We start from the raw sequence: 280,857 nt of genomic DNA on the forward strand, positions 1-280,857 counted from the left end.
GATACTTGGGTTTCTTTCTTTCTTTTTTTTTTTAACATTCTTTTTTTTTTTTTTTAAAGATTTTATTTATTCATTTGAGAGAGAGACAGTGAGAGAGAGAGAGCATGAGCGAGGAGAAGGTCAGAGGGAGAAGCAGACTCCCCATGGAGCTGGGAGCCCAATGCAGGACTCGATCCCGGGACTCCGGGATCATGACCTGAGCCGAAGGCAGTCGTCCAACCAACTGAGCCACCCAGGCGTCCCGATACTTGGGTTTCTTTACACACCTACGTCTGCCTACAGTATTCGTGGGTTAACTACGATTTTGTTCTAGGAAACCAAGAGCAATGTATGCGTGTGCCAGCGCCGCGCTCTCAATGGGAGCTTTGTTACTGCCAGAGAAATGAATCTCCTGTTTCACAACATCAGGAGTCAGCTGGAAAGCAGAGTTAAAGTAACCTTCACATAGCTGGGCCTTAGAATCGTCTAGCTTTGAGATGACAATGTTTTCTCTTCAACACAGGTTAACAGACTTCTACATATTTTCATTTGGAAGGGCTGGAGAAAGACGCGCTGACCTGATGAGGGCATACATAGCATATTCTGGGCAGCTGTGTGTGAGCAGGGGAAGAATGATCCCCCAAGGCAACAGGTGAAGCGGCATGACATCACCGTGATGTACTAAGTGCCCAACGTGACCTCAGCACCAGTCAACGAGAAAAAAAAAAAAAAAAATCACCCCCGACACAGCCCCTGCTTTGGTGAGAGATCTAAAGGTATAAGCAGTATCTTTCAAGTTATTTTTAAAGGTTGATATTTTTGTGTGTTATAAAGGTGGAGGGTGAAAAGAGGTTGGTTATTTTGATGGGAGCTTTGGCTCTTCTGGTTTTTTATTTTCCTTCCCCTCTCTTATTTTTTGCTCCCATGTGGAGTTTAATAAACTATTTCGGGCACGCAGTAAGAGAGAAAAGGGGAGAGAATGAGGGAGAACGAAAATAAAGTGAACATTCATAATGACCAGGTTAAGGAAGAGACATCCCAGACACAACTGAAACCGCTGTGTATCTTTTCACCCCGATCCTATTTCTTTATCTGCTTTGCCAGAGGGTAAGTACTAGCCTGTTATTTCACCGTGTATGTATTGATCCACGAACTTAATTTAAAAAATGTACATATGTACAGGTACCTTTCTGCTACTATTTTTTTAAAGATTATTTATTGGACAGAGACAGATCACAAGTAGGCAGAGAGGCAGGCGGGGGCGGGCGGAGGCTCCCCGCCGAGCAGAGAGCCTGATGTGGGGCTCCATCCCAGGACCCTGAGATCATGGCCTGAGCTGAAGGCAGAAGCTTAACCCACTGAGCCACCCAGGCACCTGCTACTATTTTAAAGTCAACATTCAATTGGAGATGGATCCTTGCTAGCTTATATAGCTTGACACATTTTTTTTTCCACTGCATATGGCGTCCCATTATGTACATTTATGACAATTTATGAAATCCTTTTTCTCTGGAAGGGGGTGTGGTCATAAAATATTCACATCTTCACTTTTAACTGGATATTGCCAGATTGTTCTCCAAAGCCATTGTTCCAAAAGTTTTTGTGTGTGTGATAAAATACATGTAATATAAAATGTATCGTTCTAACCATATTTGAGTACAGAGTTAAGTACACTCAAGTGATGAAACTATCACCACCATCCATCCCCAGAACTGAAAACTCTGAACTCCTCAAGCACTTCCTGTCTCCCACTAGCCCCTGGTGGCCACTGTCCTTCTTCCTGGCTCTAGGAGCTCAACGACACTAGGTGCCTCACATATGTTCAGTCCTACAGTATCAGTCCTTTTGTGACTGGTTTATTTTGGGCAACTGAAGGTCTTCAAGGTTCACCCATGTCCTAGCAGGTCTCAATGTTATTCCTTTTAGAAGCGGAGTCTTCCGTGGTACGCACATACCATTCTGTTTATCCACTCATCTGTTGACCGCCTGGGCTCTTCCCACCGTTGGCTGTTGTGAGCAATGCTGCCGGGAACACTGGTGTACGTGAGAGTGGCTGTTGGAGTCCTTGCTTTCAGTCCTTTTGGGTATATATTCAGAAGGGAAATTGCTGGGTTATGTAGGATTTTTTAACTTTTTGAGGAACCGCCAGGCTGTCTTTGGTGATTACTCTATTTTACATTTCCAGCAGCCACGCAAAATGATTCCTTTTTCTTCATATCCACACCAAACTTGTGGGTTTTGGTGGGGGGTGGAAGTAGGTGGGTACTAGCCACCCTCGGTTGGGTTTTGTTGCCATTGCTGTTAACGAGGGTTTCTTCTGCCAAAAAGATGAGCATCGCTTCATTTTGTCCTCTGTACAGGTCAACGGCAAGAGGTATGAAAAGTTCCAGAAACCAGTACTGATTATCTATAAGAACTTACCTTTCTTTATTCCTACAACCCAGGAAGATAGAGTCTGGGATGTGCAGAAAACAGACTGTTTCTATATATAAACGAGTGACTAATTGTGCCTGCAACAAAGGTCTTCTTAGATTAAGACCCAGCAGAAGGAATGGGAAGCAGATGGCTAGAACATCAGAGGGCACCTGGGACAGCCACCCTCTGAGTAGCCCTTTCTTAGATCACACCAGGGTTGGTCTGCCTCATCCACAGACAATGCACTTCTAAGGGGAGGTTTCCACGGTTCCCTCTCCTTCCCACGTGACCAGCTCTGGGGGGAATGTGGTGGTCCTATCATGTAGACATTTAGGCAGCTGACGCAGAAGGGCACATGAAGGGAGCCATCCCCAGTCGAGTCTCAGGTGACCTCAGTCCCGGCCGACAGCTTGACTGAGACCTCCTAATAACCAGAACCACTGAGTTAAGCTGCTCCCGTACTCCTGACACCCAAACACTACGGGATAATACATGTTTGTTAAACTGCTAAGTTTCGGTTACACAGCAACAGGTGACTAATGCACCATCTATACCATGGCCATAAAAGAAGGATAAGTGGCCATTATTAGGATAACTTTTTTTTTTAAGATTTTATGTATTTATTTGACAGACAGATCACAAGTAGGCAGAGAGGCAGGCAGAGAGAGAGGAGGAAGCAGGCTCCCTATTGAGCAGAGAGCCCAATGCGGGGCTCGATCCCAGGACCCTGGGATCATGACCTGAGCGCAGAGGCTTTAACCCACTGAGCCACCCAGGCGCCCCTATTAGGATAACTTAAATGGGGTGTGTGGGTGGCTCAGTCAGGTAAGCATCTGCGTTCCGCTCAGGTCCGGGGTTGGAGCCCCGCGTCAGGCTCCCTCCTTGGCCGGGAGCCTGCTTCTCCCTCTCCCTCTTCCTGCTGCTCCCCTTGCTTGTGCTCGCTCTCCCTCTCTGCCAAATAAATAAAATCTTAAACAGGAACAAAAAGGTAATTTAAATGACCAAGGGATGGTGAACTAAATCATGGTAAATCCGATTCATGGTATATCTTCCAGTCATTCAAGTAAGAGTATGAAGCAATATGGAGACTCCAGTATGAATTCATACTGAGGTACAAAAGCAAAATACAAATGTATGCCAAGGCAGTGGTGGTGACCGTGAACAAGTCAGGTTTGCCTAGGAACATGGAAACAAAGTCTTTAAGTTGTTGATGGACTTGAGGGAATCAAATTCAAAACAAAACCAAAAAAAAAAATATATATATATATATATATATATATATATATATATATATATATTATAACAAAGAGGGGTCCTGATAGTTTAGATGTTTGATTTGCTTTTTGTAGCTCACCAAAAACATTTGAAATAACAGTACAAAAGAAATAAAAAGGAGGTGGGGTGCCTGGCTGGCTCAGTGGGTTAAGCCTCTGTCTTTGGCTCAGGTCATGATCTCGGTCCTGGGATTGAGCCCCACATCGGGTCTCTGCTCGGCGGGGAGCTTGCTTCCCCCTCTCTCTCTGCCTGCCTCTCTGCCTACTTGTGAGCTCTCTCTCGGTCACGTTAAAAAAAAAAAAATTAAGAAATAAAAAGGAGGTAAAAGGCTATTTTTACCTCCTCCATTGCTCAGTCAACCTCATTTCACAGCAGAGGATGATTCCTTAGGACTGAACTTTTGCTTCCCGGACGAGCAATTCACAGGTCATCCCTGGAGAGGACTTCAAATGTTTTCATATGCCCAAATTTTGTTTTCCTCACCAAAATAGCCTCTAGAAAATGATCCTTCAATATTTTGGCCTGTTTTGCCTTGATGCTGCCATGTAACCACAGAGACCATAAACCAGCCTGTCCGTCGCACGCATTTACTCCAAGAAGCCCAGCTACCTCGAGAATATCAGGTTCACACACCAGGAAATTCAGCTCTAAATTTCACTCGGAGCCCTGACGAGATCTGAAAAACTCAACACACGGGAAGTGGGTAGGACCCTCGAGCCGCTCCACACTTAAGTGAACCGAGAGAGATGGGATTTCCAGGCACTGGGCTTGCAAACTCTCTCTAGGGAGAAACTGAAACTCTTTCAAGGTGATATTTAAATTAGGAACCTTTATAGGGTTTGGGGTTTTGTTTTTAGTCATAAAAGTAATTTGCATCTTTTGTTTCTCAGCTGGGTGACGGGCTTAATATTCTCTATCGCTTTGGGCCAATCTAGAATATTTCCTAAGAATACATACAAATTAACCAATGCTTAAGTATTTGTTCATTGTAAAAACTGTCCAAACACAAGAGAGGTAAACTGCAACAACTCCAACTGATCTCCTATCCCAGAGGTAACTACCACCAACAGCTGTGTGTGACTCTGCCTAGAATTTTTCTAAGTGTAGAAAAACAGGCCCATCTGTAACTTTTCATTTAGCAGAAGTGGGATCTCACTATTCAGCAACTGGCAAGTCATTTTAGCCCGATCACGATCTCTAACTGCTGTAGAATTTTCCAGAGTGCCTACTTTGGGCATCTAGGTTCCTTCTTGTCCACACAGTACAATGTAGCAAGCACCCGTGTGTACACATCTTGGTGTATCTGTGAGCATATCCCTAGGACAATTTCCTAGAAATTGAATTGAACCACTTAATTTTTAAATCGATTTTTGAGAGAGAGAGTGAGATCATGAACAATGGGGAGGGACAAGCAGACTCCCCACCAAGCAGGGAGCCCGATATGGGGCTGGATCCCAGGACCCTGGAATCATGACCTGAGCCAAAAGCAGACGCTTAACCAACCGAGACACCCAGATGCCCCTAAACTTTGTTATTTACTTATTTTTAATATTTTATTTATTTGACAGAGATCACAAGTAGGCAGAGAGGCAGATGGGGGGGGAGGTGGGGGAAGCAGACCCCCTGTTGAGCAGAGAGCCCGATGTGGGGCTCGATCCCAGGACCCTGAACCGAAGGCAGAGGCTTTAACCCACTGAGCCACCCAGGCACCCCAAAACTTTGTTTTTTAGAATGGTTTTTAGATTTACAGAAAAATCAAGTAGCTCAGTAAGTTCCCATTTACCCCCTCATCCAGTTGTCCCTGTTAATATTTTACATTAATATCGTACAGATGCCCCAGTTAGTGAACCGATGTTGATACTTCAGTTAGTAATAAAGTCCATACTGTTATGGGCACCTGCTCAGCTCAGGGGGTTAAGCCTCTGCCTTCGGCTCTGGTCATGATCTCAGGGTCCTGGGATCGAGCCCCGCATCAGGCTCTCTGCTCAGCGGGGAGCCTGCTTCCCTCTCACTCTGCCTGCCTCTCTGCCTACTTGTGATCTTGCTCTCTGTCAAATAAATAAATAAAATCCTTTTTAAAAAATAAAGTCCATACCCTTAGATTTCCTTGGTTTTTCTCTTAATGTCTTTTTTCTGTCCTGGGAACCCCTCCAGGACACTGAATCACACTGACTCCTCATGTCTCCTCAGGCTCCTTTTGGCCGTGGCAACGGCTCAGGCTTTCCCTGTTTTCGATGACCTGCACAGTCCTGCACAACGGGTGGTCCTCCACAGAGATTTGTCTGAGGTTTTCCTCATGACTAGACTGTGATTATGGGTTTTGAGGAGGAAGATGCAGAGACCACATGCCACAGTCATCAGGTCACGAATATCCATCAAACTCGAGCCCATTGATGTTAGACTCGATCACCTGCAGAGATTCTCAGCTGTGCAAGGACTCTCCCCGACCAGCCCTTACCCATACTGTGCCTTTTGAAGGAAGTCACTCAGCACTGTCCCACATAAGGAGCAGGCAATCATGGTCCTCACTTTCTAATTTTTAAGTCATAAATTGGAGGTGCACCTGAGGGGCCCGGTGGGTTGAGTCAGGTCATGATCCCAGGGTTCTGGGATCGAGCCCCACATCAGCCTCTCTGCTCAGTGGGGAGTCGTCTTCTCACTCTCAAAAAATTTTTTTAAAAAGTCATAAAATGTTATAAGATTAAAATGGTAGAGAAGGGTGTAGAACACTATTGTTAACAGCCTTTTGTGGTTCCTCCCATTTTTTTTTTAAAGGGGGTTAAGAGGGAGAGAATCTTAAGTAGACACCATTCACAGCACAGAGCCCCATTCGGGGCTCGATCTCACGACCTTGAGATCATGACATGAGCCGAAACCAAGAGTTGGACGCTTAACCTACTGAGCCACCCAGGCGTCCAAATTTCTCAGTGCATATTCAAGCACCTTTGCTCATCTCCACCCCCCCCACCATCCCCTTTTAAAGGGAAATTATATTCAGCTTCCATGGAACTTGTCATTTTGAAATCACGTCCCTACAGAGGATTAGATGCGACTCCACCCCTCGGAGGGTTCCAGAAGCCGGTGAGGCTCCCTCAAGAGACACGGCCCAAGTTCCCATTTTTGCCTCCGTCGGTGCTGAAATAGTGGGAGTCCTTTATGTTCTTTTAATTCTATGCATGTTTTAAGTGAAGATTCTTCTCGGCAGGAGGTGTTAAATCAGACACTAAATCAGGGCTGCTCCGAGCGCGGTGAAATCTTGCAGGTCTAATCTTAGGCAGAAGGATGTACGAAGATGGGAGCTTATTTCGTGAACACCTTGACGTCCTCCAGGCGGCTGTGACATGCCAGTCGCCTCACGACACCCCCCACTTCAGGCCCGTCTCCCTTCAACTCCTCCCCTGTTCCAGAAGCTGCCCCCCTCCACCCCCCGAATTCACTCTGCTCTTGGGAGAAGCTGCCTTTTCTCTTACGGTTCCGAAGCTTAGCAGCCAAGAAGTCCCGAAGCGAGAGGTGTCGCTGAGCAGGTTCCTTCCGGAGGCTGAGAGGGCGCAAACTGCTTCTTTGCCTCTCTCGAAGCTTCTAGACACCCCCCTGCACCCCTCAACTGGAGGCTGCGCTTGTCCTCCAAGGCGCATGGCGGGAAACTCCGCTCCTGCTCTCGAGTCTCCTCTCTGACTCTGACCCTCCTGCCGGCCTCTTATAAGTACCCTCGGTTACACGGGCCACCTGGCTCGCCCACCCCACAAGCTCTGCCTGAATCGCACCTGCCAAGCCCCGTTAGCCACAGAAGGCAACACTGACAGGTGCTGGGGGGAGCGGGGGTAGGAGTGGTATTCAGCCCGCCATGCCTTCCTCCTTTAAGAACAAATAAATTAGAACCTTTGACGACTAGCTTTACTCTCCAGAGCCTGATGCAGGGCTCGATCCTAGGACCGTGGGATCATGACCCGAGGTGAAGGCAGAGGCTTTAACCCACTGAGCCACCCAGGCGCCCCCAGACCATTCTTATGCTTTAACATATGTACGTACGAATACATAGCGTATTTATTTAGTATTGGTTCGGTGGAGTTTTTGTAAACAAACAAAACCCTAAAACCTAAATGACGTCGTATTAGGTGACATGCTTCTTTTCTCTGTTCTAAGGAAGCCACCTCTATTGATACATACAGAATACGTTCAGCTGCAACCTTTAAAAAATATTTGCGTTGGGGCGTCTGGGTGGCTCAGTGGGTTAAGGCCTCTGCCTTCAGCTCAGGTCATGATCCCAGGGTTCTGGGATCGAGCCCCACGTCGGGCTCTCTGCTCAGCAGGGAGTCTGCTTCCTCCTCTCTCTCTGCCTGCCTCTCTGCCTGCTTGTGATCTCTGTCTGTCAAATAAATAAATAAAATCTTTAAAAAAAAATATTTGCGTATCATGCAAACTATACCTAAGATAAAATTTGCCATCTTAACCCTTGAATCTGCCGTGTGGTACCATTAAGGACATTCCTATTCCTGTGCAACCATCACCACTATCTGTCTCCAGAACATTTTTTTTTTTTGAAAGATTTTACTTATTTACTTGACAGACAAAGATCACAAGTAGGCAGAGAGGCAGGCAGAGAGAGAGGAGGAAGCAGGTTCCCCGAGGAGCAGAGAGCCCGTTGTGGAACTTGATCCCAGAACCCTGGGATCATGACCTGAGCCAAAGGCAGGTGCTTTAACCCACTGAGCCACCCAGGCGCCCTTTTTTTAAGGGAAGAAAGAGAAAGTCTCCAGCAGACTCCCGGCGAAGCCTAGAGCCCAATGCAGGGCTCGATTTCATGACCCTGAGACCAAGACCTGAGCCAAAATCAAAAGTTAGAGCTTAACTGACTGAGCCACCCGGGTCTCCTCCCTTCGCCGCCACAGAATTTTTTTTTTTTAAGAATTTTTATTTATTTATTCGACAGACAGAGATCACAAGTAGGCAGAAAGGCAGGCAGAGAGAGAGGAAGGGAAGCAGGCTCTCCGCTGAGCAGAGAGCCCGACGTGGGTGGGGCTCGATCCCAGGACCCTGAGATCATGACCTGAGCCGAAGGCAGCGGCTTAACCCACTGAGCCACCCAGGCGCCCTGACCACAGAATATTTTTGAACGGAGACTCTGTCCCTGTTCAACCCCAGCGCCCTGCCCCCCTCCTCCACTCTCTAGTGACTTCCATTCTACTTTCTGAGTTTGCTTGTTGTAGGTATTTCATGTAGGTATTTCATGTTGTAGGTATTTCATACTGTCATGAAAGACAGTATTTGTGCTTTTGTGTGTGTGTGTGTGTGTTTAAGATTTTATTTCTCAGAGAGAGAGAGAGAGAGAGTGAGCACAGGCAGGCAGAGTGGCAGGCAGAGGCAGAGGGAGAAGCAGGCTCCCTGTGAGCAAGGAGCCCGATGTAGGACTTGAACCCAGGACCCTGGGATCGTGACCTGAGCCGAAGGCAGCTGCTTAACCCACTGAGCCACCCAGGTGTCCCTATTTGTGCTTTTGTGTCTAGCCTCCTCAACTTTGCATAATTTTTCAGGGTTCCTCCACGCCGCCCCGTGTTACCTGCCCCCCATTTGGCAACGCCGCACACTCTCCGTTTGCGCTCCATCGATCTGCCCATGTTTGCCTTCTCTTTTGTAAACGGGCTGGAACCTTTTCCACCTGCACTGGATCCAGCCTTGCCAATGAACTGATCCAATTCCCTACAATCGGGAAAGTCAGACGGCGGTCCCCTACAGAGTCCAGGGGCCTGCTCAGGACATGATGAGAATTTGATTCATGGTCACAGATACTGATGTTTATTTTCTTTCTTTAAGATTTTATTTATTTATTTGATAGCCAGAGATCACAAGTAGGCAGAGAGGCAGGCAGGGAGAGAGAGAGAGAGAGGAGGAAGCAGGCTCTCCGCGGAGCAGACAGCCCGATGCAGGGCTCGATCCCAGGTCCCTGGGATCATGACCTGAGCTGAAGGCAGAGGCTTTAACCCACTGAGCCACCCAGGTGCCCCCTGATGTTTATTTTCAATGAGAAGAAACAGCCTGGCCTGGCCCACCAGAGAAACTGGGTTCTGGCCATTGAAAAGACGAGCGGACCGCTTCTCTTCTTGGACCTCAGTTTTCCCTTCTGGAAAATAGGCTGATTCCTGTCTCAGCTCCTTCGCCACTAGAACAAGGCATTATAGTTCTAGGAAAGCGTGCATGGGGCCCATGATGCCGCCTTGGCCTATCAGCCCCCCGGGGCAGCCTGATGCAGATGGGGTACAGTTCCCTGGATTTGGGGCTCAGCAGAGAGAATGACAACCCCGAGAACCTGGTCTCACCCTTACCTTTTACCAGCCCCCAGCCCTCAGCTGGAGGGCTACTCCGATTGTTTTTCTGGGTTCAGAAAAACAATTTTTTTCTTTGTTCCAAGAGAAAAAAAAAAAAAAATGATTGCTAAGCAGGTTGAGATGCTCCTCTTCCCCGAGGGGAGAGTTTTGGAGACTCGCTGCAAGCTGGGCTTGTCTCAGCTCAGTAGCTGGGCAACATTCCTCTCCCTGCCTGTCTATTTTAAACCACACAGATAACCAGGCAGGCGAGGCAAGACAACAAAGGCGGAACAGTGGGGGAAGGACATCTGGCTGGGAGCGCTGGCAGCAGGCTGACAGACTTGCGGTTGCGTGGATTGGCTCCCGCTGTGTGCAAAGTTTGGGGGAAGAGCTGGGGGGGTGGGGGGCTTTCCACCCATGGCCGCTCACACTGGAAGGGGCAGGAGGGGCAGGGCACAGCTCACCAAGGAATCTTTTATTCCTACTGAAAGACATTGGCTCATCGCTTCTCGGCCTTTTGGCTAAGATCAAGCGAAAGACGTTGGCTCCTTCATTCAACAAATATGTGGCCTCTTCAGATCCGCAGGTTGACAGGTTTTCATCGCTCCTGGGTAATCCCCAGCCATTATCTCTTCTAGAGCTTCCTCCACCTGTCCTCTCCTGCTTCCGGGTGAAACTCCAGATAAACGCATGACAACGACATCTCCCAGAACCCTCACATTCTCGCGTTCCCCCTCTGGTATTATCGGGCTTTTTGGTCGCTGTGTGGCTTTCTGGATGATTTCTTCTTTTTTAAAAGATTTTATTTATTGGACAGACAGAGATCACAGGTAGGCAGAGAGGCAGGCAGAGAGAGAGAAGGGGAAGCAGGCTCCCTGCTGAGCAGAGAGCCCGATGCGGGACTCGATCCCAGGACCCTGAGATCATGACCTGAGCCGAAGGCAGAGGCTTAACCCACTGAGCCACCCAGGCGGCCCTGGATGACTTCTTCTGATACCTCGTTAATCCTTCTGCGGTGTCCGATCTTCTGTCCAATGCAGTTGAGTTCGTTATTAGTTTTTAGTATCTCTAGTTCTGTCTTGTCCTTCATCAGATCTGCTACGCCACTTTTCAGAGCCTTGTAAACGCCTTCAAGCTTGGGGTAAGCATAACAAGTTCTGGGATCTGTGTTGGGAGAATTCCAGAACCCGGGGTCTATGTGGGTCTCCTGCCACTGCCCTCTTCGCTCTCTTGGCTTTCGCTCCCAGCACCTTGTCCCCTTGTGGGTCAGGTTTTCTTCAGCTGTATGTTGTCGTCATCCTGGGGAAGTTGCTTCGAGGGCTTCTGCGGCGATGAATGAGCCGTGCTCTGAGGAAGAGTTGTGTGTGCTTCGCGCTGCCCCCCAGGCTGTCTCAGGTCCGCTCCCAACTCCAGCGCCCTGGGCGCCCGGCTGAGTGTGTCTGGGGGTGAGCTGGGACAGCTTTGCAGGAATTTTCTCTTCTTGTTCCTTTTTCTTCTTCTGGGTCGCTCCGCGTCCAGACAAGCTTCTCGACCGTCCCCTGGGATTGGGGTCAGTGATGTGTGGCCGCGGTGTCTGGATAAATGTTTAGTAGTCAGAATAAAAAAAAAAAAACCCTGATTTGTAGCCCTGACAGCTTCCTACGGTGTGAATACGCCCACCGTGGTGGGTCGCAAGCAGCCGGTGTGAAGTCATGACCGTGGACTTTGGGACTTTGCCTGGATCCCCCCAGGGAGGTAACATTGGAGCTGACAGAAACCTGAATGAGGAGGAGCCAAGAGAGCACTGGAGGGAAAGGGATGGAGACAGAGGAAGAGTCTCCCACAGGCCAGAGGTGGGGACAGGGTTGGCACTTTGAGGAAAGAAATGGGACAGCATGTCTGGCCTGGCGAGTTGGGGTGGTGGCAGAGGTGCGCTGGGATGGGGCAGGCCCAGGGTACCCAGGGCCAAGGTTTGAACCAGAGGAGTAAGAGGATAGATTTATAGTTTCTTTTTTTTTTTTTTTTTAAAGATTTTATTTATTTATTTAACAGAGAGAGAGAGAGAGATCACAAGTAGGCGGGGAGGGGGAAGCAGGCTCCCCGCTGAGCAGAGAGCCAAATTCAGGGCTCAATCCTAGGACCCTGAGATCATGACCTGAGCCGAAGGCCGAGGCTTGACCCACTGAGCCACCCAGGCGCCCCTAGATCTATGGTTTTAATGATCTCGATGACTCCCAGTCTGTAGGTGTGGGCTGTCCCTGGCGATTTCCTCCCAAAGAGCACAGTGTGAGGGCGCCCTGCTGGTTCGGGTGGTAGAGCGGGTGACTCTTGATCTTGGGGTTGTGGGTTTGAACCTCATGGTGGGTGTAGAGATTAATTAAAAATAAAATCTTAAAAACAAACAAAAAACCAACGAGTACAGTATGGAAAAGGTGGGGAAGAGCCCCTTCACAGTGGAGAAAACTGACAAAATGCTACCTCTTCAGGCGACTGACCAAAGTCAACGTCAAGAGTCACCAATTGTGGGACGCCTGGGTGGCTCAGTGGGTTAAGCCTCTGCCTTCAGCTCAGGTCATGAGCCCCACATCGGGTTCCTTGGTCAGCAGGGAGCCTGCTTCTCCCTCTCCCACTCCCCCTGCTTGTGTTCCCTCTCTTGTTGTCTCTCTCTATCAAATAAATAAAATCTTAAAAAAAAAAAGAAAAGAAAAAAAGAACATGGTGTCCTGGACAGGTTCCAGGACTGAAAACAGACGTTAGGGGAAAATCGAAGGAAATCTAAATAAACTATGGTCTTTAGTTAATAACAGCATATCCATATTGGCTAATTGGGCCAAATGCATTTTACCAATGTAAGCTATTAATAATAATGGGAAACTGGTGAGTGAGTTATAGGGACTCTGTGTACTATTGTTGCGATTTTTCTGTTAATCTAAAACGGTTCTGAAAAACAAAGTCTGCTAATAAAAACGTTAGGTCTGGCTGGTGACTGCCGAGGATGGGTTGCACGGGTTGGGCATGTGGGGAGCGGGGAAGTGAAATCACCGCACGGCCCTGCATGTGGGTTGTGGCTTGGGTCTCAGTGGGAGAGGCAGAGAGTGCAACTCAAGAGGTCTGAGCCCCTGACAGTCTGGCAGGCCTCCCCACGTGATAACTATAGGGGAGACAGGAAGGAAAGAGTCCAGTACAAGGCCCAGGTACTTGAACTTGAGCACCTGGAAGATGGTGTCATTAAGACAGAGTTGACTATGAGAAAAATAGGTTAGGGAGGAAAGCCTGAGGCTGCATTTCTGCAGGGGCGGTGAGTCCAAGGGACCTTTGGGACATCAGAGAGGAGAGCTCGAGTAGGCAGGGGGATTGCAGGAGTCTGTCCCGCGGTGAGAGTTGGAGCACCTATGTATGAGCAAGGAGCACACCTACTGGGTGGAGATCCCAGGGCTGAAAAGGCTTTAAGAAACTTCTAGTATATTCAGAGAGCTAGCAACATGCCAGGGAAGCCTTGACAAGTCAAATCTGTGAGCACCCCAGCAGACCAGCTGGGGTGGTGGAGAATCAGGGAGACTGCCCACAGGCCGAAGGGCACAGCAGATGTCAGGCATCTCTCCCTGCTCTGGAAAAGTCTGTCCTTGACTGGAGCCCGCACACATCCGTCCAGGCCTCCAGCCAGTCTCCCCTTTGGAAAAAGCCTTCCCTTTCTCTAGGCTGATAGCCAAAATCGCTAGGTAATTGAGGGTCAGAGGTCAGGGAATTCAGAGTCTGGCATCTGACCAGGCCTGTGAAAGGCAGGGCTTACGTAACTGCCAAGAGCCTTGGTGAGGGGGGAGGGGGGAGGTGTCCTGGACACTCTAATTGCCTCTGGGCGTGTGCTGTATTGCTCTGGGGCCAGGAAAGGTGAAGGGCTTCTATTGTGTATCTACCCCAGGGCCCTAGCTGATACCTGATACCTTTTTTTTTTTTTTTTTTTTGGTCGAATAGGGAGTAGAAATTTTTTTTTTTTAATTTTTTGTTTAAATTCAGTTAACAGGGGTGCCTGGGTGGCTCAGTGGGTTAAGCCTCTACCTTCGGCTCAGGTCATGATCTCAGGGTCCTGGGATCCTGCTTCTCCCTCTCCCTCTCCCTGCCTCTCTGCCTACTTGTGATCTCTCTCTCTGTGCAAAATAAATAAAAATCTTTTTTAAAAATTCAATTAACATATAATGTATTATTGGTTTCAGAGGAAGAGGTCACGGATTCCTCAGTGGCTTAGGACACCCAGCACTCATCACATCACGTGCCCTCCTTAATGCCCAGCACCCAGTTACCCCACCCCCCCAACCCACCACCCCTCCAGCAACCCTGAGTCTGTTTCCCATGCTTAAGAGTCTCATGGTTTTTCTCCCTCTCTGATTTCGTCTTGTTTTATTTTTCTCCTCTCTTCCTGTATGATCTTCTGTTTTGTTTCTTAAATTCCACACATCAGTGAGATCACATGATAATTGTCTTTCTCCAGCCAGCTTACTTCACTTAGCATAGTACCCCCAGGCTGTCCTGAGTGAGGGTCCCTCTCCAAGGCTACAGAGCAGGCTGAGCCCAGGCCTGGCTGCTTGGGGTGGGGAGTTGGGGGCGCCTGCTGCCTCTCTTGGGCCCCGTCCAGTCCAGCACGTCTTCCACAGCCTGATCAAAACCCTCCAACAATCTCCACGCTTGGCAGAGTATGTCAACCAGCTCCCAGAAGCCGCTGGGTCAAGCCCTGTCCTGCTTTCCTCCCTTACCTTGTCCGTGTGTCCCTGTCACTGCCCATTTCCTGCTCTACAAATTCCGGGCTTCTTCCTGTCGCGTGATCTTCAAACTTGCCACTCCTTTGCCCAGATCAATCTTTTTCCACCCACCCTTTTTTGGGGGGGTGTGTGTGTGAAATTCCCATAACATGCAATTAACCATTCTCAAGTGTGCGAATGCTCTCGGATTAGTGTATTCCCAGTGCTATGCAAGCTCCAGGTGTCTGACGCTTCAAAACTTTCTCATCAACCGATAAAGACACCTCATTCCCATTAAAGCAGTCACTGCCCATCCCCCACCCCCACCCCCATGCCCCGGTAACCTCTAACCTGCTTTCTGACATCGATTTGCCTATTCTGAATATGTCATACAAAGGGAATCATACACTATGTGGCTTTTGTGACGGCTGATTTCAGTAGCGTGATGCTTCCAGGGCTCACCCACGTGGTAGCAGGTGTCAGAACGTTGTTCGCTTTCTACAGTGGAGTCGTACCGGACTGTCTGCGTACCCCATTTGTTTACCCATTTGTTACTTCACGCACAATCTGGCTGTTTCCCCCTTTTGGCTATTGTGAATAGAGATGTTACGAATATCTATGTACAAGTTTCTGCTTGGACATGTCTTCATTTCTTGTGGGTCTCTACCTAGGAGCGGAATTGCTGGGTCCTATGATTCCTCCGTGTTCAACGTTCTGAGGACCCACCAGGTTGTTGTTGGCTCATTGTTTCCCCCAGATCCCTGTGGCTGGCCCCTCTCCTCACTCAGCTCGGACATCACCACCTCCTCAGATGACCCCAACGCAAAGGGCACCCACTTCCAGATCACCCTCTTGTCTTTTCACCATGTGGGGTTCATGATCCATCAGAACATAGGTGGCCTCATACTTCTTATGTTCCGTGGTGACCCACAGCCTAGCACAGTGCCTGGTACACAGTAGGCACTCAATTCATAATAATCCCTGCTGAATGACCCATCTCAGGTTGTCAAAGGAAAGGAGCGGCAACAATGTGAGGTGCATCTTTGTCATTGGAAATTGCTGCTGGGACCGCCCAGGAGTGACTCAGCTATTTAAATGGACTACTTCCTCCTGCCCTAAGAAAGCAAATACTGGTTAGGTTCTGTTTCTTCATTCTTTCCTGTTAGTGACTCAGCACAGACCTCTCTTCACCAATTCCCAGTCCTTGGGCCAGAACAAGTAACTCCTAATGACTTATTGCAAACATTTAAGAAAAAAAACAAAAAAACAAACCACGAAGACGGAAAGGAATTCGGGTGGGGAATTGGTTAGATGAAGGAGGCTGTGATCAGCCTGGTAGGCTGGTTAAGGGCTCTGGCTTGGGGTTCAGGTGTTCAAAATGCCTGGGTCAGGTCCCAGCTTTGTCTCTTAGCTCTATTCTATGTTATTTAATCTCATTTCTCTTGCTTGAAAAACCACGGTTTATAGTACGAGCTCTGTCACAGGCTTGTTGTGAGGAGTCAGGGAATGACTATCATACAAGATGCTCAGTGTGGCACTGGTGCGTTGAAATGTTTCGTATGGAACAGTCGCCACCATCACTGTCCTCACCTGCCTGTCTCTGTCCTGGTCTCTGCAGGTTGGCCATTCAGATGAAAGGAGATAATAAATGTGTTTTGTTTTTTGTTTTTGTTTTTTAAAGATTTACTTATTTGAGAGAGAGAGAGAATGCATGAGACAGCGAGTGAGCGCCAGTGAGGGGGCAGAGGGAGAGGGAGACGCAGACTCCCTGCTGAGCCTGACTTGATTCCAGGACCGAGATCATGACCTGAGCCACGTAAGCCCCAACAAACGTGTTTTTAAAAAGTAAAAGGAGGGGCTCCTGGAAAGAGCATGTGACTCTTGATCTTAGGGTCATGAGATCGAGCCCCATGCTGGGTGTAGAGATTAAATAAATTTTAAAAATTAAAATAAAAATTAAAAGGTAAAGGAAAATTGTGAACGTACTTAAGGCCTCTGGGTGGCACAGTTTAAAACGGTCACTTTTATGCTATGTGTATTTTACCACAATAAAAAAGGCAAAGATTAAACAATTAAATAGCCTCTTTGTGACCCTCCCTCCACTCCACAACTCCCAAAAAGTTAAAAAACTTTTCTGTATTATTATTTGAAATATAATAGCTCTCCTACCTGGGGCCAGAAGTCACCAACCTCAGCTGTAATGGGTGTTTGGGTGCTGGATCCCAGAGTCTCTGCTCTGTGGAACTTTCTAGAATCTCAGGGCCTGGAGAAGTGCAGGATTGGGGTGAAGGTTCTCAGGGAGGGAGGAGGGTGAAGATCCCCACCGTGGCCCCTCAGGTCCAACAGAGAAGTCTAGATGGGCTAGCTGGCTGTTGAGCTTTCAACAACTTCTGTTCTTAGTAAACAGAAATCCTAACAGCTGCCTTCCATTTTGTTCCAGGAAGTGTGGGTGGGACTCATCAGTGCTTGGCACACCAGGGTTGGTTTACTTTGTTTTGAGTGTTCCGTGTATCCCCATCCCTGTAATATTCAGAAACGTACGGGAGGGCGCCTCGCTGGCTCAGTCAGTGGAACGTGCCACTCTTGATCCCGGGGTTGTGGGTTCTAGCCCCACCTTGGGTGTGGCGATACTTAAAAATAAAATCTTTTTAAAAAAAAGAAAAAGAGGGGCGCCTGGGTGGCTCAATGGGTTAAGCCTCTGCCTTTGGCTTAGGTCATGGTCTCAAGGTCCTGAGATCAAGCTCCGCTTTGGGCTCTCTGCTCAGCCCGGAGCCTGCTTCCCCGTCTCGCTCTGCCTGCCGCTCTGCCTACTCGTGATCTCTCTCTCCATCAAATAAATAAATAAAATCTAAAAAAAAAAAAGAAAAGAAAAGAAAAAGAAATGTACATGGAACAATATAACGAACACACATGTGCCCGATGCTCAGAACTGAACGTTAACATTTCTTTTATTTGCTTGGAATGGACATTAATTCTCAACAAAAGTGTATTTATGTTGATGTCCCTCTAATCATGAGAGAACCTCCAACACAAATGAAGTGTATAGCCTCTCAGCCTACTTTTATTTATTTATGTATTTATTTTTAAGATTTTATTTAAGTAATCTCTACACCCAACTCACAACTCCAAGATCAACTGAGCCAGCCAGGAGTCCCTCAGCCTATTTTTAAACTTGACACACATGGTGGGGGTGGGGGAGGGGAGAAATAGGGGATGGGGATTAAGGAGCACACTTGTGAGGTCACGTGAGGTCACCTGGAGATGTATGTTAGCTCTGAATCACTATATTGTACATCCGAAACCAATATAGCGCTGGCATTATAACTAATTGGAATTAAAATAAAAACTTCAAACTTTACACACATATTTATATATGCCAAAAATACAGCGGGTACTGTTTCTATGTATATTAATTAACATAAATAAATTAACTCTACCTAATAGGTTATTCTGCAGTGTGCTTTCTGGCTCATTTTTATGTTTTTGAGATCTATCCAAGTTAACATGCATAGCTCTAATTTATGCCTTTTCCTCCTGCATGAATATTTCACCCTTTGTCCTACAGCACACTTTTTAAAACCAAATTAAAGACAGGGAAGTTGTTTCTAATATTTGCAAATGCAAACCAGGCTGCTACAAACATCCTTGAGCTGATTACTCCAAAGCAGTGTTCTTCCGGCGGGGGTGGGGTGTGGTGGGGGGGGTTAACCGGGTGATGGGCATTAAGGAGGGCACGTGATGTGATACGCACGGGTATTATGTAAGCCTGATGAATCACTGACCTCTACAACTGGATCTAATAATATATTATATGTTAATTAATTGAATTTAATTTTTAACAAAAAGTTAAAAAAAAAAAACCCAAAGCAGTGGTTTTCAAACTGCTCGAGGCATGAGCATGAATGAGTCAGAAAATCCATTTTTTTTTTCTTAAATGACATAGGTGAAAATCATTTGTAATAAGTATTTTACTATTCTTTGGTGAAGCTTTTGGTGGGTGTGTATGTGTGTGTGTTCTCAGTAGGGAGGGGAAGTGTTTTTCTTACTAAGGACTGCAGTGAAAACAAGGTTCATTTAATTTTTTTTTTTTTAGATTTTATTATTTATTTGAGAGAGAGAGACAGAGATAGTGACAGAGATAGGAGAGAAAGCACGAGCTGGGAGAGAGGGAGAAGCAGGCTCCCCACCAAGCAGGGAGAAGCAGGCTCCCCACCGAGCAGGGAGCCCAAGGGAGGACTCGATCTCAGCACCCTGAGATCATGACCTGACCCGAAGGCAGATGCTTCCCCAACTGAGCCACCCAGATGCCCCGAAAACAAGGTTTACAAAATATTCCTCCCCCCAGCGATTCCACCCAAAAGAATTGAAAATGTACGTCCACGTGAAAACGTGTACCCAAATGTTCACGGCAGCTCTCTTCACAACAGGGGAAGGCGGAACCAACCCGCATATTCACCAACAGATGAACAGATAAACAGACAGAGGGGGTCCTCCCATATGCAGTCAAATCCTGCTCCACCGTAATAAAAAATAAGGTACGGATACATGTTCCAACATGGATGAACCTTGAAAACATGATGCTGAGTGAAAAAGGCCAGGCTCAAAAGATCTCATACTGTATGACTGCATTTCCATGAAGCGCCCAGAACGAGCAAATCCACAGAGATGGAAAGCAGATTAGTGGTTGCCAGGGTCTGGCGGTGGGGGGGAGGGGAAGTGGGGACTGATGGCTTAATGGGTACGGATTTCCTTTCCGGAGTGACGAGAATGTTCTGGAATTAGATGGCAATGATAGTTTCACAACATTGTGAATTTACTAAAAGCCACTGAATTCTGTGCTTTAGAAAACGGTGTCAATGGCGAATTTTATGTTCTGTGAATTTTACCTCAATGAAGAAAAAAATGTTAAAGCCCCTCCTCTCCGGCACAGGAAGGGCAGAATTGTGGGTTGTACAGTTTGCTCATCTCAACCTTTTTTTTTAACCACATGTGGGAAATCGCTTTCCAAAGTGGTTGTCCCCATCGGCACTCTCAAGACAGTGAATGAGAACTTCTCTCTCCCCAAACCCACAGCGACACTTGGTACCAGAGAGAAAAAAATAATCAGGGGGCACGTGGGTGGCTCAGTGGGTTAAGCGTCTGCCGTGGGCTCAGGTCATGATTTCGGGGTCCTGGGATGGAGCCCCATGTTGTGTCTGGTTCCCTGCTTAGCGGGAAGTCTGATTCTCCCTCTCCCTCTCCCTCTGCCTCTGCCTCTCCCCTCACCCTCCATTGTCCCTTCCGCCCTGCTCATGGTTTCTGTCTCTCAAATAAACAAAATCTCCATTTAAAAAAAAAGTTTATTATTATCACTATTATTTGTAAAGCAAGCCCTCTGTCACAGGGCTTGAACTCAGGACCCTGAGATCAAGAGGCACATGCTCTACTGACTGAGCTAGGCAGGACTGCCCATAAATCTTAAAAAAAAAGAGAGAGAGAAAGAAAGAGGAGGAACAGGTGGATTTCTGAGCGCGTTAGTTATGAAAGCTTCCTGAGGCGGGGTCAGAGCTCTGGCACAGCCATTGGGCAACGGACGGAACATACTGTCGAGGGACCGTCGTTCCTACTACCCAGGTGAGGCTGCTTGACCCCAAAGAGCCCACCTTGAGCATCCTCTCCAGCCCTGCGGCGACAGAGAGCATCTCAAGGTGCTGGGTTCTCTATCCAGAGCTGTCAGCTGTGACGGCGACCCCAAATCAGATTAACAGCCTCCTCCCAACAGACAGACTCTGGATCCGAGTCTGCTGAGACCAGCCATTTGGAAAAACCCATCTGCTGCCTAATGTACTCATTCAGCTTCAGGGAGCAGCACGCGCGAGAGAGGGGGCAGCGAGAGGGGAGGGATGACCTGCAGCAGGGGCTTGACAGGTGCGAAAAGCCCGGGTCCAAAAAAAAAAAAAAAAAAGCCCCACCCTCTGGATGCCAAAGATGACGCTGTGGGAGAGCCCCCCCCACCCCCCCGACCCCTGCCTCCAGCTGGGACAACCACCCACGACAAGCTACAAAATTGGCAGGGCCTGGTGCAAAATGAAAATGCGGGGCCCCGTGTTCAATAGCTTCAACGTAGGTGGCAAGTCTGTGCAAAGACAGCCCTGCCTCTGTCCTCCCCCCGGCCCTTGGGTCTTTACACCAGGATTAAGGACGAAGCCCGCTCTGGGTCCCCAGAGTCCCCGTGCCCGTCACCATCCTGTCTCATCCTCACTTACTTCCTTGGCTATCTCCCCAGAGGATGGTGCATTCCCCCGCGGGCTCGGCTGCCATGGTTGCCCCAGATCGCCTCCCACAGGACCTGGGACAGAAGAGGGTAGCCCCATTTGCTCAATTAATTACCAGGGAGAAAAATTCTACTTTAAAAATCAAGGCTCTCCACTTCAGACCCACCAGGATGACTGTAATTTAAAATTATAAATAAAGAAAAACAGAAAATAACAAGCATTTGGTGAGGCTGTGCAGAAATTGGAACCCTAACGCTTTAGAATGTATAATGGGGCAGCCACCGCGGGGACAGTTTGGTGGGTCCTCAAAATGCAGAACGGAGAGCGACTGTTAAGACTCAGCATTCGGGGCGCCTGGGTGGCTCAGTGGGTTAAGCCTTTGCCTTCAGCTCAGGTCATGATCTCAGGGTCCTGGGATCCAGCCCCACATCGCATTGGGCTCTCTGCTCAACAGGGAGCCTGCTTCCCCCTCTCTCTCTGCCTGCCTCTCTGCCTGCTTGTGATCTCTGTCTGTCAAATAAATAAATAAAATCTTAAAAAAAAAAAAAAAAGACTCAGCATTCCGGTGCTGGGTGTGTACCCAAGAGATATGAAAACTTAGATCCGCACAAAGACATGAATGTTCACAGAAGCGCTATTCATAACAGCCAAAAGGTTGAGACAACCCAAGAGTCTATTAAGGGATCACGGGATAACCAAAATGTGGTCTATCCACACAATGAAATCCTATTCAGCCACGAAGCAGGAAGCGTGGACACCTGTTACAACCTGTATGATTTTACTACAGTTAAAAAAAAAAAAAAAATTAAAAGCAGTGTGGTGCCCTGAATTGGATCCTAGAACAAAAAACAAAGCCGGGGCGCCTGGGTGGCTCAGTGGTTTAAAGCCTCTGCCTTCAGCTCAGGATGATCCCAGGGTTCTGGGATCGAGCCCCGCCTTGGGCTCTCTGCTCAGCAGGGAGCCTGCTTCCTCCTCTCTCTGTCTGCTTCTCTGCCTGCTTGTGATCTCTGTCTGTCAAATAAATAAATAAAATCTTAAAAAAAAAAAAGAATTTGTTAAAAAAACAAACAAACAAACAAAAAACAACTCCACATTATTGGAAAATTGGTGAAATAGAAAAAAAGCCTGGAGTTTCATGGACAATGAGAGAGCAGTGTTGTTGTTTTGGTTATGATAAGTGCTCCATGATCACACGTGATGGGAACAGGAGGAAAGCTCACTAAGGGCTATATAGGAAATGCTTCTGTTTCATTGCAATTTTTCTGTAACACTAAAATTATCCTGGGACGCCTGGGGGGCTCAGTTAAGCGTCTGCCTTTGGCTCACGTCATGATCTCAGGGTTCTGGGATCGAGCCCCACGTTAGGCTCCCTGCTTAGCGGGGAGTCTGCTTCTTTCTCTGCCCCTTCCCCTACTCCGCCCACTTGTGGTCTCTCTCATATAAATAAAATCTTTTAAAAAAATACTAAAATTATCCCAAAGTAAAACATTTATTTAAAAAATCGTATCTCGGGGTGCCTGGGTGGCTCAGTGGGGTAAAGCCTCTGCCTTTGGCTCGGGTCATGATCCCAGGGTCCTGGGATTGAGCCCCGCATCGGGCTCTCTGCTCTGCAGGGAGCCTGCTTCCTGCCCCCCTCTCCCCCCACCTGCCTCTCTGCCTGCTTATGATCTCTGTCTGTCAAATAAATAAATAAAATCTTAAAAAAAATAAAATAAATTAAAGTTAAAAATTAAATTAAAATTAAAGTTAAAAATCCGATCTGCCTTCTAAAAAGCAGCTAGCTTGGTCTCTGAAAGGTTCTTTTGTCTGCCTAGGGTCTGCTTTTGGGTTCAGGTTTACGAACTGGGGAGCTGTAGCGGACACCGGCATGGGAACGTGTGGTGAATCCGCGGAGCCCAGCCTAGGGGTGTTGGAAGGTGGGGGTGGGGGTGGGGAGGGGTGAGGGAGGAGCCTGGGCCGGAATGGGGTTGGGCTGCGGGCCCCCAACCCCTGCCCCTTGGCAGGGAAAAACTCACCCTGAAGGGGAGGCTCCAAAGACTTTGGAGGAAAAGGATGTTGAGGATAGGGGTTACCAAGGGGCGCCCCACAGGCGGCAGACTGCCTCCAGCTGTGTTTATTGACCCTGGGTTTTGTAAACTAATTTGAGCCAATCTATAAAAAGCAGTCAATCTCACATTAAAACTCCAATTTCCAGCTTCTCCGAAAATCTCTGCGGATCTGCTGACTCAAGGTTACCTTCCTGCGTGGCCTCAAGGGACTGCAGCCGAAATCCAACCCCCCAACCCCCCACCGCCGCCGCACAAGTCTGAGGCCTCAGTCACCATTCATTCCCAGGCTGGCACCGTGTTCTCTTTCTAGTAGAACGGGAAAGATTTCTCTGCGCCATCGCGAAAGTGGAAAAGTGGAACAGAAACCAAGAGGGATGTCTCCTTTCTCTTATTCCTGGCCGACTGCACACACTTGCAGTACTTACCTGGCTCCCAGAAGCACTTCTATTTGAGAACTCAGGTCCGACGTTGGATCCGTACAGCCTCTGCCGCAGGGTCAGTCAAGTCTCCCCAGCCCGTGCCCTTAGAGCTGCACTCTCAGGCCTTCCGTGGTTGGGGTCAGACACACACACGCGCTTCTTGGGTGTGAATCCTGGCTCTAGCCCTCACTAGCTGGTGGTCCTGAGCAAGCAGCTTAACCTCCCTGGGACTCGGTTTCCTTAAGCCCCTGAGGTGAAGCAGGAGACTCGGCTGGTGGCAGTCTAGGTCAGCTTACCGGGCAGGAAAATGGGTACATGGCCACACTAGTAGTTACTGTACTGAAATATTTCTCCACTAGTTGGTAAACAGCCACTGCCCCCCGGCCCCCTCCCAGGACCCCGGACTTCATCACAGCCCCACAAGAATAACCGCCCCAGAGGTTTTTCCTGTGCCCAGTCTCACCTCCCTTCTGATGGAGCTGTTAGGTAAGACCTCCTGGCTCCATGGGGTGGAGTGGGCATGGGGGGCCCGGTCCCTGATGGAAAAGAGCAGGTGGCATTTGCACAGAAGTCCCCCAGATGTCAAGGAGACAGGTCTCTGTGACCCTGCACAAGCCCCGTGGAGACAGACAGACAGAATAAATTCTTCGGTGCTAGAGTTCCTGGGGACATGAAGAGCACAGAAGGGGGGCTCCCAGACCCTGTGGGGGAGGCCCTTTAGCCAAATCTCTCAGGCTATGTCTGATGGAAAAATCTAACCAGGGGACGGGGCAGAGGGCCCAGGAAGAGGTCAGAGGTCAGGGGTCAGAGGTAGTACACTTTATTGACCGGGATCTTCCAACATCTTGCAAACACCCACCCACCCCCACCCTGCAAAACCAGAGCCTGAGCTTTGCCGCCGTTCTGTCCACCAGACAGGGAAGAGAATGCATCTCTCAGACATCCGGCACTGAAGGGCCTCCCCTCCCAAGAGCAGAGCGAGGAGCGGAGCAGGGGTGCATGTCGGGGAGGGGCTGCCGGCTGGAGGGGGGAGATGGAGCAAGGGATGAGGCGGGCCGGAGGGGCTCACGCCGGGGTGGGGCTGGGGCCACCCTGAGGCTCTGCGGGCCTGGCCAGCCCCTCACTCCCCCAGTTAAGGTTAGTAGTGGTTCACAGTGAGACTGGCTTAGATTTGGCAGGACGGCAAGGGCCACGAGCAGACAGGCCCTTCCCACTCTTCCCGCCGACCCCTGGCCTGACTCACGAAGCTGCAAAGTGAGAGAGGAAGTCCCCTCCTCTGCGTCCCTCTTTGGGGACAGGAAAGCCCCTTCTCTCGAGGGGCAGAGGGCAGAGGCCTAATTCTCCCCTGGCATCCCCCAGGCTATTAGGAAGGATCGTTCACTCCTGGCTCAGAAGTTTCTAGAATATCTCAGTGACCTTGCCCATCATTACTCCCCATTAAAAAAAAAAAAAAAAAAAGTTTTTGAAATCTGGGAGTTGACTGGGGCCCATCGAACCAAGCAGTAAAAAACCTTGGTTCTTCAAGTGAGATCTTGGTTTAAAAAGGTAGCTCTACCTTCTCTTAGAAGCCCTGGGAGACCGGATGGAGAGACCAGCGGGGTCTCTGCTGCCCAGCGGGGAAGGGCGGGGTGGGGGTGGGGGCAGGTGGATGGATTGGGGGGGGCGCGATGCAGGAAGCAGTGACACATGGGATGTGGCAGGCTGTCCTCCGGCACGGTGGGCCTGGGCTCAGAGGGCAGCGGGGATGGGGGGGGAGCCCCATGGGTACATCTGCCCGGCAGGCACCGGGACCTCGGCCCCACCGTGAGAGGCGGGGCCCGCGGTCAGGCCTTGTGGCCGCCGCCCGGTGGATCCTTGTGGCCAGCTGAGTAGTCTGCGGCGGGCTCGAGCCCCAGCATCTGCCGCTGCACCAGCTTGGCGTAGAGGCCGCCCTGGGCCAGCAGCTGCTGGTGTGTGCCCTGCTGCACCACGCGGCCCTTGTCCAGCACCACGATGAGGTGCGCGCGCTCCACCGTGCTCAGGCGGTGCGCGATGATGAGCACGGTGTGCTTCTGCAGGTTGCCGTGGATGGCCTGCTGGATCTGGGGAGACGGAGGGCGCCGGCTCGTGGGGGCGCTGCCCCACCCGCCCCCCCACCACGCCCGGAGCTGCTCGGCTCCCACACCCACCCTGTAGCTGAGCCTCAGTGCCTCCTTAGGGAAGCCAGGGCTCGCTCCCCCCCCCCCCACCCCACTGGCTCCCTGGGGTTTGGGGCACAGGGGATGGAGCTTAGGGCCCTGTGCAGGGGAGGTGCCTGGCGAGCGACAGCTGAACCCTAACCCGGCCGCCTCTCTGCTCTTCCTGCTCTTTGCAACCTTTGCCTTGGCTCATGGTCTCACCATCAGCCTCAAAGCTGAAGCCCACGAGACCGCGGCCCTCAATTCCCCATCCTTGGCCAAACCCAAGGCCTGGGCGAATCCTTCTGGGGGCATCTCTCCCCAGTTCATCTGGCTCTTTCCAACCTCCCACGGCTACCCCGGTTACTTCTTGCCCGGATGCCTGCAACCTGCCCTCCCCGTCCCCTTCCTCGGCCTCGTGGATTTAATGTTTCCATTGGTTCTTGCTGAATTCCTGTTCCGAGCCCCCCAACAGCTTCGTGTCCCAAACAAGAATAAAATCCAGCCTCTGCCTGCCATTCTGCACTTGTCGCAGACGAGAATTCGCGATACCAAGAGGGACTCCTGACGTAAACCAGGGACCTGATTAGCAACAATGCATTAAAACCCACTCATCGACTGAAACAAATGCACCGTGACAAGATGCTGATCACAGGAGAAACTGTCTGTGGGGTGAAAAGGAGATATAGGGGAACTCTCTGCACTTTTTGCTGAATTTTCTTTAAACCTGAAACTTTTCTTCAAAAAAAAAAAAAAAAAATCCAAACTCTATGACTAGGGTCCAAGGATCCTGTGTATCCCTATGACTCTGTCCTCACCTTACCTTGTCAGACTCCCACCAGCCTGACATGCGGACCTTTGCGCTTGCCTGTGAACTTGCTCTGGGCCTTTGCACATGCTGCTTTTTGCCTTCTTGGATGCTCAGCTGCCTCTTCTCCTGGGTCTCAGCTCAAAGGGCACCTGAAGACCCCACGTGCATCGGGGTGATGGTCACACTCCAGCAGGGCTTCGGGAGTGTCAGGCCGTGTCTCAGGGATGACCCAGCCCCCCTAAATGCTCAGTGCTGCCAGGGGAACTGACTGTTCTAGCCAACACCTGACAGTAGGCCTCTGACCTCCCTTTCTTAAAGTGTTTAATAAAAAGGGCTTATAATTGCAAATCCTTTCTCTGTCCTTTTGATACTTCTATATGAATCTCCTACAGTCAGGACTGTCTTTCTCAAGGACCTAAAGGCCATTCCTTTGAAATGTAATCATCAGGAAGGACAGGCCTGGGTCTCCCAGTCTCTATGGGAGGACAGAATTCTTGCCCACAGTTGGCAGCCAGCAGACACCGCTGCCTAATCACATCCACACTGACCAACTCCCGGCTGCCCCGCAAACCTGCTGCTCCCTATGCCTTCATTCTCTTCAACGCCTGTCACCGCTGTCCCCTCTGCACAAATCAGAATGGATCCCTGCTCTTTCCCTTACTGTCAGTCGCTACTGCAGAAAATCTGTTTTTCCAGCATCAATGTCTGCCTATGTCCCTCTCTGGCAGGGTGACCTGTCTCAATTTCTCTCTCCGATGGTCTTGTTTTCTGTGTGCCATGGGCCACAGGTTGAACTCATGCTCGTCTCCCCCGGGACTGGAAAAGCCGCAGGGGCAGGCCTTTGTCTGTCTGGTCAGCCCGTCACAGCAACCTCGGCGGCTGGGACGGTGCTTGGTGGCCCAGAGCTCAGTGAGTCCCGTGTAATCCAAGATCCGACCAGGGAGGGGCTGCGGCACCCACCTGGTCACTGACAGATACACTGTTGGGACGCTCTTTACCAATGGAAAGGGGGCTCAGGGAGCGGAAGACACGGGCTCCCATGATGAGCTGAGGGCAGGGCCTCGACTCCAAACCCGTGTCATGTATTTTGAGCTCTGCCAAGAGCCAGCTGGATGGACCTTCAGCCCTGAACACCCCAATCCAGGAAGCTGACAGCCTGGGAGAGCCCCCAGGGCATCTCCAAGCCCTTCGTGGCGCCCGCTCTTTTCTCCGGCATCACCCCGCCACCCTGCCACTCACCAGGTACTCGCTCTCCGCATCCAGAGCGCTGGTGGCTTCGTCCAAGATGAGGACAGGTGGGTTCCGCACCAGAGCCCGAGCCATGGCCACCCGCTGCTTCTGGCCACCCGACAGCTGAGCGCCCTTCTCCCCAGTCTCTGCATGACAAAGCGACAGGGGCAAATGAGCAGAGGGTGAGGCCAGGGCAGCCCTAGGGAAGGAAGACAGAGAGGACCCTCTCCTCTTCCCCTCCTCGCTGCCGCAGGAGCTGTGCTCTCTAGGAAAAGGCGTGGTCCAGAGCGCCACCGGCTGGGACAACCAACAGCTCCCAAACTCACGGAAAGACGGAAAGACGCTCTCCCTCCCTGTTCATGCGAATCATGACGACATTCGATTGGTACTAAGATCCCAATGTTTCCCTCTTAATCTGGAAAACATCCCCATGTCTGATAATACACTGTCCTGGTGTCGCTGTGGGGAGACAGGCACTCCCCTATCCTTCTGGGGCAAGCACAGTCGGGGTGATCCCTCCGGCCACAGTGCATACACCCCTGTGTCTATCACCCTGCACTGTGCAAGTCTGCGGATCACAAGTTCAAGTGCATGACCCTGGCACCCGCATCCCCACCTCTGTGGATTGTCCCTACAAGTGACTTTCCCAAGCACGGTGGCCAAGGCTCGTGTTACGCAGAACTCACAGGACTAACACTGCAAATCAAAACAAAAGATCTACTTGAACGTCCATCAGCAGGAAATTGAATGAATCTTTTTAAACTAATTATCATAAAGCCCGATACCCTGGAATACTATGCCACTGCTTAAAAACGGAGCAAGGGAGGTCTAAGTGACGACATGGAACATCACTAAGATGCCATGTTAAGTCAAAAAAAAAAAAAAAAAAAAAGCCAGGTGCAGAATATAAGGTGCTGGGTTTTTTTTTTCTTTAAAAGGTTAGGAGGAGGGTGCCTGGGTGGTTCAGTGGGTTAAGCGGCTGCCTTCAGCTCAGGTCATGATCCCAGCGTCCTGGGATCGAGTCCCACATCGGGCTCCTTGCTCGGTAGGGAGCCTGCTTCTCCCTCTGCCTTTAGCCTGCCACTCTGTCTGCCTGTGCTTGTGCTCTGTCTCTCTCTCTCTCTCTCTAACAGATAAATAAAATCTTAAAAAACAAAACAAAACAAAAGTTAGGAGGAAATAAAGATATACATTCACTGGGGCACCTGGGTGGCTCAGTGGGTTAAGCCTCTGCCTTCGGCTCAGGTCATGATCTCAGGGTCCTGGGATCGAGCCCCACATCGGGCTCTCTGCTCAGCGGGGAGCCTGCTCCCCTCTCCCCTCTGCCTACATATAATCTCTGTCTGTCAAATAAATAAATCTTTAAAAAAAAATTGAATATATATATATATATATATATATAGTCCTTCACATTTGCATGAAGCAGCTCCCAGAGGACATGTAGGAAGGTAACAAAAGACGTTGGGTGGGCCAGGAGGAAACAGGGGTAGAGAAAGCGATGGAGTAAAACCCCCCATTGTCTTTCATTTCATACACATTTTTAGTTTTGAACCATGTAAATAGCCCCTTCTCAAAAGTTAACATTTTTATTTTATTTTTTAAAGAACTTATTCATTCATTTGACAGAGAGAGATCACAAGCAGGCAGAGAGGCGGGCAGAGAGAGAGAGAGAGATAGGGAAGCAGGCTCCCTGCGGAGCAGAGAGCCCGATGCGGGACTCGATCCCAGGACCCTGGGATCATGATCTGAACTGAAGGCAGAGGCTTAACCCACCCAGGTACCCCTGAGAGTTAAAATTTTAAAGTATATTAAGTGTAACAAAATATATGATATAAATCAGTATACTGTTAAATTTATTATATTAAAATATTGACTTAATACAAAATTAAGCAACTATCATTAATTTGATACATATATTATTTGAAAATCATAATGTTTTGGGGCACCTGGGTGGCTCAGTCAGTTAAGCATCTGCCTTCAGCTCAGATCATGATTCCAGGGTCCTGGGATCGAGTCCTGCATCGGGCTCCCCGCACAGCTCCCTGCTCAGGGCGAGCCTGCTTCTCCCTCTCCCTCAGCCCCTCCCCCCATGCTCCTGCTCTCTCTCTTTCTAAAATATAAGTCATAGATAATAATAATGTTTAAAAGTAAATAGAGGTGGTTGCTTGCATAGTACTGTAAAGGTATTAAACGTCGAGTGAATTTCACATGAAATAAAGAGCAGCCGGCCGAGAGCAATGCTTCACCCGGAGGGTCGCATCCCTGAGCGTGGACCTTCAGGCAGGGTGGAGAGGATGCTCCTGGGCTGCGTACCTGTATTGTAGCCGTCCTGGAGCTCCATGATGAAGCCGTGGGCATTTGCCTTCTGTGCGGCCTCCACTACCATCTCGAAGGGCACGGTGGGCAGGCCGTAGGAGATGTTGTCTGTGATGGAGCGGGCGAACAGCACCGGCTCCTGGCTCACGAGGGAGATCTGTGCAGGAGAAAGGATGGGGCATGACGGGCCAGGCACGCATCCGTCCAGCTGTCCCCGGGAACCTCGCCAGCGCCAGGCCTGCCTGACGCCAGGGGTCTTGGGTCTGAAATCTGAGCAGAGCCGGAGCCCGGCTGTTAGCATCAGCTGCCTCTTTCCCTCAAAAACTACAGAGTCCACTTTCTGCACAAGCCTTCAGCTTTCCCCGACCAAAAATCTGGGGCCTGTTAAGCGGGCTGCTCTGGCCTGAGCCAAGTTCCCGAAGAGAGTTCTCGAAGAGAGCTCACTGTCGGCCCCTGTCCTGGGTGGGGTGGGGAAGGCCAGGGAGGGGAGAGAAAGAGAATGTGGAATGTGAGTCTGTCCATGCCGGGAGACAAGAGGCCATAGCAGCCCCCAGGCCATAAAGGCCTCCCTGGTGTCTCCTTCCATCGGAGAGAATAATTTAAAGAACTTGTCCCGTGATTCCAATTTTAGGAATGTAGCTGACAAAAATGATCGTATGGAGGATATCACTGCAACATGGTAAGTAGAAAGAAAAATCAGTTTCATAAATTGGAGATTGGCTCATAATCACAGTGTATCCATTAAATCAAATAACACACACACATACACACACACACCTCATGATTCTGTTTTTGTTTAAAAAAATGATATATGAAGGGGCGCCTGGGTGGCTCAGTCAGTTGAGCATCCCACTCAACATCCCACTCAGTCAGTTGAGCATCCCAACTCAACTCAGGTTATGATCTCAGGGTCGTGAGATCAAGCCCTGCATCAGGCTCTGTGCTGGGTGTGGAGCCTGCTTGGGATCCTCTCCCCCTCTCTCTCCCTCTGCCTATCTCTCTCTCTTTAAAAAAACAAAAAAGTTAAAAACTTATATATGGGCCTTTTCTTATCCATATGTTTATATAAAGATAGGAAACAGGTTGGAATGGATATTTACTAAACTGCTAACAGCAGTTAACCTCCAAGGAGTGGAATTTAAAAGGTGAGGTGGAGGGGAACTCTCATGTCTTAATTTACAAAATTCTCTGAATATATGGGAATGTGGTTGGACTGTTGTAGTTTACTCCTTGGGGCTTATGAAAATTAAAATTTTTAATTTGAACTAAAGAGCAGGTATTCACAAAAGAGGAAACCATATGTTAAAGTACTTGGTATGTCTTGTCATCAGGAAAATGCAAAAGACCGCCGTGAACTACCTCTATGTATGTCCTCACCAGCTGGCAAAAAGATCGGCACTGACAATATTAACTATCTAAGAATATTACATGTCTGAGCATATTAGCTAGTACAAAGCCTGAATAGCTCTGCCTGAGGGCCATTTCCAGAACTCTGATAGGTAGCAGCCTTGTCATCACATACATGGGACCACTGCTCAGCCATCTATACCTGGTTATATGCAGGTGGGTAGGCAGATATCACAATGTGTGGCCTCTGCCACCATCTAGAACTTGGCTAGGAGTTCTGGAATCTCTGTGCCAGTCCTCAGGCTCTCCTATAATTTAATGTATGTTGATGATGGAAATGGTGCCTTCTTGGTAGTTGGTTTTTCTTTTTTCTTGTATTATGTACAACCTGAACAACCATCCAGGGCATCCCTGTTCTTAGACTAGCACAGGATCAGGAGTTGAGGATCCCTTTCTGAAATGATTACCAAAACCTGTATTGTCATGAGTAAGCCTCCTTTACATACTAGAGATGACTTAAATGCGGAGCCACTGGAACTCTTATCCACTGCTAGTGGGAATGTAAAGTGGTATGAACACCCTAGTGACAGTAGCTACTAGAGTCAGGGATGTGCATGCACTCTGGGAGAACATACGTACCCATGCGCACTAGAAAGCGTGGACAAAATTGTCTATGTCAGTATTGGTAACAGTAAAAACAGGAAACAATCCAAGTCCTCATTAAGAGTAGAATGCCCAACTAGATGGTGACATGATTACACTGTAGATTATCATCCAGCAATGAAAACGAATGAATGACAACCACAGCCTCAACCTGGATGTCTCACAAATAACGCTGAGCGGAAGAAGCAAGACCCAGCCGAACACATGTTCTATGATCCCAGCCAGATGAAGGTCAAGACTAGGCAAAACACAGCTCTGTTGCTCGGGGAGGCACAAAGCAATGGTAAAACTGAAGTAAAGAAGGAGAAGATGATAAAGTCAGGGAGATGCGGCCTCTGGGGGAAAGAGAAGGGACACACGGCGTGGGAGAGTCCTGGAATGTTCTGTTTCTTGACCCGGGTGCTGGTGCGCAGGTGAAGCTCTCCGAGCCTGTGTTTACCTCTGTCACTTCTCGGCACCTGTGTGACTGCTCTCAGGGTGAAGGTCGGACAAAGCGCCCAGGACAACAAAGGGCCATTCACGTACCACGCGGTGCAGGTACTTGTGGTCATAGGCGCTGATGGGCTTTCCGTCCAGCAGCACGCAGCCCCCCTCCAGCGGGTAGAAGTTCTCTAGGATGTTGACACAGGAACTCTTCCCACTGCCCGAGGGCCCCACGAGCGCGGTCACCTTTCCTGGGGACAGGCTGAAGGAGACATTCTGCAAGGAACAGGCAGACACCATGTGGAGCTACTGGCTCAGATGCCCTGACCTTGAACACAGGCGGGCGCCCTTCCCACCCCACCCATGCTCCTTTGCCGCGGTTGGGCACTGCCAGCCCCTGAATGTTCTCTTTTCTAGGATTTGGGAGGATCTTGATGTGCACTTCCACAGCCTGGGTGCCTCCTCCCCTTGTTCAGGACCACCTCCAATGTCCTCTCCTCTGAGAAGCCCTCCTGGACTGTTAACGCCATCCCCGTGAGCTACCCCTATCACGCCACCCTGACTTACTGCCTTGCTGGCACTTATTATCTAGAACGTTCTGTTAATGATCTGCCTTCCCTGACTCCAGCCCGAACTCCACGAGGACCAGGGCTCTGTCTTATGTGGTCCTGGCTATACTGCGAGGCCTGACATGCAGGCGAGAGACAGGATGAGGGAAGGGATGATGTGGGCGGGCCTCGGGCACCCCTCTCACCTGCAGAACTTGGGTGTGGGGCCGAGTACGGTAGGTGAAGGTCACGTTCTCAAAGTCCACCCGGCCCTCCAGGCGGTCAGGGGCCAAGTTCCCATCATGCACCATGGTTGGCTGCCGGTCAATGAACTCGAACACCTTCTCGGCGGCCCCCACTCCCTGCATCAGGCCACTATAGACGGAGCCCACGGACTGCGGGGGGAGGAGACACACGTTCCTGTCGCAGGGACACCCCAGCGCTGGGACCCCCGTGGTGCCGGAGCAAGGAAGGGGTGCAGAGAGAGTAGGGACCCAGCAGCCGTTCGGGGGGGGCAGGAGCCCCCCAGCAGTACAGCAGGGAATGACAACACTGACAAAACAAGGGCAGCAAGGGGCGGCTGGGTGGCTCAGTGGTTAAGAATCTGCCTCTGGCTCAGGTCATGGTCCCAGGGTCCTGGGATTAAGCCCCGCATCGGGCTCCCTGCTCAGCGGGGAGTCTGTTTCTCCCTCCCCCACTCGCCCTACTCGTTCTCTCTCTCCCTCTTTCTCTCTCTCAAATAAATAAATAAAATCTTAAAAACAAACAAGCAAACTATGAGAGCAATGACAACAGATACGGAGCCGCTGGTGAGAACACATAGGAAGGAGAGCCTTGCCGCCATTACAGCTAAACCTCACCGCCGTCCTGCGGGGTGGGTGTTCTCACCCCCCAGCGGAGGAAACGGAAGGGCAGGGAAGTTAAATAACCCGCCAGAATGTGGCAGAACAGGAATTCTCAACAGAATTCCTCCCTCGGCTGCCAAAGCATTTTTTAAATTTCGGTTTTAAAAACTGCTCTTAATTCATGCTATCCACACTCCTTGCGTAAAAACACACACGCAACAAATGCGAGCGATGAGGAAGACTCACTTTGCTGAGCACTCTGCATACGTTACGGGGGTGGCTTTAAGCGTCATCTCATTTTGCCGATGAGAAAACTGAGGCACAGAGAGCCCCCATCCCTTCCCCCAGGTCACACAGCTGGGAAGGGGCAGAGCCAGGCCTTGAACCCAGGGACGACTGGCTCCTGAGTTTAGGCCCTTGTGTGCTATGACCATGGCGGCCTGGCTGGGGAACCCAGCACCGAGCACTGTTATCAACATCAAGCTATTATCACGCACGTTAAGATCCGAGCAGCACGGAGCAGTGCCCTTGGGCTTCCTTCCACAGGCGCATCCGTACGTCAGTCCGGGACTTAGAAACTGCGCCGGCGGGGTCACACGCTTCCCATTCCTTCACGCTGTGTCTCAGGGTCCCTTGCACGCTGGTACCCCTAGATCTGCCTCATATCTATGGCTGAGACGCCCTGCTTCTGGAACATGGATGGGCCATGTCGGCCCAATCCCTGACTGGTGGGCACTGGAGGACGCTTCGACTTTCCACTCTGGAAAGCAATACACCTCTGCCCACCGGTGTGGGTGTCTCTGCGCCCCGGTTCCTAGAGGCAGGACTGCGGGCATCAAGTGACAGGCAGGTGTCACTAGCCAAAGTAGAGGTCTAGCCATCTGCAGCGGACCCTAATGGCCCTCTCCCCAGACAGCCCCAGCTTTCTCCCTGGAGGACACAGAGGCCCGACCTCTGTGCCCGGGAGTAAATGCCCCCACTCAGGGCATCCTCAAGCAGCAGCTGAGGGCTCGGGCGGAAACGCCCCAGCTCCCTGTCTCCCGGTCTGCTCCTAGGGGAGCCCGAATGAAGCAATATAAAACAACCCGTTTTTCCTGTGGGGTTTTAAACTCTTTAAAGTTGTGTTAAAGGGGAACCTGGGTGGCTCAGTTGGTTAAGTGTCCGCCTTCGGCTCGGGTCGTGATCCCAGGGTCCTGGGATTGAGCCCTGCATTGGGCTCCCTCCTCAGTGGTGAGCCTGCTTCTCCCTCTGCCTGCCACTCCCCCTGATTGTGTTCTCTCTCTCTGCCCAATAAATAAATAAATAAAAATCTTAAAAAAAGAAAACCAGTTGTGTTAAAATAGGGGCGCCTGGGTGGCTCAGTGGGTTATTAAGCCTCTGCCTTCGGCTCAGATCATGATCCCAAGGTCCTGGGATCGAGCCCTGCATTGGGCTTGCTGCTCAGCAGGGAGCCTGCTTCTCCCTCTCCCACAGCCTCCCCCAACTTGTGTTCCCTCGCTCGCTGTCTCTCTCTGTGTCAAATAAGTAAAATCTTTTAAAAATATATTTAAAAAATCTAAGTGGGTTAAAATAAATTCAGACTCATCTGGTTTTGAACTGGGTTCCCCCACCAACGTGGCAGGCAAGTCCCTTGGCCTGAGACTCTGCTGCTTTTCCCGAGAAATGGCAGGTGGAACAGGACTAAGACCCCTCTCACGGTGTTGTTCGGAGCGTGTCCTGAAACACCCTTGTCCCTGTCACTCGACTTAGTAAAGGGAGCTGTGACAGCCACTTGGTGATACTACTGTCATCGGTGGTTCTATGTGCTCCCCCCCACCTGCCTAGAAAGAAACACGCCCTCCATCACCTGGGGCATCCCCCACCTTTCCATCCCTCTTCCCCATCCCTCCAGCCCCCCGAGACCCCCTCCCCCAGCCGGCCGCTCACCTCCATACAGTCTCCCAGGACAAACTCGTAGATAATGAAGGAGATGAGGTTGCCGCTGGTCATCTGCCCTGAGATGACGAGGTGGCCCCCGTAGTAGAGGATACTGACCTGGACGACCAGCAGCGTGAGCTGAGGGCAGAGGGAAGCGGGCACCGGGGTCACAGAGGCCTTGGCCTGAGCCTGCCATCCCTCCCCCGGCCCCAGGCTGCAGGCCGGTGTGAGAGCAGCTGTGGGCTGTGCTCTCCGTCGCAGACTGAACGCCAGCCAGGCAGGGGTGTCCTTCCACATGCTGCTGCCTGGCTGTCACTCCTGCCCGCCTGCTCCCCGGCCCTGGACTTCCTCCCCACAAAGGCCCCTAGCTGGAGGGAGCCATGGGCCTGGCGGAGAACAAGGCTTTCTTTGTGAGGCCCTGGCACGCACAACACACAGCCCCCAGCACTCAGCCAGGCCAGGCGGGAGCTGTTAGTCTTCCTCCTCACTGGAAAGAGCAAGGCTCAGGGAGGTTCAGTCCCTGGGCTAAGGTCACACAGCAAGCCAGGCAGGGCGGGACGATGGGGTCTGCTTCTTGTCCCCACCGGGTTCCCTGAAGGAGGGGCTGTGTCCAGGGCACCTCTGCCTCCCACTGCCTCTCCCCACCCCAAGCCCCTGGCTGGGTTAGACCCAGATCGATGGTTAGACCGTGGTGCCTTTGTGCCAGGGACAAAAGGTCCCCATGCAGGTGGGCAGACCGCTGAGAGGCTTGGCTAGCTGAGCTGGGTTTCGGGCCCCTTCTCCTCTCTGGCTGGGTCCTCTTGAGGGGCAGCCTGCTCTGCCCCCTGGCCCCCTGGTAGATCACCACTCTTTCCTCCTCCTAAACTAACCCTACTCATACCTACCCCAGCTATACCCCTATGTGCCCACCTCCCAGACGTGGCCAACAGACAGCAGCAGGCTCCAAGCGCTCCCCGTTCTCCAGGGAGGGGCTGTGACTCACCCCCAGGGAGTGAGCTAGACACTCTAATGGGGGGTGTGTGGTTTGACATAGGGCCTGCCAGACGGCGGCCTAGGTTGGGTCCCACTGGCCTTGGGGTGACTCCCTTCCAGGGCAAGGATGTTTCCACTAGCTGAGATGCTTCCCCGGCTACCCCATGCCCAGGTAAGAGGGAAAGAGGAGGTGCCCCAGGAGGACAGTCACTGGGAGAGTGCAGTCCTTCCCAGAAAGATTCCCCCGTCGAAAAGCAGAAAGAGGTGCAGAGTACGGTCAAGTGTGACCAGGCTGACACCGACACGGGGGGACCAAGGCTTACGTCCTGGTCAGGGGATCCCTCCATCTTTGTGTCCTGACCCCCGACAGACCTGCCCAGGCCAGGAGCACATACCCCGCTGCCCCAGACGTAGTAGGTGTAGGCTGCAGCCTCCTTCCTGTTCAGCTTGTACACCTGCTGGAGCTTCCGGGAATACACCTCTGCCTCTTCCTCCTCGTTGGCAAAGCTCCGCACGGTCTTCATGGCACTGATGGTCTCCTCGGCTGTGCTGCTGGCCCTTGCCAGGGCATTCTGGACCTCTTTGGAGAGCCTCTGTGGCCAGGGGCAGGGACAAGAGGGAGGAAACCCCAAAACAGTCTCACTATCCAATGGCCCCTCAGTCTCTCTGGGTTTTTCTACCCTCAGTTAGCGCCAGCTCTCTGTGCACAGAGTCCAAGGACAAAAGGATAAGACCACCCCCCACGCCCCCCCATCACCTTCTAGCTTCACAGGAGAGACTCAGAGAATAGGCTCTAGCTGGGTTCTTGGGTGAGCTCCTGAGGTCCCAGGTCCTGAGGGATGGGGGGCTGAACATGAAGTCCTCTCCAGTACTTAAAGGTGGTTATTCACAAACACACAGCTTTTGGTAACTCTCTCAGAAAAGGAGACTTGACACCTGATCCTGTGCTGGTATAAGACAGGGATGACCTGAAGAAGATGTGGTATATACACACAATGGAATACTATGCAGCCATCAAAAGAAATGAAATCTTGCCATTTGCGACGACATGGATAGAACTAGAGGGTATTAGGCTGAGCGAAATAAGTCAATCAGAGAAAGACAATTATCATATGATCTTCTGATATGAGGAAGTGGAGAGGCAAAGTGGGGAGCCTGGGGGGCAGGGAAGGAAAAATTGAAACAAGATGGGATTGGGAGGGAGACAAACCATAAGAGACTCTTAATCTCACAAAACAAACTTGAGGGTTGTTGGGGAAGGGGAGTAGGGAGAGGGTGGTTGGGTTATGGACATTGGGGAAGGTATGTGCCATGATGAGTGCTGCAAAGTGTGTAAACCTGGCGATTCACAGACCTGTACCCCTGGGGTTAATAATACATTATAAGTTAATTAAAAAAAAGGGGGGTGATGCCCTGGATGGTTGTTCAGGTTGTACATAATACAAGAAACACTAAGTATTAAGGGGGTGCCATTTACATTATCAATATATATTTAATTATGGTAGTGTCTGAAGACTGGCACAGAGATTCCAGAACTCCTAGCCAATTCTAGATGGTGGTGGAGGGCTGTGAAATCTGGCTGCACTGTGTGTGTATGACTGGGTATAGATGGCTGAGATGGTCCCAGGTGTCGGACCACAAGGCTGCCACCCACCACAGCTCTTGAAGCGGCCCCTGGGCAGAGCTGTTCAGGCCTTGCAATAGTTAACATCCTCAGATTCTCAAACCTTTGATGAAGGTTGCCAGAGAGGCCAGGCCAGGATCATGCAAGGGCGCGTCCCATGACCTTCAAGGCTCGCTGAGGCCATCGGAAACATGCAGCGTGTCCTGGCATCTCGGGTGGAGCCATTCTGTGTCCTGAGTCATGTCTGGCCGAGGGCAGTGTGTGTGGGGCTTGTGGCGATGACTCGGGGCTGGTGGCTGTATTCAGGCAGGTCCCGGCAGGAGAGCTCCAGAGCTTCCCTGAGGCTCCGCCCAACTAAACTTGAAGGCGGGGACTGAGGTGTGCAGGGCGGGTAAATGGGGGGAAGCTCTAGGGTTTCCTGCCCTGTCCTGGGGGCTGGCCGGAAGGCAGGAAGGGCGGGGTGGGGAGCAGAGGAAGGGAAATGGCTCCAACTCATATATTTTCTACTCAGGGAGGAAAACAGAGGCCCGCGACCCGGAATCACGGGGGAGAGGGCCCTGCTCGGTGCGGGGCTCTGCCAGAAGGCGCCACAGTGATTGTGGGGTATGGATGCACTTGGGGGCTGGCCTTGTGCCATGGGCACCAAAGGTTCTAAGTGAGCGGGTCACTCCTGCCCAGGAGGCCCCCTGTCCCCTCAGGCCTGGTCCCTGGGGAAGGAGCCGCCTGCACCTGTCTAAACCCAGCCTCAGTCGCTTGCAGCTCAGGACCACCCACCAAGGTGGGGAGCAGGAGGAGGCTGCGGCAGGGGTCTCGCTCATCAGGCTCGCCTCCCTGGCAGAGGCAGCATCAAGGAGCAGCTAGACGGGCCCGCAGCCTGCCCCTAGCTGCTTCATGGGTGAGGGCCTCGCTCCTGGGGCCTGAGCCACCCCCACGTCGACACTCTCCAGAAAGACAGCAAGCTCTGCACTCGGTGTAAACCAAAGTTCTCACAAAGGCCTACAGCCTGACCTCGGCACCTCCTGGCCCTCATTCCCTGTCGTGCCCCCTCACCCGCGCTCCAGCCCCACTGGCCTCCCGGAGGCTCCTCAAACACACCGGGCACGTTTCCACCTCAAGGCCCTGGCACTGGTTCCACCCTCCGCCTGGAACACGCTTCCCTGGAGATGTCCCCCTCTTTGCTCAAATGTCACCTTCTCAGGTGCCACCTGCCATGCCCTCCCCCCCACTGTATTTTTCCTCCTTAGCACCCACCACCTTTCATCCCATTCTGTACTGTTGCTATTCCTGCTGTCAATTACCGTCTGCCTCTTGCACTAGCACAGGAGCCCCTTGAGGGCAGAAGCTTTTCTGTTCCACCGATGGATCCTGGTGCCTGGGATTAGGACACGATTCTTAAGGATCCCCTGAATGACGGAACGCACAGGTGGGTGGACGAGCCCTTCCGTAGTCCCCAGGGCCGCCCCAGAACCCCTCGTGAGGCTCCTCCCTCACTCCGGAGCCCCGCGCAGACCCCAGCAGGGACCCTGGGGGGCCTACCTTGTAGTACTTGCCGTAGATGTCGGACACCATCATGATGATGGGGAAACCCATGAAGGTGACCAACGACAGCTGCCACGAGAGGCTGAACATGAAGACCACCACGCCCGTGACCTTGACCGTGTTCCGCAGGAAGATGTTGATATTCTGGGAGACCAAATCGCTGACCATGGTGGTGTCCGAGGTGAGGCGGGAGATGAGGTCCCCTGGAACACAGGCAGCTCAGTTCCCACTGTGGCAACGGGGCCACCGTGGCTGGGGGCAAGGAGACAAGAAGGGGCTTCTGAGACAGGCAGCAGGGAGCTCGGGCCTCCCCTCCTTTCTGGGCGGGGAGGGGAGCAGGGGAGAGAAGAGCAGACACCCCTTGAGGGGTGCTCTGAGCCTGGCCCTCGGCACTAGCATCTTCTGAGGTCACATCCCACGGTATGGGGGAGGCAGCTGAGGATCAGCAAGGGAAGGTTCAGCTGCTGCCACACGGCCTGCCCCTGACCGAGCCGGAACCAAACTCATCTCTCCTTCCTGTCACTGGCAGAGGGGGTGACCCCCTGTGCCCTCAGGGAGAAGCAATCATCTGGGCTGGGGGGGAGGAGAAACTTTCAGCACTTGCCTCCTACTATCATTCCCATTTTCAAGATGAGAAAACAGAGGCTCAGAGGGGCTAAGTTAGCGAGTGTTGGAACCAGGGCCAGTCTGTCTGAGAGCCTGGGATCCTGGCTGGATACTGTAGTGCCCGGAGCCCCACCCCTCACACCCGCTTTCCGCTGAGCCTCTCCGGCCCCAGGCTTGGACAGTTCTGGCCTTTGTGGTTCCCAAAGAACAGTGGAAAGCAAGTTCTTGGCTCCTGCAGGGACCTCGGGTGGCCTGGCCAAGGTCCTGCTACAGTGGCCACAGCTCATACCCAAACCTCAGCCAGCAGGCCAGTTCCCGAAGGCCTCCAGCGGGGCCTCCTAGGGTGTCTCTATCCTGAACAGGATCTCGGGAAAAGCCAGCCATGGAAACCCCCAGCGTGAGACGCGCCCCCCCACCAGAAGCCACCCCGGGCTGCTGGAGGACCAACCTGTGCGATTCTCGTCAAAGAAGCTCATCTCCTGGGACACCAGTGAGCGGAAGAGACGGTTCCGAAGGCGAATGTTCAGTCTGGCAAATATGAGGGTAAAAATGCCACCCCGAACACCTGCGGCAAATGAGCTAATTGCAGATAAGAGATGTTACACAGAGCACGACGTCCTTGTGGCAACCCACAGCCATCACCCCGGCTGCCCCCTCCCGGTGCTGGCAGGCGTGGGCCCCTCGCGGGTCAGACACGGGGAGGGACCCAACCTTGGGCCCCCTTCCAGGGCTGGCACCATCATGCAGCCTCCCTTGTTCCCCAGCTGGGGTCCACATGATGAGGGCAGAAAGGGGACTGGGTTTATTGGGGACGAGGGACCCCAGGCTGCCAGCCAGGCCCCTCTTCCTTCCAGAACAGCACAGACGAGGCTGTCCCTGGTTTCCCGCTTGGAGAGTAGCTAGGGAGGGTGAAAGGGGAACCTTGAGGCCTGAAGCCAATTTTAGGGACAAGAGGGTGTGATTCAAGGGCAGTGATCAGCCAGTGTATACCGGTTCTGAGCCTGTTTGGTTGTTGGTTACCATGATGAAGGGCTGAGGGACAGGCTCTCCAGGGCCCTCTCCGGGGGCTCCCCAACCTCCCTCCCCCCGCCGCCGCGGGCCTGGAGAGGCGGGGTGTGGGGGCGTGAGCAGGCTACCTGCCGATGGCCAGCAGGCACATGACAATGACGGCCGTGCTGAACTGCTCCATGCTCTTCTGGATGACGATGCCATCAATGGCCCGGCCAGTGTAGTAGGGAAGGAAGGTCTCTCCTGCCAGGAGACAAGGTGGGCTCAGGGGGCGTCTATAGCCAGGGGAGCCCGTACCCTGCCTCCGCTCGCTCCACTGACCAGGTACTCTCTCCTGGCGAACTCCTGCTTCTTGCCATGGCAGGAGGTGGGGTGAGGGCCCGTACAGCTTCAGGCCCCCCTCTTTTCAGAGCAGGAAACACGGGTTATTGAACAGATACAGACGGGGGCGATCTTGTTAATAACAGCCACCGGGCCTGAGCGTGCGGAGCCATGGGACTTCGTCCCTCTGCACAGACACGGCAGCCGGGCCTGTCATCACTGCGTGTTGCAGACGAGGGCAGTGGAGCTGAAAGATGAGATGAGGCCCACTGGGCCACACGGCCAAAGTTCACTTCCTTCTTCTCGCTGGCGGACGGCTCAGAGTCCACATTCTAGAACGTCAGAAGACGTGGATACTCTGGTTCGGGGCACTGCTGGAGATCACCATCCAGCCCCTTTGGGTGGAGCGCTTTGCCTTTTGCCATGACTTCCCACCCGTTATCCTCCTGTATCTTCAGAGCGGGCCGGGTGGGGAGAGGGGGCGAGCGGGACTCACCCCCATTTCACAGAGGTGAATGGGAGACTCAGAGGCGGAGTGCTCTGCCTGGGACACCAGAGGTCACATGGCACAGGGCAGGTAAGACGAAAGGCCAGGACTCAGATGCAAGCTGGCCTCCCATCGAGGGGCTCCTCCCTAGCCCCTTCCCTCCCAATAACCCGGAAAGCCCGCTCTCAGCTTGTGGGGACGATGGACACGGAACTGCAGGTGGTCAGACCAGGCCGTGTCCTCACTGCCACTACTGCTCCTCCCACGGGCGCAGCCTGGCATACAGCAGGAGCTCAGTAAGGGTCCTCGAAGGAGACTTGGCCAGCTCTGTGGGAGACAGGGAGGCCTTCTGTGGGGTTCTGCTGCCCTCTGCTGGTCTTGGCACAGAGACCACAAGGTGGCAGCCTTGAGGGCCTTGGTCCCCATGGTCCTCTGCTAGATGGGGTCCCTCACCACCACTGTGGAGCCCACCTGAGCTGAAGTCCGGCCTCAGTTCACCCGAGGGGAAGACAAGGGCATCAGCGAGCTCCAAGGGCAGCTCCAGCAAACACCAATAATAATATTAAGCACAACAGACACTTGGGGGCCCTTCCTGGGTAGCAGGCACTGCGTCAAGCATGTGCGCAAACTCTTGTTAAACCCACGCAAGAATGGGGCATCTGAGTGGCTCAGTGGGTTAAGCCTCTGCCTTCGGTTCAAGTCATGACCTCAGGGTCCTGCGATTAAGCCCCGCATTGAGCTCTCTGCTCAGCGGGGAGCCTGCTTCCCTCTCTCTCTCTCTCTGCCTGCTTCTCTGCCTGCTTGTGATCTCTCTCTGTCAAATAAATAAATAAAATCTTAAAAAAAAAAAAATCCGTGCAAGCATCGCACAAAACTCTCCAATCCACTGGCATATCCTGGGGCTCCACCTTCAAAATACAGCTGACCCTTGAACAACACAGGTTGTGCAGGTCTGCTTACACACAGGTTTTTTCCATAAACGCGGTACAGGACTATAAATGTATTTTCCTTATGACTTTTCTTTCTTCTTTTTTTTTTTTTCTTTTAGAGAGAGAGAGAGAGAACAGGAGCAGTCAGAGAGATGCAGGCCCCCCGCTGAGCAGGAGCCCGATGCGGGGCTCGATCCCAGGACCCTGAGATCATGACCTGAGCCGAAGGCAAAGGCTTAACCGAGCCACCCAGGCGCCCCTCCTTGTGACTTTTCTTAGCAATGCCGTCTTTCCTGTAGCTCACGTGATTGTAAGAATACAGTGCATGATACATAGGACATACAACATATGTGCTAATCTCCTGTTTATGTGACCAGCAAGGCTTCTGGGCAACACCAGGCTATTAGTAGTTAAACTCTTGGGGAGTCAAAAGTCATACCAGCGTTTTCAAGCAGCCCCACATGTTCAAGGTCAACAGTACCTCCAGATCCAACCTCTTCCACTGCCCCTACTGCTCCCACCTGGGTTCAAGTCTCCAACCTCACCTGGACTTTCTCAGCCAACTCCTGGTTCTCCCTGCTGCCACCCTTGTCCCCATCAGCCTGTTCTCCACGAAGCACACAGTGGGGCCCTAGGAAACCCAGTCAGACCTGGCCACTCCTCAGGCTTCCAACTCATTCAGGGTAAACATCAAAGTCCTGACAGTGGCCAGTGGTGCCCTACAGGACCAGGCCCCTGCTACTGCCCTGACTTCATCTTCTGCTCTCCTTCTGTCTACCTTCCCACACCACCCCAGCTGCGCTGACCGCCGCTTTTCCTTTCACAGCCAGGCACCTTCCTGCTTCAGGACCTTTGCACGGGCTGTTTCCTCTGTGTAGAGCATTGTTGCCCTGGATATCTGCTTCCAAATCTCTTTCAAATCCCATATGCCCCCCAGTAATCTCATAGGTGTGGCATCGCGATTCTTCCCATTTTACAGATGAGGAAATCACCGCAAAGGTATTTGCCCAAGGTTTTCTAGTTGGGTTGCTGGGAAACCCAATATAAAAGAATTGTCATGTACTAGGAGATGCTCCACTGGCTGACTGAGAATTATCAGTAGTCACAGTCCCTACCTTGTGGGAAGTACTCACTTTTGCCGGCACCGTGTTCCAGCTTACCCAACTTTCTTAAGAGCCCAGCAAAACCCTACTTTTGGGATGAGAAGCTGAGGCTTGGCCAGGTTCTGTAACCTTGACTCAGGTGACCAGTGCAGTTGGGGGCCTGGTCTCGAGTCCAAGCCCTTAACTTCCACACAGTCCTGCAGGCTGGCAGACTCTGCTCCACGGTATTTTAGGACATCTGTATTCCCCGAGCACATAGCAGCTGACAACAGGGCCCCAGCAGGGGGCGGAAACGAGGTCATGGGTGACATCTGGCTACACAAGCGGGACGGTTATGTGTTCATTCATTCCATGAGCCGGCCTCTGTACCAGGTTGTGGGCTGGGGTGGGGAGGGACCCGGGGTGAGTCAGACCTGGCCAAAACGGCCCAAAGGGGCTCAAAGCCTGGTAGGGGAAGCAGGACAGTGGACTCATGATTTTCGTGTCACTAGTGCTACAGCTGAGGTGCAGATAAAGAATCGCAGTCACTGTAATCCAAGAAGGCTTCTTGGAGGAGGGGATATTGGGACCTTGAAACATGAGCAGGGAAAACTCTCTGGTTAAATGGAAAAGGGTCAGCCCAACACTCACAGGCACTAAAATATAGTGGGAGCCTTCTAGGTTCCAGGAGCTGTTTGCAGTGTCTTATCCATATTAGCTTGCTGAACCTCATAAGCCCAATCACGACTGGTACTGCTATTATGCCCATTTAACAGATGAGGAGACCGAGACCCAGAGAGGTTAAGTAACTTGCATAAAATCACAGAGCAGCAGAGGGTTTGGAACTGAGAGGGCAGAAGGTCAATAGTGAGAGGACAGGGGTCAGCTCTGGGCCTGCCTGTCCTCTCTGAGAACAGTCTGGGTTTGGAGCCACTCCCAGATGCTGTCTGTTAAACATGTAACAACTCAGAACGGCTAGACAACTAGTAACAACTCAGAGTGGCTCCCGGAACCCATGGAATTTTGACCTTAAGATGTCACATTCCCACCTGCCTTATCTGAAGAAGCACTTCCACACTGGGCCAGAACCAATAGTAACAAATACATATTACACGACAAACCCGGACACAATCACTTCACACGCAGGCACACGTACCTAAAATAAAAGTTTCACCACACAGTACTGACGCTAACCACAGACACCGTGTTCTGACGGTCTCCAGTATAGCCTGCTCTGTTACAAAAAATGCTTTGTTTGACCCAGTGATCCCACTTCTGGGAATTTGGCCTACAAATACACCCACATTTATATGGAATGTATACAAACAAGGTTATTTACTGTAAGAGAAAAGACTCGAAACAACTCGAAGGGCCAAGAAAAGGAGACCAACTAAATAATCTCTGGACTGGCCTCACAGGGGACTATTAGGCAGCCACATAAAGGAATGAGGTACTGACTGGAAATTTCTAAAATATGTCATTAAGTGGTAAAAGCAAGACGCGAAGTAACGTGTGAGAGGTGGTGAGAGTAACAGGTCTGTTTTTGCTTGTTTGGCTTTCATCAGGAAACACTGGGAGAATGTATACAAGAAATGAATAAAAGTGGTTTCGCACCCACTTGGAAGCTTCCAGAACATTTCCGGTAGTTAGCCCTTGGCAGGGAGATCAGGGCCGTCAGAGGCAGAACTGGGAATGGAACTCTCAGTATTCACCTCTTCACATCAATTTGATGTTGAACCATGTGAACAAAATGTCAAAAGATTTAAGAGGAAGGACGCAGTGGTTATATAACTCCCCCCACACAAATTGCTTTCCGGGGTGCCTGCCAGGCCCCCGGGCTCCTCACTTACCCAGAGCTGCCACAATGAGGAAGAAGGAGGCCGCCACGAGGAAGGCCACGTCAGGCTTGGTGTAGGACAGCAGCTTTTGCAGCGTGGCCCCCGATGCCTGCTCACGAGGGGGTCGGGGCTCCCCGGGGAAGCCGTCAGCCTCGGCCTCAGCCCCCGGCTCCAGGGCCTTGGCGTCCGGCCGCACCGTGGACAGCAGCCACCAGAGCATGAAGGAAGCGGCGAGCGAGATATAAGTCCACACGAAGAGGGCCCAGAACCACGGGTCCCGGACCGGCTTGCGGACCTCGGAGAAGAGCAGCAGCTTCACCATGGTGTAGATGCCCACGAAGAGGCACACGAGGGCGATGACCGTCCAGGAGGCCCGAAGCCGCCGGGGCCCCAGGGCGCTGTTCTTGGCCACACCGATGGTGGCTCCCAGCAGCAGGCAGCTGCGGTAGAGGCAGGCCGCCCAGAGGTCCAGCACCGAGTCAAAGATGTTGAAATGGCGGATGTCCTCCAGCAGGCTGCGGTCCAGGTGGCTGAGGATGTAGATGGCCGTGGTCATGCCGACGTCCATGCTCATGAAGGCCAAGGTCACCACCACCGCCTTCCACAGCTGCATCCTGCTGGCTGGCGGTGGGTGCGTGCCGAGGAACAGGCTCTAGCTCATGGGGGCAAGGCCATGGTCCGTGGGGCGAGGCCAGACCTACCGGGGGCAACAGGGCAAGGGGTTCAGGTTTGCACCTTGGTGGTTGTGCGCCTCGGTGTCCCCCATCTGTGGGAGGGCAGTGACGGGAGCACCGAAGTCATAGGACTGGTGGGAACATCCCATTCATTCAAGGAGTGCTTCCTGAGAACCAGTGGGTATTGGGTGGGCCAGACTCTGTTCTGCGTGTTAGGATTTAACAATGAACAAACACAAAGATCCCTGATTTTGTGGAGATGACACACCCACGTCAGAGACAGACCAACACAATAACTAAATGATACAGTGTGGTAAGAGCTAAGATCTGGGGGGGGGGAATGGGGTGCAGGGGATGGGGGGGCGATGGGGAGGGGAGAACAGTCGTAAATAGGGGGTCCAGGGAAGACCTTACTGTGAAGGTCACACTCGAGCAGGACTAAAAAGAGGTTGGGGAGCCCGACACGCGGATATCTGGGGGAAGGATCTGCGGGTGGAACAGACAGTGCCAAGGCCCTGAGGCAGGAGGGTGCCGACGTGCTTGAGGGATCCCACAGGGTCAGGGAGGTGAGGGTGACGGCACCTGGATGCAACTGAGATAAGCAAAGAGTGCTGTTTTTACTAGTAGTAACTAGTAGGGGTACTAGTACTATTATACATTACTAGTACATTACTAGTAATACTATACATTACTACTACCGCACTACTACTAACTTCTCTGAACCCATTTCCTCATTTTTAAAACAGCATGAGGTTCGGTGCATGAACATCTGCTCTGGGCACAGTGCCTGGCACATACTCATTGCTGCTGATTGTTACGACTGTATACAGTGCATGCATAGTAAATGTTTGTTTCCTGTTCTCCCCAACTCCAGCCTTAGACCAAGAAGTCGGGGGACAGGGTGGTTGGCCACAGGCCCTAGAGCAACCCAGGGACTTTCACATCTGTCTGGAAGTTTCCAGAATATTTTCCTTCAGCCCAGGTTGCCCTTTACCCCCTCACCTAGACCCTATTGGCTTTCTGGAGTTTGATGTCTGCTTTGGCCAAAGCAACCCCCCCAACACTGGGCCCTTTGGGGCTGAGCCAGTGCCTAGGAGACCCCAGGAGCTGCAGGAACATGGCAGGATGCAGGCCTGATGGCAGTGTTTGGAAGTGAGACCTGTCCAGGGCAGGATGGGGACTGGGCTAGGGGTGTGCCTCTGAGTGCTACCTCTTGACTTGGGTCCATCCGTTTTCTTCCTGGGGTATTTGTCATCTGATCTGCAAAATGGGCAAAGTTCTGGAGTCCCCACGTAGAAAGGAAAGGCATGGAACGCCAGCAGGGGTCACTCTGAGTAGTGACTGGGATGGGGGTCAGCTAGAGAGACCCCTTTCCCTACAGCTCTGGTGCTCAAAGGCTAGTGGCTCACATTCTGGAGTGACAGAAACCCCACAAACCCCATGAGGCAGTTGCTTCCACATTCCCATATGTAGTTGGGGGAAACTGAGGCACAGAGAGGCAAAAGCATCTGCCCCATATCACTCTGCCAACAGAGGCCCACGGCAGGACTTGCGCTAGTATGTAAAGCATCCCAGCACCTAACTCTCAAACTCTGTACAGCAGAGCGGGTGCCTAGTAAGTATAAGCAAACAGTTATGTAACACAGCCCTTCCTCTGGTCCTGGTCTTTTATAGAATTTTTATTTTTATTTATTTACTTTTTAAAGATTTTATTTATTTATTTGTCAGAGAGAGAGCATAAGCAGGCAGAGTGGCAGGCAGAGGCAGAGACAGAAGCAGGCTCCCTGCTAGACAAGGAGCCTGATGGGGGACTCGGTCCCAGGACCCTGGGATCATGACCTGAGCCGAAGGCAGCAGCTTAACCGACTGAGCCACCCAGGTGTCCCTTATAGAATTAAAAAAATTTTTTTTTCTAAATAGCATTTAACTTTATCTTATATTTTAAGTAGGCTCCATGCCCAACATGGGGCTTGAACTCATGACCCTGAGATCAAGACTCACATGCTCTACTGAGTAAGCCAGCCAGAAGCCCCAGGCCCAGCCTTTTATACAGGCCATGCACTATATGTGTTTGCTTATTTAACCCTTGAAACAACTTGTGAGGTTTGTACTATCCTCAACCCCATTTAGCAGATGGAGAAATTGAAGCCCAGAGAAGTTATGAACTTGTACAAGATCAAACAGCTGGTGAGCAGCAGAGCGGGATTTGAACCCGGAGCTATCTGGCTCCAGAATCTGGGCTCTAAACTATGAAGCTAAAACACCTGTCAATTCAAGTGCTGATAGGGAGTGTTTGTCTAAGGATTTGAATGCATGAATGTGATTTGAATACACGAATCTTCACAAGAACCCTGTGAGATAGAATCTATTATTATCTCCATTTTACAGTCAAGAAGACTGAGGCACAGAGAGGTTAATTGAGCTGTCCTAGATCACACAGCTAGGAAGTGGCAGAGCTGGGATGTGAATCAGGCGGTGGAGTTCAGAAGTCTGTGCTCTCAGCTCCAAAGCCCTAATGCTTCAAACAGCCTCTCCAGGGGTAGGCAAGACCCCTAATGATGCTGGGAGAGGTGGAGTCTGAGATGTAGAAAGGACCCAGGGGCGAAACAGCCCCTGAGCCTGGGCCCCGTCTAGAGCCTAGCATTTCCAGGTAGACTCAAGTCAGTGCTAGAGAAGGATCCCCTGTCAGCAGCTGGGGCTCCAAGGAAAGCCAGAGCTGAATGGGGCCAGGGGCAAGGGAGGGAGCAGGGCAAGGGCTGGTGGGAACAGACACCCCCTGCCCAGTTCCCTGCTCCACCCCGAGCCCCAGCTGGGCTGCCAGCAAAGGCTTCTGTCTGCTGCAATGCAGAGGCCTTGGGAAGCCAGTGAGTGGGTGAGCGTGAGTCGGAGCCCAGGGAGGGATGATCCTGGCCCAGTGCCGCACCAGGCCTCTGGGCCAAGCCACCGCCTGCTACCCAGGCCCTGCCAGCCACCTTGGCTGTTGCTCACCTCTTGGTGGGCACAAGGAGTCCTTTGGCCCTGGAAGGGAGCTGGGGTTCAGAAGCAGAACAGGAGGCAGATCTGCCCGAGACCAGCTGAGGGACTTGGCCCACTCTTCCTGCTCCCACTCCCAGTCCCTGGGGGAGTTCCTTCCCAACACCCCTCCACTTGGGGTGACGTCAACCCCACTTGACAGCCACCAACACCCCAGCTGTCTACCTTCACCAGAATAAGCAAAGTTTCACACTCCAGCATCACAGACTATCTGAATCACATCGTATGGATGGGGAAACTGAGGCACAGGGAAGCAGGGGGTGAAGGCTGTCTAGAGTCACCCGGCAGGCTGAGCACAGAGCAGCTATAGCACCAAGGCCTCATACTCCCAAGTGCTGAGTCCTTGTAGTCCAGGCTCTGATGGAGCAGAATCCAACTCGGGTCGGGTTACAGACCTCAGTGGGGACAGGCTACTCTGTTATTTTTAAAGTTACTGAGCAGGAGGATGAAAGGGACAAGACCACCAGGCGAGACTGTGAGGAGGGGAGGATGAGGACCATCGGGCTGCTTGGAGGCCCAGTCCCGCTCTCCAGCTTCCGTTATCTGGAGGGTGCAGCTGAGCTCAGCCAGGTGGAGCTGGAGGGCAGTGTGAGCACATGGGTGACGAGGTGGCCCGAGGGACAAGGACAAGGTGGTGGCCAGAGGCCAGAGCAGGCACTGCCCAGGATGTGACAAAGCCTGGGGAAGACAGGGGCAACTCGGCTTGCCCCCAGATGCTAAGGAATGGCACAGGGTTAGCAAATGACCCCTCCCCACAGGGGGTCCTGCCAAAGGCTTTGTCTCAGTAGAAATGGTGGTCAGGGCACCTACCACTGTCAGCTGCACAGAAGGAAAGTGCAACACATAGGAAATAATAAATGACAACTAATATTACAACCGTAACAGCCACTGTTTTACGGTGTGCTACTCACTGCCTAACAATGGGCTAAGTGCCCAGCATCTCCCATTCGAGTTCATCCTTGCCACTACTGTGGGAGGTCCTCGTATGATCACCCCCACTTTAGAGATGGGGAAACAGAGTCCTGGAGAAGATAGGTGGCATGCAGAGAACAGGCAAAGGCAGGACTGAAACCCAACGCTGGACTTTCTGGACGGCACGTGCCCAGGCTACTCACGGACCTAGGTGGTCCAAGCAGCTTGGTCCATTCCTAACTTTTCACCCCATCACACAGCAGCGGAAAGGCCCATTCACTGCTCAGCACACTGGCTAACGGAGGGTTGTGTCCCAGGGAGGCGGGTGTTCTGGATGCAGTGCCAGATGGAGCTGGGTCCACTTTGTGCCATCCTGACTCCAGCCTTACTCAGGCCACCGCATCTGATGCTGGGACTTGCCCTCTCTCAGAGACTTGGGAAAGTTGTTTCGGGTAACTCATGGCTGGGGAGCTAGGGTGGCCCTTCTACAATCCTCCCCTGATCACCTGCCACCTGCCCTCTGAAGCAGGGATGGAGGCCAGCCTGTCTCCAGGGGGTGAGGCAGAGGGCAGGACAGTGAATCCTGTCAGACCAGCTTAAAGCTGTTTTCAATGACATCAGGTGGGGGAAGGGGGCATCCTATTTTAACACAGATCCAGAAATAAGGGAGGAGCCCCTGGGAACCCACAGGCCTACTGCCAGGGTGGATGCGTGTGGAACGTCAGCCCACTGACCAGCGAGGGAAACTGAGGGCTAAGGCAGGCCCAGGTCGGGCCCCCCAGGCTTCTGCCACAGCCAGGGTGCTCAGGACCCGTGGGCAGGCGCCCGCTGTAGAACGTGGGGAGCCACGGGAAGTCGCACCATTCCGATCCCGGGGGGAGAAAAGCCATGGCAGGATCCTCCCTCAAAGCCACCCCCACCATTTTCCAAGACGCAGCGGCGCGTGAGGAGTTAAAAAAAAAAGCAAGCAACATTCGTCCTGCGGGCGTGGAAAGGATGCTGCTGCAGGGATGGGGGGCTGGGACCTGCAGCTGAGGACGCCTGGGGACAGGAGCGGGGGCGAGAAGGCTCCCGGAAGGCTGCCACCTCCAACGCTGCTGCCTACTCCACCTCGGAGGCAGGGGGCCCCAGACGCCCCCAGCCTGTGTCCGGCTTGGCACCTCGGCCTGAGAACGACGTGTTCGGTGGGCCCGGGCGCCGCGCTCTTACCTGTTACCTTACCTGGCACCAGGTGAGCCGTAGGGAAAGGGCGCAGGGGGCTCGGGTCTTCAGGGGCGCAGGTTCCGCGCGGCTCATTGGAGACTGCGCCCGGCACTGCACTCGCTCCGCTCCTCCCGCCGCTCCTCCCGTCGCTCCTCCCCTCCTCCCACCCGGGCTGCGCCGCGGCAAGGTCGGAGCCGAGCGGGGCGGGCGCCCGGGCCAGCTGACGGGTGGGGCGGGGCGCCCGGACGGGGCGGGGCATCTGGGGCGGGGCCAGAGCTAGCCCTCCCCCCCCCCCACCTGAGACGGGCCCCGCCCCCGCCCGCCTAGCCCGGCCCTCCTGCTCTGTGCTCCAGGTCTGGAGGCCCCAGGCCCAACCTGGTGGGGGCGCTAGCTCTTTACTGGGTCTTTTCCTCTGGAGGGACAACCTGCCAGCCCCCGTGGGAGTTATGATCTTTGCTTTTTTCCTTCCTTCATTTCCCCCCTTCCTTCTTCCTTCTTTCCTCTTTGTCGTTCTCTCTTTCTTCCAACAAATATTTGTGCAGCACCTACTATGTGCCATCTGTCATTCTAATCTGTTGAGAGGCAACAGTGAAGAAACAGAATCCGGGCCCTGCTGGAGCCGGCACTCTAGTGAGGGATGCATAAGTCAATTACATCTGGTTGGAAGGGAAGATATTTTAGAGAGAAATGTAGGGCAGGATTGTAGGGATTGAGAGAGGGGAAGCAGCAATACCCACTGAGTGATTGCTAGGGGCAGCGAGCTAGGAATACAGCTGAGTGTGAAAAAAGGAAGACCCCCGGGGGCGCCTGGGTGTCTGCCTTCTGCTCAGGTCGTGGTCCCAGGGTCCTGGGATCAAGCCCTGTGTCGGGCTCCCTGCTCAGGGGGGAAGCCTGCTTGTGTTCCCTCCCTCCCTGTGTCTCTCTCTCTGTCAAATAAGTAAATAAAATCTTTAAAAAAAGAAAAAAGGAAAAACCCCATCCTTTGCAGAGTAGGGGAGACAGGAAACCAACAGGTAAGTACGCTAGACCATTTCATTTAGTGGTGAGTGCCATAAAGGAATAAAACTGGGTGCGGCCATGGGAAGTAACACAGGGCCACTCAAGCTGGGAAGGGGTCTCTGGGAAAGGTGCAAGGTGAGCAGGCTTCTGGGCAAACAGTGCGGCCTGAACCAAGAACCTGGGAAAGTAGGTCAAGGCCCAGAGGGGGTGGCAGGTGGGGCAACATATCCCCTCACCCCACCATCCTTCAGTCAAAGGCTTAAAGCACCCCGAATTTAAAACAGCCTCTGCCACTCACACGGGACAGCCTCCTTCAAGGAGAATTTGGCAAAGTTCAGATTTTAAAAAGCATTTTTTTTTTTTTGGCCCAGTAGGATTTTCTTCTATAGATAAGACTGGTCGAGGGGAGCAAAGATCCTAGTTTGCAGATAGTTACTGTAGTAGCAAAACTCTGAAAATACCCTTAATACCCTTCCATAGGGAACTGGCCAAATCATTACAGAGCGGGGCTCAACAGAAAAGTGCGGCAGGGAAAAAAAGCAACGTATGTTTGTATGTGTCTGCATACAGAAGCTATGTATAGGTATGGAATGACCTCCTAAATGGATTGGGTAAAACCAAGAGACAGAATAAAGTTGGAGCAGGCTAACATTCATGCAAACACAAAAAGCAAATATATGATTGTATGTGAACAAAGTATCCTGGATGGGCTATCCAGAAGTCAGAGTGCCTCAGAGCTGGGTCCAGATCCAGGCTCCGTCATTTTTGCTGAGTGAAAACAGCCGACACAGTATTGAAGGAGGAAAACAATGTTGGAGGACTGACACAGCCCGACTTCCAGACTTACTATGAAGCTACAGTAATCAAGTCAGTGTGGTTTTGATGAAAGAACAGACACACAGATCAATGGAACAGTATGGAGAGTCCAGAAATAGACCCATGTAAATACAGTCAGCTGATCTCTGACACAGGAGCAAAGGCAGTACAAAGGAACAAACACAATCTTTTCAACAAATGGTATTGGAAAAGCTGGACATCCATATGTTAAAAAAAAAAATCTAGACTCAGACCTCACACCTTCCACAAAAATTAACACAAAATGGACCACAGACCTAAATATAAAATGCAAAACTATAAAACTCTAAGAGGATAGGGGAAAAAATCTGGATTTTTCTTGGCTATGAAGACGATTTTTTTTTTTTAAGATTTTATTTATTAATTTGACAGAGAGACAGATCACAAGTAGGCGGGCGGGGGGGGTGGGAAGCAGGCTCCCTGCCAAGCAGAGAGCCCAACATAGGGCTCCATCCAGGACCCTGACTGAGATCATGACCTGAGCCAAAGGCAGAGGCTTTAACCCACTGAGCCACTCAGGCGCCCTATATGAAGACGATTTGGGGGGCAACATCAAAGGCACGATCCATGAAAGAACTGATAAGCTGAACTTCATGACAATTAAAAACTGCTCTGCAGGGACTCCTGGGTGGCTCAGTGGATTAAGCCCCTGCCTTCGGCTAGGGTCGTGATCTCAGGGTCCTGGGATTGAGTCCCACATCGGGCTCTCTGCTCAGCAGGGAGCCTGCTCCCTGCCCCACTCTGCCTGCCTCTCTGCCTACTTGTGATCTCTCTCTGTCAAATAAATAAATAAAATCTTAAAAAAAAAAAAAACCTGCTCTGCAAATATATGGTCAAGAGAATGAGACGACAAACCACAGACTGGGTGAAAATATCCACAAAATCTGTATCTGATAAAGTCTGTTATCTAAAATATACAAAACTCAACAATAAAAAAAAAAACAGCCAAATTTTAAAAAGAGGCAAAGACCTGAACAGACACCTCACCAAACGAGATATACAGGTGATGAATAAACATATGAAGTGATGCTCCATGTCATGTTATTAGGAAATTGCAAATGAAAACAACCTGATACCATTACCGACCTCATAGAATTGCTGAGATCCGAAACACCGACAGCACCAAATGCTGGGGAAGATGGTGGAGCAACAGGAACTCTCATGCACTGCTGGTAGGAATGCAAACAGTACAGTTACTTTTGAAGGATTTGGTGGTTTCTTATAAAACTAAACATACTTTTACTGTATGAGTCAGCAATCACATCCCTAGGTTATTTACCCAAATGAGCTGAAAACTGATGTCCACATAAAAGCCTGCAAGCGGATGTTTATCGAAGCTTTATTCATAATTGCTGGAACTTGGAAGCAGGCAAGAAGCCCTTTAGTAGGTGGATGGATCCACTGTAGTTGATCTCTGTCAAATAAATAAATAAAATATTTAAAAAAAAAGAAAAAGAAAAACCCCATCCTTTGCAGAGTAGGGGAGACAGGAAACCAGCAGGTAAATACATAAAATCATTTCATTTAGTGGTAAGTGCCACTTACTTATATGTGGTCCATCCAGACAATATACTATTATTCAGTGATCAAGCCACTGAAAGACATGGACGAAACATAAATGTCAATTACTAAGTGAAAAAAGCCAATCTGAAAAGGCTATGGGATGATTCTGATTATATGACATCTGGAAAAGACAAACCATGAAGGTGGTAAAAGGGTCCGTGGTTGCCGGGGTTAGGGATGGGGGAGGGATGAACAGAGGGCGCAGAGGATTTTGAGGGCAGTGAAACTATTCTGTATTCTGTATGAGACCGTGATGGTAGGGATGTGTCATTCTACGTTGTAAAAAACCACAGAATATACGACTCCAAGAGTGAAGCCTAGTGTACACTGGGTAATAATGTGTGGATGTGAAGGAATGGGTTGTAACAGATGTACCACTCTGGGAAGGGATGTTGACAGTGGGGGTGGGGGTGAGGCATATGATCAATCTTTGTACTTTCCACTCAGTTTTGCTGTGAACCTTAAACTGCTCTAAGCAGTAAAGTCTAGGGGCACCTGGGTGGCTCAGTTAGGTGTCTGTCTTCGGCTCAGGTCATGATCCCAGGGTCCTGGGATTGAGCCCCACATTAGGCTCCTTGTTCAGTGGGGAAGCCTGCTTCTGCCGCTCCCTCTGCCTGCTGCTCCCCCTGCTTGTGCCCTCTCTCTCCCTATCAAATGAATAAAAAACTTAAAAAAAAAAGATTCTTTATATTAATTTGACAGACAGAGATCACAAGAAGGCAGAGAGGCAGGTGTGGGGGGAGGGTGGCGGCGGGAAGCAGGTTCCCTGCTGAGCAGAGATCCTGATGCGGGGCTCGATCCTGGGACCCTGGGATCATGACCTGAGCTGAAGGCAGAGGCTTGAACCCACTGAGCCACCCAGGAACCCCAATAAAATTTTTAAAAAAGATTTTATTTATTTATGACAGAGGGAGTGAGAGAGGGAACACAAGCAGGGGGAGTTGGAGAGGGAGAAGCAGGCTCCTTGCTGAGCAGGGAGCTGATATGGGACTTGATCCCAGGACACTGGGACCATGACCCGAGGTGAAGGCAGACACCCAATGACTGAGCCACCCAGGTGCCCCCAAATAAATAAAATCTTTAAACAAAGTTAAGTCTGGGGGCGCCTGGCTGGCTCAGTGGGTTAAGCCTCTGCCTTCAGCTCAGGTCAAGATCTCAAGGTCCTGGGATCGAGCCCCGCATGGGGCTCTGTGTTCAGCGGGGAGCCTGTTTCTCCCTCTCTCTCTCTGTCTGCCTCTTTGCCTATGCCTACTTGTGATCTCTCTCTCTGTGTCAAATAAATAAATAAAATCTTAAAAAAAAAGTTAAGTCTGTTTTTAAAATGGTTAAAATGGTTTTGTGTTATGTGTATTTTATTGCGGTAAATAAATTACAGTGTTCCTAGCAGCTCATTCATGACTTCTCCAAACTGGAAACAATACAAGTGGCCTTCCTCAGCAGAATGGCTCAGGGGATGGAGTGGTCATCCGGTGGAACACTAGGCAGCCACGAAAAAGCACAGTGCTGCCACTACACAGGACAACAGCCATGAATCTCAGCAACAGAATGCTGAGTGAAAGAAGCAGTATGCAAAATAATACATAGTATCTGATTTTATCTGTATCAAATTCAACAACAGGCAAGACTAATCTTGGCTCTTAAGAGTCCCGGTAGTGATTAGCCTTGGGAGGTGGGTAGTGGCTGAGCAGGGACACAGTGGGGGCTGGAATGTTCTGTTTGGGGGATCTGGATGCTAGTTACATGGGTGTGTCGTTTGTAAAGATTCACCAGCTGTACTCCTGAGATGTGCCCTTTTTTAATAGTGTGCTCTATATAAAATCGTCTGTATATAGATACATATATAGAAATATTTACACATGCAACACGCATATATTCCCGTACATATACATGCATACCCCTCCCCCAACAATACACTTTGGAATCAGATAGAAGGGTGTGTGCTATAATTCTGGTCCTGCCACTCACTAGGTTTATGACCCTAGACAGGCCCCTATACTTCACAGAGCCTCATCTGTAAAATAGGTTTAATAATACCTCACACAGGGGCACCGCCTGGCTGGCTCAGTTCGTACAACATGCAACTCCCGGATCTCAAGGCTGTGAGTTCGAGTCCCACGTTGAGTATTGAGATTACTTAAAAAAAAAATCTCAAAAAATCTGTAATACCCTCCCCCCACACACAACAAAAACACATCAGTGCTGGTTGAGAACACACGGACCCAGTACTTACTATTAATATTCTTGCTGTTGTTCCGTTTGGTGACTGAACCCAGACTGGGGCAGGGTAGGGGTGGAGACACTGATTCCAAGGAGAAGGGGGCCACTGGGAGAGCCGGTCTAAACAGATAAGCAGAACCTGCTTATCTTGCAAACTACTGCAAAGGGAGAAACTGTATGCACCGGCGGGGGGTGGGGGGCGGTGGGATGGGGGGAGGCATGTGCCAGGCCTGCCCTGGGCCTCTGAGGGAGGAAAGCAGTTATGGGGGTAATGCACACAGAACTGGGGAAATGGATCCTTCCTGAAGAGCAGGGCCCTTCACTATCGTTGGGCAATCAAGATACCCATGAAAGTTTAAACACCTTCTCAGACCACACAGCTCTGGGCTGGGGAGCTGGGTCCTTGAGAAGGAAGCGGCCCCTGAGGGTCATTCTCCCCCTTGGGGGAAGCCTGGTACCTTTAGGAGGCTTGGGCTGGGCCCCAGGATCCCCATGGCTCAGACTCCTGTTCTATTCCAGACTCTACTACTTGTGAGGCATCTGACTCTGGGTGGGCTATTCAACCTCTCTGACCTTCATTTTCCACCTCTGCAAAATGGGGATAATTCCTACCTCATACGGTTTGTTGTGAGGATTAGGCAGCTTCCCTTCATGTGTAGAGTAAAATCCAAAATGTTAACAGTGGTCTCCTAAGCCCAATGGTTTGGCCGGAATACCACCCTGGCCTCATTCCCTAGGACTTGTCCTCTCGTATGCCTTGCTGTTCTTAAAGCACGCCTAGCTTGCACTTTTAACTCCCCTGCCTAGAACCCTCTCCTGCCAGATCTTGCTGCAGCGGTTGGAGTGTGGCTGAAATGTCACTCTTTGGGAGGCTTTCTCCGGCCATCGGTCTAAAGTGGCCACCTCCAGGCACTCACCACCTCATCACCTAGCTTGTCTTCCCGGCACTTACGACTGCATGAAAATAACTTGATCATATACTTGTTTCTCCTTGTACTTTGCTTACTCCTGTCTCCCCACCTTGACTGAGCACTAGAAGTGCAGGGAGCTTATCTGTCACTCAAAACGCACTTCCACATGCTCACCTCCCACACTTAGGATGCCCCTGGCCAGCCAGGGTGAAAACCAATCAGGCTGTTGGTGAAGGTTTTGCCCTGAGAGCAGAAATCTGCCTTCTCCCAGCCCCTCAAGGTGCTGGCGGGAGATCTGGACCCTCAGACATGTTCGTAGATGTCTCCATGAACTGGAGAGGACGGCCTGGCCTGGTCGCACAGGATGTGAGGGTCTCCCATCTCCCTTTGGGGCCCTGGGACCTTAGCCTGGGGGCCCAATTTGCCACAGAGCTGGGAGGAACCAGGGGCTGTGCTGGATCTGTGAGTGTGGGTGATAGGTGTGTGACGGTGTGCATGAGTGTGTCGCATGTGTGAATGAGTGTGCGGCTATATATGTGAAGTGCTGTGTATGACTAGGTGTGAGTGTGTCAATGGCATGAGCACACGTGTGATAATGTGTGAATGCGTGTGAGCACATTAAGGGTGTGTCTGAGTGTGTTAAGTGTCTCACTGCGGATATGAGTGTAAACCTGTGCATACATCCGGGGGAAAAGGAAAGCATCAAGAAAATAAACCCCAACAAGCACAGAGAGGAAATCCGAAATCCCTCATAATCCAACCATTCTGAGAAACCCTATTGTGAACGCTGGGGCATCGCTACCCCTCTCTGAGCCTCTGTTTGCCCATCTGTAACAGGGGTGACGTAACAGTACCTCGCTCAAAGCTTTGCTGTGCGGATGCAAGGAGAGACGGTGGGAGATCGGCCAACAGGAGTTACCATTCGTGGTCACCTGTGCACCCGGGCTAAGAGCTGGAGTCTTCCTCCCCACCCCCATCCTCGCACCAAGCTGAACAGAGACGGAACTCTAGGGTCGAGAAGGGGGCTTCATCCCCTATTCCGAGCCTCAGTTTCCCCATCTTAGCAACAGGGCTGAGGTCCAAGCTTCCTCCCGGGGCTTTGCAGACCCGGGCCTGCAGGGTGCACGACCGACCAAGGTGGGGATCCCCGGGGCAAGAGACTTAGGAGCTACGATGGGTCTCCCCGAGATAGGGGTGCACGCTCCACAAGCAACACCCTCCTCTCACACTGCGGCTGTGCAGAACTCCGACCGCGCGGTGCGGGGTGTGGCCGCCTACAGACCACACCCTGCTCCCCGCCCACACCCCAATCCTCCGGCCCCGCCACCGGAAGTCACGCCGGACGGAGCGTCTTCGCGGGGACGCGGCCCGGGGCCTCGGCGGCGAATCCCGACACCGCGGCGAAGGCTCGGGGAGCGCCGGACAGGGGCCCGGGCAGACTGCTAAACCCAGGCTCAGACGCACAGAACGGGCTAGTGGCTCGTTGGAGCGCTCGGACCCCAGGCATGGTCTAACTCCCCTCCTGCCGTTGGCTGCCTCCTCCAAAGCTCCCAGCAGAAGAGGGAAGCGGCATTTAACAAAGGCCTTGAGGGGTTCCAAGTCCCAACTTGCCCCCGGCCCGTGGAGGTGTGACTCGGTTTGCCTATCTGTAGAGTGGGGAGGCCAGTCCCCTCTGTGGATGGGGAAGCTGTGAGGCGGCACGAGAAGACCACGCGCTCGCAGCCGAGTCCGTCCGCCGCACCCCGGCCTGGGAGCATCTCTGTCCGCCGCACCCCGTTTTCTGCGGCGGCGTCTTCGTTCTTTTCTGCACTTGGGAACTTGGAGCGCACCCTTGCCGCCGCCGCCCCGCCCCGCCCCGCCGGGGGCGCGCCGGAAGTGCTCCTGCGGAAGCCGGCGGGGCGGCGCGCGCCTCTTCGCCATGGCGACGGCTGGGGCCCCGCGGCGCTTCTGCCGCTGCGCCTGCTTCTGCTCCGAGAACCTGTACGTGGCGCGCTACGGGCTCCACGTGCGCTTCCGGGGCGAGCAGCAGCTGCGCCGGGACTACGGCCCGGTGAGTGGCTTGCACTGGCTCTGCGGAGAAGCGGGCGGCAGGCGTTGGCTGGGCTCGGGAGCTCCGATCTGGGTGCCTCGGTTTCCCCCTTCAGCGGGGAGAGCAGTATCGCCCGCTGAGGCTGTCGTGAGCAACGAATGACTGAGCGTCCTTGTAAAGTGCTTCGGGCAGGGCCGGCGCGGGGAGGCCCCCGGCGCGGTTCCTAACTGCAGCTGGGAGCCCCGCTGTCCGCTGAGCGAGCTTCTCGACTGTCCTCACTATGACCCCGTCGGGTCGGGGCTCTCCTCTCCACCTCCACGAGGGGAAACTGAGGCCCAGAGACGTTAGGAGACTTGCTCACTGGACTTTCTGCTCTCAGATCCTGCGCAGCCGCGGGTGTGTCAGCCCCAAGGACTTCCAGCAGCTCGTAGGAGAGGTAACTGCCCGCCTCTGCCCCTCCACAGCCAGCCCTGCCCTTCCTCTTCAGACTGGGCCAGCAGTTCGAGGGCCCCCAGGCCTAGGTCCCAGAAGGGCTCCTTAGACCTCGGCTTGCCCTCTCTCTGTGCCCCCTCACTGCAGCGCCTGGGGCCTGGCACCAGAAAAAGAGAAAGTGGGAAATGCCGAGTTGTCTGCCTCACACCCTCTTGAGACACTTGCCCAGGGTTTCACAGCAGGAGGAGCTGAGATCCCACCAGGGCAGCCGGGCTCCGGCCTCCTCTCTCTTCACCCACCCCCACTTTGGTGGGTGCCAGAGCTGCTGGCATCTTCTGTCTCCTTCCTCGCCTGGGGGTAAGGGGAAGCCTCCTGGGCAGGCCCCCTGCAGCCTCTGGAACACCACCTGGCTGGGATTGCGTTCCTCTCCCTCGGCAGCCCAGCTGGTTGAGCACGTCGAGGGGTTCCCATCCCAGTCAGGCTCTGAACTGTGCCGCCCAGAGTGGGATGGGCCCCTTCTAGAAGGAGCTGCCTTCAGCTAACAGCTTGGCACCTGCAGTTTACCCTGAGAGAGTCAGGTGTGTAGACAGACTTGGGTCTCAACCCAGGCCCTGCTCTGGCCTTCCTGAGCCTCAGTTTCCTCCTCTGTATAATGACCTGGGGGTGGGGGGTGATGGGAGGCCCCATCTTGGTAACCGGGCCCTATGGCACTCAGCTTGAGCAGGAGGTGGAGCGCCGGCAGCGGCTGGGGCAGGAGTCGGCCACCAGGAAAGCCCTCATTTCGAAATCCTACCACCCAGTGAGGCCTGATGTCTACAACAACACGCTGCAGGTACCCAGCAGGGCCAGGTCACTGGAAGGAGGTGGAGGCGTCCCGGCCTGGGGCCCGTCTGCCTCACAGCTAGTGTGTTCTGCCCCCAGGATGAGGCTCTGGCCCCCGAGTTTTTGGCCGCAGCCGAGTACAGCAAATCACCAGGTGCAGACTTCGAAGGCCTTCTCCAGCGGCTGGAGACGGTGTCTGGTGAGGTCTTGGCCCCATCACCTAGTAGGAGTAGGACTGGGGGGTGGGACACTGGGGTCCCTCCACCATGTCTGCCTCCAAAATCCAAACCAGCAGGAGCCAGAAGGGCTGGTGGGACTGACCTGCCAGGGACCGGGCGTCAGTATTCACTTAAGCACTTGCGCAGCACACACTCAGTGCCCGTGTCAGGTGTGAGTCAGTTGGCATACTCGGTTTGAGGGGTGGGGACTGAGGAACTTCACAAAGGGACAACCAAGACAGGTGTGCCTGACAGTGAAGCACCCACCCCAAACCCCCCAGCCCAGGGCTAACAGCAGTCTGGGAGGCAGACAGTTCTATCCCTAGATCTGGAGAAGTGGGCGAGAATGAAATTTCTTGAACCTGCATGACCTGGAGTTGTGGGAGACGGGCGGCCAGGTAACTGCTGTGACCTTGAGCAGAGGCACAAAGCCAAACCAACGTCAAAAATACCCCATCTCTCCTTTGGATCTCCTGCTGGGATCTCTGGCTAAACCCAGCAGGAAGTGCCAGCCCTTCCAAGTTCCTTGAATCCCTCTGCCTCAGTGTCATCATCTGTGAAATGGGGAGTGCTAGTAATACCCATCTCCTAAGTGTGAATAAGCGAGGTAATGTGCCGAACGGCCGGATGGGGGCACGGTGCTCAGGAAAGGTTTCCTTATCTTAAGGTTACTGTTATTCCTAGGTCTGGGAGTACCCTGGGGAGACAGGTGCGCAGTGCTGCTCCCTTTATGATGCTTGTACTCTCTTGTGACGCACAGGCTGGAATGTGAATGAAGCCATCCCTCCTAGACTGGAGGGACCCCTCCTCAATGCCATTGAATCCCGACAGTGAAGACTGCGTGGGTTGTCTGGGGCGGGGGGCTGGGCTGTGAGCTGGCTGAAAGTGCGGGCCATACGAACACAGCACCCCAGGGGACTGGTCCATCTGCCCAGAAATATTTGTATTTCTGTTCTCGGCTTGGCCTCTCCATAACAGAGCCCAGCAAGAAGAAGCAGGCCCCCTCACCCCTCCTGTGTGGGGAACAGAGGCTCCAAAAGGCACTTCAGTTGGGGTGCAAATGTTGGTGGCTATGCCGAGAAAGCCCGAGGCGGCTCTGTGATCCCCGCTTGGCTCCATCACTGGCCCGCTGGGGGTCACCGGGCTAATCTCTTCCCATCTCTGGGCCTCATCAGAGTCTAGAGACTAGATGTGTGGGTGTCTGTGGAAGCAGGAGGAGAGGCTCCAGGGACCAATGAGGGGGCCCAGGAAGAGGCCTCCCTGCCGCCCACACAGTAGGTCTGTAGTGGTCACAACAGCCCTGAGAGGTGAGTACCCGCGTCCTTCCCATTGTACAGGTGAGGAAACTGAGGCCGAGGGAGGTGACCAGGCATGCACAGGCTCACACAGCTCCAGAGGACGCAGAGCCACACTGGAGCTCCCAGCCAACCATGTCCCTCCCTTCGCAGGGGAGAAGCGTATCTACCGGGTGCCGGTGTTCACAGCGGCGTTCTGCCAGGCCCTGCTGGAGGAGCTGGAGCACTTCGAGCAGTCAGACATGCCCAAGGGAAGACCCAACACCATGAACAATTATGGGGTGGGTGAGGCCGGGACAGTGGGCGCTGGGGGGCCGTACCTGCGGTGCTGGAGAAGAGCTGTTGGGCCCTGGTAGGGTCTTGGTCTCCCCATCTGGAAAATGAGATCATGGTAGGATTATTATAGAGTTGGTATCTGCAAATAACACTGTCCTTGGTAAGAAACTCCCCCAGGGACCCCAGGTGAGGCCCCATCCCTTTCCCCGCTGACCCGAGGGGACCCCCTCCCAGGTGCTGCTGCACGAGCTAGGCCTGGATGAGCCGCTGGTGACGCCACTGCGGGAGCGTTTCCTGCAGCCGCTGATGGCCCTGCTGTACCCAGACTGTGGCGGGGGCTGGCTCGACAGCCACCGGGCCTTCGTGGTCAAATATGCCCCGGGCCAGGACCGGGAGCTCGGCTGCCACTATGATAACGCCGAGCTCACCCTCAACGTGGCCCTTGGCAAGGCCTTCACAGGGGGCGCCTTGTACTTTGGGGGCCTCTTCCAGGTGAGTGTGTGTGACCCACGGGGCAGGGCCTGGGGCAGCCAGAAGTGCCCAGGCCTGAGCCCCGCTTTCTGCAGGCACCGTCAGCCCTGACCAGACCCCTGGAGGTGGAGCACATGGTGGGCCAGGGCATCCTGCACCGGGGCGGCCAGCTGCACGGGGCCCGGCCACTGGGCACGGGCGAGCGCTGGAACCTTGTCGTCTGGCTCCGGGCCTCCGCTGTGCGCAACCGCCTGTGCCCCATGTGCTGCCGCAAACCCGACCTGGTGGACGACGAGGGCTTCGGCGACGGCTTCACCCGCGAGGAGCCCACCACCGTGGATGTGTGCGCGCTGACTTGAGCGGGGCCGCGGTGGGCTAGCATGGCCAGCGAGCGCTCTGCCTCCTTGGGTTGGGCGGGACAAGAATAAACTCCCTGCCTCCCTCAGGCCCTTCTTGGTTCGAAAGGACACACCAGCTTCTGCGTCATTCTTTCAGCAGACAGGCTGGCTTGGGTCCGGTCTGTCAGAGCCAGCGCCTGAGCTGGGGATTCCTGGGCAGGTGGTTTGTTGAGTACCTTCAGGAGAAGGGCGTGAGGGAAGGACAGGCCAGGAAGGAGCTGGGCCAGGAGGTGGTTTCCAAGGGCATCCAGCCTCGGCCCAATCCCACGGAGTGCTCTGGAGCCTGACTCTAGCAGCCGGCGGCCTGCATCAGTTAGGGGAGGATGGGCTGGGCGGGTGGGGAAGCGGCATCCATCTCCATGGCAGGGTGGCGCCCAGTGGCCAAGGGAACCTCCCAGAGAAGAGCACAGATGTGAATCAGCAGACACCACAGCGGGGGTGGAGCACATCTGGCTCTGAAGGGGATTTGGGAGAATCACCAGCAGCAACTTCTAGTTGGTGCTGAGGGCTTAGCACAGAGGGGTGTCAGGAGCAGGTGCTCGAGCCAGACTGCCTGGGCTCAAATTCTGATTCTGCCGCTTCCAACGGTGTGAGGTGGGACAGCCACGTGACCTCTTTGTGCCTCAGTTTCCTCCCCTGGAAAGAACCTATCGCCCAAAGCTACTGTGAGAGTCCAATGAGTTAACGTTCATAAAGTCCTCTGTAACAGTCCTCCGTGTCTGCTGTCATTACTGATGAGACATTTGCGACTGGGCAGCCCCCAACCTGGGTGAAGAGTGCAGCCGTGCCGGGTTCGGGTTGTACGTTTGCACACCGGGGGTTTCGTTTGTAAATCCAGAGCTCTGGCTTTCCTGGGAAGGTGGGAGGATGTGGAACACCAGGCCCCGTTCCACACGGGCAAAATCAGCAGCAGAGCGTCAGCTGCCCACTCCGGACACAGGCTGCAGGGGTCCCGCCCTGGCTCTGCCACTAGGTGGGAACGCGGCAAGGACCAGGGCGCTCTCAGCCCGCTGGGGTGGACAGGTGGGCAGGCACCCCAGGTGCTGCGGCCGCGAGGAAGGGCGGTCGGACACCGGGACAGGGCAGCGGCAGAGGCCGGGGAGTACGCGCCGCCTCGCACGCGCCTCCTCTTCGGGAGGTCGGAGAGCCAGCCTCCGTGTCTTGGGCTGCCCTGGAAACGGAACCCGGGGCCTCAGGACTAAAGGCGGCAGCGCCTCGCTTCCCAGCCGGACGGCCTCTCCGAGCACTGCCCCGGCCGGAAGTCCCCTCGCCGCCGCTTCCTCACGCGAAGGCGTGGTGCGGGCCCGCCGGTCCCGCCAGATGGGCGGTTGAGGAGGGGCCAGAGCGGCTGCGGGGATCTTCCCTAGGGCGGCGAGGCCGCGGAGGGCGCGGGGGTGGAGGGTAGGAGCGCGGGGAAGGATTCGGGACGCACCTGGCGGCTGAGGACCGCGGCAGCTCCTAGGGGCGCCCGAGCGTCCAGGCGTGGGGCGGCCGTGCGCAGGCGTGGGGCGGCCGGGCGGGGGCGGGCCCTTAAAGGGGCCGAGGCCCCGGGTGTCTGCGCAGGGTCTGGGGTCCCCGGGGCTGGGGGCGGATCGTGCGGTGGCCGCGGACCCCCTCGGTCCCTGCCCTGGGTGGTGATGGGCACTGGGCCCCCGAGAAGAGCCGCCCTCCGAGCGCAGTCTGGGGGCCGGCTGTGTGAGCCCCAGTTCGAGCGTGTCTCCCCGTCTCCAGCCCGCGGCGCTATGGCTCACGTCAGCTCTCGCAAGCGCTCCAAGAGCCGAAGCCGGTCCCGGGGCCGCGGGTCGGAAAAGAGGAGGAAGAAGAGCAGTAAGGACGCTGCTCGGAGCTGCTCGGCTTCTAGATCCCAAGACCACAAGGCCAGCAACACGTCCTCTGGGGTGGAGGGTGAGGACCGGAGGGAACGGGAAAGGGGTGTGGGAACTTGAGGGAGGAAGCCGCAGGCAGCTGGGCGGGCTTCCCGGGATGGCTGTGGGGACATCGCAGTGAGCCGTAGAGGTTTGCAGAGCGCAGGACCTGGATGTCTGGGAAAGACGCTCAGATTCCAGAGGCTGGTCCGGCTCTTTGGGTATGGATTGAAGGGAGCACGTAATGATGCTTTTTGTGCAGCTGGAGCTGAGATCTGGGGGCTGGCTGCCCTGCTCCTGGTCAGACAGTGCCGGGGTGGCTGGGTGAAGCCCAGAAGGCGCCTCTCCAGAGAGTGCTGATCCCTGCTCTGGAGGGTCTCACCCCTCCGTCGTCCCTCTAAGCCTGCCACAGGCCAGAGCAAGGGGGTAAAGGTTTACTTCTTCCCCTCCTGGCCTTCCAGCCTCACCTTCTCCCTGCATCACAGAGAGAAGCAAGCACAAGGCCCGGAGGAGACCACGGTCCAGCTCCTCCTCCTCTTCTTCCAGTTCTTCTAGCTCTTCTTCCTCTTCGTCCTCCTCCTCTTCCTCCAGCGATGGCCGGAAGAAGCGGGGGAAGCACAAGGACAAGAAGAGGAAGAAGAAGAAGAAGAAAAGGAAGAAGAAGTTGAAGAAGAAAAGCAAGGAGGAGGTAAAGCTGCAGCAGGGCGAGGCTCTGCCGGGACCCTCGCTCGACCAGTGGCACAGATCGGCTGAGGAGGAAGAGGATGGGCCAGGTACGCTGCTGTCCGGCGTGCAGGAGGGGAAGGGTCCCCTCCCCGAGACCCAGCCGCCCACTCCCTGCCATCTCCCCTTGCAGTCCTGACGGATGAACAGAAGTCCCGCATCCAGGCCATGAAGCCCATGACCAAGGAGGAGTGGGATGCCCGGCAGAGCATTATCCGGAAGGTGGTGGACCCAGAGACAGGACGCACCAGGTGGGGAGTCTTGGCGCAGCTCAGCCCCACACGCTCTGCCCACTCAGGAGGAGGGCCGATGGCTGCTGTACTCAAAAGCCAGAGACCAGAGAAGAGTAGTTACTCATTTATGGGACTCCCTAGGCTGTTCTTTATCGTCCGGAGCAATCAGTTGTGGGGTTTGCAAGGGCCGTGAGCGGTGTCTTCAAAGAGCCGGTTGGCCGGTCTGATGGCAGAGCCTACCCAGCTGCCTTTGTCACTGCCCCATGGGCGGGAGAGGGGGAGGAGTGGGAGCGCGTAGGTTCCCCCTGCTCAAGGGAGTGGGGGCCTGAGGCCTGGCGTCTCTTTGCCAGGTGGGTCTGGTTCTGTTGCTCTGGCCTTGGAGGCTCAGCCCCCCTCCCCTCCTCCCCCAGGCTCATTAAGGGAGATGGTGAGGTCTTAGAGGAAATCGTGACGAAGGAACGACACAGAGAGATCAACAAGGTCGGTGTCGCCCCTTTCCCCGGGGTCCATGCCCAGCTCTGTTTCTGATGGGTCCCCTTCTGTGCGCTTTCTTCTCTAGCAAGCCACCCGAGGGGATGGCCTGGCCTTCCAGATGCGAGCTGGGCTGCTACCCTGAGGGCCCTGCTGGCTCATTTTGATGGCCTGGCCTGGAGGCTGGCTTCAGAGCGGGCACCAGTGTGCTTGTCTTTCCTCCTGTGGACCGACCTCTGGCCCGGCCTCCTCTCAGATCCGGGGGTAGAAGACAGGGTCACTGGCCTAATCAGTTCCCCCATCTCCTGAAAGAGCATAACTTCCCAAATATTAAATGTTCCCTGGTTGGAAACTTTGTTAATGTTGGTTTTTGTGCTGAAGGGAGGCCTCCAGCCTCCAGAAGTAAAACAAGGGCTCCAGGGGTTTTTGGGGAAAGGCGGGATGTGCCCTCGCGCCGACCACCTTTGCCCTGCTCATCCCCAGCTTAGCCTGCCTCGACCAGATGCTGCACTCGCCCCACCTGCATCCTAAACCGACTTGGCTCTTGAGCCCGATGCCCTCAGACTCGGGGGCAGACTGCGTCCTGTGCCCTTTATCCTGCAGATGCCACCTGTTCAGGGTGCTGGTGCTGGGGCCGGGCGGCCGGGGTGGGGGTCCTGGCCCAGGTGAAAAGCTGCGGCCTCTGTGAAGCAGAGAGGCTTTCCGCACCCACCTCACTGGTCGCTGTGAGGATGAACGGGAGTTTGTGTCTAGGAAGGGGCTGGAAGGAGGCCCGGGGCAGGGGGAGGCTTGTGTGAGCGTGTCTGTATGAAGGCAAGCGTAGTGGGCGTTGTTTACTGGGAAAGACGTACTCTCGCTGCTGCAGCTTTAGCTCCAGCACAGGCTGTGCCCCCGTCGTGGACCCCCATCCCCAGCCGGTGTTCTGTGTTTGCTGGTGCAGTAAAGAGACCCGGAAGGAAGCCTTCCTGCTTCTTTAATCGGTGTAACAGACAATGACACTATACAGAGCACACTGAGGCCCGAAGGTGCAGGGGTAGCAAGGGCGGATGGGGCGAGTCAGGACGCTGCTCACACGTGGCCCAGACAGAGACAGGAGGGGGCCGAGACGTGACGACGGCGACAGGGCGGGCGGGCGGGCGGGCAGCTCAGACGGAGCTGGGAAACTTGGGCGTGGGGTCTCTGCTGAATCCCTCTTTAGAAATCAAAGAGAAGGCAGGTGCTTGGATGTGGGGTGGTGGGCTGAGGCTCAGTCCTGGGGCTGGGGTTGGGAGTGGGACTAAGGCTTCTCCTCCAACAGGCCTGGGGTGGGGGTGGCAGTCAGCAAGGCCTGCCTCACCCTTTGGTTACGACTGGTCAGGCCTGAGCCCTGCGGCTCAGCACCCAACACTGTAAACATTTTTGGTATTTTTAAAGGACTCTGCCCTCCCTCTCTTAGTTTCTGAAAAACTGGTGCTTCCTTAAGAAGAGAATGTGCCAAAAGGAATCTTAAGGGAGGCAGGAAGCAGACCTGGATATAGAAGAGAGACGTCAGTGGGGAGGGCGGGCTGCCCATCTCACCATCTATGGCTGAGAGCCGCTGGGAGAGGCCCAGGGGACTATTGCTGTTGTCCTTGGCATGGCTGGCAGCTGGGCAGGCGGGCGGGGAGCACGGAGCTCGGGGCAGCTGCCGGCTGGGAGAGGCCGAGCCCACTGCCCTCGCGGCCTCCCCGGGCCAGGAGGCCTCCCGGCCTTTATTGCAGGCGGGCCCGAGACTCTTCCAGGTGCTTCTCCGGATGGCTGGTCCCCGAGGCGGTAGGCAAGATGGGGCGAGGTGGGACCGACAGAGGAGGAGGCACTGGCCGCAGGGGCCCCTCGCCGGGCTGTGATTGTCGGGCCGAGCGGTTTCCCGCCGGGGGCACGGGGGTCAGGTATTGTACTTCCATGGCAACACTTACATTAAAACTTGGTCCATAAAATAATCGTTGCTTTATACATAACGCCTGGAACAAAAACAAAAAGCTACATCTTAAATATGAACAAACCCTGAAGGTCCTAACCCTCCAGAAGTTTTTCTCTGCACAAAATAAATAGCTTTCACTCTGTGTAGACCCACTTTCGCGGAACATTTACATGACCCTTTGGCTGTACATATCTACACACGGGAGAATGTCAGCATCCATCCGTGGGCCTCCCCGCCCCAGCCCATGAGGCCGAGGCTGTATCCAGGTCAGCAGCAGCTTCTCAGAGTCGGGGCCTGGCCGGGCTCCCCCACCTTACGGAGAAGGTGGAGGGAAGCCGCAGAAGGGCCGCCTGGGGCCGAGCGCCACGGCCGAGATCGCGGTCACTTCTGGGGAGGAAGGACCGATGCTCAGCCCCGGGCCTGCAGGACAGCGCGGTCCTTACCGGGTGGGGAATGGCGTCGTGGCTGCCTGCCCTTAAGCTAACGAAGCAAGTTGTGGCTTCTTAGATTCAGCATCAAAACGGAATTGGCATTAAAAAAACCTAAGTGTGTGCCCCACTCACCCCAGAGTAGAAATTCAGTGGAATTAATGGGGGTCGGGTGAGGCGGGGACCCCACGCCCAGCTGCGTGGGCGGGGGGCCAGGGCCCCGGGACCCAGAACCAGGCTGGACTCTGTCACAGTGCTGGGTGTTCTCACGTGGAGGGGCTGCGCTTGGTACTGAAAGAGTTAAGAAAAGGAAGCAGCCAAGGATTGCTCGTTTAAAAAAACCTCATAGAAATCAGATTGGAGAAGTAGAAAGGTGTAGAAACGCAGGAGAACAAGGCCGCGGCCTTGACCGACGGCAGGCAAGGTGTGGAAGAGGAGGCTGGTCCGGCCAGGCCCAGGAGCCCAAGGCGTGGCTTCCGGGGAGCCGGCTCTGGGCCTCAGCAGCCTCGCCGCCGCACTGGGTTCCAGGTGGGGCAGGTGGACAGGTAGGCGGGGGTCGGGGGCTGCCACAGCGCTGGCGGGCCAGGCGGAGCTGCAGAAATGAAGATATGGCCTTTCTCTCCTGCTTGCACAAGCGTTTGCCGCCCTGGAGCCTTCTGTGTGGCAGCAGGTCCCAGACCGGCGAAGGTTGGCTTTTCATGCATGTCTGTAGCCACAGGAGATGGGAATGGATCTCCACTCTCAAAAACCAGTGCAAAACCAGTGAGGTTGAACAGTTGAGTAACTCGAGTTAACAAGAAGCAGGCTGTCCCCCGCTGGAGCTGCGACCGAGTGGGAGAGGACCTGGGTGCCAGGGTGAGCTAGTGGATGGGAGGTGGCGGGCTGGGCCCGGGCCCAGGCCTGGCGTCGGGATGCTGGGAGGTCAATGCAGGACGAGTGTCTAGGAGTGTCTTCCGGGCCAGTCGCGTGGGGAGTCCTGGTCCCTCTGTCATCCTGGGACAGGTCTTCCTGCAAGCTGGAACCCCTCAGATCCTAGGACACGAGGCAGGGCTGGGAGGGCTGTGTGGCACGGCCTATGTCCTCCGCCAGGCCCTGGGACAAGCTTGTCTCCAGCCGACACTGTGTGCCCATCAGGCCTCCTGGCGGGGCCGGCCGCCCTGGCCTAGCACCATGGAGACCACAGCGCCTCACCCACGGGGTCCTACTTGGGGCCCGCGGCAGCCCCGGGCTCCGGCCGGCCGGCCATGGTGCGGCCCCAGCAGCCTGCCGCCACGCTCATGCTGCGCTGGCCCCGCTGCTCGCTGTCCGCCTGGCTCTGCGTCCGATCATGCCGGTGGCCGGGCCCGCTGGGCTGGGCCGAGATGGTGCGGAGCAGGTGGTTCCGGGAGCGCAGGAAGTCGCCTTGGCCCGGCAGGCCGAAGCTGCCCTTCCGCAGCGCCATGCGTGTGGCGGCGTTGCGGGCTGGCCGCGCCCTGTGGTTGTACTTGAGCTGGGCCAGGTGAGCTGCGTAGCCATCCGTGATGAACTGCGGGGCAGGGCGGGGAGGGAGGGGGCGGTCACGGCCGGGGCTCTAGGGCCGCCCGCCTGGCCCCCGCCTGGCCCACCCGGCCCCCGCCTGGCCCACCCGGCCCGCTCACCTGGCACTGCTGCTGCAGCTTCTTGGTGGGCCGGCCCACGATGTAAATCTGCATGGGGGACAGGCTGATGGAGCTGTAGACCGCCACGTCCTTGGTGGAGCCGTAGGCTGCGTGCACGCGCAGGTGCAGCTGTGGGGGAGACTGGCGTGGGCACGGGCACGGCCCTCCCACCCCCGGCGCTCCCCCACCCCCGCCCCGCGGCCCTGCCCCCTCCCACCGGGGACCTACCTCGGAGATAAGCAGCTTCAGGAAGTTGGCCTTGTGCCGCAGTGGGTCGTGCACCAGACCGTCGCAGAAGGACACCACGCCATGTGGGAAGTTGTGTTGGGCCAGCCACGCCACCACCCGCTGCTTCTGCATGTCAGGCCGGCCCGTCACATAGATGATGAGGTAGCCCAGGTCCTGCCAGTGCCTGGGGGAGAGGGGGGAGGCCTGGGTTGTCCCACTGCCGCCCCAGCCTCTCTCCTGAGCCACCCGTCGTCCAACCCCGCCACTTTCTACTTGGGCCATCGGAGAGCGCGTCTCCGATTGGGCTCAGCAGAAGCAGCAGCCACTGTGAGGACAGCCAGCCAGGCCGCCGGGTCCCCGTGGGTGCCCTCTGCAGCAGCGGTCACCGGCCTCCTCAGGAGCCTCGCTGCTCGGGTGAGGAGCGGAGGCATCCGCATCAAGGGGTCATACTGTGAGTTTGTGGCAGTGCTGACTCCGTGGGCCTCTGCCAAGTGTCCCAAAGCCGTCCCCAGCTTGGCCTCCAGGAGCTTCCCACCCCCACGCCCGCCCAGCGTGCCCTTCGGGGTCACTCACCGCACCACGTCCACGGCCCCGGCCCGCACTTTGGGGTCGCTGCCCATGATGGACACACTGGCAGCAAAGGAGCCATCGATACTGAAGACCACGAACTCCGTGCCCTTGGGCAGCACGGTGATGTAGCTGTCCGCAAACGTGTGGTCTCCCCTGGGAAGGCGAGCGTGTTAGAACCCACCAGACCTCCTCCTTCCCACTCTAGAGGTGGCCGGCCTGGCCCGCTCCCTCCCCGGAGGCGCTCACCTGACCACCATCTTGATGGGGTAGACGCCCACACCCAGGCGGTGGGACTCAGGGATGGTGTAGGACACCCGCCCGCTGCTGTTGGTCACCAGAGTGTCCAGGTACAGCCACTCGCCCGAGGGCGGCTGCGTCATGATGTGCACGTCCACCTGGGAGCCAGGCGGGCTGGTCAGGAAGGGGTGGGCCCCTGGCCTCCTGAGCCTGCACTCCCCAGCCAGTGGGAGGCCAGGCAGGGGCTTCTGCAACCTCCCCGGGTCCTCACCTTCTCCCCCGTCAGAGTGACCATGTCCAGGGGCCCGTACATGAACCGGCCCGTGAGAACCTGCGGGCCATCCTCGTTGGCGACTGCGTCATTGATCCGGTGGTTGGCGGTCACGTTCTGGGGACAGGAGGAGCGAGGCGGGTCAGGGGAGGGGAGGGAAGGACAGCTAGGATCTCCTGGGCCTGGTGGGTGAGCACAGGCTTGATGTCGGAAGGCGTAGGCTCAAGTTCGGCTCAGCCACGTGACCTACCCGGCCTTGGTGCCCTGCGCAGTCTAGAGAAGGGGAACTAGCTCCAACCCCACAGCCCGAGGGTTGAGTAAGACAGCATGTGTCTCTGTGACTCGGTCTCCTCGGCTGTGGCAGGGTGTCTTGTGAGGGCTCAGCAGGACAGTGGCTGTGGGGCCCCCTCACCCGCAGTTTCACATGGGTCCTCTTGCGCTGCCACTTCTCTCTTGGCTTGGAGGGGGTGAACACCGAAACCTCCTTGCCGTCCAGCTCCAAGATGCTCGAATTGTCGTGCCTCATGACCTGTGAGGGCAAGAAGCGGGTCACGGGCCATCTCAAGCCTGGGGCTGCTTGTTCTAGGAAGGGGAAGCCAGCGGCCCTCAGAGCCAGAAACGGGAGCCTGTGAGGGGTCGGGGGACACTCTTCAACCCACTATGGTCCCCCCGCTGGTCCCCCCCAAAGTCACATGTCTCGTGAATGTGCGCATTTGCCCCCAACTGCCTGGGCTCCCCCATGCTGCTCCCTCTGGGAACCCCCACTGCCCTCCTCGTCTACAAAAGGGGCCCTGTCAGCAGTGTCATCACCTGGTCCCTGTGTGGGGTCTGGGGGCAGCAGGCGGTGGGCCCCTGGGTACCTGTCTCAGCAGGAAGGAGACCACGTCTGTTGACTCCCAGTAGCTGGCGTGGAAGAGGTGCGGCAGAGCCACCGTGGGGAAGGCTGTCAGCGCGTCGGGGCAGTACAGGGCGTAGTCGATCCGCTTCTGGCCCCACCACTTTGCTGCAACTGCCGGGGTGGGTGGGGGGGCTTGACCAGCTGCCCCTCGGAGGGCACCAGGCCCCTCAGGCTCTGCTCAGCCGAAAGGCTAGACCCTCCTCTCACCAGGGGACAGGGGCTGCAGCCAAAGCAGGCCTCCTCCCTGGCCGGGTGACAGGAGGGAGCAGGGAAGGCCCAGGACCCCAGGAGAGCGAGCAAGCAGCCAGCAGGCCTGGGGATGAGGGTGGGGAGGCTCTGTGGAGAGCATGCAGGCTGTGAGGAAGGAGGGTGTGGCGTTAGGGAGAGGGCACGATCCCTGTTGGAAGGCAGGCTTCTCCCTGGTTCTGTGGCAGATCCTGATCCCCTGCCCTGAGCCCTGTCACATCCTCTCCAGACCTCTCCTGCCCCCCATCTGCCCTGCAGGCCTCAGGCCGGTGACAAGTTATGTCGGGGTGAACCCCAAGGCAAGGCCCCTCAGCACCTGCAGGCCAAGGGTCAAGGCCTGGGTGCAAATCCAGGTTCCCACTCCAGGCTGGGAAACCACCCTAGCTCCAGGTAAGGGTTCAAAAGTGCCTTTCTGGGGTGCCTGGGTGGCTCAGTGGGTTAAGCCTCTGCCTTTGGTTCAGGTCATGATCCCAGGGTCTTGGGATCAAGCCCAGCATCAGGCTCTCTGCTCAGCGAGGAGTCTGCTTCCCCCTTTCTCTGCCTGCCTCTTTGCCCACCTGTGATCTCTCTCTCTGTCAAATAAATAAATAAGAAATCTTAAAAAAAAAAAATGTGCCTTTCTGATGGCCGCACGCGGGAGCTGCTCTGTGAGTGATGTCTGGTGGGGGCCAGGGCTCTCCCCGCTTCTGCCCGAGGCCTGCTTGCACAATCCCGTGGTCCTCAACCTCCAGCCAACTCCACCCTGTCCGCCGCCTCCCCGGGTCTGCACCCTCCCAGCCCGAGCCTCTAGCTCCCTGGTTAGGCTTCAGCGGGCAGGGCGTGATGGTGAGATGTGCCTGGAAATGGTGAGGGACCCTCGTTACGGGAGGACAGCGTGTGTGGACGGAGGCTGTGTGACACCCGGTACCTTCTCTGGTGTCCAAATCAGGGAGGCGGGGCGCCCGCTCCAGGCTGGGGCTCGCCTGCCCGGCCTGTAGGGGGGGCCCCGGGGTAGTGGGGGGTGGGTGGGGCAGGGCGAGCTGCGACAGGCGCCGGACGCTGGGGGTATGGCTGAGCGACACCGGGGCCTCTGAGAAGCGAAACAACGGGGCGGGGTCAGCTGTGCTGGGACCACCGGCGTGCCACCACAGGCCAGGAAGGGCGCTGGGGAGAGGGCCAGGCGCCCCGGCCTTCCCCACGGAAGGATACTCATGCCGGCCTCAGCTCAGGTGCAGCCAGAGGCAGCCGGTCATGTGGTCTGGGAGGACGGAGCGGGCAGCTGGCCCTGGGCCCCGGCAAGGGGCTGACCTGGGCTCCGCTTGTAGCTGCTGAGAAGCTTCGGAGAAGCCAAGCAGCGACGGAGGCCACGCTGAGGTCTTGCCTCCCTGGCTCCCCTCAGCTGCTCTCTGGGTCGTCGGGGTCGGGCTGCTTGTCCAGAAACAGCCCACAGCTTCCTCCTCAGGGGGAATGTCCCCACTACCCCCCCCCTCCCCGAGCGGGGGCTAGGACCCCTCCTCCCAGGCCCATCACCTCCTGCCTGGACTTGGCCCTGCTGGGCCACCCCTTCGAACACTCCCTCCCTCCAGGGTCCTCTCTGGACATTTGGGGCCGTTGTGGGTGTCGAGGAGACCCCGGTCATTAGCCACCTCTTGCCAGTAACGCCTTCCCCAGCTGTCTCCAGACACCGCCAACCACCCCGGAAGCTGGCAGGGCCGGGGGAGGGGCGGAGAGGGTAGTGCATAGTGCAGACCCCCTGCTACGACAGACAGGAGGGTGCAGGGAGGGCAGGCCACCGCAGCACTCACTCTGGGCAATGCTGGACGCTGTGTAGCTCTCGGCCATGCCCGACACCTGGCTGGCAATGCTGATCTCACTGGCTCGGCGGAAGCCTCGGGGGGCGGGTGCTGCGCCTGGCGAGGAGGGGGCCGCGTGCTCTTGAAAGACTGTGTTGTGGGTCTGGAGTGCGTCTGCTGCAGGTGGACAGGAACCGGAGACCTGGGTAAGAGCAGGCCCCCAGCCCAGCCCCCCGGCCCCCTGAGCAGCAGGAGGTAGGGTCCAGCGTGCCCAGGGCAGGGTGGGCTGGAGCCGTGGCCGACCCCTCCACCTGCAGGCGAGCGGTGGCATCGGAGCACAGCTGGCAGTGAGGGGGGGACCAAGCATGCCCGGGGCCTGCCTGCTCAGGGCTGAGAGGGCAGGGCACGGAGCTGAGGAGGGAGAGAAGGGAGGGCTGGGGCAGGGACGGACAGACAGACCAACACAGACACAGTAGGCAGGGAGGCAAGGCGGCCAGGCTCACGCCCCCCCTGGCCACCCATCTGACCCAGCACACAGCTCCTGATCTCCTAGCCCTCCCAGCCTCCTGGCTCCGCCTAGCAGGCCTGACCCGCAGGGCGTTGTAGCTGGGTTTGGGGGTGCTAACAGGAGGGCCTGAAGCGGTCTCTGGGGGATGCTAAGGGCGAGGCAAGCCCCTCCCTGCCTGTCCCTCACACGGGCCATACTGAACCAGCCTCGAATGGGCGTCTGGGGACAAAGCAGGTGCTGAGGGTGCGACTGGGACAGGGCAGAGCAGGGAGAGAGGGGGCTCGGCTCCAGGACCCCGTGCTGGTGGGTACATGAGGGGCCTGGACCCCCTCAGGCAGGGAAGGAGTGGGACTCTGGATGACCCCCTCACCGGGACCGGAAGCTTCTCTAGCAGAGCAGGTGGGATGACGGTTGGGGCCTCACCCCCTCTTCTAGCTGTCCCCTCCAGCCTCACAAATGGGAGACGGAGCCTTTGGACTCACACCCGTGCTAGGTGACCCCAGGACAGCCGCTCTGCCCTCTGAGCTCCCGGGCTCTCGGTGCACAGAGAGGAGGTGCGGAAGGCCCGATCCCTAGGACTTGTCCTGTCTGGTCTCCATGGGACACTGCTGTCCCACAGACTCCAAGTGGCCAAGGAGGGCATGGGAAGTCCCTGAGGACCAGCGGTCAGCCAGCGAAGCAGACGCCACCACGAACGGGGTGTTACACACACTCAGCACAGCCCGGGCTCGGACGGGGCCCGTCTTGCCAGGTGAGCGCGGGAACGGGGATACTGGTTTCCAGGAAGCCGTCCCCTGGGGGGAGAGGGGCCAGGGGCCCACCCTCCAGGACCAGCTCGGGGTTTCTCTGCACTGTCTCGACTGGAGGCAGATGGGAGAGAACAGAGGACAAGAACAGACACTCGCATGGGCAGTCCAGACACGCTCCTCCGACACGGACACGGGGGGGTGTTCCTTGAGGACCAGGACGTGACAGGACTCCAGGACACACTCGAGGACAGGGGGTGTGGATGGGGGCTTCCCAGGAAGGGCCAAGAGTGGGCGATGGGCAGCAGCCCCCACACAAGTTCCCTGCTCTGAACCCCGTCGCCACCCACTGTCGTGATGGGTCCTCACAGCGGGGAGGGGGTCCTCATCCCAGTCTGTCCCCCACTCCCCACCTGGGGTGAGGCCCTGACCCCCTTGGCTGATGCATCCCGGACCCACACCAGGCACCCAGCTTCCCAGAGGAGCTCAGTGCAGGCTGCCCCTTCCAGCCCGGCCGGGGCCCCAGGCCCCCCCCCAACCCTGCGCCCCACCCCAGGGCCTCTCACCCAGCAGCGTGGAGCAGCCGTCCCCCAGCGGGTAGCGCTGGTAGCGAGGGATGCTGAAAGGGGGCAGGGCGTGGAATCTCCGCTCCAGCAGCGGCTCCAGGCGGGAGGCAGACGGGTCGGCGGGGTGGAAGAGGTTGTAGACTTGCTGGCAGGCTGGCCGCAGCTGGAAGACTGGGGGCGGGGGCGGGGGGCAGGGAGGGGCATGGCAGAGCCCTGAGGAGGCCGGGTCTATGGGGCGGGGGGCGGGGGGGGCTCCGAAATCTCCTCTCTCTGGTTTGGTATATGTCTGTTTATTAACCAAATTTGTTTTAAACCAAGCAGGGTGGCGCCGTAGGCTGTGCATTGGGGCTGCTCTTCGAGCATGTCACAGTTGCTGGGGGACCGGGGACCCTTAGCGTAAGGAGGAGTAGTAGATGTCTCACCTTTAAACACACATGTAGGAACAGGTGCCATACTTCTGAACCTCCCCTCCTCCCCCAAGAACACAAAAATGTGGGTGTCCTTCATTTCAGCCCTGCAAGTTCCACGGACCCATCTTGGGCCCTGGGTGTCCTCCGTGGTGGGCAGGGCCGGGATTTAGCCAGCCAGCGGCTCTCTGTGGACCGCTGACAGCGGTTCTGGTGTCTCGTGATTACAAATGATGTTGCCAGACAGCACAGTCCCTAAGTCTCTGCTTCTGTACAAGCCACCTCTGACTTGCTCTTGGGCAAGTGTCTACACCTCTCTAAGCCTTAGTTTCTCGCTCTGTAACCTGGGGATGTAACATGGGCCCTGCACGGCCCCTGTAAAGACACTGGGGCTCTCTGGGCCACACTGGCTGATCCGGGGAGGCACCTTGCAGGGACTGCTGCTCTGACAGGCTGCTCAGCGACATGTCACACCCCCCTGTCCCTGTGGCCTTAATGAGGGTCTCTGGGGCAGCGTGACCACAGCCCTTCTGGGACTGGGAAGCCAGGCACCTGGGAGGATTTGGGGGTGTCTGGCTTCCATCTCTTCCTTATGGGAAGACTTCGGGCCTGGGAGACTGGGTCTATGTCCGTCTGACACCAGAGCAGCCCTTCCCTTCTGGACCTCAGCACCCAGAGGTGCTTGGAAGATGAAATGGAATAACAGGAGCCCAGAGATCGGGGCCACAGTCCGAGCTGCGGGAATAGGAGCAAAGGAGAAAAGCGGGCCTGTGCTGGGGAGGGCAGAAGTGAGGCTGATGCAGGAAGGGGCCTGGGATGTGGCCATGGCCTTGTGGTAAGGGTCCTTTGAGACCCTCTATCCGGTTCATATACCCCCTGCCCTGTCCTGCCCCCGCAGAGCTCTCACCATCCAGGGCAGGGATGACGGTCTTCCTCAAGGCCAGGACGAGCCCCAGCGGGCACCCGAAGAGGAAAAGGTCTGCAATCTCAAAGTCGAACTTCCCCACAGCCCCTGTGCCGTCCAGCATGGTGGAGCTGCTCGAACGGCGGGAGCTGGGCTCGTTCCTCAGCACACTGGCATGGAGGCTGCGGATGGGGGCCTCGTGAGGTCACACCATACCCCTGGCTAGCTCTCAGCCTCCCAAAGAAGTGCCCCCCAGGGGTCATCAGGCCCACACGAGGCTCAGCCCCTGAGCTGTCCTGCAGATGTGGCTGCCCAGTACCTGCTGGGACACCTCTGGTGACAGCCAGTCGCAACCTCTCTCGGGGTGCCACTGCCTTTAGAATAGATGTCCCCGATGGGTTCTGCCCCCCAACTCTGCCCCATCCTGGACCAGCTGTTCCCTTGGGCTCAAGATGGCCCTCGGTGTGTACAAGATCCTAGCGGCACCCAACAGGCCACCTTCTCCTGACCAAAGAGCCGTGGGCCCAGCCCGGGCATCCCACTACCCTCACGTCAGCCCTCGAGGTTTATGTCCCCAATTCTGAGGCATCCCTCTCTCTTGGGGTTCCCCCGTCCCCTGGTCATGGGCCTCAGGGTCGGACCTGGGGGCCCCGCTCGCCCCAAGCACCTGGACAGGAAGGCCTGGTGCTGCTGGATGGTGTCCAGCTCGTAGGTGGACGAGTCGCTCCTCTTTCGGGGCAGCTGCCTCTTGGGGTCTTCAACACCATTGCTTCGGGGGAGATCCACGTTGCTGCGGCTCAGGTGCCGACTGCTCTCCAGGCTGCCGCTGCCGCCCTGGGCCGCATTGGCCAGGGTGCCGGGGGACAGCAGGTCAGTGTCCTGGAACAGCCCCATGCGGGTTCACTGCCCGGTGGCCACCGACTTGGGCTTGGCTTCGGTCTTCTCCTTCCCGACTCCAAGGCCACTGCCCCCTGCCCAGCTGGCCTCTCACCCATGCCAGGGAGGGGAAGCCCTGTCCCCCCAGCCCGCTGGCTGAGTCCCCACAGCCTCCATTCCTGCCTGAACGGGCCACCTGGGTCTTTGGGACCTCTCAGCGACCTCGCAGTCTTGCACAGCCCCCTGACCCCAGGCCATGTGCTGCTGGGCAGCAGAGGGATCTCAGATCCCCTCCTGCTGGGACGCTCAGAGGGGCTGCCCGCTGCACCTCTTAGGGCTAGATCCTTGCTCCCTACGGTGCAGACCCTCCTCCACCGCCTGCTGAAGCCTCATGGGCTCCAGGCTTGGTCCCACCGTAGCAGCTCACCGGCCCCATGCTCCCGCCCCGTCGGCTCTGGGTACCTGCACTGACAACCTCCGCCCTTCCTTTCCCTTGCCTGGGGGAGGTGTGGGGCTAGCAGGTTGGTGCTGAAGATGCCCCCACTCTGGGGGCAATGGGCATGGTACCTGCACGCTGGCCACGCTGCCCCGGCGGCTGCTGCTCTGACTCTCAGACACCGGCTGGTTGCCCTGGCACAAGGCGTCGAACGCCAAGATGCCCCCGACGCAGTCCCCAATCAAGCAGACCTGGAGGCGGAGAGGCTCTGGAGGCTGAGTGCCTGCCCCGCTTGCTGGGGCCCAACTGGGGGGGTATCCCCCCCTACCCCGTGGGGCTCGTCTGCCCTTCTCCTGCCCCACCACTCACCTGCCCATTGAAGGTCATGCCCTCCTGGGACTTGATGAAGTCCCCATAGGCAAGGTTGGCCCGCTGGATCACTGCGGCGATCGCCTCCTGGTACTGGGGTGAGGAGGTGGCCAGCAGGGGCAGGGCAGCCAGGGGGATGTGGTCCTGGCTACTGGACAGACAGCCTTCATCGTGGCTGTAGGGGCTAAGGCTGGGGGAGGGGGCCCGGTCAGGAGAGAGCAGGTGGCTCAGCTTAGCCTCAGGGGCCCCTCCCTGACAGAGCAGCAGGCCTGCCACTGGAGAGCCTCAGCTGTGACAGGGCCAACCTCATGGGGTCGCTTCTGGGCCAGGCCCTGGAAGGCTGGGTAACAGAGCTGGGGAGTAAAGCCTTGCATCTCAGGGGCAGTTCAACAGCCCCACACCTCAGATAGGGAAACTGAGGCTCATCCTTGGGCCTGGGGCCCCTCCTCTGTAAGCCCAACCATCTGCATAGTTTTTGTTAAGTGTGGACACCTAGATGGGGGTCCTGAGGCTGGGGGAGCAGCCTGACCCTAGGGGCCAGGTGCTTTGGGATGTGTGGTCTGGGTCCCAGGCACTCACTTGGAGACGAGGGCAAAGGCATCTGAGCAGATGGGCGGGCAGGGCACCAGGCGGATGGCAAGGCGGCCCAGGGCGCTGGGGTAGTGCACGCGCATGACGGTGTCGAACACGGTGGCGATGGTGTTGGTGTCGCCCTGCTTGGAGCTGGGGTCCCCAGCGCCCGTGTCCAGGATAGTGCCTCCGTGCAGCACCAGCAGTAGCACGTGGATCTTGGAGGCCGGCGCGGCCAGGGGTGGGCTGACCTCGTCCTGCACGGGTTGGCAGGGCGTCAACTCCACGGGGACTCAGCTCCTTACTGGGCCCGTGTCACCCCGGGGCGGGGGGGGGTGTGTGTGATCTGGCCCAATGCTCCCTCTCTGAAGTCCCAGTTCAGTTCCTCAGTTATAGGGCCTGGTGTGGGCAGCCTCAACCCCTTCCCCTGGGGAGGCCAAGATGGTCCCTCTCCCTCTCCACGAGCAGCTCTGCCCACCCCCCCTCAGTTTCCACTTTCCATCAGGGGCCCAGGTGGCAGTTTCCAGCCTTGGCGAGGGGCCCTCTGCCCGCCTGAGCACCCACCTTGGTGATGTTCAGCTTCCCACCAGACGCCACCCTGAATTCAGGGGCGCTCTGTGTGGGGCTCTGGAGCCTGCCTGCCCTCCATGTGTCTGCGCCCCAGGGCAGCCTCAGCCCGGGCCGGCCATGATGCCAGGCACAGGGCCTGCAGCTCTGAGCTCACCCCCCATCTATACCGGGCTTCCCTTCTGTTCCCTGTGCTGCTGTTCCCGGACTCTAAGACCAAGGTCTCCAAGCATCTTAGAGCAGGGAGGGGACGTAGGTGCACCTGTCTGAACCCCCCTAATTCAGGAGGGGTCAAGGACCCCACCTCCTGCTGGTCAGGCCTGCATGTGAGGTCACAGTGAGACCCGAGACTTGTATACATTTGCATGGGGTTGGAACTATTCTATCTACAACTGAGGTGGGTGTGGCCCAGAGAGACTGAGAGACTTGTCCAATGTCACACAGCACATCAGTGCCCAGCTGCCCCGGAACCCAGAGTTTCTGCCACCGATTCAGTGTCATCCTGCCAACCCCGGCTGTAGCTGCATCCCCAGGGGCCTTTCTCTACCTTAACTTACACTGTGTGCCTGCGGGAGCTAGGACCAGGGCCCAGGAGAGGCCCCTGGAGAGTATGTGCCATGTCCCTATTATGTCCAGGCGTGTGGGGGACAAGGAGGGGACCAAAACCATCTGGAAGGTCCATGTGGGGACAAATGGCCCTGAACTGGGCCATAGGATGGATGGCGTGTAGGCAGGGGCAGCAATGAGACCCAAGTGCCAACACAGAGCTTAGGTGGGGAGTGGGCAGAACGGGGTCTGGACCCAGGGGCTGGTGAGGCTGCCGGGAAACACAAGGGAACGGGGCCGGTCCAGGAGCCACGGAGCAGCGAACGAGAGAGGCTGGTGGGCAGTACAGGGTCTGGAGCCAAGGCAAGATTGGGATGAGGCCAGTCATTGGCCAGTTGTGGGCAACGGGAGTCTGGGCAGGATCACAGACCTGGCAGAGCCTGGCAACGATTCCTGTCCGCACAGGAGGGCTGACCCTGGCTGGCCGGCCTGGGCAGGAATGAATTCACAGCTGCGGCAGGGCAGGGTGGGGCCCCCAGCTCCCCGGACCAGCAGCTGGGAGGAGTGCGAGGAGCTGCCACATTGCCTCAAGGGCTTATCAACAGGCCAGGCCAGGGGCTCAAGAAGAAGTGTCTCAGGGCAGCCTCACCATCACCCACTTAGGGAGGTGGAGTCCAGCGGTCTTCAGAAACCCAGGACGGGCAAGGGTGGGCAGTGAGAGGCCTGTGCCTATCTCCTGCGACCCAGCATGGATGCTGGGACTGTTTGGGGACTCCCGGAGGCCAACTAGAGACACGGCTCTGCTCCCATACGTGCCTAACCCCAGGGCACACCCCACCCAAGACTCGACTCAAACCCTGTAGGAACAGACCCTGGGAGAGGTACAATGCAGCAGTGGGCGTGGGAGCCACGGGGCCAGCTCTGGAGAGCCAGGGGGTCCCCGTCAGTGTCTCCATAAAGCCGTACCGCCCCACCAAGGCTGGGTAGGGGAGGCTCCGGTTTGGGGGCTATTGCAAGCAAAGGGATCTGACTCTGGATGGCCGTGCCCAGAACCGGTGCTGGGTTCCCAGGCACATCCCGAGCCAGACCTAGAGCCCAAGGCCCCTTCTGCCCCTCCGGAGGGCCGTCAGAGCTGTGTGCGCCCTAGGTGGGGGAGGGGGCTCCATATGCTTTATGTTGCCGTTAACCGGCCATTGGAAATCAACTCCCCTCGTCCCACTTTGCCTTCTAGAAAAGCCCATGTTGACCCTGGACCCCAGTGTAGAAAACCCCACGTTGGGGAGGGTGGTGTGGACGCTACTTCTCCTCCCTGGCAGTTCGTCCGAGCTCCCCAGGGGTCCCGAGTTCCTGGAGGTGCTGTCTCCACCTTGGGCAGCGTGGGGCGAGAGCCATGCGGTGACCACAGCATGACAGCCCCAGTGCAAACAGCTCTGACCGCCCACAGCTGGAGGAGGAGAAGGGGCCTGAGCCCTGTGCAAAGAACCCCCGAAGCGGACACAGGCACTCTGCCAAGATAGCTTTATTGGACGCTGAGGGCCCCCCGAGGCCCCTGGGGGACGGCTGCCGCTCAGTTCTGCCTAGACGGCTTTTGCATCCGCCACTTCCATCTTATTTTCTTCAGCAAATACAGAAAGGCTGGGTACATGGTGAACATCTTTTTTTTGGTCTGGAATTTGCCAGTTTCTCCTTTCACTCTCCATGGGTGGAGCTGGGTCAAGGCCTTCTTTGGGGGCTGTCTGCAGTCCTTCTTGGTTCTCAGGGACGTCGGGGCGGGGAGTAAAGGAGCCCCCAGGCCTCTCTGTGGTGGCGCCTGGGCCAACGAGGACGTGAGGCGGTGGGTGCCGAGGTCTGCCTCTGCACCCCACGGGACCTGTCCTTCGAGCTCAGCCCCCGCCCCCTGCAGCCCGGGGAGCCGTGGGCAGCACAGCTCCCGGCCCTCTGCCCCTAACCCAGTCACCCACCTCGATGATGTTCAGCTGCTCCACGCTGGAGGCTACCCTGAATTCAGGGGCGCTCTGGCGGTAGAGACCATCTGCAACACGGAAGTGGGGGAGCCGTGAGCCGAGGGGCAGCCCCGGGCCCACGGGACAGATGCAGTGACCCAGACAAGCGGGACCCTCGGATGCCCAGCACCACATAGCAGCTGGGTCGGAGAGGAGGGGCCTGGTCCCTGCAGCCCCCTCCCCAGATACTGAAGCACCCCACCGCCCCCCACTCGGGTACCCTGTGAATCCTCCGGCTCAGGGCTTTCGATCTTGTCCATGAGGTCATTGGAGTTCCATTTGGTGATGTCCTTGGGGAATATCTCCTCTGAGTCGGACAGGTCCTCTGGGGAGGAGAGAGCAGGGCTCCAGCACCCACCGGAGGGCAGGGCCCGAGGGGCGCGAAGAGGCCTGGCTGGGAGGTGCGGGGCCTCGTGGGGCCACTCCGGGCGTTCCCGCGGCTCTCTGGCCTGTGGATGCCTCCGAGCTCGCTTCCACCCCCCTTCCTTAGCAGGACGAACACTTGACCGACACCCATGGGGCTTCGGCCTGACCTTTTCTAAAAACTGCGATAATGTTCCCTAACATAAAATTCACCACTTAAACCACTTGAAGGCAGCCTTCCGTTCGTTCCCAGTGCTGTACAACCACCACCTCTGCCTGGTTCCGGAGCATCTCCATCTCCCCAAATGGAAACCTTGCACCCGTCAGCAGTCCGTCAGCAGTCGCTCCCTGTCCCCCTCCCCAGGCGCTGGTGGCCGGGGAGCCACTTCCGGTCTCTAGGGATGGGCCGGTCCTGGACATCCCACAGAAGGGAATCATACAACGTGGGGTCTTTTGTGTCTGGCTTCTTTCCCCGCGTGCTCTACTGCCATATTGCCCGGACTGGCAGGGGTCCGTGGCTCAGTCCGTTCTACGGCTGAATCCTATTTCCCTGCAAGGACGGACCGCATTTTGTCTCGCCGCTCATCAGCTAACATTCCTGACTGTTTCAACATCTACACAGACTGCCTCGTTTCTGCTTCTCTGAGGACCGCAGCCTGGGGCGCTGCTGGGTGGGAGGTGGCTGTCCCGGTGGGCACCGGCCCCCTCCCCCAGCCCTGCAGCCTGCCTCGGTCCTGCTTAGTGTCTGTGGACAAGTCCCTGTCCCCTCCGAGCCTGTGTCCTGCTTTGTAAACGACAAGCTGGAAACCTGTCTCCACAGACCGGTCTGCCAGTGGAGAGGAAGGGCCGAGGCGGGAAGCAAGCGAGTGTTTTAGTGAAGTTGACCCTTGAACAACACAGGGGCTGGGGCGCTAGCCCCTTACCCCCGGCCCCCGCCCCCAGTCAAAAATCCACATCAAACTTGATTCCCCAGAAACTTAACTATTTATAGCCTATGTTGACCAGAAGCAGAACTGATAACATAAAGAGCCAGTTAACACAGATTTTGTGTGTCATGTATATGATACACCATATTCTTACAACAAAACAAGCTAGAGAAAACACAACGTCATTCAGAAAATCATAAAGAAAGGAAAATACATTTACGGTATGGTACTTATCCAAAAAAAAATCCACGTGTACGTGGACCCGCGCCGTGTGCAAACCTGTGTTGTTCGAGGGCCAATGGGACCCCCGTCTCCCCAGCAAAGGTGGGTGATTCAGGAGGCTGTGTGGTCACTGTGTTTATTTGGGGATTGGTGGGAAAATGGGCATTTTGCCTATTTCCTGCTGGTTTGCATTTGCTAATAAGGTTTCTATAGGAGCTGGACGTCCACTAACCCAAGAAGAAAACAAGGTCGTTACAGAGATTTAGGAACTTGTAAGAGGCCGTGCTTCTGTAAAGAGTCTTCTGGAAAGAAACTCACAGGTGGCACAAAGCCCCGTCTGTGTCAGTCCATCCTACAGCCTGGCAGGGGCCCCGCCTCCTGGCGGCTTCATCTCTCCCTCTGCCCAGACCCTCTCAGCTCTTCCCTCCCGTCCCCCGGGGAAGAGCCACCTACCATGAGCATCGAAATACTCGTCGTCTGAGCTCTCGTCGGAGTCCCGGGCAATACTCTGCATTCTCCACTCGGAGATGCTGTGGCGGGAGGGGCTGGCTGGAAGGCAAAACCGCAGGCTGACCGGCCAGCCAGCCGAGTGGGGCGGGGGCGGGGGCGGGGGACAGAGGAGCCGGTGCCAGAGCAGGGCCAGGAGGGCTCAGGGGAGAAGGGAGAAGGGAAGGGGGGAAGCTCCTGGAACTTTCAAGAAGGTCCCTCCCAGCCCACCTGGCACAAAGCAGCTGTGTCCCAGGGAGGACCAGGAACTGGGAGTGTACTGGGGTTAAGGCTGGGACCTGCAGGCACACAGGCCCGGGGCCACTCCCGCCCTCTCGACAGCCCTCTGCACGGGGTGGGGGAGCCCCTGAAATCCTCCTGCAGCAGAGCCGGTAGGGCTGTGGGGCACTCCAGGAGGTGACGGACATAAAAGGTATGGTACGGACATCCACAGAGACCCTCGGCACACACACAGGCCAGCCCGGCGTGGGGATGCTGGGTTTGAGCGGAGACTCCTGGCTATAAACAGGATACCCTGGTTTTTCCAAACCGCCACCGCCTTCTGCCGAAGTTCTCCCGGGAAAGGTGTTTCTCAGGCTCTAAAGGTTCTTTTGGCTTCTCCAGCCTGGCTCCTGCCCCAGGAGCAGAGACCCCTCCTGGGCATGCTGGGGGAACCCACCCAGACTCCCTCTCCTGCTGGGGGCACCGGCTGCTCAGAGCTGCAGTCCTCACAGCCCTTGTAGGGGCGTCTGGGGGCACCTGCTGCTGGGGGAGGCAGCCTGGGTGCACTCTGAGCTGCGGCGCTGCGGGCAGGGAATGGTTCTGACTCCCCACCGGTGTGGCCCACAGGTTGGGAAGCAAGAGCCCCAGTCCGGAGTCAGAATTACCTGGCAGTGGCAGCAACCGGCTGCCGCGGACGGGGGTGAGGGCTGTCCCTGGGGTACACTGGGGGAAGGCAGAGAGACCCACCCCGCCCCCAGCCTGGAGAAAGGCGGCGCTATGTGCCCCCGGGGGCTCACCTCCCCGCTTGGAGGACCGTGAGGACTTGGAGGACGTGGACCACTGTTTCTTGAGGCCCCGGCCCGCCAGGGGCTCCCCGCCACTGCCACTGCTGGGCTGGGCGGCGTCCCCGGGCAGCTGGGCCTGGCCGGCCTCGTCCTCGGCCAGCTCGGCAGCCTCCTCGCCATCTTCGCTGAACTGGGCCATCTTGCGGGACAGCATGAGCTGCGCCTCCTTCTCCAGCTCCCGGATGTTCTCCATGTTCAGCCCGTACCACTCGTCCTGCCAGCACCAGGCCTGCCTGTGGGCCCTCACCATCACCTTCCGCAGGCCTGCCCCCAGGCGGCGGTTGGGGGGCGGGGGTAGGGAGACAGGAGGGACAGGAGAGAGGGGCAGCGTTAGGTCCCAGGGCTGGGCGTGGGGCCGGGAGTCACCCCGAGGTTATACCCACTGTGGGATTGTGGGCAAATCACTGTCCCCCACCCCCATGCCTCAGTTTCCCCATCTGCCAATGAGGGGTCTGGCTCACAGATGGCCTCATGAGGTTCTACAACTGGAGCAAAGGGGCCTCGTGAGGGAATGTGGCTGCTCAAAAGCCAAGATGAATTTTGGGGGGATTCCTGCCCCGGGGGCACTAGAGGGAGAACCCCCTCACTGTCTCCTGTCAGTGTCTAGTACACTTTTGCTATCGAATTTTCACATGGAAATCAAGTTCCAGTGCAAAGTGGGTTGGTCTCTTCTCTCAAATAGAGCATATATACATATAAAATAAGATACAAAATAAGACAAAGTAAGACATAGAAGACTATGCCAGGCAAGCCAAATAACGAAAATGAAACTGCTTTCAAGGTATAAAAGATAATGAAAGAACTTTGGGGACAGAAGGCAGAGGGGGGTTGCCTGGGGCTGGGGGTGGGCGTGGGGGTGACTGTGAACATGAACAAAAGACTGGGGAGGACGGAATGTTCTAGAACCGTGTGCACGACTCTGAATACACTGCCACTTAGAGAACTGTCCTCTCGCAAGGGGTGAAGTGCATGGTAATGCAAAATTAGGCCTCGATAAAGCTCGCTAGGAAAATGTTAAGAAGAAAAAGAGCATCATTCCTACCCACGCCGACCCGGGAGGGAACAGCCACCACCAGCGGCAGGGAGCCCAGGGACGGCCCTCCTGGATGCCCTCGCCTCCCGCCCCACCCAGCCTCACTTCTGTGTGTCACTGACTTTCCTCTCCTGCAGCCCACACGTGATTTTCCACATGGCACTTCGGGCTGTCGTGCGTGTTGCTGATGTTTACGTGGACATGTCACGTGGCCGTGTCTTTTCCTAACACCTGTGGGGTTCTCTTTGGGTGGGTTTCAGGTTTGCTGCTGTCTGGTATTTACTTGTTTGCAACACCATTTTGCTTCTTCCTTCTTTTGTCCTTGGGCCTTTGGCTCACTTTCACTGTCTGTCCACTTTAGCTTTTACAGATCTGCTGCTCTGAACATTCTGGAACGTGTACAAGAGTTTCTCTTGGGGGCAAACCTGGGAGGGATGTCACCAGCTCTCGGGGCATGGATCTTCCACTTTCCTAGAGAAAGCGGAGCAACTTTCCAAGGGTCTCTGTGACCCTTCCTCCTGGCTCAGGCCACTCTGCCTCCCCCACAGTCCTTCCTAAATCCCTCCACCCTCTGCTCCCTGGAGGGCGCCCTCTTTCAGTCCGGACTGTCTCTGACCCCCAAGTCCTGGGCCAAGGCCTCAGGCATGGCACCCTTGGGTCCCACATGGAAGAGACCGTCTGAGGACACGCCCCTGCCCCCTGCTGCAGGAGCGGGGGTGGGGGGTGGGGTGGGGGTGGGGTGGGGTGTGGGGTGGGGGCGTCTCTCTGCTTCTCTGCTTCCTCCTCTGCCAGCAGGGGTTACGGGACTATCGTCACCAGTCATTGTGAGCTGACAGGACACACGTGACACGTACTCTCAGGGGTGTGGCTCTCCTCACATCGAAACCAAAACCCTGGTTCTGGTAGTCAAATGTAATCTGCCCAGATGCCACTTCTAGTTCACGAGGCTTAGGCGGGGCTGGGCCGTTGGCACTGACCTCATGCCATGACTGGGGGGCGGGGGGCACGTAGGGAGCTGAGGGTACTGGGGAGAGAGGCGGCCCAGGTTGGGCCCAGTGGTCCACCTGTTCCCTGGGTACCTGCTCCAGGCCGGGCTCCATGGTGTGAGGGCACCTGGGTGTCCCCCTGTGACATCCAGCCCACGGGGGAGGCGGGTCAGCAGCAGGGAGCCGGTCTCCCCGCCCAGGGGGTTGGCACTAGATGCCACAAACACAAGCCTATCCAGAGCGTCTGGGGGGCGGTCCTTGGGGTTTCTTAAGGGGACAACCGACATATACTGCCTGTCACCTCTAGGCACTCGGCAGGTGGCCATGTAAACCTCAAGGGAAGCTGCACGTGGGCTTTGGGTCATCTTTCGGGAGTAAGAGGGGAACGTCGAGTCATGGCCAGTCGCGAAGGGCAGAGGGCGCGGGCGGGCTCACCGGTGTCGTGGATGAACCTCTCGATCTTGGACTGCATGCCCCAGTAACGGAACTCCACCTTGCAGAGCTTGTAGGCGCACATGATGGGGAGCACCTGCTGCTTGTATTCCTCGATCCAGTTGTCGGAGAGGGGCCCCCGCTGCGTCTTGATCGAGTGGAACAGCTTGGGGTCCTCTTCCGTCTTATACTCGTTGGGGGGGACGGGGTCCTTGACGATGTCGATGAAATCTGTGGGGAGAGCCTGCCAGTGGCCTCTTCTGCCCCTCCTCCACCCACCCCTCCCTGCTCGGTCCCCTCCCTGTGTCCCTGCCTCCCCCAAAGCCTCCCAGGCCCTTGGGCCTCATATGCCGTAGGGCCGGACATGGGATGGGGGCTGCTGCTCCGGGCCACTCTGACCCTGGGCTCTCCTGACCTCGGGGCCTGCGTCCTCCTCTGCCTCTACATAGATAAATCGGGCGACGAGCTGAGGAGGCACGGACAGATGAATCTCCGCAGGGGATACGGGCTAGGACCGCGGTGGGGGGGGTGGGGGGCAGCAAACGGAAAAGAAGGCCAGGAAGAGCTTCTCAGAAAAGGTGGCACTTGGGCTGCAGGAGCGGAGCAGAGAAGCCAGGGAGGCCCCACAGCACGGGATGGGAGAGTGTGGGGAACCGCCGGAGTGTGCGCGTGCGGGGAGGGGGGACGGGGAAGCAAGCTGCTCTCACCAGGCCGGGCACCCCAGCGCCCTGAGGGGGAAGGGGCACCATATTCAACTTGCATTTCCGTCGTGGCTTTAAGGCAGGCTGCCCTGCTCTTCAGTCAGAAAGGAGGAGGAAGCAAGAGGTGTCGGACCTCCGCTGGTTCTGAGTGGGGAGTGCAGAGCACAGGGCTGGGTGCTGGGGAAAGAGGACTTGGGGCCCGTGGAACCTGGCTGGGTGTGGGGTGTGGGGTGTGGGGCCCGGGGCCCGGGGCCCAGAGGAGCAGCAGCAACTCTGGGACGGACCTGGGCCACCTCTTGTCACATGCTTCTTCCTCCTGCTGTGTCCCTCCCAAGGTGTGTGTGGGTTACTCAGGGCTGGGTACATACTTGGGGCACACAGATCCCAGCACAGAGTTTGTGGCTCAGAGAGCCCCTTTCCCGGATGGGTGGGGATGATGGCACCTGGGGGGCCGGGCCCTGGCCAGGCTCTGGCTGTCTCGTCTCCCCCACTTGGAATCTATGCTGTGGTTTGCAGACACAGAGGAGGGCTCTACTGAAACCAGCAAGGGGTCAAGAGCGCCCCCAAGGGCAACAGCATTTTGGGGGAGTCAGAGATCCTTCTAGGAGCAGACCACATGCACGACCAGTGTGGGCAGGCAAAGGCCACCAAGGGGGGAGCTGGGTGTGAATGAGTCACATCTCAGAGACTTAGGAGCCAGGGCAGATGGCCTCTGGAGGGAGCCCACGGAGCTCAGGCCGTGTCTGAGGCTGGCTGGACCAGGGCTGGCGGAGGGCCTGTGTCATGCTGGGTCCATCCCTCCTGTTGTGCGTAGAATGTGTCCCACCCGCCCCCACACACATATGTTGGAGTCCTGACCCCCCCCCAGTCCCTCAGACTGTGACCTTCTTTGGAGATAAAGCCTTTAAAGATGTAATCAAATTAAAATGAGGTCATTAGGGTAGGAGGCCATCCTCTACCATGACTAACGCGCTTGTAAAAATGGGAATTTCGGACCTAGACAAGTACACACAGGGGGAACTGCACGTGAAGATGAGGGAGAGATCGGGGTGATGAGTTTCCAAGGCAAGGAACGCCAGAGATCGCCGGCAGCCGCCAGAAGCTAGAGGCAGGGCCCGGAACAGTCTGCCTCAGTGACCCCAGAAGGAGACAAGGCTGCTGACACCCTGCTGCCACTTCCAGCCTCCGGACTGTGAGACCGTGAGCTTCTGGGTTCTGTCCCCAGTCTGGTCCTTGGTTGCAGCAGCCCAGGCAGAATAGCTCTCAAACCCGAACACTCCAGCAGGAGGGAGGGGGTAAAGTGAGGGCTCCCCAGGAAAAGCCTTCGTGCCCATCAGAGGCTGTCTGAGAGCATGGTCCCGGGGCGCTGGCAGCCACCTTTCCCATGAGGGTCCTGCACCTGCCCGCAGTCCGTCCCCCACCCCCTGGGCTCACTCTCTGGGGCGCAGCAGCTACGGAGCTGCCGGGGGCCCACAGGTGTGGTTTGTGCCGCCTGCATACGTTTATCTCGGAACTGGAAGATTTCACAGGCAAATCCTGATTTCTGGCCTCTGTTAAAGAAGGCTGAACACACGGGGCTGTCTACCATCGAGGGGACACAGCCCCCACAGTGCCCACAGCACTCACGCTCGGCGTTCAGCCCGAGATGCCCCCCTGGAGGGATGGAGGGGACGGGCTTGAGTGGGAAAGGCCCCCAGCCTCGGTGTGTGCGTCAGGAACGTGGGGCCAAGGAGGCTAGTCCTGGCCCCCTCCCGGTGCCCTCATGCCTGTCTGGACTCTGACCTCCCGCCCAGGACAGGGGCCAGTCTGAAGCTGGCCAGGCCCGGAGACTAGGGCAGAACTAAGGGGTCACACAGGCAGGAAGAGCTGGGAAGTGGCCCTACTGGGCTCAGGTCCTCCCCGGGGCTGGGAGGGCGGTTCGGGTAGTTACCGATCGTCAGCTGGTTCTTCTCCACAGCAGACAGGCTGAACACGTTCGGGTTTTCTCCAGCGTCCGTTTTATAAAAGGTTTCGATGTCGATGGAGAATTTCTCCACAAAGGGGCAAGTGAACCTGCGTGTGGATGGAAAGCCGACGTCAGGAGCGGCAGCTTGCAGGGGTGGCTGTGGGAGGGCTGGGTCGCCGGGCCGGAGAGGGAGAAGGGGCTGGAGGGGTGGCTGAGATGTGCCTGTCCTGTCCACCTCGGGAACCTTTCCATTGTCCCGAGAACCGCCAAGGCCAGGCTGTAGGGGTGGGGATGTGTTTAGAGGGAAGAGGGAGACATCACAGGAAGGTGCCAGAAGCCCTGAAGCCATCGTCCCATGTGTAAGGCACAGCAGGGACAGAGGCACACACAGACACGCCCCAAGTGTGGGCGTGGATCCAGCCCAGCACTCTGTGACATGCCGAGGCCCAAGTCCCCACCCCCAAGCTACCAGGTCCGGCAATAAGGCGACAAGCCGGGTCGGCTGGAGATGAGCTCAGAGGAGGAAAGTGCCTCTGGGAAGAGAACTAACCTTAGCAGATCCTCTGACAAGCCCCAGCTCCTCACCTGGCGGTGGGGGGGCGGGGGGGAGACGAAGCCTGAGGGGACGCACAGGGGCCCCCACCTACAGAGCTGTGGGCTGGGAGCAGCCCCGGCTGTTCTACTCAGCTACATGGGCGGGAGAGGATGGGGCACGGAGTGAAGACCCCCCTTTCTCTGGGAAGCCGAGAAAGCCCCGTTCAGAGTAGAATCTGATCAAACAGTGTCACGGGTGCTGGAGGCCACAGGGTGGGAGGGACCGGATGGGCCATCTGGTCTACCCTTGGTTCTTCCCAGCTGGTTGGTCAGCGTCCCGCACCATCAGGCGATCACTGAAGGGGTTTGTACTCCCTGAGCCCTCCCATGTGCCAGTGGGGTCTCAGGTGGCCCTTGCTTGCCTCACGCCTTCCCAGCCTCCCTGGGGCAGGTGGTGAGGTATCTCGGTGGACCCTCCCCTCTCCTGCCGATCCTTGAGGACAGAGGCTCCAGGAACAGAGGCTCAGGTCCCCCGGGGCCTGGGCTCCCCGGAGTATGGAGGGTGAGCCTGCCTAGGGGGTCGTGCCCAGGGCTCCTTCCCTGCCCCACAGCGCAGGGTGTGGGGCAGGCCGCACCTGGTTCGGGTGTAGGGGTAGGCGTTCCAGGACTCCTCGACCACCCTGAGGGCCGCCTTGGGGAGGATGGAGCGGAACCAGCTGGGGATGTGCATGCCGACGTGGTACACCTTGTGTGTGTACTGCCCCGAGCCGCCAGGGCCGTCCGTGTACGGCCGGTTCTCCAAGATCTCCACGCCGCTGCCTTCGCCATACGTCTCGTTCCGGCTCTTCTTCTGCGGGAACAGAAGCACTTGTGAGGGGCTGGGGACAGAACACTCTGCAGAAGGGAAGGGGCTGAGCAGGCCAGGCCCAGGAGTGCTGGGAGGAGGAGGGGCTCTGGCCAACTGGGCTGGCTTCTCTGGTGTCCCTTCTGGACCCCCAAATCCAGACCCAGACTCCACACACCCTGACACTCTTGCAGGAGACCGAGCAGGCCGTGGTTTCCCTTCTGCACCAGCACTGCTCGGGCACAGTGCTCCCTCATGACTCCTGCCGGTCCCAGCACTGACCGTGTTCTCAAGATTAGACACACATGAGGAAGCCAAGCCCCCTTTCTTCCTTCTAGTCCTCATGGTACTGCAGGTTCTAGCCCAAGCCATCAGTCAAGAGGGGCGCCTGGGTGGCTCAGTGGGTTAAAGCCTCTGCCTTCGGCTCAGGTCATGATCCCAGAGTCCTGGGATGGAGCCCTGCATTGGGCTCTCTGCTCAGCAGGGAGCCTGCTTCCCCCTCTCTCTGGCTGCCTCTCTGCCTACTTGTGATTTCTCTCTGTCAAATAAATAAATAAAATCTTAAAAAAAAAAAAAAAGAAATCAGTCAAGAAAAAGAAATGAGGAGGCACTCAGATTGGAAAGGAATAACTAAAACCATCTCAATTTGCCAATGACATCATCTCATATATGGGAAATCCTGAAGGATTCCCCCAAACCGGTCAGACCTAGTAAATGCATTCAGCGAAGCTGCAGGATACAAAATCCACACACAGAAGTAACCAGTGCAGAAAGGAAACAAAGAAACCATTTCCACAGACAAGAGCATCCAACAGAACAAAATACCAGGGGGAAATTTAACAAGGTGGTGAAACACTTCCATGCTAGAATCATATAACTTCCCTAAAAGAAAATCAGGATCGAAATAAATGGAAAGACATCCAAGTTCATGAGCTGGAGGATTTAATACTGTGAAGATGTCGATATTCCCCAAATCCCCAACATTCAAAGCCATCTACAGATCCAGTGCAATCCCTGTCAAAATTTCTGGGGGCCTTTTTGATAGAAATGGAAAAACTGATCCTAAAATCAGGAAGGATTCATGCAGGAACTCAAAGAGCCAAAACAATCTTGAAAACAAAACAAGGGACAGTTGGAGCAATTACACTATCCTACGTGACATCTTGCTACAAAATTACAGTGATCAAAACAATGTAGTACTGGCATAGGATAGATCCAAAGAAAAGGGTCCAGAGTCTAGAAATAAACCCCCATATCTATATACTATATACCCAAATTTTCCAGCCAGAGTGCTGAGATCATCCAATGCGGGGAAGGAGTCTTTTAAACATGTCCCAGTCTATCCACATGCAAAACAGTGAGGTTGGACCCCTCCCTCACTTCATACACAGAGACGGACCCAGAATGGATCAAAGACCTAAATGTAAGAGCTTAAACTCTACAACTTCTAGAAGAAAACATAGCAGTAAATCTTCATGATGTTGGATTTGACAATGGCTTTTTAAAATACAGTACCCAAAGTATGAGTGACCAAAGTGAAAACAGGTTAAGTTGGACATCATAAAAAGTTTTAAGCTTTTTGTGCATCAAAGGATGGTACGGAGCGAGGGAAAAGGACAACTCATAGAATGGGATAAGATGCGTGTAAGTATCTGGTAGTATGTGATAATAATGACTCTAAAATATTAAGAACTACTACAACTCAACAACAAAGAAACAACCCAATTCCAACACCGAAGGACTCGAACAGACATTTCACCAAAGTGTATAAATGGTCGACAGAGACCCGAAAAGAGGCTCAACATCAACACTACGACAAGGTACCAGTCCAGAGCCGGCAGGATGGCTGAAAGGGCAAATGATGCCGAGTGCTGGCGAGGATGTGGAGAAACTGGAACAGCCTGGCATGGCTCGTGGGGACGTGCAACGGTGCAGCCGCTGCGTTAAAGAGTTGGGTGGTTCTTCAGAAAAGCTCCACACACAATTGCCAGAGGACCCAGGAATGCTGGTGCTAGGTGTACACCCAGGAAAAGGAAACCACGTGCACACAGAAATCTGTACGCGAATGTCCATGGCGGCTCTATTCGCAGGAGCCGAGCAGTGGAAACAACCCAAACGTCTGTGATCTGAAGAACAGGAGAACGAGTTGTACCCAAGCAAGGGACGAGGATTCAGCCATAAAAGGAGGGACACATGGCTACCTGCCACGACGCGGATGAGCCTTGAAAGCAACGTGTAAGAAGCCCGTTAGGAACACGTTTAAGAACGTGTAAAAAGGCCACCTCACGTGCATTCCCGCTGGTATGAAATCCCCAGAACGGACCAGCCCAGACAGACAGAAAGCAGACTCCTGGCTGCCTGCGGGTGGGGTGGGGGGGGGTGGAGAGTGACTTCTCCTTGGGGTGACGACAGTGCTCTGAAGTCGTGGTGACGGTTTGACAGCTGTGAGTTTAGCCCCTAAACTGCACACTTTAAATGTGTGAATTCTGTGGGGCGCCACTGACATCTCCATCCAGCTGGTATAAAACAAAACAAACACAAGGAAACCAGTCCTGTGTCTGTACTCATTAGGGTCTCAGAGAGATCAAATATGGAATGTGGGAAGGGGCCTCGGTGCCGCTGCCTGGGAGACACGACGCCCGGGTCACCTCCGAGTGTCTCTCTGCCCCAAATGTTCTTCCCAGTGCCCAAAAGCTCAGGTTTCTTCTTATGCAGGAAGCCTCTTGGTCAAGGTCCTGGTGACTTTAAGCCCAGCATCTGTTTCCATAGTGACGTGACGGCATCGCCGAGGCCATCTTCGGTCAGCTTCCTGAACAGCAGGTGCGTCCGTGCGCACGCGTGCGCGCGCGCACACACACACACACACACTTGTAAGTGTACTCGCCCACGCGCACACACACGCATGGCCTCACCCCTGGGGCACAAAGACATGCTCTATGTCCGTGGCCCAGAGCACCTGAGTCCCCGTCAGAAAAAAAAAAAAAAGTAGGAAAGAACCCTGTGGAGGTCACAGACGGAGTCTGCGGGGACGCACACTTTAAAAGAGCCCCTGGAATGTGGCCCAGATTCCGTCATGAAAGCAGCGACCGTGCCCCCGACACTTTGGAAGCTCCTGCCTCTCGCGGTAGCTTTGTTCTTTCTGGTTGCGCCACGTGTTTTCTTTGCACGTACTTTCTCTTTCGTGACGGCAGCAGCCCCTTGAGAAAGTGCAGTATGCTGCCGTCCCAGGGTGCAGGTGGGTAGGGCCCGGGCTAACAGAGCTGAAGGGGCTCCCTCTTGTCCTGGAGGAGTCACTTCTCTCTGGTGTCAGTTTCCAAAATTCAACATCCGATCTATGGTCCTACGTCCAGTCCGCGTCCTGCTGTGTCTTTAGAAGTGAGGACAGAAGCGCCGACGGGAGGGACGCAGCCGCCAGCCAAGGAAGCCGGCAGCCCCCAGAGGCTGGAAGAGGCAGCGTAGGATCCCCCCCTAGAGCCTTCAGCGGGAGCAGCACGGCCCCACTGAACACCTTGGTTTGGGACTTCTGGCCTTAGAAACTGTTGTTAGCGAGCACGTTTCTGTGGCTTGAAGCCCTCCAGTCTGGGATGCTTTACTATGGCGGCCCCAGGAAACAAACATATCTGGGGTTCAGGGTGGCTCAGTGAGAAGGGGACATGCAGGTCAGAGGAGCGAGCGGTGCCTGGGGTCTCCAAGGGCTGTGGGGGGTGCCCGGCCTGCCGGGGAGCCAACACAGAAGAGATGGGAACCAGGGAGCAGGGGTGGGGAGGATCCCATGGGCCTCCGTGGGCTACGCAGAAGCCTCTGCCATTCGGGTGACCTGAGCCTCAGTCGTCCTCAGACTCCTCGCCCGAGACGGCCGGCCTGTCCATCCCAGAAGCTCCCTCCCGAGGCTCGAGGGGAGGATCCTGCTTTGCCTCCCCCAGATTCCAGGGGCCCTTGGCGTTCCTGGGCTTGTGGCCACATCACTCTGCTCTCTCTGCCTCCACCGCCACATGACCTTCGCCGGGTCTCTCCCTGTCTTCCCTTCTTATGGAGACAATAGCCGTTGGATTTAGGGCCCACTCTCCACCCCAGATGATCTCATCCCAAGATCCCTAACTAACTACATCTGCAAAGACCCTGCTTCTAAACAAGGTCACAGCCTAAGGTTCTGGATGGACATGGATTCTGGGGACACGAGTCAAGCGGCTGAGAAAGTGCTTACGGTCGCTCATGGGGGACAGATGCCAAGGGCTGTCCAGGGGCACAGGGGCCACAGTTAGCAGTGGCACAGCCCCGGGGACCCAGACTGGGAGAGCGTCCGTACTCCCTGTGGGGCACTGTGTTCGCCCCACACTAAAGAGGAGCTGAACAAACAAGTGGATCCTGGTTTCAACCATCACCGATACCTTCCCAGCCCGGCACCTCCCCCAACCATAGAGCTAACGCCCCAAAGCGCTGACCCTCAGATCTCCTCTGGCAACCGCTTCCAGAAGTGCCCCATCCCCTGCACAACTGAGGCTCTAGGTCATGCCACACAGGAGTAAGCCCTCCTTGAACCGTGCTGACCTTCTCGGCCCACACCAGATGCCACCCCCGCCTTGCCAACCATTTCCCAAGCTGCGCCACGGAGCCTCCCAGGGAGACTGCAGAAGGCGGGCAGAGACAAGCCCAGCTCCCCAGGGGCACACACGTGCGGGGGTCAGGAGGCTGCCCAATGACCCTTGCCCACACAGGCTGATCCTGTGGGATCTGGGGGCTGCAAGGGAGGGGCCTGAGCCACCGATGACCTGGCACAGAAAAAGTAGGGACCCTATGAGGGGTGGGCATGAAGGACTCAAAGAGCAAGAAGGCCCCCAGCCCCACCGAGGGCGCCAGTCTCAGAGCTGTCCAGGGTCCTGGCCAAGCCACCTCCGGTCACTCCCTCCACTTCTACAGGTGATGGGAGGCTCCCAGCCAGACCAATTTCTTTGTTTTCTTTTTTCGTTCTTTCTTTTTTTTGGTTGCTGTTATTGTCTTGAGCAGCACATATATCGAGTGTCGGTCAGCACGGTGCGAAGCAGTTCGACACGCGAGCTCGCCCCACCTGGCTCACGGCCCTGTGGAGGAGACGGCGGGTTCAGAAGGCGGTCCCGCGGCTGGCTGCCACCCCAGCTGATAAGCGGGGTCCAGAGCAACGGAAACACACTCGCTCTTCTTTCCGCAGAAACACAGCTGCTCTCCCGGAAGGCCTGTCCACCGCGTGAGGCGCAGCACACAGCAGAGGTGCTCCGGGGGCACTGGCCTAAGGCCCACGAGAACATCCGCGCTGTCTCCCGACCTACATTCAGTGAGCTGCACATGCTACCACCCCTTGGAGAGCGGCAAACCCTTTCCATTCTTCTCTGTAACTCGGCCCTCAGCCCTGGCTGGGCCCAGAACAGTGTGCATTCGACTCAGTGTTTTAACAGCTTTACTGAGATACGATGGGCACACAACCAACCACATACATGTACAAATACAGCTGGTGAGCTTGGACGCGTGTTTGCACCCGTGAAACTGTCACACAGTGGAATAATACACTCAACCGTCACCCCCCACGGTGGATGGAGCCCCCAGGAGCTCGGGGACCAGCGGGAGGTAAGACGGTGACAAAGCAGGAGCAGAGGGAGGTGGCCCTGAGTGACAGACAGGTGTCAGTGGGGCTCGGATGAGCAAACACACACAGGCAGCCCTGGGCCATAGGAATGACTATGTAGGGGACTATGGGATATTGAACATTAATTGGAAGCATAAAGATAGATATTCTGAAAAGAACAAAATACCCTAGAAAAAGGGGGTGAGGATGGCGGTGCTTCTGGGGAGCCCAGTCAGAGGTGACCACGTGCTCCAAAAAGCCGTGGGATAGCCTAGGAGTGAAAAGTGAGTCCCTGGATCCTGATGCCCCCCCCAAGGGCATGGCGGGCACGGTGGAGCTGCGGGGAAGCCTGCCATGGTCTGGGCACCCTGGCTCGGGTGGGACTTGGGGAGCCACAGGATGAAGAGTGTCCTTGAATAAGGTGAGCGATTTCCAGAGAGCTCAGAGCTAGGGGGCCGAGGTAAGTCCCTTCTCTTCTCCCCACTCTCCAGGAATAATCACGGGGTGAGTGGTTCAAGAGGGAACTGAGTGGCACTTCTGAGGCGCTCAGAGCCAACAGCCCCCCAGAGAGTCTGGCTCACTTTCCGCTCTCCTCTTAGTCAAGCTTCCCGTGCCGGGTGGAAGGGGGTGGTGTTCAAACTCCCGGAGCTTCACAGGGCTCCTTCCAGAAGGGACTGGGGGACTGGGCTCTGCAGGGAGCTCATTACTCACTCTCTAGACCCGGGCCGGTGGGTGAGCACCCACCGAACAGTTCCAGGGGTGGAGGTAGAGCCCTGCTGGCCGGGGCTCTCCCTGCACCGAGGGCCCCATGTGACACCATGGTCTCGGGGCCGCGCCGAGCCATCCATATGACCAGAAGAGCAGCACCAGGTAAGAGCAGGCTCGTAATCAGACTCCCCACTGGGAGGAAAGCTGCCGGGCCGGGCCAAGGGGGCTCTGAGGACGAGCACCATGCTGGCAGGGCAGTTAGGAGGAGGACCCCCACTCAGGGGCAGGACCCCAGCTAATAGGAGTGTGGTCACATCTGGGCCACGAGCAACCCGATCTCAGGTCTTCCCACTCTGTGCTCCGGGTTGGCCAGGCTCTGAACAGGGAGGCCCCCAATGTCTGGGCGGGAGGGCCAGACCGGTGGCCGATGGAGAGGAGATGCATGCTATTCTCTGGTTTGTCACAGGAATCGGTCATCCTCAGACTCATCTGTGACTTTAAATCAGTCACCCAGCAGATACCGCTGTCTTGCAGGCATCTTCGGGAACCGGAAAGTAGGCCAGGTGCTCCCAGGCCAGTCGTTTACCGTCCTTGGCTCCCACCTTCCTATCTGTCAAATGGCCTGAATTTCTGTGTCCCTCCAAATTCACAGGTTGAAGCCCCCAACCTTCCATGTCACGGCACTAGGTCAAGCTTTGGGAGATGAAGAGGTCACGATGACGGAGCCCCCAGAGCGGGACCGGCACCCTCCCAGAAGCGACCCCAGAGAGCTCCCTCGCCCCTTCTGCCATCGAGAACCCAGTGAGAAGGTGGCCGTCCGGGCAAGCCAGGAGGAGGGCCCGCACCAGACACCAGTCTGTCAGCACCTTCACCTTGGACTTCCAGCTTCAGAGAAATAAATGTCTCCTGTCCAAGCCCCCAGTGTGTGCTGCTTGTTATAGCCGTTCACACTGCCCAAACACACGGACAGTATCTGCGTCGGTGAGAGGTCAGGTATTAGACGCAGAGTGTTAGTGCCGTCAGCGCTGTGAATGAGACCTCGGCAAGACCTCCCGATGCCACGGATATCCCCAGCGCTGCACTGTGCTCCCAGCGTCGTGCTGGGAAGCCACAACGCCATGCAGTTCACATGTGTGCCAGGAGCCAACTGGGCCGACACTGTGCTGTCAAGGCTGCGATGCCCCCCACCGCCTCCTGCCCCCCCCAAGCGTGCTGAGAGCCATCTGTGTGCTCCGTGTGGCCCGCCCCGGCCCCACGACCCACCTGGATCATGTACAGCTGGGCGATGCGGTACTCCTCCACGGTCATGGGCAGAGGAATCCGATATTCCTTTATAATCATCTTGGAGTCCGAGCCTTCCCGTCGATGGGGAAATGCGTGTGGGGACTTCTAGGCGAGGTTCCTTAAATAACCATGACAAAATTCACTGAGGACCCCTGAGAGACACAGAGAGAGAGAGGGCAGGAGAGTCACTTCCTGAGAGGCCAGTGGGCACAACAGCACAGAGGAAGGGCCTGGTCTCGACGCGGCCACGAGCCCATGGCGTGACCTTGAACAAGTCTCTCACATCCCCAGCCTTCACTGTCCCTGCTTGCTCCGCGATCTCATAGAAGCCATGTGAACCCTGATCGGCCACAGGGAAAGAGAGGAATGGGAGGGTATCCCATCCCTGAGAGTAAAGAGCACAGCACTCGTTTCTACGCCATTCCAGCAAGCCGCAGCGGCAGGCCCCTGGGGCTCTGGCATCGCTGGAGGCAGCTGCAGTGACCGCAGCTGGCCCCAGGAAGGAAGGGAGGACTGACAAAAGTCCAAAAAACCCACGTGAGAAATTAAACACCAGCAGCCTGGGACCCTCCAGTGCTGGGACAATCGGTCCCGGGCATGTCACTGGGCCCAGAGGGGCACCACTGCTTCCGGGCAGAAGACCCTGACTTCTCCAAGAGAGGTGATCTGTACGGGGGCTCCAGCTCAATCCAGCAGCTATCTGTAACGCCTGCTCCGCTGGTGACACTGGGCTCGGTCTTGGGGGTAGAAGACACAAGATCAGTGGGCGGGCTGCAGAGAGCGTGAACCGTATCTCAATATGGCCCTTGAGGAAATACACAATGTACTCACAGAAGCTTCTACTTAAGATGACTAAGAATATATTGGACGAAGATTTGCACCGAAAGCAATCAGATTTAAAAACAAGCAAGCAAGGCTCAAAGGACACATACTCTCAGCGATCTGGAAAATGGAATTACCCAGCATAATCCATCCCCCGGATGGTGGGGGCTTTGCCGTAAATATACGTGGTTCCCCGCAGAGAGGCTCCATGCTGCTAACTGGAAAGTGAGTGAAGTCTTCCGAGATAGGCAGTGGCAGAATTAGGATAGCATTTTAGAAAGACCACGCTGGGGACAGCAGTCAATGAAGATTCACGGTGACACTGGCTAAGTGGTAAGAATGAGGGTCCGGCCAGGCAGGTGGCGTCCCCGGGGCACCTTCTGTCTGAGGTCTGGGTATCAGTCTGGCACTAAGGCTATCTAACGAGATTGAGGGAGAAGAACACACCGAAACTCTGGGACAATGGCCACGTAGGGCTGAAAGAAATTCTTTAATAAGCCAGCTAGGGAGAGTGACGGGGGGCTGGGGGATACTATATGCATAAGCCAGAGACGGGCCGTGGTACCAGCCTCAAGCAACTCCCGTGTTATTCACGTCGGCACAGCAGGTAGGACTGTTAGCCTGATGCCCCAGCACCAAACTCCAGCTCTCACACATCCAGTTGCTGTAAATGCAGTCCAAATAAACATCTCTTTTTTATTTTTTTTAAAGGTTTATTGATTTATTTTCAGGAGAGAGAGTGTGCCTGAGTGGGGAGGGGGGGCAGAGGGTAAGGGAGACAGCAGACGCCCCACTGAGCACAGAGCCCCACGTGGAGCTCCATCTCAAGACCCCGAGATCATGACCTGAGCCCAAATCAAAAGTTGGATGCTCAAGCGATTGCACCCCCCAGGAACGGCCCCCCCAGTAAACACCTTATTAGCTAATTAGTGTTCATCTACTTTACATCACCCATGAACCTGCACCCCACATTGGCTAGCCACAGCTGAGACAAACCCTCGGACAATAAAAGACCCCAAACGAGGGAGTTCTGAGACCCCAAGTCTGCCCATCAGGCTCCTGAGTGACGTCACTACCCACGCGAGCCCCCATGTGACTCTCCCTCCCCTTCTGGGTGGTGGTCGCACATCACCAAAGGCCCTTTGCCGGGAGGGACTTTCCCTCACCAGCGAGCTGTTCCAATGCCACCAAACACTTACTGCCCCTCCTGGGCCTGTGTCTTCTCTGGTCACCCCGAACCCCTGAATTCTCCACAAAGGGGAGGGGCTGAACTCTCCAGAGGCCAAGCTCAAGTGCCAAGAGACCATCCCTAACCCTCGCTCAAGGCAGGTGGGTCCAGCTCACAGCTGACAAGGCATGTGGGTTCGGGCCCCAGGAGAGAGCGGGGGCTTCGGGTTGCTCCCTCCCGGCTCTGAGACCCGCCTGCCCGAGGCCCACAGGCCGACACCCAAGCCTGGCTGGAAGCGGATCGGAGGAGATGGCCCAGAGCCCCGACTGCGTCGCCTCCTCCCACGAGACACCAGGATCGGCCAGGCAGCAAGACATCCAAACTGCCATAGGGGTGAGCTTCCCACTGGCCAGAGAGGGTCGGGCAGGCACTGGGCTTGGGGAACATCCTGTTGCAAAGAAGAGAGAACCACAGGCTTGGGGGGAGCGGGGTGAAGTGAGTGCTGGAGACAGACGGAAGGACCAGGTTCCATGAGGGTCGTGCCTCTGAAGCTTTTCTGTGTGGTCCTCACTGAAGCCTCAGGGTCACCCTGCTGGGAGGGTCCCAGAGGCCTGTCACAGAAGAGGAAGCCCGTGCCCCGTGTCAAGCAGCACGCCCTGCACGACAGGGCAGCAGGCACATCCACGTCTGCAGGGGCCTCAGAAGTTCTCCTCTGCTGCGCAGGAGAAATGCCGGGACCTGGGCCAAGTCCCATCGCCACCTCGGTGACTCAATGACAAAGAAGTCAGATGCAATCCATAAAAGTTCCTGAGAAACTCTAGGAGTCTCAGTAATCCGCCCTCCGCGGTCTTAATGGCCCCCGGGAACATGACCTGCCCACGCTCGCCTGCACACAAGTCTGACCAAGTGTCCAGGCGAAGCGGGGGCAAAGCCAAGGGCGCCGGCCCCATGGTGGCCGCGAGACGCAGACCCCGCTCTGGACGCAGCTCCATCTGTCACGGGTTGAGAGACAGTGTTTCTGCCCGCAAGTCACCAGAGAGCTACAACGGTAGCAGACAGACAGACAGAAGGAAAGAACAGAGTGCTGCACAGTTAGAGCTCGGTGCATGGCGACTAAGGCGAGGAGGGAGGAACCAGAGCTCCATGAGTGACCACATGTGATGGGACGTCACGGGGGAGCTCCACTCCAGAATCAGATTTCAAAACCTAACAAAGCCTTTGTGAGCCGTGTGCCTCCCAGGACGTGTGGCTGGGCCTGCTGCGCCTGGCTCTCGCCGTGCGGAGGATGGGGATGAGGCCGCCTGCTTTCCAGGGTTACCAGAGTCACCGAGATGAGAAAAGTAGACCAGCCAGGGGCGGCATTCTGTCAGTACGGAGGGGACGAAGGAAAGGCTTGAGGGAAGGTGGAGCTTCAAAGGGACGTGAGCAGGGCTTCCTGGAACCTCTGGAAGAGCAGAGGAAAGGAGGCTGTGCTCCAGGAGAAGGAACAGTACAAGCCAAGCAAAGGCCCTGAGGCACCGATATGCCACGCCATCAAGGTGACCTCCCCCGGGTGGGCCTCCTGTGCTGAAGGCTGAGATGTGGCCGTTCCCTGCAGCAGAGCACCCATGAAGTTCAGGGTGTGGCAGGAGCAGGGTGACGAGAGGCTGTCACTTGCTTCCAGGAGTGCTCTCCTTCTGGGGGAGATGAGACGCCCTCCTCAGACGAGGCTTGACCATAAACTGTAAACATCAGGCATTTCTACCGAGGGGAGCAAAACACGGGGGATGGCCATTGATCTCTGAGCCCTGGCCGCTTGGGGTGTTGTCTTTCAAGACGATCACTCCAAAGGGGTCTCAACAAGAACCAGCATTTTCCTTAGCTAAGAGAGTCAGACCTGTTTCTTTATGACAACACCCACGCCAGTGGGTTCAGGAATCCAACTCAACTTCCTGTTGAAGATGGAGGAGTTCAGGATCATTTCCGTTCTATGGCCCTTCCTCGAAAACACCAACAAGAGACACAGGGAAGTCACCGCAGCTGATGAAGCAAGGAAATTGCTACACCCCCAAACCACAGACACCACTAAGGCAGAACTGAAGAAAGCAACATGCTGAGAGCTTATGGGGACCTCCTCCTTAGACTGCCCCCAAGTCAGTATCACTTCCTGAAAGTCATGGCCATGATCCTCCTGCTGGAATGAGGAACCTGGGCTGTGGATACCACCCCAGGTTGGGAGAGGCATCCCCCCTGTCTTTGGTTTGTCCAAAGAAAAATTCTGAGTTGAAGTATTACACATATACAAAGGAGGGCACATATTGGAAGTATCCTGCAAGGACACATATCCTGCAAGGATCAAGAAACGGGAAATTAACAGCCCCAGAAGTCCCCCGTGAGTCCCCTTCTAGTCACGTCTCCTCAACTATGGACAACCACTGTCCCGCCATTTGCCTGATTTGTACTTTAAGAGAGACCGAAGGCAATGGATTGCCAACACCCAACTGTCTTTGAGCGATTTTGTATGGAAGCATACTGTTTGTGCTCTTTCGATTTTGGCTTCTTTTGACCGACATCATGTTCACGGGATTCATCCAAATTACTGCATGTGACTGTAGACTGTTTGTCCTCACTGCTGTCTACTATGTCTTTCATTGGGTGGATGTACTGTAATCGAATCAACCCCTCCATTGTTGACGGGCATTTGGGTAATGTCCAATCTGGGTCTCATGGGAGGAGAGCGGCTGTGAACAGCCGGGTCCGCGCAGAGATGGGATGTTACACTGCGGAATGGAAATGGGGTGGGAGCTGATGGGAAATCACACCCACATGCCAGTTCTACACCAGAACCTTGCTTTCCCTTAAGGGAGGGGCTGGGAATGAAGCGAGGGTGGGGAGAGAGAGGGGGCAGCGAGGGGCTGGTCAGAACACAGCCAGCCAGTGATGTAAAGAGCTTTGCCGAGAACCATCGTGATGTATGGACCCTGAAACCTGAGAGAGACAGAATCCCTAGGCAGAGGATGAATAACCTCCCAGGGAGAGGAGAGAGCCTTCCGGATAGTAAGTCAGCCCATAATGGAGCTGCAGACTACTCCGGACCACTCCCCACATTTTCACAGGCTGCTGTTTAGAAGGTAGCTGAAGAGTAATAATCCCAAAGGAACTCGCATGGGTCCTATGCATTATGGCCAGGATGGGGGGCAGATGAAGAACACAGCATGAGGAATCATCCAGAGAAATACAGAAAGACTTCAGAAAAAAAACAAGTCATAGACCCAGAGAAACTACAGATAGACTCGCTTAACTGGTAGGGGCAGATGGGTATAAGAGACGAGTCACCAAAGTTTTAAAAAGAACTTACTTGACAGCAGAAAGAGATGAGGCTGAAAGGTGAGTTAACAGAGTTCATGAGAAAATGAGAAAGAAAGACGAATATATCACCTATTGTTTAAAAACCATATTATAAGCAATGAAAAAATGACAAAGCAGAGCATGAACAACCAGAGGTGTTGAGGGTCGGCTGCAAAAGATCATACGCGATTAAGTGGAGAAGACCAATAAGACAACAATGACAGACATGGGAGGGAAAAGAAAATCAAACACATACATAATTGGTGAAGAAAATACAATGATGGAACAGAGGAGAGTATTCAAATATATAATGGAAAAATCCCCTGAACTTAAAAAACAAAAACAAAATTGATGCTACAAATGAACTGCCATGGGGCACCTGGGTGGCTCAGTGGTTAGGCCTCTGCCTTTGGCTCAGGTCATGGTCCCAGGGTCCTGGGATCGAGCCCCACATAAGGCTCCAGCTCGGCAGGAAGTTTGCTTCTCCCTCTCCCACTCCCCCTGCTTGTGTTCCCTCTCTCTCTGTCTCTCTCTGTCAAATAAACAAATAAAAATATTAAAAAAAAAAAAAAAACAACCAACCAACCAACAAACAAACCAAAAAATGAACTGCCATTCTGTGGCCCAGGAAAACTTGATGGTGTGATTAACACCAAGACATCCTTAAAAGGTTACTGATCTTGAAGTGCCTGGATAGTGAAGTCAGTTAAGTGCTTAACTCATGGTTTTGGCTCAGATTCTGATCTCAGGATCACGAAGTTGAGCCCCACATAAGGCTCTGCACTCAGAGTGGAGCCTGCTTAAGATTCTCTTTCTCTCTCTCCCTCTTCCCTCCCTCCTGCCAGCACATGCTCTCTCTCTTAAATAAACAATACACCTTTAAAAAAGTTACTGATTGGGTGCCTGGGTGGCTCAGTGGGTTAAAGCCTCTGCCTTCGGCTCAGGTCATGATCCCAGGGTCCTGGGATCAAGCCCCACATCAGCCTCTCTGCTCAGCAGGGAGCCTGCTTCCTCCTCTCTCTGTCTCTCTGCCTGCCTCTCTGCCTACTTGTGATCTTTGTCTGTCAAATAAATAAATTTAAAAAAAATAAAAAATAAAATAAAAAAGTTCCTGATCTTTAAGGATAAAGAAAGAACCATATAAATAGGGCACCAGGGAGGTGATTTGAGGAGATTCAGAATTCTCCACAGCAACCCAATTTCAGAAACCAGTGAAGCATTATCTGCAGTTGTGACACAGAATTTTATGCCCAGCAAAACTGTCCTTTGAGTATAAAGTTAATGGACATTCTGTAACACAAGCTCAGAGGCTTAGACATCAACACGGTCATAAAAGAATTGCTTGATGCCGAAATCCAACCAATAATTGAAGATAAGTTCATCAATGGAGACACCCCGGTGAATACTGAATGAGTATTTTTGAGATTGCGGCACTTGCCATTATTGAATAGAATATAAAAACCTTGACAATGGACACAAATAATAATATAACTAAAATTTTCCACTAAAATTGAAAGTGGGGAAAACAGAGGTGGATGGCATGAATGCTGTGTTCATTATATAGATTAAAAAATTGAGGGAAGAACAGTTGGAGGACAGGGACTTTTAGGAAAGTGGAATTATCCTGGATGATACAAGAATGGTGGATACACGTTGTTGTATGTTTGTCAAAACTCAGAGAACATGCAACACAAGGAGTGAGCCTAATGCAAACATGGGCTTTGAGTGATAATGATGTACCAATACAGGTTTATCAATTGTCACAAATGTCCCACACTGGTGGGGGATGTTGGTAGTGGGAGTGGCTGTGCATGTGTGGGGCAGAGGGCTATAAGGGAACTTTCTGTACTATGCTCTCAGTTTTGCTGTGAACCTAAAACGGCTTTGAAAAGTAAAATTTGTTAATTAAAAAAAATGATTCCAATCTGTTCAAAGTTTTTCTTGCAGAAAGTAGACTAAAGCTTTCCACAGGCTAGGGAGAGTAGGAATTGGGGTGGCATTATTCATTGACTGTAGAGTTTCTATTTGGGGAATGAAAACATTTCGGAAATAGTAAGGTAGGTAGAGGTACAGTATTATAAATGTACTTAAATGCCACGGGACCGTACACTTACCATGTTTACAAGGGCAAATCTTATGTCATATATTTACCACAATTTTTCAAAAGTAAAAATGTAGTATACAAAAACCCACTGAGTTGTGCATTTGAAATGAATTAATTGTCTGGTATATGAATTATATCTCAATAAAGCTGTTTATAAAGTTTTTCTCGGGGCGCCTGGGTGGCTCAGTGGGTTAAAGCCTTTGCCTCTGGCTCAGGTCATGATTCCAGGGTCCTGGGATCGAGCCCGGCATTGGGCTCTCTGCTCAGCAGGGAGGCTGCTTCTTCCTCTCTCTCTGCCTACTTGTGATCTCTGTCAAAAAAATAAATAAAATCTTTTTTTAAAAAAGATTTTCCCTTGAAAATTTTTTTCTCTCTTCTCTGCATTAACTTGAAGGAACTTTTAGGAACTACTATCACTTGAAGAGGAAGAAGTGTGGTTCTGAAGTTTAGCAATTTCCTCCCATTTCATTTCAAATACACGCAAACGGATTTGTCTTCAGTTAAATTTAAGAAAATTAAACTTGATTTTTCATTTTAAAACTGCTAAAAATGGCTAAAACCCATTTTGTTGCTGTTGTCATCACTACTCTGTATGTGTCTGTTTGTGGGAAAGTTTGAAATGATGCTCGCTGGAGGCTGGTGAGGGTTATCTCAAATCAGCGGAATTGGGTGCAACTTTTCCTTGTACTTTTCTTTATTAGTTGACTTTTTACAAGGCAGCAGCAAGCAGAATTTGAGCAGGAGTCTGAGTACCAGCCAAAGAAGGACAGTCAAGGTAGCTGTTAAAAACCACGTACTTTGAGTCAGCCAGACCTTCTGCTACCTCCCAGCGGTGATCGTGGGCAAATTGCTTAAAGTCTTTGATCTTTCATTTTATCTTCTACAAAATAGCAAAATAGTAGTTGAGAACAGCACCTGCCCCATTGGACTGTCCTGAGCATTAAATGACATAATGCACATCAAATGCTTAACCCATTTCCACCCAGTACTCAGTGTGCAGTTAGGTGGTGTTTCTGAGCTCAGCAGGGGTAGGAAGGCTGGTGCCTGAGCCCGGATAGCTTTCTGGCTGAGCTGCTTACCTAAGGTGCAGCCCCTAAGCCCACCGCCATCAGGGAAGGACAGCCTAGCACCCAGGGCACAGACGTCCAAAGGACAGGTGACCCTTTGGCAGGTGCCTGGTTGATTTCACAGACACAGGCATAGACATAGACATAGACACAGGCACGGCAGGGTCCCCTTGCTTTCTTCCTGGTTAAGCCTGAAGCAAGAGTGTGCAGGCGGACCCCAGGCCCCTCAGGAGAGAAGGTAGTGTGACTGGTGTGTCTGTCTGCCTGTGCCCCGAGCCCCCTTCAACCAGCAGCTGAACTCGCAATCTCATTACACCCACTCTGGCTGCCTGGGCGCGTGCGAGACACACATTTCATCTCTGTCCCTGCAGGAGTCGTGATGGGTTAGACAGAATCATATTTTACTACTCACAACAGGGCCGCTCCCAGTGCCTGGCGCGGTGAGAGGGAAGAAGAAAAGCACGCGTCTCCAGAGGCCCTTCTGCAAGGGAGGCTGGGCGAGGAGTCCGAGGGACCGCCGTGCCCAAGACACACCTGTCTGCACGACCCCCCAGGCTTTCTCCAGGGGGGACAGGACAGACCTTCCCATTGGCCTCTGATAGGGCCCCTGGCTTTCTGGAAGCCCTGAATTCACGACCTCAGGAAGGACCCCGGCCCCCATGGTCATCAGTGTGTTAGAGGAAGCAGACAGTCCAGATGTCAGAGTCCGAGGCAGCTGGCGTGGTAATCAGGGAGGCCATCGGGGCTGAGCACAGCCCTGAACAAGGCACGAGGCCTGGCAGGAAGGGCGTCACCCCCTTCCTCTCCGGCAGCCTGTCCCATCAGGACCCATACGAGAAAGACAAAAGGAGCCTGTGGGTGGCCAGGAACCCCTGGTTCTGCCTGAGGGGTCAAGGTCAGGACATGTCTTAGGGCCTCCCCAGGCATCAGGGATCCCCCTGGCATCCCTGAAGGGGCTGGGGTGGCCAGGCTGGAGGGGCTTTAGTAGAGCCTGGCGGGTCACTGGGGTTGGGCTCAAAAGGGTGCGTGACCGAGCAGGTGGGCAAGACCCCTCTTTGAGCGAAGGCCGTGGGGAGACGCCGGACTGGGGAGGGAAGAAGAAAATTGAGTTTATTGAACCTAATCTGCTTTTCCATGATTAGCTGTGGTTTGACGTCACAGATGGAATTTAGGAGCGTGGCTGTGCAGAGACAGTGGAGGATGGAATCCGTCCAAACGCAATTCGGCTGCATTCTGGCCATTAGGTCTGCAAGCGACTCGAGCCAGGCCATCAGAGGCTGCCTAGACATCTGTGACAGCGTGGAGGGTGGCTGGCGGGGGAGCCGGGGGCCAAGGCAGCCTCCAGTGTGTCTGTAACATCCCCTCTGGTTCTCTTGGGTCTCTCTTCCACATCCTGCAGGAAAGCCCCCTTCCTCTGCTCTCGGCTTCCCAGGTCTGCGGGCCCCTCCCTCATCGGAGGCCGAAGCGGGTAACAGAACTTCACCTGCCCCCACGTGGGCAGCTCTGCCCCTACCCTCTGCATCCGGAGACGGCTGGCTCCAGATGAATGGGGGTGCGCAGAAGAAAGCAGCAATTCCTTGTGTGCCTGGGACCAGCCCCTCCAGGGATGGGGGAGTGTGTGCCTCTCTGCCCCCTGGGGGGTCAGAGCAGGGGCAGGCACATCCCCCAGGAAAGTGTGAGCTGGAAGGAGCTGTGGGAGGAGCGGGTCGCATCCCTGCCCCCAGAGTCTCCAACTGTAGCTGGAGATGGGGGGCTTCCGCCAAGACTTCTCTGGAGGCAACGGTAAAGACCCCCCACTCCAGTCCAACCGTCACCTTGTAAGTGAGACTGAGACCTGGATTTTGCAAGCGTGGTGGGTTGGAAGACCCAGCGTTACCCCCTGCCCTGGCCGGAGCAAAGAAACAAGGACTCATGGAGCTTGGGGAGCCCTGGGCGCCCTCATGCAGGCACCAATATTTGGGGGAAAGGCCGTAAATATCATCGCTGTGTGCCCAGAGCGCCGGGCTGGGGAATGCGGCCAAGCCACTGCAGGGCTGGACTGTCAAAGCCACGGGACAGAGAGCGGGCACCGCAGGACACGCACTGCTCTGCAGGGCTAGGAACCCTTAGAAGATCCTTGAAGGTAGTGTAGCTTTTCTTCTGTAACACCCCAGCCTGAAAGGCAGCCGTGAGATCAGTCGGAGAGCTTTCCATCGCTGTGCTGGAGACAGCAAAGCAGGTCCAGAGAAGGTAGGCTGCCCCACTCAGGGACAGCCACAAGAGAAGGGCGATTGGCACCCCAAATTCCTGTCTCCCACCCTCCTGCCAGGCCTGCAAACCCCCCCGCTTTTCGGGAAAAGGGGAGAGGAGATTTACAGGTGAGGAAGTCAAAACTGAGACCAGCTCCCCCGGCCAGCGCTCCCCTCCTAATCTCTCCTCATCGTGCTCCAGGGACCCTGCTCTGCTGGTCACTGTAGCTGTGACCATCACCACGCTGGCCTCCAGGGGGTGCTCCCCATAGCGAGCACGGAGGCCAGCTCAAACAAGCCTGCACGCCACCGGGGCCGAGATGTGACAAGGGAAACACAACCCCAGAGGGACCCTACCCGAGAGCCTGGCTGGGGGCCGAGCCCATCCTCTGGGGCGTGCTCCCGGGCCTCCTGCCCCCCACCCCTCTCTGTCACCTCTGCCAGGGGCTATCACTGCAGCAGCAACATCCAGATCATTCCATGTCACCAGAACACGTCACTCACCTAAGGTCCTGCGTCTGGAGCATGCTGGCCTTGGAGAGGAGCTCCCCTCTAGGGGAGAAACCCCAAGCTATGGGGTGGGAAGAAGGGGGGACCCCCAGATATTTGCAGGTGGGGGGCACCTCCGGGCGGGTAAGGCTCGGTGACCCTAGTGTCCAGCACGGAGCTTGGCGCATTGGCAGGCATTGGGTGCCCTGTGGACGCTGCCCCAGAGGGCCTCCGCGAATCCTGCTGCCAGGCGAAAGAAGCTGTGGGGCACCCAGCGTGCCCAGAGGCAGAGCTGGGATTTTCACCACCACTGGTGACGACCGCTTGTCATGATGACAGTGTGATAAAAACTTTTGCGGAACATCGGTGACAATCGCAGCTACCAGGGCTGGGGGCTTACGTCCCGGGCCATCCTGGGCTCGGGTTTTGACCGGACACCTCGATGGGGGTGGGGGGGGGCAGCGCCTGGCAAGCTCCTGTGCCTCCCACTGGCCATCCTGCACCTTCTCTCTGATCCCCGTCTCTCCCTCCTCCAATTCCCACCTGCCGTCAGTCTGTGGCTCTCCTGGACCCCCGCCCCCGTCAGCACACAAGCATGCAAGGAACGGCTCCCAGGTTTGCAAAAACCAAATCCCACGGCTCTCAACCCCACTTTCTTGGTACCACCCCCCTCTCTGCTCCTCCCTTCTGGCAAAATCCTCCTACGCTTAGCTGTACTTGGGGTTTCCATCTTCCCAGGCTCTTTCCCAACCCACCACCCCACGGCAACTGTGCCGGTCAGCCCGCCATTGACCTGAGCCAGGGGTCCCTGAGGGGCTGAGCCAGACTTCAGTCCTCATCGCCTCCAGACCTTCGTTAATGCCTGCATTTAACACCCAGTGATGGAGAACAAGCCGGGGTCTGGCAGGGAACACTGCCTTTGCCTCGGTTTCTGCCTGGACGAGGTTCTCTCTGCTCAGCCGACACACCCACCAATGAACCTCTGCTCGGAGCCGCCTCTGTGCACCATTCCTGGGGCCCCAAGCAGAACAGCCATCAGCTGCAAATTATGATGTGCTTTTTGTTCCAAAAGAAACACAGCTGGTCTCGTGCAGGCTGTAAGTAGCCGGGTGGGGCTGACCTCCCATCTGGAGGGGCGCACACCCCATGCTGGAGTGTAGGAGCCGGTGTCCCCAGTCCTGCCCGCTTCAGACCACCGCACTCCGGACACCCCACGGCTCCCCGCACTGTCCGCAACCACCGCTCCCAAACTTGCCAGATCCTAGAGACCACATGGAGTGTGCTTTAGAGATACAACTGAGGAGCAAGGGTGGGGGGTTGTCAGAGCCTTAGCCCCCCACCCCACTGTACCTCCCTGCAGGGCAGTCCCGCATACAGAGCGTGACGAGGACGCTGCAGGGGACATCCAGTCCGTCCAATGCTGATGCTCTTGGAGGCCCTACCAGGGTCGCGTCACAACCCACACTCCGGCACACAGCAAACCAGACCTTCTGATTGGTCCCCTGGCTTACAGACCCCTCTGACCATTCACACAGTCTGGCAACCCAAGTAAATTAGGAGTCACAGAACCCTCCCGCTTGCCTCACACCAGATGGGCTGCCCCCACTTATCTGTTTTATTTCTTTTCTTTAAAGACTTCTATTTATTCATCTGAGAGAGAGAGAGAGAGAGAGCATGAGAAGGGAGGAGGGGCAGAGGGAGAAGCAGACCCCCGGCTGAGCAGGGGGCTGGATGCGGGACTTGATTCCGGGACTCCAGGATCATGACCTGTGCCGAACCAACTGAGCCACCCGGGTGCCCTGTTTTATTGAGATATAATTCACATACAATATACAGCTTTTCAAAGTGTCCGATTCGGTGGTGATGAGTGTATTTACAGACTGTAGCCATCACCACTACCTGGCTCCAGAACGTTTCCTCACCCCAAAAGGAAGCCTGGGTCCCGTGAGCCCTCGCCCTCTGCTCCCACCCCCACCAACTTCCTGCCTCTCATTCGTCCGCTTTCTGTTTCCACGGACTTGCCTTTCTGGACGCATCACGTAAATGGATTCGCGCCCCGTGCGGCCTTTTGTGTCTGCCTTTCTTCCACTTTTTTTTTTTTTTTTTAAAGATTTTATTTATTTATTTGTCAGGGATAGAGGGAGAGAGAGCAAGCGAGCACAGGCAGACAGAGAGGCAGGCAGAGGCAGAGGAGAAGCAGGCTCCCTGCCGAGCAAGGAGCCCGATGTGGGACTCGATCCCAGGACGCTGGGATCATGACCTGAGCCGAAGGCAGCCACTTAACCAACTGAGCCACCCAGGCGTCCCCCTTTCTTCCACTTTGCATCACGTTTTCAAGGTTCATCCACGCCGTGGCACGGAGCAGTACCTCCTGCCTTCTTAGGCCAGAATGATGTTCTACTTCATGGCTATTACACCCATTTTTATAGCTGAGGAAGCCAAGGCTGCGTGTCATCAAGGGACCTTGTCTCCCCCGTGACTCAGTAAGTATTGGAGTCCGGTCCGTCTCTCTGTGCAGCCAAGATAGAAACAGCTAAGAATTGAACAACCGTCATCGAAAGGGACATCAGCGTACATACATATATACCCTTGGCATGAATAATAGCATTTTACGGTTTACAAAAGCTTTCGCTTCATGCTCTTGCTTTTTCAGATTAACCCTCCAAGGTGGAACACACAGGTATGCTCTATGTTTGCAAGGACCCAAACGGGTAAGTGCTATGTTCGAGGTCAGAAGTAATTATTGATGCATTCCTGGTGGTCAGAATCTGGATACAATGTGAGCAAACAGGACAGCTTTGATACATTTTTACAAAGATGTCATGTTTTTATTTTTTTAAGATTTTATTTATTTACTTATTGAGAGACAGAACAGGAGCGGGTGGGGGGGGGGCGCGGCAGAAGGAGAAGAGAAACCCAGGCAGACCCGCGACGCGGGGCTCGATCCCAGGACCCTGAGATCATGACCTGAGCCGGACGCTTCACTGACTGAACCACCCACGTGCCCCTCAAAGATGCATGATTTAGAAAAATACTTTTTTTCTCTCTTTCGGGTTACTTTGTAGTAAATTCAAACATTGGAGCCAAGGGAAAACCCACGTAAACTCCATGCAAGAGTATTTACTTGGTTTTAATTTAATGTTTCTGACTGATCTCGGAAATAAAGATTGCTATTTCTTTCAAAATACAGACTCCTTGGTTCCAGCCCAAATCACTGCATTGCCAAGGGAGGGCCATTTGGACCATTATTGAGGTTAAATTCTCAACCTCATCATCTGGGAGACAGGGTCCTTAAATTCTTGTCTCAACAAACCCTCCAGCATCCCTTCTCAGCAAGAGATCTTAGACCGGGGCCCCGTGTCAGGCTCCATACCAGGAGCTAGGGGTCCAGGGGACTAAGACAGAACCCCTGAGGAGCCTCTTGGCCACACGAGAAGACAGACCTCCCTGAGTCATCGAAGACCTGCTGGGGAATATTACTCATCCTTAAAAAGGAAGGAGATTCCCACTGTAGGAACCCAGCACGCGTCCTTCTCTTAGAATAAGCCAGGCCAGTTCCTGATTCCGGCCTCGGCCCTGCCTGTTAAACCCCCGTACCCCAGCCTTGGCCCGGCTGGCTCCCTGCGGTGATCTGGGCCTTGGGCCAGAGGCCGCGCCCCTCTGTGGAGGACCCCCAAGGCTCACCACACTCCTGCGTGAGGGGACTCACTCATACACTGCCCCCCTCCTTGACAGCACAGACAACCCCACACCAGGGACCTCGCCTGCATCCCTCGCGGCCGGAAGAAATGACAGCACATCTGTGCTACTCCCCCTTTTCAGTCTCTGATCCTGGGGAGCAGGGGGTCTGGCACCTAGCAGGTACCAAAGAAGGTTCGCTCGGCGAATGTTCCCCCAAACCCCTCGTCAGGCAGATAGTGCCACTAAGCAGCCAAAGTGCTAATTACAAACTGCTCTGTTAGCTGTTCTCAGAGCGACTACAAGATCCTCCAAGAATAGCGCACGATTCCCTGCCACGTCCCTGGAATAACAAACCCAGTTTCTTGACGGCGTCTGTGACTCAGACTGTTCCCAGAGCCAGACTTGCCTCCCCCCAAGAGAGTGCTGTGTGCAGGGGCAGAAGCCTCAGACAGACAGAGGGCTGAACGCTGTTCTCCACGGAGGGCATGGGGGGCCTCAGGAGCCATCTTAGCCCCCTTCCTGTGGGGGAGGCGGGTGTTTGGCCCTGAGGGGGATCCGGCAACACTGGGTGGCCCCAGTGACCTTCGCTCTCAGATGGGCCCAGGGCTACAGGGTATCACCCAAGACCGTCATGTTCTTGTTAGAAAGTCGATGCTTGTGAGTCGCCAGGGAAAGGCGGGAAGAGGAAAGCCCAGAGGGGCTGAGTCATTTCATGGGGCCGCACAGAGAGTCAAGGGCAGGACGGACGAATCTGTATCTCCTGGCCTGTGATCCAGGCTTGATCTACGGTGCCCTTGTGCAAGCATGGGTCCGGGCAGCTCAGGCCACCAACAGTTGGGTCCAAATGCTCAACTCAGTAGGGAGCAAGCAGGCCTGGTTGGAGCCTGGCCCAAAAGGCCCAGCCAGTGTTCCCAGGGGGAGTCGTGCATGTGTGTACACGCAAATTCACGTGTCTGTACAGCTCTGCCCAGGCCTTGCTCTGTCTCACTGAGTAAGTAGTGTGGCCTTTACAGCCAAGTTTCTCAGGGCTGCCAGGGAACACTATATGCCTGGAAAATTTCCCAGCTCTTCTTTGCAGAGCTATTAGCTTCCCTTCATTGCCTCATAAAATCCTCCCGGCAATGATGGATGCCATCCTATCATGGAAGGGAGGGAGGAAAGAAAACACAAAGGGGGAAAAAAAGCCTCCGGTTAAACTTGGAAAACCCCATGGGCACATAACTTGGGAAAAGAAGGCATCAGAGGAGGGTGGGTGGCCTAGTTCAGCTGCACGGGCTGTGCACTGCCCAACTCTAAGTGACATTCTCAGGGACTACAAGATTGGCAGTCTCCCGAGTTGGGCAGTCCTGGGAAAGGACTCTGCTTGATTTGGGGCAAAGTTTTCAAGAGTCTCAAGGCTCGCTCCTCACTGACACCTTGTCCTAGCACAAGGACCTTTCAGTTCTCAGGAGCTGCCCCTCAGTAACTAGTGGGTAAGAAGAACTGATCTAAATTGGAGAGGAGGAAGGGTGAAGGGTCTGGCATCTGCCGAGTCATTCTGGGGGCTGGGCTGGAACTATCTCCGAGCCCAGGACTTGAGAGAAGAATTAGCCGTCTTTTATGAGCTGAATCTCACTGACTTCTACAGCATTCTCCTTCCTTTCGCCAAAGCACTCCCCATTCCTACCTCTGTCTTTCAGCAGTTCTGGAAAATTCTCAGCAATGAGCTCTCCAGACGTGGCCTCTAGCTTATTTTTCTCTTCTCTCTGTGGAACTCTAATTAGATGGAAGTCAGGTGTCCTTCTCCGCTCCGTGTGTCTTATCTTCCCTACACCTTCCTCTTTCTAGTGTTCTGGGTGGTTTCTTCGCGTCTGGCTTCCAGTTAAAAACCCTTTCTTCAGCTATGATGACTCTCCTGGTAAAGTTCTATTTGGTTCTTTTCCAAACCTGCTTCATCATCTTTTTACGGCTCTGTATTCCCTGCATGGTGTTTCAGCCGTGCCTTCTATTTATTTAAACGCATCGAACATAGTTATTTTCCTGTCTCTGCCTAAATGCTGCAGGATCCAAGGTCCTGAGGGTCTGTTTCTGCTGTAACTTGCTCCTGCTGGCTCCGGCTCTGGCTCAGAGTGCCTTCTCTCTTCTTAGGCTCGGTTATTTTTGACTCTGAACTGCTCATTTTCTGTGGAAGTTATGTGTAGAAAGCCTCTGAGACTCGGGATGAGGGTCTGTGCTCTCAGACAGAACTGATGTTTGCTTCAGCAAACGCTTGCGTTACTGCCCTGGGGACAGAACCCTCCACCACAGAACACGGTCGGGGCTGAACCAGCCACAGGTCTGGGCACAGTCTGGTCGCCCTTTGGCTCTGTTCCTCCTCCAGGCTAGGTGTCTTTGTTTCCTGGGGCTGCTGTCACAAAACACTGCAAACTGGGTGACTTTAAAGAAGTCGCTGACTTGCTCGCGGTTCTGGAGGCTAGGAGTCTGAAATCAAGGTGTCAGGTTTGTCCCTTCCTCCATGGCTTTCTCTTAGCTTCTGGAATTTGCCAGCAATCTTTGGCATTCATTGGCTTGGGGCTCTATCCAAGGCCACGTGGCATTCTCTGTGTGTCTCTGGGTCCCTGTGTCTTCACGTGGCCTTCTTTTTAAATATTTTATTTATTTATTTGACAGACAGAGTTCACAAGTAGGCAGAGAGGCAGACAGAGAGAGGAGGAAGCAGGCTCCCTGCTGAGCAGAGAGCCCGATGCCGATGCCGGGCTCGATCCCAGGACCCTGGGATCATGACCTGAGCTGAAGGCAGAGGCTTAACCCACTGAGCCACCCAGGTGCCCCTTCACGTGGCCTTCTTATAATAATGCCCACCCTACTCCAGTAGGACCTTACCTTGATTACATAAAGTCACAGATCCACCAGTGGGGCGGGGGACAGGGACACGATTCAAACCACACCTCTTTCCTTCAGGCCGTATGCAACCTCTCGGAGCAGCTTAGATCGTATAATCTCTCCATTTTCTTCTCAGCCTGGCCTGACTTTAGAATTTTTGCTCTGTTCACTACAGCACACTGCCTTCCTTCTGTCACCCTGAGAAGGACGACCTGGTCTCCTGCAGCCTCACCTGTGCCCCCCAGGGACAGGACACAAGAAAGGACAGTGTGACAGAGTTCTCCCAGGATTCCCTCAAAAGCAAGCCGAGGGCATGCTTTGTCTGTTCTATGACGAGAACAGTCCTAATTTTGAACAACTTACTTAAAAAAAAAAAAAAAAAAAAGCAGTCAATATAATAAATTAGATGAAAACCTTTTTTTTTTTTTTTAAATATTAAATGTTCCTTCCATTCTTGGGATAAATCCTACTAGGTCATGCTTGCATTATTCTTTCCATATCTGGCAGAATTAAACTTGCTATTTTTTTTTTTTCCCAGAAGATTGTAGGTTTCTGTTCAGAAGTGACACCGGCCGGCAGTTTGGCTGAGTTACCCTCTGATTCTGATACCAGAGAGAGCTCCTTGGAAGAGGACCCAGAACGCCTTTTCCTGTCCCAGAATGCCTTTTCCTGTCCCGAAACAGCTCCTGTAACGTGAGGATAATCTATTTCTTGAAGGCTTAGGAAGTTTTATCCCCATTTTAAGGGACAAATTTATTTTCTTGAGAAGCCAATTTTGGAAGCATTTATTTTCTCAGAAAGTTCTACATTTCACTTACGTTTTCTAATTAATTGGCATAAAGGTACATATAATAGTCTCTTCTTTTTAAAATCTCTGTAGTTATATTCTTTTTGTTTGTGCCTTCCACTTTTTATTTTGAAATCAGACCAGCCCTTTCAAAGAACACACTTAGAACTATTGATAACATCTACTCCATTTTCTGACTGCACTTGTAACAATATCTTTTTGCCTTCTCTGAATTTATTTCTCTAACTTCTTGAATTGAAAGCGGACTTCAGTAATTTTTATAATTTGGGGTCTTATCTGCCTTTTAATAAATGGATGTAGGGCTATAGCCTGTCCTTTGAGTATAGATTTGGCTTCATGCTGTGGGTTTGTATATTCAGGGCTCTTACTGTTCTTCATTTAAAATCCCAGAGTTCAGAGGCCCCAGGGTGACTCAGCTGGTGAAGCGTCTGCCATTGGCTCAGGTCATGATCTCAGGGTCCTGGGATCCAGCCCCACATCCCTGCTCAGCGAGGAGCCTGCTTCTCCCTCTCCCTCTGCTGCTCTGCCCACTGGTGTTCCCCTGCTCGCACTCAATCCATCTCAAATAAATAGATAAAATCTTCAAAAAAAAAAACAAAACCCTGCAGTTTGAAATTTTCATCTCGACTCCCTCATCTGACCTAAGAGTTACTCAGTTTTCTGTACCCGATGTGTTCCTCTGGAGGACTTTCCTCGTCAACTCACATGCAGTTGTAAGAAATAATGCAGGGAGATCGCAAGCACGCTCTCCAGTCTCCCGCCAAGGAAACATTTTACAGAGTGATAACATCACAAGCAGGACACCGACACTAAGAAAATCTACAGGTTTTCATCACATTTTCCCAGTTCTCCTTGTACTTACATGCCTGTGTGCTGTGTGCTGTGTGTGTGTGTGTGTGTGTGTGTGTGTGTGTTACGTCCCCACACAATTTTATCATCTGTGTCCACCCACGTAGATGTCTTGGAGACTTTCGAAGCTCAACACTGTTACTCTATATTTGTCTTCTTCTTCCCTCATAAGATCACTTTTTATTTACTGTATTTGAAGCTACATGGTCAAGTACAGAAAGTTCGTGTATTTTAACTTCGACTTCCCAGCAGAATATTCCTTTTACCGCATTAAGCAATTCCTCAATCCCTAAACTATGCTCATTTTACTTTTCTTTCGCAGACATTAACATGGCTCATTTGCTTTCTCTGCTCTGTATAAGAAGGATTTCTTTCCTCATCCTTCTATTTTCAGGTTTCTTAGGTTTCTTTTTCTCTTTTTCGGTCTCATTCAAAACAATTTTTTTAGCTTATATTGAGAGAATGTCTCTGTTCTCAATCATTGTGGTTACTGACATTTAGACTAATTCTTGCCATTTTCTGTTTACAATATGTATTTCCTTTCAATCTTCTTTGTTTTTTTGGATTCATTTTTTTTCTTAGATATATATATTTTTCTATATTGCATTGGACGTTTTGTGTTATTTTTATTTTTCTAGAGCAGGAGCTGCAAACTTTTTCCATTAAGGGCCATATAGTAATTATTTTAGGCTTTGTGGGCCATGCAGTCTCTGTTACAACTTCTCAGCTCTGCCACTATAGCAGGAAACCAGCCATAGAAACATATACTAACAAGTGTGGCTGTGTTCCAATAAAACTTTATTTACACAAACGGAGCATGGGCCAGATCTGACCTGCAGGCCACAGTCTGCTGACTCCCACTCTAGGGGTCCTCTTCAAATATTTAAATGCACACACTTAAACATATACTTCTCCAGAGTGCCCAGATTTAATAAGGGTCTACCTCTCCTTCCCCAACAAGAGAAGAAACTTGATAGTTGTGTATTCATTCTACTTCCTCATTTATGCACCAAACTATGTAGGTCACCCGAGAACCCCTTCCTGGCCCTCATATGTCACATCTAGGCTTGGAGCACACCTAGAATCCTCTCTCCCTCCTGAGCACGATTCGACCAGTGTTTCCTTCCTCAGTCTCATCCCATTTTCACCCCATCTTTTGCTAAGTCCTCGTGGTTTCTTATGCGCTAAAGGCATCTGTCCACATGGATATTTAATAATATTTGTTCTATCACATCAAGGGCTTTGGGGAGCAGGAGGAGAAGGCAGCAGCGTGCCCTCAACCTGCAGATGGTGACCTTGCCTCTGCTTAAAAAGCCAGGGACCTATTTTTCAGCCTGGGGTCAAAGAGAACATGAGCTGGCCCTTTCCCTGGTGGCAGAGGAAGGAAGGTGTCAGCAGGTACGAGCTCTCCGTGCAGCCGGCCTAGGACAACGGACCGGGCACATGGGCCTCAGTGGAGCTAGGCGTGAGTGCGAGCCCTGGCTGCACCTGGATGCAGCTGCCGCTGTGGGCCGCCCTGTCCTCCCTCCCCAGGGATGTGAGCGTCCCCAGCAGGGCCCCCTGTGGCTGGAGCTCACACAGACTGGACTTCTGTTATTTACCACCAGAAAAGTCCTGACTAATCGGAGGGTGATGCAGCCTCTTTGACCTTCTGCACAGTTACTCACTTGCTGAGTTAACCTTCTCCTCCAAAAGGGCATTATGATAAATTTCACCCCAAGGTCAAAATCAACAATGATTAAAAATTTCAGATCGGCTAAAGTGTTTTTCTTTGTATGGTCATTCTGAAACCTCACATTCTGTCTTCTGAGTCCACGTGAGTCGTGGGGAGGTCATCTGGTTAGGGGACGGCCGAGGCTGGCTGGGGTGGAGGGCAGGCGCGGGAGGACGTAGGAGGACATGACGTCCAGTGTCCCCAGCGCGCACCGATCTTCTGTGTGGGAGACTTTATCCACGAAACATGGACACTCTCTGTGCAACTGGGAAGTTGCTCTGGGCTTCTCACGAATCTGGGCCCCCTACCTGCATGGGGCCTGGAACGACCTCAAAGGTCTGTCTCCTCCGGAGGAGACATTGCCGCCAGCCCGGCCTCCTAGCGCGTGCGCAGGTTTGGTGCTAAACAGATACAATAACTTGGTACTAAAATAAAACCGAGCTTGGTGACATCTTGACACAGCTTTGCAGGAACAGCGGGCTCCTGTGTACACAATGTCCCACTCTGCACGCCTATTTGTAAATTAATCACACATCAGTAGGCTTTGCTTGGAGCCACGTGTTTCTGGACCACTTGGAGGGGAGATCAGGCTACGGGACCTTCTGATCATCCCCAAAGCCAGACCCATCCTTTCAACAGATCCTAGATGGAAAAATCTCCTTCTTGCCCGACCCCTGAGGGCCACCCTCACCTTTCTCCCCTCCCCTGCAGGGGCACACAGGGCAGGGGGAGCCCGTGCAGGGGGCTCCCCACAAGCCCTGTCTATGGTGTCTGCATACGCTAATAAGACGATCTTAAGATAGATCTGAACGAACATGCTTGTGAGGTGTCCAAGAGAGCAGGACGAGAGAAGGAAGGAAAGGGTTGAAGAGAAGTCAGTCATGGAGGGGCCTCCGCCAGCCATTGTGGGGGCCCCCGTGTTCCCCAGGGGCTCTGTCCTACGGTGTTAAGCTCCCACAACCTCTGTCCCCAAGTCCATCTGGCTCCTGGAACACCACCGGTCAGCCCAACCCCCATCAAACTTCCTTGAGTCAGCTCTGAGGGGCCCTGAGGACTGACCTTGGCCCTGGCCCTCAGGTCTGGGCGGTCGTTGAGCCTCAAAGGAAAGAGCTGAGCTCCGCCGCTTGTATATGTCACAGCTGCTTATATATGGCCTGGGCTGACTCATCTGCGAAGGAGAGCTAGCACCCGAACTCTGCCGGAGCTCTCGGGCAGTGCTGGGGGCGCGGGTGGAGGGTGTAGGCTGATGGCTCACGTTCACATTGCCTGGAAGACCAGCTCTCGATTCAGAGCTGCTCCGGACCATTCTGTGCCCACTACTCACCGGGAAGGCTTCACATGACGACAGACGTAGGGACTGTGCCACAGAGGCCCCGAGCCCTGGAGGGGCCTGGTTGGCTTCTTGGTGCTGCTGCCTCCTGCCAGACGCCAAGCATGAAAGAACTGAACTGACCTGCTCCCCTCTTCCAGCAAGTCCTCCTGGATTAGCAGACAAAAGCTGGAAGTCCTTCCGCCCTCTCCCAATCCTGTGGGGCCCTCGACCTTGTCCCAGCCCTCCTCGGCCTCAGGCCAGGAGCTAGGGTAATCATCCGCTACGTAGGCCTCGAGATCTGGCTCTCTCCACATTCAGCCCAATTAGGGGGTCACATGCACTTGGCTGCACCCCCAGGATTTCATTAAGAAGGAGGCCAACAACCAGAGAGGGGAGCATGTGCTAAAGCTTCCCCTGCAGGGCTTTGCCAGCAGGGAGGTCCTTGTCCCCTGAGGTCCAGCCCTTGGCCTTAGTGGAAAGCCGGCAGGTGTGGACGGAAGGCACGCTGGCCTTGGGTCAGCTGAGGCGCTCTGAAGCTTCAGATCCCCAAAGTGGGAAGCATGTGTGTGAGTCCCTTCCTCACAGGGAAAGCGGCACCACTGGCCCCTTCATCCTGTGACTATCGGCCACGTGACCTGGACAGGCCCCACATGAAGTCAGGGGCGGCTGGAAGGTGGGACCAGCAGGTCTAAGGCTCTTCCCCACCTCCATGGGCTGGGGGCTGGCAGATCTGAAGCTGGGGCACCCTGAGGCCCATGGGGGCCCATCGAGGCCGTGGTCACTGGCAGTGAGAGACCCCAGGCTCCCCCCACCCCACGTCCCCCCGGAGCGAGGCTATTCAAGAGCAGGAGGAAAAGAAAACAGAGCCATCTGCTTGTCCTGAACTATTAACTGGGGGAGGAGGGGTGGGCAACTCGGGGGGCCCAGGTGGGAACCAGGTATTGGGAAGGGGGACTGGGACCCTTGTACTAGACCCGGGGGATCCCGAGTTCGCAGGAGCAGGGCCATGAGCCCAGGCGGGCCTCCTGTCAGGGAAGCACAGCCCAATCCAGCCTCATTCCCTGGCTGGCTCTCTTTCTAGTAGTGATCCGAAGCTCCCCGTCCCCTCCTCTGGGGCATTTTGCAGAAGACCGAACCGGGGCTGGGCAACATCAGGCAGTTCAGCCAACGCCTCACAGCCGCTGAGGACCAGGCCGGCAGTGCACCGGGTCCCCAGGAACCACCTGGGGCCCTCCCCGTGGGTCTCACGTCACCGCGCAGAACCAGGGACTCACTCTACCCCACCCACCGTCCCTGTTCTACCTTGGCTTTCATTCCAACCCTGTCGGTTCTCCTTGGTGGCAGAACAGCTGCCCAGCTGCTGCCCACTCTTCCATTTTGGGTCCCCCCAAATCCTCCTAGAAGCTGTCAGAGTGTATCCGACCACATCTGACAGCTCCCTCCGGGGTCCTGCTCCCAGAACCTCCCTCAAGGCCCTTGTACTCTGCCCATGACCTCTCTGGGCCTCCCACCTGGCCGGCCTGACTCTCCAGCTCCATCTGCCCTTCTCCCTGTCTTCCCGAAAGCCATGTCACAGGCAGCTTCCCCGCCGCGCGCCTCAGCACCCCAGCTTTGAAGCCCTCGAGGGCAGTGCTCACATCTCCTACCCGGTCCCTAGTGTCTGGCGTGCAGCGGGGGATCCCTCACTGTCGCCTAAAGCATTCGCTGTGATTCACACTTGCTGCTCCTTCTGTCAAAATAGCCCTTCCCCACCTGGTCTACGTGGCAACCCCCCAAAATGTCCTGAAAGACTTTGCCAAATCAGCTCCCGCTCTGTGAGCCCCCCGACCACTCCAGGAGAAGCTGGGCGCCCAAGGTTTCCCTGACAAGCACCTCACCTTCTGTTCCGACACCATTCCCACTGTCCGGGCCCAAACCGCAAGGCGCAAGGGCAGGGCCCACATCCTGCTCTCTCAGTGCTGGGCACACATACCACGAGGCACTCTGTAGACCTCTAGAAACCCTTGGCAAGCGGGGGTCAGGGATTCTGGGAAGGGAGAAGACCAGCCAAGGTGCATGGCAGGGCACAAAGAACCCCGGTGTTTCCGAATGGTCAGAGAGAAGGTACTTTGGGTCATTTCTGGGGGATCTTCCAAGGACCAGTCCTGGGGGGGCGGTCAGACAATGAGCCACCTCCCCTGTGGTTCATTACATGGTAGCCACTGAGCCTGAGTCCAGGAAGAGGGTCTACCAGACAGAGTGGTGGGCACAGATCAGGCCAGGAGGGAAGCTGCCTGGGTCCCAGCTGTGACCTGCAGCACTGCGGCTTGCGGAGCTGGGTCTGTGCTCTCTGCTGGGTCGGGGGGGGTAGGGGGGTTACTCTCCCAGCATCACAGCCCTCCATGGAATCCACGCCCCGTGAGGGCAGAAGACGCTGCTTCTCCAGCTTCCTGCTGACTGGCTTGATGGAACCTGCCGGGGCTTCCCTCACGGGCAGGTGCAAGGCTAGGAGCTACAGCCAGGATGGACACCGGGCCGGCCTGGGGGCCGCACAGCAGGAAGTACAGGTGAGCTTAGGGATGGGGTCGGGGGAGGGCAAAGCAGAACCAAAGTCAGCCCAAAAGGCCCCTGGCATTTGGGGTGTGTGACTCCCGTGATGTGATGATGTGGAACCGGCATATCCGCGGAGAAAGAAATTATATCGGCGCCCGCCAGGGCCTGGGCGTGGGGAGATGGGGAGTGACTGCTAATGGTTTCAGGGTTTCTTTTGGGGTGAGGAGAATGTTCTGGAATAGACAGAGGGGGCAGTCACATGACCACAGTCTAATATATTGTGCAGGAACTAAATGTGGCAGAACTGTTAACACAGTTTTATGTTATATGAATTACATCTCCAAAAAAAAAAAAAAAAGTTTTTCCCAGAAAAAAAAGAAAAGTCAGGCGAAACTTCAAGTTAATCAGTTTCCCTTCTTTGTCCAGTGTGTCCTGGCAGCCGCCCCTTTTTCAGTGAGCCGGCATGCCAGCTCCTTATCCCAACCACGAGGCCGTGAGGGCTCAGCACGCCAGTCAGGAGGAGTTTTCTGACTCAACCTTTGTTTCTTTACAGATTGTAAGAAAGGAGAACTGACTGGTCCCTTTTCTGCTTAAAGACTTCAAGAATTCAACTTTATGCACCAAAGAACCCCCAGGCTCCTTATCCAGAGGCTGAAGCTCCTGCAGGAACTGAAGGGCGGGCGACTGTGTGCGTCGAGCTCCCTGGCCAGTCTCGGTGCCTGTGCTTGCTGCCACTATCTGGGTCCCCACCTCCGCAGGGACACCCTGCTTAGGGAGCCGAGCCCCAACCACATCTGCCTTGTTGATAAAGCGGTCCCTGGCCCACAGCCTCCTTGGCCACAGCTGCCCTCCTGTCCGCCAGGCTCTCTGCGCACGGAGGGGGTGTGTTACTGTGCACACTGTTACCCCACAAAGCTGCAAGCTCTTGGAGGGACGGGGCCATGTGTCTGCTGTGGACCCCAGGGCCTGCTGCCACCACAAGGCTGCCCAACTTCAGGGGGCGCTCTTCCCTTCCACAAGGAGCACATTTCCAACCACCGGTCCCTCGGGGGCTCCTTCCGAACAGACACCCAGCCCTCCCGCAGATAAACAAATGGCTCTGTCAAAACCAGAGGTCGGGGAAAGCCCGGCCGCACCTGCAGCTGGAGAGCTGTGTGGACACAGTGTCCAGACAGCACACAACGGGCAGAGGTTGAAGGCTAGGGCTGCGAGGCCCAGGGAACGCCCAGGGCAAGCAGAAAGCACAGCTGAGAAAGGGTTCCAGAGTCCGCGGGCATAGGTATGGAGTTCTTTAGAGGTGCCCGGGGTAGAACAGGGTTCTTAAGGGTGCTAGGCTGATGCAGACTGAACTGCAGAACCCAGAAACTGAAGGAGAACTTGTAACCCAACGTTAGCATCGAACAGATGGGAAATGAAGGCCAGGACCGATGGAACTGATCTATCCATCCATGCACCTATCCACCAGCACCTCTGTCCGCCCACGCACCCACGCGTACACACATGCATGCCTGAGACCATGCAACACCCACGCATCCGTCTGTCCACACGTGCATCCACGTGTCCATCTGCGCACCCAGGGACCCATCCATCCCTCCCCTCCCTCCGGGGACTGAGGGCAGAGCCGGAATTGGAGCGGAGAGTCCTGGCCCTCTCCAGCCAAAGGTCTCTACAGTGAGCCCCAGCTGTCTTTTTTAAGCCCATGGCAGCTCTGGGAAACGTTCTGACCCAGAAAGGGCCAGCAAGAAAGCCCCTACTGGCAGGGCTCACACAGAGGTATGGACCACGCCAGGCCCCTGCCCTAATAAGGCCTGTTCACTGTCGATGTGGAAACTGCAGCCCTCGTGGGGCCCTGTGACCATCAGCAGTGCTCTCTCACGGCAGCATGGCCCTGCAGGCAGGGGTGCCTCCCGTGGGAGCTGGGGAGGCACTCCGGTGGCTGAGAGGCGGAGCAAAGACTCTGAGGCAGGACTCCGCGGCAGGTGGCAAGGGGGCCCTGGGTCATCACAGGATGACTGACAGGAGACGAGCGGGAAATAGCTTGCGTGCCGGGGAGCCAGGCCCCTTGGGACTTCAGAGCCCGCCAAAGACCAGATACAAGGGAGCCCCTGAAAGTTGTTGGGGAGGTGGTCCCAAGAACAGTGGGCAGAAGGGATTTAGGCAAAGTGACCCCCCTCTCTGAGTGCCCGGGGTTTCTGTGAGCACTGCAGACAAGACCCAGGGGTGGCAGCAGACCCAGCGCCATCGGTGGCCAGCTGTCGGCAACAGACAAGGTGGGGAGGCGGCACAGGTGCTCTTACAAAGGGGACTGTCTGAGAAGCAGGAGTTACAGCGGAAGGTGGGCGGGGGTGGTCCGTGGGAGGCCCTGCAGCAGCAGAGGGGCTCCCGCTTCTCCCCCTCCCTCCTCCCTACCAAAGGAGGGGCCTGACTCGCATCTGCCTACCCACCCTGCACGGGCACCTGGGTCCCCATCTGCTTCCTCCCTCCCCATTTCAACATGCTTTGGCTGCAAATCCAGGGAGACATGTTGCTGTTCGTGCCTAGACTCCCTCCCAGAGAGGCAGCCGGGTGGAAGGACAAGACGGAGGCCCCGCACCTGCCCTCCTCACCTCTGTCCTTAGACATGACACTTAGAACTGAGCCTCCCTGGGCTCCTCCGTGAAGAGAGGGGGCAATACCTCCAGCAAGGGAGTCAGACGTCAGTGTGGAGGGCGCGCCACGCTGTGCCTGGCAGTTGAAGATGTAATCCGTCCGTCACGGCGGTACCAGGAGCACCGAGCTGCTGGATGCGGCCGGCGGCGGGGGCTGCGGGGCTGGGGGCTGCGGGGCTCTTGCAGGCACTTGGGGCGACACCCTCCCTCAGCTCCAGGAATCCCAGGGGAAGCGCCTGGGAGCAGAGGCTATCTGCGGAAGGCTAAAAGGAGAGGGGTTACCCTCGGGGCCTGATGTAGTTCAGAATTCAGGGCTCCCCGCATTTCGATGGGTGACGCTGCTTCGCTCAGCGGGACCCGATAATCAGATACACTGACATTTCTGCCGGGGACTTCGTGGACGTAGACTGCGCCGAGGTTATAAATAGCCTCACTTGGACTATAAATAGCCTCACCTCCGTTCGGGCGGGATTTTGCTGCCAAATGAGTTATGAAAAAGCATTGGTTTTCTGAGCTTGCGGGATTCTGGAATCGAGGCTAGGGAATTATGGCTCTGCATTTCGGCGTCTCTTCCCCAGGAAACAACTGTGTGTCGGGCCTGGTTCATCCCACAGCCGATGCAGTCCAGACGATGCGCATCATAGACACCCTGCCCCCCCAAACTTGCCAGGCCCTGACCCGGGGGCACGCAGCGCAGGATTAGTCACAAACCAAAGACAGCTTTGCGCTCACACATAAACACACAGAGAAATGTGTGTAAATACAATCGCACCAGCAAACAGGGCCGGGAGCCCTATTCTGGGGATGGAACCCAGCCCTGGGCAGCCGCGGACACCTGCTCGGGCCAATCCCTGCCCACGCTGCTGAGCCACATGTGTGTCCAGACCTGCACCTGGACCAGAGGAGGAAGGGGCAAGGGGGAGGAGCCACAGGCTTCCTATTCTCTGGATTCGGCAGGGGCAGCGAGAGCACCAGACAGACTGGGGTCTAGTCCTGGTCCTGCCATGGGAGCCGGCGGCCTCAGAGGGGTGGCCAGACCTCCTCACTGAGCTGCATTTCTTCACCTGCCAAGTCTAAATAATGGGGCCTCCCCAGGTTTTGGAGGGCACATGCAGGTGCCCGCAAGGGCTTGGTGCATGATGGTGCATGATTGCAAAATGCTTGGTGACTCTTCTGTTGCCTCAATGTCCAGTATAAAAAGAGCTGCTCTAACTGGGCAGCTTTTCAGTCCCAGAGATGCCCCCATGTCCCCAGGGCTCTCTTTTGAGGTAAGTCCCTTGTGGATTTCTGCCCTGCATCAGGTTTTCCATATAAATATACACAGAACCTTCTGGCTGCTCTGGCTGCCGAGGGGATCTCCAAAGGACAGGGCTCAGGGTCAGGAGAGAAGAGCCTAGAGCAGGGACAAGTTTACCCTGAAAGAGGGGGCATGACATCGGATGGAACATGGGTTCTGAAGCTGGAACAGGGCTCTTATCACAGCTCCCCATTTACCTGCTCTTAGCAAGTTACTCTGCCTCTCAGGTTTGTTTTGTTTTGTTTTTTTCATTTTAAAGACTTGTTTATTTTTAGAAGTGGGGGCAGAGAGAGAGAAGGAGAGAGAGAACCTCAGGCAGACTCCCCACTGAGCCCAGACCCTGACGAAGGGCTCGATCTCACGACCCTTCGATCACGACCTGAGCCAAAACCATGAGTTGTACACTCAACCGACTGTGTCCCCAAGGCATCCCTCTGACGCTTAGTTCTCATGCTTATAAAACCAGGTCTGGTGCCATGTACGCTCAGTTGAGGGGGAACAGACTAAGGGACAGTGAAACATAAAATGCCCAGCACCCAACACTCAAGACAGGGTCCCGGGTGCCGTGATTGCTGTGGCGCGGCACCGTCTTGGAACCACCTGCTAACGGAACGCTTCCCTTTGAACTGTGTCCTCACGCTCCAAACAGTTGGGCTCAGAAGTGACTCACTGAGATCGTTATTACGAACCTTCCCACTGCCTGTTTGGGCGCCCTGCCCCCACTCTCTCACTCACCCCCATGTTAAGGCCAGGGTGGGTGTACAGATGTGCCTCCCCCCCACCTCCAAAGGGAGGACTAAAGCCAAGGGAGTACCCGGGACTTGGTCAAGGTCATCAGGCAAGTCAGTCATGGGGAGGAAATGAGAGTCCCTGATCCTAGGCCCCAGGCTATCCCAACCACACCTGACCTCCGGGCACTCTGGGGCCAAAAACCTCTTAATGGGGCACAGGTGTGGGAAGTGGCCTTCAGTGACCTGGGCTAGGGGAGGCACGAGGCAGGGGAGCCCAAGAAGAAGGCGGGGCGGCTGGGTGCAGGAAACGGAGTCAGCCTCTACTGGCCCAAGACCGCACACAGTCTGGCTCTTCTATCACTGGCAGGGAGCCTGGGGCTATTTCGGGAAGCTCTGCACACAGCCCGCCACTTCCCTGCCAGGCTGACTAGGTCAAAAACAAAACCAACCCAGCAACAGCCCGTGTCAACAGGGTGGGAAGTGAGGAGGCGCTGAACAGCCCCGAGAGGAACAGCAGGACCGGGGGAGGTGGAGGACGGTGGAGGCAGGCAAAGTCCTCCCACCCTGGGGCCGGGGACGGCGGCAGGAAGCAAACGAGGCAAGCTGGAAGCCGCAAGGTGCAGTGGGAGAGACCAGTTCCGGAACCAGACAGACCTAAGTTCCAATTCAAGCGTCGTCTTCAAGTAAGTCGTTCGACCCCTTCAGGCCTCAGTTTACCCAATCGCCCACGTGTCAGGGGTAGGTGGGATTAAATGAGACAACGCTGCGACCCTGGATGTGTATACGAAGGGTGACACCTGCCCTCCTCCCTGACATGTCCGGTCACCCCTCTGGGCTGCTTAAAGCCACCTCTGCTGGGCAGCCCCCCATGCCCCCCGTTCTGCCCACAACAGGTGCTCAGCAAACACCTGTGGATGGGGTACACCAGGGGACAGGGCTGGCCGTAGAGACAGGAGGACCAAGGACGGGAACAGTCATCTGGCAGCACCTCGTGAGTAGCTGACCCAAGTCACCATGTGAGTCCCTTGTCTCAGATCACCTGCAGATGAGAGACAAGGGCTCAGAGGACAGACATGCCCAAGGTCACCTGGAAAGTCAGAATTTCAGGAGGCCAGCAGCCTCCAGTGAGGGCTGAGGTTTGCAGCATGCTGTGGCCCGGTCTTTCGGGAGGAAAAAAATGGGAGCTGATGGGCAGCAAAGGCGTGTGGCTCGGAGAGGAATACACAGGTGTGGGGGGGGGTGGGGGGGCATTCTGGAATCTTCCCCTGGGGCCCGAGCTGATTACGGGTTAAGGGGGTGGGGTATGTGTACTGGAGATATGACGAGCCCAGTCTGACCCCTGGCCCTGCACTTGTTCTCACTCGACTCTCTAAAAGTCCCAAGGTTGGAGTCACAATAGCCAGAAGGCGGAAGCGAGCCAAGCGTGTGCTGACAGATGAACCAGTACGCGAACGTGGTCCCTCCGAGGGCCGAACGTTACTCCTCGTGCACAGGGAAGGAGCCTCTGCTTCCTGCTGCGCCGTGGACGAGCACGGAAGCCACTGTGCTGAGTGACAGTACCCAGTCGGGAGCGACAGGTGCGCGGGACGCCACGCACATACGCGAGGCACGCTCACAGGGACAGAAAGCGGGCCAGGGCGCCAGGGGCTGGGGGAGGGAGGGGTCAGTGTTTCACGGGGACGAGCGTCAGTGTGGAGACAGCAACAAGAAGCAGAGATGCCGGTGGGGACGGCTGCCCAAGGGGAACGTGCCTGAGGCCACTTAACTGGACACGTACAGGTAGTTAGGGTGGTAAACTCTGTTACACGTATTTTACCGCAGTTGTGGCGGGAACTCTAGAGTTGGGTACAGGGTCTCCTTTCAGGGTGATGAAAATGTTCTGGAACTACACAGAGGTGCTACTTGCTCACCCTCGTGAATGTACTAAATGTTACTGAATTGCTCACTTTAAGAGTGAATTTTGGGCGCCTGGGTGGCTTAGTCGTTAAGCGTCTACCTTTGCCTCAGGACATGATCTCAGGGTCCGGGGATGGATCCCCTCATCAGGCTCCCTGCTTGGCAGAAAGCCTGCTTTCCCTCACCCTCTCCCCCTGCTCGCATTCCTGTTCTCATTCTCTCTCTCTCTGCCAAATAAATAAATAAAATCTTAAAAAATATATAAAAATAAAAGGGTTAATTTATGTTATGTGAAACTTACAAACAAAACAAAACTTTAAAGCCCCTGGGTGTAAGCCAGGTAGCTCCCACGGACAGACACTCTGGGGGAGGCCAGCAGGATGCTGAGCCAGAAGACAGAGCAAGGGGAGGGGCGACCCAGCTGCAGAGGTGGAGGGCTCTATGGGGACAGCAGGAGGGGCCTGATGGCCTGGGTCCTGGGGGGGTACCCTTTGCCCCCACCCTGCAAACCCACCAGCCAGCCAGAGAGAGGGTCTGGGGGTCTGGGGCTGGCTCTGCCACATCACCTTGGCTGCCCTTGGGGAGGTCCCTGAGCTTTTGGATGGGGCCATCCATCCCCAAGACAAGCACAGGCTCAGAGCTCTCGGGGATAGGGCTGCTCTTGGCAATGCCCACCCTGGAGGGCTGCTAGACCACCTCCCAGGACAGGCTGTTCACTGCCTACAAGGTCCTGCCAGGAAGTCCCTATGCTGTGCAGTTGGCCTCCTGGGCACTCAGCCTAGGGTCCTGGTTGGCTCTTCAGGTCTACATTCTGCTTTTCTTCTCCAGGACACCTTAAAATAAGTGTCCAAATGGCACACCCCTCGGCCACCACCTCCCCTGTTCTGGACTCTCTGAGTCCCCTAACAGAGGCAAAGCTGCCTTAGCTGACCACAGAGCCAGAGACTGTTAGAAGCCCTAGATCTAGTTTCTGGGATCAGCTGCCAGCCCGCTGCTTCCCTGGCCAGTGCAACAGATGTGCCTTTACCTGGTGACAGTCTGCCTGCTGAGTGAAAATTCCTGTCCACCTGGAATCTCAGACTGTGACCTTAGAAGGAAGCAGGGTCTTTGCAGGTATGATTAGTTAAGGATCTTGAGATGAGATCATCTCGGATTTAAGGTGAGCCCCCAATCCAATGACAGGGGTCCCTGGAGAAGAGGAAGAGAGACAGAGGGGCTGGCCATGGGTGCACCAAGGCAGAATCAGAGTGATGCAGTCAAAAGGCAAGGGACACCAGGGGCCACCAGAAGCTGGAAGAAGGGAGGATTCACCCCTAGAGCCTTTGGAGGGCACACGGGCCTGCAGACACCTGGAGTTCAGCTTTCTGACCTCCAGAAGTATGAGATGATCAAGTTCAGTTGCTCTCAGCCCAGCCTGCAGTCTGGTGTGCTGGCAGCCCCAGGGGACGGGACACGGGATCTCTGGCATTGGGAAGCAGGACACTGCCCAAGCCGACTGCACAGATGTTAGCCAGTTCCCGCCTGCTCTGCACATGTGCAGGAGAAGAACCCATGATGTCCTGCTGGGGAGGCCACACCAGCACTCAGGCAGGATGGAGTAAGCCTGTGACTGTGCTGCCACCAGGTCTGCAGCCAACTAGCTAAGGGTACTTGAGGGCCAGTGAGTAGCCCTTCTGCATCCACAATACAGACACTCAGGGGAAGCGGCCACTGGACATGCAGCCAACCGGCCTCTCTGTTTTCCCTGCTGCACCTGGACAGCCTTTTCTAGGCCCCTAGGGGCACCAGTCCTAAGCAAGCAGCCAGAAGCACCCCTCACCCCAGGTGAGGCCCCAATCCAGGGACTGCAGGTTTCTCTGACTAGAAGTGCCCCACCCCAACCCTGATCTTGGCTCAGCATCTCCTACTGGTCTCTATCCTGGAGGAACCTCGCACTGCAGTAAGAAGCCAGCCAAGGCTTCCCTGACAATTCAGCATCTAGAAAGCCCCAGCAGGCCAGCAGCTCTGTGGCTGCTACTGTGCCTAGGGACAAGTTAGGACCATCCCAGCTCGAGGGGCTCTGAGAAGCCCAGCCCAGCATTTCTCAGATCACAGACAGGGATGAGCTGCTTTAGAAACACTGAGGGAGCTTGTTCAAAACGCAGACGGCCAGCCCTCCCCCCGAGAATCAGAACCTCTGGAGGAGAAGATCAGGACCCTGCATTCAACGCACGTTCCCCAGTGACATCAGGAAGCCTACCGGAGGTGAGAACACATGGCCTAGGTTCCAGGTGTCCCTCTGGGTCTGCAGTCAGATGACTGAGCCCTCTGATTCAGGCTCAAAGAGCCCTTCTTCCAGGTAAGGGATCCCTGAGGGCTCATTGGCTGCCCAGGCTCCTGGTGCTGACTCTCCGCTTGGCCCTTCTGAGACTTCAATGTCCCTGCCTGCTCTGCCTTCAAGCTCAGGCCATGTCTCGCTCACAGTGGCCTTCCCGGGGCCTGGTCAGAGCAGTTCTTGACCAAAGCAGGTGCCCAGCCAATATTTGTTAGGTAAATGACATGGAGTCCAAATTCTGCCCCAGAGCAGCTGGCTGACCTTGGGTAGTTCCCTCCGCCTCTCTGTCCCTCCATAGAAAAGACTCTGGTCCCCTGCCTTGACCATTTCACAAGGCCACGGTGAGCCTCAAGAATAAACCTGGAGGCAACACGCTTTGGGAACTGCGAAGCCGCGTCCCAGCATGAGCCCTGCACACCAGCAGTAACACGGCCCCCACGTTTCCACCGACTAGAGAGGAGTGGGCAGCCCCGGGCAGCAAGGCCAGCCAGGAGATGCTACAGGGGGACAGGAAAGCCAGACAGGGCCCAGGGGCGGGCCTGTCTGCTGCACTGAGACAGGTAGGCGGAGCCCAGAGGCTCGGCCAGCTTCCTGCCTGCCCCCCAGCACAGTCCACCGCTCTTGGGGGCATAAGTCCTACCCTGGTCATACCCTCTGGGGCTGTGGGAGGACCCTGGTGTTTGCAGGTCTGTTTCCCAGGGGCAGGGAAGGCTTGAGCTAGACCATTTCCAAGGGCCTGAGGCTCATGGTGGCAGTGGCTTGTGCCCTGGGGGACCCCCTCCCCCACTGGCAGGTGCTCGATGGTTGTTCCCCAAGAGCCCTCTCTTCACAAACAGGCTCCTGGAGCGCCCGGGCAGGGCAGCTCAGATGAACATGACACTTGCCAGGCCGAGACAGGAGCCCCTCCCACTGGCTGCCACTCGTGGTTCCCACGACCTCCAAGCGGTCACAGAGTGGGGCTGCCTGTCAGATGGAAGGTTCTGCTCCAAGGCACAGGGCAGAGCCTCTTCCTCAAGCTGTAGGCAAAGCTGCCACTCGGACCTCACAGGGACCACCCGGTTCTTCAGCCTGGCCTGGGGTAGTTGCAGGGGGTTGGAGGGGACCCTCCTAAGGGCCCGGCACCCACACACCCCCTTACGCATCAGCCCGACCTGGGTGGATGGTAGAGTAAGAGCTGGGCCTGAGAAGGCCAGGATTAGGGCCAGCACTGCTCAGAAGGGCCATCACCATGTCCCTAGCATGACCCCCCCACAGCTGTAAAAGGGGAGCAGTGGGGCACGGGCCAGAGGGAGAATGGGGGAGGGTTGATTCCATCCTGCCTCCAGGAGCCACCCAGCATGGCTGGGTCACTCAGGAAAGCTCTGTGTCTCTGCTGGTCTCCGCATCGGCCCTGCCTGACCCAGAAGCCCAGTGTGTGTGCCAACCCCTGCCTGGGAAGGCAGACAGCTAGGCGGTGATCTGAGCATCAGTTCTGGCCCTGGCTCTCTTTGTGGGCACTAGAGCCACAAGCAGCTCCGGCTGGGACACACCCAGCTGATGGGGAAACCGAGGTTTCCCCATCAGCAATCCCATGAGCCATGTGTGCTCAGGGGACTGGCAGAGCCCAGGTTTCATCTTCCAGGCCCCGGGCAGCTCAGTGACCACGCCTCCCGACAGAAGGTCCCCCTGGCTGCCAGCAGCCCTGGCCTGCCCAACATTGGAGAGCACGAGAAACAGCAGCTGGCCTGGCCTTGATCCTAAGAGGACGGGCTTTGATACGGAGTGGCCCGTTTGAAAGCAATCCATTTTTAAGTTCTGCACTGGAGGAGAGCCCTATAAAACGGTCACCCTGTCACCCTACTCCTGTAGGCCAGGCAAGCACAGTCTCACGTTCTCACCCAGCACCCCTGTTCTGCATGGGGGGAAGCTAAGGTTCCCAGGATTGGCAGCTTCTGGAGGTCACAGAGCCAGGACTCACCCTCCAGCTCGTGGCCGACGAGCCTTGCTTTTCCTGCCACCCCACGTCTGCCCCTACCTCCCGGTCTGCCCATACCGGGAGGCCAGAGTCTCAGGAAGGCCTCAGCCAAGCAGGTGAGCAGGGGTCCAGCGGGCAAATGAAGCCAGGCGGTAAGAGCAGCTTAGAGTGGCCTGTGCCCCGGGTCCCTGTCTGCGCAGTCTGCCACAGCCCTGACGGAGCCCGGTCACAGCCACAGGCCTCGATAATGTGTACCCACACCTAGGAAGCTGTATAGTGCTTACACAAGGGCTCAGAGCGATAGGCCAAGCGAGGGCACCGGTGCAGACAAGAGTGCCCCCCCCACACGCCGTCCTCTTGTCCTTCCTGGTCTCCAGTGGGCACCTGCCGTGAACTCTGTTATACAGACCAAGGGACCGAGGCTCGGAGAGGCCAAGGGAATTCTCCAGGGTTTTCTGACCCGCTTCTACCCTCTGCTCTCCCCTAGTGCTGGGTGGGCACTGGAGGCTGGGAGACAGGCTAGAGGTGGCCCAGCACCCCAGCGCTCCTACGGGGTGTCTCCTCCTGTCCTCCCTGCTCCCCTCTGGGCTCCCTGCAGAGAAGTGATAGGGACCTGGGGAGGACAGCGCCTCCAGCTAGGGCAACAAGGTAGGGAAACTGAGGCACACGCTGGGCAGCTGCTGCTTGGTGGAACGGAACAGAGCATGTCAGATGCCTGGTTCATTCACTCCCAGCAAGCAGGGCTTTGTCAGGGGGATAATGGAGGCAGGGGAAGTTGCAAGGAACAGGGACAGGACTGGAGGTCTGGCGCTCCCTCCCCGTGACTGCCTTGAGGATTGGAGGGTGGCCATTCACCTGGAGGAGCTCTCAGGAGCCCAGGTGGCCAGGAGGCACAAGGCTGACCTAATGGGTGCATTCACAACCACAGGACAAACCAGCACCCCAGCAAGAAACCATCAAGAGTTACAAACAATATTCTCTGGGCCTGGGGCAGGCAGCAGGCTGGGTCCTACAGAAGAAGACTCAGGCCACCAGGCAGTGGTTCTGGGGAAGGCATCCCAGCCTGGTGCCTTGTCAGGGAGCCCAGGGAGGAACCTGACCTCGGAAGCCCTTGCACCCAGGACCACTGCCTCTGGAGAGACTGCCGTGGCCTAAAAAATCTCACCCCTGTGGCCACCTCTCCCCACGGCCATTGGGCTTATCCATGTGGCTTCTCGTGAGGGTCTCTGAGGTACGAACCCTCCTCGGTTAAGTCCTGATTCTGTCCATCTTTGGGGAAAAGCCCTCAAATTGCCTAAGTCCTTTTTTTCTTTCATGTGATTTTTAACTTACAGAGAAGTTGCAAATACAATGTGAGAATTTTCATATACTTTCTCACCGGCACAACTGTTTAATCCAAGTGCATTACCCTGTGAGCCCTCTCTCTGTGTGTCTCTGCACACAATCAACGCGCCTACAGTCTGTTTGGAACCGTCCGGGTATGTGCTTTTGCGAAGTCCTGGGGCCTGATCACAATCCCCCCTGCCAGGCACCCTCGTAGCCTTTCCTTTATGCTGAGGCATGTGAAAGAGGGGGAAACTGAGGCTCGGTCTCCTGATGTGCAGTGCCCCTCCTACTACATTGAGCCACCACACACAAGCTCTCAGCATAAAGCAGACAGACCCCTCTCTGCAGACTGTCCTCCCCACGAAGGGATGATGCCAGAAACATTTTTAAAAGAAAGCAGAACGGGTCCAGACCCGGTGACGGAGGTTCCCGATGGGGCAGTGTTGGCTCCCAAGTTTCAGGCAGGAGTGGGGGGCTGGGAGGCAGGCAGTGAGGGGGTCTCCACTCTGGCCCTGGGCTGTGGCCTCCTTCAGAGCCTGCTCCCCACTTGACCCTGTTCTTCCTCAGACAAGTGGGACGGATGGACTCCTCCTCCCAAAGCCCAGTGGCACAGCGCCCAGTGAATGAATGAATTTGAATCTGAGATCTGAGTTCATGCTCTGACTTCCCCGGGCGGGTTACTCAAGCCCTCTGAGACTCAGTGTGCTCCTCTGTAGAATGGGACCACACCAAACACTTCTCTAACGCGTCTGCAGATGGTTAGCTTGGTTGAGATGTGTGCCGGCAAGGGGGCAGGGTGCAGAGTCTGCCGAGACTGTGCTCTGAGAAATGAACCAGAACTGGGGAGAACACGGGATGCAAAGCCAAGCAAGCCTGACCATGAATACTCCGAGGCGCGTGCGCGCGTGCGCGCATCTGCCGTCCGGCAGTCTGACAACCTCCTTCCTTTTGGCCTGAGACGCTCAGGGGCCCGGGATGCAAAGCCGGCAACTGGGGGCTTTCCCTGCACACACCAGCACACCACTGTCTGTGTTGCATCCGACAGCACAGCCCTGGGGGCATGGGAAAGGGGGCGCTGGGAAAAGTGGGGTGGGAACGGTCTGTCTCACACACGAGACACCGGCCGGAAAGCGGCGTATGAGAGGGGAGCCGCACCACCTCACCAACACCAGGGGCCGTGCACAGGAGATCATGCCGCCAACAGCAGGATGCCCAGGGGTCCGGGCCACCCTGATGACAGAAGGGGACGACGGATCTGTGTGCACAAGTGTGCATGTGTGTGAGTGTGTGTACGGGTGTGCATGCGTGTGTGGGAGTGTGTGTGTGCATGTGGGACCGCATGTGTGTGCAGAGAGTAGGGGTGTGTGTGAGTGTAGGGTGTGAACACACGTGTGACTGCACACGCGCATGTGTGGGTGTGTGCACGCACGTGTGTGAGAGAGGGACATCACAAGACAGCTTGGGATTACGAACACTCGTGAGCTTCTTTTCTCCTGCTCACTTTCTAAAGCCGTGTGTGTGGCACAAAGAGCAGCAGCCACCACCAGCAGACTTTCTGCAGGCTGGCCCCGGGGCTGGGCCAGGGCATCGGCTCGGCTTCCCGGGCGGACACAGTCCCGAGTCCTAGAATCCCGGACGCAGAGGCAGCGCTGCCGTCCCGCCTGGGACAGCCTGGGTGCTGGACACCAGCGCTCGGGGGAAAAAGTAAAACAGATCTCTCTCCCACAGCCTCGTGAGAGCTGCCTGAACCACCGGGCTTCCTACCGAGCCCTTCCCTGGATCCCAGTGCTCCCGTGGAGTTAAAGAGGAGAGAGTCACTCACCGCCTGAACGCCAGCCAACGGGTGATTATTCCACTTTTCCTGGAATGAGCTTTCCACACTTTCTCCGGCTGGAGCCATCGGCAGCCCGGGCCCCCACCTCTCCAACCTGCTCTCACACCCTCTCTAGCTCTTTACAGAAGCTTTCAAGTAAGTCACTGCGACGTGAAATTACACTAAGGGAGGAGGCTGGCTCCTGGTGCTGGGGGCCCCGAGGTGGGGGGGCTGGCACGGAGCACTCGGGATTCACTTTGGATGAAAGCAGGCGGGTTGCTGGAGCACAGCTTCCCTCCTCCAACGCCAGCCGCGCTCTGCCGTCCTTCTGACTTTAGGGCTTGCTGGGATGACTGAACACACACGTGTATCATCACCAAAGCAACCCCCCACCCCAGATGCACAGGAAAGACCCCGGGCAGAGGGTGGGGGCAGAGTCACCCTAGCTGCAGCACGCGGGCCAGCTTCCCACGGAGGGTGACAGCAAACACGGGAGCGGACTGCCGCCACACAATCCACGGATTGCTGCCACGCAATGGGGCAGACCTCTTTCGGGTCACATCAGATAATGCCTTGAGCCAGCAAGCCAAAAGCAAACCGAACAAAACCAGCACACCGCCCCCACAACCGTCACTCAACTCGTAAACTTATCAGAATTTACAGCAAACCAAGGAGAGTCCAGACGCGGGTAATGTCATTAAGAAGCCTGCACAGCACCCAGATGCCAGGAGGGTCTCCGTGACAGACTCCAGGCTCAAAGCGAAGGGAAAGCAGGACAGCACAGACGTCTGCAGACACAGAAGCATTCTTCCCGTCCAGCCCAACAGGAACCGGCCTGATTATCAAGGGGAAGCACCCGGAACTCAGAGTGGAGTGCAGCTTGGGAGAAACAGGGCTTTGGGGGATGTGCAAATGTAGCTGGGAGAGGCCCGACCCCAGAACCAGACGGGGAGCCCTGTCTCGGGCCGCCTTTCGAGTCTGATTTGTTGTTAGAGCATGTGTCAGAGAAGACCCCGAAACAATATATAATCCCCCAGAGCCCGGGAGCCTGACTCCAGGGCACACAGCTGCCATTTCAGGCGCCCCCCCACCGGGGCGTCGGGCGCCCCCTTCAGTCTTGAGCTGTCTCCCCGCATACCTGCACCAAACTTTGAAGCTTCCCTGTGAGTCAGACGGGCCACTTGGCGCTCGCTGGCTTTCTATTTAAAGATCACAGACGGCTTCTTAGACACCATTCAGCCCGGGGCTTCTAAGGACGAGGTGCTAAATCCCTCCCCTTTGCACCTCACTTTCCATCGACATAAGAGAGGTTCTAGCTGACCACGGGAGGCTCGCCCCCCGCTGCTGCGCAGGAGGTTGGGGGGGAGCTGCCCACCCCCCACGCTCCCCCCAACAGGGCGCACAGCTGGAGAATGCCCCGGGACCTACAGCGCCCACCAGGAAAGCCTACAGCTTTTCCGGTGGGAATGCCTTCAGCGCCCACCAGGAAAGCCATCCCGAGCACCACGGTCGGCCGGCCGGAAGTGGGGAAGACAAGATAGGATTCGACCCACTGGGCCGCGGTCTTAAAGTCCGGTCTGAACCAAACTCTGCCGAGGGACTGTCCCAAACAGACGGCCGAGCTGCCAGGAACCAGCCGGCAGCTGCTTCTCGCTTCCTCCATCCTCCCGGAGATCCTCGGTTACGGGGACAGCACATTCCCCCACCACGCTCCATTTCCAGGTGAGAGTGAGCCAGGCAGAGACACGTCGCCCGCGAGGGCCACTGGGAGCCCTGCCCCATGTGGGGTGCACGTGTGTGCTTCGCCACATCCCTTCCCCCGGCCAGACCAGGTCCAGGAAAGCAGACTGTCCATGCTGTGTGGCAATGACACGGGAAAGCAGGAGTGTAACAGACAGCAGCGGGCCCAAGGGCCAGGGGCCAGCAGCCAGGCTGCTCAGAGCCGCCCAGGGGACCCCACGCCCCCCAGTGCCGCCAAGCCCCCTCCCAGCCGGCGAGGAGGCCATGCCTCTCCCTCCCCAGCTCCCTCCATCCCAGCTACTCAGAGAAAACCAGCAGCCCACGTGACCAGAATGAGCCTTCCTTGCTAATAAACCCCTCCTAAGGCTGTGACAGTTTTCGCAGAAAATTACCTTTCAGGAAGAAAACATAAGGAAGGGGAAGAGGGGGACAGAGTGTGAGAGCCGGAGCGCCCCCGGCCGGGGCTCGTCCCGCAGCCCCCCGTGTCTGCGGAGGTCCGCCCGGCTCCCCATGCTGCCGGCCTCAGGGAGCCGCCCCCGGCTCGCAGCTCCGCTGGCAACCCAGGCCTGGACCGGGGGGTGCCCCCGAGCGCGGAGGTTCCGGGACGGACAGACAGACGGCCGGCCAACACGCAGGAGCCCGGGGCCGGCAGGGACGCAGGAGGAAGAGGTGGGGAGAGGAGAGGGGGAGGGAAGAGCGAGAATTGGTTCTCTCTCCTCCACTGGGACCACTGAGCTAAGTTGCCATGGAGAAGGGGGAGCCGCTGGCAGAGCCTGCAGCGGGCGGAGGAGCCATATGCCGGAGGGAAGGCGTCCGCGGAGAGCCAATCCCCACCTTCTCCCCGCGCAGCCTCCCCCAGCCCAAGCCGGGGCCCACGGCGGCGGCCCCCTGGGGCAAGGAGCCGCTCTGCACGGGTGGGCAGTGGGAGAAACGGCCTCAGCCGGCTCCTTGCTCCCTCACCCCCCCCCCCCACCCCCAGAGCTGTGCCCTCATCTCAGGTCGCGCTGCCGGCCAGACCACAGGAACCACAGGGGCTGGAACCAGAGCCCCTCCGACGGCCTGGGCAAAGCCTGGGACCCTGGTGTCCGGGGAGGCACTGGAGACCTCCACCCACGTCCCCATTTCTAAAAATTAGAGTGGCCGGACCCCCAGTCACAGGCCTCATGAGTGTCAGCCACATCTCCCACCATCAGGAACAAGTGTGTCCCCAGCAGAGGACTCCTTTGCCCAGAGCCATCCATGTGGAGGGGCAAGGCGGGGGTGGGGGGCAGGGCGGCGGACCCTGTAGGACACCTGCTCCCGCCTGCCCTCTGTGGCCCCACTAGTTCCATACAGAGCCCAGCTCCAGGGCAGCCTTTGCCACTGGCTCAGTCACACTCGGAGCAACAGAAATGGGGCTGCGGAGAGAGCCGGGAGGCCTGGCTTGGGGTCTCTGAATCTCCTCATGGAGATCACGTGACGGGGCAGGCCCAGCCATGTCTCTGGGCCAACATTCCTCATGACAAAGCAGGATAAGCCCCCCACTCCGAGTCTACACCCCCAGGCCCTGGGACACCCAAATGGCTGGGAACAGTGAGGGGGCACAGGCACCGGGAAACACACCACCTCGGGGAACCCCGTCTCCATAGCAGGCACAGCACCCCACACCCCACCTCTCCTTGCTCCCCGAGATCAAATGGGGTGAAGGCTCTCCACAGCCTGAAGCCGTCACAGAGACCTCAGCTCGCAGCTCTAACACAGACAGACCCAAGGACGGCCCACACGGGAGTCCAGCCCGAAGGCCGCAGCCTTACAAACATTCTCCTTTTACAATCTTTTGCATTTATTAATTTTTAAAAGTTTTTATTTACGTATGGAAGTAGGCCCAACACGGGGCTTGAACTCGGGACCCTGAGCCAGCCAGACGCCCCTCCCTCCACAGTCTTGTTCTCGCCTTTTCCCCTCCCCCTTTTATCATGAAGATGCTCAAACATATGGGAAAGTCCAAAACCCTTTACGCAGCAAACCCACACGCGCGCCATCTAGATCCCGCCGTTGTGCCTCACTTCCTCAGTGCGGCAAAACACGTACAACCCATAACTGACCACTTCCACCGCGCTGAAGTACACGACTCGGGGGCCTGTGCCACATTCACCGTGCAACCACCTTCTTCCGTTCCAGAACATTCTCATTGCCCCCAAAACCAGACGGCCTCTCGCTTTCCCTTCCCCTCTTCCTAGCCCCTGGCACGCACCAGTCTACTCTCCAACTCTAAGATTTACCTCTTCTGGACGTCTCCTGTCAGGGGAACCACACACTATGTGGCTTCTAGTGTCCGGCTTTTTTCACAGAAACACGTTGGCAAGGCTCACCCAGGCCGTTGCGGGTGTCCGCACTTCCTCCCCGTCGGAGGCTGCATCACAGTCCCGCTGGAGGAAGAGCCAGATGCACTTGTGCTCTGAGGGGCAGCTGGGTTTTGGCTAGGGCCCTCTCACTTTAAAGAAGAGTTTCTCGGCAACACCTCCTGAAACCCCTCCCGAGGGGTTCGGTCTGAAGGGATCAGGCTGAGGAGGCTCCAAACTGCATAAGAAACCCTGATATGCCTTTTTGTTGAAGACTACGCCCCGCCAGGTAACAGAGCCAGGAGGCGGGGTCCCAGGGCCTGTGTGTGGCCCGAAGATGAGCCTCGACCTCCGTGGGCCCCAGCGAGCTGGGCAGCAGGACACGGGAGCACACCGGCCCCACCCCCACGCACTGAGGCCCACCGGCCCTGGGCTCGAGCACTCTCTGGCGCCCACGGGCTACACAACCAGGAAGTCAGTCCCTGCTTTAAGCCTCAGCTTTTTCATCCATAAAATGGGGGCAACAGTCTCCATTGTGGGGTTATGCTAGAAACGAGACAGGCCCTGCCCCAAAGAACTTTCCTCGATGGAAGCGTTCTGCGTCTAGACTGTCCGGTGCGGCCACCACCAGCCACGCGTGGCTAGTGAGCACCTGGAGTAGGGCTCCTGTGACCGGGAAAGGAAATTTTAGATTTTATCTCACTTTAACGTAAAATGAAAATCGAGTTGTCGCTGGAAGCTCATGGTGACTTCCCTGGACAGCCCCAAGGACTTGCTGAGACGGGACGGCAGGACATGTGCCCAGGCCGAGCACCCCGCTCACAGCCCTGCTCCTTCAGTCCTCCCTCTCACCACTTACCCCACACCGTCTGGTGGTAGAGCAGACTTCCGTCTGCAGCCCGGCCCTCCGGGCCCCTCTAAAAGGACAGAGGGCAGGGGGTTGGGCTCTCAGGGAACAAAGCAGGCACCAGCTGGGGAGTGGGCTCGGTGGGCTCCATAATGACGTGGATCTTCGAACCACTGACCTCTCTTCCTGTCCCTACTGGCCCCAGACCCCTATTCTAGAACCCCATCTCCTGCCGTTTCCCCCAGCAACTCCTGAGGTCATCCCTGGAATGTCTGGGCCAGAGCTACAGGATTGGAACAGACCCTCCCCCATCCCTAAAGTGGCAGCAGGGACCCCTGCGGGGATGCACAGAAGGTCCTCAGTCCCAGGCTGGGCTGTGGGGCTGGGCACCCAGGGGGACCCTCCCACGTGCATCCAGAAGCTTTCGAAGATTCCGTCTGCCAGCACAGAGTCTGGACTGGAATCCAGACCAGAACGCATCCGACTCCTCACTCCGCAGAAGCAGACACCCAGACTCAGCTGGAGGAGGATGGGCAAGGCAGGAAGAGCTGGGGGCTCCAGCCCAGCCCCCAGCACTGCCTGGTCTGCACCGGCCTCCTTAGAGCAACTCCGGAACGTCCTGCAGGGGAGGGGTCCCACGCCGGGGCAGGTCCGGGGCCCAGAGATGGCGGTGCGGCGCCAAGGAGCTGTGCAGCTTCAAAGCTTGAAGAGGAGGAGCCAGAGTCTGGCCAAGCTGGCCCACTCCTGCCCCTGACCCGCTCCAACCCGCCCACACTGGGAAGGGAGAAGTGACATCTGGGGACCGACAGGGAGGACTCCAGAAAAATCTGCCACAGAGAACCACAGCTCTTGGTATGAGCTCATGAACTGATGGCAGGAAGCCCCAGCCTGTCCCCACCCCAGCAAAATCTCTCACTTCCCAAGAGCCCCCGGCCTCCCCGACCAGAATGGCCAGAGGGATCCCCTTCGAACCTAAGCCCCACGCTGTCCGGCAACGGCGGCCCTCCCTTCGCCCAGAGCTGCCTCCCCTTCACACTAAGGCCATTCTCCGCCTTCACCCCAACCCGCCCCGGCCTTTCTCACTTACCTCACAGCTTTAATCCTTATGGAAGACACTACCTACCTTTCTTTCTTCTTTTCATTTTCATTTTTAAAATTGTGTTGAAATATGTAACATCAAATCGCCCATCTTAACCACGTTTAAGCGTCCGGTTCCATGGCACGAAGCGCACCTAAGCTCTCGTGCGGCCTTCACCACCGTCCACTTCCAGAACTCTTTCATCGGGCAGGACGGAGGCTCTGCCCCCTTCTACCACCAACTTCGCACTCCCCCCCACCAGGCACCCAATGCCTCGGACTCCTTGGGGCGTCTCATATGCACGGACGTGCACGGTATCTATTCCTGCGAGCCTGGCTTCGTTCACTCGGTGCGTCTTCCAAGCCCATGCATGGTCCAGCAGCACATGCTTCTAGAGAAACGACAGTCTCTCGCCCTGGAATGGAGGCCGCGTGAGGACAGGCACTGGGGTTGGTTGTACTCACTGCTGTCCCCCCAGCGTCTCTAAGAGCACCCTGCACGGCGCAGGCACTGAAGGAATGCGTGCAAGCACGGGGACTTTGTAGAGGGCGGTCGCCCACAAGTCTGGGCCTGCCCCTCCCAACCCTGCAGACCAACTCCCAGGGAGCGCGGCCCCCCCCCACCCGCCCCTGCCCTGCAGTCTCAAGCCTTCCTAGGGGTGACGCCCCCACTCGATGGGCCTTTTCCCTGGACACAGCACGTCCACAGGAGGATTATTACAGGGACAGAAAGAGTGCCCTGCCGCAGACGTGACGATTTGCTCTGGCAGTGTGCACTGCGGCGAGCGCCATGGGCGGTGGTGGGGACAGACAGGGGTGAGCAAGGACCCGGGGCGCCCGTGCGGCCGGACTAGGGGGCCGGCACCCAGCAGGGCAGCTCTCTGGCAGGCATCTGGGAGACCTAGAGTCCATCCGGGGCTCACCATCTTGGCGGTCCCTTGCCTTTCACCTTCTCCGCCTCCTGCCTGCCTATTTACAGCCTCGTACTCTCTGAGAACTCATTTACCCACATCCTGGGCCAGGATGGAAGCCAGGAGGACCCCTCCACGCACCGGCAAGCCCGAAGGGGTGACGGACGGCGCAGGGAGCGGTGCACACCCCTTGCGACACTTGGTCTGCCCCAGCACGGGAGGTGTCTGGGAGAGGGCAGCTGCTGGGACCCACGGCCAGGCCTCAGCGCCCACTAGACCTCAGCCAGGTCTAGCCAGGTCACTGTGCTGGAAGACGGTGACCCCAGAAGAGCCCCAGACCACGTCAGAGCTCCTCCCCACTCGGGGAAAACAAACAGATCAGGGCAGTGGAAAAACAGCTGTACCTTTAAATTATTTGGCCCACAGATATGAAAAACATTTGCATGTTGAAGCTGTTTGCATGTTTGGTTATTTTTAGGGTGAACCCAGTTGCCTCCCCTTGGAACCGGATGGAGCCCAAGAAGCACGTAGTCCTTTTTCCCAGACGGGGGTCCTAGTCCTGTGTCCCTGGGAATGAGGGCTCGCAAGCAACAGGGTCCCCAGCAGGATTAGCCCCAAGGGCAAAGGCAGGTCTGTGGGGACTTCTTAGATGTGTCACTGCGGACATCACAGACACCCACCCGGGTCCACGCGGCCCCCTGCCCTGCTCAGAGTAGGATCTGAAGGAAGGGAAGAAAGCTCAAGGTTCTGCCCTCACCCAGGCCAGGCCCAGCCAATGGGAATATTCCGCTGACATATTTCTAGAACAAGCGGCAATTAGAGCAGATTTTCTCTTCCATTCCCCCTCCCCAAAACAGGAATAAATCAGTTCTACCAATTTCCCAGCTAATGATTTCCTCCATTAAATTAAAAAGAAGAAGAAGAAAATGTTTTTTTAAATGGATTACCAGCCCAGTGCTTTCAGAAACCATGTGACCTGTCAACCCCTCTTAAGTCCTGATACATCAAAGTCCCTTAATTAATTTTTAATAAATAAAAAAGCCATAGTCTAAGAACCAAGCCGCCTCCTCTTCCTTCCCCTAGTCAGCCCGCCAGGCCGGGGTCAGGTGCAGGCAGGGCTGTGGGAAGCCAGCTGAATCGTGTCAAATGTGACCTGAGAGTCAGGGCACAAGACCCATCCGTAGGCGGGAGAGAAACGAGCCGGAGATGGAACGCACCTGAGCACAGAGCCCAGGGGCGAAGGTGCACCTCAAGTTGTCATAGGCGCCACGGAGGACGAGACGCGGGACGAGGGCCTTGGCTGCAAGGTGAGCCCACCTGGAAGGCACAGACAGGTGAAGCCAAGAGGCGAGGAGCCCCAGCCTTCGGGCATAGTGGCCACGCGAGTCACTTTATCTGGGACCCACGATGCTCTTCCCCATCGTGCCTCTGCGGTTCCTGGGACAGGGGCAGGCATGCCGAGCTAACACCCCACTTGTTTCTAAAAAGGCCACCCCCAACAGCATGGGCGAACCTTGAAAGCGTTATGCTAAGTGAAAGTAGGCAGACACAAAAGGACAAACTCTTTATGATTCCGCTTATAGGAGATGCCTAGAATTGGCAGATTCGTGGAGACAGAAAGTAGAACGGCGGTGGGGGCAGAGAGAATGGGGAGTTAGTGCTTAATGAGGACAGAATTCCTGTTTGGGGAAGGAAAAGGTTTCTGGAAATGGATGGAAGGAAGGAGGCGAGAAAGGAAGCAGGGAAGGCGGGGGGGAGGGGAAGGAGAGGCGGGAAGAAGAGACCCAGAGAGGAGCCTCAAGCAAACAGCGGCAGAACCATCCCCCCTTCCCCCAGCCTCCGCAGCTCTGACATCCAGATCGCACGTGAGTCCCTGGAAGCTGGCGCTCAATTTCTCAGGGCAGGTCCCTGGGGGAAGCCCACAGCAGGGCTGTTACCGGCCTGGTTTCTCCCGAAGGTCTTCAGTGTCAAGCCCAAGGTCCGAATACTTAGCTCTACTCAGCCAGCTGTGCTGCTCAGCACCGGAGTATGCAGAAACTTCCTCCGGACCCAGGCTGGGGAGCGAGAGGAAAGGGATATCTCCACGCCTCCAGGCGGCTCAGGGACCCACAGGACGCCTGAAGGCCCTCGCCCTTCCAGAGGGACCTGCCCCCCGCCACCCCCCACACCGTGGCGGGGGCTGCCCTGCACACAGCTAACGGGCGAGGTGTTTCCAGCTCCTTCTCAAGGGACAGTCACTTCCCTCTACACCACTCTCTCTTTTCTTTTTTTTTTTTTAAGTGGGGTCCTGGGCATGGAGCCCAAAGCAGAGCTTGAACTCACGACCCTGAGATAAGACCTGAGCTGAGATTAACTGACTGAGCTTAACTGACGGAGCCATCCACGTGCCCCATCCCTACATCACTTTCTAAAAGAAAGTGTTATCTGCAGACCTCAAGTGACCGCTGGGCCAGGCGACTGCAGTACTGAATTGCTATTTGGTCTCCCCGCTGCTGCTCCAGGCTCCACAGGGCAGCCAAAGTGAGAACGGGAAAGTGTAAAGAGAATAGGTCACTCTTCTGCCTCAAACCCTCCAATGACTCCCTTTGCACTTATAAACCAAGACCAGAGTCTCTGCCATGACCTCCAAGTCCCCCAAGACGGGGCCCCTGATTCTCTATCCCCTAGCACCTCCTCTCTCTCCTTCAGTTCCAGTCCCCCTCGCTTCCCCATTGTTCCTCAAACTTGCCAGGCACACTTAATACCTCAGGGCCTTTGCACCTGTCATTCCCTCTTCCGCAGATATTACAGGACATGTTTCCTAAGTTTAAAGGTCCTCTCTGATCATTCGATCTAAAACCCCTACCACCTCAGCCTCTCTCTCTCTATTCTAGTCCCTTAATTTCCCTTCCTGGCACTGAGCTCCAAGAAACAGTGTATCTTTTTGTTTTTGTTATTGTTAGGAACAGTATATCATAAGAAGGGATGTCATTGGGTTCACCACTGAATCAACACTATTGAGCACGATGCCCGGCATGTGAGCGGAGCTCGATCACTGTTGATGACTTTGGGAGGGAAGGTGGCTGGTGGACAGGTGGCGGGAGCATCCGGGCACTGAGAATGTCCTGATCCCTGGCTCAGGAGCCTAATGTAGAGAGCCGTTGCAGTGTGCTTTGTTACTTTGTGTCTGTACCTCTCCTGCAAGTCTGTTGCACGTCAAAACAAAGTTTTACACTCCTTAGTAAGCTCTGTTGAGTGAATGGATGGGGACTAACTAGACAATGAGAGGTGTGCAGAAGAGCTTCTTAAAGGCATATACGGACTCAGCAGGACCGAGCAGACCAAAGCAAGCTGAACACAGCGGTCTCTCTCCTCGTCCCACCTAAAGTCTGGAGACTAAGAAGTAAGGGACAATCTTTCAAGATGTGACAGTCACCGGGACTTCAGGGAGGCACCATGCAGGGAACAGCGAGGCCCCCTTTGTGCAAACTTGGACAGGCCCGAGGTAGTCACACTGTTTCCACTCCCACCGACCCCACCCCTGGGGGCACTAGACATCAGGTCATGGGTCTGAAACGTACTGTGTTGAAACTGGCAGGCAAGGTCAGTGTGTGTGTGTTTTCTGTGTCTGCAGTGGGGACATCACTGACAGAGGCTGTTAAGTGCACGCTGCCACCAGGTGGGGGCAGTTCTTCTGACCAGCCAGCCAGTCTGGCTCCCGTGAAGGAGACCAACTGCACCCGGGCCTGGTCTGCACCTTCCCTGCCTTCGCCCTGGCCTTCCGGTGCCTGGCCTGCTTCCTAAGGGAGCCTCGTCCATCCTCACTGCCGGTCCCAAGCCCTGTCCTGTGAAGACCAGAGGCTGCCCTCATTTCTCCGATCGGGCCCAGCGCTTGCTCTCTGCAGACCAACCCAGGAAAAGGGGAGTCCCTCTAGGCTCAGGTGGTCGTGAAGAAAGACAAAGATCGTTGAGGAGAAAGAGAAGACACACATTTTCTTCCTATCCTCACACAGAGAAGTTCTGGAACATCCCTGCCTCACCCTCATCAAAAACATGGATGTAAACAAAACCAGAGAAACCCCAGGATGAGCTACTGCTGCATGGGCCAGGCTGCATGTCCTTCCGCCTCCCAGGTCCCCATCGCCTCCCTCCCCGCCCTCGAGCTCAGGCTAAAGATGGCAGTCTCCACCCTCCGCCAAAGCAGACATGACCTTTCGGTTCTGGATGGGACAACCCATCGCGCTCTGGGTAAAGGCCTTGCTGCCAGCCATGGAGACCTGCAGTTATGATGGAGAGCCAACAAACGGGGGAAGACAACGAGATCTGCCCCATGAACACAGATGACTCAGAGGAACGACAGAAGGGAAACAGCCTTCGTGCCACTCGGTGTTAGGCTATGGAGTGTAACAGATTACCCCCAAACGTCGCCGTTCGAAACAATAAACGTGTCTAGTTTCATCCCGTGTCTGTGCATCAAGAATCTGAGAGCGGCTCAGCTGGGGGGCTCTGACCCCCATAGGGTCACGGCCACGACGCTGAGCAGGGCTGCAGTGACATCAGGCCCCTTCTGAGGGAGCTCACTTGCAGGACCCAGAAGTTAGTGCTGGTTGGGGCAAGGGGCTCCCTTCTTCACCACGTCTCCAGACCTCTCCAGGGAGCCGCTGGCCAGTCCTCGTGACACAGCGGCTGGCTTCCCAGAGCGAGGGACCCGCAAGACAGAATGGCATAAACCACGTGGCGTCCTGGCCATCACACTCCGTCCCTTCCCCATCATCCACGGGCCGCGTAGGTCAGTCCTGCCGGGACATGAGTGTGGCCGAGGGAGCGGCGCGGGGACTGTGACTGCGGGAGGTAGGAGCGTGGGGGCCACCTCGGGGGCTCCAAACCCGAGTCCCAGCCCAGCCCCTTCTATCCTCACGGCAGAGGGAGGCATGGGAGGCTGGTGAGTCCTTCCTCATTCCTCAGATGTAGAACTGAAGCCCGGGCGGGCCCTCTGTCTTGCCCGGAGACCCCAACGCCCCCGCCGGCCCTTGCTGGGCACTGTGACCTCCAAAGGGAAGTCCAAAGCCAGGTGGTGACACCTGGGCACGGCCCCTCACCCCGGTGTTTCCACGTCTATGAAATGAGACAAATAACAGTGCGGACTTCACGGGAGTGTTGCAAAGAGGACATAAGATAATGTGAGAGAAGCATCATGCATAGGCCCCCAGGTGGGGCCGCCACACTCAGTCAATGCCCGCGTGTGCTCTAACAGGTCACCAAACCCGGGTCAGCCTCGACCTTCCTGCAGGCACACCTGCCCCACGCGTCGGAGCGGGGAGGACGGGCTGACCACTAGCCGCGAAGGATGTGGCTGTGGGTACCCAGGAGGGAGGAGGCTCATCGAAGCAGCAAAGGGCCGGGCTGCTCCCGCAGTCACCCCCTCGAGAACGGGGGCCAGGCCACCAGCCCCCGGTCACCTTGCACAAACAGCGAGGAGTGTTTCCTCACTCAGTCCTGCCACCTCGCCTGCTCCAAGGTGCCTGACTTCACGGCAGGATTGCCTGCCGCAGCCACTTCAGGAGGAGGCCGGCTTCCAGAAGCACCCGTGTGAGGTGTGACCACAGGAGCAGCCGCTCTGGGGCCGGGAGGACACAGGTGAAAAACACAGCACCAGAGCGGCCTTCTGTCTTGCCGTGAAACCCGACGGGGGCTTATAAGTGCTGCCCGTTTTGTTCTCACCACTGCCGACAGGGGGGAGAGTTATTACGTCCATCAATCCAGCTTTTCCACGTGGGGTCGATGGTTCTCGAAACTGGTTCCCCTTCCCCTGCACGGGCCTGGGTGGGGATGAGCTGGCAGCAGTGGGGAGACAGAAGCCAGTGTCACCGTCTGTCTGAGGCCCACTGCGAAACCAGACAAGGGTCAGCTCTGCTGATATATTTTCAAGGACAGTGACATCACCACACCCAGGCAGGCCGTCACGCAGAGCCTACAGGAGTCTGGCTACCAAACCCAGGAAGCCTCACCCCGTGCTGCCCTGGAGACCCCAACTCCACTCTCTGAACTTGCCGTGAGATCAGCCTCCTCCCGGGGCTGCCCCCAACCCCCCGGGTATACGGAAGATTCTGGCCTTGGAGAGCAGCAGCGGCCGCCCTCCACTCACAAGCTCTGAGACCTCCCCGCTGAGACAGGTCCTCATCTGTCAGCCCTGTCGTGCCCGGCTGATACGGGAGTGAAATTAAATAAAGCGTGCCAGCCTCTGGCGGGGCGTATGCCACTGGGAGCCAGTACGGAGCTGCTTCTCTGTGCCTTGGTGCCCTCTTGCTCCATTCTGGAACCTGCGGGGTCCCTGCAGGGAAGTGGTTCGGTGGAGAAATGCCCCGGCTGGGGTCCTGCACGCACACTCCGGGGCGGGTGAGGCGGGCCGCACCTGCCACAGCAGCTTCCCCGCGACATCCCCCTACTCCTGCCCCCTCCGGACCAACGGACCCGCCACAGCTCAGGTGTGGCCTGCGGAGGGCTGGGAGCTGCGCGGCCTGTCAGCACAGGACTCGACTCTCCAGAAAGCCCTGCCACACCACAGCCTGCCAGGGGTTACTCCTCAGGCTGTTTGAAAAGCAGAGACAATTAGAGCGAGATTAAGCACATGCTCAAGGGCCCTCCCCTCATCCCCGGGTTGTGCTCGGGCCGGCAGCCTCTCATCTGAGCTCCTTCGGGACTCCCCAAGGCCTTAGATGTCACCTCAAAGCTGGGCCTCAGGACATACACGCTGCAGAGCTCCCGCCCGGGACCGAGGCCTTGTTCAGAGAGACCACTGCCGTGGCTGGGGCTCCGCGCCTTCCTCGACGGCGGGCTTTGAACCTCCCTGTCTCACAGGAAGAGGAAAGAAAAAATCGCCAGGACACCTGACATGGACCCTCCCCGTCCTGGTCTCCTAACTCTTTCTTCTCCCTCCGCAGCAGCAGCTCCCAGAAAGAACACCCTTCGCCCTCCAAAGCCCCTCTCGGAAGCCACGGTTTATGCTGTTCACATTCTCTGCTCAACTGTCCCCTGACCCCCTCAGCAGCCTAGAGCTGGGCTTGAGTCAGAAAAGTCACTTTTTTAAAAAATGCACTCATCAGGGAAGCCTGGGTGGCTTGGTCGGCTGAGCGTCTGACTCTTGATCTCAGCTCAGGTCTTGATCTCAGGGTCGTGAGTTCAAGCCCCGCGTTGGGCTTTGTGCTGGGCGTGGAGCCAGCTTAAACAAACACGCACTCGTCACCAGCAGATGCGCGGAAGGACAAAATGGGGTCCATCCACACAACGGCTAATCATTCAGCTGTAAGAAGGAAGGAAGCTCTAACACCACATAAATGAACTTGGAAACATGGTGCTGAGTGAAAGAAGCTGGTCACAAGGGGCCACACAAGTGTACGAGTCCATCGATATGAAATATCCAGAACGGGCAAACCCGCGGATGCAGAGGACAGATGAGTGATTTCCGGGGCCTGGGGTGTAAGCCCCAACGTGGAGTGATGTCTAGGAGTGACAAAAATGTTCTAAAACTCACGGGGGAGGGGCGCCTGAGTGGCTGAGTGGGTTAAAGCCTCTGCCTTCGGCTCGGGTCATGATCCCAGAGTCCTGGGATCAAGCCTCACATTGGGCTCTCTGCTCAGCAGGGAGCCTGCTTCCTCCTCTCTCTCTGCCTGCCTCTCTGCCTCCTTGTGATCTCTGTCTGTCAAATAAATAAATAAAATCTTTTTTAAAAAATTAAAATAAAATAAAACCACAGGGGAAATGGTCACAGATACCTGCAAATATACACTTGACCCTTGACCCACAGAGCTGGGCGCTGCCCGCATGGAGAGGTCAAAAACCCCCACGTGACTTTTGACTCTCTAGAAATGTAACTGCTAACAGCCAGGCTGGGCCAGAAGCCTGACCGGCACCAGAAAGCCAATTAACAGGCATTCGGCATGTTCTATATATTAAATACTGAATTTTTACAATAAAGGAAGCCAGAGAAAAGACAAATTATTAAGAAAATCAGAACAAAAGAGAAAAGTACATGGACAGTCTTGTCCTGTACTTATGAGAAAAATCGACATATAAGTGGACGGTTCACACCTCTGTTGTTCAAGGGCCAACTGTGCTGGAAACCACGGAGTCTCACACTTGACTGGATGAACTCTATGGGATAGGAATGAAATCCCAATAAAGCTGTTATGCAAGAACGAGACGCTTTGCTGGTTTGTGTGTGTGTGTGTGTGTGTGTGTGTGTGTGTGTGTTGTTGTTGTTGTTGTTGTTGTTTTTTAAGATTTATTTATCTGAGAAAGAGAGCACGTGAGCAGGAGGAGGGGGCAAAGGGAGAGAGAGAGAATCTCAAGCAGACCCCTTGCTGAGCTCAGAGCCCGACCTGGGGCTCGAACCCCCGACCCCAAAATCATGATTGAACTGAAGTCAAGAGTCAGACACTCAACAGACTGAGCCACCTTGACGCCCCCAAAGTGAGACTATTTGTAAACAACCAGTCAAGGCTCTGAAGGGGAGGCTGCCTCTGCCCCTGAGCCTGGCCCCCTGCCCACCACTCTGCAGCCCCCTCCAGGGGGCAACCATAGCTCAGGGTCTGGTCCCACCAGGGCTGGTGCTGGGAGGGAAAACACGGCTCTTCCCAACCCCCCAGGACCCAGAGGACAGGTGGTGGCCCTGGAGAGAAGGGCTACTCCACATCCTCAATCGCCTGCACCCAGCCCAGGCCAAAGGCAATAACGCATCAACTTCCAGCTGGTTTGTGGCTGGATACGGTCTGACTACAGACGGTGGCACCTCAAGCTCTTAGCTCTGCTCAGACAAGAGCAGTCACGGGACAGCAATGACAACACTTGATGCGAGAGCATCCAATACTGTGTGTTACTTCCGGGCAGAGGCCACACACCCTGGGCAAGCAGCCCCCACCCCTGCCAGCACAGGGGTTTCAAGAATCCCATGAGCCCAGGACAGTGGCCAGAAAAGACCGGGGTCCACGGTGAGGAAGCTGGATTGGGCAGAGGCCGAGCCGGACCCCGGCAAGTCGAGGACAAAGCGTGGGACTAGAGCGGGAGGCCACTAGAGGCTGGGGGCTAAGGCCTCAGGGGGCCCAGGGATGATGTGTAGGTCGGGTTGGGTCAAGGGGACAGCAGAAACTGTCAGGCCAGATTTCACCGGTAGCCACCTCTGCCGCATTATAGGGTCGCAAGCTTTCTACTCAGCCAGGAGTTTTAGAAGTTCTTGTCTTATTTCGGCCTTGCCAACTGGGCTGACCATACATTTCAAGGGGGTAACCTCGGCTCGGGTGACCAGCCAGGAGAATGGAGCTGAAGGGGCACTTAGAGGCCAGGAGCACAGAGGAGCTGGTCAGGCCGCTCCCAGGGTCCCCGAGCCTTGCTTCTGCATCGGCATGGAGGGATGGCCAGCATCTCCTTCGATGGGCAGTGAAAGGGGCACATAGGGCCATAACATGTGTAAGCTGGCCAGCCTCCACTCATTTTATTTCATCCTCCCTCAAACCCTAAGAGGTGACACTTTATGATTCCCGTTTTGCAGAGTCAGACTCACAAGGCTCAGAGGGTGACAGCACTGGGCAGAACCCAAGTCCATTGCCTCTAGGGCTCAGGACCTCCACCTGGCACCAGCCTGCCTTGCAGACCATGCGAACCGGGCATAGCCTGCCTGTCCTGCTGGGCTCGGGAGGCCAGAGGAGCAGCAGGCAGGTGAGGGACCACACGAACCGGGCACAGCCTGCCTGTCCTGCTGGGCTCAGGAGGCCAGAGGAGCAGCAGGCAGGTGAGGGAGAGAGGCTGAGCCAGGTCCACCAGCAAGGGTTGGACATCAGCAGGCCAGGGGGCAAGGCAGGACAGAGAGGAACAGGAGTACCCTTGGGCGTCCCTGAGGGCCAAGCAAGTGCTCTCAACTTTCCAGAAGCACCTTCTAGAGGTGCCAGGACAGACCCCAGAAGGGACCCAGCAGATCTGGGTGTGGCCCTGGAGAAGACCAGGCTCTGCCCGAGTCCTTGGGTGCCTCTGAGCCCATGTCCCCTCCGCCAGCCTTCTCAGGGATCAGTTTCCCCGTCATCTTGCCGTATCCTAAAAAATACGTATTTGCTCTTCGCTTCCTTTTCCAGGCACAGAGCTCCTTGTGATGTCCTGAGTGGTGAGAGTGTCTTTGGTGCTAATGAGCTAGAGGCAGAGGAGGGGAGAAGGGGCTGGAGGCGGAACTCGTCTCCGTGGCAATGATTTAATCATTTGTGCATTAAGAACCCTGAACAGGAGGGTTCAGAGAGCCTCCAGGCTGACGTAGGCATCCGGGAGGGTGGCACTCTCCAACACCCACAGGGACGGACCCTCTTGTACTTGGGGACCTTCCGGACCTCACCTCTCCCACCTCTGCACCGGCTGTTCCTCTGTATTCTTCATCGTGCCCTTTATAACAACAATGAACCAACGAACACCAGCGAACGCTTCCTGAGTTCTGCAAACCATTCTAGCAAACCGATCCAACCCGAGGCAGGGGAGGGATGTGCGGGAGCCCCAACGCCGTAGCCGTGTTGGACAGAAGCCTGGGGAACCCAGCCCCTGGCCCTCGAGAACAGCTCCAAGATGGAAGGCAGTCATGGGACTGAGCCCTTCCCCTGTGGGGTCTGTGCCAGCTCCAGGCAGCGAGCGTCAGAACCAAACGGACATCCAGGACACCCATGGGTGTCTGCAGGTAATCGGAGAATGGCTTGATGCGGAAAACCCGCACGTGTGGTATCGGAAGTGTGGCTGAGGGCACCTGGGTGGCTCAGTCGGTTGGGCATCAGACTCTTGGTTTCGGCTCAGGTTGTGATCACAGGTTGTGGGATCGAGCCCTGCATCGGGCCCTGCGCTCAGCTTGGAGCCTGCTGAGATTCGCTCTCCCCTGCCCCTCCCACGGCTCGGTCTCTCTCTCTCTCAAGTAAATAAATAAATCTTAAAAAAAAAAGAAGTGTTGCTGAGTAGAGAAGGTTCCTTCCATGCCCTGTCAGAAAAACAAAGGATGGGCCTTGAGTGGCCTTGGGAGCCTCCTGGCTCTGATCTTCTCAGGCCGCACAGACACTGGGGTGCCAGAGCAGCGTGGGGATTCTGACTCTCGCACTTGGTAGCAAACATCACAGCCTGTCCCCAAAGGTGAGATCAGGGCCTCGCAACCTCTCCTTTCTTCTATCAATATACACCCGCAGAATCATAAACACATGAAAATATTTACACACCCAGATTAACGTCTGGAGCCTGTGGCCGCCTTAAGCAAACATGTTTATCTTTCTGTCAAACAACACTTTTAGAGTCACTTCTCTTTTGGGGTGCTGGGACTCACTCCGCACCAGGGTGAGGAGGGAAAAGGAGCCGGCAGGGGGCGGGGGTGCGGAGAGCCGCCCACCAGCCTCTCCTCACAGCCAGCCGACTCCGGGTCAGAGAGAACCCCCAGGTCATGCGCTGACCCCTGTGGGAGTCTGTCATCTTGGCTCCAGACCAGGCTACCGGCAGCGGCCAAGCCTGCTGCAAAGTCACCCCTTGGGGCCATCTCAAGAAATCCCACTTTCTCGGGCATGCATGCCCACACATGATCCTGGTTTCTCAGGGCTCAGTTAAACACACACACACACACACACACACACACACACACACACACACAATCTTTCAGGTATGCACTCGACATAGCAAGACATCATGACGTTGCCAGAAGCCTGCCCCCCACCCCCGCCTCCAACCTGTCATCCACGTGAAGCCCGAGAAAGGCTCTTCTAATCCCCATACCAGAGCGTGCCGTGCCGTTCCTGGGACAGAAGCCGCTGTGTGCTTCCCCTCAGCTCTCAAGAGGACATTCATGCTCCTCGGCCAGCCCACGGCCCCCCATGCACCCTGCTCCTTCCCTCCGCCTGGGGGCCGCCTGGCCTGCCCCCGCCAACTGAACTCGCTGTGGGACCCACGGCGCCTCCTCCTGCCTCTAAGCCTTCCGGCAGGCTGTTCCCTCTGCAGGGAAGACCCTCCCTGCTGATGCCAATTCTGCCCCAGCTGGTGGGCGAACTCAAGTCCCAGTGCCCCTGAGACCTTCCTCCCTGGTCTCCCCGCGCTGTCCCCACAGGCAGGTATCACGGACACCACAAGCGCATACAGACTGTCCCCTGCAGTAGCTAATGAGCTCCTGGGGGGGGGGGGTGCAGATTTGATTCGTCTCCGCTCCAGCCCACACTCGGGGTTCAAGACGGATCTACATGCAAGCCGCCTGCCCCAGAATAACCACGGGGCAGAGGCACAGCCACCGCCCACCCCCCCGCGGGACCAGCAGCACCCCCACGCAGCAGCTGCCCGCTCATCTGCAGGCGGCATGCACGCTGGGTGGCATTGACGAGCCCGGTGTCACTACAGGGTCCGCCCCCTGCGCGGGCCCTGCCTGCTCCAGCTCTCGGCCGCAGGAGAGAGTGGGCTCCCAGGAAGCCGCTTCCTGGGCTTGGCGACGGCACAGAAACAATATTTTATTCACGGCGAGCTCATAGGACTCTTGCCAGCCTCCCCAATTCTATCCTTGTCCATGAGAAGTGTCTCTTGGGCACGAGGACTGCTCCTCGCTCAACGCCAGCCCCGGGGACCTGCTCCTGGCGCAGGAGGAGGCGCTGGGAACTGGGCGGGAAGGTGGGAGCGCGAACGGGAAGGGGACGGGGAGCGTCTGGACTCCCCAGCCCCCCACCCCCTGGGCAACTCCAGCCTGGACGAGCGTCATTCCTTTCGCTGAACGGTGAGGACCAGGGGACCAGAAGAGAAACCAAGCTGTGTCCTGGTCAGGAGGATGGATCCAGGCTGGGAGGAAGCAGAAGGGAAGGCAGGCATGAGGCTTGGGAAGGCCACATGGCTGTCCGGGCCCCAGCCCTCATCCGAGGGCCGCTCTGCAACGGGAACCAGGCCTCGAGGAGGGAGATGGAGCGGGCTGAGGATGTTGAACTGGGCCACGGTTCTTAGCACAGCACACAGTCCCTCCCTCCGTGTGGCTGTCCCCGGGATTCCCACTGGGGCCACTGGCCATTCCCCTTTATAAGCTACTCTAGGGAGTGGTACAGAGGAGCTCGCTCCTTCCAGCAGCCAGCCCTTCTGTGCAACGTCCGGACAGCCCTGCACCCCTCTCCCTCCCTCCCCTACTGCCTGGGCCCCCAGGCACACGTGGGCCCTGGGAGGGAGTCAGCAAGGAAATCTGCCGTTCCACGCACGGCTGGTGGCGGCGTGGCTGGGGAGGTGTTCTAGCAGGCTTATTTATAGCTGAGCACCCCGTGCGCACACTCTCCAGTATGCACCGCCTGCCTGCCTGCCACTGGGGCTTTTCAATCCGTGGCTATATTTATCCCCCGGAGCCGTTGGGATAATGGCGAGGCCAGAAATAGCCTCGAAGACATTCACGTGAAGATGACGGGCAGGTCCCCAGCTCCCGGGCTGACCTCGCCCCCCACATCTGCTGCTTGGCAGTGGGCAACTGGGAACAGCTGGATGGGCCGGCAAGGCAGCTGAAGCCAGGCTCCCGGGAACCGCATCAGCCCTCGCTCCCGGCCGGCGCTCTCTCGCAGTGCAACAGACAAGTCCAAAGCAAGGCATCGCAGCTGCCGGGCTGCCGGGAGACCAGAAGTGAGGCGATCTCCTGACGGACATCAGCACGTTAATCAGCTCCAAGACAGAACAGAGACTCAAAGGGAGCGGGCCCTTGGGCTCTGCTGGTTCCTGGACACAAAAAGCTGCAAAAAGCAGGTCACCCACACACCGAGGTTGCAAGGACACGCCTTCCAGTCCTCCCCACCCCACCCCCACCTGGACACTGCAGCACGGCTCCCACGGTCTCCCACAAGCCCGACCAACTGCCCCGCTCCTGTAAGGGAGGACGACTCGAAGACAACCTGGCTGATTGGGGAAGAAGAAGCAGGCACCTGAGGGGAACTGGTGGGCCGCCCCTGCTCCTCAGCTTCAGTGTCTAGGAAGAAGTGTCCCCCATCCCATGGGGGACAGGCACTCATTGGAGCACCTGGCATAATAGAGGAAGGGCACAGAGTACGGCTGGAGCAGAGAGAAGGTGCAGCTGACTGCCTGGCGGGGAGGATTTCACAGGAGAGGGGCATTTTGGTTGGGCTTTGAAGGATGCTCAGGAGTTTACCAGGAGAAAAGATGTTAGCACACAGGGACAGCAAGAGCCAGCGGCTTTAGTACTCAAAGTGCGTGGTATGTCTGGGGAATGGCGAGACGTCCCAGGCACAGGAGGGCAAGGTCAGGGTGGTGAGATAGAGTCAGGCCAAGCAGGGCGCTGGGTCCCATCATAGATCTCAGGAGCAGAGCCTTCGAGCACATGGGATTGAGCACACTCATTGGCTCTATCTGCGGCCTGAGTGGGTGTCCTCCAGCAGACACACCGGCCGGTCCCTGACACCGCCTCCCTGCCTGGATCCTAAGCCCCTGGCTCTGACTTCGGTCTGACTGCCTCCTCTCTTTCCCAGGAGCCCTGGCCCATTCTGGTCTCTCCAGGGGAGCCCAGGGCCCTGTTTCTCAAGAGCACCTCCCACAAACTCCATTTGTGGGGTGATCCCAGAGAGCCAGGTGCTCTCCTTGGAGCGCCTACGCAGGAGTCCGTTTAACTGCTGTCAGTGGCCCAGGTCGATGTCACCTGCTGTCCCTTCCACAGATGAGGACATGAAGCCTCCCAGAAGCCAAGCCCCTGCTCAAGATAACATCACAGTTGGTGACGGAGTCAGACTTGAAACCCAAGCTTTGTCTTGACTCTGGGCTGCCTGGACTTCTGCAAGGCCTAGTTCCCTTTTGTTCCCCCCCACCCCCCACTGCCCAAAAAACTTTCTAAAGAACAGAACTCCCTGCAGCAATCAAGACAGGCCCAGGTGGTCTCTGACTCTGCCTTCCTGCCTGGGCAGGGGCTGGGCTGGTGCTGCCAGGCTGGGGAGCCGCCACTCTGCCTGCCAGGGTCCAGCCAAGGGAGGGAGCAGACCCGTCTCTGTGCCTGGGGGCTAGGGGAAGTTTCTGAGGATGCCTCCAAGCATAGGGCTGGCTCTCTGTGGGACTCCTGAGGCAGATCTGGGCTCCTTCCTCGTGGCTGATCACAGAACAGGAGACAGGGTGCAGAGCGGGGCAGGGCTACCATCATGGGGCTGAGTCTAGTCTCCCAAGCCCTGCAGCTTCTGAATTGCCCAAAGCACTCCTGAATCTCCAGTCCTGGCTCCAAGGGCTCCCTGTGTGCCACGGCTGAATGCCTCTTGGAGCTGGAGCTCCTCCAGGGCCCACCTATCCTATGCCAGCCTTTCCTGGTGAAGAAACACAAGATCCCCAGGGTACAAGACACTGACAGACGAAGGGAGATTTCCCCAGGGGGTGATCAGAAGACAAAAGGAGGTACCCTGAAATGCAAATACTATATCCTTTAAAAACATCCTAGAGCACCTACTGTGTGCCCAGCACTCACAGTGTAGGGAAAAATAACAGCTAAGACAGACACAGCCCTTCCTGAGCACTGTACCAAAGTCACTAGTCAACTTCCCATGGCCACGTGCAGTGGGCCCTAATACTGTCCCCATCGTATAGATGGGAAAACTGAGTCTCAGAGAGGTGAAGGGACCTGCCCCGTCTCCCAGCCGGGAGCTGAACCTTTGACTCTGGAGTCTGCATTAACCACCACACTATCCGACTCTCCATGTCTATCATTATTTTAAAAATAAATAAATAAATAAAAAGTACACTGTAAAATGGGACAGCCACTTTGGAAAAGTTGGGTAATTCCTCAAAATTGTTAGAGACAGAAAGATTTACCCTAGGACCCAGCAATTCCACTTGTAGGTACATACTCTGGAGGAATGAAACAGAAGCCCACACAAAAACCTGTACGTGAACATTCCCAGGGGCCTTATTCATGATCGCCAAAAAACCCCCAACTGTGGGAGGAAAAGTAGTTAGATGTCTATTCGATGGATGAGTGAACTAACAACACACGCTGATCCAGACACTAGAGAACAGTGACAGCCCAGACACCTGCCCCAACCTGCAGGAGCCCGAAAATCATGACAGCGTGGGAGCAGCCGGTCACTGAAGGTCACACGGGGTCTGAGCCTATGACAGCAAACTCCCAGAGCAGATGAATCCACAGGGACAGGAAGCACGTCAGGGGCTGCTGGAGGTGTGGGAGGGGAGTGACAGCAAAGGGGTACAGGTTTCTTTTCGGAGGGACAAAAATGTTCTAAAGTCTTCTGACGGTTGCACAAGTCTGGGAAGACAGGACGTATCATTGACTTGTACACTTCAAATGGGGGAGTTGTACGCTACATAAATTATGGGTCAGACCAGTCGCTAAAGAATCACCACGCTGCGGGCGCCGGGGTGGCTCAGTGGGTTAAGCCTCTGCCTTCGGCTCAGGTCATGATCCCAGGGTCCTGGTATCGAGCCCCGCATCGGGCTCTCTGCTCAGCAGGGAGCCTGCTTCCTCCTCTCTCTCTTTCTCTGCCTGCCTCTCTGCCTACTTGTGATCTTGTTTGTCAAATAAATAAATAAAATCTTAAAAAAAAAAAGAATCACCATGCTGGGCAGAAGCAGAGGTGTACAAGCCCAGGGCACTGGGGGAGAGGGAGCAGGGGGAGTCCTGGCTGGCTACGGGAGGGGCAGGCTGGGCAGCCCTGATCACCACGCAGTGGCATTCCGCCAGCTGGCCACTTCTCCAAGCAAGGCATGTCCCCAGCTTACTGTGTCAGACATGGGACTCGGGGGCCAGCACAGCACGGGCCAGGGAGGAGGAGGACTCGGGCCACCTCTCCTGGGACAAGTGCGTCCTCAAACACTCCCCTTCAAACTCTGTCTCCATAGCTTCGGGGTCCCCACTTCCAGAAGCCTTTCCTGGCCTCGGAGACAGAAGGAACTATTCGCTGGCGAGCCCTGAGCCCGACACAGACGTGGCTCAGAGAGCTCTGGCGCCGTGGGGCACAGCCACTGTTGCCAGGCAGCCACGAGCCCTGGGACCCGTGGCCAGCTCTGACTGCTTGCGTTGGGTAAGGGGTGCTCGTTCACTGGGCCCCTACCGCGTGCCAGGCACCTCCAGAGGTTCCACGCTGGCTTCCTCCTTTGCGCTCCTCTGCTCATCCGCCCTCATCTAGGCCATCTCTGCGAGATGTCTTAGTGGTTGAAGAAAACCTGCCCCTGACCTCAGAATTCCCTTAGAGGCAGGAGTGGAGCGTGGGGCAGGCTGGCCCTGGGATGACCTGCGATGGAAGAGCTGTCCCTCCTGCTCAGATGCCCAGCTTGGTTCCATTTCCATATGCCTCTTCACAGTAAAGGACTGGGAGTGAGCGTACCGTGTCTCCCAAAAGTATCTGTAACGTGCAGGAGACCCAAAGGTGGCTCTGCCCCACTGGGGGGAAGAGGGGAGGCGTGGCCATTCCAAGCCCCTCGAAGCACAACGGGGCTTTATGTTTACCTCTGGTGCACAGCACAGCTCAGGCATACAGAAGGTGCTTAACACATGTTAGTTAAGTGATGGCCCAACTTCAGGCTGCGCCTCCCATCTGGGAACCCACCTCCTAGAAAGCTGCTGGGTGAGAACAGGCCAACAAACCCACTTTCGTCGGGGAGACGGAGCCCAGAGGGGAGGCGTGAACCCTGAATCCCACCAGCAATGTGTGGAAACTGCACCCAACCCCACCTGTGCTGGAGAAGGGTCTGATGGTGGGAAGCACAGCAGGACTGCGGGGAAGCTCCCCTGGCATACCACGTCGGGCCACAGCCCACGACGGGGAAGGAAGGGACTCGAGAGCAAGTGCGTGGGTTTCCTCACTGTCCTGCCCCTCCTCTGGCCTCCGAGGAAGATGCCACCAAAAGGACAGAAGCTGCCGCACACCCAGCCCATGGGGCCTGGTGCCTCTCTTCAGCGTCCGGCCAGATCTCCCACCTCTGGGCACCGTGTTCTTGTTAGCCCTGCCCCACGGTCATCTGTGGTCCCAGGGCACTGACCGGAGCCTGTGGCAGTGAGAACCGTCGCTGGAGACGGCCGTAAATCAATCGTAGGAAGCAATTTCCAAGTTGTCATTCCTCATTGGTAGATTCATTACGATGAGGACAGGCCAAGTGAAAAGGCGGAAAGAAAAATCAAACTAGATCTTCCCCCTTAGGCCTTAATAGATTCAGATTCTCCAAAGAAAGCTAAAGGGAAATCTCTCTTCGCCTTCCCCAGGCAACCTTTGTGCTAAGGAATCTAAAGACGAGACCCAGGGGTGCCTGGGTGGCTCAGTCCGATAACCATCTGCCTTGGGCTCAGGTCATAATCCCAGGGTACTGGGATGGAGTCCCGCATTGGGCTCCCTGCTTGGCAGAGGGACTGATTCTCCCTCTCCCTCTGTGGCTCCCTGTGCTTGTGCTCTCTCTCTCTGTCTAATAAATAAATAAAAATCTTATATTAAAAAAAAAGATGACACCCAGATCGTCCCATGCAGAGCTGGGAACTTGACAGGACTTTTTCTGTATCATGAAGGTCACAAGGGACTTACAGCTGGTCATCAGAGCAGGATTGCAAACTAAAAAAAAAGTGTCCGCAGCCCATTCCCTGCTCACAAAGAAGCACGCAGAAGTCCCGGTGATGAAATGCAAGGTTGCCCCCCAGTGAGTACAACCAAGGTCAGGGTGCAGCTGGGTCCTCACAGTTAAAGCACAATCTGTTCTAGGTGACAGCCGTGGGCCATGAGATCCCAGCCCCCGCCCACCCTCCCGGCCCTGTTTGTTCTAAGAGATGGATCGGGGACTTAACCAGACCCCCATGGGGTGTGGACGGCTTCTGGCTTGGGTTCACTGGGGTATCTTGGAGGTTGCAGAGGCTGCTCGGGGCCTGACCTTGGATCCCCTGTGCGTGGACAGCTCCCCACCATCAAGGGGGCTTCTGGGTTCACTTGTCTGTCTCCCCCCAGCTATGAGCTCCTCAAGAGAAGGACATCTTAGCTCTGGTTTGGCACTTGGTAAAGCCCAAAAAGGTCTTCAATAAAATGCATGGGAGTGTTGGATGACCTGCCCCAGAGCTCAAACAAGGCCATCAAGACCCCTGCCCAACTGAAGTCAAAACGCCAGCCCAGAAAACACAGAAGGCAGTCCAGTGCGCCCAGAACCATCCGCTTAGGAAGCCCCGAATTCCTGCCCGCCAGTGGAGTCTGCTAGGACTCCACACTCAGCTGTACTCTCTTGGGCCAGCCCTTCTTCCCTGAGCCCCCGCACCCCGGCACGCCCCCTGCCCAGAGCCATCTGGCAGATCAGCTACAAAAACACTGGATGTGGGGCTGGAAGCCCGAGTCACAAGAATTTGCCGTGTGACTTTGGGCAATAACTTCCTTTACTGGGGCTCAGTCTCCCTACAGGTTAAGTGAAAGTGCTGACCTCCTGAGTCCTTCCAAGTCTGTGAGAACCTGTTCTCTACAAGCCCACACAACCGGGATCGCCTGGTTCCTCAGTGATCCCTTTAGGCTCTACGTTTAAGACCTATAAGACTGGGGGTGCCTGGGTGGCTCAGTGGGTTAAAGCCTCTGCCTTCGGCTCGGGTCGTGATCCCAGGGTCCTGGGATCGAGCCCCCTCCTCTCTCTCCCTGCCTGCCCCTCTGATGACTTGTGATCTCTGTCTGTCAAATAAATAAATAAAATCTTAAAAAAAAAAAATAAAGTAAAATAAAATCTTTAAAAAAAATTAAATTAAAAAAAAAAGACCTATAAGACTGGAGCCCACCTCCCTTACCCCCCCCCTTCGCTGGCCCAGCGGCAACCCCTCAGGCCATGACAATGGTCTCCCCGTTGGCCTCCCCGCTTGCTCCCTCCACCCAACCCAGTCCATTCTCAGCATAGTAGCCAGAAACCAGCCTTCTAAAGCTCAGTGGGATCCTGGCCCTCCTCTGCTTGAACTCCCCCGTATTACCGCTTCCTACTTGGGGTCAAAGTCAGAGTCTCAACAAGACTTGCAGGGCCCTGCTGGGTGTGGGATTTCATTACCTCTCCAGCCCCTTCCCCTGCTACCCATCTCCTCCCTCTTTCCCTCCAGTTTCTAGAACTTCCTGGACAGGCTCCTGCTGCAGGGCCTTTGCACAGGCTGTCTCCTGCCTGAATACTCTTCGGGATAAGCTCCTGGCTCTCTCCTTGGCTTCCTTCAGGCATTTGCTTAAGTGTCCCAACTTGAGAGGCCTTCTTATTTATTTAGCATTAATCTCCATCTGACAGTCTTTGTTTATTGTGTGTCTACCCACACTAGACTACGAACCCAAGAGAGACAGGATTTTCAGTGTTGTATCAGTCCTTTATACCCAGCTCCCGGAACAGTGGGTACTTGCTAACTGCTGAGTGAATACATTTACTGCAATACAGGGAATGAACACATTCTGAGCACCTGCGGGTCAGATCATGCTGCTAAAACGTACAGTCTGGGGCCACACAACCTCCAGCTTGAATGGCATCATCTCAGGAGTTCCTGAGAATCCCCAGCTCTGGACACTGTCTCCAGGAATCACAGTGATTGCTATAGGCAGGTTTGCCACTCAGGAAGCATGTGCAGGAACAAAGCAAGGAAATGACCCAGAGAACACTGACCGGACCTGGTCCCGGGAGGGCTGAGGGTCGGCTCATAAGGAAATGCCACCAGGTGCCTCCTTGCCAGGCAAGATGGGATTATCAACACGGCATCGGTGAGGGCACAGGACCCCACACCACCACCCCCGGCCATGGGGAAGTGCAAGAGACTCCAGCAGCCAGCTTGTGCTCAGAACAGCCCGGAGGCCGAGGTGGGGGAAGGCGGAGCAGGAGGCAGCTAGAGAGGGGCTGCCAGTGCCTCTGGGCGGAGCCCCAGCTGGGATAAGTGTGGGTGAGACGCAGCCACTGGCCTCGCGTGGCCTCAAGGAAACTAAGGCATCTTCTCACCCTGGCCCTGCCGATCCCGGAGTGCGTGAGCAGACTGCACTCAAGCCAGGCTCCCTGAGAGCCGTGGTGTCCCTGAGCAAACTTCAACAGGTGACCGGGAGCCGGGACCAGAAACAAAGCCAGAGGAATGCACTCCAGCCACCTGGGTGAGAAGGAAGTATGGGCTTGGAAAGTACACCTGAGTCAAGAGGCAAAGCCAGGGAGTGGGCACTTGGAGGCTCCTGGCACGCAGAGGAACAGAAAGGCCCGAGAGCCAGAATCCCGTGTGGTGTTCTGTCCGTGGGCAGGGAGGCCACGGCACTCTCTGGGCCGGCCCTGGGCCCGGGCTGCACTGGCCGTGTGGCAAGGGCCCCACATGAGAAAAAAAAACATGGCCGAGGGAAGCCAGGCGGGGCACGGGAGGGGAACTCGCATCCCCCCCGAGAGCACCCAGCTCTCTCCCAAACACGGCAAGGCCACAGCAAAGGAATGCAGGAAGCGAGCGGCATTCCGGGTGTAGGATACGACTCAGGGTCCAGGAGGCACCCCCTCCCGACCGCAAGCTCTGGCCTCTCCATGCACGTGGGCACAGCCTCCCGCACCGGTTACAGCCACCGAATTCACCGATCATCGCAGGCCTAAACCCCGAGCTGCTGCGGCCCAGGTACCTGCGGGCAGGATTAAGGAAGCTTCTGCAGGTGAAGGAGAGGAGCCCCTGCCCTGCCGTGGGCCTCTGTCCTGAGCTTCGGGGAGGCCGGGAGGCCAGCAAGTGTGGGGGGACGGAAGTGTGTGTAGGTGCTGCTGGGCTGAGGTCCTGTCGGAGGCATCCGCTCTTCTATGAGATAGTGACCTTGCTGAGGCCTCAGAGAGACAATGGCAGGAAGCGCCCCTCCCTGCGAGAGCTGGGGAGTCAGGAAGGAAGTGATGACCCAGGGCCTGGGCCCGCAGACCCTCCCCACAGAGGAAAACATCAAATGGCAGAAGCTCTGAGCCCCGGCTCAGGACGGCAAACATCTTCGTCTTCTACCCGGGCTGGGTGGGTGTCGCAGGGCACAGATGCTCCCCAGCTGGGACCCCCTCTGTCAGGCAGACCCGCTCTGCGGACCGCCCTGTGTCCAGGCCAAGCCGCTGCGGAACACAGCCAGGCTGAACCGAGACCACTCCGGCTGGCCCCTGGCCTGCGCCCACCCCACCCCCACCTCCGGGAAGGAAGGGCTCCCGTTGCTTTGCAGCAAGGAGCTCCTCCAAAAATAGACCCTGCTCCTTAAGCCCTTTCCTTCCTCTTGCCCCTGCAGAGATGAGACCTCATATTCTTAGCTGCTGGCGAGGGGCTGCCTCCTCCCCGTTTCCCAACGCATCCCAGCCGGGGCCTGGGGGTCCTGAGGCCTGGCACAGCCATAGACTCCCACAGGGAGCTCAGAGGCACGTAGGGGGCAACCGTGATCTTCCTCTCTGCCAAGCACAGAGGGGAGACCGTGGCAGGGAATGATGTCACGCGGGCGGGAGTCTTGTCTGTTTTCTCAGCTGCATGCCTGGAACCCCAAAACAGTACCTGGTCTATCCTGAGGACGTGGTAAATGTTCGCGGGATAAATGAATAAAGCAGAGGAATTCCTGAGCACACTTGGGGTGAAGAGGGGACCCCCAGAGAAGATGGCCACAAGGCCACCATCTCTAAAGCCCCAGAACTGGGGGACGCAGCTGCTCGGAAGGGAAAGAACTGCCTTCGGCGGGGAGGGAACAGGAAGCGAGGCGCTGTCGTCAGAACTTGGGCGTCGCGGGCAGAGCAGGGCTCACGAGGCCCCTCGGCCAGGCTGCCCTCAGACGCCCTCGGGGAGGCTCAGGAGCAGGCCTGCGGTCCCCGCCAGCCCTCCCCCCGCCACCCCCAGCCGCTGAGGCTCTGAGACTCTCTCGCAGAGTGAATTAAGACAACAAAACACAAAGACAACAGAGGACTCTCTCCTCTTGCACTTGCAGGCCTTTTCACAGCAGCTAAAAAGAATGAGCAATTACAGCGCACACAGCCCACGGTGCCAAAACGGAAACACAGGAGCGAGGGGGGCGCTCGGCGGAGGCCTCGTCTGCGGTGCCCCGCTCCCCAGCAAGGACGGGAGGCCCAGAGGCCACAAGGGGCTTACCTGGGCCAGAAGGCGAGGAAGGGTAGAGCCTGGACCCCATCCTTCGGGGAAGCCCCCACCACATTTGGAAAACCATGCCGTGTGCTCTAGGGTCTAGACTTGGGGTCCAGTCCCAAGCCCGCCCCGACTAGCTGTGTGACCTTGGAGCAGACACTTGCCACCTCTGAGCCTCAGCTTCCTTGTGTGACATGGGATCCTCACGGATGCTGTGGGCTTAGTGGAGCGGGTGCGCACAGTGTTCAGGGAGGGACACTGGCTTTACCCCCCAAGCCTCTTCACCCTGTCAGGTTAGTCTCTCCAGATGGGACATCCGCTCTCCTTGTCCCCAGATTTCCAACTAGCTGATCAGCGCTCAGGGAGGGGGTGCCTTGGGGTTTAGAACAAGAAAAGGCAACACCACGTTACCTGTTCTGCCCCCCAAAGGCCTTGGCAGGACGAGAAGGGGACAGGGTGAGGCCTGTGCCGGAAACCCAGGGACAGGGAATGGGATGTGACGGACGGACGCACACAGGGACCCCGGGCAGGAGGGGAAGAGCTTCGCACGGGGAGACCCGCCGAGTCCACCGCTGCCTCCGTGGAGGGCCTCAGACACGCCACGGCCCGCCCGCTGCTCGGTTTCTCACCCAGTCCGTGTCACTGACTACCGCTTGTGGGGAAGGCGGCGAGGCAGTGCCCAGCCCCTGCCCTCGGCCAAGGCCTAGGAGCCCTGTTTCCTGGGAGTGGGGACCCCAGGGTGGGCCAGGGGCTCCAAGAGAAGAGAGGTCCCTCAGGGCACACAGTACAGCAGAGTCACAAGGGCCTCCCAAATGGGGTGTTTCGTTTCTGGAATCTAAAGGAACCACAGACAGAACATCCGTCCTACCGACTTAGTGACGAACAATCAATATTTGCAAGAAGCGGGATCGATTCGTACAATCTACCCCATTAATCAGATAAAGTCAGATGCTTAAGGGAGAGGAAACAGCAGGAGAGCCCCTGCACCCCCAGACCCCAAAGCCAGTGGGCGGTCCTTACCTGTGGGTCCGTGGGAGAAGGCTCCCTCGATGTCCTGCGGCAGGAGGAGGGATGACTCGCTAGGCACACGGGAGGGTGTCGGCGACCAGGACGCACGTGCCAGCATCCTGCAGGGAGAACCCGGTGGGGGAGGACGTGAGACACCAGCTGCTCCAGTCACTCAGGGCAACCCAGCCGGGAAACCCACAGGGCCCGGCTTCATCCTGAGCAATGCCAGAGACCCGGAAATCTAGCTGTGCCAAGGGGAGAGGAGGACAGGGAGGCTGAAGGAGTCAGCTCTCCACAGAGGGACCCCGTCTAGGATGCGGTCCCAGAGGCTGGTGCACCCAGTGCTGCCCCGGGCTCCCTCTGCTTCAGAGGAGAACTGGGACCCACACCCCCAGCGTGCAGGACCTTGCCCGGCCCAGAACTCTCGGCCCCAACCCCGATATTGTTCACCTATCAGTCTCTGGGACGGCAGGACCCCAGGCTGCAGAGGGGGTGGCCAAGGGAAGAGAAGCAGGGAACAGCAGCCTAGACCTCTTGGCCACCAGCCGGGAGCATCCTGATGCCCGGGGCGGGGACATAAGCAGCGTCACGGGGCGATGCAAGTCCCTGCAGCTGGGCGGCGTGTAACTGGAGACCCACCTCTGCCAGATATCCGGAGGCCAGAGACAAACACAACACGGCGGAAAAGGTGGAGAAATGGATTTCTGGGGCGTCCTGGGTGCAATCAGCCTCCAAGACATCAGCAAATTCACAGGCAAGGCTGGAGCCGCCTCCCAACCCGGGGTTCCCACCGGGGCCCACACCTGCAGCTCAACACAGTTCTCATTTGTCTGACGCACTTGCCTGACCCCACACAGAGCCCAAGTAGCTGGCAGCAGCAAGGGGGGAGGCTTTCCCCTGACCGTGACCCGAAGGCAGCCCCACCCCCACCCCCCGCCAGCACCGGAGGCTGTAGAAGTCACGGTTCTCTAGGAACCAATTCTCAGCTCCAGAGAGCCCCCCACCCCCCACCAAGGGCTGAGGCCAGGCACCGGCGGCTCCAGGGACACCCGCCCAGGTCTGCAAGGCTGTCGCTGTCTGCCATCCTGACAGAGGCAGAAGCAAAGCGAGGGGCATTCCGTGCAGGCTTGGGACAGCACGACTGGTTAAGTGCCGAATGAGGGCACAGGGAGCGAGAGAGTTCAGAGGAGGGAGAGAATCTAACTGGGGACGGCACAGCAGTGGGAGGTGTGGCTGCGAGCCGTGGAGACCAGCTTTTCACACGCCCACCCTCCGCAGTGCCGGCCCACACTCCCGGAGGAGCCACGGCCGATTCTGCCAAGTCCGCTTCAGGCCAGGCCTGCGGGAGTGGAGGCTGCATCTCCTCCCGTCCACGCCGCACCCCCACATACGCGCTCGGCCCCGCAACGGTGCAAAATGTCTCAGGGGTCCCGGGTCCCCAGCTGGGCGGGCTGGGGGGAGACGAGGACTCCAGCTTCTCTCCCGCAACGGTCCAGCGAATTCCCCAGCTTGACACACACACACACATACGCGCGCACACACACACACACTCACACACTCGCCCTGCCTCCCTCCCTGTGGTTTCTCCGTTTGTTTCTTCGCTTCCACCACAAAACCTCTAAACTCAGTGTGAGGTCAGTGTACGTCTCCCCCCCCCCCCCCCCCCCCCCCCCCCCCGTTTCAGAGGTAAGGAAGCCCGCGGGGAAGGAAGGGTGTTCGCCATGGTAACCCGCCAGTCGGTGGCAAGCTGGCTTCTGAAGGCCGGGCCCTCTCCACTCCACCGTGACGCCTCTGGTGGGTGAGAAGGTCAACTGTGACTCAGCCCAGCAGAATGAGATCGGCGGGGGCTGCGAGAGAAAAATGCGCACTCCTTACAGCGAGGTGCGCCGTGGGGAAATCATTTTACTGACCAAAAAAAGCATTTCAAGTCCGAAAAGGGAATGCAGGCTCCGCTCAAGGACGGAGGAGGCTGCTGGAGGAAGCTCTAGGGGCCTGGGGAGGTTGGGGGTGGGGAGTGGGGCACAAGTCGCTGGAAGGAAACTGGAAGACACTGGCAGGTGAGGCCCGTTTCCTCCTGGGACCCCGCACACGGAAGGCGAAAAGCCCGTCAGCCCATCTCTTAGGGGAGGGGAGAAATCACGGTAAGACACAAGCCGTGGCTGAGAGCTACTGCAGGCTCCCGTCCTGTGGTCTGGGGGTGGGGGGTGGGAGGGTTCAGGAACCGAATGAGGCGAGGTGCTGTGTTTGTTGCTGATGATCAGGAATGAGAAGAAAACACGTGACGCCTTTTAGTGTTCCTGCCCAGTTTTATTGAGATAGAGTCGACGAAACGGTGATGTTTGACCCGCTGGGGAGGATTCCCACCATCGCCTTAAGGACCACATCTGTCACCTCACAGAGCCACCCTTTTTGGGACGGGGGAGGAGGGAGGACACTTAAGTCCCATCCTCTATGCGCATCTCGATGACACAGTACTGGCCTCCTGACCCTACCCAGGTCCTTTCCAAACCTAAATCTTCACCACGCCTCTTGAACCATCTGGAAGACGGCCAGGGGGAGGTGGGGAAAAAAAGAAAGAAAGAAAACCCACCTTTCAGAGGAGCCAGAAGCACTTTCCTGAACACTTCGCGCATCCCTGACTGGTCGCAGTCAGTGGACGTGAATTAGCAAGCGAATCTGTTTCTCTCTGCAACTTCTATTAATAGGATATCGGTTTCTTCTCATCCTCACTAAATAAATGTCAAACAAACACTTAAAGAATACCGGTTTGATGGGGTGCCAGATTACTAGCTTGCCCAGACGTCTGTATGTCTCAGGCTGGCCCGGGTTGAAAGCAGAAGTTCCAAACGAGTGGGTAGCATAACTGAAGTCAAACACTGTGGTTTCCATCCCCCGTTGACATGGAGACGGGGAGGCAGGTGGCAGAGGAGAGAGCACAGACGGACAGATGCGGAGGGTGGGCTGCCGGCCCGGGGCCGGGCCACCGCAGCCTCTCCGTCCATCCCGAGGACGGCTCCTCGGTTCCTGTCTTACTGAGACACAATCAATAGGCCGCACGTTCACCCCTTCAAGGTGTATAATTCAGTGTGTTTAGTGAAGATACACGACGGCCCCGCGCTCTCTGGCCCCAGGACACTTCCTTCGGCCCCAAAGACAGACCCGCACCCATCAACACTCTCTGCCCCCGCTTGCCCTCATCCCTGGCCAAGGCCAACCGCTTCGGTGTCTGTGGGTGCGCCTGCTCTGGGCATTCCATAGGAACGGGCGTGTGCCCGCGGCCTTCCTTGTCTGAGCACGGTGTCTGCCAGGGTCCCCGTGTCGCAGCAGAGGGCGGCATGTCCTTCTTTCTCTGGCCACATCACAGCCCGCCAGACAAGATCTCCCGGCCGCTGAGCTGCTCCCGCTGTGGGGCTGCAGGGCCAGAGCGGCGGTGAGCTTCCACAGACAAGCTTCTGCGTGCAGCTGTGTTTGGTTCTTTGGGGTCTACACCCAGGGGTTCCTAACGTAGTCATAAAACGACCTACGACAAACAATACGGGTACGAAAGGGTCCGAGGTGAGCCTGAGTGTCCCTCTTGTCCCAGCTCCTCTCTCCAAGAGGAGATACGGATTCTGGGTTGATTCCCCCAGAGGCAGCACACACACCCGCACACACATGCACGCACATGCACACACATGCACACAGGTGTGTGTTGCACACAGGCAACCAGGAGAGGCTGGAGTCAGCCTCGTACACTTTGGGAAGAGCAGCGGGGCCGGTGCACGTCCCCTCTGAGGCCCCCCAAGCAGAGAAGAGCTGAGGCGGCTGGGGGGGCCCCGAGGGGAGGCCTGGGGGTGGCGGCTCCGCCCTCTCTCAGCTCTGAGGCCTCGAGCAACTTAACCTGTGTGCTTAGCCTCCCTGGGACTCAGCTTCCTTATCTGTAAAAGGGGCACAGACATGGGTACCGACATCACAGAACAGCGGAGCGGGCAGAGCACCCGCACTAGGCGCCGCGCCCGGCCCGCGGGAAGTGCTCCGTGTTTCCCGAGCCGCGGTTCCTACTGCTGCTCCTTCCTCTGACCCAATCCTCGGTTTCCCCATCTGGGAAATGGGGGTGGGCATCTCCTATGCAGAGATACCGTGTGGAACACACGAGACCCCTGGGCAAGGCCCCAGCGTGCTACCATTTCAGAGTGGCCGGCGTTCAGGAAAGTCAGGCCGCCTACACGGCGGCCCCGCGCCCTGGCCTCTGGCTCCAGGCCCCTGTGTGAGGAGATGCCGGATATCCCTGCTCCAACGCCTGCAGCCCGGACTTCTTCCCGGGCTGCGAGAGAGCAGCTGAGCTCCCCACACCCGCCCACCCACAGGCACAAAGGAGGTGCGGGCCTCTCGGACCCCACACTGGGAGACGGACACAGTCACTGGATTTTTTATTTCTTGTCCCTTCCCCCACCCCCCAACACCCTTCTTCCGGATCCTTCTCTCTGCTTTCTCAACAGACTCTCTACTCCGGAGCTGAGCTCCCTTCTCTGAATCCCAGGCTGTGGAGGCAGCAGGGAAACCCTCAAGGACCTTCAACGCTGAGAGCCCTCGAGCGAGGAAGGAAGCATTAGCAGGCCCATCAGAAACCTGTTAGGGGCAATTTTCCTCCCGGCTGGCAAAAGGCAAAGCAGAGCCCAAGGAAGCATCTTCCCGGACCTGGGAAGGCAGATCAGGGAGGAGAAACGGAACAATGCTTCCTTGGGCGTGCAAAAGTTCACGGGGGAGAAAACCACACACACACACACACACACACACACACACACCAAAAAGGAGAAATTCTTAGCCCGCAGCAGTTGGTAGCATTATGTAAAATTCCAAGCCCACAAAAATATCATTTGGATGATAAAAAGTTAAATTTAGCTAAGTACAGAGTGACTAATACTATGAGGGACAGGCAGCACCCCCAGTTGCCTGGAGCTGATACAGCTGGCTTCTAGAAACTTCTGACAAGTAACCAGGGCCTGGTGCGGCGCAGAATAACAGATTATATAATAGGAGGCCCAGCCATCAGCGATACAAAATAGACAGTGAGCGTCGCCGCCGCTGCCGCCGCCTCCCGCCGTGGAGTTCCTCCAGCAGAACCACGCCTCTGCACGCCTGGGCCACGGGTCCCAGAGGGGAGCCGGGCCTTGGGGGAGCTGTGCGGGCGGGCCCACCTGCCTCTGCTGCAGAGATCTGTCCCGGGCCTGGTTGTGGTGGGTGGTAACCGCGCCGGCCCCAGGGAGCCGCTGCCTTGCAGAGTCCCGGCCCCCTGAGCCTCATCTGGCCCCAAGACCTGCTCCAACCAACAGAGCGGGCTGGAGGTAGCACGGTGCCAGGTTCGGGCCCACGCGGTGGGGAAGGGCTGGCTAAGAACTGGAGGCACAGAGGCTCCAACAGATATCTGCACACCTCTGTTCACGGTAGGAAATGGGGGGCACAACCCAAGAAAGGGTGCATCCCCGGATGAATGGAGGAACAAAGCGTGGTCCCTACACAGTGGGGTAGTGCTCAGTCTTCAAAAGGAAGACCCTTCTGGATGAGCCCAGAGGACACTGTGCTGCGCGAAACAAGCCAGCCACAGATGAATAAATACTGCGTGGTTCCCCCTCCCTAAGGTGCCCTGAGGAGTCCCGTTTGCAAGGACAAAGAGTGGAAGGGTGGGTGGGGCTGGCGGAGGGGGACGAGGAGTTGTGCAGCAGGGACAGAGGAGCCTCAGCCTTGCAAGACTTTGAGTTCTGGAGGCGAGGATGGGGCGGGGTAGGGTGGGCGAAGGCACCTAATGGGACCAACCAGACACTTAAAGGTGGCTACAGTGGTCAATTTTATGTTACAGCGGTCAATTTTATGTTACGTGTATTTTACTACAATAAAAAACTAAATTAAAAAGAGGCGGCAGCGGCGGAGGCCTGTGCACATCTGCGTTTGTGCTCTGGGGGGGGAGCAGCCGCCATGGAGGAAGCCCAGCTCTCTGGAGATCCCCTGTGAGGAGCCCAAGCCAGCCGTGGGGAGCAGTGATGAGGAGGGGAACCACCCACCCAGCCAAGAGCTCCAGCCAGCAGAGCCAAGTGGCAGCCCCGACAGATGAGCCATGGTGGGGGGGGGACCGCGGGTGTGGATCTCACAACCCAGGCAAGCTGTCAGGGCTCACACCAGCGGAGCAGAGATGAGCTGTCCCCACCAAGCCCCACCCAAACTGCCATGTGGTAAGGAGATAAAACGATTGCTATTTTAAGCCCCCAAGTTGGGGGGCACTGTGTCGCAGTGAGGGGTGACTGACACAGTGGCCGGGATCTCCGATGGCTTTGCAGGAAATGCCTGTTCCTAAGGTGAGACGGACGGAGGCCCTTCACGTGCTCACAGGTGGGTCACCAGGACAAGACAGCGTCTGAGTAAGTCCCAGGAGGAGACTCCTTTTCTCCTCCCCAAATCCCAGCGGAACACATGCTGAAATCAAACAGCGGCTGTGAAGGCTGGGGTCTCTCCAACCATCTGTCAGAGCAGCCAGGCCTTCTGTTGATGGATTCGACCGTCCTGTCCAGAGCAGGGGTGTGTACACTGGGCACAGAGACCTCCCCGCGTGCATGCAGGGGGAGTGACCCCAGGGGTGGGGCTGAGACCAGAGTTCTCGCTGGGCTGACTCTGGCTGGGTCAGTTCCCACCTCCAGGATCCCTTTCATCATGTGTCCAGTGAGGAGGCTGACCTCTAAGGGGCTTCCCCATCCAGCCCCAACATGCTGCAACCTTCTAGTTTTGGCAGGAGGGAGGGTGGAAACATAATCCAGAACACTGAACACAAGCCAGAGGGCCGACACCGAGATTGACAAGGCAGGCACACACACTCCTCCAGCTCTGCCCCAAGAACCTGCTCTCAGCTCTGTGTCCTTCACGGTTCATTCCTTCCCTAGTGCTTCCTGTGCCACTCTGGCTTGGTCCATTTTCCTCTACCTAAATGACAACTAGAGCCCCCAGATTCAAGTTGGGACTGGGAGAGGAGTTCTGTGAGTAGGGGCACATACACTCCTTCCAAGCCAGACCCCTAAAATGCCCAAGTGATCCTCAATGCCCTCACCAGCTGACTGCCAGGTCCAGTGGAGGACCCCAAGGGAACCCCAGGGGGTGGCAGAAACAGCATAGGAAAGGATGCTGGACTCCCAAGTCACTGCACGGAGGCCATCCCCAGAGCATTCAAGTCAACTGCAAGACTGATAACAAGCCTTTACTGGGATGAGCCCCTGAGATGATTATATCTGCTTGTTATAGCAGCTAGCGTTACTTACGCTAACTAACACATTCACCAAACCGTTACTACGGATCAAACACGTGAAGGACGCACAAGAGAATCGGGCCCAGGCCTGATCTTGACCCTCTCAGCGTCACCGACCTAGTTAGCATTTCAGAGAGGTCAGATACCCACCGGTCCGCACCCAGCAATCACGTGCGGAACACACCATGAGGGCATCTTCAGGATCCAAGCTCCACTCATACCACATGCTTCCAACAACCCTACAACCTAGGTTCGCCTCCCCACAGCACTAGAAGAGTAAAGAAAGAAGCCAAAAAGGAAGGAGAAAACCTATCCTAAGACTCCTGAGGACAATCTATAAGCAAATGAGTAACAGTTTCAGCTGTGTGCTTCCTGGTAGGCACAGCAAAGAGGGAAATCCACCAGGCGCCAGAGCTCTCACCAACTGAGAAACATCCTGGCTCATGCTGAGAAACCAGCGCTTCCCTGCTAAGAGCTCTCAGGGAATGCTCCCTGCAGTCTCCATGGAAAGGACTCGGTGTTCGGGCAGGAGGCAGCAGGAGGAGACCGAGCTTGCCCCGAGAGCCGTCCCCTCCTGCTGTAGCCCCACTGGCTCTCGGTTGCGGTGAGCTCCTGAGTAATTCCTCCTCCACAGCAGCACACGATGACGGTGGAAGCAAGTTACCCACCCTACCACCGATGGGCTGTTGAGGCGATGCAGTAACTATTGTCAGACACGTGCCTGGCCTTGGTCCTGATGGAGGCTCATCCCTCGGCCCCGTGCCCGGCTCGCTCCCAACCAAAGAGGGGACCCTAGAGAGGGGTCCACAGCCCGAGTCTCAGCCCCTGTAGGCTGGGCGCAGCGCTCTCAAACTCCCGCACTCTGCTGTGTCTGGACTGAGCACCGATAGTAAGTCTCCCTTCCATTCATCAAGGATGCCTTCAGGCCTCGAGGGCTCCAGGCAAGACTTCGCTCGGCAAGACCACTCAACTCTGCAGCCACTTTTGTGGGGGAGGAGGGGGCTTCTCCAGGATCCCGTGGGGCTGCAGCAGCGTCTGAAGCTGCTTCTGCTGAAGCTTTGTCACCCTCAGGGGTGGTGGGTGTCCCACCAGGGCTCGGGGTCATGGTTCCAGGAGGACAGAGGATGGTGGCCTGCACCTTGCCTGAGTGAGAACTTCTTCCTTTTGTCCATGGAGCTCTGCTGAATTGTGATACCAAGCTGAATTTCTGGGTTGGCATTAAATGTTTTCCTTTTTTTTAAAGAAATACAGGGGTGGGGCACCTGGGTGGTCATTGGTTAAGCCTCTGCCTTCGGCTCAGGTCATGATCTCAGGGTCCTGGGATCGAGCCCCGCATCGGGCTCTCTGCTCAGCAGGGAGCCTGCTTCCTCCTCTCTCTCTCTCTGTCTGCCTCTCTGCCTACTTGTGATCTCTCTCTCTCTGTCAAATAAAATCTTAAAAAAAATACAAACAAACAACGAAATACAGGGTGTCAGGTGGGCTGTTTTATTATTATTTGCTCAATTTTAGTAAAAGCAAAAAAGTACTGTTTGGAGTCTGTTCAAAAGTAACGACTTTCTTGACCGGAGGCGTATGCTCGCTGCCTACCCGCGGAGCTGGGTCAGCTCCGGGATCACAGCGGCCTGCGAATCTGGAGGTCATGTCACCTTCCTGACGAACATGAGTCAAATGGAAACTCGTCACAGGTGTCTGGGTGGCCTCCCGTGGTGGCTTCGAGCTGTGACAGAGGCTTTCAGATGGGTGCACCGTAGGGAAGGTGGGGCTGTGTTTCCGTCAACCATGAACCCACAGCGCTCTGGGCTCTTTCACTGCTCTTTAACCCTCTAAGACCTAAAACGCCCCAGACAGGGTGTTCAGGGCCCGGGTAGCCATGCAGCCTCCTCGCCTCCTGGAATCGGAGTTTGAGCTGTGCAGCGTGGCTGAGACTGTGGCTCAAAGGGACCTCGAATGGGTCGCCCAGTCCCAGGGTGGCCAGGACATGCTGGCCCCTCTCAGGGGGCTCTCTGCGGTCTCAGAACCAACCCAGGGGCCTGCTCTTTCCTGGGACGCGGGCTTCGCTCTCTGCAAGCAGGGTGAGGACCAGAGACCCACACATGGACCAAGGAGCCACGGCCAGACACGTCACGAGGCCCATTTTCCACCGAAGCAGTGTTGCCTGCATGAGTCAGCTTGCGCGCACAATCTCTAATAGCAGAGGCTCGACTGGTCACACCCCAGCACTTCAGGCTGGGGACAGTGCAAAAAGGGGACAGTGCAAAAAGCTAGGCGACCTCTCCGGGATGCTCTTCCACATGGGTCAGATCCCTGGAGCCCTAGCAACTACTCAGTGCCTCCGAGCGTTCTCAGACAGACGTCGACTCCCCTCCCCAGCTAGGTGGGACAAGGCCAATGCTCTTTTTGCAAACGTTATCGGAGCCACTGGGGGCACAAGAGTATGGTGACAAAGATTGCACCCAGTCCCTGCTTGCCAGCGGCGTTCATACCAGGCTCAGAAAACAGCCAGCAGCAGGCCAGGGACAAGCTTCTTGTATCATTTCCAAGACAGCACCTCAAGATGGGAGAGGTCAGCTTCAGGCCCTCATGTCAGAGACGGGATCTTTTCAGGGACCACAGAGCCCTTACAGGCCCCGCCGAGCTCTGTCCCCAGCGAGGTCTCTGTCTCCCACCCTCCAGACTGGCTCTCACACCCCAGTGGGAGGTCAGCACCGACCACCATCAAGCTCTTGCCAGTTCAAGGTGACATGAGAACACGGTTAATGAAGCAAACTGTTCAAAAAGCCCCATATATTCTCTTTTCATTCTTAGATTAGGTCTTTCCTATTTTTTAGTGTCCTCTTCACGAGAGAGAACGCTTGCTTTTCTGTGTATGTGGTTAATCACAGAGGACACAAAATTTAACATCTTAACCATTTGTGGAAACATCACCACCATCCCTCGCAGAAATGTGTTACCCTCTGTACCCCTTAAAACATCTGTGGGTCGTATAGCTCTTTAAAAATGTCCTGTGGCACCTGGGTGGCCCAGTCGTTAAGCATCTGCCTTCGGCTCAAGTCATAATCCCAGGGTCCTGGGATCGAGCCCCGCATCAGGCTCCCTGCTCAGCGGGAAGCCTGCTTCTCCCCTTCCCACTCCCCCTGCTTGTGTTCCCTCTCTCGCTGTGTCTCTCGCTGTCAAATAAATAAATAAATAAAATCTTTTAAAAAAATAAATAATGTCCTTACTTTAGCAAAATTATTTTGTAATTTTACAGGTTCTGGTGTCATTTTTTTTTAAAGATTTTATTTATTTATTTGACAGACAGAGATCACAAGTAGGCAGAGAGGCAGACAGTGAGAGGAGGAAGCAGGCTCCCTGAGGAGCAGACAACCCAATGTGGGGCTTGATCCCAGGACCCTGGGATCATGACCTGAGCCGAAGGCAGAGGCTTTAACCCACTGAGCCACCCAGGCGCCCGCCTGGTGTCATTTTTAAAGCATCTGGTGCTTCTCAGATCCTTGGTAATGGACAAGCTGACAGAGGAGGGGGCGATCCCCCACCCCGGGAAGGCCCCACCTGCCCGGAGGAATCAAGGGCCCCCTGCCCTGCCGTGTACAAGTGGGCACCTAATGGGAACCGGCGTCCTTAACCGGCTGTGCCAGGAACTCTGCTGGAGCCGCCCTTTGCGGTGGAAAAGGCTCTCACACGGTTTTCTCCAGATTTTCATTTTACTTAAAAGCTCTTCCTTGCCTGGGGTTTTGAGGTTAAAAACCACCGCCTCGCACTTACACACTGTAAGTGGGAGTGTAAATCGGTACCACCCTTATGGAGAGCACTCTAGCAGCAGCTACGGGAAACAAGGAAAACACTCCTCGACCTAGCAGCTCGACTTCTGGGAACGCGATGCGCGGACAGGAGAGGGTGTTGGCGCGAATACCTCCGTACCAGCTAGGAGACTCGCTGCGGCCGCCCCGGCCATTACAATACAAAATTCCGTGAAACGGATGTAACTAACCACGATTCCTCCACAAAGCCCATTGTTAAAAAGGCCTGGGCAAGCTAAGTGAGCCAACAGAGGACCACCGCCACGATTTACCAATTGTTAAGTCCAAACAGCAGGAGCCCAGCGGTAGGCAGCCATCTGTGTGCGGTTTTTTCCGAAGTAACATATATTTGTCTATGCAGAGAATCTTCCCAAAAGAGTACACACATGCACAAGACGTAGCGAGGGGAGTCACCCCTGGGGAGCAGAACAGGGAAACCGCGGACCAGACTACAAACACGTCAGCTTGGTACCAAGTGTAAGGTCTTTGTGAATCCAAACAATGGTTTTCATATCAAGTATGGCCTTTATCCTCTATTTTGTTTTACTTTTATTTTTAACTGACCATCACGCCCAATGTGGGGCTCAGACTCACAACCTTGAGTTGACTGACTGAGCCGGCCAGCGGTTCCGTCCTCTCTTTTACTATTTCATTGTAACCGATGAATGGGGGTTTTTTAAAAGATTTTATTTATTTATTTGACAGACAGAGATCACAAGTAGGCAGAGAGGCAGGCAGAGAGAAAGGAAGAAGCAGGCTCCCTGCAGAGCAGAGAGCCCGATGCGGGGCTCGATCCCAGGACCCTGAGATCATGACCTGAGCCGTAGGCAGAGGCTTTAACCCACAGAGCCACCCAGGCGCCCCATAACCAATGAGTTTTAAGTTCTCATAAATCAAAAACTTACCTAATTTATTTTTAAAATGTGGCTAATGCCTGGCATAATGTCACATACAATTTTTTGTGTGCGTTTTGTAATTTTTTAATAAATAAAAAAATAAGTAGATGATTAAGTGAAAGAATAGTGAAGAAAAGCATCTGAAAAATTATAAATGTTCTTTGAAGACTAGAAAGCTGTGAGTCTTGAGTTGTTAGGAAAGGAAGAGAGTGGAAACACCATGGCTGATAACTGATTACCTTGGTAGAAAAAGCAGACTCATTAGAGGAAGATATACACCACGGACAGCACGGCTAAGTTGCTGTTAGAAGTTTACCGGACAAGAGGGCATCTGATGGGCACCTGGGTGGCTCAGGAGCATTTGCCTTCAGCTCAGGTCATAATCCTGGGGTCCTGGGATCAAGTCCTACAGCGGACTCCCCGCCCAGCAGAGATCCTGCTTCTCCCTCTGCCTCCGTTTCTCTCTCTCTCCCTGTCTCTCATGAATAAATAAATAAAATCTTAAAAAAAGGGGGGGGGCATCTGGCTGGCCCATTTGAAAGAGTTTGAGACTCTTGATCTCAGGGTTGTGAGTTCAAACCCCACACTGTGTATAGAGATGACTTAAACTAATTTGTTTTTAAAGGGAAGTTTATTAAATGAGAGTTTTTTTAATTTAAAATGAAGTAACTATATATCTTTTTAAAAGCCAACATTTATCATTTCTTTTGATATAGCAGAATGCAAAAAAAATAACGGGTGGTCTAAACGGTTTTAAAATATTTTTAAGACCATATTCCAGTCTACCTTTTAATTGCATGAACCACATACTCCTACTAAAGAATCAGAAAGTAGATCAAAAAGCCATCAGTTTCCAGGGAGGCAATAACACTTTTTAAAAGCTCCCCAGGGACTGGTGCAAACCCAGCTTGGGAGCTCTTGCCCTATTAACCTCCACGACCCCGTCTGCCAGCGGGCAGCAACCTTGACCCTTTAGAAGCTGGCTGACCAGCAGCGTAAGGCCACCGGGCTGCCAGGACAAAGCTGTCACAGAACCCAAGAACTTCAGTCCTTAGAAAGTTACACTGGCCTCACAGGGGCTCGTACAACCACCATGGCTAAACTAAGGCAAAAAATTAACAGCAGCAAAACCACACCGAGGAGAGAAAAGGAAAAGAGAGCAGCAAAAGGGAAGGCTACCTAGCAAGGAATTAGTGGGAGCCGGTGGGAGCCGCGGCCCGGCCCACCCCTCTGAGCAGTCCTGCCCCCGTGGCCAAGCTCCATCTGCATCCTCGTGGGGCCAACCTGAGAGCGAGTCAGCCATCCCTCAGAGACTGAATTATACCTAATGTCCCCCGTTCAGCAAAGGGAGTCAAGAAGCGGCTTCGAGAAGGAGCAGGAGCATTACCGGGCCATAGGAAGACCACCTCGGCCCCAAAGCTCACGAGGTGACCTCATCCGAATGACCACGTGTGGCCTCATCTGTGCTCTGGCTTCTCACAGGGCTTCCGGCACCCAGACTCTGCTCACCAGCCACCCTGGGGATGGCCAGGCGGGGATGTGAGACAAGCGGACCAGGTGACCCTAAGCGCCCATCTTTGAGAACATATTGAGGTCCTCTTTCCACACGTTGCGTCCCCAGCCCAGGATCAGTGCTGAGCCTAAGACAATGGCCTCTAGCCTTTGTAACAAGAGCCAAATGACATGCAAAGGGGCTCAAGACATTCTCAGAGATTCCCCAGAAGTGTGCGAGGATGGCGCTGGGGTCCCTCTGTCACCAACACGGAAATTCAGCTCCAGGGAGCTCAGCCTAAACCCCCCCAGACACAAAGTGGGAACACCAGACTTGGGACCCCGGGGTCCTGACTCCAGGCCATACCCTCCATCACCCCAACAGTGGATGGGAAGCTCAGCCCCATGGAACAGCCTTGACCTGACCCCAGCAGGGATCTGGAAGGCTCTGCACTGCATCACTGTCCCTACAATCCCCCTGGGATTCTGGGCTCCAAGGAGGCAAAGCAGAGGCAGGAGCTGCCTGAGACGGCCTGGCCGTTACTCGTCTTTCTAACCAGGGTGTGGACACCCAAGCCAGGGCCTAAAGTGCTTTTTCCCATCAATCTTCCCATCTGTGACCTCTGGCACCTAGGAAAGTGATGGCAGTTACACACCTACTCTGGGAGTTGGCCGCCACGCTGTCTCACTACTTCTAATTCCTTTCAGTGTGTCCACTACGGAAAACTTAAGGTGAACACTATATGCATTTCAAAACATTAATTCTCCAAGCTCCCTTCCAGGAGTTCCAGGAGCTCCATTTCCTTTTCCCAGCCCGTTGGCCTGCCTTCGGTCTACCGAGATATTCAATACCGATGGCAGGGGGTGAGCGTGTCTCAGAGGGACGCCTCTCCCAGCGGCGGCTTCTAGACACTGTCATGACACAGTCTGCGATAGCGTCCTGTGCCCCTCGAACACACTTTGCAAGATCCTGCCACAGTGTTTCGTTATTAAGGAGTATGTCGCTATGGATTGGAGATGTCCTTTGTCACACTGCGATCTCGTGTCTACCCCTCAGTCTCTAGGTTATTAAGAGGAAGGGATGTTGAACTTTATCAAATGCTTTTCTGGGCTCTATTGAAAGCAACATAGTATGGCTTTCCCTCTTTCTGCTCTTAGCACATTTCCTAGTAAATAATCTTCGGCTTATGTTTCTGAGACTGGTCCATAACCCAGTATAATATGCACGCGCACACACACACATGCACACACACGCGCATATGCACGCACACCATCTGAACAGCAAGCTAGTGTCTGTGATTTCATGTGTCACGCACAGGGCACAGTGAGGACTGCAGGAACCACATGTGAATTGGATGAATCACAGAGGGCTTCCTACAGGAGGCGGCAGAGAAGACTCAGGAACATCTGCAAATGGGTCCTGCCTCTTGGGGAGCCCAAAGGCGTGCCTTCCTAGCCCGGAATTTCCTCCGCAGTAGAACAGAAATGATCATAGAGCGCAAGAGCCCTTCAGAGCCACCCAGCTCAGCCTCCTTCAACTGCAGGGGGAAACGGGTTCAAAGAGGTGAGCGGATTTGCCCAAGGCCACAGGCCACCCCTACAGCCTTTCTTGGCTTCAAGGGGAGGGGAGAGAAACAAAGCGAGCTTTGAGATCTTGGGCAGAAAAAAGCAGAGAACCCCCGGTGTGTAGGACTTTCCCTATAATAAACACTCTTCTTGTTGCTACCTAGGAGGGGGCCTGAGTCAGGAGGCAGCCAGGGTGCCCAACTCAGGGTGGAGAGGGGAGGGTCGGAGGGTATGCTGGGGAGAACAGGGTGATCCTGGAGCCACCCTCTCACACACCCAGGTCAACAGGGATGTCCCTACCTTCTGTACCCACACATCTGAGCAGACACACCTGAATGGCTGTCCCTGGTCATTCCCTCATTCCTTCAACGGGTATGGAGACCACCCTGGGCTGAAGGGGTGCCCCCCAAAATTCATGTTCTTCTTGGAATCTCAAAATGTGACCTTATTTGGAAATCGGATCTTTACAGATACCTTAGTTAACATGAGGTCACACTGGACAAGGGGGGCCCTGACCCAATATGCCTGGTGTCCTCACAAGAAGACAGCCAGAGATACACACAGACAGGGAGGACAGCCACATGGAGACAGAGGTGGAGACGGGAGTCGTGTGTCTGCGAGTCAAGCCACACCGAGGATGGCTGGCCACCACCAGCAGCTAGGAGCGAGGCCTGGACTAGATTCTCCTCCAGGGCCTCCAGAAGGAGCCAATGCTGCCTACACCCTTCACGTGGCCTTCTGACCTCTAGAAGTTTCCGTGTTTCAAGCCCCACGGTGCGCCTTACGCAGCCCCAAGAATCAACTACAACGACAGAGAAGCAGCCTGGGCTTTGCCTACAGCAGGAGGCTCCAAGAGGAACAGGGGGAGCTTGGTGTGGCCTGGACCGCCTCCAATCACATCGCCCCCTCTGTCCAGGGCACAGGCCTCACCCTCCCAGCCAGCCGCACCTCTGCTGCGCCGCCCGAACTCTGGGAAGCCTGCGACCTCTCCCTGGTAGAGACCCAGGATCCCGGCAGCTCGGCAGGCCACAGCAAGGGTGAATCACAGGCTCGCCAAGCTCCTTGAGGCACCGGGCACCGTGCGAGGCACACATTCTCCTAGAAATCTCATAGCCACCCAAAAGGCAGGTGAGCCAACAGAAGCTGGGTGAGACCAGGTGACCCACTTGGTGCTCCCGGCAGGTCCGTGGCAGGGCCACACACCCACACTGTCTGCACGGGGCCTCAACCGTGTGCGGGGTCCCCATTCCTCCACACACCCCCGCCTCACTCCCCCGGGGGCTGCAGCTGCACCTGCCCTCGGCAGAGCCGGCTCCCACTCGCTCTGCAGCTGTGGACGCCAGGGACCCTGGGCAGATGGCATCTGCTCTCTGAAAAGGTATTTATCTTTCCACTCACATTGAGAGCAAGCAGAGCCATAAAAGGACATGCCCGACGTCAGGTGCACAAGTGTTCCATAGAGACGGATGTCATGCACACATGGGGACCAGGCTTGGCCGTTAACTGCCAGGAACACCCTCCCCAGAGAGCAGGGGGACCAGTGCACAGGCTTGCCACTGAGCTGGGAGGCCTCGGCTGGGGGGAAGCTCTGTGCTCCCTGAAAGTAAAAGCAAGGTGGGACCCAGCCCAAGTCTCACCTGAGATGCCAAGACAAGCCTGATTAGGGTTGTTCTTGTTTTTTCCTTCCTCCCTGCCATTTTAATCATTTTTAAGTGCGCCACTCAGGACATTCAGTGGTGTGCAACCACCACCACGATTTCCAGAACATTTTCATCGCCACAAACAGAAGCTCTGTACCACTGAACACTAGCTCCTCCTCCAGACCCCGGTCACCACCGTTCGACTTCCGGTCTCTGTAAACGCTCCCACTCTGGGCTCCGCGTACAAGTAGAACCACACAATACTGTTCTTTTGTGGGGTTCCTTTCACCCACCTTTATACTTCTGAGCTTCACCCACATTGTACCGTGTGTCAGAAACACCTCTTTTTTTTTTTTTTTTAAAAGATCTCTTTAGGAGGGCCTGGGTGGCTCAGTCGGTTAAGCGTCTGCCTTCAGCTCAGGTCATGATCCCAGGGTCCTGGGATTGAGCCCCGCATCAGGCTCCCTGCTCAGTGGAAAGCCTGCCTCTCCCTCTCCCACTCCCCCTGCTTGTGTTCCCTCTCTTGCTGTGCCTCTCTCTGTCAAATAAATAAAATCTTTTTAAAAAAGGCTGATTTGCTTGAAAGAGCAAAAAAGCAGAGGGAGAGAGAATCTCACACAGACTCTGGGCTGAGCGCGGAGGCCGACGAGGGGCTGATCTCACGACCCTGAGATCACGGCTTGAGCCGAAATCAGGAGGTGGCTGCTCAGCTGAGCCCCCCGGGCGCCCTCCCCTCCTTTTTTATGGCCAAGTGATATTCCACTGGCTGGAGATCCACGTTTGTCCCCACATCGGCTGATGGACAGCTGGGGTGTTCCCACCTTCTGGCTGTGCACAGTGAGGCCAGGAACATGGCGTACAAACACCTGCTCAGGTCCCCGCCCTCAGTGCTGGAACCACTGGGTCCCGGGGCAACTGTCTCACCGTTTCAGGAACCCCCAGGCTGTTGGCCTCAGCAGCTGCCCGCGTCACTCACCGACCAGTGCGCACAAGGCTTCGCATCTCCCCATACCCTCATCAACGCTCATAATTTCCGATTTTTGCATAATAGCCAAGCCTGAGATCTGAAAAGGAGGGTTCTGAAAAGCAGGGCACGTGCCCACTTGACCTCCGCGATCCCGTGTGCAGCCGCGGAGAGGGTGCCGCTTGGAGAGTCGAGAGAGACTAGTCTCAGCCCCAGTGCCACACGCTGCGCGACTCTGGACAAAAGCTTCAGCCCCTCGGCGGCTCGCTTACGACCACCACAGCGACGGAGCTAAGGCAACAAGTGCCCCTTTCCACCGGAGGCAAGGCGGCATATTCGCCCTGGAACAGAAGAGAGTATTTTCATCAACTCTGCGGACGGCACATCGGTCGTGGGTGAGGGGTAGGTTTCAACCTCCCTCGATACAGCTTTTATGATAATGTACAGAAAGGACCAAATGCTTTTTCCCTCCGACCTCCTCTTTCTCCACCTTCGAATGGAGAAGCCAAAGGACAGGGAAAAGGAACAAGATGAGGGAGCAGGAAAAACCCTGGATGATCTACGGAGGGTGACCTTGGCGTCACACGGACTGGACACGCTCACACACACACACGCACACACACACTCACACACTCATGGCATTCAAACCTCACTGTAGCCACAAAGTTTGCCCCCAGTCGATTACGTCACCAGATTCCCAACCTGTCAGGTGAGGACGCAGAAAGCCCAGGGAGAGGGAGCAACCTGCCCAAGGTCACACAGCACAGGGCACGTGGAGCCTCGGGTCTCCTGCTGCCATCCACCCGAACACGGGTGGCTGTGGACGCTGGCCCCCACGCCGGGTGGGCCCCAGAGCGCATTCTTATCCTTCCGTGAGCAGCAGTAGCAGCGTCTGCCTGTCTGTCTGTCTGTCTCTTTCACACACACACACACACACACACACACACGCGTGCACGCACACACACACATACACACACAGACTGAGGTCTTGGAGAAGCTGAGGCTGCCCAGGGAACCAAGTTCCAGGAAGGAAAAAGGACCCTCTCCCCTCGCTGGCAGGAGAAGCATGAAGCCTCGTGGGTCCCCAGCTTGGTATCTCCATAGTGACAGAGGCTGTGGGGCTAAAAATAAAACCTCCACCTCCTGAAACCCCCATCTGTTTGGCTCCAGCTGCGTGGGGGCCTGCCAAAGCTCGGTGCCCCTCGGTGACCAACACCTAAGCAGCAAGGAAAGGCAGTAAAGACAGGGGACAGCAGAGCCGGGTCCCTGGTGACACAGATCACCGTCCGTGATGCCCCTGGAAGAGCTGGCCAAGCCTGTCACCCACAGGGTCCCGGGCACATGGGCTCCGTGCACTGAGAGCCAGCCAGCCGGGCAGCAAGGAGCGCCTCGCCCCCGGGCACAAGCGTTCCGGCACGAACAAGGACTCTTGCCACCGCCGCCTTGGGAGGTTCCACTTAAGGCTGGGAAGTCAGAAGTGTTTTTTCTCCAAGTGCACCCTGGGACAAGCTCGTCCACTTAAAAAAAAGAATAAGAAAAGAAAGTTTACATAACGCTTATACTCCCGGGTGGACTCTCAAAAGCCTACTTAACTCCCAAGTATGTCCGCGGTGGGGTAAACCATCTCAAGGGGCAGTTGAGCCCGGAGTCTCAGGGCCAGAACGCCCGGCTTTGAGTCTCTGAGCTGCGTGTCCGTGGGGCGGTCCTGTTCCCCTCTGGGCCCGTGCTCTCCTCTGTGCAGCGGGGCTAACCGCCGAGGGCTATCAGAAGAGGTGCCTGGAGGTCTCAGTCACCCGGGCACCTGGGAGGCGGTAATTCTGTGGGTGGCCTAGCCAGTGAACCCCCACCATGAGCCCTTGGCCAGCAGTGTACACATGGAACGCACCCCCTCCACTCTCCATCCACATGAACGTCCACAAATCAACCCCTGCCTCAGTTTACATTCCAAGTCATCTGCAACGCAGGTCACAACTTAGGATTCCTAGTACGATTTTAACTATATTATGGTTAATTTTTAAAAGCCTTAGAATTCTCAAACAAAGCATGCTGAACACAAACCCTCATTAGCCACCCAGCCCTAGGTTAATAATTAAGCACGCCTAATTGGCAGATATGGAAATGTACGGCACAGCTTCTGAGGCACCTCTGCTCACCAAGCTGGCCCCGGGATGGTAATGCATTTCCGAAATCAGCTCATAAAGCTAATTCACATCGAAAGTTAATTAGCCTAATGAAGGCAAGTGTGACTTAGTGAATTCCAGGCTGGCTTTCTGCTCTGACTCAGCCACCCCAAGAGGCTGCCGATGTCATCCCTCTGGCTTTGATTTCCTGGAGCACTGAAGGAGGGACCCAGGGGACAGTGCTTCAGGAGGCCGTGTGTCTCCTACTACCATCAGCAGGCATCAACAAGTGCTCTGAAAGCCACCAAGAGGCAAGACACATGGCTACCACCTTCTCCTGGGGCTGGCATTGGAACCTCATGAGGGAGAGAAACTTCTAGCAAGTGGGTGTCACAGGGGAGCCCAGGTGGGCAGAAGGCCAGGTACCACCAAGCCTCACATCCCTGGGCGGAAGACGGCGACTCAGTGTGCCAGCCACCACCCCCCCACCCACGCACACACATACACGTCCAGTCGCTGCAGCCCCACAGCCTCCCTGCACGGGAGCGCCTCCACCCCACTGGAGGGAAACGGCAACCCATGCGCAGAAAGGGGCAACCATCAAAGGCCACGCCCCTCAGAAAGGGTACAGCTCCTGCCTCCGGACCCCCAGGCCCTCTGAGCCTTGCTGTTTCACTGTCCCATCCACAGTCAGCAACTCACTGGCCCAGAAAAAGCCCAAGCGTCCATCGACAGATGAATGGATAAGCAAAATACAACCCAACCATACAGCTGAGTATGATTCAGCCAAAAAGGAAAAAAAAAAAAAAAATGCAGGGGCTGCTGGGTGGCTCAGTCGGTTAAGCGTCTGCCCTCGGCTCAGGTCATGATCCTGGGGTCCTGGGATGTAGCCCCACCTCAGGCTGCCGGCTTGGTGGGGAGCCTGCTTCTCCCTCTCCTTCTGCCCCTCCCTCTGCTCATGTTCTCTGTCTCTCTCTGTCTCACAAATGAATAAATTAAAAAAACACAATGCAGTTCAGTCACAAACTACAACCTACAGCAGGGCTGGACCTCTAGGGCATCATGTTCAGTGAAGTCAGTCGGTCACAGAAGGACAAACACTGGGATTCCACGGACACGAGGCACCCAGAAGAGCCCTGCTCACAGAGACGGGAAGTGGCAGGGTGGCCACTGGGGGCTGGGGGCAGCGGAGAGGGTGTCCGTGTTTCATGGGGACAGAGGCTCACTTGACGGGAGCTGAGCACATTCCGGAGACGGACAGGGGCAGGGTCACACGACGGCGTGAGTGCTTCCCGCCACCAAACTGGACACTCAAAACTGGCTCGGGTGGTGAATTTGATGGTGTGTGTGCCACCGCTCACACAAAAAGGAACGAGGCCCGGACCCCTGCTTCAGCGTGGATGAGCCTCAAAAGTGTCCCGTTTCTGTGAAAGAAGCCAGACGTATAAGGTCGCACGTTGTGCGACGCCCAGAATAGGAAAATCCATAGAGACGGAAAGTAGATGAGAGGCAGACAGGTGCTGGGGGAGGGGTGGGGAGTGGCTACTGACGGGTGTTTCCTTCTGGGGTGATGAGAATGTTCTGGAAGTGGCCGGAGGTGGTGCTCACATGTCATTGTGAAGGGATTATCCAATACCGAACTGTCCACTTCAAAAACGGTTCATTTTATGTTCTGTGAATTTCATTTCAATTTGCAGAAAGGAAAGGACATCGAGCAGCTCTTCCCGCCTGCTCCCTGGCTCCCGGGGGCTGCACAGGCTGGAACCCCCCCTTTTCCCTCTGCGTCCAGGCCTGAGCATAGCCAGAGGCCGGGAATCCTGCTGGGTTCTCCGGAGCCCCAGTCGGGACAGTCAGGCAAGCGGCCACCCTCCCCACGTCTCCTTGCATTCAGAGATTTCGCGAACCCCTTTCTCCAAGTTCACAACAGGGAAAGGCACTCTAAGGAAGCCAAAGAGGGATAACTTGGTCCCTGCCCTTAAGAGCCCCACTGGTGGCTGCGTCACCTGGCCTGGGAGCCGTCTCAAGGTGACAGTCATCCAGAGGGTGACGTATGCAGCGTGAGGAGCTCCAGGGAGGATCTCTGTCTGGACCAAGGACCCAAGCCCGTCTCTCTGGACATACGCCTCTAGACCTCTGGGTAAAGCAACCCTGTAACGCTTGCTGAAGGGACCCTGACCCGAGCCAGAGGCCCACCTACACCACCTGCTCCTCTCAGCCCAGGGCCACAGGCCTTCAGCTCACCTGCCCGCAGGAGCCCTGAGACACCAAGGAGGTCAGGCCAGAGGAGGGGACAGACGCAGACCAAGCAGACCCAGCCCCAGATGAGAACCCAGAGTGGGTGGCGAGCGAGGCCTCCCCATTCCGGACCAGCTCACTCTGGAGGCTCAGGCTGAACGCTGCCTTCCCCCTTCCCTCCCCACAGGGACAGACCGGCCATCAGTCGCCACTGGGAGGGACGCTGTACCCAGTTCAGGGGGGAATAAAAGGCCCCAGACCCAGCCAGCGGCCCTAGGCTCCACTTCGTGTCTCCGATCGTGAGCCTCCCAGGTGCACAGCTGGCAGACTGGACAACGGGGCCGGAAACTGGCCGCAGCATCGCATCCAGAGATAGCCACAACCTCAGAGCACACAACCCTGTCTCGGGGAATCTGCTCTAAGTTTGGGAGCCCTCTGGCCTCTTGGAAAAGTAAAAGCTGCAGAACCAACAGGAAAGGAATTCTGTTTTCCCCTCTGGAGGAAAAAAAAAAAGAAAAGCAGCAAGAAAAACGCATACAAACCCAAACTGAGAAGGATCATACGAGCACTGTTGAACCTGAACCGGATCAGGAAATGCCGATGGGACAGAACACCACCGCACGGGTGTGTGATGACGGGACTGAACACAAGTGTGAGGGGTCATGACGACGCAGGGTCAAGAGGGTGCTTCCTCTGTGGTTGACCCGAATCATGACCTCTCTGAGCTACAGTGACCCCATGTGTGAAACACGGCGGGAGAAAGCACTGGGTGCTAAAGCATGACCCTTCTGAGCCTCGGTTTCCTCACCTGTAAAATGGGCACAGCAGCACTTACAAGAGATCAAACAAAGCACATCGGGCGGAAACACTCTGCGTATCAGAGGGTGTTGTAAAAAGGTGGATAAATGAGAGATGGCCCTTCACCTCTGACCTCTCCCAACGTGGTCATCTGGCCCCGAGTCATCACCAGCCACTGTGCTGGGCACTGGGGATTCGAAGGCACACAAGCCACCATCCCTCCACATGAGGAGCTGCTGGGCCAGACCAGGGATTCCCCCTATGGTTTCCAGAGGGAAGAGCCGCCTTCTCCTGGAGCAGGAATCTCAGGGTCTAGAAAAGCCTGTAATGAAAGGCCAACCTAGCTGGGTATCAGACACGTGCCGTTACTAGCCCACACCCTCTGAACCCCAGTCCTGCAGCAACCAGATCACCAGGACAAACGTGAGGGAACTGGATGGCCCAGAATTTATGAGCCAGACTCCATTCACCACCGTGTCCTTGAGTCTCCACTGTGCTCCACGCCCAGCCCCAGGATCTTAAGGTTTCAGGGAAATGGAAAGTCATTCCTCCCCGTGGAAAGGTCAAAGCCTTGGACTTGGTTTTTTCCAGGGCTCTTTCCGGCTTGCCCAGCTCGATCCATAATATTCTGAATTCCTAGTTTCCCCCCTGCTGGAGAGTCAGGCAGAACATTCCTCGGGAAAGAGACCTTCAGCCAGGGGAAATCACAGAAGTAAGAAAGAAAAATGGGGCTGTAAACCGCGGTGCCCACGCAGAGCAGGACGGCCGGAGCGGGTCAGCAGTGGTTCCCGCGGACTCACGATGCCACACTGAGTCACTGAAGGCTGGAAACTGAAATAAAGCTAGCGTTCTCTCTCACAGCGCAGGACGGGCGCTCATGCTGCATACTAATGCAGGGATCTGTTCAACGCTACTCCCGCAGCAAAGACACAGGCGGCACGGCGTCCAGCTGCAAATTAATGAGCTCCTCTCCGCACTGGGTTCATACACACCGGGCTCTGGACCAATTAAAGGGGCCACTTCAGAACTTTGCTTCACTGTGTTGGAAAATGTCACCCGTGCATAGGAAAAAATGAGGTCTTGGGCGAGGCACGTCCGGTGGGTGGCTAAAGGAGCGTGTGTGCTTTCAGAACTCCTGAGGCTTCTGTTATTAATGGTGTTTTAGCGGTGGGTTCTTGAACACATCGAACAAATTTCCTTTAAACGAGTAGTTACGGGCTGCCACTGGGGAAGGCTGCAGCCCTCCCACCTCCCAGATGGTTCAACCACAATAAACGTTTGGCCTGTCAGATGCACAACACTGGCGGACTGATGGAAATATGCTGTGGCCAGCGAACCCAAAATACACGCGAAATGACGGTTTCCCTACACGGGAGCCGCCGAATTGCCTCCATGTCTGGCTGTCCCTGATGAATGCCCCCCCCACCCCCTCCCTCGTTGAGCCGCACTTATGTGTGGTTTCCAAAGGCCTTAAATGCTTTTTTCCATTGTGATTACCCAAGAGGGAAAAACTGTCATTGCAGAACATGTTTGGGTTGTTTTTTTTTCCTTCCCCTCTCATGAAAACACAAGTGAAAAGTCAGCTCTTACAAATTGCCAAGAAAAGCAAAGCAATTAATGGGCCCTCCAGTAGGACAGAGTAGGGGACCGGACTCTCTAGGGCTAACCTGCCCTTAGCAGAGCTCTCAGACCTGCCAGGAAGCCCCGCCTCTTGGCTGTGCCCGGGGGCAGCTGTTCTCCACCGAAAAGGAAAACGGTCTCCTTATTCTGCGCCAACACACTCCCACCCCCACGCCCCCTGTGAGAGATGGCGTTTCAAGGGGCTGCAGAGACAGCAGGGGCCGGCGGGGAGGACAGCTGGGAGTACCCTCCCCCACCCGAGTGCTGCCCTCCACCCCTCCACTGGCCTGACACAGCACCCCGCTGCCCCGTGAGCCCCCCAGCAGGGGCTGGATCCTTTGGCGGCACGAGGCCAGGTAAGGCCAGCAGGCTGCAGAGCCTGACTCAGTCCTGGCAGGCCAGCAGTGGGGGAGAGAGCTGGCACCGGGCTCCACAGCCCCGCCGATGAGTCAGCCAGACCCTACGGAGGCCGAGGTGGAAGGACCCCAGCTGCCAAAAGGGAAAATTCTGTCCATCACCAGGAACCACCTCTGCAAGGGGAAACAGAGCCTCGGAGAGAACGAGCGGGCATCTGAATACCTACGTTCCAGCTCTGCACGGGGCACCGGGGCAAAATGCTTTTGGAAAGGTTGCCAGGAGTAAGAAGACCAGGATATGAGGCCACAGGAAGCCCCACGCTGGCCTGAACCCCCTCCCTAAGTGGGTCGTTCATTTGGGTGAAGGACTGCCCTCAGCTCCTCTCAGCAAAGAGCAGTCATAGGGACCCACATGGGCTCGCTGACCCCCCCTTTGTGTGCGTGTGTGTGTGTGCGCGCGCGTGTGGCCAGCAGGGCTGTGGCAAGGTGAGGTGGGTGCCCTTCTGGAAGAGGGCACAGGGGAGCCAAGGGAGGGGACTGATGCCAAGGGCTCTTCCTTTCTCTGGTACCTGAAACAGCAAAGCCCGGATTCCACAGCCCCAGCTTCCAGTCCCCTGTCTGTACTGCACACCACTGAGGGGCCCTGTACTAATGCCGGGGATACCACGGGGACAGACAGGATGACAGAGATAGCCCACGAGGTCCCTGCATGGGGAGAGACATGAGGGGACAAGAATCTGACTGCAAGTACAGCCACAGATGAGGAAGAGCCAAGCCGGGGGCCCGAAGTGGGGGTGGGTGCAAACCTTGGCCTGTGCAAGCAGGAGCGGGTTAGGATACCTCTCTGCCCCCCGACTCTGCCCTTTGTAAAATCTGGGCAACAGTCCGGCCTTATCTCTGAGGAATGCCGTGGCGCTCACATTCAAACAGGCCATCGTGGACATGCTTTGCCCATACAAGTTGGTCCTCATTATCCGTGGATTCCGTATTTACGAACTCCTGACTCGCTACAAGTAATCTTCATGGGGCTTACGCGGTCATTTGCCAACACGTGCAGGGTGGCGACAAATTTTGAGTCCCCCAGCGTGTGTGATCGAGGCTGAACGAGGAGATGCTCTGCCTTCTGCTCTCAGCTCTCAGACCAAAAACAAGCATCCTTTTCGGGATCCGTGCAATGCTGCATTTTTCACACGTTTGTCCTCTTGTGTCGGCCGCCTCATCCTCGGAAGGGGCCCCAGGCCCAGTGCCGGAGCACGCTCAGGTTTCTGAGCAGTGCCGCGCCTCCCGGAGGAAATACCTGAGCGAGATAAGCCTCGTTCAGGTGTGAGTGACAGCCGCCAGCGGCTGTGTTCAGTGTTAATGGATAACAGCATCTGTGAAATACGGCATCTTCAAACGGAAACATACAACGGGGTTAGGTATTGATCGGGGAACAAATGTGTGAGCAGAGGCGCGCAGGAACCTGAGCCGGTCCGTCCCCTGGTCTGGTGGTTTTGTGCTCGCTGATGTGGTGTGTTGGTGGCACTGCAGAGACAGAAGGGCTGGGACCAGGGAGCCTGGGCTGTGTGTGCACGTGCTGGACCATATATGCTCCCTGGAGGTCTTTCACTCAGCAGGGCGCTCACTCCACAGCTCAAGGGGACACATGCACACCCTGCTTGTCCCAAGGCTCTGAGACTCCCCCGAGCCCTGCTGCTGTTTTGGTGACTCTGCCTCTCCCCTGCACCCCGACTCCTGACCCCCTGCCCACAACAGGAAAGCTCTGCGAAGGGTGAGGGACTTCAGCAGGAGAAGATGGGAAATTGCTTTTTCTATGCTCTTCTCCGAGGCTATGGCTTGGGGTTTTGACGTGTCTGTTGCCAGAACCCAGCCTGTTGGTTCATTTTCTTGCCGTCCTCTGGCAAGGGCCGTTGTTCATGTGAGTAATGAAAGCACACGCGAGCTCCCCTCTCCAACAGCGCCCCTGATGTGGTCGGCCGTCAGGCTGGAGCCTGGGTCTGTCGCGGTGTTTGCAGGGCAAGGGGGTGAGGGAGTCAGTACCCCTATACCCGTTTTAGGGGAGAAACGGGCCAACGCGCAAGGCTGCTGGGTCCTCCTTGCTGGCGTCAAGAGCGAGCACCGAACTGGTAATCGGGGACCTGGGTTCCAGGCTGAAAGCGGGGTCCTGGGCAAGTCGCTTCTCTGCTACAGGCCTCAGCTTCTAGTCTTTACCATGGTGCAACCCTCCCAATTCCCATGTTCTTAAGCACTCTGCCAGGGCTGGAGACAATGGGAAAAGGCATCATCAGACCCTACACTTCCCCCTTCAGACCCATCCCATCCCTTCACACCAGAACTTTTCTGGTGGGGCCCTTTGTGATTAGACCCTCTAAACCCCACACACCTTTACAGGTGCTGTGGCCATTAAAACTCAACCCATTCTTCAAGGCCTGTTCAAATTCCACCTCTTCCAGGAAGTCAGCCCTGACTTCCTTACCCAGAAAGGGCGTCTCCTCCTCTGAATGCTGCCTGCCACTTAAATATTTTTTTTTAAGATTTTATTTTTGAGTAATCGCTACACCCAACGTGATCCTCAAACCTACAACCGTGAGATCGAGTCGCATCCTATACCGAAGGAGCCCACCGGGTGCCCCTGTGCCTGCTGTTTAGGTGACACCTATCACACACAACCTGTGTTAACTGGGGGGTACCTCTCCCTAACCACACCATGAGCTGGCCTAAGTTTTACGTACAATGTTACTTATTGTATTTAACTCACATCTATCCTGATGTCCAGAAGCCTTTTGTGATGACTTATAAAGAATACAAAGAGAAGAGCACTCGGGTGGCTCAGTCAGTTAAGCGCCCAGCTCTTGGTTTCAGCTCAGGTCATGATCTCAGGGTCATGAGATCGAGCCCCGCATCTGGCTTGAGATTGATTCTCCCCCTCTCCTTCCGCTCCTACGGCCCCATCATTTGTGCATGCTATCTCTCTAAAACAAAATAAATAAATATTTTTTAAAAAAAGAATAGAGAGGGATCTACACACACACACACACACACACACACACACACACACGAAAGCACGCACAAAGGAAATAGGAAAAAAACATGCTGACCAGAAGGCTCAGTGAATATAGTTACTGAACAGAACACTGTATTGTGTATCAAGCATTCTGGAAGCCAAGAAGAAAAGGTAACCATAATCATGGGGCGCCTGGGAGGCTCAGTCGTTAAGTGTCTGCCTTCCGCTCGATCTCAGGGTCCTGGGATCCAGCCCATCAGGCTCCCTGCTCAGTAGGAAGCCTGCGTCTCCCTCTCCCACTCCCCCTGCTTGTGTTCCCTCTCTCGCTGTGCCTCTCTCTGTCAAATAAATAAATAAAATCTTTAGGAAAAAAAAAGGTAACCATAATCAATCAGAAAGTGCGAGCGGCAAGGGGAGACTCGGGCAAAATGGGGTACAAATCGAGAGCCTTTGGGCAAATCTGTGGATCTCCCTGTGTTTTAGTTTCTTTCTCTGAGAAAACAGGGGAAGAACATGTGCACGGAGTAGACACACAGTGCAGGTTTTCTTTCCCTGTTCCTTCTCATGGTTGGAAGTACAGTGACCTAGTCTCCTGCAGGCAAGGCCAAGGATGCCTGGCCCTAAACCGGAAGAGAAATTTTTCATGCGACGCTCCGTTGGAAGCCTTGAACAGAGGGAGTGATGCCCTCTGCAACCGCTTCAGAGCAAACCAAACGTAGATTGGCCACAGCTCCCTTTAATAACATCCCCGGGTCCCCAGTAAAAGCCGAACCAACATCAAGGGAAGGAGCTATGGAGAAGCGACACAGAGACCGCGCCCGGCGGCAGGGGATCCGGTGAAGCTGGCCTCCCGATGGCTGTCTGCAAAGGAGCGCATCTCCTGTTGGCACGGCTGAGAAGTGGCGAGCGAGCGCGTGACTGCAGACTCTGACCATGGCCCCTGCCCAGCACGGAGGCCCCAGGAGCCAGATCCTCAGAGTCCTTCCGTCCAGAGTACAAGGCCCACGACATCTTTTTCAAAAGCACCAAGGCAACGATCTTGAAGGACCAGAAGTTTCCTCTTCGAATCTTTATGTGTCACTGCACATCCTCCATGACTGGTTCTTCTCAGAGACCAAGCTGGAAAGACGTAACCAGACGGCGTGGCGAGGAGAACGTCTGCTTGGTTTTAATATTGGCCTCAGAGAGGGAGGAAAGTTGGATCCCCCGAGAGAGAAGGTACGAGAGTCGACTTGGGGTGAGGACCCTTGACGTCATCGGAGCTGACCCCTCGCCATTCACCCAACATTTTCCTGAGAGCCCACCATGAGCCAGGCCTTGGGGATACAGAGAAAAGCACTCCAGCACCGCTCCCCCCAACGCTCAGCCTAAGTAGGAGGTTGGGGGCCGCCTGTAAACAGGTGCCTGCCGGTCCACAGCGTGCGTCCCATTAGGGTAGCACAAGGGTAAAGGTGATCAACCTTCCCTAGGAAGGCGTGTGGGGACAAGCCTGGGTTCTGATAATAGAAAGTTGATAAGAGAGGAGAGGAGGCAGGGCCCAGATCCTGAGGGGCCTGTACCATGCAGAGGAATTTTCTCTCAGATTCATTAAGGACCAAACCCAGACCAGTAGAAACCAAGTGACTTCGTTAAGCACACGCGGACACGGAAGGGCAGCCAGGCCTGGAGCCTCCACCTGGGTAGTCCAGCTCTCTACCCTGCTGCCTGCCACACACCGAGAGCTGTGGGAGGTCAGAGAGAAGGGCCATTCCACACTCAGCACCCAGAGAACAGCAAAGTATACACTGCCCTCGTCATCTAGCAAGTCACTCCCTACAAGAAAAACAATGCTGCCTAACCCAAAGCGAGAGGGCTGGGGAATCTCTTCCCATCAGGACACACGGACTCGGAAGACAGGAAAGACAATTTAACTGCAAAAGTCCAGCAGCCAGAGGAGCTGGGGCCCTAGAGGCAAGCTGGGGAGGGGGCTCTGATTCCATCTAGCCGGGGACTGTGCCCATGGTGCTGAGCCAGGGCGGGGGACTGGGGACGAATCAAACTCCAGGCCTCTCCTGCAGGAGCTCCCAAGCCAGCAGAGGAGATAAAAAGCAGGCACAAAAAGTAACTGTAAAATAAGGCAGACAGCGGTAAGAGCCACACGAGAGACATTAAAGTGCTGTGACACTTTGGAGCAGAGACAGTCGCACTGGGGGCCTTGGTGCTAGCTCAGGTCCAGAGGAAGGACGGGGAGGGCCCAGTCCTACCAGCTTCAGTGACTCCCACATGAGGACTGGGGTGAGAGCTGGTAGTGGACCCAGAAAGATGCTCAAACGAGGTGTCCCTTAGAGAATCCCGATTCTGGAGAGGGGGACGTGGGCAAGCCTGAGACTTTGCAGAAGCGCCCCAGCCCCTGCGTCAGAGGTAGGGAGCGGAGTGTAGAATGAGGAATCTAGAATTTCTATATAGGGGCAGCAGCTCTGCTGAAAGGGGACAAAGCTAGAGGACTTGCCTTGAAATGACATTTGCTTAGCAAGCACATTGTTTACTTAGAATGTTGATTTGGGGTTTCTTGGGGGGGATGGTATTTGCACATTATGGGGGAGGAGGAAGTGTCCCCCTTCGCTCCCAAACAGCCATCAGCCCTGCCCCTGATAAGAAAGGATGAGGGGCAGGGGGGAAGGGGCAGCTGCCTGCCCTAAGACAGCGGCGCCTCAGGTTACAACAGCAAAGGGAGACTCTCGGGATGGAGATGGGCCAGATTTTCCTCCAGCCCGAGGGGCACCTGGAGCACCTTCTTCTAAGTTCTGGCCCCTCTCGGAGGGCCACACCCCAGGCTTAGGCCCCAGACAACCCAGCCAGCCACGGCCAGAGCTAGAGGGATGTCCGGCTGCAGGCGGGAAACGGCAGAAGGCTGGACAGAGGGCTGAGCCCACCACTTCCTCCCGGCCCCTTCCCGGGCCCTTCCTCAGGAGCGCGGGCCAGACCGGACAGGCCCGGCACCGCACACACACCTGCCCCTTGACCGCGGTGACACTTGCCACTGGGGGAGGGGAGTCCTCCGCGCCCCGGCCGCCACCGACGGAAATTGGGAAATTAGCATTTGGGGCCCGACTCCGGAGGGCCGGTGGGTCTCGCGGGGGAGGGGGGCGCGGGCTCCGGGGCGACTTCCTGAGGTAGGGGTCCCGGCGCGCGCCACACCCTCCTCCCCGCGCGGGGCGGCCGGGCCCGGGTCTCCCACTTCCCCCACCCACCCCCCGCCTTTCCTCCCTCCCTCCCGGGCGCGCGGGCCGGCGCAGCCGGGGCCTCCTAGGCCGCCGCCCGGCCGGGGTCGCCGCCCCGCGCCCGGCTCTCCGGGGTCCGCTGGCGGCCCCGGGGAGGGTCCCGGCCGCGCCGCCTTCCGGCCGGGACCGCGGACACACTCACCCCGCTCTGCGCGGCCGCGGCTCCGTCCTCTTCGGCCGCGCTGGGCCGCCGCCGCCGCCTCACGCCGCCGGGGAGGCGCGGGCCCCGCGGCCCCGACCCGGCCGGCTGCGCCCCGCGGCTCCGCGCGCCGCCGCCGCCGCCAGCTGGCCCCGGGCGAGCGGCCGGGCCCCCGCGGGCATGCTCCCCGGCCGTCGGCGCGGGCGGCGGGCGCGCACGTGCTGGCCCCGCGGGTGTGCGCGCTGCGCGCCGGGCCGCGGCGGTCGAGGCGGACGAGGAGGCGGCGGCCGGCGGGGCGCGGGGCCGGGCGCGCCCGCGGACGGGCTGGACAGCTCTACGCCGCGCCGCCGCCGTGCCCCGCGCGCCCCAGCGGCCGCTGCTGCCCGTGCGCGCCGGGCCCGCCTCGCATTCCCCCACTCGGCGGCGGGCCTGCGCCTCCGTCAGGCCGCGCGGGGAGCGGCGGCGAGTCCCGGCGAGGGGCCGCCCCCGCCCGCCCCGAGGGCTGGGCTCCGCCGGAAGAACGCCGGCGAACTTCGGGCCGGCTCGCTGTCTCCCCTCCGCGGCCGGGGCTCGCGCTTCCCCGGCCGGGGGACGTGGGGGGGCCTTGGGCGGGGGGCTCGGCTCCTCGGACCCCGCGGGCCTTGAAACCGCGCTAGAGCCGCCAAGTGCCCTCGCGGAAGGGGACGAGTAGGCTTGCGGCGATCGTCACTTAAGTAGCTTTCTTAAAAACGAAGTTAGGGAGTAAGCCGACAGATCTGGGGGAACAAACCGCGTACGACTTCATGAGGCCCAAACCTAAAAGCCAGAGACCAGGTGTGCGGCTGGCAGGGGCTTCTCTCCCCGGTACCGCATACGTTCGCTTTGGGCACGAAAGATGAAAATGCCCCTTGGTCATCAGAAGTAGCGGGAGCGGTGTTAACAGAAGGGATGTGTGAAGCTCTAGTCCCCGACCTCAAAAAGGACCTGGAAGAGGATCAGAAACAGATTCATCTTGATGTTCCCTCCCGACTGGACTCTCCAGTTAGGAACAGGACGGCCAAGAGGGTACAGGGTAAAATTGACAATGAATCGCTGAGTATGTAGTTAGATTGAGCGGGAACGGCCTTTTTGCCAAGGGCTGAAGTAATGGAACCAAATGGGCCACACCTAAAACCTAGCTTACCTGTCCTTCTGTGGGCGAAAGGAGCGCTTTCCCCTGGAAGGGCAAGCGCTATAATTAAAGCAGCCCCACACTGTTCCGATAAAGCCCGGGCAAAACCACCAGAGGCTACTCGACCCTGCGGTGACTTAGAATTGGAGAGGCGGCCAGGAAAGCCATCATTACACATCTCTCAAAATACCCGTCTTACCATCTTAGGGCGATCACTCTGAGACCAGTGAAGGTGTCCCAACAAATACGAGACCCTCACCTTCTTCCCTCCACCCAGAGGTGCCTTAAGTCCCACTGAGAATGGTTTCCGGCGCATGCAGAGAGATATCCAGAGGGAGGCTCTTTGCCTGTCTGCCACCCCGAGTTGAGCCCCTAGGCGATACCACTGCAACCTTGCCATGATTGCACTCAAAATTTGGGAGTCCTTCATCAAAAAGCAGCTCCCCCAGTAACCCGGTAGGAATAAATACACTGATATCACAAGGCAGTTCATATCCACAAGTATTTATTGAGTGCCTGTACGCAAGAAGACATGATGGTCCCTGCTCTCACAGAGCTTACAATCCTAGGACTCCAATACTTGCCTAGATTAAAAAAAAACTGCAGCAAGCACTTGTCTCTGCCTGACCATCAGCAGCACTGGAGGAAGCAAGTGTTTCACATTGTTTTGGTCACTGTTACAGTGCAATTGTGAATAAAGCGATTATCTTTGAAGTCTGGGGTCACAGCGATGACGTGGTACGTCCTGTCCAGCAAATGCAAATTTATGGCTTGATTCCTCCTATTTGAGAGGCATCTACTGAAATAAAATGTAAGTCAGAAGAAGGCTTTGCAACACAGGTCCTAAGATACTGGTGTAGTTTAACGTATTATCATACTGCCACAGAACTCTTGGCAAAAAATTATCATCTCCTGCAGAATGTGTGCAATATAATTGGTTTAATCAGACCTGTACATCTCATGACCACGCACTCTCTCGTGACGGGTAAACATGATTTACCTGTAGGACTCATGAAGGGTGCTAGGTATGCACTTACTTTTTAAAGCTTCTTAAAGACTCGCAGCACAAGTGACACATTAAAATGTAATGAAAATTGCTTGAGATAAAAATTAAAATGACAAAAATGTCTAATTTTACTACATATGTAAGGGCAGAATTCAAATTTAAAGAGCATTCAGCAAAGCGCCTGAGTCTTCAGAGTTAAGAAGGGGAACCAAACTCTAAAAACAACCCTCGTCTTCATATGGCCCTTCTGATGCCTAGTGCAGACCAGCCTTCCTGCCGTCCTGCCTTAGAGGCCACCACCTTGGACCTCTAATTATGGGACATTCAAAGGAGCCATTATTTTGGTTACATGGACAAAACCTTTTTTTTTTTTTTAAGGAAAATAACCTATGTTTACATCAAATAACCCCAGATCACCTATTTAAGATGCTTCTGAACTTCTACCCAACAGGTTACCAGTTTTAATAGTCAAAAAACAAACACCTCACACCAGGGGGATCATATGAATTCCAAGAGTTTTGTTTTGTTTTTTGCAAAAAGGTGGAGAGATCATCTTAGACCACCTAACAGAAATGTCAACCAACCCAAGGCAATTTTTAAATCAATTGCTGGGGGCACAACCTACTTTCCTATTTAAAAAGTCCTAAATCACTACTTCAAAGCCTTGATTAACTCCAAATGAATCTGAAATGTGTACTTTTGTTGAAAAGTTAGGAAGCACCGGGTACTTTACCTAATCTCCTTTAAAATGGAAGGAAGCTTATCGCTTCATCTTATCTCTTGCTGCTGAGCCGGGCAGGCCGGAGCCCGGTGGTGACCCAGGTCTGCCTGGCTCTCCCAGTACAGAACCCCGGGAAAAGAGTGAGTAAACTCTATTTGCATTAAAAGAGGCACTTCCCCGAAGTGGAAGGTGCTTTCAGGCTGTTCCTCTCCAGCAGCTCAGCCCCAGCCGGGAGCCAAGCAATTCACCTCCCTGGGACACCTGCAACTTTCTAACATGGCCACTTCTGGGGTTGAGTTGCTTTTAAGTGGAGTGTTCTGTGTTTGTAAATTAAGCACGAAAAAGGGAAAGATGGCTGAAAGGATTTTCCTTGGTTCTCCTCTTCACAGCTATGAAGAAAAAGGTTTTTTTTTTTTAAAAAAAAGTTTAAATAAGTGGTACTTAGAATTTATTATATATTTAAAAAAATCAAAGCACATGTTTTCTGATAGGCACAGAAGAGGTTTTGATGGGGTTTCAGATCTTTCTTGGAATAAGCCAATAGAGACTACTAAGAAGGTAACTCCTTCACAAGATAAAACTTCTGAAATGGCAATTTCCTATTCTTGAGAAGGTAGTGGACTTCATGATAAAAGGAGCAACAAGGAATATCCTAATAATTTTCAAGTTAGATTCTAATGTCACATCTAGGAACACAAAGGTAATAACCATCAGTAAAGTCGATCCCTTTACTAGGTCTTGACACAGCTGTACTGGAGCTTGATTAAAATTAACATATTCTTTAACTAGTTGACTTAAAAAAAAAAAAAAAGGTTAAAAAAAAAGTACTATGAATAAAGGCACTTATTCTGTTGATGAATAATTGTGATTAGCCCAAGGTCTTCGACTGTTGGCAGGAGATGGGAGCAAAGGTTCAATTCACGAATAGGAACAGAAGAGGCAGGTGTCAGATGGCCCCTCCTGACGGAGGACCACCCAGGAAGCTGAGAAGGGAGCCCGCTGGGGCAACGGGCCCAGAGCTCAGCCAGGTAAGCTTTGGTGAAGGGTGCAGTTTGAGATTCCCTGCTCAAAGGCATACACAGACCCTAGTGGAGTGATGTTTGGCTTGGCTCATTATAACTACAAGCTGCTAAGAGTCACATAAGAAGAAAAAGTTCAAAAGAAAACCAAACTTTAAAACCTGAGCATCATCAGTGGCAATCAATTCTGCAAGTTTAGAATGAGTCTATTTATGAACATGTACACAGATATGTGGGCACTGGATTCCAACCAGCCCCCGAAAAATGGGCAGTGGGGCAGCCCAGACTTGACCCGAGGTCAGAACACACACCTGCTGTTGCTGCTGATCAGAGCACAGCCTCCTGCCCGGGTGCCGCTGCCAAGGCCGTGAGCGGCAGGTCCCCAGCAAGGCCCAAGGAAAGGCCCACGCACCATCCGCACACATTCCCTGCCTGTGCACATTAAGGGGAGGGGACCCTAATCTAAACCTAGCATCCTGACAGCCCCTGCCATGGCTGGAGGGTTTTTTTTTTTTTTTTTGGCGGGGGTGGTGGGAGGCAGTGGGGTTGAAAACATCTGCTCGGTGGCTCTGATGGCAGAAACCAGGACCACTCTGAACCCTTGCTGGGTGGTGGTGGTCTTTCATCAAAGCTTGATCCATCATCACCTTATGGCCACCAGAGGGACATGGTTTCACTCGGAATGCTGGGCAGAAAGCCCCGGCTCCCCCAACGGCTTACCGTTTTCTGGAAAGTACTACATATATGACAACATTAGAGAATAAGAGCACTCATTTCTCTTTCCTTACAGACAATAAAGTTCAAGGGAAACAAAATGAGTTATTCACAGTTTCCAAAGCTTTCCAATATTCCATTACTTCCAATAGTTCCATTATTACTACTGTAATAATCACTCTAAGACTTGTTCCTAACAGGAACTGCATTACCATTAAGAAAAAAAAAAATCTCAACACAACTAAAATTCAGGGTATGCTGCATTCTTTTTTTTTTTTTTTTTTTTTTTTGCATTCAGCATGTATTGGTCTATTACGGAAGCTATTCTTAAGCATTTATTTTTTTAAAAAAAGAATCATATTCACAATGTAGAACAAGTATATAAAATTAGTGTGCAAAGTTAATTGTAAAAGTATAACACTATTTGTTTAGAAACAAGCTGCCTCCCCTGTTTACATTTCCTTACTATTGATATAAACTGGAGACTTATACTATTTAAAAATAATACTTTTTAAATAGTAAAATATACAAGAGATTCCTGAGCATAACAAAAATATCTTGAAAATATGTGGCCATTTGAAGTATAAAACAGCAAGTGTAAAGAATAGCATGATTGTAAAACTACTATTTGAAGGCTTATAAACAGTACAAAATAGTTTGCCTTTTCTGAGTGCATAATTATACGTTAGTGCAAACAAAAATGTCTCAAAATTTAATGGCTACAAATCTCAGAGATTTGCAGAGGTGCGCAACACATGAAATTTCTTTAATGTCATTCGAACTGAGCCCAGTTCTCGATTAATCCTTTCCAAACGATCTTCCAAGGCTTCCTAAAGGGAAATCACAGGAGAAGTTGCGTCAGAATTCTATATCAGGTTCACTGGTTCTCTGATTACCACCAAACTGACCTTTCTTTTAGCAAAGGGGCAGGCAGAAACATTCAAATTACAGAGTTGTGTTTTTTACACACTTCCTCTTATTTATATTGTCTCTTTAAACAACACGAATCAGGGTCTCAACCACCCAGAATAAATGCTGCACTCAGTGCCCTAACAGCCCCAGTACCCTGCTGCTTGCAGGGTGTGAAAATCTCAGCAAGGGCAACAGGACCGAGGCGAGAAAGTGACTCTCAGCCTCTGCTGGACTGAGGACAGACCAAGAGGAGCCCAGAGGCACTTTACACACGTCACCAGAAGAAACGGGTCGGTGCCTTATCCCACTTAGGTGTATGTCAAGCAACTTTCTTCTGACAAGAATGCCTAAGTTAAAAAGGAGGGAATACACTGAAGGAGTTTCTTGCAAGAAACAAGAGATTTCACAAAGAATCAATGTAACAACTGCTATTTTTAAATAAGCAGTACATGGGGTGCCTGGGGGGCTCAGTGGGTTAAGTCTCTGCCTTTGGCTCAGGTCATGATCTCAGGGTCCTGGGATTGAGCCCTACATTGGGCTCCCTGCTGAGCAGGGACCCTGCTTCCAGCCCCCCTGCCTGCTTGTGATCTCTGTCAAATAAATAAAATCTTCAAATAAATAAATAAATAAGCAGTATTACGATTAAATAAATAGCGCCTGGAATATAAATTTATCATTTTAGATACTTTATTCAGTCTTAACTCCAATGGTATCCTTAAATAAAACTTTAAAATCCCTCTTTAACAACTTTAATTATAAAAAGATCACCCGGGGCGCCTGGGTGGCTCAGTGGGTTAAAACCTCTGCCTTCAGCTCAGGTCATGATCTCAGGGTCCTGGGATGGAGCCCCACATTGCGGGGAGAGGGGGGAGGGTGTCTCTGCTCAGCAGGGAGCCTACTTCCCCCTCTGTCTCTGCCTGCCTCCCTGCCTACTTGTGATCTCTCACAATAAAATAAAAGGGTCACCCGAGGGGAGCCTGGGTGGCTCAGTCAGTTCAGTGGCCGCCTTCAGCTCAGGTCCCTGGATGGAGCCCCAAGATTGGCTCCCTGGCTTGTGCTCTCGCTTGCCTGCTCACTCTCAAATAAAATCTTTATAAAAAATTAAAATAAAAAAATAATAAAAGGATCACACATTCATGATAAAATACTTAGAAGACAGAGGAGTAAAAATAACCAGGTCCTCTTTCCTGGGGTTTTTGTGTAGATACCCACATCATTAAGAAGAAAAATAAAAACAGAATCATATTCACTACTTCAAAACATTTTTCAACCGAACTTTCGTTATGAAATATCTTTCTATGATATCATTTTAAATTAGTGTGCAATATTCCATTAGATTTAACCAAAAATCTTTTATTTTTTTAAAGATGTTATTTATTGATTTGACAGAGAGACACAACTAGAGAGGGAACACAAGCAGGGGGAGTGGGAGAGGGAGAAGCAGGGCTCAATCCCAGGACCCTGGGAATCATGCCTTGAGTCGAAGGCAGACGCTTAACAACTGAGCCACCCAGGCGCCCCAACCAACTATCTTTTAGTAGAAATTTAGGTTGCTTTTAATGTTAAATAATCCTGCAATAAATATTCTTAAAAAGGTTTCTTTGCACACATCTATAAGCATTGCCTTCGGAATCATTCCCAGGAGAAAAATGCTAGGTCTGAAAAAATACAAAAATCTAAAGCTCTGGATCTAGGTCAAACTAAGTTCCAAAAGGTTTGTGACAATTTCCTCTTCCACCTGCCATGTATGAGAACATGCTTTTCTAGACCCTGTGTACTGTTTCGGTTTTTTTTTTCGGGGGGGGGGTATGTTTAAATATCTGCCTATGTAAGGTTTTTGTTTTTGTTTTTAAATGATGCTTTTTTGGGGTGCCTGGGTGGCTTACTTGGTGGAGCATCTGGCTCTTGGTTTCAGGTCATAATCTCATGGGTCATGAGATCGAGCCCTGTGTCAGGCCCCAGGCATCATGGGGAGAGTCTGCTTGAGATTCTCCCTCTGGCCCCTCCTCTAACCAGGGCCTGCACACTTTCTCTCAAAATAACTAAATAAATCTTTTTTTTTTTTTTTTTTTTTAATTATGCTTTGGAGCACCTGGATGGCTCAGTTGGTTAATTGTATGCCTGGTTAAGCATCTGCCTTCAGCTCAAGTCATGATCCTGTGGTCCTGGGACAGGACCCTGCTCAGCAGGAGTCTCTTTCTCCCTTTTCCTTTGCCCCTCCCCGAACTTACGCTCTTTCTGTCTCTCTAATGAATAAAATCTTTTCAAAAAATGAAGCTTTTGTTCAGATGTGTAGTTTTTTACTCATAGGTGAGACTGAAGTTTTTTTTTGTTTTTGCCCAATTTTACTCTTTTCATTTACGAACCATATATAATCATCTTCAGTCCCTTTTCGCTGTCACTGGTCTCCTTACTGGACGAACAGCTTTGACATGTATGAACAGGATCTACTCCCTTTTAAGTTACTTTAAAAGCTTATAATCATTATATAAAAATATATTAGGGGTGCCTGAGTGGCTCAGTGGGTTAAAGCCACTGCCTTCAGCTCAGGTCAGGATCCCAGGTCCTGGGATGGAGCCTCACATCCATCCGGCTCTCTGCTCAGCGGGGAGCCTGCTTCCTCCTCTCTCTCTCTGCCTCTCTCTCTACTTGTGATCTCTGTCAAATAAATAAATTTAAAAATATATATATTAAACAAATGTTTCAGATAAGTTTAGAATCAAGAGTATCTACAAGTTTTCCTTCTGCCTTCCCAATAAGGAAGAAGAGTTTCATGTGTTGAGTCTTATAAATTATTGACTAAAGACTTTGGGACCAACAAAAACTGTAACAGACTTAAAGTCTTAAGGAGAAGTTAGGCATAGAGGCCCAAGGAAAGACCTCCGTTGTTTTCTTTGCTTTTTTCCCTTCTGGTATCACAGATCAATCTGAAAATGAATTTTTCCTGAAGTTAAAGCACTGAAAAGCCAAAACATGCAGTTATGTAAGAGACATATCCTTGTTGTTATGCTTAAAATGTTACAAAAAGAGGAGATTTTCAACGTCCCATGGCTTCACGCATTTTTCTCTCTGGAAAGCAGCTAAAACAAATGCACATGAGCTGCTTCGCCTGCACCATCTCCTGCTCAATAATGGAATCACATCTCTCTCTTTTTTTTTTTTTTTGACGATTTTATTTGAGAGAGCGAGTACACCCAAGCCCAAGCAAGAGCTGGGAGAAGCAGACTTCCCGCTGAGCAGGGAGCCCGACACGGGGGTGCTGGATCCCAAGACCCCCGGGATCATGACCTGAGCTGAGGGGAGACGCTTAATGTAAGATCTGTTCAAAGCCATATTGCATAGTGGCAGGAAGATCTTTTTCATTAAGTATAAAGGAAAAATCACTTTTTACTCCAGAAAGCCACAGTGCAGTTCTAAAATATACTATAATCACCAGACACTTCCTAAAAGGCTGTAAGTCTGGCCCAGTTGCTTCAGGACGCCTAACACGTCCTCTCGGCTAAACGAGCACCAGCCCGCACCACGCAGCCGACGCAGATTCAAGCTAAGACGGTTCACCTGGTTTAATCTTGTCTGCAAAGTGATTCGTCCTCCTGTAGAAGGCATTCGACTTAGTGCCGCCTCAATCTGTTGACACACAAACAAAATTTAAATAAAAACAGAAGAATTCTGATGAGTGGCAGGGACGTCTGTAACAGAATGGAAAGGACAGGCTTCAGCCTAGTACTTCCTTATCCGCCTGGCCTGCACCGCCACTCCCCCGCCCCAGTCAGCCAGGGCAGCTCAGCTCAAATTGGCTCCCAGCACGGCTTTGCTGTGCAAGCCACAGAAGCTTCTGGCACGGTCTGACTCCGTAACTCCCTTCTGACTATTCCTCAGACATAGGCATTAAGTTCAGAAAAAGGTTTTTTTTGTTGTTGTTGTTTTTTAAAGTTTTTGTTTGTTTTTACCTGGTCTTTTTCTTTTGTAAGTTCATCAAAAAACCGTTCCGTTTCAGCTAGGGTCCTAATTTTTGCTGTATATTCAAAATCATTACCATGTGGTGCTACTGACGCGGGCTTACACTGTTCATAGCTAACTGATTTATTCTTCTCCCAGGCTGATCTCACAGACACTTTCTTCACTTCATTTGGCAACAGTTCGGGAGAAGGGCTGTGATTAGCATGGATGTCGGTGGCTGCTTCTGAGTATTTTTTTTCTGTCAGAGAGAAAAGGATTTTCTTTTATTTCATATCCATCTTCCTGATCGATCATATACATAACTATATATGTTATCTAAAGGCTGCCACATACCAAAAAAAGTAACAAAAAGAAACACAATAATCACATTTAGTCAGTGCTTTTCCTCCACAGAATTCTAAAAGTTTTGCTCTCGGTTGGACAATCTGTACAACGTCCCTAAGAGAAGGTATATAAACTTTCTGTGAGCTCAAAAGAACTTTAAGAAAACTTAAAGCAAAAAAAAAAAAGTTAAGCACTAAGCTCACATTTAGCGGACACAAACCCGAACCAACAGTGCAGAGCCAGCATCTTACCGGGTCTGCCCAAGTGACTCATATGCATTATCTAGTACTTTATTCCAAACTTCAAAGATAAATGAGAAAAAAGAAAAAAAAATAAATAACCTGCCGCCCAAGTTGCACAGAAATGCCAGAACATAAAAGAGAAATGGAACAGTATGGCTCTAGTAAGCAAGCATTAACAATGTCTGTACCTCAGTTTCCCAACTTTTCTATCAGGATAACAGCCCTGACACATTATATGAGGCGCACCAACGCATGTTCTTAGAGGCCCTTGGGCAGAAAAATTTTTTAAGTGCAGGATATTACACTATTTAGGACCTTGAAAAGATACCAGAAATTCACAAAATGAATGACTAAAACCATAACTAGTAATTTTTTAGGAAAAGATACCTTCCAAGTCATCTAGAGGAAGAAACTGGAGTTGTTTTCTTGGATTGGTACGTTGTAAAGCAGACACAGGAACAGTATCTAAATCATCCAAAAGTATATCAAATCTATTGAATGAAGCAAGTTACTTGTGAGAAAAAATGTTAACTGATTTTCCCTATCTCCACTAGAAAGCTGAGCTGGTGTCCGGTTAACTCATATATTCATATATTTTTTAAAAAGAAAGCTGGTCATGTAATTTTCTAAAATTGAAGCTTAATTTATATTTTCTAACACAAAATTATATTCATGTATTAGAGACTTAAAGCATTTACCCATACATCAGCTCCTCCAATCTTTATAACAAGTTCTAATATATGTGGGCCAAGTATTATTATTCCTGTTTTACAGAAGAGGAAACTGAGGTTCACTGTGCTTAAGGAATTTCTCAAGAGCCTGACCGAGCCAGGTGGCCAGCTCTTACAGCGTAGGGATCCACGGCCCCCCACAGGAGCACGCCCTGTGGCCACGCTGCTTCAGAAAGAGGACAACTGTCCCAAGCACCCAGGGAAACTTACGCGTATGCCAGGGCCATCCCAGGACAGCCTGCTCTCTTATACAAATGGTTCAAATATTGCCCTGTATCATAAACCTTTTCAGGAAAACAAAGAATTGTCATTCTATACCCAAAAGCTGGAGGGGACTCTGACGCAGTACTTAAACTCAGTAGTAGTCAGTTTCCATAGTTAAAAACTATTTTCACGGATTATAGTACTTTTTTACTTTTAATATGACATTCATTTAAATGAGTTAAATCCACAGGGTTCCCACTGGCAACTGAAAAATTAGTGATAGCTATAGGCATAAGCTGACACTTAAAAAAAAAAAATCAGTAATATTTTATTCTACTATTTTAGAGAACTTACCGAGTTGGACTGCTTTCATTTTTGCTCAGTAGATGACTAAATCCTGGGGACAGATTTTCTTTTGGGGATCGCTTTGGACTATAAGCCACAGTCACTGGCGTTAACATAATCTCTCTTTTTGCTACAGAAGAAAATGAAGTGGAAGTTCACTTTTCCTTCTATACAATACATATATTGGCAGAGCATACTTCCTTTCTCAGTACTCTTTTCTAACTTTAATGGAATACAATTTTATTATAAAACTTTCTGAAAGTAAGAGCATACAAAATTAAAAATAATTCATAATCCTAACACCTAGAGGGAACCACTGTCAACATTTTAGTGTATCCGACTGCAGGGTCAGCACTCAGACTCAAAACTGGTTTTTCAGGATTTTAGAAGTCGACTGGAAATAAGATGGAAACACCAGTGCCCAGTGCACATTCCCGTCACACGGGGACACACAATCGCTGGTGTGCACTCCAGTCACACAGATACACACAAACGCTGGCTCCCGCTCCCATCACATGGGGACACACACGCTCACTCCATCACACGGGTGGGGGGGGATGACACAGAAATATCTTTAGCTGTTCTGAATATGAAAATCAAGAAAACAGAAATCCAATGCCTAACCTTTAGAACCGTAACTGTAACTGACTAAAGAAACCAGACGTAACTATTTATGCAAAGAAGCATCTTTTCCAGGTTAAATTAGTTTAAATTAATTTGTTTGAACTAATGTTTAATTAGATAGTTGTCAACGCTCTCAAAAACTGTGAAATGGCTTAAGTTGCAAAAAGGAATCTGCTGGACACACACAAAACAGTATGCCGTGATAATTTCTTCACCTATCGTCACAGCGTCTGTACAGTCAGATGGTACTACTGAGCAAGATCCTTTTAAGGGACCCCGTTCTCAGAATATTCTAGTAGGTGCTAGAGAACATGAGGGAAAAAGAACATCAGACGTGTGTGCACAGCTCGGATGCCACTCTTTTGAGCCCAGGAGACTTATTACATCTAACTCTTACTTGGGGTACTTGATTTACGAGTTGAAGGTGGTAAAGACGACGATCTCTGTGAAGCCGAGTTAAATCTCTTCTGTCTCTGTTGGGCGCATTTCTCTGGGGACCGACCTGCACTGACTGACGTTTCCGTTTGCCGAGGATTTGCTAATTCTGTAACAGACAAATTGTTAAAAAGTCAACAAACAAAACAAACCTGGGCCGGTTAGCTGCCTTTATTAAGAAATGATTACGCCAAGCAAGCCATTCTCACCATCCAGGTTATAATGATTATTTGCAAATACACATTGTAAGGATTAAAAAATGCTTGATGAAGAACAAATGTGGGGGTTTATAATGAATTCATTCTGGCTCCCTGTTTACAATTGCCATTCACAGCGATTTTTCAAGAGAGATTACTTTTAGGAAGTTACTGATTTATTTACTAGCAGATACTTCTTCGGAGATGCAATGCCCAAGACTGGACAATGGAATCAGCAGACACGATCAAGCAAGCACTGGAGTGAGTACAAAGAGATGTAAGCACTGGTGAGCTGTTGAGCAAGGTACTTCCTGGGGTGCTTGGTGGGCTCAGTTGGAAAAACATGTGACTCTTGATCTTGGGGTTGTGATTTTGAGCCCCACATCGGATATAGAGATTACTTAAAAATTAAAAATAAAATTATCTTAGAAAAGGTGGGGGAGGCGCCTGGTGGCTCAGATGGTTAAGTAAGTGTCTGCCTTCAGCTCTGGTCATGATTCCGGGGTCCTGGGACTGAGTCACGCAATAGGGCTCCTTACTCAGCACAGAGCCTGCTTCTCCCTCTGCCTCTACTGTTCCCCCTGCTTGTACTCGCTCGCTCTGTCAAATAAGTAAACAAATTCTTTTTTTTTTTTTTTTAAAGATTTTATTTATTTATTTGACAGACAGAGGCCACAAATAGGCAGAGAGGCAGGCAGAGAGGAGGAAGCAGGCTCCCCGCAGAGCAGAGAGCCCGATGTGGGGCTCGATCCCAGGACCTGAGATCATGACCTGAGCCGAAGGCAGCGGCTTAACCCACTGAGCCACCCAGGCGCCCCAGTAAACAAATTCTTAAAAAAAAAACACACTTCTTGTCTTCCTGAGAGATGCTCAGTAACCAAGAAGGGAGACTAAAAAACACTACACCTCACTTTATGAATACTAAATGTCTATTATAACTTTCCAATGACAAACTGATGTAGAAAATTTCCAAATATCTTTAAGAATGCTTCATAAATCTTTACTAGTTAGAACACAGGGTGCTGGGTTGCTCAGTCTTTAATTGTTTACTTTTGGCTCAGGTCATAATCCCACGGTCATGGGATCGAGTCCCGCATTGGGCACTCTGCTCAGAGGGAGGCCTGCTTCTCCCTCTCCCTTTGCCTGTCTTTCCCCCTGCTTGTGCTCTCTCTGTCAAATAAAATAAAAATAAAATCCGGGGCACCTGGGTGGCTCGGTTGTTGGACATCTGCCTTCAGCTCGGGTCATGATCCCAGGGTCCTGGGATCAAGCCCTGCGTTGGGCTCCCTGCTCAGCGGGGGGCCTGCTTCTCCCTCTCCCACTCCCCCTGCTTCTGTTCCCTCTCGCTGTGTCTCTGTCAAAAAAAAAAAAATAGGGGCACCTGAGTGGCTCAGTGGGTTAAAGCCTCTGCCTTCGGCTCAGGTCATGATCCCAGGGTCTTGGGATTGAGCCCCGCATCGGGCCCTCTGCTCAGCAGGGAGCCTACTTCCCTTCTTTCTCTCTGCCTGCCTCTCTGCCTACTTGTGATCTGTCTAATAAATAAACAAAATATTTAAAAATAAATAAATAAAATCTTTAAAAAATATATACAAAATAAATAAAAATAAAATAAAATCCTTAAAAAAAAAAAAAAGAGTGTAACATGTAGTCTGCCTTGTATAAAAGCAGCAAGTTATGCCATGACTGTGATAAATTAGGAGCCAGAGTATTTAAGGAAAGTGATATAACTGCGGGCAAAGAGGAAGGTATCTATAATCTATTATCTATCTATATCAAACAAGGAAAAAATGCTTACTATTCGAGGTGTCCTCTTTCTCTGTCTGTGTGCCCCAATTTTTAAATATTTTTCCTTCCTCAAGTTCTTTTAAAGCTTTCATGACTGGTGTATCTGAAGTCTCTCTTTGTTTTGTTATCGATAAGCTTCTTGGTGAACTTCCAGATGAAGAATCCTTTTCCGGAGGAGAATGGTACCTTAAATAATAATTGTAAGTCACACAGTGCTATGAGCCGAGTATTTGTGCCCCCCAAAACACTTGCATGTTGAAGCCCCAATCCCCAGTGGATGGTGTTAGGAGATGAGGCCTTGGGGAGGTGATTAGATTTGGATGAGATCATGAGAGCAGGGGGTCCTTTGCTGGGATGAATGCCCTTCTAAAAAGATGTCTGCACACATTCAGTGAGGAAAGAGCAAGACCCAATAACCTGGAAGAGGGCCCTCACCATGAACCCAACTGCGCTGACACCCCAATCTTAGACTCAGCCTCCAGAACAGCAGGAAAAAGTGTTTCCTGTTGAAGCTGCCGGGTCTATGGTGATTTCATAGAGCAGGCTGAGCTAAGACAGAGGTCCCTGGCCCTGTTAGGGGAATGACATGAGAGCTAACAATTACACTCCACAAAGAGTATATCTGCTTTACAACACAAATACACTGAAACTGAACCTGCATGTAACAGACCAGTGCTTCCCAATCCTCTTCACATCCCGGCACATACAGAAGTATGGTACTTCCGTGGAGCCCTGGAGTAATCTGGTTGCATGGGCTGTCCAGAAGGTGAGAGGGTGAACACCTTAGCCTAACTGAGAGACTGTGCACAGCATACTGTCCTGTCAGGGGCACGGTGGGGGACCTTCTGCCCGCCCTTTGATCAGAAAGCATCTGAAACCCATTAGCTTTTCAAAGTAAAATAAAAATCTGGTCCTCAAAAGTAAGACACTGAAGCCACGAAAAGAAGGCTCTTTTAGACCTTCCCGGACATTTAAAGGCGACTGAGATCTATGAAACCGTAACCGAGCCTCAGTCTGACCTCTGACAAAGCTACCTACCCAGGAGCACAGGTTTCCACCAGCTGGTCATCCATCCTGTTATCCGGGGCGTCGAAAGGCTGGCCGGTAAAGATGGAGTACTCCGCCCCTGGGATCAGCCACTTGCGCCTGCTGACGTCGGAGGTGGCCAGTGTGCTAGGACAGGGAGAAACGAGCTGAGGCATGATGGACTCGTGTTTCAGTTCACGCTGAACACAGACACAGAGCACCCTGCTCTGAAATGGTATGAACACATCTGTACAGTAATTCCAAAACTGCAAGAAGCCCCCTTATTTTAGATACACGAATTCTTATTTTATGGTTTTCAGAGCCAACCAAAGTCTTATTTTAGGTTTCTGTTCCTTTGGAATATTTCTGCATCTCAGTCAAGGTATTCTAGCCACACAGATTGAACATCAAGCAACTTCCCACCGCACTTTGTATGCTTCACAGCCAACCCACAGCTCAGGCCCAGGAGGAGGAGCGAGAGGGCCCTTCTCGCTCCTCCCAGACCGGCACTGCCCGGGAGAATTTGCTGGGAAAACAGAAACCGCCTCTATCTGCACAACCCAGCGCAGCAGCCACTAGTCACACGCAGCCCGTGGCTCGTGAGAACAACCAATCTTTAAATGTTATTTCATCTTAAGGACCTTCAATGTAACAAGCCACACAAGGTGACCAGCACCACTGTACTGAGTCGTGCAGCTGGGGGCCAGGCCTCCCCTCCTATGGAAACCCTAACTCAACGGAGGCTCACCCATCGTGCATTAACCGGCCCTGAGCTACACTTCCGAACCGCTCTCACCTTCTCCACACCTGCTCCTGCCCTCCTGCTTCACTGTCCATAGGAGGAGCTGCCTGAACCTCTCTGCAATGCCTAGACTCGGACTCCTGCTTACTCGTCCCCCTCCGCTCACTGGAGAACATTCACTGGACTTCTTTATCACTAGAGAACACATTCCCTTGAGAAATCCCAACTCTGGGAGCGCCTGCGGGGCTCAGTGGCTTAAAGCCTCTGCTTTCAGCTCAAGTCATGATCCCAGGGTCCTCTCTGCTCAGCGGGGAGCCTGCTTCCCTTCCTCTCTGCCTACTTGTGATCTCTGTCAAATAAATAAATAAATAAATCTTTAAAAAAAAATCCCAACTCTGAAGGTTCTTTCGGCTAAGGTGCTCAAGCATCACCAAGGCTCTGTGACCCCAAGGCCTATGATCCCTGGCCTCACCATTTTCAACTGATCAACCCCTCCCCTGGCTTCGCCAGTTCCCCTCTACCTACTCCGGGGCGCACGGTTACTCACTGCTTTGACCCCCTTTCCGCACTCACCTTCCATCACTCCCAACTGGCAGCAGAGACCTAAGCCTGCAGGAACACGGTGGTCTCACTCCTGAGTGTCTACAGTCCTCCATTTAGGCTTTGCTGGAAAGCAAGCCACCCAACCGCACGGCCTGGGCTAGCACCAGAGAGTGGTTATTACCATCTCACGGACACCCAGCACGGCTGACAACATACCTCTCCGTAATCAGCGCGCTCCAATTCTCCCACACACCTCCAATTCTCCCTCGCACCTTCTCCACTCTCCTCCAACCTCTCACCCTGCCCTGCCAGTCACTTGATAGCCTCGCATCACACTTGGGAGGGAAAAAAGAAACCAGGAGACAAGAGGTATCTTCCTCTCTCTGCTCCCTGCCACTGCCAAACCTCTTATAACTTCCCTCCTCATTTTTATTTAAACTCCCAGTCACTCCCTTTTTCCCTTGATTTTTTTTTTAAGATTTATTTATTTGACAGAGATCACAAGGAGGCAGAGACAGGCAGAGAGAGAGGGGGTAAGCAGGTTCCCTGCTGAGCAGAGATCCCGATGCGGGGCTTGATCCCAGGACCCTGAGATCACGACCTGAGCCGAAGGCAGAGGCTTTAACCCACTGAGCCATCCAGGCACCACTTTCCCTCGATTTTTAAATTAAGAAACATTCTAAACGTCCTTAGAAAATTACAAAGACTACTGTAAGCACTCGCCTGTACTTAGTTTTAACAAATGCTTTACATATTTGTTTTCAACATTAAGACAGAAGATTCTGCATGAAAGGTCATTTTTTAAATTATGTCCACATATTTTTTAAATAATGTCCACATAATGCACACGTCCTTGTGATGCTGCTGTTTCTACTCTACACACTTCAGATTTCTCCATGTTAACACAGACAGGGGCGTGATTTGAACCACAGTACAAATACGCCACACCTTACAGATAACCCCCTCCTGTCGGTGGTTATTTTAGTTTCTGATGCAGCACCTTTCCACAATGCTGTGATTAACACGTGTAGGAATTCCTGAGGTAAATATCCAAAACCAGAACTGTGGAAGCTGGGGTGCACACATCTTCAGTCTTACTGGATATTGTCAAATCACACTCCAGATGAGCTTATCGATTTTCAGTCCAACCAGTAGCGGCAGAGTTCCTGTTCCTTCACATCTTTGCAAAATTTGCAATGATTAGCCCTGGAGTCTGGTCTGGCCTGTCTGATAGTGTGAAGGGTAGCCCATGCTATTTATTTATTAATTTGCTTTTTTCTGATTACTAGCAAAATGAACATCTTTTCAATTTTATCAGCCATTTAGAGGTTTTTTTTCCCTGTGAATCATCTGTTCATACTCTTTTATCATTTTTCCACTGAGAATTTTTCTTATTGATTTATAGTTCTTTACATCCTGGATATTAATCTCTTATTGGTTCCTGTTCACTTAAAATATAAAATATTTCAAGCGTGCACAGACATACAGATTATACTCCTGCAGCACAACCATCTGCTTACGAACCCTGTTTGCTCTATGTCTGTGAACCGTGGAACACTACAGACACGACCCAAGTCCCCTGTGGACCTCATCAGTATCATTCCTCCAATGGCATAACCTTAGTATAAGTGCTCGGCTACCACTTCCACTAAATTCATATTCAACATTCCACACACATCATATTTTTACTACCTCTGTATGAACCTGTAAGATACGTTGTAAATGCCAACTCAATATAAATAGTACCCTACTTCTTCTGCAACTGTTTTTTTGTTGTTCCAAATTATGTTCTCAGAATTAAATCAATGTTAGGTGTGTCTGGGAGGTGCAGTCAGTCAGTTAAGCATCCAACTCTTGGCTGCAGCTCAGGTTGTGATCTCAAGGTTGTGAGATCAAGCCCCGCACCAGGCTCCACACTCAGCATGGAGTCAGCCCGAGATTCCCCCTCCCTCTGCCCCTCCCACTCGGGCTCTCTCGCCCTCTCTCTCCAGTAAGTAAATAAATCTTTAAAAAAAAAAAAAAAAAAGATTAAACCATGTTAGCAATCAACTTAAGTGGCTGGTAAATTTTTTCCTACGAAGACTCAGAGAATAAATAGGTTTTTGTTTTGTTTCATTTTAATAAATAGGTTTTATGGGCCAGATGGTCTCTGTTGCAAGTACTCAGATTTGCCACTGTCGTGTAAAGCAGCCAGACAATAGGTAAATGAATGAGCTTTATTTATGGACGCTGAAATTTGAATTTCATATCATTTTCACAAGTATGAAATACTATTCTTTGGATTTCTTCCCAAACATTTAACAACGTAAAAGCCACTCTTTGCTCATGATTCCTACCAGCATGGGCAGCAGACTGGATTTGGGCGAGGGCTGTGCTTGCCAATCACTGACCTAATGCACACATCGTCACACTGCAGAGCCCCTGCGTAAGCATATCACAGTATATGAATGTTCCAGCTGTCAGACATACAGGTTGCTTTCACTCACTCTGCACAACATGCCCAGCAGATGTTCACATCTGTCCCTCCACACAAACCACTCCCCAGGCCATCAAGGCCTGGCTGGCGCACCTAAGGGTCACTAGTCCCCTCACGTGCTCTCTCAGCAGCGTCCACACCGCTGGCCACTTCAGAGTCCCCCTAACTCCCTGACAGTGCTCAGGTTCTCGGGCGAACTCCTCTGGCCCCAGCATCGAGACATCGGGCTTCTCAGAGCTTCATCCTACACCAAACCCCCACCACATGCCCATCATCTATCCCAGGATCAAGCACTACAGAATGAGAATTCTAAAATTTGTAACTCCAGCCTAAGACTTTATTTCTATAGAGTTCCAAATGCACATTTATAATCACCTGCTGGATTCCCACTTGGAATTCGTATGAATCTCAAACTAAAATATTTGAAATGGAAATTCTGATCCTGACCCCATGGTCTGCTCTTCCCATTTCTTCCCTAGTGCAGTACGTGGCACCCTGAGTTGCTCCAGACAGAAACCAAGGTGTTATCAGACACCTCCCTTTCTTGTCTCCTCATTCTTTTTTTTTTTTTTTAAAGATTTTATTTATTTATATGACAGAGAGAAATCACAAGCAGATGCGGGGCAGGCAGAGAGAGAGAGGGAAGCAGGCTCCCCGCTGAGCAGAGAGCCCGACGCGGGACCCAATCCCAGGACCCTGAGATCATGACCCGAGCCAAAGGCAGCAGCCCAAACCACTGATATTTTATTTATTTATTTGACAGAGAGAGACAGCGAGTAAGGGAACACAGCAGGGGGAGTGGGAGAGGGAGAAGCAGGCTCCCCACTGAGCAGGAAGCCTGATGCGGGGCTCGATCGCAGGACGTTAGGGTCATGACCTGAGCCGAAAGCAGATGCTTAGCAACGGAGCCAGCCAGACGCCCCTTGCCATCTCATGTTCTGTGGATTTTACCTCCAGTATGTCTCGCATACTCTTCTGTCCATTTCTATGGCCACCACCCAGTGAACACCATCTCTCCTAATACCAAAACTGCCTAATTAGTGTGTCTGCTTCTACTTTTCCTCTCCATCTTCTCCTCATGGCAGGTGCATTAAAAAAACGGAAACAGGGGGCACCTGGGTGGTTCAATCGTAAGGCAGCGGCCTGCAGCTCAGGTCATGATTCTGGGGTCCTGGGATCAAGCCCCGCATCAGGCTCCCTACTCCGCAGGGAGCCTCCTTCTCCCTCTCCCACTCCCCCTGCTTGTGTTCCCTCTCTCACTATGTGTCTCTCTGTCAAATAAATAAAATCTTTATTAAAAAACAAACAAACAAACAAAAACAAATCAGGGGCACTTGGATGGCTCAGTCGGTTAAGCGTCCAACTCAATTTTGGTTCAGGTCATGAGACTGTGTCCTGCAATGGGCTCCACACTGAGCATGGATCCTGCTTAAGATTCTCTCTCTCTCTCTCCCTCTCCCTCTGTCCCTTCCACCCCCTTCCTGGGCATGCTCGCTATCTCAAAAAAGAACGAGAGAAAGAGAGAAGGAAAGAAGGAAAGAAAAGAAAAGAATAAAATGGAAAAGAAAAGAAAGAAAAGAGGAAAAAAATCAGATGACCTAATTTTACCACATAAAACCTCTCAAAGTCTTCCCAACAGACTTAGAGTAAAATCCAAACTCTTGACCAGGGCTTAGAAAGCAACATGTGACAGTCTGATTTCACCTCCTCCAGCCCTCGCTAGCAATATTCAGGCCACACAAGCTTCATCCAGGTTCTTTAAACATGTTAAGCTCTTTCCTACCTCAAGACGTAGCAAAGCTCATTTCTCTGAGTGAACATGCCCCTCCCTCATGCCTTCCACACCAACGACTCAGCACAAGCCTCACCGCCCTGCTTACAAGGTCACCTCCGCAGAAAGACCTCCCTTGACCCCAATTCTCATTCCACTCTTGTTCTCTCTCAAATATTCGATTTCAATAACTTATAAAATATTTTCTTTAAATAATTCACTATGTTCTAACTTAAGGTCAATGAACAAAGATCTACACTTGATCTTAGCCAAAAGGCCGAGAAGCGATAAAGATCTAGAGAAAGTTTCTCATTTGACAATGACTTAGAAAGGTTAAAATTTACAATTTAACAATCTTTCTCATACACATCAATATCACGACCTTATGATCTACTCATTTAATATTCTTTACAAACTGATAATAAAAACCAATCTCATATGAAAAAAACTACTCTGTAAATGTATCATGAAGATAATGCTCTGAGATTATAGCAAAGCTAATTTTGAATAACTAAAAAAACTAAATAGAAAAATACATAGAACCTAAGGAAGATGTATTTTCATAGGTCTGCCCATTAACATAGGAATAAAATTTCTGGAATTTTAGGGTTAAAAGACCTTTTGAGATGTTCTAGCTCAATGTCCTTGTTTTCAGAGATAATGAAGTCGAGCTCCAAAAAAACCTCAGAGATTTGCTGAAGGTCACACAGCTGGGAAGAGTCAACAAAACATGCCAGGTCTCTTTATACCTAATCTGATTCTATTTTCTCCATTTGGCACATGCCTCTACATGAGAGGTTTTATAGTATCTAATAATTAGATGGTTTTACTTTTTTGTTTTTTAAGCAAGCTCTGCGTCCAATGTGGCGCTCCAACTCACCACCCCGAGTCGTATGCTCTACTGACTGAGCCAGCCAGGTGCCCCGTAACTAGATGTTTTTACACATCTAAGTTCTATAATGACATTGAACTCTGACTTCCTTATGACTTAGACAGATGAGCTTCTCGGTTCAATAAGAGGGTGTACCTATTTCTAGCTTTACAGAGATTAAGCAAAATAACTTACTTGGCACGTGAGGCTCTCATGGGAGTTTTCGAATTATGGCGAAGACTTAACATATTTTCATGCTCTACTTGCTTGACCTGAGCTTCAAGTTTTGAAATTGTTCTAATTCAAAAGTAATAAGATAAATTAAGTACACATTTAAAATACAGCTCAACTATAAATTACTTATTTAACAGACACTTCTAGAAAAATGGTGACAGAAGAACTGCTGGTCTTAAAGCCTGTTTTCATAGTAAAATGTCACCAATAAGCTTAAAAAAGCTGAGCAAAACTGGAACATACACTGAAAGGCAAATACATTAAACTATACAAGGAAACACAAATGGACTTTATACAGACAAGTTAAAAAGATTTATAAATCTGACTACAGATCAAAACTCATGGTATAAATTAAATTAAAAAATAAAATAAATTCAAGTACTCAAATAAAGTGCAATTCTAACATGTTTAATTCTAAATATATATATTCACGCATACAAAATATAGATAGGTGATGTTTTCACAAAAAAGGAAGCAGGTTTAACATCCAATAAAAGAGCCAGTGAGAACTTCCTAGTTTTTAAAAGATACAGAGGCTAAACAATCCCTCAAATTCTCTGTCTACAAGCAATTCACTTCATCTGTGCCATGTTCAGAATAAAAGCCTATTTTCAAGTTCACTAACTTCTGTTAGTGTCAGGACTCGGGCCAGTTAATTGTTTTGAGGTTATCTTGGCATTCTTTCTGTTCTTTTAAACTTTGCATGTCTTTGTCTCATCTTTTAAGCTCAAAATCTTGCCTACCCTGATGCAAGGAAGGTTTGAGAAAGCAAGCTCTAACGGGCTGACGCTTTACGGCCATCTGAGATAAGGAACTATCGGCAGAACTGAACATGTCGCAGAAAAGACCCGGGCAGATGAGAGGGCCAGACAGCATTCACATCCTCCCATGTGGGAAGTCCCGAGGAGAGCAGTAAAATCTCCAAGTAAGGGCCACATCTCCAAATACAAATACAAAACCGTGCTCCAAAGCCAATTAGAAATATCTAATCATTTGCATAGGGACGATTTATGACTCTGTTTCTATCTAATTAGGCAAATCAGATCATGAATATAGTCCCCACACTAGGTTTTTAAGAAAGTAGATGCTCAGAAAAAAAAAAAAAAAGTGGATGTTCATAAAGTTGGGGTGAATGTTGTTTTCTTTTGGGAGCACAAATAATATTTAGTGAACTAGACTGCTTGTTAAAATTCTTCTTTTTCTTTTTCTTTCCTTTTTTTTTTTTTTTTTTGACAGATTTCCAATGGTTTAGCATCATTTAGATTTTGCTATGCTGACAAAACACATAATAGTTCAGGAAACATACACTCCTCAAGCCCAACCACCAATATACTCTAACAGTTTAAAAATCTCCTTTGGCTAAAATCAAATGTATTTCCAGGTCAGGGGAAGATTAGGATAAAACCTGATCTCAACATGCCTAAAAACCCTCAAGAAAAACTTTTTTTCACTGCTTTCAGTACAGACTCATAGTCAGATGTTAAAAGAACAGAGGTATAATTATCTTATTAGTGAGACAATACATTTTACCTTTTCAAATCAGAAATCTGAGTGTGTGCATCCAGCAATTTGTTCTCAGTTGTATTTAATGTATCCTATGAAGATAAAGGAAAAATTCAGTAACTGAAATAGGGTAGATTGTTTTTATTTTAAAATACATAATACAAAACCAATCTAAGGCTACGCCAGAGAGCTATAAAGAAAATCATGCGGATACTCAGCAAAAAGGGAGCATCAACCATGAGCCAGTTCATGTAATTCAAAGGAGACACTGAGAGAACAAAACACTGGCTTACACCAACAGCCGTACGTATAGCCCATGTAGTAATAGGTACAGCTTATCATGCTCTGCTTGATTACAAGCACTCCAAGGTTAAAATGGACATGTTTTAGCCATAACGTGCCTAAAAACCTCAGTAAACGGCAAAACAGAGAGCTGTGCTGGTGAGATTTCAGATGTCCTGACCGGCTCCTGAGCCCCCAGAACGCCTCCCTGTCTTCCTCTAACCTGGAATGGCCGCTATCCTGTAGTCCATGCAGCAGAAATGCTTGGGGTCCCACTTACAGTATCACTGTGGGATTTCATGGAATTCAAATATCTCATTCCCAAAGCTTTCATTAAGAAACCAAACATCATTGATAAATTCAAACAACCCCATAAAAAGCGAATGCTTTAAAAAACTTAATATTTAAATATTATGAAATAATTATTTACATCTATATTATACCTTACACACTTCTAAAAATTCCACCTCATCTCAAACGCGACAGCCATTCAGTATTTGTTAACACATCCAAACCTTTATGACTTAAGTGGGCAAATATTTGAGAATAAGGACAGTGACAGAGAAGATGAAGTCAGTGGTCTACCTCAAGCAGCTAGAGGGGGGCGGAGGGTGGGGAGAACAGGAGATAAAGGGTCAGCCCTCTCCATTTCCAACCCAGCGCTTCTGCTCCCCCATGAAACTCAGAACGTGAATCACCAACCATTACCTTTACTCGTTCGTGTTCTTTTCCCAGGGACTCGTACTCTCCTAAGAGCTACAAGAAAAAAACAAAGAAACGTACCATAAAATTAAACATCATAATATCAACTCAGATAGTCTATAAGATAGCTCCCTGTACTCTTCAAAAATGCTATGGTCTTGAAATAGAAAAATGAACACTCTGTTCCAGATTGAAGGCGACTAAAGAGATAAGAGGAGTGAATATAAGGTATGATTCACGGTTGGATCCTGAACTGGGACAAAAGTGCCATAAAATAATAATTTAGATGTCAAATGCACATTTAATTAGTTTGATTTGTTCTGTGACTATGTACAGAAGATCCCTGTTCTTGTGAAATACATATCAAAAGGGAGGGGTAAAGGGGCATAACATCTACGCTTACTCTCAATTGGTTCAAGAAAAAAAGGCGCATGTAAACGTACGTACGGGGGGTGATAAAGCAAATACAGCAAATTGTTAACAACTGGGATCCTAAGTAAAAGGAACAGGACATTCTTGCAAGTTTTCTGTTAATCTGAATGTTTCAAAATAAAAACAAAAATTATATAATATCAGTCAAGACCCTTCAGGTAAGCAGTATTTTAAAAGATTAAAATTTGCTTTCTTCTTTGAACTGTATACTTCTTTTGGATAAATTCCACAGAGTAAAGGCACAATCCCAAATCTAATACGATTAGGTAATTTCTTTGAAAATACGTATTATGTGGGGCGCCTGGGTGGCTCAGTGGGTTAAGCCGCTGCCTTCAGCTCGGGTCATGATCTCAGGGTCCTGGGATCGAGCCCCGCATCGGGCTCTCTGCTCAGCGGGGAGCCTGCTTCCTCCTCTCTCTCTGCCTGCCTCTCTGCCTACTTGTGATCTCTTTCTGTCAAATAAATAAATAAAATCTTTAAAAAAAAAAAAAGAAAGAAAATACGTATTATGTGAAACAGAGTCCAAGAATTTTCTTTTTATCCCAAGAGCCCACTCAAGTGACAATGTGGCAGTTATAGAGAAATCAAGAGTTGAGTGCAACAAAGGAGAGATCTCAATGAGGCTGGTAACAAGGCATAGCGGGCTATAAGCTTTAGTGCCTGTGTATGTGACGCTAACGGTTAGCAGGCCAGTGTCTTCATCTCCCGAGAGCCTCAGGACCTGAATGTCAGGTTCAGTAGCAGACAGGGTGCCAGCTCAGGCTGACCAAAGGGAGCTGGTTTAAAGTCCTTAAACTGAGTGGCGAGAGCCTAGAACCGCAGTGGACTGCCCAGTCAGACGACAGGACACAGGAAATGTGAATGAGAGACACACGGCGTTCCAGAAGCCCAAGTCTAACAGATGGAGGAAGCAAAGGGTAAGGAGATGATGACCAAGGAAGAGTTAAAACAAAACAAAACAAAATTTGGCTCCCCATTCCTTACTGCCAGCAGAGTCTCCTAATGGCTTCTGACTGCCTCCCCTTTAAATGTGAGTCTACAGTATAAAAACCAACATTTTTTTAAAAAAGCAAAAATACTCAATATGAAGCAGACTTCAAAATCAAAGTTTAACTCAAAAGAAGTAATAAATCAAAACTAAAGAAAGCATTAAAAGAAAGCTAGTACTATCTTAATCAGTGTTCTATTCATAATAAAACAAGACCAGAAACCAATGAAAAACTAGCAACTGAAGAACAAGAACAGCTCTTGGGGTGCCGGGTGGCTCAGCGGGGAGCCTGCTTCCTTCTCTCTCTCTGCCTGCCTCTCCGCCTACTTGTGATCTCTGTAAAATAAATAAATAAAATCTTAAAAAAAAAAAAAAAGAAAGAAACTAAAAATGAGGGGCACCTGGGTGGCTCAGCTGGTTGGGCGACTGCCTTTGGTTCAGGTATGATCCCGGAGTCCCAGGATCAAATCCTGCATCGGGCTCCCAGCTCTGCGGGGAGTCTGCTTCTCCCTCTGACCTTCTCCCCTTCTCATGTTCTCTCTCACTCTCTCTAATAAAGAAATAAAATCTTAAAAAAAAAAAGAAACTAAAAATGAGAGAGAAAATAAATGTAATACTAAGACAAGGAGATAGAGAACAAAGAGGCCATGATGGAAACTAAAGGATACATGAATCTTAGAAAATCCACCCATGCAATACAACATTTACTGGCAAAAATTCCAGCGAAAGAGAACAGAGAAGGCAGGAAGGAAATCAAGAGAGAAATAATATCAGCAAGTCTATAGGACTGAAGGACATTCATTCCCAGATTGGAAGAATCTGTGCCTCCGACAATGAATGAGAAAAGACCTGTTTCAAGGCACACTGCTATGGAATTTAAGGACACCAAGGATAAAAAAAAAAAATGCTACCACTTCTAGAAGAAGCTTTGAACTCACTCATAAGGAACGAGAAGCGCATTTACAGACGCAATGTGCAGTCCTTGACTGGAGTGTAAACTAAAAAGCAAAATCCAAAACATCTATAAAGGACATTATTTAGACAACTGGGTCAAGTTGAATATAGACTATATATTAGATAACTAGCATTACATCAAAATTAAATTCTCCGAGTGTGAGAACTGTGTTGAGATTATCAGGAGAATGTCCTTATTCTCAGGAGACACCTGTTGGAGTATTCAGGAGTGAAATCTCACAGTGTCTGTAATTGACTCCCAAATTGTTCAGCATAAGGAAAAAAGCCTATAATGCTGTGAAGACATAAAGCAAATGTGATAAAATATTCACAACTGATGAACTAGACAAGGAATATACAGAGGTTTTCATCATACCATCTGTACAACTTTTCTGTAGACTTGAAGCTTTCAAAATAAGAAAGATGAGGGGAAAGGAGAAAACACACAAGACACAGGACTGGGATGGGGAAGAGAGGAAGAGAAATCAATCATCAGGTATATTCTCAAGGCAGCAAAACACAATGGAACAAAATGCTTAAAAATCTGACGGAAAGAAAATATACCCTAGAATTCTATACTCTTAGCCAAATGACATGTGAAGGACTTAAATCTTCATCCATGATAATTACGGATAATGTTAAAAATTCAAGATATAGGGGCACCTGGCTGGCTCAGCTGGAAGAGCATACAACCAGGCACCCCTGCTTTGTTTCGATGTAATCTTTTCACCCAAGGTGGGGCTTGAACTCATGACCCCGAGATCAAGAATCATGTGCTCCACCAACTGAGTCAGCCAGGAGCTCCAAACGCAGTTTTTGTTTTGTTTTTAATGTGATAAGCCAACAGTAATATTTACATGAAACAAAATGGCAAAAAGCTAACAATAAACCTTGGAACACTGCATCAAGAACTAATGATGTATTGTATGGTGAATAACACAACACAATAAAAAAATTTATTTTGATTTAAAAAAATTTTTAAAAGATGAAAAACTGGTAAAAATAATTTTTAGAAGAGAAAAAAGAAAGTTAAGGAAGCATTACACCAAAAATCAAAGCTCCTTATAAAATGCTAGTAATTAAGATGACGTAGTTTCCATCCAGGGACAAATAAACCAAAGAAACAGACTAGGGAGCCTCAAAACAGACACATCCAAGAAAAAAACATAATATACAACAGAAATGGCATTAAAAGTCAGTAGGGAAAAGATATTCTCTTAAAAAATGGTGCCATGAAGGGCGCTGCTGGCTCAATCAGTGAAGCATGTGGGCTCTCAATGTTGGGGTCATGAGTTCAGGCCCCCTGTTGGACGTAGAGATTGCTTAAAATAAATGAACTTTCTGAAAAAATGGTGCTGTAATACTCGGTTAATCATCTGAAAACAACAATCAAGTCCAATCCCTATCTCACAACACATATAAGAGGCAATCTGGTGTAGATTAAAGGCCTAAATATATGAAGAAAGGCTCTTAATTTAATGTAATTTTATATTTTATTTTATTTTTAAATATTTTATTTATTTATTTGACACAGAGAGAGAGAGCACAGCAGGGAGAGCACCAGGCAGAGGGAGAGGGAGAAGCAGGTTCCCCACGGAGCACGCAGCCCAATGTGGGGCTCGATCCCAGGACCCTGGGATCATGACCTGAGCTAAAGGCAGTCATTTAACCAACTGAGCCACCCAGGCATCCCAAAAGGCTGTATAATTTTAGAAGGCAATATACAGGTTAGTAATTTTCTGATCCTTAAGTAGGAAAAGATTTTGTAAACAAGACATAAAAAAGAGTTCCAAACCAGAAATGAAAAGACTGTATTTTGGACACTAAAATACAAAACTTGGGGGTGCCTGGGTGGTGCAGTCAGTTAAGCGTTTGCCTTCGGCTCAGGTCATGATCTCAGAGTCCTGGGATCAAGACATAGTTCTGGCTCCCTGCTCAGCAGGAAGTCTGCCTCTCCCTCTCCTTCTGCCCCTCCACTCGTGCTCTCTCTTGTTTTCTCTCAAAAATAAATAAAAATCTTTAAAAAATAAAATACAGGGGGACCTGGGTGGCTCAGTGGGTTAAAGCCTCTGCCTTCGGCTCAGGTTGTGATCTCAGGGTCCTGGAATTGAGCCCCGCATCGGGCTCTCTGCTCAGCAGGAGCCTGCTTCCCCCTCTCTCTCTGCCTGCCTCTCTGCCTACTTGTGATCTCTGTCAAATAAATAAATAAATAAATAAATCTTTAAAATAAATAAATAAATAACATGCAAAGCTTCTACCCCAGAAAAGGTAACATCAGGTGAAATGTGAGCCACAAGCCAAGGGAAAAGGACCGCAACACATATAAACTAACCATTTCGCATCCATCAGACCGGCAAAAATTAAGAAGTCTGACAACAGCAAGCATTGGAAATACTCTAGAAAACAAGACTTCTCATACATTACTGGTGGGAAAATGAACTAGTACAACCATTTCACAGAGCAGTTTAGCAACGTCTCATGAAGAGGACAGTGTGCACATTCTAAGTCCCAGCCACCGCACACAGATGAACGCAGGTTCACAGGACAGTTTATCTCCAAAATCGCAGCAGCAATTTCTGTCCACACAAGGTCTTCTGGAACCTTGCCACACCCCATCAAGAAGTGGTATCTATTTCTTCTTCCCCTGAACCTGGGCAGGCCTTTGAGACTATTTAACAAATAGAAAGTGACAGAAATGATGCCAAAGGATTTCCAGGGCTGGGTCATAAAAGGCTACTGGCTGTCAGGACAATCTTCCAGGACGCTGGCCTATGGCATTCCGTCGTCACGCTTCAGAGAAGCCCAACCAGCCCACGTAGAAGGATGCAGCCTTAGTTGACGGCCATCATCAACAACCGGCCACTAGCCTTTGAAAATCCAGCTGAAGTCCTGGATGTCGCAGAGCAGAAACAAGCTGTCCCCGCTATGGCCTGCCTAAGTTCCCAGACCACATCCAGTTCAGGGTCACCTGTGTTAAGACTCTGGTTCCTAACTTGAGAGGCAGTTGCACAGGTCTGTGCAAGGAGACCTGATTAGGAATGCTCATGGCCCTGAGGCTCTAAAGAGCAAGAAAAAGAAACTGGCAAAAGGGAAACAGGTAATTGTGGAAAATTTAGAGTGAGCGGAGGACAAACGAGCTAGTGCTAATGCATTTGCCTGAACAAATCTTAGCAACGAGAAAAGATTAGTAAATACAGGGGCGCCTGGGTGGCTCAGTGGGTTAAAGTCTCTGCCTTCAGCTCGGGTCATGATCTCAGGGTCCTGGGATCGAGCCCCGCATCTGGCTTTCTGCTCAGCAGGGAGCCTGCTTCCCCCTCTCTCTCTGCCTGCCTCTCTGCCTACTTGTGATCTCTGTCAAATAAATAAATAAATAAATAAATCTTAAAAAAAAAAAAAAAAGATTAGTAAATACAGTGTGACAGCAATTGTAAAAAGCTCTACAATATGCCAAACAACACTGACTAATGCACACATGCACGTGTGAGACACCGACATGGGAAGACATTCACTGTTCAGACCAGTCACACCCAGGAGGGCGGGGTGAGCAGAGATGGGTGCACGGGGGCTCGGCAGGGGGACTGTGACTGTATTACCTGTTGTATTTTAAATCTAAAGATGAGTGGTGGGTCCACATGTAATATTCTTTTCATATACCTAAAAAACTTCAAATATGTTTAAGTAAAAATGATTAAAAGCTGCATGTATCAACATGGTAAATCTCAAACACCAAGCTACAAAAAAACAGGTTGCAGGAGGGGCACCTGGCTGGCTCATTGCTTAGAGCCTGGGACTCTTTATCTTGGGGTCATGAGTTTGAGCCCCATGTTGGGTGTGGAACCTACTTAAAAGAAAAAAAAAACAGGTTGCAGGAAGTATATGTGGTACAACACGATTCATATCTCGTTTAAGGACACATCGAACCTTACTATATATTGTTTACAGAATACGTATGTGGAGCAAAAGTAGAAATGCATGGGGAAACCAACGGTATATTCAACAGAGCAGGTTTAGAAGAGAAAGGGTGAGAAGTATTTCAATTGTATTTACAGACAGCTGGTATGTGGATGTTCTATATATTACTCTGTATTCTTTTCCCTATGCTTAAAATACTTCACATGATAAACGCAAAGGAAGACTGTGTAATCACTGGCAACATTAATGTAATTTCAGCTCAAAACAACATTCCAACCATCCCGTGCTGCTTCCTGTTATTCCAACATAACTGCGGTGAACTTATAAATAATTAAAAATGATGGCATCCCACTAGCAAGGAATGTACCTAGTGCTAGATCTTCATTTCTAAACATCATTTTCCACCTAAGTAAACCAGCGCTCCATGGGAAAATGATGGATTTAGGGCTGGGACTGGGAAAGTACAAGATGAGCCTGGACTATCTCACTGGATGAGGGTCGAAGGATGACACAAACGTGTCCAAAGGACACAGGAGTCAGCCCGCCTGACACTTACCCTACTGGCCAAAACTAGGACAGCGCAAGCATCAAAATGGTAACTGTAACAACAACAAAAAGAACTGTAACTCACTGAACAAAATAGGAATTCATCAGTCCACGCTAATATAAATAACAGAGAGCAGAGAGCTCCTCCTTGCAGTAAGATGCAGGAGTAACTGAACCACCATTTGGCAACCACAACAGTAATTACTTGTTTCAGGAAAGACTCCTCAGTGGATGCTAAAGCTAGTGGGTAAAAGTTTGATGAGAAAAAGGTGATTTACAAAGATTTTTTTTAAGATTTTAAAGATTTTATTTTTGAAGATTTTATTTGACAGACAGAGATCACAAATAGGCAGAGAGGTAGGCAGAGAGAGAGGGGGAAGCAGGCTCCCCGCTGAGTAGAGAGCCCGATGTGGGATTCAATCCCAGGACCCTGAGATCATAACTTGAGCTGAAGGCAGAGGCTTTAACCCACTGAGCCACCCAGGCGCCCGATTTACAAAGTCTTAAAATATCCCTTAATAGAGCCCTCCTACAGAGTTGGCAGGAATGCAAGCTGGTGCAGTCCCTATGGAAAAGCATGGAGGTTCCTTAAAGGGTTGAAAATAGAGCTACCCTACGACCCAGCAATTGCACTAGTGGGTATTTACACCAAAGATACAAATGTAGTGATCCGAAGGGGCACCTGCACCCCAATGTCCATAGCAGCCAAACTACGGAAAGAGCCCAGATGTCCATCAGCAGATGAATGGATAAAGATGTGGTAGACACACACACACACACACACACACACACACACACACACACACACACTATTGAATATTACCCAGTCATCAAAAACTGAAATCTTGAGGCACCTGAGTGGCTCACTCGTTAAGAGTCTGCCTTCAGCTCCCAGGGTCCTGGGATCGAGCCCTGTATCGGGCTCCCTGCTCAGTGGGAAGCCTGCTTCTCCCTCTCCCGCTTCCCCTGCTTGTGTTCCCTCTCTTGCCATCTGTCTGCCAAATAAATAAAATCTTAAAAAAAAAAAAATGAAATCTTGCCATCCGCAACGACGTAGATGGAACTAGAGGGTACTATGCTAAGCAAACTAAGTCAATCACAGAAAGACAATTATCATATGATCTCACTCCTATGTGGAATTCAAGAAACAAAACAGGATCATAGGGGAAGAGAGAAAAAAACAAAACAAGACAGAACCAGAGAGGAAGACAAACCATAAGAGACTCTTAATCCTAGGAAACACACTGAGGGTTGCTGGAGAGGAGCAGGTAGGGGGATGGGGTAACTGGGTGATGGACATTAAGGAGGGCACATGATGTAACAAGCACTGGGTGTTATAGAAGACTGATGAATCACGGACCTCTGCCTCTGAAACCAGCAATACATTTTATGTCAATCAATTAAATATAAATTAAAAAATAAAAATAAACAAATAACCCAATTAAAAAATGAACAGAGGGCTTGAACAGACATTTCTCCAAAAATGATATACAAATACCTCTGAAACCAATAATACATTATATGCTAATTTTGTTACTTTATCTTTATTAACATATAATGTATTATTAGTTTCAGGGGTACAGGTCTGTGATTCATCAGTCTTACACAATTAACATCGCTCACTATAGCACACACCCTCCCCAGTGTCCATCACACAACCACCCCCCCCCCCCACTCCTCCACTCCTGCAACCCTCAGTTTGGTTCCTGAGATTAAAAGTCTTTATGGTTTGTCTCCCTCTCCGGTTTCATCCCTTTACATTTTTTCCTCTCTTCCCCCATGATCCTCTGCCTTGTTTCTCAAATTCCACCTATCAGCGAGATCATATGATAATTGTCTTTCTCTGGTTGACTTATTTTGCTTAGCATAATACCCTCTAGTTCCAGGACATTGCAAATGCAAGATTTCATATTTTGATGGCTGCATAGTATTCCATTACACACACACACACACACACACCCCACATACGCTTTATCCATTCATCTGCCAATGGACATCTAGGCTCTTTCCATAGTGTAGCTATTGTGGACATTTAAATACTAATTACTTTAAAATAAAAAATGTTTAAATATATATATGTTTTATATATATATCTCCACCCCTTAATAGTTATTAATTCTAAATGTGGAGATAGAACTTTATAGTGGAGATACCTGGCAAACACCACCTTAACCAAGAGATCACAATTAATACCACAAAACTAACATGTGCCTCCTGATAAGATGTGCTAAGAAGGGCTCAGCTTGGGGCACCTGGGTGGCTCAATGGGTTGAGCCTCTGCCTTAGGCTTAAGGTCATGATCTCAGGGTCCTGGGATTGAGCTCCACATTGGGCTCTCCGCTCAGCGGGGAACCTGCTTCCCCCTCTCTCTCTGCCTACTTGTGATCTCTCTCTCTCTCTCAAATAAATAAATAAAATCTCTTTAAAAATAAACAAATAAATAAGAAGGGTTCAGCTTCCTTTTGCAGTATTCTTGCGCATTCGTTCTAACAACCTGAATCTAATTGTGCAAAACACAAACCCAAACTGAAGAATATTCTATAGCAGTGCTGTCCAACAGAACTTTCTGCAACACTGGAAGTTTTCTATCCTAACTCCCCAGCAGGGCAGCCACAACCACATGGAACCACCAAAAGAACGATAAAGCACATATTGTTAAATGTTAAGGCTTTGAATCAAGAGGTGCCTGGGTGGCTCAGTCAGCTAAGCATCTAACTTCGGCTCAGGTCGTGATCACAGGGTCCTGGGATAGAGCCCAGCAGCAGGCTCCCTCCCCACTTAGCCAGGAGTCTGCCTGTCCCTCTCCCTCTGCTTCTCACCCCCACTCATGCTCTCTCTCAAATAAATAAAATCTTAAAAAAAATAAAGAAGGGGGGCGCCTGGGTGGCTCAGTGGATTAAGCCGCTGCCTTCGGCTCAGGTCATGATCTCAGTGTCCTGGGATCGAGCCCCGCATCGGGCTCTTTGCTCAGCGGGAGCCTGCTTCTCTCTCTCTCTCTGCCTGACTCTCCGCCTACTTGTGATTTCTCTCTCTGTCAAATAAATAAATAAAATCTTAAAAAAAATAATAAATAAATAAATAAAGAAGAAGAAGAAGAAGAAAGAAAGAAAGAAAAACACTTAAAGACTTGAGATGAAAGGTATATGATGGGGCACCTGGATGGCTCAGTTGATTAAGGCTCTGCCTTTGGCTCAGGTCATGATCTCATGGCCGGGGATCAAGTCCCACATCCGGTCCTCTGCACAGAAAGTAGTGTGTTTCTCCCTCTCCCTCTGCTGTTCCTCCCAGTTTGTGCTTTCTCTCCTTCTCTCACTCTGCTGTCTCAAATAAGTAAATAAAATCTCACACACAAAAAAGGGGGGCGGTGCCTGGCTGGCTCAGTCATTAAGCATCTGCCTTCTGCTCAGGTCATGATCGTAGGGTCCTGGGATTGAGCCCCACATCAGGCTCCCTGCTCAGCAGGAAGCCTGCTTCTCCCTCTCCCACTCCCCCTGCTTGTGTTCCCTCTCACTGTGTCTCTCTCTGCCAAATAAATAAAACCTTTATTTAAAAAAAAAAAAAAGGTATATGGAAAAATTTTATATAATTTTCGCAACTTTCTATAATTCTGGTATTATGTCAAAATAAACATACAAGGGGCTCCTGGGTGGCTCAGTCAGTTAAGAATGTGACTCCTCGGGCGCCTGGGTGGCTCAGTGGGTTGGGCCGCTGCCTTCGGCTCAGGTCATGATCTCGGGGTCCTGGGATCGAGTCCCGCATCGGGCTCTCTGCTCAGCAGGGAGCCTGCTTCCCTCTCTCACTCTCTGCCTGCCTCTCTGCCTACTTGTGATCTCTGTCTATCAAATAAATAAATAAAATCTTTAAAAAAAAAAAAAAAAAGAATGTGACTCCTCAGGTCATGATCTCAGGGTCTTAGGATGGAGCCCGGCATCAGGCTCCTCGCTCTGCAGGAAGTCTGCTCTGTCCCTCACCCTGCTCGTACTCACTCTCTCTCAAATACATAAAATCTTAAAAAAAAAAAAAAAAAAAGAAGTCTGAAAAATCAGACTACATCAGGTATTCACACACAAGAACTACACTATTAGTACACATGAACGAGAACGAGAACAGTAATAATGAAAACCTGGTGAAATTCTAGTCAAATATGACATACTGAAGAGAGTATTTATATCCACTGTCTCCTGAGACTTTACGACAGTAAGGAACAAAAAAAAAACCCATAAGTCTTGTTGATATGATTTGCTGAAAACGGTACTTTACATTTGTGGCTTTCCTCCCAATATCCCGTAACTACAGTCTAAGCATGAGAAAAACAACAGACAAATCCCAAGGACATCCAGCAAAATCCCCGATCAGTCCTCCTTAAATCTGTCCAGGTCATCAAAAACAAGGAAAGTGTGAGAAACTCTTCATAGCCAAAAAGGGCTTAAGGAGACAAGATACCTAAAGGATACAGGATCCGGGAACAGAACAACATTAGTTAAAAACAAAGGAAATCTAAATAAACTATAGAATTTATTTAGTAACTATATATCAATATTGCTTCATTAATTATTGCAAACATGCCATCCTAACATAAGACATTAACAAAAGGTGGACTGTGCAGGGTATGTGGGAACACTGCGCTATGTTCTCAATTTTTCTGTAAATCCAAAACTGCTCTAAAAAATAAAGTGCTTTTTTAAAAGTGTGACGCCAATGTTTTCAGATAGGGAAGGCTTCGGAATTCATCTCCTTTGTGTTCTTTTTCTCAGGAGATATACTCTAGCAAAACAAAGAATTAAACCAAGAAAGAAGACACAGGATGCACACAAGAGATCCATGGGGCGCCTGAGTGGTGCAGTCGGCTGAGCGCCCGGCTCTTCATTTTGACTCAGGTCATGATCTCAGAGTCTTGGGATGACACCACTCATTTTCAGGCTCTGAACTCAGAGCACAGTCTGCTTGTCCTTCTCTCTGCCCCTGCCCCCGCTCCCTCCCTCTCTAAAATAAATAAATAAAAATGATAAAAAAGAGATCCAATATAGGAAACAAGCAAAGACCATCCCCAGGATGATGGTGAAGTCAAGTCCTAGACATCTGTGTATCTGACCTCAAGAGCAACCAGCTCATAATGATGCAAAAGTATTTGCAGGTGGGAGGAAGTACTAAACACAGGATAGTAAGCAGGTTATAAAAAAAGGCAATTATCAATTCCAGGAAAATATTAAGTTGTTAGAGAAAGGAAACATAGTCACTGGACACTGCAGCTTAGCTCTGAAGAATATCTACACAGACAATAAGAAATACTGAAAACTGATTTAACGGAAAATGATAACCCAACTTGTTTCAAATCTAAGACTTCACTCAATAGAAATCACACCATGACTTTATTTACTATTACTTACTACTAAAAGAGAAAAGAAATGTACCCATTAAAATATAACACCATGGTGTAAAGATGTATACCGATTTCTCAGAGTTGTTAAAATGTAAAAGAATAGCTTCTTAGAATGAATTTAATACATTAATCACATTGAAAAGAGAGAAAGAAGTGTTTGCACTGAGAGCAAATGGTGTAAAAAAACTAAACTGTGGGGCGCCTGGGTGGCTCAGTGGGTTGGGCCGCTGCCTTCAGCTCAGGTCATGATCTCAGGGTCCTGGGATCAAGTCCCGCATCGGGCTCTCTGCTCAGCAGGGAGTCTGCTTCCCCCTCTCTCTCTCTCTGCCTGCCTCTCTGCCTACTTGTGATCTCTCTCTGTCAAATAAATAATAAAATCTTTAAAAAAACTAAACTGTGACCTTCCTTGCACAGAAGGAGGTCAATATATAATGTCTGAAATTGATGGGGAAAAAAAAGAAAAAACAATATAAATTTGTTACCATAGAAACATAGGAGAAAAATGCTAGAAGAAACTGCTACAAGAGCTGACAGTAAGAGCTGACAGTAAGGAGACACCAAAGGTAGGGTGAAGGTGGAGAGGACTGCGGTTTTTCATTTGAGATTTGATTATTTAAACCATTTACAGGTATTATCTTCATGGAAATAAATGTAAAAAAAATCAAACAACAACAAAAACCAAAGCAGCAATAATCTGAAGCTATCAGGAAGAAACTTCAACGCTGACATACGTTCAGAGTTGTTCATGTAGCATGACGAAGGACATCAGGAAAAACCTGAGGAAAAAATACACAACCCCAAACCCAATGCAGTCTCAAGACTATAACAAAACCAAATTTTAAATGACGTTACGGCAAAGTGAAAATGTTCAATCAAACCCACTCTAAGCCGGTTCAATTTACCCATCCAGCCACACAGATGTTGATTTAAGATAGCTCAAAAGTTGACCTGCTAGAGGCAGAAAGGCGTGGGAGTGACACCAAGCTCTAAAAGCTGACTTCCTGCTTCAAGATAAGACCCAACTGACTCGTTAGGAGGGTATGTATTTGCAGCTACAGCAAAGTTACATAAAACAAAAATAAAGGTGGAAAAAGTCAAAATTGCCTGTAAGAGCCTAACATCTAATTACTTTTCGCCTCCCCTGTCATTAGTTTCCAATTATTTGTCACTTACATCTTGAAACATTTTGTTTTCTTGTTTCAGTCTCGCTTCTTTATCATCTGAGAGTTTGTAAGCATTCTCAAATGCTTCTTCTAAATCCTGCAGACGCGATTTTAGCCGAATGATGGTATTGTCTTTTTCTTTATTACTTGTTCTCATTTCCTCAATCCGTTCCTGCAAAATTTTGGAAGCACTGCTGGCTGCATTGAAGCGTTCTCTAAAATCACTCTACAAAATAACAACAAAAATAACAAAAAATTTTAATAGAAAAAAACAGATGTTTCAATAGTACTTAACAAATTGTGGGCATTAAACTGTAAAAAAAAAAATAATAAAATAAAACCTAGGGATGCCTGAGTGGCTCAGTTGGTTAAGCCGCTGCCTTCCGCACAGGTCATGATCCCAGGGTCCTGGGATGGAGTCCTGCATCAGGTTCCTTGCTCAGTGGGGAGCCCGCTCTCTCTGCCTCTGCCTGCCTCTCTGCCTGCTTGTGCCTGCTTGTGCACGCTCTCTCTCTCTGACAAATAAATAAATAAAATCTTTTTTAAAATAAATAAGTAAAGAAATACAATAAATACAATAAAACCTACAAATGGGAACCACAAATTTAATATTTTGCTATGTCTTGCGATGGAGATGAAAAAGATTACTCTACTAAAATAACAGCTTCAGGGGCTCCTGGCTGGCTCAGGCACTAGGTGTGCAACTTTTGATTTTGGGGTTTTATGTTCGAGCCCCACACTGGGTAAAGAGTTTACTTAAAAAAAAAAAATCTTTAAAATAAACAAGTTTTTTAGGGGTGCCGGGTGGCTCAGTCAGTTAAGTGTCTGCCTTCAGCTCAGGTCATGATCCCAGGGTTCTGGGATGGAGCCCCACATAGGGAGGGCTCCTTGCTCAGCGGGGAGCCTGCTTCTCCCTCTCTCTACCTGCTGTTCGGCCTACTTGTGCTGACTCTCTGTCAAATAAATAAATAAAATCTAAAAAAATAACAACAAATCAATCAATCAATATATACCCATTTTTAAACCAGCTTCATGAGATTATCATCAAGTATAGACACAAAAACCACTGTCTGAGACACTGTGGTGCTGGGCTCATCTATAGGCACTTTAATGAAAAAAATGACCATGGCTATCAGGAGAATGATTCTGAAACCATACCTAGAATCTGTTGCCCCACATTAATATTTAGAGAATAATAAAGCTTTTATTACCCTAGTCTCTCACTTACTAGGAAAATATAAGAGAAAATTCAAAATACATCTGATATGTTAGTATTCATTCAGTATTTTAAACATTCACTAGGTGCCGGGCAATACAGTGCCAGAAATATAAGATTAGCAAGAAACACAAGTCCCCGACCTCGAGAAGCTTTCAGGTTAGGAGACAAAGACAACTAAAAACACATCAAAGGAAGGCAAAGAAACGGTGCACAGAACGTAACTGGCATCTTCCATAAATGTTACTTATAAGGTTACATGCAGAAGAATAAAACTTGGTAATGCACGAAAAAAATTTTTTTTAAGTTTATCATTCCATTTATACACCCAAGAAAATTAAAAAACTAAGTCCAGGGGTGCCTGGGTGGTTCAGTGGCTAAGCGTCTGCCTTCAGCTCAAGTCATGATCCCAGGATCCTGGGACCGAGCCCCAGATTGGGCCCCCTGCTTGGTGGGAAGCCTGCTTCTCCCCTTCTCACTCCCCCTGCTTGTGTTCCCTCTTTCGCTGTCTCTCTGTCAAATAAATTAAATCTTTAAAAGTAAAAAAACAGAAAATAAAAAAATAAAAACGCAGTCTACATAAACTCTTGTACACAACCATTCATAGCACTGTCATTCATCATGCCCAGAACATGAAAACCAAACACCTATCCCCGGATGAATAGATAAACACGGTCTATCCCCACAACAGAATGCTACTTAGCCACAAAAAATAGTGAAATACTGATTCATGCTACAACATGGATAAACCTTGAAAATATCACACCAAGTGAAAGAAGCTGAACACAAAAGGTTATATATATGATTCCATTCACATGAATGTCCAGAAGAGGCAAATCCTAAGAACAGAAAGTAGAGTAGTGATTGCCAGGGGTTGGGGAGAAGGAGTTTTGGAGTTAGGAGGGAAAGGATGATGGCTAAGGGGTTCAGGGTTTCCTTCAGTGAGAAAATATTCTAAAACTAAGTGTAGGGGATGGTTGCGCAAGTTTGTAAATATACTAAAAACCACAGAATTACACATTTCTGAAGAGTTTTATGATATATAAATTAATATTCCAATAAAAAGAATTTTTAAGTGTCAAAGTAAGGGCGCCTGGATGGCTCAAATAGTTCAGCTTCTGCCTTTGGCTCAGGTCATGATCTCCAAGTCCTGGGATCGAGCCCTGTGTCGAGCTCCCAGCTCAGGGGGGATCCTGCTTCTTCCTCACCCTCTGCCTGCTGCTGCTCCCCCTGCTTGTGCTCTCTCTCAAATGAATAAATAAAATCTTTTTAAAAAATAAACAAATAAACAAAGTATAAAAGTTTATCCTATCATATGACGCCAGCAGCATTCAAAATATAAACAATAAGACATCCTAACAACAACAAAGAAAGCACATAGCCAATGTTTTCATAAAACTATTTGTCTCTAACGTTCAGTTAACAAAAAGGTTTAAGTTTTTAACATTAAGTTTAAGTTTTTAACATTAACATTAACATTTTTAACATTAACATTAAGCCACTAAACAACAAAAGAGTACTTACGACTTCTATTTCCAGTAAGTTATTCTTATTTTCAAGTGTTCTCACACGACTGGTAGCTTCATTCAGAGCATTATCTAAATGGCCACATCTAAAAACCATAAATTGAAACAAAAAAATTACAAGATAAAATCCTTTCCCTTCAAAGTATTCTACGAATCTCATTCTCTAATATGCCACATAAATTCTCCAATGATAGTGAACATTAAGGATGCCATTTTAATAAATACATCCCAATAAATTTGATGATACTCTTTTCCAAAGAAAGTAACAACAGAGAAGACCCCTAATACAGTTAAGTGAAAAACGCAAAATATGAACAGACATTTGTACACCCATGTTCACAACAGCAAAACACACACAAGTCAGAAGATGGAAGCAACCCACGTGTCCAGAGGATGAATGGATAAACAAAGTGTGGTCTATCCATCCAATGGAGGAGTATTCAGTCCTAAAAAGGATGAAAATCTAGGGGCGACTGGGTGGCTCAGTTGGTTAAGCATCAGACTTTTAATTTCGGCTCAGGTCATGATCTCAGGTTCGTGAGATCAAGCCTCTCATCGGGCTCTATCCTGGGCGCAGAGGCAGCTTGAGATTCTCTCTCTCCCTCTTTAAAAACAAAAACAAAAAAGGAAATTCTAACACTTGCTATAACATGGATGAACCCTAAGGGCATTATCTAAGTGAAATAGGCCAGACACAAAATGACAAGTACGATTCCACTTATACGAGGTCCCCAAGCTCATATGAGGCGTCAAATTCATAGACAAAAAGTAGGATGCTGGGGCGCCTGGGTGGCTCAGTGGGTTAAGCCTCTGCCTTTGGCTCAGGTCAGGATCTCAGGGTTCTGGGATCAAGCCCAGCATCGAGGGCTCTGCTCATCGGGGAGCCTGCTTTCCCCTCTCTCTCTGCCTGCCTCTCTGCCTACTTATGATCTCTCTCTGTCAAATAAATAAATAAAATCTTAAAAAAAAAAAAAGTAGGAAGGCTGGGAGGCAGGGAATGGAGGAGTGTTGCTTAATGGGGACAGGGTCAGGTTTGCAAGATGAAAAAGTTATTGCGCCACCTGGGTGACAGTCAGGCGTCTGCCTTTGGCTCAGGTCATGATCCCAGGGACCTGGAATCAAGCCCCACGTCATGCTCCCTGCTCAGGGGGAAGCTGCTTCTCCCACTCCCTCTGCTGCTACTTCCCCTACTTGTGCCCATTCTCTCTCTGTCAAATAAGTAAATACAATTCTTTAAAAAAATTATATTTAAAAATACAGGATAAAGAATGCATAAAATTGCTTGATCTTTGTTATGAAAAAAACCTATAGGGGCTCCTAGGTGGCTCAGTTGATAAGCGTCTGCCCTCAGCTGGGGTCATGATCCCAGAATCCTAAGATGGAGCCGTACACTGGGCTCCCTGCTCAGTGGGAAGCCTGCTTCTCCCTCTCCCACTCCCCCTGCTTGTGTTGCCTTTCTCACTGCATCTTTCTCTCTCTGTCAAATAAATAAAATCTTAAAAAAAAAAAACTATATATAGATCTGTGCACTATGATTTCTAGGATATAAAACTTAAGTTTGGAATGTAACCGTAGAGGTTGGGTAGGGAGAACTCTCATGTTACATCCCTCTGTATTTTTCCAAATTAGCCTGGATCTATTATTCTTATAATTAAAGACCTTCCTAAAGTAAATCATCACAGAACCTCAAAATCACAAAATACACAGAAGAATTCCATTATCATTTTGACTCGGTGTTAATGAACTGTGAATAAAAACTATTATCTATTTGACACTGATTATAAGCCAAATCTATGTTAAGCACTTTACGTTCGCCCTCACAATCCTGAGTGAGGACTGCTATCATTACCATTTTACAGATGAGAAAACAGAAGCTGCATTCCTCCTGGGTTGAAAGCAATCACTGGGATTTGAAACCTGGCAGTGTGGCTCTGGGGTTCACACTCCTAACCACTGTGTATTGATGCTGTGCAGAAATCAAATACGGATAAAACTGTTCTTAAAAGAGGGCGCCTGGGTGGCTCAGTTGTTAAGCATCTGCCTTCCAATCAGGTCATCATCTCTGGGTCCTGGGACCGAGCCCCACACTGGGCACCCAGCTCTGGGGGGAAGCCTGCTTCTCCCTCTCCCACTCCCCCTGCTTGTGTTCCCTCTCTCACTCTGTCAAATAAATAAATAAAATCTTGAAACTAAAACAAAACTTAAAGGAAAGAGCACAAAGGAGTCAAGTGGAAGTATGTTATGTTAACTCTATTTTTCTATTTTAACCACCACACTGACTGTGGTAGGAAACTGTGTGACAGAACTATCGGAGACCAGACTGGCCCACCATGCGTCAGGGGCCCCATTCGCAGTGCCAGAAGGGGTTCTCCCCCTTGCAATTTTAAGTTTGAAAAAGCCTGCTGTGGGGGCGCCTGGGTGGCTCAGTGGCTTAAAGCCTCTACCTTCGGCTCAGGTCATAGTCTCAGGGTCCTGGGATCGAAACCCGCATCGGGCTCTCTGCTCAGCGGGGAGCCTGCTTCCTCCTCTCTCTCTGCCTGCCTCTCTGCCTACTTGTTGATCTTTGTCAAATAAATAAAATCTTAAAAAAAAAAAAAAGTTAAAAACAAAAGAAAAGAAAAAAGAAAAAACCTGCTGTGTATGCTGACAACTTAAAATTGGTTTTGTCTCCGGTGAATCCTTTCTCCCGTGCCAGGTGACAGTGACTACTGCTGTGCCCCTGCATGCTCTCTGTCCCCTCCCTACCGCGCCCCCCCACCGTGGCCGTGGCAGTTCTACCGCAGCCACTTCTTGAAACCCCAACTTCTAGGCCGTCCCACCTACACCGCCTCACCGCTCTATGGCTCTAGCAGCTTCGGGGTAAAAATAGTGCTTTACTCAGCAATCCTTCACTAGGCACCTTCTCTAGCAGCCTCTCTGTAATGCCTCCGTTTTCCACAGGAAGCACCTACAGTCCTCTTTGTACTCTTCTTTGTCTTCTTGAAAACAACAAAAAAACAAGAACCAACTTCCCCCAGCCTGCCATCTACCCTTGTCCTTTTATCCTAGAAAACCTAAACCTGGCTTGTTTCGTTCTGGTTTTTGTCAAACTACTGCTCTTGACCACTGCACCCCCAGTCCCGGCCTCACCCCCACCCCCACCCCCAGAAGCGGAATGGAAGCTGCTGTGACTCTTGGGAATAAGACAACAGGTACCACAGCAGCCACAGGCTAGTATCAAGGCTAGTTTTCCTAGAATTCTGCAAGTGAAACTATTAACTGCACCAGATGATTTCAGCTCCTCCTTAATCTTTTTTCAAGGGGCTTTGTCTTTTTTCTGCCTTAAGGATCCATTCTTGGCTGCTACATCAACGTCAGTTTTCAATCTGTTTAAGTCCCATTTAAATGTAAAATATGTGGCAAATATGCAGTTAGAGCTTCAAATTTTGTTCAGGATTCTCTCTCTAAAAACAGGTATCCGGCCATCCTTAACATAACTGTCCCCTGTGTTGTCATGTTGGTTTCTTTTTTGAACAGGATAATGGCTTTCACAGGTGCATGAGTGTCTGGATTCAGTTATGTGAAATCCGGGTTTATGAAAAGATTGAGGGGGGCACCTGGGTGGCTCAGTGGGTTAAGCCGCTGCCTTCGGCTCAGGTCATGATCTCAGGGTCCTGGGATCGTGTCCCGCATCAGGCTCTCTGCTGAGCAGGGAGCCTGCTTCCTCCTCTCTCTCTCTCTCTGCCTGCCTCTCTGCCTACTTGTGATCTCTCATCTCTCTCTGTCAAAGAAATAAATAAAATCTTTAAAAAAAAAAAAAGAAGAAGAAAAGAAAAGATTGAGGGGGCGCCTGCATGGCTCAGTGGGTTAAGCACTCTGCCACAGTGGGTTATGCCTCATGCCTAAGCCATGGCTCAGGTCATGATCTCAGGGTCCCTCTCTCTCTGCCTCCCTTTCTCCCTACTTGTGATCTGTGTCAAATAAATAAATAAAATCTTTTAAAAAAAAAAGAAAGAAAAGATTGACAACTGCTCGAGGACGTTAGTCAGAGATTTCTTAGATTTCATAGTACTAATCCCTCACAAATGAAATTCTTTTAAGTACACAAAATCTGCTCAAATATTTCAGTATTTTGTCCATATGAAACAAATGCCCTCATGTCAGCTACCACTCTGCTTTATGAGGTTGGTTCAAACCTATAAAAACAATTACTTCGGCAAATATATCTCCGTTACAATTTTCAAATCTAAAACATGTTTTCAAAGTCTTTCATCACAATATAGTATACTTCAGAAAAAATAATATATTCCAAGTTGGAGAAACACTAACTTTATAGTTGAATTATAAATTTTACCTGTCTACAAGAATTTGATTGGTTTTCTTCCAATCTTCAACTGCAGAAATTTCCTTTGCCTCCAGTTTCTGTTTCAAACTATTTATTTCTGATTCATAATAAGCTCGAAGATCTGCTATGTGTCGGGCATGCTTTTCCTTCAGGTTCTGCCTAATTCTGTGGTTGAGGGCAAAAAAAAAAAATTTAGGAGAGCATTTCCTCACTCTCTATCCCATAAGAGAAACCAAGAACACAATCTCTTGTAATCAAAAGTACAGCCTTTTTCCTCTGCACACCCACAGAAAACATAACAGATTATTACACACGTTGACAACTAATTAAGCAAAAAAAAAAAAAAAAGACGGATCAATTTTTAGATGTTCTCCCTTAAAAATTCTGTATCTCTAAGATTTTATACGTTAGGGACAGTCAATAAAAACCGTTGCCATCATTCAAGCAGATGTCATACAAAATCGGCTAACGTTAGAAGCCATGCACTGAAATACATACTTGGACAGTATCACAGGATCTTCCAGGGAAGCCAAGGAAATGCATTCTGGGACACTGCTGACTGTCCCTGGAAGTTGGGATGGACTGACTGAGGCTGAGGTTCCCATGACAGTGTTTTCTTCATCTACAGTGTTGATCGAGATGTCATTACTATTAACAGTATAAACTGAAGGAAACGTGGAACTGGTCCTACTTTCATTTTGGAATCCATGATTTTTCCAAGAGTCCACTGGTGAAGCTTTTGTATTTGAGGCATATTTTGGGAATCCAGATAACTGAGAAGCAATATTACTTGCTTGTGAAAATGAGTCTATGTCAGAGTGACTAGACATAGTAGGTTCTAGAACAGAGTCTGGTGAAAAGGATATTCTGTCATCAAGGGCATTCAAAACGGCCTGTGGTTGAATCCCTGAAATCTGCTGATTTGGCTTCATGTGTAACGTCGGATCTAGAGTTAGTACCTAGAAATAAGACAGACAACAGTAAGGTTTTGCCCTCAGTACTCAGTGTTTGTTTTTAAGTGAGTAGGCTTTAGATCTCCTAGGGAAAATAAAGCTTAAGATAAAAGTTAAGAGTCATGAAGCAGCTTTCATTTTCAGTCAGAGAGTGTTGACAATTTACCTCTGGTGGATGATTTGGGTTGGAAGGAGAAGTGAGATTCCTCTCAGGTAACTGCTTGTTTTCCCTTTGTTTTTTATGATAAATATCCTTCAGTGATGGTAGCTTCATCTCATTACTAGTATTAGACTTAAAGATATGAAACAAAATTATTTGAATGGTATTATCAATGATGAAAAAAGTTTACTGGTATCAAGATCAGCACCACAAAAAGATTCTGAAGAGATTTTAAATGAACTGAGACTCTATACTATCGGACTTAGAAAACAAATTTAGAAGTCATTACCTGTTAATTATGAGTCTCTCTCAGAACGAAAAAAATTAATATCCCCTAACAATAAATATTAAGGTGATAATCTGAACCTAACTTATTTAGTAGCCTAAGAATACTTCTAAAGAATTAAAAACTTTGGTAGCCCCTCCGACTCAAGATAAAAAAATCAAATTTTGAGGTAAGAAAAGACTTCATCATGAATAACCAAAGCAGGATGAGAAGAGTTCTGACTAAATTAGTATCATGTGACTCAAGGGGACAGATATAGGGATACCTATGTAGTTATTTTCCTATTTTTTAAAAGATTAATTTATTTTTTTTTTAGATTTTATTTATTTATTTATTTGACAGAGATCACAAGTAGGTAGAGAGGCAGGCGGGAGTTGGGGGAGCAGGCTCCCTGCTAAGCAGAGAGCCCAAAGCAGGACTCGATCCCAGGACCCTGAGATAATGACCTGAGCTGAAGGCAGAGGTTTTAACCCACTGAGCCACCCAATGCCTAAAGATTTATTTATTTTAGAGGGAGGAAGAGGATTGAGCCCATACACACAAGCAGGGGGAGTGGAAGAGAGGGAGAGAAAGACAGAATCCTCAAGCAGATTCCCCACTGAGCGAAAGACCGCCCCACCCATCACACAGGTTCAATCCCAGGACCCTGAGATCACAACCTGAGTGGAAATCACAAGTTGGACGCTCAACTGACTGAGCTACCCAGGAGCCCCTTCCTATTTTTTTAAGAGTTGGCAGACCAAAAAAAAAAAAAGTGTTAAGAAACAAGTTACCCAGTGGAAATAAGACCCTTTTAAAAACTCTTAAAATAAGAAGGCATGACCCTAATTACAGCTTGAAGACAGGGCTCTGCCACGCTGGAAATGTGCAAAGAGGTCTAAGCTCCAAACATTAAAATCTCAGCCTTAAATTATTTCCAGGTGGGATCTATTGCAGAGCATGGCAGTGGATCATTTAACCCCAGGTCTCATATATAAACCATGGACTTTCTCTTAAACAAGATTACAGATTCAGCAAGAGGTACACTGAAAGCATTGAAAGAATACATTCACAGGGGGCTTCAAGTTTGTGTCCAATTTCCAGACCCTACACAGCCTGCAGAATGCCATGAATTAATTTTTTTTTAATATTTTATTTATTTATTTGACAGAGATCACAAGTAGGCAGAGAGGCAGGCAGAGAGAAAGGGGGAAGCAGGCTCCCCGCTGAGCAGAGAGGCAGACACAGGTCTTGATGCCAGGACACTGGGATCAGGACCTGAGCCAAAAGCAGAGGCTTTATCCCACTAAGCCACCCAGGCGCCCCTGAATTAATATTTTCAAACAAGCCCTTTAACTAGCTTGTGAATAAGATGATTAATTTTTTATGTGCATGGGGGCACCTGGGTGGCTCAGTCGGTGAAGCGTCTGACTTTAGCTCAGGTCATGATCTCAGAGTCCTGGGATGGAGCCCCACATGGGAGGAGGTCCCCAGGGACTCTGCTCAGCGGGGAGTCTGCTTGTCCCTCTCTCTCTGTCCCTCCCCCTGGTCGTGCCCCTCTCTCTCTCTCTCTCAAATAAACAAAAATCTTACACACACACACACACACAGATCTTTTTAAGTGTGCATTAAAGGAATTAATTTGTTGACTATAAAGCCTTAAAATTAATAATTTCCATAATGCTATTTTGGAATTTTACTTTTTATACACCAACAACCCAAAGGCCCTTTCAAAACTCTCAGCCTATAACAAGCAGTGCTCTGGTTGTGGCCTTGAGCCTGAGGAGTCCCTCCCTAGGGGCTTGGGTGAGCAGTTGCAATTCCTCCATAGAGAGCTCACAGTAGAACCATTTTTCACCATTTTCCACATTTAGGATTTCTTTTCATATTTTAACATCTCTGAAGTGAGGACGCCTCTCGTAATAAATGGCATCTTACACAGCTTGCAATCAAGTAGCAACCACGACCTAATTGTCATTGCCTGCTCAAAAGTAAGTATCAAAGACATCAAAATTGGCCAAACAGGGGTCAGCAGTCTGGAAGAAAATCCTAGAGACTACATCAGAACCCCTGAGAACCAGCATTTGAGGGATGGTGAATCCTGTATGTTTAGCAATATTCCCCCACCTGGGAGCCAAACACAGGCCAGTTCTAGATGACCACTAAAGCCAGATAAAAACAGCACCAAGACCTTTCTTCCTTTTTTAAAGAAATGCCACATCCTCAAAGCTCTCGATGGCTCAAGGAAAACAGTATATGGGAAAACAGAAACCCACACTGAGTTGAAGAGAGCTGTGTAAGCCTCTATAGGTGAAAAAGTTTTAACAAACTTATATTACTTATATTGTCCTTTTTATGTGTGTTTAAGATTTCTTTGATAAAAATCAATGTTTAATTAGGTCTACAAGCTCTTTCAATAAGAATAAAATACATATTCTACTATAACAGTGCTCTCTTGGTAATTTTGGGAGGAGTGAGAATACAAAACAGGAAGTCTTAAAGGCAACAGTGTCTTAGCATCACCAAAATACTATGTCCATTTGCTGATGGTGCAGATTACATCATGCATACAGTGAGCCCTGCAATGACAAAGCCCACTGAGCCTTCCGGCCCCTCACAGTCTCATTCCTCAGCTTTCCTCCCTCTGTGTTCATCTCTCTTTTTCCCTCCTTTCCTGAAGGATGGGATGCTGGATTCTGCCCCATTGTAGGACTCTGATGTCTACACGTATGTTGTTCCCCCACGGCCCCACCAATGCTGGTCAATCATGCTTACAGCTCTCCTGGTTACCTTCAATGTAATCCCTTCTTTTCCTTCTTTTCCCTACCTTCTCACCACCTGACCAAAACATGGACATACACAAGCTGGATAGTTTTATTTCATTATTCTGAAGAAAGTACATTTCTCACTCAAAGAAAATTAACTAGGCAAATTAAAATATTCAAAATTATGGTACAAATGGATTAGAAGGAGGGCATAATAGGTTGGAGAATCAAAGCCAGGTGTAGAAACAGCAGAAGCAGCTGCCTGCGGACCTACTGGATTTAGAATCGTAGGCACAAAATCATCTCATTTCATTTTACAACACAGTAACTGGACATTTCTAATTCTACTCTCCAGTAACTTTCCTATGATCACGTAAGGCAATGAATGAGAGACGCCATTTCAAAGCAGGTATAATTTACAGCCCAGGCTTTCGTTAATATATCAAATTGGAAAACACAAAATTTATAATGAAACAGCATATTTAACTACACCTGTATAATGCGAACACCCACCCACAATGTGTTTTTAAATTACCTGGCCGGGGGACATATCTGTGCAGGAGGCTGGTGCAAACGTCTTCTCTAAAGTTTCAGGCAAAGAGTGATACATGTCCTTCTCCTCCAGCTTCCAGTAAGTCAGTCCTATGGCACACAAATATGACAACATAGAAGACTGAGGAAAGAGAATAAAAATGCTCTCTAGGAGAGCTTATTTCTACTTAAAGAAAATTATATACAGAGAGTAACTAGTTTTAGGCTATATGGGAAGTTGAATTTTGATGGCATAGAATCTCTTAATCGCCTTACCATGTAAGAGTTCTAATTTAATGATCCAAATATTTAAAACTGAAATGTACTACTACAAGGCAAAATATGGGGCACCTGGTTGGCTCAGGCAAGAGAGCACATAACTCTGGATCTCGGGGTGGTAAGTTCAAGCCCCATGTTGGGTGCAAGGATTATAAAAAAAAAAAATTTTTTTTTTTAAGTCAAGATAAACTAGTACAATCTAAAATGTACTTTGGGGCACCTGGGTGGCCTCTGCCTTCGGCTCAGGTCATGGTCTCAGGGTCCTGGGATCGAGCCCCGCATCGGACTCTCTGCTCAGCGGGGAGCCTGCTTCCCCCTCTCTCTCTGCCTGCCTCTCTGCCTACTTGTGATCTCTCTCTGTCAAATAAATAAATAAGATCTTAAAAATAAAACAAAATAAAAAATATATATATACTTCATAAAAGACCATTTCTTTATGAACAGTACAGAAAATGCAATATAAAGAATTCAATGGTTCAAATACACATTCAGAGTGTTTACTGTGCCAGGCCAGGGAGCAGGAAATGTGAGACATGAACAGTAAATAAGTCACAAGGTATACCCGGAAGGTTAGAAGACGGTAAGCACCCAAATGGTTAAGATTTAAAAATCGGGTAAAAGGAAATATGTAGGGTGTGTGTGGAGGGGTGCTCGGGGTCGGCTCTTTGCAAGGTAACAAGACAGAGTAAGCATGTTAGCCCTGAGGGAGGTCCCCTACGTAAAAGGTGGGGAGAACATTTAAAATATATGAAGCAGCAAAGCAAAACCCTAAAAGGAGACCATATCTGGCACATTTAAGCCAACAGCTTCACTGCTGAAGCAGAGAGGAGGAGCCGCAGAAAATGAGGTCAAACAGAACAAGGCTAGACCTTGCGGGGCCTGTGGGTGCCGACGAGGACTCAGGCTGCTCTTCTGAGGGAAAGAGCACAGTGGGGTTTTGAGCAGAGAAGTCACATGATCTGACCCCTCTTTAAGAAGGACCCTACAGGGGCACCTGGGTGGCTCAGTGGGTTAAAGCCTCTGCCTTCAGCTCAGGTCATGATCCCAAGGTCCTGGGATCGAGCCCCGCATCGGTCTCTCTGCTCAGCGGGGAGCCTGCTTCCTCCTCTCTCTCTCTGCCTGCCTCTCTGTCTACTTGCGATCTCTGTCAAATAAATCAATAAAATTTAAAAAAAAAAAAAAAAAAGAAACTGTTTCTTGGTTTGTCTCACTCTCTCTCTTTAAAAAAAAAAAAAAGAAGGACCCTACAGGCTGTTGAGCACAGATGGAAGGGTGCAAGGGTGAGGGCAGGGAGGCTGGGCAGGAAGCGGCAGAAACCCAGCTGACAGGTGATGGGAGCTCTCTGAGGGGGGGCAGCATGACGGGGGTTGAATTCCGGCAGTTTTCATCCTGCAAGGCTAATTCATCCTGACAAACCGCATGTGGGATTGTGGGGGGAAGAAAATCAGTAGGTTACATCACTGAAGCTAAAATAAGCTTACCACGGAGAGTAAGGAACGGCTCACAAAGGGTTTGCATTTCTTAATTCACTCTGGAGCACCTGGAAAATGCTGAGATGCCTTCTGCAAGGGTTTAAATAACTGTAAAAATATTTTTTTCCTTCTATCCTTCTAGGATGTGTAACACAAATCAATGCAAGTAAGGAAGTCAGACTTAGAGGCACAACACAACATAGAACAGATTTACAGAAACCGCTCCATTACGCCGTATAGCATCATCGTCCTATTAGAAGTTGTTATAAAAAAATGACTATCATACCTGTTCCTGAATCAGACATCCAAGAATTTGGACTCTCATCTGGTTTGTTGAGGTAAAAAGCATGAGGATGCTTAGCAGCAGTGAAATTAGACTACAAGGCAAGAGAGAAAACTGTGAGTTCAAAGCTGAAAATCATTAGGCACAAACTGCTGACCCAAGGAATGAAAGCCAGGTGTCAACCCCCGGCCTAGAGAAAAGTCTCAGAGGGTTCACGAAGAAGGAGGAAAGTCTGGGTTTCCCCACGATTACAGGAATGCACAATGATAGGAATTAACCGTGAAGGATTTTCTTCTCCTGTGTGTTTACAAAAGTTGATTAGGGAGAACAACACCGGCAATTGGAGTTACTTAATAAGCTCAGGAAGAAAATGTATTTATAATTTGCCAGTTACATCCAAAAGAAATTCAAAATGCCTGGAATTAAAGTCATTTAGGGTCAAAATTAATGTGAAAGCCCTAATAATTCATTTTTATCATTAAAAGTACAATAATTCAAACTCTAAAAACTGCTTTCAGTAATCTATATGAACTTCAAGTAGTAAACTATGTCTTTGTATAGGTAACCGGTTACTAACCACAGAGAAGGCTCGAAATGCTTGCTTATCACCGATTCTGATAAAAGTACTGAGCCAACTACTCCTTGCGGTGTCTCTGGCATTGTCACAAGAAATTTAACAGAAGAGCATTTTTATCAGTATTTTTCTCGTCAGCTCCACCATCATCGAACTTTTAGTTTTTGTTAAGAAGTATTTTTTTTAATTTTTTTAGAAAGGAGATTTTTTTTTTTCTTAAAGATTCCATTTATTTATTTGACAGAGATCACAAGCAGGCAGAGAGGCAGGCAGAGAGAGCGGGGAAGCAGGCTCCCCGCTGAACAGAGAGCCTGATGTGGGGCTCGAACCCAGGACCCTGGGATCATGACCTGAGCTGAAGGCAGAGGCTTTAACCCACTGAGCCACCCAGGCGCCCCTGTTTTTGTTAAGAAGTATTAAAGTTGTATTTGCTCACAATCTTGTGTGGACCCACAGCCAAAGTAGAAGGCTACAGAGGTGACAGCACTCTGCCTACCAAGGAGGGTGTCTTCCTTATGCTAAAACAACAGCTATTTCAAGATGGGCTTCAAAATAGCTAGTACCCAAAGAAACTACCATTGTAGAAAGAGAAAACTGGATGCCAAGAGGATTCTGTCCCTAAGGATTCCCTGACGTAGACTGAAACTAGAAAAAACAGGAGAAGAGGAAGGATGAAATAAAGAGTTCCAACGCGGTGAATCCGCAGCATTTGACTCAGGATTATGCGGGTAAGAAACACGTTCACTTCAGGTGTGGCACCTCGGATTCATCAACTACCTGTATCTGAAAGCCATCGAAAACTCAAATAAAAGAAACTTGATCTCCCATAATGATTTCCGACCAAAAATACCACTCATCTTTAAAAAAAAGAAAAGGAACGGAAGGCGCAGCTGGGTGGCTCAGTCAGTTGAGTATCTGACTCTTGGTTTTGACTGCGGTCAGGATCTCAGAGTCCTGGGATCAAGCTCCCCATCAGGCTCCACACTCAAGAGCAGAGTCTTCTTGAGATTCTCTCCCTCTCCCCCCACCCCTCCCCCAGTGCTCAAGAGCCTGTGCATGCACTTGCTCTTTCTGGCTCTCTAAAATAATAAATGGAGAGTTGCCTGGGTGACTCAGTTGGTTAATCAGCTGCCTTCATGGCACCTAGGTGGCTCAGTAGGCTAAGTGTCTACCTTCGGCTCAGGTCAGATCCCAGGGTCCTGGGATTGAGCCCCACATTGGGCTCCCTGCTTGGTGGGAAGCCTGTTACTCCCTCTCTCACTCCCCCTGCTTGTGTTCCCCCTCTCTTGCTGTGTCTTTGTCAAATAAATAAATAAATAAAATCTTAAAAAAGAAAAAGCATCAGTCTTCAGCTCCAGTCATGATCTCAGGGTCCTAGGATAGAGCCCCATGCTGGGCTCCCTGCTCAGCAGGAAGTCTGCTTCTTCCCCTCTCCCTGCTCTCTCTCTCTCAAATAAATTAAATCAAGAAAGAAAGAAGGGAAGGAAGGAAGGAAGGAAGGAAGGAAGGAAGGAAGACGTTTTCTTTTTCTGCCAACCTAATTCAATAAAAAAAGCAACTTTCAGGGGCACCTGGGCAGCTCAGTGGGTTAAGTCTCTGCCTTCGGCTCCGGTCATGATCTCAGGGTCCTGGGATCAAGCCCTGCATCGGGCTCTCTGCTCAGCAGGAAGCCTGCTTCCTCCTCTCTCTCTCTGCCTACTTGTGATCTCTGTCAAAAAAATAAAATTTAAAAAAAAAAAAGCAACTTTCACCTCCATCTCCAAATACTATCATGCTCTCACTCACACCAAACAAGGATATAGCATCCTGATGGCTGACGGCACATGGGTTCAAAAGAACAGTTCTATGAAGGCAGTCCTACAGGGCGGGTCTTGGAGGCTCAGCAGCTCCTGTAGCTTCCTGCACCCTCACTTCCCTCCTGAACACAAAAGCGGAATACGTTCAAGAACAGTGATAAGAAGAAGCCTAAGTATCACTGGCTGGCAAATGAAAATTTACTGAAAGAAAAAAGAACAGTGCCTTAGGAAGGCTGAGGGACTGTCTCCCTATGACTTCTATTTATTTTTCACAGGATGATGCAAAGACCATGTTTATGATGATCAAGAAGTGGTCAATTTTGGGCGCCTGGGTGGCTCAGTGGGTTAAGCCGCTGCCTTCGGCTCAGGTCATGATCTCAGGGTCCTGGGATCGAGTCCCACATCAGGCTCTCTGCTCAGCAGGGAGCCTGCTTCCCTCGCTCTCTCTCTGCCTGCCTCTCCATCTACTTGTGATTTCTCTCTGTCAAATAAATAAATAAAATCTTTAAAAAAAAAAAAAAAGAAGTGGTCAATTTCTAAAGATACCAAGTTTGCAGAGATCAGATATTACAATATCAATGTGTTATACTAAACAATGTTACTCTATGATAATTTAAGCCAAAAGGGCTTCAAACTTACTCATATCTGTAACTCTTCAACAAAAACAGCTGCTAGATTAGCAAAACGGCCACACAGAATTTAACCATGTAATCTCTCAAAATTTGGGTTATAAATTCAGAGTTGTCTTGAAGCATTCACACACATAGTACTACTTCTTACAACTTCATAGTAATACAAATTATTTGTGGGCTTAAAAAAAAGTTAAGTGGATCACTCTCTGACCAAATGTAAACAGTTGCAGTACAAAGCGAATTAGGACCCTTACAAAATGATTTTCCCTTTTTTTTTCAAGATTTTCTTTATTTGACAGAAAGAGAGATTACAAGTAGGCAGAGAGGCAGGCAGAAAGAGAGAGAGGGGGAGCCTGAGAGCCCGATGTAGGGCTCGATCCCAGGACTCTGGGATCATGACCTGAGCCGAAGGCAGAGGCTTTAACCCACTGAGCCGCCCAGGCTCCCCTCACTTTTTATAGTACTTTACCCCTCATTATTTTTGATTTCCAGACCACTAAAGAACCAGTACTTAGAGCAAATCATTGTTTCCAATCCTTTGAGACACCCGAAGGCAGACAGGTCAATAGTACAAATTAATACCATAGAAGAAAGGGCCGAAAACTTATGTTGATGAGTATGTAGTAAACTCCACCTAATTATCAGTGGCTGAAACATGGCAGAGTAAAGGGACTTATCACCCACCTTCTCCATTGGTGACTTCTTGGCCAGCTCATTTCCTTGCATAGGTTTTGAACACCCCTCTTCTGTAAGTGCTCTCTTTGGTTGGTTCTGCTTCAGCTTTTGTGCCCATGATGTTATCGATTTACTATTCAAAAAAAGAAAACCACAGTTATTCTCTTTAGAAGCTGTCCTTCACACATAAAACTAAACACTAGTTGATAATGGAAAATGTTTTGAGTTGTTTTTCTAATAGCAGGGAACAGATGGATTTTTATTGATTCACCTAAATTTCTTCTTACAATTTTCTATTACCAAAGGCAAAGTGAATAAAACAAACGAACAGTGATTAATAATACACATAGCTGTAGCCACAGAACAAAACCGATCACAGTGGCCCATTCAAGTGCTCAAGGTCTCTCTCAAGCAAAATCTTTATTTATGAGGACTAGTAATGATTACTAATAGGTACACAAGATCTGTGTTGTTATAGGTGAACACTTACCTTAGAGGACACACTTTAGAGACATAAAACTGAACATTTAGGGTAAATGACAATTTTAAGTGAGTATTTGCTTTACAAACATCCAGCCACAGTTGTCCTTAAACTTACAAAAGTTCTTCTTATATATAAAAAGTATTAAATATACTTGTGTATGATGTTTGCTTTCAAATTACAGGCACGTATGTGACAAAACTCCACAGTTGATACAATTCCATACTCGAATTTTCAGCAAGTTTACAGTGACCAGAAAATATAAAAGGTATTATCCTAGCAAGGCTCCCACCTAAGAGGTCAGTAGTCTTACAAAGTCACAAACGGGAAGAAAGTCAGACATTGGTAATATATCGTATGCTTTATTTCCATTTGCCACAGGCAATAAATACAAGACTTTGGTAAAGCTCCTAAGTGTTCAAAGACATCTCATTTTATTATACTCAAAAAGGAGCTTGCTTTACTAGATTCTAAATGTAATAAACAAGCAAACCTCCCTTCAAAGGATGGAGAAATTCTACTCACCTATTTGTTTTCCCACTGTATACTTCTGAAATCTTATTTTCGCCAAGAAAGTGGTGTTCAAACTCACCAGGAAAAATAGAAATATCTTCCTTTAAAGATGCACAGAACTCTTCAGTGGTATGTATATGAAAACTCTTGTTTTTTACACCATCTACAGGTGACTCCGTCTGCCCCAAAGGCGCTCCAAACTGTCCTTCAGAAACCTCTGGGTGCTCCATGATCTCAGGCGGGTCCTTAGATTTGTAGGCATTTAATTCGGACACACAAAAGGTGCCATACCCACTGCTCACTGAGCTACTGTCCATGCTGCCGTCTGGTTGGGACGTGGCTGTTCCTTGCTGCATTTCGGGTTCTGTAGACTTAGAATAACTGATGATAGGTTCATTTCTCTCACTGTTTTCAGAATAAAAACCCATTTGACTTTCTGAAGAGAACTGTTTGCTTAAAGAACTATCGGAGGAAGCCCAGGAAGAATTACTGGTCTGTAACTTGACTAAGTTTTTTATCTCCTCCTGTATTCGCTGCAAATAAAGTTATAGATCTGGGTAAGAAAGTATATTAAACATTACCTTTGTGTAAATACTCTGAAAATATTGCTTAAAAATAAGAGATATTAAAGAGAATCTGCTTTTAGTTAAAAAACAAAACTGGTAAGAAGTATTAACTGCTTCCTCTTCCAAATCTTACAATATAAAAAAAAAGAATCAATATAAATAACAACTTACTTGAATTTGGTTGTGGAACTGTTCCTGCTGGGCAACTATCTGTTGTTGGCATTGTTTCTCCACCAGACTGAATAGCTGTAACCACCTGGTCTATTAAATTATAAAATATTTTAGTTAAAAATAATTGTTCATGTAATAGTCACAGAAAAATTCTTCTAGTGGGAAAGGACCTTTTTAAAACATATTTTTAATGTAAAATGTATAAGCTCGATTAAATAGCTATAAAGCTAGATTTAATGCAAAAATAGAAAGGCACAGGCATGGTCACCCCTCTCTTATGTAACCTGCAGTCTGGGTAAATCTGAAGGTCTGGGTAAATCTTGTTTTTCACATGGCATCTTAATTTGACGTCACCAGCTCTCATTTCTGATTCCCACGCCTTAAGACAAGAAATAATTTGGTATAGTGGGATTTAAACCCCTAATTTACTTGTTATTTAAGTGTAAAACAAAAACAAAAGAACGCTTTTCAAGTCAGATACTGAAGTGTCATCTCTACAGCTGAGAGAGGAATGAGAAACTCCCTCTGAAAACCCACGGAACTGGGGAACTAGCCCTCCCTTCTGTCACTGTCAGGTCCTGACCCCTCGGACTCTCAAGCAGTCAGTGCTCTGACAACCAGACTGCAAAAGCAGGAAAGGGGGCAAGGAGACGTTCAGCGGCTAAATTCAGTGTCGAGGCTGGCATCCTTTCAGTAACAGACTCTTGGCAATAATACACACTAAGTAGCTACCATGAAAAAGAACTTCCCTTACAAACCATTCCGTTATCTTTCCATTCCTGTACTCCTTACAGGGCCGAGAGATCCGGGCCCCGCGCACCTCCCAACTTCATCCCACCCCTCTCGACCCCCACTCAGTAACTACCAGCCTCACTGGCCTCTCTTTTTCCTGAACCTGCCAAAACGGTCTTCCACCTCAAAAGCTTTGTCCTCACTGCACCCTCTACCTGGAAAGCTCTCTCTCCAGCTCTTATCACGGCTTCTGCCCCTTCCTGCAATTATAGCTTAACTTCTCGAAGACAGTTGCCCAAACCATCCCATAGTTGCTCCTTTCTAAATGTCATCCTGTGCATTGCCTTCGTAGCCTTTAGCACAGACAGCATCCCGTTTGTTCACTCTGTTAACTCATCATTAAGCACGTAGGACGCAGGGCCAAGGAAAGAGTGGGCACTCGGATATACAGTCTGAGTGAGTGTATGAAAATGGGAACTTCAGGGCCGCCTGGCTGGCTCAGTCAGTGGAACATGCAACTCTTGATCTCAGGGTCATGAGCTTGAGCCCCACGTTGGGGTAGAGTTTACTTTAAAAAAAATATGTATGTGAATTTCAAGCTCACTTTTCCTTGGTATTACAGACTACACATTCTAGAGGCCCTTCAGATTAAAGCCAGTTCAGTAACCACAACAGAGCAGAATTAAATTGAAAGATACAGAACAGTATTAACGCAAAGGAAATAAAAACTCTCAGGATTGGGAAAGGAAATTTTTGAACAGAAAGAGAATGGTACTGATAGGAAGTATTAATTCTAAATCAACTAACTTCAGGATAAGGTAGGTTACATCAAATTCAGTTCCTTATCTTCTCCACTTATCTACAACACGAAGTATCTTAGTCAAAACAAAAATCAGGCAATAGCTTTTTTTATTAAGTTATACAAACTTAAATACTTCAGGAGTTATTTTAACCTGACAAAGTTATTAGTCACACAGAACTAAATTACAACAATGATAGAATTACATACATAACAACGATAACAAAAAAACAAAAACAAAAACAAAAAATGGCTTCATATTATGTGACACAATGTTAATCACATCCTAATTAATATTTTCTTATTTAAGATATGAATGAATGGAGCTTACTAAGGATATAAATTGGTGGAGATTTTGTTCTTCCTAGTCAGATTTTATATTTAAATTTTCAATAAACATATTTAAGAACATTATAAATGCAGCAAATAATATTATTCACATATTATTAGGACTATGATTCATGTCTAACTAAAATTATTTATGTGACCTGCATTTTACACACATTGGAGGACATGGGCGTCTAATTAAAACTATCCCTTGCACAAAGCTTTTGATGCTATTAGCCTGAAAGGGGTTTCTATAGTCTCGCCTTGTAAATATCCCAATGACTTTGACATCCTAGGCCTAATTTCCAACTCTCCACTAACAACCTGAGTGGTCCTCAATAAGTAAATTTCATTTGTGCTTCTTATGAATTTCTAAAATGGGAAGAGTAATAGCGCATAGGTGGCTGGGAAAATTAAATTTTAAATTCAAATATGATGCCATGTGAAGCAGTGATCTCAATGGAAGAACTGTATTTTGAAAAGCTGTGAGGCCATGGCTGTCACAAAGATAGTAAGGGTGCTACCAGCACTCAGTGGGTCCAGGGACACACATCACAGGATGGTCCCCAACAAGGAAAAACTGTCCTGGGTCCATTTTATATTATAAAAATACCAAATATTTTGCTTAGCTCTCAAATCAACAAATCGTCCAGGAATGCCACTACGAAGATGTTAAGTTCGTTTCAGAACTTGATCAGAAGTTGGTCACCGTTTCAGAAAATCATGTCACCAAATGAAGTGCTGGGTCATCAGTACAACACAGTTGGATCAGTCCGTGTCTATCACTGCTGCTTCACAGTGAGTCTACGTGTCAACCCCAGATTGTGCTCCACTACATCTTCTGATGGGAGTGTGCTGGGCACTTACATACTGAAAAACCTGTTTTCAGATTATAAGTAACTTTGATTCCTCCTCTTTATCACGATTAAGAGGATGACTGTTTTTACGGTAGGTACAGGCAGATGTATTTGTGAAATGCATTTCAGGATAATATAAGTTGATGTCACTTTAAAAATTGTCAAGTGTGAACTGTCAAATGTAAAATGCAAACTAGTAAATTAATGGTAAAATTATAAAATAAGGGCTTTGGGTCTAATAAGGTTGAGTGCTATGGACAAAAGGTACCTAGTATACTGCTTGGCAAATAGACACTCAATAAATGGTACTTAAAATAACTATTATCATATAACCATTACTCTTACATATATAATCAGTAGCACTAAATCGTGAAAATGCAAAAATAATGACTTAAGACAAATTAGCTAATAATGTGCTTTAAAATTTTACCATCAGAGAAATATTAGCAACAGTAAGCATTTAAGAATATATTAAAGTAATTCTACATAAATGTGTTAAACATTATTTTCCATTAATCAAAATACATAATCTTCTCAAGTTTAAGGAATGATAAACCTCAGAATTCCAGAAAAGAGGTTTTAGGAAGAAATTCTAAAGAAATTAGACCTCCAGAGCTCTGAGCTCCATGGAAGGTTTTAAGTTTTGCTTTAATAACATAGATGAATCCCTTACCAATGGTAGAAATCAGACAAATGTTACTATTCCAAAAAAAGATGAAAATATGAAATTCAGGGGAAAGAATCAGGAATAAGACTTGCACAATCCTTACCCCTCCCATTCTTCCTAAAATGCTACACACTAAAATATCAGAGGATTGTGTTTTTGTATGCTACAAAACACATTAATAAATTGGAGAGATTTTACTGAAATGACCAGAAGGATACTTCATATTCTGCCAAAGTAAGAAATATCTTAAGAAATGATTCACTAGGGGTGCCTGGGTGGCTCAGTGGGTTAAAGCCTCTGCCTTCGGCTCAGGACATGATCTCAGGATCCTGGGATCGAGCCCCGCATCAGGCTCTCTGCTCAGTAGGGAGCCTGCTTCTCTCTCTCTCTCTCTCTGCCTGCCTCTCTGCCTACTTGTGATCTCTGTCTGTCAAATAAATAAATAAAATCTTTAAAAAAAAAAAAAAAAGATTCACTAAACAATTACATGTCTACATTATAAAAATTAAGTAGCCAATTAATATTAAATATAAAATAATAATGTTATATCAGAGATGAAGGGAAAGGAAAAGAAACTGGCTCAAATGCCAAGGTGTCAAGTAGCACGTTGGTATGTTGCCTTATAAAAATCTGTATCTTAAATTCACAAATACATTCTGATTCCAGGACGCCGATTTCAAAGTATTAAAAGTAATGATTTCTAGTTAAACATGAATTTGCCAGAAGAGCAATACCTTATTTTTTTTAAAAAACATGTTAACTCAGGTTCATAAGCTAATGAATAAGTATATTAAAGTAAATATTTCAAAAAATATTCCATTTTTAATTGTATCATTTTACAAGTTTCTTGCATTAGCATATACTGACTATTATATGGAAAAAACAAAAATTACAAAAACTTAAAACTCAATTTTTCCTGAAGTTTGCAATAATAGTCATTTTTATAATATGGATAATGAATACAAATAATTACTTAAGGGTGGCTGCTTCTGAATCCTTAAACCAGGTATTTTTTCATTCCACTTATTATACATTTTGAAAATAACATAAGTAATAGTTTGTATGATAAACATTTTTTAAAATTAAATAAATTTAATAAATAAAATCCACTGTTCCCTAAATAAAGAATTTAATAAAAATGTTTTATACATTTCTATAAAGCATTACCAAATCCAGCCTGTGAAAAATCTAACCTGGGCATAATTCTGTGAAACAAAATTTATATATATGTATTCTTTTAACTGCTAAATTTTCATATCACAATTTAACCTATGGGCCAAAGAAAGAAACAATTCTGAAAAATCAATATAATTCAACATATCACAACTAAATGTGATAAAGCATAACTAAAAATAAGTCTTAATTTATGACTGGAGCATTCAAAATATTTCAAAGAGCATTTAGGCTTTTTTTTTCAAAATGGTAACAATTTTGTATGACTTACTTAAAACATTAGAATTATTAACAATAGTAATAATTTTGGAATTCTCACTTCTCTGAACAAAGCTAATATTTTAGTTGACATTTAAAATATAAATTAGTGTGGCTAATCACTAATATTTGTTCAAACATATTCTTGATCATCTTTTCCATATTGTTTGATATTGTTCCCCAATTACTATATTTGACCATTTCACTCTAGCAGTAAGAACCACTCTCTTTAGTATATAAATTTCTAATAATGTAGAGTTCAGTAGAGGCACATTTACAAATATATTTTTTCTAAAATTCCACAAATAAAACAAAACTAGATACCTCACAGTTTTTCCAAAGTTCCGAATCAGTCCTTCCACTGTTTTGTAGCTCTTGCATTAAAGAGGTTAGGACTTCAACTGTACCTTGAATTACGGATGGTCTGGTCTTCCCTGAGAAAGAGGATACCCCATTTGTACTAAGGTGGGGACTACTTCTGTTGAAACATAAATAATTCAAATGGTTTTCTTCATTCTACCAAAGTGTTGAATAATTCAGCAGTTCAAGTTTAGCAGAGCAGTACAAAACCACTGACATTTAATCCTTCTTAATGGCACCTCGTTTGTTGAAAATCTGATCACGTTTGTCCACAAAAGGAAAAATAGCAGTAAAGAGACAGCACTTTTTTTTTTTTTTAAAGAATCCAACAGAAAGACCATCTCCAGAAGTGGGAGAACACTCCAAAGCACCAGCAGAAAATAAAAGTTTCTGCTGTACGATAAGAAAAAGGTCCAGCTTTCTCCAATCTAAATCATTCCGGAGGATTATTTTCCTCTACTGTAAGTACAGCCCTTTTTCTGTAGTGGGGTTTCTTTCTCCACTGCCCAGAATTGCAGTCAAGTCTTGTTAATTGGATCCCCCTAATTTGGTGTGATAAGCTGATGCTTATCTTTGCACCATCTTTGAATAAAAGTTGTGCCAAGCAAATTAGCAGCAAATATTCAGCATTCATTTAGCCCTATTCACTGTGTAAAATACCACTGATTCTTTCCAGGAGGACTGCTTTCCCAAACTTGAGAGGAAGTTATTTCAGATTTGCTTTATAAAAACACAAAGCATAATTAAGGACAATAAACTATGTTTAAATTCCAGTCTAAGAGGTCATTTTCATTTATTTATTGATACCCTATATTGTTTCACAAAGAGTTCATTAAAACACACACACACACACACACACACACACACACACACACACAAAACACAACACTGACGAAAATAACAGAAAAACAGTAACAAGGAGAATCAAGGAGTAATAAAAACTCCGGGGAAAGAACATACATGTTGTCCATAAGGGGTTACACGGTTGTGTAATCAAGTCTAAATTTGACCGATTTAACTGCTAGTCATAATGAAAAGGGAGACAAGGTCAGTTACATAATCTTCATTAAAAGGGCACATTTAGGGGGTACCGGGCTGGCTCGGTCAGTGGAGCACGTGACTCTTGATCTTGGGGTGGTGAGTTCGAGCCCCATGTTGGGAGTAGAGATAAGATTTTTTTAAAAATTTTAAATAAAATCTTAAAAAATGAAAGGGGAAGGCACATGTAGGCTTCTCCAGGCAGATTATGTTCTAAAAGGGATTTCTTCCTAGGGGTCACCAAGTGCTGCAGGAAACGAACTTTCAGTGCGTGGGTACAAATTGTGAAGACAGCCATCTCCCCGGACCATTTCCCACACACATTCCCCGCCTTTCACCTCGCTTTCTCATCTTCTATGTTCTTACAAGCTGCCTTAAATTCCTCCCAAGAAAGGCAGAGAATGAACAAACTTTTTAAAGAATTAGTGTATTTATTATACAGTCTCTTCAAGATCTTGTGTGTTAAAAGACCTTTGACCCTTTACCAATAGGCCCCAGACAGCTGTGTTTTTGCTTCATTGTACATGCTTGTTATAGCTGGGCTCCTCTCTAGTGGGCTTTGTCTCTTGGCTGTTTTTAGGCTATTAGAAATTTAGAAATCAAATAACCACGTTTGTCAGATTATTTACAAAATGAGAGCAAGCTGGCTCTGATTAAAAACAAACCAAACACTGGAAAGTTTAAAAAGAAAATGCATAAAATGCATTGTTGGAGAGTATCTATTTTTGTCCACTCACTCAGGGTCTGTTTTTTTTGCTTACTTCCTAGTATTCAACTTTAATTCCTACTTCCCAGATTGGTAAGGTAGTTCTGAAATATTAAACATTACTTGCACTGTTATTTTAAAAATGTAGAAAAACAATATTTAGGCAACTAAATTTTAAAGCCATGCTTGTAATCTACCAGAAATTTTAAAACAGTGTAAAAGGGGACACCTGGGTGGCTCAGTCATTAAGTGTCTACCTTCAGCTCACGTCATGATCCCAGGGTCCTGGGATTGAGTACAGCATCTGGCTCCCTGCTCGGTGGGAAGCCTGCTTCCCCCTCTCCCTCTGCCCCTCCCCCCTGCTCATACTCTGTCAAATAAATAAATAAAATATTTTTTTTTAAATGATGCTTTGGGGTGCCTGGGTGGCTCAGTGGGCTAAGCCTCTGTCTTCGGCTCAGGTCATGATCTCGGGGTCCTGGGATCGAGCCCCGTATCAGGCTCTCTGCTAGGTGGGGAGCCTGCTTCCCCCTTTCTCTGCCTCCTGCTTTGCCTACTTGTGATATCTCTCTCTCTGAGTCAAATAAATAAAAATCTTTAAATAAATAAATAAATAAATAAAAATAATTATGCTTTGGGGCACCTGGGTGGCTCAGTCATTAAGTGTCTGCCTTCAGCTCAGGTCATGATCTCAGGGTCCTGGTATAGAGCCCTACATCGGGGCCCCTGCTTGGCAGAGAGTCTGCTTCTCCCTCTCCCCCTGCTTGCACCCTTCTCTCTCGCTAATTAATAAATAAAATCTTACCAAAAAAAGGGAAAACAAGTAGTTTTTCACAATGATCCCCATGCAAAAGTACATTATCTGTGGAAGATATAAAAGAGAAGGGCTGAAACTATTTTTTTCCCCAAAGATTTTATTTATTTATTTGACACAGACAGCAGGAGAGGGAACACAAGCAGAGGGAGTGGGAGAGGGAGAAGCAGGCTTCCAGCTGAGCAGGGAACCCAAGGCAGGGCTCCATCCCGACCTGAGCTGAAGGCAGACACTTAACAACTAAACCACCCAGACGCCCCTGAAACTATTCTTTTTTTTTTCTTTTTCCTCTCAAAGATTTTATTTATTGGGGCGCCCGGGTGGCTCAGTGGGTTAAAGCCTCTGCCTTCGGCTCAGGTCATGATCCCAGGGTCCTGGGATCGAGCCCCCATAGGGCTCGATGCTCAGCAGGGAGCCTGCTTCCTCCTCTCTCTGCCTGCCCTTCTGCCAACTTGTGACTCTGCTTCCGTCAAATAAATGAATAAAATCTTTAAAAAAAATTTTCTTTTAATTTTTTTAAAAATATAAATTTTTTTAAGTTTTTTTTTTTTAAGATTTTATTTATTTACTTGAGAGAGAGACAGTGAGAGAGCATGAACGAGGAGAAGGTCAGAGGGAGAAGCAGACTCCCCATGGAGCTGGGAGTCCGATGCGGGACTCGATCCCGGGACTCCAGGATCATGACCTGAGCCGAAGGCAGTCATCCAACCAACTGAGCCACCCAGGCGTCCCAAAATTTTTTTAAGTTTTTATTTGTTTATTTATTTGACAGAGAATGAGAGAGAGTTGAGCATAAGAGGGGGAAGCTCAGAGGGAGAAGAAGACTCCCCACTGAGCAGGGTGCCTGATGCCACTGCAGGATCCTGACTCAGGAAGACAATTGATCAAGATACTGAGCCACCCAGGCGCCCCCCTGAAACTATTCTTAACTAATCCCTGACAGCTCCTGATAGAGGGCTGTCATTGTTATTTAAATGCAAACAAATAAGTATATGATACTACTTGGATAAACTATGCAAATAAACTTATTTTGATTTGTTGTTACATTTTTTTTTTTTTAAATCTATCTATCCCATTCTTACCTATTAGTATTTAAGTTCAGTCCAAAAGACTGGGGAGAACTTTTTATATCAGATTCTACAGAAGATGAAGGTTTTCGTAAAGGTTTCACCAAATCAAAATCTTCCATATTGTACAGAAATCGTTATACTCTCTTATTTGAAAATGCAGGTTCTTTCAGTGTTTGAAGAAACTGAATCCGAGTCATCTTCAGATGCTTCATCGTCTACAGGCATTTTCAGTTGCTAACATTCAGAACTGTGAAATATCCTAAGCTCCCAAGAGAGTCTGAAAATGAATGGAGGAAAAAATACTATAAAAAGCCACTAAACCTAGCAACTGTCTTTTCACTACTTTGGAAACCTTGATCCTTTTATACATGTCTACATTAAGAACAGCAACAGCATTTATAATAAAATGCAGAAACGACCGATGTGTCCAACAACTGATGAATAAACAAATGTTATATATATATATATACACGTAATGGAGTCTTTCTCAGCCATAAAAAGGTATAAAATACTGATACATACTATAATGTGGATAAACACTGAAGTATTAGGTTCAAGTAAAAGAAGCTCAGTAAAAGATCACCTAGTGTGTGATTCCATTTATGTGGAAAATCTAGAAGAGCAAATCTCTTGAGACAGAAAGTAGATTTATGACTGCCAGAAGGTGGGGGAAGGAGACAATGGTACTGACCAAAAATGGGTATGGAGTGTCTTTTTGGGATGATGAAAAGTTCCAGAAATACATAGTTGCACAACCTGTCTGTAAATATACAAAAAACCTGTGACTTGTACACTTTAAAAGAATGTATTTTATATTATGTGAATTATCGCTCAAAAAAAGGGTGATTTGGCAAAAGCTGCATTCTTCTTTTGCAGGTAGTATTTCAGAATTTTATGTGTTTAATAAGATTCTAAACACAATTCTACTATGTAACAATTGAACACTTACATGCTTTGTTCATTTGTTTAATAAGTTCTACTAAAGGATCCATACTTGTTAATTTATACTTTGAACAGGTAAATTGGAACTACTTAGTATTTAATTTGGTATTAAACCCAGCCAATTCAATGGTTGTTTCTCCACTGGCTAGAAGGTAGGAGTGGTAGAAATGCACTTTAAGCTACCATAGCCTTTACTACTCTATGCATTTATTACTTGTTTAAAAACAAACTATTTGCCAGGTCAACTAAAAATAACTGCTTAAGTGATGCAGGTTAACCGATGCTAGGTGTACAGAGACAAATTAGCTATAACAAATCAAACACCATGCTTCCTTCTTAGGGAATTCATGTTCTTGTGTGTGGTTTTTGTTTTTTGGGTTTTTTTTTAAGTGAAGGAGCAAGAGAAGAATAATTTTAAAAAAAAAATCTATGCTGCTTACAAGACAGAAAGCCTAGGGAGTGCAAAGGGAGGAAAATTATCTACCATTGATTCCACTAGGTTCCCACTTTCTAGGCCTGGTTTATAAAGCAGAACCCGAAAAAACAGCAGCTCTTAAAGGAACCATTTCCACGGGGAGAAAGGTTATGTGAAAGCCAAGGGTAACAGGACTACCTCAATGGATTTCTCCCCAGGGGCTCAGCCCATTGCCAACCACAAACGGGGTATTGAAAAAGTCGGGGGTTGCACCTTCCACCCGGCAACGAAAACAGCTGGATTCAAATCACCTGCTCTTCTACCAGGAAAATACAAGCTCCCCAGGGATAGGGATCTGCAACCCCATCCAGTATCTCCGCCTGCCGAGGTAATCCCGGATGCAGAAGATGCAGATGAAAAACCACTTGGGATGCAAAGATGCTTCTCCGGGGGTGAGGGGGTGGGGGCGTGAGGGGAGGGAATGAAGGAAGGCGGGGAGAACGCCCCGACCTGAATGCAAAATTAAACATAAAACACACACACACACACACACAAAACAAAACTCGAAGGACAATGGATATAAGCACAGAGCCATGTTTATATTTGCCGGTAACGAAATGTCACGCTCTTGGTCCCCAAGACCCCTAGTAAAAAAGAAAGAGGGGAAGGAAAAAAAAAAAAAAAAAAAACGACCAGCTCGGGGGCTGCTGATCCTATAAAAGTTAACCCGGCGCTGGGCTTTGCCGGGAGCCTGAGCGGGGAAGGAAGAGGATTCCCGAGGTTTTGAGGCCAGACCCGGACCACCTCGCCCTCGCAGTCAGCCCGCAACTGCTGATGGTGGCTCTCGGGTCAAAGTGGGACCGGTAGGGAGAACCACCGAACGCAGCCGCCGCAACTGGAGGCAGCAAAAGGCGGAAAGAAAACCCGCCACTCCAGCAACTACCATCGCGATTCCCAAAGCACACCAAGGAAGATAAGGAAGATCTCCAAAAAAAAGAAGAAAGAAGAAAAGAGAGAGAATTAGAAGAAAAATCCCACAAGCCCCCCGCCCCTGGGGAAGAAGCGCTCTGCGATTGGGCCGCGCAGGTGTCACTCAAGGGCACTGAGTCTAGAAAAGGCACACGGCCGCGGGCCAAGCCCCCACACACCGGAGGGATGCGGCGGGGGTTGCGTCGTCTGGTCGTCGCCCTCCCCCGCCCTGAATCCACCACCAGACTTGGCGTTCTGCTAAGGCCTTGTCTTTCAGAACTCGTGCCCATACCCCCGCGGCCGAAGGCTCCCCGCAGGCGGGCGACCGCTTACCTGGCCGCTGCTCCCACAGCCGATGTCAGGGTCGGACGAGCGGCCTCTCGCGACCGTTAAACTCGAGGGAGCGTGCGCGCGCCCGGCACCTTGCTCGCGATTGGCTGTTTGTAAGGGGGCGGAGACGGCCGATCCCCGACGCGCGCCTTGGTCGCCCCTTTCCTGCCCGCCCCTCTCGCCAAGGAGGGAGGTCAGACGCCTGGGAACTGGAAGGGGGCGGGGCTTCTGTCAAATCCTCTGGTCTGATTGGTTCTCTAGGAACCTACAGAAGCCACGTGAAAAAAAGCCTCCGCTTATCGCATGCGCAGTTGGTAAGAATGAGCCTGGGGCAAGAGAGGGAAGCCGCGACGAGAGTACTGCGCGTGCGCAAACCTAAGAGTGCGCCTGCGATCCACCTTCTGCTTTGGTTCGGTTGCTCTAGAACGCTGCGGGTGGGAGGCCAAGCCTGAGGCCAGGTAAGCGTCCGTGGAGAAGCCGGTCGCCCCTGCGGTTGCCCACGGATGTCAAAGACTATGGAGAGAGGACTGGGAGCTGGGACGCCTGACTATCCCAGCTTGCGACCCTGAGCGGTGCAGCCCATAGACCTGATGGCCCGCTGGCGGTGGGGTGCAGCAGGCCCAGACGCCGCGCTAAGTTTTCTCTGCACCTGGTTTACCCTAGGCTGCTGGGGGTCGGCCCTGGGGTTCTGCAAGGACTGGGATGGGGCGGGGGAGGGGGTGCGGAGCACAGCCCAGCGGCCTGGAGAAAACAGTTGCCCTGAGGCCCAAGAAGAAATGGACGGTCTTCGTTTACGTTGTTCCCGCAGAGCTTTATGGAGCTCTCAGCACGCAGCGGGCGGTTTTAGGCCGGCACAGGGTAGGCGTCAGGACCTTTGGAAGGACCGCAGAGAATTCGTGTCCCTCCCTGGGAGCCCCAGGCCATCTCATTCTGTTGGTTCTCTGCACATTCTTAAGACTAGTTGACCTTTTTCTTTCTTTTTTTAAAGATTTATTTCTTAGAGAGAGTGAGAAAGAGGATGGGAGGGAGGGACAGAGGGAGAAGCAGACTCCCCGCTGAGCAGACACATCCTCCCCCCGCCCCCATGCCGAGCCCGATCCCCGGACTCTGGGATCATGACCTGAGCGGAAGGCAGACCCTTAACCCTTAACCCACTGAGCCACCCAGGCGCCCAAGAATAGTTGACCTTTAAAGCCAACTCTTAGATTGCCCTCCAGGGGTCCTGGGCTCAAAGTAAAGGAATTTCACTGGACCTGTCATGTGGACAGGTCCACATTGGCAGGAATGACAGATCTGCGAGGCGTTCCATCTCCTCTGAGCCTCCTAACAACTACGTCTCAAACAGTAAAAATTCAGTCCATATCCAAACCCCCATCTGTGTATGGAAGATTTCAAGCTTAAATTTAATCCACACCCCGCCCCACCGTGTGAGTCCCATCAGTCAGTAGTATGCTCATACCTAACCAACATCAAACAGATTTTAAGTACATATGGTTCTGATTTCACTGACCATGTTTCAAGCCCACCAAAAAAAAAAAAAAAAAAACTTTTATTACTAATTTCATTTGGTCACAAAACTGTTATTTGAGACATCATAGATCTTTTACACTTGGAAGAACTGAGAAGTGTGAATTACAGAGACATCGTCAAGCAGACAGAGTTGTGTTTCCTCACAAGAAGAATATTAACCCCTACATCCCCTACATCGAGTACTAGCAATTATTTCCTAACCACGGAAGAGGCAGAAGATGTTCACTTTTGCGTACAAAATCAGATGGGTTCTGTTCGGTTTGAGCATGTAGGTTTCTGGGTTTTTGTTCTTGTGTGGTTTTAGGTAACTTTTTAATCTATTAATGTCTTAATAAGCCAATGTATTCAGTAGTGGTATTCTGGCTAACCAAGTTACCTTGTTAATGAACTGATGTGGTGAAGTATTTTGGTAAGGTTGCTCACACCATATTTCTTAGGTTAAGCTCTTTGGAAGGGTCATAATTTTTAAAAACTCAATGGAAATTGCCTTTGCCTCATTGGACTAAAGAGAAAAAGCTTTATAAACAGCTAAAAGGGTAGTTTTTAAAATCCATAGACGTTATTTCTGAATATAGAAAACAAGTAGGAGGCTTCAGAAATTCCAGTAAATGTATTAAGTACAATAGCTGTTCATCTAATCTAAACCTACCTTCCATCCTGGGGATTTTGCACTACTTGTATGCAAACTGACACCACTATTTTATGGTCTTTATGATGGTATGGTTACTATGGTTTTCTTTATTATAAATTAAATTGCTCACAGATCTCTTTCACCTTGAAGGCTTCAAACTGACTTTTGAGTGGAGATCGTTCACACTGATGGGGATAAGACCACACGGGGCAGTGATAATGACTGATAATGGCTTGCCACATTTGGTGAACTGTTTTTCATTTGGGGGACCAGTTCTCCACATCAGGGAGGAAAAAAAAAAAAACAGGAACTCTAAAACTAAAACTTGAAATATATGGCTTAATCATTAAACATGAAATCATCAGATGTATATTACAATATAAATTTTGTCATCTTTCTTGTCCTTCATGATTTTTCTTACTATAAAGATCTTTAAAGATTCTTTACTCTAAAGATCTCCATGTTTAAACAGGACTTGCCTGGACATGGTTTACTGTTCCGTGTGAGCCTGTTGGGAGAGTCAAACTGTATTCTTGGCATCATAATTATCTCCTTGGGACCTGATTTCATAGACCACAATTATGACCTCACCAAATAGCACGTCTTTGGTAATTTCATGGTTTTCAAGTACTTCTTAAATTGGACCCTTCCTGGGGCGTCTGGGTGGCTCAGTGGGTTAAGCCTCCGCTTTTGGCTTAGTTCGTGGTCCCAGGGTCCTGGGATCCAGCCCCGCATCGGGCTCTCTGCTCAGCAGGGAGCCTGCTTCCCCCTCTCCCTCTGCCTGCCTCTCTGCCTACTTGTGCTCTTTATCTCTGTGTCAAATAAATGAATAAAATTTTTAAAATAATATGTATATATATATTTAAAAGCCTATGACATAATCAGTTTCAGATTATGTTTATGGGATGAGACCACAATTTATGTGGTGTGTTAGTCAAAGGCTCTTCAGCTTTATAGTTTAGCGATTCAGAGTTCCCCTCAGGGCTTTATGTTTGTGGAGACATGTACGTTTTTCTTCTCACCCTGGGTGGTATTACCTCCACTTTACAGATGAGGAAACGTGGCCAGAGTTGCACAGTGAATACGTCATGAAGCCAAGACAGTGACTACAGAGCAGTGTGGCCTTTCAGGGACAAAAAAAAAAAAAAATTCCAGAAGAGAAAGTTGAGGAAAATGAGCTAACACTTTTAAGAAGGTGGGTAAGGACAGATCTAGAGATACTATGAAAGGTAAAGCTAGAAGGATAAGGTTAGTATAAAAAATAGAATATCTAGGTATCGAGTTTTTTGTTGTTTTCTTTTTGTTTTTTTTTTTTTATTTGACAGAGATCACAAGTAGGCAGAGAGGCAGGCAGGGCGGGGGGGGGGGGGGGGGGGGGGAAGCAGGCTCCCTGCTGAGCAGAGAGCCCAATGGGCTCTCGGTCCCAGGACCTTGAGATCATGACCTGAACCAAAGGCAGAGGCTTTAACCCACTGAGCAACCCAGGCCCCCCCAAAATAGAATATCTAACATTCTTCCAAGACTTCCTGAGATAATCCCTTTTCTTCATTTGTGTCAAATATGAAGCATTTGGGTCCTAAACAAAAGTAAGGTATCATTCATGACAATAGAGGCATTCGAGAAGTTAAGGACACGTAGATTGTTATTACTGCTGCTTTTTTATGTGTTTCTGTTTTATTTTAACAGTGTAGTTGATAAAATTATAAAGTTCCTGTTAGATGCTGTAAATAGAAGAAAGTCACAGCAATGCACACAAATAGGACAGGTGTAATTCTCTGTGGGTTCAGAGTTTTCTGGATTAAAAAAAAAAAAAAGCAACGCTGAATGGGGTGTTAGTGTTGTATGAATAGAAAGCTTTTTTTCTTTATCTACTTCATTAGTTGTCTCTTGAACTCTGCAGCAGGGAGCCTGTTAAATTGAGAGCAGACCCAGAGCAGTCTCCAGTGTGGCATTTCCTGCTCAATCTATGATGTTTGTCTGATCGGAGAAATAATTCTCTGCCAGCACTTCCTGTGAGTGAAAGGTGCTTTATCTTCAGAGCAAAACCCCATGCTCAGGAAGGCACTTGGTTAGTTTCAGGCCTGAGCCGTAGCCCCTGGGGGTTCCTTTCAGGGGTGCTTTGAGCCCCCAGGAGGACTGCAGACCAACCAGAACAGGAGGATGAGCTACATGGAGCCGGGAAGCGGCTGCTTTGTCTTAACTCCCAATTTGCAGGGGGCAAGCTCCAAAACATACTATGAAACATGGATTCTGGGGGCATCTGGGTGGCTCGGTCAGTGATGCGTCTGCCTTCGGCTCAAGTCAGGATCTCAGGGTCCTGGGATCGAGTCCCATATCAGGCTTCTTCTTTGGCAGGGAGCCTGCTCCCCCTGCATGTGTTCACTCACTCTCAAATTTTAAAAAAAAATCTTTTTTAAAAAGTGTTTATTTTAAAATAAATGAATAAAAAAATATGGATCATGCTTAAGCATTTCTCAGAAAATCTTTCTCCCACTTAGCTTCTGGTGCCATCAGCTGGCCATTTTGTCTTTTTTCAAGCTGCACCAGTGCACATCATGATGCCTGTCTTGAGTTCAGGGTTTGGTCCTGCCCCATTGAGGAGGTCATTGTTTTGAGACCTGTCCCTTTCTCTCCTATTGTGGGAGGGAAAACAGGACCGAGACCAAGCAGGTAATCACTCCATAATTCTGGCCTCCAGCTGCTGCTGTTTTTTTTGTTTTTTTTTTTTTAATTTTACTTATTTATTCAACAGAGAGAGAACACAAGTAAGCAGAGCGGCAGGCAAAGGGAGAAGGAAAGGAGGAGCCCGATGCGGGGCTCGATCCCAGGACCCTGGGACATGACCTGAGCTGAAGGCAGATGCTTAACCGACTGAGCCACCCAGGCGCCCCTGGCCTCAGCTCCTTAAAGAGAAGAAACAACCCTTTTGAAAGGTCTGTCCCGGCAGCTGAAGAACTTGCTAGTAGTTCCTACATTCTAGGACAAGGTTTCTCAGACTTTGGGATGCATCTCCGAGTCACTTGGGGACCCTCATAAAAGGCAGGCTCTCATGTAGACAGTCTGGGGTCAGGCCTGAGAGTCTGCATTCCTCATGAGCTCCCAGGTGGGGCTGTTTTTGCTGCTCTCTGAATGAGGAACAAGATTCTGGGGCTACATGGTCTGATACGGCAGCATTGAAGACACCCCACATTTTGAAGACTTCATATAAGAAATAAAATGCAATACTTTTCATAAAATGCATGTTGAAGTAACATTTTGGATATACTGGGTTAATATATTAAAATGAATATTTTATTATTTGTAAATATATATTTATAAGTTTATAAATAAATATTTTTAAAGATTTATTGATTTATTGTTAAAGATTTTATTTATTCACTTGACAGAGAACATAAGCAGGGGGAGCAGCAGGGGGAGAGGGAGAAGCGGGCTCCCCACTGAGCAGAGAACCTGCTGCCAGACTCGATCCCAGGAGTCTGGGATCATGACCTGAGCCGAGGGCAGATGCTTAGCTGACTGAGCCACCCAGGCACCCCATCATTGGTTCTTTTTACTGTTTTATTTTTCAGAGATTTTTAAATTTTGTTAAATACCTTCCAGACCCAGTGTAGAGCCCAACTTGGGCTTGAACTCACAACCCTGAGATCAAGACCAGAGCTGAGATCAAGAGTCAGACATTTAACCGACTGAGCCACCCCGCACCCCTAAAGATTTTATTTTTCCCTGCACCCCACATGGGGCTTGATCTGCACCCAAGATCCAAGAGTCACGTGCTCCACCAACCAGCTAGCCACCCCTCTTCGTACTGTTTTTAAGATGACTGCTAGAAAATTTAGAATTTCACACATGGCCTACATTACGTTCATACCGGACAGGACTGTTCTAGAACACTAATGTAACAGAAACGTTATCAGTGTCTTTTTTCAGATGACCTCATTTCTCAATCCCCCTGTGACCATTTCACCTTCTGTTAGCTCAGGTCAGTATTGGTATCATTCTTTCCTGTAATGTTTGCTGTTCCCATTAATTTCCTTCCCACTTTCCTCCCTCTTTGCCATCGTTGTTCAGGGGCTCCCATCCAGTCGTCCGGTGGTTCTAAGAGCCACCATTGAGGCAAGCACCTTTTGCTCAAAGCTTTTGGCTGTGGCACTCCTGGAGGCAAGAGCCTCACCTGGGAGCCGGTTAGGAATGCGGAGTCTCCGGCCCCACCCAGACCCGTTGGAACGGGCCCCCCAGGGGGTTTGCTCATGAAAATGTGTTCAGTGAGAGCTTCCGCACCCATCTTCCTAAAGCAGCCCCATTTCAGTTCACCTCCACATCTGTTCCCTTGGTGGGATTTGATGAAGTTTCTACAAGGCTGAGCTAACCATGCAAGCGGTGGCTCAGAGAAGCTCGCTCTCTCTCTTTCTCAAAAAGAAAAAAAAAATAGTTAAGCAGTGAATTTGGGGCATCCAGAAGGTGAGTCCAGAGATTGAAATCCTAGGACTTCCTGCAAACAGATTGAGATAACCTCCCCTCTCACAGAGATCCATGACCGAGCCCCTCCCCCATCTCGGGAGCGTTAGAGCTGCTGGGGAAGGGAGCCTTACCTTGCTGGTCTACTGTAACACCTGTCTGCCGCAGTCACGGGCCACGTTCCAGACCTCAGCATGCAGGGATCCCTGCAGCCGGGCGTCTTCCTAGGCGTGGGCTGACTGGCGGGGGGCCTGAGGAGGGAACATGCAGTGGCCGGCTCCAACTCCAGAAAGGGGGCACGAGCCCTCCAAGTGACTTAGGGGCCCTGGAGGTTGGAGAACCTCTGCTCTGTAGCCTGTTCTCCAACCCAGCTATTGGCATGGATCATATTTGGGGGCATCTTTTTTTTTTTCCTTTAAGATTTTATTTATTTGACAAAGATCACAAGTAGGCAGAGAGGCAGGGAGAGAGCGGGAAGCAGGTGCCCCGCTGAGCAGAGAGCCTGATGCGGGACTTGATCCCAGGACCCTGAGATCATGACCTGAGCGGAAGACAGAGGCTTAATCCACTGAGCCACCCAGGCACCCCTGGCGTCATCTTTAATTTTTATGCCACAGGCTCCTTGGCACCCCGAGGCCCAGGCCTGGCACACAGCAGATGTTGAAAATACTGATTGAACAAATCAGCATTCCCTTTTGGAAAATTCTAACACCCTGTCATCTCTGACTTGACCCAATGGGAAGGAAGGGGGACAATGAGAGGTTTTAAGCCAAACTGCAGTCAGGCTGTTGAGCACAGACGGGTCCTCAGAGGAAAAGCAGGGCCGAGGGGAAGCGAGGGTGCAGAGCCAGCACCAAATCGAGGCACACGCTTAACAGGCAGGAAACGGGGCACACTGTCGTGACTCCCAGCGTCCCCTTACCCACACCTCTTACCACCATTTTTCTGTTGCTCTTTTTTTAATGTCACGATGAGCTCTGATTTGAGCTGCTTTTATTGTCCCCCGAAGACTTTTGAGTTAGCTCTGTGGGTATCACAAAACCTGAAACCCAGTCTGTGTTCCCTGGGCTTTGGGGAAGTGGAACCATGGGTGCGCTGGTCATTTTTAGCAGTCGTTGGAGGAGAGCCAAAGCTCCCAGAGATACAAAAAGTACTGCGAATCGCCCGATTGGCTGTTGGAATTAGCTGTTAAACAAAGCAGCCAGTAACTGAACACCGGGGACCTTCTTAAACTCCATTTGGGTGGGAGGCCTTCCAGGGTGCGTGTCAGCCCCAAACTAGGCCAGCAAGGTAGAGAGTTGAAACAGCGGGCCAGGGACAAAGCAGCTGATAAAAGCGTTCTCCTCTCCGCCCTTTGTCTGGGAGTTTCGCCTGTCTCAGACTCACTTCCTTTCTTTGTGGCCGCACTCTATTCCAGTGCTGTCCTGCCTGGTCAGATTTACTAACTAGCGGAAGAGAAACCCCACGGGAGGCCCCCGGCTTGCGTTCCATAATGAATCCGATCCAGGGACTCGATGCTGTCTGGTACACAAAGAAATCTTGTTGTATGGATTGAAAAGCAGAAATAAGGGAAGGGACATTTCGGACATCGACTCGGGTCTCATTCACTTAATCGTTTACAGGGGAGCGGATTCTTTGTTGCAGTGATTTCAGAAAAGTGCTGGTGTTTATCATTTATCTTTTCCCTGAGCGTACTTCCGAAAGACTTCACACAATAAACAAAACCAGTTTTCTAACGTGCCCCTTTCCCTGGCATGCTCGGTTTCAAAATCTAGCCCGTCACAGCCGCCGCCGAGCATCTTCCTGACACCACATTAATTGCCCGACCCCCAGGATGGACACGCATCCTGAATGCCATACTTTTCGGAGAGAAGTTACAAGTTTAGACCATCACGTCCTTGTCACAGGACTGAAAATTAGTATTGGCATCAGGCTTGAAAAGTACATTTCATTATACTTACTTTCCATAGAGAGAGAGGTTAAGAATACGGTACTGTCGTTCTAAAGATGGCCAGGATCCTCTCAGGACCAGCTGAACTGATTACTCGGAGAGATAACCCATAAAATAACAGAAATGTACATATTTACAAGGCAGCAGTGCCCACTAGCCTGCGTCTGCGGTCAGTATCCTCAAACCTTGTTAGAGACCAGCATGGGCTCCGAGACGTAAGCAGCCAGAACTGACAGCGGGGGTGTGTGTGTGTGTGTGTGTGAGCCTAGCGCAAACCTGCTGAAATTCTTTGGTGCATGATTAAGCTACTTTTGGTTTAGGGCGCTGGCTCAGGTATACACCACTTCCTACCTAGGTTAGAGTCCCCTGGCCCTCAGCTAGAACTTACAAGGTTTCACATGGTAAAAGCAGCTATTTAGAACCTCAAAGAGAGCATTTGTTAGAAAGGACAGTCCATCTGTTTTTAGCACCTGCATCATCCTGGATCAAGGAGCAGGAAGCAAGTGGCACGTTCCTCATTCTGTGGTCCACCCGAGCGACAGGAATTTTGCTAAAAATCAGTCTTATGCCTTCAAAGGGATTCAACAAAAGCTCTTTCCAGATTATTTTTCCCCCCTCTGATCCTTAAGCCTGTGCAGGACAGGCAGAAAAGGGCTTGTTCACCCATTTTCCCGGTAAGAAGACAGGCCCACGCTGTGACTTGTCCCTGTTGGCAAGGGGAGGCGACCCATCTTTGAAAGGAGCTAACACACCTGTCAGCGCGCTCTGCCTTCCTCCCCTGGAAGAAAGCAAAGGCCCATGGGACGCACCGTGCCCCGGAAGCTATCACTCTCTACACCATTCACTAGTCAGCGAAGACATTCCAGCCTTCTGCTACGTCTGGAGTCGCTGTTTAAGTCTGATTAAATCCTGCTTTCTCTTCTAGCCTCTTCTGTCTGACTAGACTCTAAGCTCCACGAAGACAGAGGCTCGCTCTCTCCCACCTCGCGTCACTCGTGTCGCGTGGCATGTCGAACCACGCAGGCACCCTCATAAAAATCAGTTGAAAAATCCAAACGTTCCAGGGATGAGTACCACTTGGATCACGTTACTGGCAGTGCGTCGGAGGGAACAGATGTTCCCATTCAAATCCACGAAACTGGAAACATGAGAAAACAACAATCATGACATTGATTGATAGTGATATTTACTGTGTCAGACCGCGTCAGCTCAGCTAGAAGACAGACGTGCATACGG

At 52.2% G+C, this 280,857-nt stretch overlaps 6 protein-coding genes and 1 long non-coding RNA gene across 35 annotated transcripts in view; 4 read left to right on the forward strand and 3 right to left on the reverse strand.

The window, feature by feature from the left end:
• Nucleotides 1-24,208: 24,208 nt before the first annotated feature.
• On the reverse strand, nt 24,209-66,106 carry ABCB9 (ATP binding cassette subfamily B member 9). Of its 6 annotated transcripts, none has more exons than XM_032310669.1 (15): nt 65,807-66,106; nt 63,550-63,602; nt 55,022-55,156; nt 54,829-54,908; nt 46,079-46,763; nt 41,538-41,652; nt 40,850-40,980; nt 39,793-39,998; nt 37,028-37,225; nt 35,670-35,798; nt 33,105-33,293; nt 32,453-32,626; nt 29,915-30,074; nt 27,611-27,747; nt 24,209-25,485 (listed from the first exon to the last, which is right to left on the reverse strand). In XM_032310669.1, the coding sequence occupies exons 5-15, from the start codon at nt 46,677-46,679 to the stop codon at nt 25,228-25,230; spliced, it is 2,298 nt and encodes a 765-aa protein (XP_032166560.1). In that variant the 5' UTR covers nt 46,680-46,763; nt 54,829-54,908; nt 55,022-55,156; nt 63,550-63,602; nt 65,807-66,106; the 3' UTR covers nt 24,209-25,227. The 6 variants fall into 6 exon arrangements, with proteins under 6 accessions (XP_032166560.1, XP_032166559.1, XP_032166561.1 ...); XM_032310668.1 differs by having other exon boundaries at nt 54,829-54,911; XM_032310670.1 differs by lacking the exons at nt 63,550-63,602; nt 65,807-66,106 and adding an exon at nt 57,536-59,145 and having other exon boundaries at nt 54,829-54,911.
• Nucleotides 60,071-64,445, forward strand: OGFOD2 (2-oxoglutarate and iron dependent oxygenase domain containing 2). 6 transcript variants are annotated; one of them, XM_032310673.1, is made up of 7 exons: nt 60,251-60,483; nt 60,842-60,898; nt 61,610-61,726; nt 61,816-61,915; nt 63,383-63,510; nt 63,740-63,997; nt 64,072-64,445. In XM_032310673.1, the coding sequence occupies exons 1-7, from the start codon at nt 60,352-60,354 to the stop codon at nt 64,333-64,335; spliced, it is 1,056 nt and encodes a 351-aa protein (XP_032166564.1). In that variant the 5' UTR covers nt 60,251-60,351; the 3' UTR covers nt 64,336-64,445. The 6 variants fall into 6 exon arrangements, with proteins under 6 accessions (XP_032166570.1, XP_032166564.1, XP_032166565.1 ...); XM_032310674.1 differs by lacking the exon at nt 61,610-61,726; XM_032310677.1 differs by having other exon boundaries at nt 60,441-60,483; nt 60,842-61,472; nt 61,610-61,915.
• ARL6IP4 (ADP ribosylation factor like GTPase 6 interacting protein 4) lies at nt 65,623-68,022 on the forward strand. 2 transcript variants are annotated; one of them, XM_032310684.1, is made up of 6 exons: nt 65,623-65,775; nt 66,106-66,279; nt 66,701-67,012; nt 67,096-67,213; nt 67,606-67,675; nt 67,755-68,022. In XM_032310684.1, exons 2-6 carry the CDS (start codon nt 66,117-66,119, stop codon nt 67,809-67,811), a joined length of 720 nt encoding a protein of 239 aa, XP_032166575.1. In that variant the 5' UTR covers nt 65,623-65,775; nt 66,106-66,116; the 3' UTR covers nt 67,812-68,022. The 2 variants fall into 2 exon arrangements, with proteins under 2 accessions (XP_032166575.1, XP_032166576.1); XM_032310685.1 differs by having other exon boundaries at nt 65,632-65,775; nt 66,725-67,012.
• Nucleotides 68,023-68,621: 599 nt separating this feature from the next.
• PITPNM2 (phosphatidylinositol transfer protein membrane associated 2) lies at nt 68,622-189,904 on the reverse strand. 7 transcript variants are annotated; one of them, XM_032310647.1, is made up of 27 exons: nt 188,950-188,968; nt 171,378-171,484; nt 101,497-101,669; nt 93,721-93,935; nt 92,537-92,658; nt 89,909-90,136; nt 87,407-87,718; nt 86,355-86,450; nt 84,611-84,715; nt 84,349-84,419; nt 81,284-81,531; nt 80,705-80,894; nt 80,467-80,586; nt 79,691-79,902; nt 79,027-79,205; nt 77,713-77,883; nt 77,111-77,260; nt 75,905-76,069; nt 75,028-75,189; nt 73,837-73,985; nt 73,389-73,505; nt 72,977-73,093; nt 72,715-72,863; nt 72,472-72,621; nt 71,899-72,082; nt 71,671-71,799; nt 68,622-71,558 (listed from the first exon to the last, which is right to left on the reverse strand). In XM_032310647.1, exons 3-27 carry the CDS (start codon nt 101,572-101,574, stop codon nt 71,235-71,237), a joined length of 4,143 nt encoding a protein of 1,380 aa, XP_032166538.1. In that variant the 5' UTR covers nt 101,575-101,669; nt 171,378-171,484; nt 188,950-188,968; the 3' UTR covers nt 68,622-71,234. The 7 variants fall into 7 exon arrangements, with proteins under 7 accessions (XP_032166538.1, XP_032166537.1, XP_032166536.1 ...); XM_032310646.1 differs by lacking the exons at nt 101,497-101,669; nt 188,950-188,968 and adding an exon at nt 189,002-189,904 and having other exon boundaries at nt 79,691-79,857; XM_032310645.1 differs by lacking the exons at nt 101,497-101,669; nt 188,950-188,968 and adding an exon at nt 189,002-189,903.
• Nucleotides 131,445-133,146, forward strand: LOC116572024. Its single transcript, XR_004278090.1, has 3 exons — nt 131,445-131,839; nt 132,050-132,172; nt 132,533-133,146. It is a non-coding gene; the product is annotated as an uncharacterized LOC116572024 (long non-coding RNA).
• A 14,255-nt stretch (nt 189,905-204,159) lies between the features above and the next one.
• Nucleotides 204,160-271,212, reverse strand: MPHOSPH9 (M-phase phosphoprotein 9). 10 transcript variants are annotated; one of them, XM_032310656.1, is made up of 24 exons: nt 271,058-271,212; nt 268,411-268,675; nt 264,735-264,888; nt 259,598-259,687; nt 258,873-259,393; nt 257,876-257,999; nt 254,193-254,283; nt 252,160-252,266; nt 248,601-248,726; nt 247,980-248,440; nt 247,491-247,646; nt 243,156-243,243; nt 240,426-240,641; nt 227,047-227,094; nt 226,084-226,148; nt 224,515-224,616; nt 217,929-218,063; nt 216,901-217,076; nt 214,871-215,017; nt 213,859-213,979; nt 212,957-213,060; nt 211,994-212,241; nt 211,602-211,670; nt 204,160-207,961 (listed from the first exon to the last, which is right to left on the reverse strand). In XM_032310656.1, the coding sequence occupies exons 2-24, from the start codon at nt 268,515-268,517 to the stop codon at nt 207,860-207,862; spliced, it is 3,558 nt and encodes a 1,185-aa protein (XP_032166547.1). In that variant the 5' UTR covers nt 268,518-268,675; nt 271,058-271,212; the 3' UTR covers nt 204,160-207,859. The 10 variants fall into 10 exon arrangements, with proteins under 10 accessions (XP_032166547.1, XP_032166551.1, XP_032166549.1 ...); XM_032310660.1 differs by lacking the exon at nt 268,411-268,675 and having other exon boundaries at nt 264,735-264,844; XM_032310658.1 differs by lacking the exon at nt 268,411-268,675.
• A 185-nt stretch (nt 271,213-271,397) lies between these two features.
• Nucleotides 271,398-280,857, forward strand: part of C13H12orf65 (chromosome 13 C12orf65 homolog) — a 12,790-nt gene continuing 3,330 nt past the window's right edge. Inside the window, exons 1-2 of one of the 3 annotated variants that reach the window (XM_032310688.1) lie at nt 271,398-271,512; nt 280,547-280,857. The exon at nt 280,547-280,857 is cut by the window's right edge and continues 226 nt beyond it. The gene's annotated coding sequence lies outside the window, so the exon portion shown is untranslated. Of the gene's footprint in view, nt 271,513-276,917; nt 277,195-280,546 lie in introns of those variants that run through there. The other 2 variants (XM_032310687.1, XM_032310689.1) reach the window with 2 other exon arrangements.

The sequence above is a fragment of the Mustela erminea genome, chromosome 13 (assembly GCF_009829155.1).
Source record: "Mustela erminea isolate mMusErm1 chromosome 13, mMusErm1.Pri, whole genome shotgun sequence".
In the NCBI taxonomy this organism is placed as follows: domain Eukaryota; kingdom Metazoa; phylum Chordata; class Mammalia; order Carnivora; family Mustelidae; genus Mustela; species Mustela erminea.

Excerpts from the sequence above, each read along its gene's own strand:
- ARL6IP4 (XM_032310684.1), top strand. The coding sequence starts at position 66,117 with ATGGCTCACGTCAGCTCTCGCAAGCGCTCCAAGAGCCGAAGCCGGTCC. Across the intron at positions 66,280-66,700 it reads CACGTCCTCTGGGGTGGAGG|CCTCACCTTCTCCCTGCATC; the intron begins GTGAGGACCGGA and ends CTGGCCTTCCAG. Across the intron at positions 67,214-67,605 it reads CCAGAGACAGGACGCACCAG|GCTCATTAAGGGAGATGGTG; the intron begins GTGGGGAGTCTT and ends CTCCTCCCCCAG.
- ABCB9 (XM_032310669.1), bottom strand. The coding sequence starts at position 46,679 with ATGCAGCTGTGGAAGGCGGTGGTGGTGACCTTGGCCTTCATGAGCATG. Across the intron at positions 37,226-39,792 it reads TCTACGGCAAGTACTACAAG|AGGCTCTCCAAAGAGGTCCA; the intron begins GTAGGCCCCCCA and ends CCCTGGCCACAG. Across the intron at positions 35,799-37,027 it reads ACTACGTCTGGGGCAGCGGG|CTCACGCTGCTGGTCGTCCA; the intron begins GTATGTGCTCCT and ends CTCTGCCCTCAG.
- OGFOD2 (XM_032310673.1), top strand. The coding sequence starts at position 60,352 with ATGGCGACGGCTGGGGCCCCGCGGCGCTTCTGCCGCTGCGCCTGCTTC. Across the intron at positions 60,899-61,609 it reads TCCAGCAGCTCGTAGGAGAG|CTTGAGCAGGAGGTGGAGCG; the intron begins GTAACTGCCCGC and ends TATGGCACTCAG. Across the intron at positions 63,511-63,739 it reads ACACCATGAACAATTATGGG|GTGCTGCTGCACGAGCTAGG; the intron begins GTGGGTGAGGCC and ends ACCCCCTCCCAG.
- PITPNM2 (XM_032310645.1), bottom strand. The coding sequence starts at position 189,071 with ATGCAAAAATCGGAAATTATGAGCGTTGATGAGGGTATGGGGAGATGC. Across the intron at positions 81,532-84,348 it reads AGCAGCTGAACATCATCGAG|GACGAGGTCAGCCCACCCCT; the intron begins GTGGGTGACTGG and ends CAACCCGTGCAG. Across the intron at positions 72,622-72,714 it reads CCCATCAAGATGGTGGTCAG|GGGAGACCACACGTTTGCGG; the intron begins GTGAGCGCCTCC and ends TCGCCTTCCCAG.
- MPHOSPH9 (XM_032310656.1), bottom strand. The coding sequence starts at position 268,517 with ATGGAAGATTTTGATTTGGTGAAACCTTTACGAAAACCTTCATCTTCT. Across the intron at positions 247,647-247,979 it reads GATCCTGTGATACTGTCCAA|AATTAGGCAGAACCTGAAGG; the intron begins GTATGTATTTCA and ends CCTCAACCACAG. Across the intron at positions 213,980-214,870 it reads TCGTAAATCAAGTACCCCAA|CAAAAAGAGAGATTATGTTA; the intron begins GTAAGAGTTAGA and ends TTTCTTCTGTAG.